The 288,358-nt window shown below is 44.4% G+C and overlaps 3 protein-coding genes across 3 annotated transcripts in view; 2 read left to right on the top strand and 1 right to left on the bottom strand.

Moving 5' to 3' along the window:
- The window catches only part of TMEM272 (transmembrane protein 272), an 11,157-nt gene extending 3,618 nt beyond the window's left edge, over nt 1-7,539 (top strand). The window contains 1 exon segment of the mRNA XM_056126369.1: nt 7,461-7,539. Within this exon segment, the coding sequence (XP_055982344.1) occupies nt 7,461-7,539 (79 nt within the window).
- A 9,299-nt stretch (nt 7,540-16,838) lies between these two features.
- DHRS12 (dehydrogenase/reductase 12) lies at nt 16,839-50,593 on the top strand. Its single transcript, XM_056126173.1, has 10 exons — nt 16,839-16,929; nt 22,473-22,606; nt 24,794-24,876; nt 32,661-32,753; nt 34,539-34,620; nt 45,048-45,109; nt 46,106-46,210; nt 48,238-48,328; nt 49,647-49,784; nt 50,416-50,593. Exons 1-10 carry the CDS (start codon nt 16,874-16,876, stop codon nt 50,523-50,525), a joined length of 954 nt encoding a protein of 317 aa, XP_055982148.1. The 5' UTR covers nt 16,839-16,873; the 3' UTR covers nt 50,526-50,593.
- A 6,752-nt stretch (nt 50,594-57,345) lies between these two features.
- On the bottom strand, nt 57,346-262,609 carry WDFY2 (WD repeat and FYVE domain containing 2). The gene is made up of 12 exons (XM_056126109.1): nt 262,470-262,609; nt 186,459-186,526; nt 168,794-168,867; nt 124,597-124,651; nt 110,375-110,525; nt 98,352-98,464; nt 86,379-86,505; nt 72,422-72,527; nt 65,980-66,081; nt 64,947-65,077; nt 62,058-62,166; nt 57,346-58,367 (listed from the first exon to the last, which is right to left on the bottom strand). The coding sequence occupies exons 1-12, from the start codon at nt 262,604-262,606 to the stop codon at nt 58,338-58,340; spliced, it is 1,203 nt and encodes a 400-aa protein (XP_055982084.1). The 5' UTR covers nt 262,607-262,609; the 3' UTR covers nt 57,346-58,337.
- Between the last annotated feature and the right edge of the window lie 25,749 nt (nt 262,610-288,358).

Below are 288,358 nucleotides of genomic sequence, written 5' to 3'. Positions count from 1 at the left end.
GAGAGTATGAGAGTACTGTATTAGTGTGTGTTAGAGAGTGTGTGTGACTGTGAGTGTGTATGGGCATATGTGTGAGTGTGTATGAGTGTATGTGAGAGTCTATGAATGTGAGAAAATGAGTGTGTGTATGAGTGTGTGTAAGTGTGTATGAGAGTATGTGTGAATGTGTGCATGAGTGTATTGATTGTGTGAGGGTGAGACAATGTGAGTGTATGAGTGTGTGTGAGAATGTGTGTATGATTGTGTGAGTGTGTGAGAGGGAGTATGTGTATGTGTATGTGTATGTGTATGAATGTGTGTGAGAGTGTGAATGTGAGAGAATGGGTATATGTATGAGTGTGTGTGAGAGAGAGTATGTGTGAGTGTGTGCATGAGTGTAAGTGATAGTCTGTGTGAATGTCAGAAAATGTATATGTATGGGTGCATGTATGAGTGTGTGTGAGAGTGCATGTGAAGAGTATGTGTGTCTATATGAGTGTTTGTCAGAGTCTATGAATGTGAGAGAATGAGTGTGTACGAGTGTGTGAGAGAGTATGTGTGAGTGTTTTCATGAATGTAAATGATAGTCTGTGTGAATGTGAGAGAATGTGTGTGTATGGGTGCGTGTATAAGTGTGTGTGAGAGTGCATGTGAGAGTATGTGTGAGTGTGAACAAGTGTATGTGATAGTCTGTGTGAATGTGAGAGAATGTGAGTGTGTGGGGGGTTGTATGTGAGAGTCTGTGAATGTGAGAGAATGAGTGTGCACATGGGAGAGTGTGTAAGCATGTGTAAGAGTATGTGTAGTGTGTGAGAGAAAGAAGAGTGCGGTTCTCCCTCCCATGCTAGGTTGAGGTGTTCGCTCACTGCCGGCGCTGGAAGCAGCGGGGGTGACACGCGGAGCTTCCCAGAGAGTGGGTGGGCTACCCCAACAAGATCGCGCCCAGCCTCCTCCACGTAGGACGGCGCAGGCTGCGCCCTCTGCTGGGCAGAGCCGGGAGAGCCCTGAGACCCGTCCTGGGGTGCTTTCAGTTTTGATTTCTCAGGAGTCCTGGAAGCCGAGGCGGGTAGTGGGCCAGTCCTGCCCTCGTGTCGTGTTCCGTGACACTTGGAGCTGGGGAGAACTGTGCCTGCGCACGGGGTGTTTCTTTGGGTGTTTATTCCCCCTCCCTGCTTTCCCCAGGCGGTGAGTTCTCGGTCAACCCCAGTTCCTGTAGCTAAGGGACATGTATGAACTCAGCTGCAAACCAACAGAACACGTTTCTTTGGGGACCCTGGGGGAGGAAGGTAGACACTGGTGAGGGGACTGGCGTTGGAACAATGTACGCCTTGAACTTAATCATGAATAACCAGGTAACTTTGTCATTCATGGTGACTCAATCCAAAATTTTAAAAATAAATTTTAGAAAAAAGCAACCAACCGAACCCATTTCTAAGCTCAGCCCCATCTGCATATCAAGCAACACTCTCCCTTAAGGTCCCTGATTCCTGAGCAAGGAATTGGAAAAGAAGGTGCAGTCTCCAGCCTTCAATAAAGCAGACTGTGGTACATCTACATAATGGCACACTACGTAGCAGTTAGGTAAAACTAAATCATGACATTTGCCTCCTGGATGAACATAGAGCGTATCATGCTGAGTGAAATGAGTCAGAAGGAGAGGAACAGACAGACCGTTCGCATTCATTTGAGAGATAAAACAAAACAGAACCATAAATGTAGTATGTATAATACCCCGAAACAGTAGAAACAAGGGCCCAGGGTTCTGGTCCATGGTAGGAAGCTTGCTCCAAAAGGGAGAGAGAGGACAGTTAGGACAGAGAAGGGACAATCACCATGACAGTGATAGTTGGAAATGATCACCCTGGACAAGAACTGGGTGCTGAAAGGAGGTACCCTTTCAGTAACAGGACCGCAAATCACAGTGCCTAAAAGAAAAATGAGAAAGAGACAGAGAGAGAGAGAAACAGAAAGAGAGAGTGTGTGTGTCATAGAGACAGCCTGTAGGGGTGGGCGGGAGGGAAACTGAGGACATTGGTGGTGGGAAATGTACACTGGTGAAAGGACGGGTGTTGGAAGATTGTATGACTGAAACCCAAGCATGAACAGCTTTGTAATTATCTCACGATAATTCAATTCTTTCTTTTTTTCATTCTTTCATCATCCTGTTAATTGTCGATTGCCTCGAGCAGGCCCCAGTAACGTCTCTTTCATCCTAGCCCTGAGATTATATTCACGGCTCTTTAGGAGAATGAGACCCATCATTGTTACTGGTATTTGGCATATTTGGTAGGCCACGGGGAGTTTGCCAGACTCTGCCCTGTGGGAAGGCTACATTCGATAGCCTGCAAGTTTGTCCAATAATTCAATTAAAAATAAATAAATAAAAAGTCAGCAGAGTGGGTGTGGCCAACAAAGGCAGGCCAAGGTCCGAAGAATGTCCAGCTCCCCTGGCGCCCAGGGCCAGCCGTCATGCTCTGCGGGTGCTGGCAGTGTCCACGGGGCCAGGGCGACTTATTCTGGCTTTCTGTTGTGTGGGGAAGGACCCTGTGGCTGCTTCCAGGTTGAAACAGAGCATCACCCGTGGGCTGTGAGACTCTGGCAATGAGCCCTTGAAGCAACTCGCTCATGTCCAAGTCTGGTCTGCACCTCCCTGGGACACTAAGATGTTTTGCTGGTGGCTTCAGAAGGTACATAATATCCAAGATTCTGGCCACAGAGAGGATATGAAGGGGGCAGGGGACACCTTTCTCTGTCGTCCATGTTTAGGGAGCAAATCACGGATGTTGCCCACTCTTGGGCCCCCCAAACCCGGCACAGACCCTCCCCACCCACATGAGCTTGGGGCTGTGGCAAACAGCATGTGAAAATTTGCGGGTTTTATTGTTAGCCAGTCACAGGTGTGGTCAGCGGATTGGGGGCATCCTTAACCAGGTCTCAGGCTTTGGGAGTCCCAGTTCCCAGCAGGTAGTTGGAATAACCTCTGGAGTATTGTGGAAATCATCATGGTCTGGATGGTGACTGCATGGAAAAGCAGAAAATAATCCCTGTTCCCAGAAAGAGCTGAGAGGATTTATTTCCTCCCTTCTTTCCTTTCCCTACTTGTATTTATGGGCTGGAGTGATAGCACAGAGGGTAGGGTGTTTTCCTCGCACGTGGCCGACATGGGTTCAATTCCTCCGTCCCTCTGAGAGAGCCCGGCAAGCTATCAAGAGAGTCCCGCCCACTTGGCAGAGCCTGGCAAGCTCCCCATGGAGTATTCAATATGCCAAAAACAATAACAACAAGTCTCACAATGGAGACGTTACTGGTGTCCACTCGAGCAAATCGATGAACAACGGGAGGACAGTGCTACAGTGCTACTTATATTTATATTCAGTTCACAGCAAACACTATATAATTTGATACAAGAAAAGAAAAGCCCACTTTTTAAACTATAGACCTAGAGAGCCTGAAAGATAGTACAGAGGTTAAGACACTTGTGCGGCAGGCAGAGGACCCCTGGTTTGATTCTCAGTCACTGCATATGGTCCCTGAGTCCCCGCCAGAAATAATCCCTAAGCACAGAGCAACAGTAGGTGCTGAGGCCAACACCCTTCCCAAATATATAGAACCATACAGTAAAGGATGACAGTTAGAAAGCAGAGGCCCTCAACATTTAGTTCTTTCTTTCCACCTTCATATGCTCACCCCAAGGAGCTCTGAGAAGCATCTTCCCCAACTGCAGGGAGAACTGGTCCTCGATCCTCAATCCTTGCTCAGATTAGGACTAAGCATCAGGCTTTGCATTCACTGATCACCAAGGAAGATGCAATGGCCGCCTTGGAATAGCACATTCTCGATTTTCAGAGAGTTGTGAGAACTAGTCTAAGGTCTGTTTGAATACAGATTCCCAGTCTTCACGGAGCCTGAGTCAGGAGTTAGAGAATCACAGGTGTGGCCCCAGGTCCTGGTGGACATAGCACTGGCCAAGAATGACTGTCCTCTGGGTTGTAACTTCATGCACAGCCATTGCTGTCGAGTTCCTGCTCTTTCTATTATCCCCGGAAAGGAGGCAAAGTGGCCAGTTGCCGGCATTGTTTCATCCCTGCATCCTGTGGGGAGTTCTCACTGGTGATGAAATAAACATGTGCAAATGTGTTCCTCCATGCCTTCTGAGTCCTAGAGGTGAGAACAATACTCTTACAGACCCCTGAGCGTTTGTTTTTAGCTAAAATGGGATAGCCCCAGTGCAGACTTTGTGCATGGAAGCTAATGACAATCCTGAGACCTACCTGGGCTTGGCAAATCTTGCTCCATGAAACTCATAATCCTCCAGAGGGGTAGCTTTGTTCACAGTGGAGAATCTAGAAAACAGATGAACATAAAATCCTCATTGAGACTAGTGGTAACTTCTCTTATCGGGAGTATGGGACTAAGAAGAAAACGAATTGATCTATAGAGATAGAACCTGTAATTATCCTGTCAGCCTGGGATCTCCTCAGGAAAGTGGCCTTGGGATCTTGGAGATAGCATTTTGCTGTTGCAGATGGTAAGTAGAAGGGAGTCAATTTCCACATCTATGGTTCTTGCCAGAACACTCCCTTTGTTACAACAGTTAGTTTTTCAAGTTTCAAACTTCTTCACTCTCTGGCTGGAAAGCACCACTTGGTAGACAGAGAAAAGGCCTGTGTACTTTCTACGCTCTAGGGCCAGAGGATGGGATCTTCACTTCCTCAGAAGGACTGCATAAAGGGTAGGTTCTAATCAGGGTGCTAAAAGGCTGGTGACTCACAAAGTCCCTCTGTGCTTATGACCTCCCAGTAACCCCACTGGCCATGGGACCCCTCCCTGTCCCAAACACAAACAATAATTGATGCTGAGCGGATGAGACTGACAGTTTATAAATCACATAGACTCAGCCCAGGGAACATGCCATACTATCCAGGGCCACATGGAGGCTGCACCTAGAAAGAGTGAAGCCCAGGGCCTGAAAGGACTCGTGCTTTGTAGGTTGAATAGTGGGGTGACTCTGCTTCCAAAGGAAAAGAGCGATTGCAGTCTTGGAACAGTGTCTCAGGCTGACAGGGAGCTAAGCTCCACTGGCGAGGTCTGGGGGAGATGCAGCCTGTCTGTCTAATACGGCAGCTAGCCGTGGGGAGGCCTTTGTCCTGGATCAGGGGACTCACGGTCAGGCACCTGGACTCTGTCAGCCTTGAAACTAGCTAGGGCAGTCCATGAAATAAATTGTCGGCCTTATAGCATACCCTCCAAGATCAATCTCTATGTTTACTTGACCTTATTTCCTGCATCCTGGTTTCAAATCTGCCTTTGATCTTCTCAAAAAACAAAGCAGAAAGGGAGCTGTAATCAGTGGTCTGACCAACACCAAGAAGTTTCAAAACCAAAACCTGCCCCAGACACACTGACCAACACTCAGCTGAGGCCCCTCACAACCCCCTCCCCAGACAGCTTTCCCCAGGGTTCCTTCAAACTCCCCAGTGACTCTCCCCATAAACACTCGAATACTACAGGACCACTAGGTTCTCTCAAGCCCCATTTTTTCCCTTCTTGGGTTTTATTTTATCACTGGTATCATTTTGTCCTTAAATTGCCATCTATCCTATACATTTCCTTTGGGTGGAGTGTGGGGAGACTTTGCACAAATTATTTCGTAGCTTTTAGTATTTTTTGTTTTGTTTTGTTTTGTTTTGTGGGCTACACCTGGAGGTGCTCAGGAATCTCTCCTGGCAGGACTTGAAGGATCATATAGGGTCCCTGGGATCCAGCCCAGGCCAGTTGCATGCAAGGCTAGCATCCTGCCCACTGTAGTAGTTCATATCCTCAGTTTCTTACGTACAAAAACCAGTTTCAGTTCAACTGCCAGTGCAAATGCGGGTGTAGTCCAGACTCTCCTGGGACCACCCGCAGCTACAGCAGGTGCAGTAGCTAATGGCTCACACCTGCAACTTTACCTGGGCACTGCCCTGTGTAGCTAGAGTCAGCTTGCCAGGAGAACCCCAGGGAGTTAGAGACACAGGGAGTTAGAGACACAGGGAGTTAAAGACACAGGGAGTTAGGGAGTTAGAGATCCACCCAGCCCATGCCTGAGGCTGAGAGGGCTGACTGAAAAAGCTCAAGTTTCTAGCTTCAAGGCAAACCCTGCCCTGTGCTAATGTTTATGCCCCAGGACTCAAGCCAGCTTTCACCAACAGCTCCATCCTTCCTTCTCCTGACCCGTCCCTCTATTCCATTTTCTCCTGGGCTCATTTCCTGAATAAATCTCTCTACTTAATGCACTACCTCAGTTTCTGCCTCCAGGGAACCCAACCAAGGACTGGCTTGTTTCTCTACAGTTGGAGGTACCAAGGAAGAGAAAACAATAGTCCCTTTGATTTTTCTAAAGTCACTCCTTTAAATCCTGTTTTTTTTAATTATTAAATCCTCTTTTTATTATAAAGACAATAAGTGCTTATATTTATAGTAAAATATTTATCTATAATTTCTATAGCATTAATTTATGTTTTATGATCTAGCCACTTTATCATAATAATATTTATATTTAAAGTGCTATGTGCTTATGGCTGTACACCTCTATGCTTGAGGTTAAATAGTGTCGAAATGTAGAAAGTAAAAAATAAAATTTCAATCCTCGCCCCATTTCCAGTCCCTTTCTCCCAAAAGGGAACCAGAGTTCATTTTATTAGTAACTTTTGAGAAAGTGTTTATATATTTTAGGTATAAATATCGGGGCCTTTATATCAGTTATATCAAGTTATTTATAGTTCTCTGAAGCTTTCTTTTTCCACCTTATATATTACAAAATTATTTCCATTATCAATGTGAAGAGATTTGTCTTACAAATGATCAAATTTATTAAGACTCATCTAAATAGACACATTCTCTGCATTTGGCAACGTCTATTATTTCTGCCAATCCAAAAAAAATTGTAGTTCGAGTGGGATAGTTGTAATAATGTTATTATTTATGGGGTTTATGAACAAAGTTCTTGCATCCTCACCAACAACAACATACCCGAGATCCCCCACACACTGTCCTTTCTATTTTTAATTTTTTATATTTGTGGTGCTGTTACACCATTCCCACCACTAAGGGTGCTACGATCCCTCAACCATGATCGCAAATTAAGAAAGAGAAAGTGAATCATCAAAAGTTTTTCTTGGATATAAACAACTGAGTCTAACAGAACGAGAAATGAAATTAATTGCATTTCCTTGTGAAATGAATTGCAGTCCTTTATTAATGTCATGTATCCTTTTAAACCCCAGAGGGACCCCCATGTCTCTGACATGACTTAGAGCCCCTGAGAGAATAAGATTAGGTTCTGTGTACAGATATCCTCAAAACCAACAAACAGTACTATGTGTGTATCACTAAGATGTAATAGACAACAAATAAAAGAATGGGGCAGCTTCTGGATAGTTTAGAGTATGTAACAACAACAATGTATGACAATGAGATATGATTTCACACCCTTGTATTAGGATGGCAAGTATAACCAATTCCACCAGAAAAAGAAGTGTCAGTGAGGAGGAGAAACTGGACTTCTCCATTAGTCGTTAGTAGGAATGTGGGCTGGCGTTGCTGTTAGGAAAAACAGTGGAGGCTCCTCAGAAAGTCACAAATGTTGCTAGATGATTCAGCAATTCCACTTCTGGGTCCACACCCAAACCAATGGAGCACAGGATCTTGGAATGCTAAGTCTTCAGGGAAGCGTAATTCACAGTAGACAAAAGGGGGAAGCAACGCAAGTGGCCACTAATGGAGAAATGGATTAATGAAAGGCAGGACTTGTGTTCTCTCCCCTATAATTTGGCCTTTAGAAGGAAGGAAATCCTGATGCTTACTAACCACATGGATGAAACTTGAAGGCTTGGTGCTAAGTGAATTCAGCCCACAAATGACAAATATGGCGTGGTTCCATCTATATCTTGAGTACTGCTATTTATAGAGACCAACAAAAAAAAGCACAAAAGGTGATTGCTGAGAGCTGTGGGTGGTGGGAATGAATTATCATGAATTGAATTATCATTCAATCAATGGGGGACTTCCATTCTCCCTGATGAAAAAGTACTTGAAGTGGTGGTAGCACAAGGTGAATCTATTTAGTAGCCTGAACTGGGCACTGGACAGTGGAGAGGAAGCTAAGATGTGTGTGTGTGTGTGTGTGTGTGTGTGTGTGTGTGTGTGTGTGTGTGTGCATTTTACCACCATAAGTGAAATGAAAGAATAAATTCCTCCCGTAATGTTGGGAGGCAGAGGACAAGGGCCCCCTGCCCTGAGCATCCAGAACATATTTCTTGGTACTTCCTAGCTGGTCTGGCTGGCTCTCCGGTGCTGGAAAGCTGGCTGGCAGGGGAGGAACGGGCTCATTTGTTCCATGCTTCAGTGGAAGGAGAGACTCAGAGACAGCCTCACTCTCTTCCTGGCAAGCCGTTCTTAGTATGCCTCCACCCCTCTCTCCAGCCCTCAGACACATGGAGGGCCTCTGACTTGGAAACTGTGCCAGCAAGTCACTGGGATGTGGCAGGAACCAATCAACAAACTGCAAGGGGGGAGGGGTTCAGTGGAAGAAGTTTCCAGAAGCGGCAAGAGAAGCAAGTGAGAGGCCACCAGGAAGAGTGACCATCTTTACACTAGTACTGGGATTGGTATTGGAACATTGAATGCCTGAAACAACTCTACTATGAACAACTTTGTAAATCGTGGTGTTATAATAACCAAGTGTGTGTGTGTGTGTGTGTGTGTGTGTGTGTGTGTGTGTTTGTCTGACCCCTGCGTCATCATTACAACAACAACAAAAGGAAGGAAGGGATGGAGAATTTAAAAAGAACAGAACCCGTAGGCCATGAAAAGAGAGCCCCCAGAAGAGCCTAGATGAGAGGGTAAGATCAACATGATTCTTGGCTGTGGAATCACTTCCTCCATTGGCTGCTGACATGGTGCTGTCAGGCCCCGGCCTCAGGATGCCCCACCGCGAGGCTAGGGAAGGAAGGTGAACCTGGTGTGGGTTTTACTTGAAGAAGTAGTTTGTGATCACAGGTACAACATGTGAAGGTGCAAAAGGGTATACTGTCTCTCCAGCCCTGTTTGCTGTTCCCCAGTGTCCAATCTCCTGCCAGAGTTCTTCGTTGTTTGAAGTTTCCAGTGAAAGGAAGAGACCCGTAGACTTCAGGGAGTTGGGCCAGCGAACCAATCTGCAAGCACAGTGGGGTCCAGGAAGTGGGGAGGCCACCAGAGGAGTTGCTGTTTGGGGTCCTGCTTCCTTTCAGATCCCAGAAGGGAGGTTCAGGTGATTGTGCACCACAGTAAATTGTTGGCCATGTCTTCTTTGGGGCACTCCTCAGCTTGTAGTGGGAACCTCAGAAAATAGTTGGTTTAGGTTTCCTAATAAGCCTTTTGTGCGAAGGCATATTCCCTTCTTGCCCTTATAGAAAAGACCAATTCCTTTCCACTAGTATTACTTGGGGGTAGGGGGGTCCTCCTCCAGCAGGACTCAGGAGGCCTGGGTCATACCTGATAATAATTAGCCCCATCGTACTGGGTGGTGCAAAGCTCTGTCCCAGATATGCTTGGGGCCACCAGGGCCACCCTAGAGGTACCCAGGGAGCTCAGGGGTGCTGAGAGGTCAACCCGGGGTCTCCCACAGGAAGGCATGCTCTATGCTCTGACCTTTTGAGCCCTCCCCTTGGCCCCCAAACACTCCTTAATGCAGTGCAGAGACAGCAGGAGGACCATGCATGATTTCGCTTCAGAGAGCTCCCACCCCCGGCTCAGCCTCCCTCCCTTTTTGTTCCTTTGCTTTCATTTATATTCTCACCCCCAAGTGGGCACTAAACATGTGCAACGAGCAGTGCCTGGACTACCAATGGATTTATGATTTATGATTTTTCATCTTATTATCTAAGAGGCTTTTCCTGGTAAAATATTAAGGCTCCACTGCCGTTATAACCTTGCCTTGCATGATCTCATTGGCAGCTAGTGTTGCCATGACAACTGGGCTGGAGAAACTGGTACAGGGCTGGGGTGGAAGATGGTTCGCACATTGGTGTGTGTGTGTGTGTGTGTGTGTGTGTGTGTATGAGAGAGAGATGATGATGATGATGATGATGATGATGATGATAATGATATGACCAACATATGCAAGTCTCCCATTATATATATATGTATATATATATATATATATATATATATATTTGTTGTGCCAGAAACCAGGGATTTCTTAGTTTATACCCTTTGCTTCTTCCAATTTGGTAGAAATTAGTTTCAGGGTTCTATATCAACTGAACGGAAGCTTTGTAGGATAATTTCTTTGTTTGGATTTGGATTTTCAAGTGCCAAGTTGGCACAAGGAACACATAAGAAATAATGTAGGTGGAAAGAATCATGCTAAGCAAAATGAGTCAGAAAGAAAGGGACAGACATAGAAAGATTGCATTCATCTGGGGAACATAAAGTAACAAAATTGGAGACTAACACACACAAGAATAGCCGAGATAAGTACCAGGAGGATTACTCCATGGCTTGGAGGACAGCCGCACACACTAGGGGAAAAGGCAGCTCAGATAGAGAAGGGAGCACCAAATAAAGGGGGTTGGGAGGTTCCTCTCAGGATGGGAAATGCGTGATGAGAGTAGACTATAGTCCGAACAAGATTGCCACTCAATGTCTCTTTTGCAAACCACAGCACTCAAAAGGAGAGAGATAACAAAAGGGAATGCCCTGGCACAGTGGTAGGGTGGGATGGAGGATGGGGGAAGGAGGATGGGAGTGATACTGGGACTGGTGGTGGTGGAGAATGGGCACTGGTAGAGGGATAAGTATTCGGTCATTGTATAACTGAAACCCAAGCACAAAAATTTGTAAGTCTACAACTGTACCTCATGATATTTCACTAATAAAATTTTAAGAAAAAAAAAGAAATAATGTAGATGCCAAGTATTACTAGAGACCCACCTTCTTCACCCTTGTCTGCCAGTAATGCTGGGTCAAACAGCAATGCATCCTTGGGTCTGAGCAACACTAGGGGTGAGGAGAAAGAAAGAAAGGAAGAAAGAAAGAGAGGAAGAAAGAAAGAAAGAAAGAAAGAAAGAAAGAAAGAAAGATCTTTGATATTTTCTACCCATGTGAAGTAAAACAACTACATCCACTTGATTTTGGATTTCAAAGCACCTTGGGCCTAACTTATTGATCATTTGTAATTTCCTTCTTAATTACACAAAGTCAGAGTTGCAAGGAACCCAGATATTATCATTGTTTCTGTGGAAAAACTAAGCTGGAAAGTAAGGGAAACAAGGAGAGACTGGTAAAAGGCTACCCTTTGTAAAGATGAGTAAGATCTAAGACTCAAATATAGAACAAGATAAATGAGTTATAGACATGAAAACAATGTTACGTAACTGAAATCTGCTCAGACAGTAAAACTTAAACATTCTCTTCAAAAAATATGTATGTAGAAATATGCAAAGCCTACTTGTTAGGTGTACAAGTAGATGGTGGGAATCCTTCCATGGTGCTGAGTCAGCCCATCATACCCATGAATCCACATCCTCAGTGCAACCAACATCACTTGAGAAACAGAAACCACCTCTGCAGAAAGGAATATGATGTCTGTGTCTATATTGAGCATATACATGTATTTTCTTGTAATTATTTCCTACTCGACACAGTACAAGCACTGTTTATGTAGCATTTTCAACATAAGGGCATTGTAAGCAGCCTAGAGATGGTAGAAAGCATACAAAATCATGAATATAGGTTTTAGCAAACGTTACGCCAAATGGGGACTTGCACACAAGTCAGATTTTGATGTTTTCAAAGATTCTAAGAGCAAGCATTACCCCACACACACACATATAGAGGGACAACTGTATACATGTGTTAGAGTACACGGAGCTTAGGTATATCAGATTGTACCCATCACAGTGCTCCCGAGTCACTCCCATTACTTTGTCAGTCTGTAACCACTTCTATGCTCTCTTCCCCAACCAATTTGTAAGGTCTCATCCTGCTTAGACACTGAAGCTGTACTGTAAGTTAATATTGCCTTTCTCCTCTCCTTATGTCTTTTGAGCAGTTTACTTTAATGCAATGTCCTTTTGTATAGATACAGGAAGACAATTAATTAATATTATGCTTTATAACTTAGGATTTAATTGGCTTTGAATATTATTCACTCCTGCGCATCTGCCTTCTCAACTTAAGCCTCAGTTGACCTCACTTCCTAGCACCCCAAGGGCAGGGTCCCAACGTGGGACTGGATGGAACCAGGGCAAGCCGGTAAGTTATGTGCTACCCTGGCATCGCGATGGGCCAGGCCAAGGTGCCACGATTCTTAACTATAAGTTAAGAGGTTGATTATAGGCAAATGATGTCATGATCCAATAGTAACAATGAGACTAGGGCCCTGCTGCTAGGAATAGGAAAGATATCTGGCCTGAGCACTGCAGTCTGAGATCGAGATGGCCCTAGGAGAGCAATTCTATAAGCTCAAAGTATTTCTTACTGTGTCCATACAAAATGATTAATATTATGTATGCTTATATGTTGGTTGGACAAGGAGAGGAGAAACACGTCCTAGAAGCAGTTTTCCTGTGTGTCCTGACTAGCTTGGATGAGACTGTTTGCTCCCCTTCAAACTGCCTTCAGTAAATGATTTCAGTATATTGAGGTAGTTTCTCTTATCTCACAGGAACCTAGCTGGCCTTAGGTATACAGTTCCCAGGTGCTAAGCCAGGCCTGGTCTTTGGGATGTAGATGCCTGACTCCAGGCTGGCTGATTTTGGGGATGTAGATTTCAAGCTCTAGCAGACTGGTCTTTGTTGTGCTAATCTAAATGCTTGTAGCTTGTAAAAAGGTGAGGCCAGGATTACTGGCCTGCTGATGTAAAGAAACAATGTATGCTTTGCCTCAGTGTTCTTTCTGTAACTCCTTTTGATGACATCACTATATTGCCCCCTTTAGAGGTACTATGATCTATATAAGGGAGATTTCAGGGCTCTGGGGGGACACGTGCACCAGAGAACCTGGGAAGATGGGGCTGAGGACAGAAGTGGAGAGAACAAGGGCGCACGTGCTTGAGGATTCCTGAGGCCTCCATGACATACAGCTCTTCCATGTAATAAACGGCTGCTAAGACCAACCAGCTTGGCCTCGTTTCCTTCCTTCGCCTGACTATCGCCATCGACCTCCGTGGAGTGGGGAAGCGACCTGACCGCCGGCCTTTTTATTTTCGTGTGTTTACACATACATGTATCACATAACCACAATGCATACACTTTAAATGTCTTACAGTTATGTCAACCATACTTCAGTGAATCTGGGAAACCTAAAATCAAAAGACCCTAAAAGTGCCAGTCCCATTCTGCACCGTGCAGGGAAAGTTGCTTCCACCTGCTTCAGCGTGTGTTTATGGTGATCTCAGCCGAGTGACTTCACCCACCTGAGTCTGTTTGTGCATTTGGAAAGCATGGTGAGAGCAAGAGAAGCTTACAGATCATTATAGGGATTAAGATAATCCATGCTGCTTGGCGCATATTAAACCCTCAATAAATTTTATTACTAGTCTCCTGGTCGAGTTGGGAATTATCTACGGAAATAGTAGCATCCAGTTTCACCAACTCCTACTTCAACTGGAGATTTCCCCCTACTGATTCCCTCCTCTCCTTGGTTTCTTTTTGTTTCTGTGTTTCTGGTTCTCCAGGCAATAGTGGGAGGTCTTTTGGATGGGGTGTTGTTTCTGTTTGGTGGATATCAGGGGAGGCAGTTCAATGCTAAGGGCCAAGGATTCTGTACTGCTCAGGCCCTGAAGTGCTAGGATATACCTGGACCACCCCAGCTGTGCTCAGGGGCCTTCAGGGCTGCACCCTCTGAGCCATGCTCAGAGGACCCTGTGGTGCTGGGGATCAAACCCAGGCCAAGTGCACTCTAACCACTGGATTATCTCTAGTCACTAGATTGTACTTTCTCAGGAACGCCTGTGACGGTGTTAGGGCCACCCAATAGGTCCCCTTGGCCACTTATTGACTGGGAGTTCACTATAACAGAGAACATGCACTCACAGGACAGCTATTGGCATACCTGACAGCACAGCTGCACCTGGAGAGGAGGAAGAAATGAGAAGAAAACACATGGGGAGGGGGAGTGAACACTTTCTGGTCACCTCATAGGCCTGTGACTAAGCACAAACATGGCTACTCCCAACCCATGTGGTGAGTATATTCACTCCCTCCCCTTCTGCTCATGATGGCAGGAGGTTTGGGGAGCTGGTCTCCACCCACCTTACCTTCCCTGCCTCCACCCTCTCTGAATGGAAAACAGTTTCCTGAGTTGGGGGGAAAGGATTGGTGCTGACAGAGCAACCCAGAGCCGGGCATGGAGCCCAGTGGCATCATTCTGAAGTCAAAAGCATCCTCGAAGTCTAAGGTGCTCAAAGCAGAGTCCACCGGGGGGTGGGCGACTTGGCAGAGGCAGCTCGTTCAAACAGTCTTTCAGCACTTTGTCAGGAATCAAAGCCAGGCAAAGGAAGGGCAACATTCCTGCTTAGAGGAGCAAACTGTTCTGGGGAAATTCACTTCAAAAGTTACCCTGAAGTGAAAAACACGCCCACTTGGAAGGGAGAGCCACCCTGCAGTTTAGTAAAGAGGCCATTAACTCAGCGGGCCTCTGCGCACTTCCCTCAGAGGGGCGCAGGGTCTGGGCCAGGTGAGTGAGGCACTGCACAATACAATCCGGAAACTGTCTCGCTCCCCGAGTTAGGAACGGAGGTCAGAAGTGAGGGGTTGCCTGATGCCAACACACAGTGCTCAGGAAGGGGTTGGATAACTTGTAGAAATTGGGGTCAAGGATGATCCATTTTGACACCATGTTTAAAGAAATTTACATAGTATTTTTTTTTTGAGGATGGGGTGGGTAAGAAGTGGATGATGCAGAATTGGAGAAAACAAAGCCCCCAACCCCCTCTCCCCCGACACACACACCCAGCACAGCATGAAGGTGCAAAACTAGTGGCAAAAGGGAAGCCTTTGGAGACTGCGTTGCTCTGGGGTGCGTGAATAAACCAGCAACTGTCTCTGTCTGTGCCTTGTCAGCCTGTCCCCAACCTCGTGTGAAAATAGAGGGCCTGAAGAGTCTTAGAAAATGACGGCGGGGACCCGAGCGATAGCACAGCAGGTAGGGCATTTGCCTTGCACGCGGCCGACCTGGGTTCAATTCCCGGCATCCTATATGGTCCCCCAAGCACCACCAAGAGTGATTCCTGAGTGCAGAGCCAGGAATGACCCCTGAGTATCACTGGGTGTGACCCAAAAAGCAAAAAAAAAAATGACGGCAATTTCAGTAGTGTCAGAAAAAAAAGTATCTCTTCAGCACTGTGATTCTGAAGTTGGTGGGACAAATCTCTGGGCAGATAGATTAGGGACGCGCCCCCCACCCCCATGGGTGACACATGTGAGGCTGAGAGGACAGAGATGGCTACTTCCTCCCCATCCACCTCTGCCACCCCAGCACCGACTGGGAAGGCTCGGACTGATGAAGCCTTCGATGAGCCCCTTCATGGCACAGACCAGAGTCCCATCAGCCGCCCACTAAGTAGCTGTCAAGCCCCACTTGACTTCTACTTGGTCTGCTTGGCATGGGAGTTATCCTCCCCACCCGATTTCTCCAGGATCCATGGACTCAGGCTGAGCCAGCCATTTGCTCTTTGCAGAAAAAGGCAAACCAGTCTTAGGCCTTACCCAGGACTTATGGGTTCTTGCCTTTCTCTTAGAAAAGTCTTCCAGGAGAAGATGAGCAGTGAAGCAAAAATAGATTTTATTCAGAGGTGGTGAGGAAGGGGGAGGAGGGAGAAGGGGAAAAAGAGAGAAAGAGAGCAAGGGAGAAAGTAAGGAGAAAGAGAGGGAGAGAGAGGACAGTGAGGAGAGAGAGAGGGAGAGGGAGAGCGAGTCAGAGAGAGAGAGAGAGAGAGGGAGAGAGAGAGAAACATGCTCAAGAGAGAACACAAGAACACAGGCTTCTCCAAAGGCAGAGAAAGCCCTGGTACACATCTTAAGAGGGGAGATGCAGGGACCCATGTGCCTGGGCACCACATGTGCTTGGCCAGGTGGACACAGGCAGCACATAGGCTCAGCAACACTCTCGGGTTGTTCAGGCTGGTTCTTAAAGGGGTTCTCCAAGCTGAACTAGGTGGGGCCTTCTATCTAGATGAGGGTGCGTTGTTAGGGTGGTTGCCAAGGAGGGGTAGAGTTGGGTTTAGTCCATGGTCTTTTTTCGAAATTCCTTTTCTTTACCATTGTTCTGGCTGGAGGGTTGCTCCAGGCTTCCCTGGTCTCGACTAGTTCCAGATAAAAAGTCTTACGGGTCTTAGTTCCTGAGTTCACAAGGGGCGGGGAGTGCGACAATCTTAGGGCTAGGTGGTCATTACCTGCCAGGAATTTCATTTCCAGGGAGGGGGAGCTTTCCCTAATCTCCCTGCCTACACCAGTTCCGCTGGTACCGGTGTGTTTCTCTGGATACTTATCCAAGTATCCAGAGTCTAGGAGCTGCACATGGCCATGACCTCAACCTCCCAGCCACAGTAGGAAGGCAGAGAGTGTCCCACACTCCTGCTGACCCGGGTTTCCACGCGGGGGTAGGGCATGGGAGCAGCACACGGGGTGCACCTGCTGCTGCAGGGGATGTAGGTGCGAATGCAGATGTGGGAGCTGTGATGCACCGCGGGGCGTGCCTAAGGGGGTGGGGGGTGCCTCAGCTGGACAGGAAAGTGTCCCCCTTCGGAGCGAGGCAGTCCGGGAGAGCAGGCGCGGGCCGCAGGGCGCTTACATAACCGGGATGACGTCAGCGCGGGCGGCTCCCCGCGGCGGGGCCGCGCGCGCCGCGTCCCTGCGCGTGTCCCTGTACCATGTCCCTGTACCGCAGCGCCGTGTGGCTGGCCAAGGGGCTGCGCGAATACACCAAGTAAGGCGGCGACCGAGCGGGCCGAGGGGGGGCCGGGGGCGGTGTCCACCGCCCGGTCAGTCACGTGGGCCTCCCTGGTTGGGGCCACCCCACCAGCGCTGGCGGGGACGCGGCCGCTGGGGCGTGTCCACCTCCAGACAGTGGCCAGGCAGACGCGGGACCGGCCGGCGGGCTCCAGGCGCTCCGTGGCCCGTGCGTGGTTGTGTGTGACGACCCTCCGATGTCAGGAGGACACCCCCCCCTCAGCGCTCCCGAGTCCCCATCCCCCCCACTTTGCAGCTTGGAGATCAGTCACGACCAATTTTCAGCTGGTTGCCAAGTTCCTGGCTCTGTGCTTTGCTGGGTTGTGTTAAACGTGGCAAGTGTTCTGGCTCTCCGGCCAGCGCAGTGTCCAGCGAGGCGCTGGAGAACGGGCTTTCTCGATCCCCCCAGCCCCTGCTCACCCTGGCTGCATGCACCCTAGCTGGCCCTCCCAGGTCACTGTGGCTTTTCAGGGTGGGAGGCCGGCGGGAGGTTTCAGCGGTTCTGAAGCTAGCCGAAGGCTAGAAGAATCACGGGGAAAATTAGGAATAGCGGTTTGGACGGTACCTGTGCTCACCCGGATCTCGGAGATAGCCAATAGCCCGGGAAGGCGCCTGGGTTGCGCGCAGCGAAGCGGGCTCTGAGTCCCTGCAAACTCAGAGCAAAGGCAGCAGCTGCCGCTCAGGCCCCTGGTCCCACATCCTACTGAGAAAAATGGGCGTCCTGGGGCTCAGTGCTGCAGGTAAAGTGGGGTGGGGTGGGCAGTCCTGGAGCCCCAACACAGGCACTCTTTTAAAAGGGGTACTCTGGGGCTGGAGCAATAGCACAGGGGTAGGGTGTTCGCCTTGCACGCAGCCGACCCGGGTTCGATTCCCAGCATCCCATGTGGTCCCCTGAGCACCGCCAGGGATAATTCCTGAGCGCAGAGCCGGGAGCAACCCCGGTGCATCGCCCGGTGTAAGCAAAAATAAAAAATAAAAGGGGTACTCTGGCTGTGGTCACCTTCCAAAGTGGGAAAGGTGTGAAAATTCCTCTCCCTCTTCCTGTTCTTTGTGTGCATTTACTCAATTGGAGGGAGCTCACACCACCAGAGTTTGGTTCCATTGTTGGGGTGGACAATGTTTTATGATGACAAAAGGGGATTTTGTTTTTAAAAAGGCTTTTTTTGGGTGTACAGACTCTTGCCTGATCTGAAAGAATTCCAGGTGCGATTATATTATTATTATTATTTTATTATTATCAAATAATTACATATTATTATTAAAGTTTCTTACCCTGGCAGGTGGGAATGGAATTTAAACAAATTTTATAATTTCATACTGGGCAGGAGATGCACAGATGATTTTATGTGGGCTTAAGAAACACTCAGTACATGAGGCCAGAGCGATAATCCAGTGGGTAGAGCACTTGGCTTGCACACAGTGGACCAAGGTTTGCATGTGTACATGTGGGAGCTAAGCTTGACACCTGATTCCTAGCACAGATTGCCCCCAACACGTGGAGACAGCACTACATACAAGCACTGTACTCCACCCCTCCTGAAAGTGGTGCCTGATTCTGCTTGTTTGGGGACCCTTCTAGCACATCACCGACACAGATGTATGTGAGTCTGGGTGTTGAAAGGCCAGAAATGCTCTTTGGCTTTATTTCCTATCAGCCTGTGTCCCTTGCGAGTGGTCTAGCTCATTAGCTGACAGTGAGTTTGTAAAGATGAAGTGTGTCCTCCAAGAGCTCACGAGACACCTATAAGCCACATCTCACTATTATTGATGGACTGGCCAATTGGTTTGGGGGCCTCGCCTGGCAGTTCTGAGGCTTCTCCCAAGGAAAGAGACTCATTGCTCAGGGGTGACTCCCAGTAGTGCTCAAGAGACCACGTGGTGCTAGGAATCAAACTCAGGCCCCCCACCTGCAAAAACCAGAGCCCACACTCAGCAGTGCTGGGGGCCCAGGGCCTGTTCCTCTGGGTGATCAGCTCCACCCGAGATGCTCAACCTAGCAGTGCTCTGGGGAGACCACTGGTGGTGCTCAGGGAAGCTTCTAGGGTGCCAGAAACCAAATTGAGTGCCCCTCCACCCCATACTGGGCATGTGCCACAGTACTTGAGCTGTCTCCCTGGTTTTGGGCACTCATAATGGATTGGACCAAGATGGAATCCTTACACTCAGCACAAAGGCCTGAGGACAAAGGGCAGAGGAAGGATGTGGCATGTCCTGCAGGCTGGCCTGGCACCACCCACTTGGCTCACAGCCTGGAGTTTGAGGAAGCATTTTAATCTGTTGGAGCCACTTCAAGCAAAGCCTTGCCTCTAACAGGATCAGTTCAGGAGGCCTGTACCCTGCTGCTGTCTGCCTCTGTCCCCCTGCTCTCTACTGGCTTGGGAAGCTCCACATTACTCCCCCCAGTGTCCACTCCTTGGTTGGACCCTCCTTGGCCATTGGCACCCCCCCGCCCTGCCCAACCACCACCACCCCAGGGCCTGGGCTCTCTCTGAGGACTCTGCAAACCAATCACCATGTGTATGGTGACCTACACAATACACAGTGATGTCACCACCCCTTCTGTTAGGGAAAAACAAACCTTCCTTCCTTCCTTCCTTCCTTCCTTCCTTGGAAAACACTCAGCTTTCTCAGGGTCTGTGCTCATGGATCATTCTTGTGTGTGTTTGGAATACCATGTGAAGTGTCCAGGATGGAACCAGGCTTGGCTGTGTGCAGGCAAAAGCTTTAACCCTTGAACTATCACTCAGGTTCATTCCCAGTCTCATGTAACCAAATATTTCAGTTATAATCTTGGGTTATAATTTAAAATGTCATCGCGGTCCCTAATGATTTAAAGGGCAGGCCGCTTGTGTGAGCACTCATTCTTAAATGCAGAAAGTATTGTGGTCATTATTAATATAGCCAATAATAATAGTAATAGCCATTTATTGCTCTCTGCATTTATTCAACGTGCAGTGATAAATGTCTTGCACACCCTAATTTGTTTAGGCTGCCCAAGAGATGGCAGTTATTACTCATTATAGTTGAGGAGTTGGGGGTTTCAGAAATAAGCAGCCAGTCCATGCTGTGGCACAGCTGATACGAGGAAGAACTGCAACCCCAGCGGGTCCAGTCAAAGGTTTTGTTGTGGGCATTTATTTTAGCTTCAAGTCAGCACTTTAGGAATGCTTTGAGACTGTCATAATCTCACTTGCCCCAGGAACTGGGTCTCTAGCATCAGAAGCAAGGAGAAGGGTCTTCTTTTTATTTTTTTTAATTGTTATTAGTGGAACACCATGAGGTACAGTTGTAGACTTATAAATGTTTGTGCTTGGGTTTCAGTTATACAATGGTCAAGTAAAGGAAAAGGGTCTTCTTTGAGTATCCCTGAATGGTCAAGCAAGTTACTTGGGAACAGTCATGTTCTCCCAACTCTGCAGTGTGAGATGCCTGTCTTGGTGGCACTGACTTCCAAACCCAACCCCAGCTCAGAAACATTCCTTGGCCTCCTCCCCAGGTCCAGGGCATGCAGTTGGCAATTGTGCGGCATGTACCGGAACGTGGGGCAGGAAAGCAGCTGTTGGCAGTCTGTGTGTAAACAGGGCACGTGGGAGGGTACTGGGATTCTTGTAAAACCTTCAGGGAGAAACCACTTAGCTCTCTGGTGAGGCCAAACCAGCACCCCTCATCCCCGTCTCGCTGGGTGATTGGGGGCAGGAGAGCCCTTGGAGCCTCCTACCAAATGATTTCCACTCTGCCCCCAACGCCCCCACCCACCTGCAGTCAGCTGATTTCAAAACCAGGCCCTGCTGGGAAAATAAAGGTAGAAGCCATGTCTCAAAAAGCAGAAAACTCGTTAAGGAACGCAGCACTGGCCAGAGAGATAGTGCGGCGGGGAAGGTGCTTTCCTAGCACACAGCTGAACCCAGTTTGATCCCCAGCACCACATCCGGTCTCCTGTGTAGCTCTCAGAGTGATCCCTGAGCTCAGAGCCATGAACAAGCCCTGAGCACAGGCAGGAGTGGCCCCCAAACAAAACAAATCAACAACCAAACACCAAATCAGAACTGCTTTTATCCAGTATGGTGCCTTTGGGCAAATGGAGGAAAACACCTTCTCCAAACGCTTTGCTGCCACCTGCCAGATAAGGGTCCTGGTGCAGATGCAAGAGAAAGTGTGTCATCCTCCTGATGGGAGTGGACAGTGCCCCTGCATTTGTGCAGTGACTCCTGGCAGAGCTCTAATAACTGTCCCGTCCTCCTCCCTTCCTTGCCTGCAAACCCAACCTCACTCCTTCTACAGGCTTGCAATGTTTACTGTCCTCTAAGTTTTTATTAGTGAAACACTATGAGATATGGTTGTGGACATTACAAGTTGTTGTGCTTGGGTTTCAGTTATACAATGATCGAGTACCCATCCCTCCACCAGTGCCCACTCTCCACCCCCAATGATCCAGTATCCCTCCCCCTCTCCCCCCCCCATACTATCCCACCTCTGTGGTGGGGCATTCCCTTTTGTTCTCTCTCTCCTATTGGTTGCTGAGGTTTGCAAAAGAGGCACTGAGTGGCAATCATGTTCGGTCTATAATCGACTTTCAGCATGCATCTCCCATCCTGGGAGGATCCTCAAAACACCCTTTACTTGTTGTCCCCTTCTTTATCTGAGCTGTCCTTTCCCCTAGCATGTGTGACTGGCCTTCAAAAGCCATGGAGTGAACCTCCTGGTACTTATCTAGACTATTCTTGGATGTTATCTCCTATTTTGTTGCTTTATATTCCCCAGATTAATGCAATCTTTCTATGTCTGACCCTCTCTCTCTGACTCATTTCACTTCCTCTAAGTTCTTTTCTCATCCCTTCGAGATGGGGACAAGATGGAACAGTCCATCTGTCAAAAGCTTCAGTTTTTTGTTTGATATTTTTTGTTTGTTTGTTTTGGCATTGTACTCAGCATGCTCAGTGGGTTTTCCTGTCTCTATGCTCAGGGATCATGCCTGGTAAGGCTCAAGGGACCATATGGGATGCTGGGGATCGAACCCCATTAGGCCTTGTGCAAGGCAGGTGCCCTACTCACTTATTGCTCTAGCCTTTTCAGAGGATTAGTTTGGGAGTAGGTACTTCTTGATATCAGAGGTTGTCAGAGAAGGGTCATTTCAGTGTCAGTTTTGTTGTTATTGGGCCATACCCAGCTATGCACAGGGCCGACTTTTGGCCTTTTGCTCAGGGATCACCACTCCTGGCAGTGCTCAGAAACTATATGTGGTGTCAGGGGTTGAACGGGGGTTGACTTTATACTAGACAAGTGCTCCTGAACTGTCTCTCTGGTTCCAGTGACAAATTGTTGCACTCATTAGCAAAAGTTTAGAAAGCTACAGACCTGGAAACTGTCAGCCCTGAGAGGTGGCTTTGTGCTTGAGAGCATGAGAGGGAAAAGAGAGGCACAGGAGGCCGGGGGAGATGAGAGGGCAGAGGGAAGTTTCGGCACTGGCCGACGCTCTGTCCCCAGCTCCTCACTGCCTCCCCTGTGGTCTGCTGCCTCCAGGAGCGGCTATGAAGCGGCATCTCAGCACTTCAGTCCGGATGATCTGGACGTCCAAGTTTCTGGAAGAGCCTTCTTGGTCACAGGTGCGAACAGCGGCCTGGGGAAAACCACAGCCATGGAGATAGCCAAGCGAGGTGAGAGCCTGCCTCAGTGTATCCCAGTCCCCAGACATATCTGCTGCTTGCCCACACTGGGGCCACTGTCCTGCCCCAGTCAGCTCGGTGCTGCCCAGCACAACCGCGCTGGGAGCAGCTGCCCACTGCTGAGCTGTGCATGGAGACTGGAGTGAAGTGGATGTGGAAAGGCTGAGGAACTTTTCTTTAGCTCTGAATTCATTCAAAGGGGAGCCAGGATCCTGCGTGACCACAATTTCAAGCGGTGAGGGAACCATCAGCGGAACCTAAAAACCAATGATGCCCGGTGACTGTCTTCTCAACGAGAACGGAGGGAGTCCACAGCAGATTGATTATGTCCCCTAGTTGAAACCAGGGCTCCCTGATAACTGGCCAAGGCTTTGGACTTCCTCCCTCCTTGTCTTGGGGTTGCTGGAGGGTCCAGCCTGCAGGGTGGGGAGACTGGCCAGGGACTCCCGTATTTCTTCTTGACCTTCTTGGAAGAAGCCCTCAGGTGCCCTGTACATTCTTCCATCAGCTCATCTTGCTCCGGGTACATGCCAGTGTCCTGCAGTTTCCTACTTCCCGGGGGTACCCCAGACCACAACAGGGACTGGAAATGTCTGTCCTTTTTCCTCCAGCATCTCTTCTTCAGGAAAACTGATGTCCCTATGCAAGTTAGGGACATAGACTGGAAGCTGACCACTTTTCAAGCTGCTTGAGCTATTCCATCCCCAGTTCCCAAAATTTCAGTAGGTCCACCCCCACAAAAAAAAAAAAAAGCAAAAAAAGGGGCTGGAGTGATAGTACAACGGGTGGGGCATTTGCTTTGCACGCGACCAACCCGGGTTTGATTCACAGCATCCTATGTGGTCCCCTGAGCACCGCCAGGAGTAATTCCTGAGTGCATGAGCCAGGAGTAACCCCTGTGTATCGCCGAGTGTGACCCCACCCAAAAAAAAATTTCAGTTAGGCGTTTCTCAGAGCACCAGCGCGGCACCATTCAGAGCTCTGTTTAATTGTGCCCAGCATCAGGGCGGGGCAAGGACACCTTAGATCCCGAGAGGAAAGGGTCGTGCGAGGACGAGAAAGAAGAGGCAGCTGCTTACGGGGTGACCACATTTAATCAGCTGCTTCAAGTAACGAAAGCAGGTTGGTTCTGTCTGGGTTACTCTAAGTGGTGCCTCCCAGGCAAGCAGTAAACCGTGATTGGTGATGGTACGGCCTTTGCTGGAACGGTCTGAGTGCCACAGATGGGTTCGTACACTCAGTAAAAATTAATCAAGTCCTTGCTGGAAGTCAGGCTTTTGGTCCCCAGCTAGGATCCAACATTAGCCTCCCCCTGGGGGGCCAGTGACAGCCTACCTGGGCCTGGAGCTTTAAAATGCCCCTGGTGGAAAAGGCAGCTCAGATAGAGAAGGGAGCACCAAATAAAGGGGGTTGGGAGGATCCTCCCAGGATGGGAGAAGCATGCTGAAAGTAGACTATAGACTAAACATGATTGCTACCCAATGCCTCTTTTGCAAACCACAACACCCAAAAGGAGAGAGGTAGCAAAAGGGAATGCCCTGCCACAGAGGCAGGGTGGGATGGGGGGCTAGGGGGTGGGAAGGATACTGGGATCCGTGGTGGTGGGAAATGGGCACTAGTGGAGGGATGGGTATTTGATCATTGTATGATTGAAATCCAAGCACAAAGATTTGTAAGTCTACCACTGTACCCCATGGTGTTTCACTAATAAAAATTAATAAAATAAAATAAAATAAAATGCCCCTGGTAAGCAGGGCTGGGAAGATAATACAGCGGGTAAGGCACTTGCTTTGCATGCAGGTTCAATCTCCCACACCATGTAAGGATCCCTAAGAACCCCAGGAGTAAGCCCTGAGAACCACTAGGTATGGCCCAAAAGCTATGAATGAATGAATGAACGAATGAGTTGAAAGTGAAGCCAGGTGAAACCCTTGGTGTCGGCGCAGGTTGGCCTGCCAACTAGGAGCCGGGCAGACACAGTATACGTTCATGCCCTCGAACTTCAGAGTTCTCCAGAAAGCCCTGGAGGCAGAGCCCCTTATTACTCTGCCCACCCCCCTCACTGTGAGGATGATCAGGTGTCTGTTTCCCAGAGTTCCCCATTGCTTGGTCCTCCCCGTAGAAGCCAGGCCCCCACCTCTCCTGCTCACCCACCATTGTTTCATCCAATTCCACCAGGTGGCACAGTGCACCTGGTCTGCCGAGACGCTGCACGCTCGGAAACTGCCAAAAGTGAGATCCTCAGGGAGAGCGGTAACCAGGTAAGCTGCTCTGTACCGGTCTGCTGGGGGTTCCGGCCTGGAGGTCAGCTGCAGGCGCCCCCTGGGGGCAGGGAGCAGGGGTCAGAGGCCATGCCTGTGTTTGTGTTCCTGAGGGAGGACAGTCTCGGGTCGACCTGCAGCCTCACTTTGCCAAGTCAGCAGATGGGAGACATGTTACTGGACCTCACTGCAGGGAGAGGCATCCAGAGTGACCCAGGGGCTGCTCCCCAAGCTGAAGAGGGACGCAGTGTCCTTCCAGTGGAGAAACAGCTGGGGCTGGAGCGAGAGTACAACAGGCTGTTGCTTGTGGGAGACCCAGACTCGATTCCTGGTACCACCTGGTCCCCCAAGCGTGCCAGGAGTGACCCCAAGCATAAAGCAGCCAGCAGTCACTGCCAACAGACTACACCCAAGTATAGTCTGCCAGGTGTAGCCCCCCCTCCCCAAAATATTGCAAATAAATAAAGTAACACTGTAGCACTGTTCTCGCATTGTTCATTGATTTGCTCAAGGGGGCCCAGTAACGGTCTCCATCGTGATACTTGTTACTGTGTTTGGCATATCAAATCCGTCAGGGGTAGCTAGCCAGGCTTGCCGTGCGGGCGAGATACTCTCAGTAGCTTGCCGGGCTCTTCAAGAGGGGTGGAGGAATCAAACCTGGCCTGCCTGGGCCGGCCGCATGAAAGGCAAACGCCCTACCGTGGTGCTATCACTCCAGCCCAAATAAAGTAGCATAAAATAAAATATGCCTACCTATAGCATGGCTGACAGTCCCCTGAATCGAGGCTGTCAGCCCTGGATCACGTTTTTGTGCTCTTCCTCTTGAGAGAGAGTTAGAAATGGGACAGGTCACATTATATGTGGGGCCCAGTGGAAAATAAAAATATGAGGTTTAGAAAATGGAAGGGTTTCCAGCCTGACAGAACTCTGAAGCAGGTACAGCGTTCTCTGAGGATGGGAGCCAAGAGGATGCAGGGGCTGACCCCCAGAAAGTTGGCCCTGCATGGAAACTCTGAGCCATCGCTGTACAGTGGAGAGACAGAACCCAGGGGCATGACCTGTGGTTACCATGGGCTCACCTGCTGTCACAGAAAACATCTGTGCTTTCCGGAGTCTTATCCTGTCAACCTGCAACACCTCCGACCCCACTGGTGCCCACTACTCGGGGAGCCTGTGACACGGGAACAGACGGCCTGACCACATCTACCTCTCCTGTGCCCCACTGAAGACAAAACGTTTTCCCTGTGCTCAGGAAGGTCACTGTGATTTTCTTCTTCTTTTCTAAATGATGTTTCAAGGCCAGTGACTGTCCCCTTCTGTCTCACCAGACACCCATCACCTCCCTGCGTTGCCGAGACTGAAATGCTGCACGGAGGGTCTCTAAGCCTTCCTCTGCTGTCGGGGAACCCTGGGCGGGAATTGGATTTATGAGGAGAAAGCTGGCGTGAAGCTTCTGTTACACAGCTGAGCCCTTCTCCATCTTTGGGAAGGCTGAGAGGGGCCGGGTGGGAGAGAGACCATTGTGGCTGTTTCTGCAACACAAACTTCCATAGTTGGGATCAGAACAGTGCCCAGGGTCCAGGCCGAGTGACGGCATGCTAGGAGTTTGCTTCCCTGACTCCATGTGCCCTCCAGGTTGTGCCAAGGGTTTCATGACTCCCCCCTGTTCATCAGGGAGTCCCACTCGAAAGATTTGTCTATGCTCCACTACCACACACAGCCCCCCCCCCCCCCCCAAAACCGAGCAGGATGTGGAAGGCAGCTGAGGGCGGGTGGTAGAGCACTAGGCCTGAGAACTTGAGAGGTTCTTCCCACCCTCTTGGACCTCACCTTCCACCCCACAGCTCAGACGCTGGCGTATGAGCCCCACTGACAGAGGCACAAGTATCCCCGTCCTGTGGGAGACTCACCCTCCTCTTCCACGGCCTCCTACCAGCCACGTAGGGATGAGTAAGCAGCAACATCTATAGAGCACACAGATAAGGGCTCTCCTCGGTGGCTCCCAGGGCTACTTCCTGCTGGCTCTCTGGGGGCCTCAGGCTTCCTGTGTTCTCCCCAAGGAGGCAGATTCCCTCCTCTTTCTCTTGGTGTTTCATTTCACCCAGCTCCAGGTGGATTTGTCTGGGATGGTTAGACTCTCAGCTGTAGCTGCTCTCTTTCAACTCTGAGTCTACCCCGGGGTTTCTAGAAGAGCCCGGGGGCTTGCGAAACGTTCCTTGTCGAATCGAATTTACTTGAAATATGTTGTTTTTAAAGTACTCACAAGCTCAGCAACAGCAACAAACCGATAATCCCATCAACACACGGGAAGAAGAAATTCAGAGATGCTTCCATGCAGAAGGCGTATGAATGGCCACTGAGCATATTCAAAGTTGCTCATCATCACTGACGATCAGGGAAACACAACTCAAAACAACACTGCGGTATCATCTCACACCACTGAGAATGGCGTAATTTCAAAACACTGGGAAAAAGTGCTGAGGGGGGTATGATGGAAAAAAGAAATCCTCATTCACTGATAGTGGGATGGTGGCTTGGTCTTCTAGTCCAGCATCCATGGAAAATGTGGATTTGTCTCAGAAAAGAAAGAATAGAGCTCCCGTTTGACCCAGCTATTCCACTCCAAGCTATCTAAACTCCTCCCGAACACAAAACATTAATTTTAAAAATATGTATGCCGGTCAATATTCATTACAGCTCTAAGTACAATAGCTAGAATATAGAAGCAACCCAAATGTCCAGCAAGAGAGGAGTGGAAAAAGAAGTCGCATTTTATAGAAATACATAATGGAATACTACGCAGCAACATGAAAAAGTAAAAGTCAACACAGTTCACAGTCACTTGCATGGAATTGGAGGGTCTCATGCTGAGTGGATTCAGTCAGAGGCAGATGGACAACTACAGGATGATTGCATGCCCTGAGGCGTACAGAAACATATCAAGGACATAACATTATCAGTAATAAACCTTGGGTACTGGAATCCAGGCCAGAGAGTGCAGGTCGGGGGGGCAAGAGGGGAATGACTGGGTTGTTGGGAACTAACACGGAGCCTCAGTGGAGGGTCTTGAGTACATGGTGGTGCTAAGGCAGGCAACAGCATGCACCAGAACTAGAACTAGAATCGGCAGCTATTGGGGAGAATGGGGTGGGAGGTAGAATGTTGCCATTGAGGACATAGGGATGGAGAGGGGTACAGAGGATCATGGAAGAGCAGTAGCGAGGTGTGCAGGAACTCTGAACATCAAAGCCATAAATGTTTAATTCTGTTACCTTAACTATAGTTTTTTTTAAGTGTTTCTTTGCATGACCCTGCATTTTGAATGCGTGTGCCAAGTGGCACTGTTGGGCAAGGGGGCAAGTGGGGGAGGCTTTGGGGAGTATCAAAAAAGGGTTCAGGGGGCTGGACCAATAGCACAGCGGGTAGGACATTTGCCTTGCACGAGGCAGACCCGGCTTTGATTCCGAGTATCCTATATGGTCCCCTGGAGCAACCCCTGAGCATCGCTGGGTGTGACCCAAAAAGAGAAAGAAAAAGAAAGGAAAAAGAAAAGAAAGTGGCTCATAACGAAAGAATCAGGTGTCTGGACTCAATTGCAGGCCTTAGCAGAGGCTCATGACCTACCCAAGTAGGACCGTTATACCATCTTTGAGTGGAAAGTAAGTATGTCAGAAGACTTTGTTTTAAAAGAGCATAATCTTGGAGCTGGAGGAATAGTTGCAGTGGGTAGGCAACTTGCCTTGTGCTCAGTGGACTCTGGGTTGATCCCTGATATCCCATATGGTTCCTCTGAGCCCACCAAGAATAATCTCTGAGCACCAAGCCAGGAGTAAACCCTAAGCACTACCAGATGTAACCTCCCAAACAAAAAGAAGTAAGATGAAAAGAGCACAGTCTTGTACCAGCTGCACTTTGAAGACAGGAGTATTCACCTGTGTCAGACTTAGACCAAATGTAGCATCCAAGCTGACTACAGACCCTCCAGATTAGGCAAAGTTTCTACTTCTTCCATTTCTGTACCTTGTCTCAGGACAAAAAAAAAAGAATACAAAACAAAAAAACAAAACAAAACAGTGTTTTAAGATCAGTAGGGCTGGAGTAATAGCACAGTGGGTAGGGCGTTTGCCTTACATGCGGCTAACATGGCTGACCCGAGTTCGATTTCACTGCTCCTCTCAGAGAGCCCGGCAAGCTACTGAGAGTATCTCATCTGCACAGCAAAGCCTGGCAAGCTACCTGTGACGTATTCGATATGCCAAACACAGTAACAAGTCTCACAATGTTACTGGACTCGCTCGAGCAAATCAAAGAACAATGGGAGGATAGTGACAGTGACAGGGAAAAGAAGTCTAACCAAAGCTCTGGATTCTATGGCTCAGTGAAAGGGGAAACTGAGGCAGAGCGCCGAACTCTGCCTGACCAAGAGTATTGTGGGCAATGCTTAGTATCTTGCCTGTGGACCATGCTTTGGTCTCTTGGGCCCCTCCACCTGGGACTGGGGATCCATCACACTCACCTGCAGGAGCATTGGGGATACTGAACAGTCACTGGCTGCCTCAAATATAAGTGTGATTCATACATAGGGGCTGGAGGAACAGGGGGAGCAACAGCACACATTAATCACCGATATATAGGCCTGCGTGCACCGCCGTAAGGGGAAAGGAGGGCATTTGTCATGTGTCCCCTGCCAGGATTTCTGAGCCTGCCCAGGGGAAGCCAGAACACAGGCAGAAACAGATTGTCAGGGACTGAGTACAAAGGCAGCTAGCATCACCTTGCTACAGCATGCCTCACTCTCATCTGAAGAATGAAATATTGACAAAACCCATAAAGGATTTGGTGGGGAAAATGATGGCATATCCATGAAAAAGTATGAGCCACTGAATAGAAAAAAAGAATAGAGCCATTAAAGGGATTAAGGTAGATTTAATATAACAAAAAACCTCTCCAAAGCATATTAACTGAAAAGAAAGGATGAAAAACAGCAAAGAGTCTCATTCTATTTATGTAGAAAGGAGACACCGAGGGCAAATACCATGCCAATATGTATTTATATACATAAGGCTTTAATAATATGATATGCAGTCAAACACATGTGTCTATATGTGCTTAAAATGTTCCTGGTGATTGACAAGAAAATATAAACAACATTTTACTTTTAAGGACTTAAGACTTTAATATTCTATTTGATTTATTTTAAACTATTTAATGATAAAAATCATATAAATGGTTTGGCCCCTGGGTGCCTTTTTCCCATCCTCTCCTCCTGAAAACAAGCTTCCAGACCATAGAAGTGGGCAGTGGTCCTCAGAGGTCACTCCTGGTGCTGCTCAGGAGCCACATGCAGTGCCAAGGGTCAATCTGGGGCCAGTCATGTGCAACGCAAGTGCCCTAACCCCTGTACTATTGCTCTGGGTCCTTACACACATATAAATATACATATGATATATATGTTATGCACAGCGGTAGAGTGTTTGCCTTGCATGCAGCCAACATGGCCAACCCGAGTTCGATTCCTCCGCCCCTCTCGGAGAGCCTGGCAAGCTACCGAGAATATCTCGCCTGCACGGCAGAGCCTGGCAAGCTACCCGTGATGTATTCGATATGCCAGACACAGTAACAACAAAGTCTCCAATGGAGACGTTACTGGGCCTGCTCGAGCAAATCGATGAACAACGGGAGGACAGTGATATATGATATATATGGTATATATGATTTATATATAATATAATCATATATAATATGTAAAGTCACTGTTACTGTCCTGTTGTTCATCAATTTTGCTCAAGTGGGCCCAGTAACGTCTCCATTTTGAGACTTGTTGTTACTGTGTTTGGCATATCGAATACGTCATGGGTAGCTTGCCAGACTTTGCCGTGCAGGCGAGATACTCTCGGTAGCTTGCCGGGCTCTCCGAGAGGAGTGGAGGAATCGAACCCGGCTTGACCGAGCTGGCTGCTTGCAAGGCAAATGCCCTATTGCTGTGCTATCACTCCAGCCCAATACGTAAAATATATAAATATATTATGGATAACATACATATAATGGGCTGGAGTGATAGCACAGCGGTAGGGCATTTGCCTTGCAGGCAGCCAGCATGGCCTGTTGGAGTACACAGAGCTTAGGTTTATCAGGTTGCACCCATCACAGTGCTCCCGAGTCACTCCCATTACTTTGTCTGTCTGTAACCTCTTCTATGCTCTCTTCCCCAACCAATTTGTAAGGTCTCATCCTTCTTAGACACTGAAGCTGTACTGTAAGTAATATTGCCTTCCTCCTCTCCTTATGTCTTTTGAGCAGTTTAATGCAATGTCCTTTTGTATAGATGCAGGAAGACAATTAATTAATATGCTCGGTAACTTAGGAATTGATTGGCTTTGAATATTATTGGCTTTGAATATTATTCACTCCTGGGTGTCTGCCTTCTCAACTTAAGCCTCAGTTGCCCTCACTTCCTAGCACCCCAAGGGCAGGGTCCCAACGTGGGACTGGATGGAACCAGGGCAGACCGGTAAGTTATGTGCTACCTTGGCATCGCGATGGGCCAGGCCAAGGTGCCACGATTCTTAACTATAAGTTAAGAGGTTGATCATAGGCAAATGATGTCATGATCCAAAAGTAACGACGAGACTAGGGCCCTGCTGCTAGGAATAGGAAAGATATCTGGCCTGAGCACTGCAGTCTGAGATCGAGATGGCCCTAGGAGAGCAATTCTATAAGCTCAAAGTATTTCTTACTGTGTCCATACAAAATGATTAATATTATGTATGCTTATATGTTGGTTGGACAAGGAGAAACACATCCTAGAAGCAGTTTTCCTGTGTGTCCTGACTAGCTTGGATGAGACTGTTTTCTCCCCTTCAAACTGCCTTTAGTAAATGATTTCAGTATATTGAGGTAGTTTCTCTTATCTCACAGGAACCTAGCTGGCCTTAGGTATACAGTTCCCAGGTGCTAAGCCAGGCCTGGTCTTTGGGATGTAGATGCCTGACTCCAGGCTGGCTGATTTTGGGGATGTAGATTCCAAGCTCTAGCAGACTGGTCTTTGTTGTGCTAATCTAAATGCTTGTAGCTTGTAAAAAGGTGAGGCCAGGATTACTGGCCTGCGGATGTAAAGAAACAGTGTATGTTTTGCCTCAGTGTTCTTTCTGTAACTCCTTTTGATGACATCACTATATTGCCCCCTTTAGAGGTACTATGATCTATATAAGGGAGATTTCAGGGCTCTGGGGGGTGGGGGGGGGACACGTGCATCAGAGAACCTGGGAAATGGGGCTGAGGACAGAAGCTGAGAGAACAAAGGCCCACGTGCTTGAGGATTCCTGAGGCCTCCATGACATACATCTCTTCCATGTAATAAATGGCTGCTAAGACCAACCAGCTTGGCCTCGTTTCCTTCCTTCGCCTGACCATCGCCATCGACCTCCGTGGAGTGGGGAAAGGGCCTGACCGCCGGCCCCTTTTTATTTTTTGTGTGTTTACACAATGGCCAACCCAAGTTCGATTCCTCCACCCCTCTCGGAGAGCCCAGCAAGCTACCGAGAGTATCTCGCCGGAACGGCAAAGCCTGGCAAGCTACCCGTGACGAATTCGATATTCCAAACACAGTAACAATTATCAAAATAGAGATGTTACTGGGCCCGCTCAAGCAAATCGATGAACAACGGGAGGACAGTGACAGTGACATACATATAATATATAATTATAATTTTTTGACTAGGTAAATAATAATTTTTTATCATTAAGAATAGATGTATGACCTTTTTTCACCCGCTCTGGCTTAGAACATCTTTCTACACATCGTGGATTTATCTGATCCCAAGGAAATCTGGAAGTTTGTGGAGAATTTCAAGCAGGAGCATAAACTCAATGTTCTGGTAAGTTTTAAAAGCTTGCACAGGGCGTGTACATCTCATGTGTAGTGATGGACTGAAAGTACATGGGTGGGCATGTGGGGGCGACTCAGAGTCTTTTACCATGAGAAGTTTTATGTCGTCGTCTACTTGTGGCTTGGGTGTGTGAAGGGAGGGAGGAAGGGACATCTTCCTGCAGAAGCAGTGTGGAGGAAGCACACGTCCCATTTTCCATGGAATGAGGACTTGTGTGTCTGTATTTCTGAGCCCTGTAGATTTGGTGTATTACGATTAGAGGCTGTGGCAAAGTAAAGATCAAACACTCAGCTCAAAGGGATGCATGGGCCTGGCAAGCAGACCATTTTGCTCTTTTTTGTTGTGTGGATTTCACCGAGAGGTGGGACTCAGGTAAGTTGTTGGTTGTTGCTGTACACTCCCTCCAGACACCCTGCTTGGAGTTGAGCTGTGTCTCTGCCTCAGCGGTTTCAAATGTACTTCAGTGTATTCTCTTGGGCTAATATTTGCTTTGGGCATGGCTCCAAACGAATGGAGACTTCAGGTGACGCCTAGCTCAAGCTGAGATGTTCTGTAGAAACAGTGCTGAAGACTGAGTCTGAAAGAAAGGTCAGCTATCTCATTACTATCTGATGTCAACTAAATATATTTAATCAAATAAAATATATTGTTAAAGTGAATTTTGCAGGGATGGAGAGGAAACTCGACAGGCTGAGCCTCTATGTTGTATCTAAGAGGCCCTGGGTTGATTCCCGATCAGATTCCAGACCCCTCATCCCATATGGTCCCTGAACTCTGAGCGTCACCGGCAGTGATCCCTGGGAACAGAGTCAGGATAAAACTGTGGGCAAAATAGGGTGTGGCCAAATTTTTTTAAATTAATATGTGTGTGTGTGTGTGTGTGTGTGTGTGTGTGTGTGTGTGTATTTGGCATTTGGGGCTGCACCCAGCAGTAGTCAGGGAGTCCCCCTCCCTTTGTGCCTTAGTGTGGTGCTAGGGCTCTAATTTGAGCCTTCCAAATGCATGCTGTGCGTGCATTCAGCCTGTCCAGCTATTCTGGCCCTGCTATTATTATTATTATTATTATTATTATTATTATTATTATTATTTTGCTTTTTGGGTCACACCTGGCGATGCTCAGGGGTCACTCCTGGCTTTGCACTCAGGAGTCACTCCTGGCAGTGCTAGGAAGACCATATGGGATACTGGGAATCGAACCCGAGTTGGCCGCATGCAAGGCAAGCGCCCTACCCACTGTGCTATTGCTCCAGCCCCTCTGGCCCTGCTATTGACTCAATTTTTCTTTGTTTTTGCTTTTGGGGTCAGATCTACTAGTGCTCAGAGTTTACTCCTGGCTCTGTGCTCCAGAGTCACCCATGATGGTGCTCAGGAGACCATATGTAATACCAGGAAGTCAGGATTGAACAGTCTCAGCCATGTGCCAGGAAAGCGCCTTAACTCTGTACTATTCCCCCCCCCCTTTTTTTTAACTGTTTAAATGTAACTATACTCTAGAAAAGTTGAGATTTCTATTTCTTTTGGATCACAATGGTCTGGACAAATTCCCATAGAACTTTACCATGATTAAGTTGCCCTCTGAACTCTTGACCCAGTTCTGTGGCAGAGTCTTCTGCATAAGTTAGAGTTTTCCTGGGGGAAGTTTGGAGAGAAGGGACAGATGAGCAGATTTGTCATCGTCATCAGTGATGGGGCCAGTGGTGGTGGCACGGGCCTTAGAAACAGGTTCTCTGGCCCTCTTTCCCTTGATTTTGAAATGGGAACTGTAATTTTTAGATCAATAATGCAGGTTGCATGGTCAACAAAAGAGAGCTTACAGAAGACGGACTTGAAAAAAACTTTGCTACCAACACTCTAGGTAAGTCTAAATTGTTTTTTTTTTCTTTCTTACTAACTTGTTTTTAGCAAAAATTAACCAGATACAGATGATACCAAAGAAGGATTAGAAAAACATGAGCCAACATGTTGGGTTCTTGGCCCTAGGCCTAGTTATATTTGCTCCATATTTCACTGCATTTACTCTTCTTCATAAGACACTTTTTATGTTTTTTGTAATATGTTCAGTAATACTCAGCATTACTGAAAAATTTGCTTAGGGTTCAAAATCAGAGCAGTAGACACATTACATGGGAGCAAAGAACTAGTTCTCAGGTGAACATAAACACAATTGGAGTCAGGGGATGTCTGGCCAGGACTTAGGAAGGTACAGCCATGAGACAAGATGGACCAAGAAGGTTGCTGAACTAGACAGAGCACAAGGCCTGGCTGTGGAATGACAGGCCAGTGGTTCTCAAAGTAGAATCTCTGGGGCTGGAGCAGTAGGCACTTGCCTTGCACACGGCCAACCCTGGTTTGATCCTTGATGCTGCATATGCCCCCTGAGCACCACCAGGAATGGCCCCTGAACACAGAGGCAGGAATAACCCCAGAGCATCTCCAGGTGTGACCCAACCTCCTTCTAATCCCCAACCTGCCTGCATATCAAAACGGATATGCGGTATTCTCGGATCAGCTGTATTAGCATGGCCACAGAACTTGGTGGAAATGTATGTTTTCTTGGGCTTTGCCTCCACATCTGCTAAAGTCAAAACTGCAGCACGACTGAGAAATCTCTTCCAAGCTAACTTCAGATGGTTCTTGTACATACGAAGAGAATCAGCATTCCAACTCTAAATTTTCTTGGATTGTCTCTTTATTGAACCAAGGGACTCCTGTCACCTTGCTCCCCTGCCTTCACATTCTCAGACTCCTCAGTGTCACTAAAAGCTTAGGGTGTGATGTCCCCTTAGCAAGGGAGGGCAGGTAGACGGAGGTTTCCTTCTAGGACTCTTGCCTTCCCTGAGAGCATGGACAGGCACCACAATCTATAGGAATTGCCAGTTTGATTGTTCTGCTAGTTACTTGTACTTTTGCACAGATCTGGGCTGCAGCCAATGAGCTTTATAGCTCTTACCCTTTATTTCCTATTGGTGTTAGAAATCTTATTGATCTTTCCGACCTCAAGACGTAGTACAAAACATGCAACAAGGCAGGAGGCAGGCAGCTCAACGTGTCTCTGATGGATGAGGAGATGCAGGGAGGTTAAAATAGCATCAGTAGCACCCGGAGCAGCCCACATCTCGCTCTGAGTCCTAAGACTCTGCTGGCTGCCTTCCCGATCAGAAGCCTGTTTTCCCTGCTGAATGATGCAACACGGAATTGGTTGTTTTCAGATTTCTATGATCTCGTTTGACCTCTAGAAATGTTTCTAATTCTCAGCTAAACCTCAGTGTGGTTCCTGACATTTGGAACAAGGAACAGACCTGTTGGGTTTGCAGGCCCCAAGCTGGAGGGGGGTCTGGCAGGGAGGGATTGTATGTGACTGGGAGGGCAACTGTGTATGGCTCTTTGTTGAGATGTTTTGTGTGAATCAGTGAGGTTTAGAGATGCTGCTCCTTTGCATGCAGTGATGGGGCGGGGGTGGGGGGACAAGTGGCAGATGAAGGTATGGTGAGAGTTTAGCTGGCACGGAAGGTGCCACTGCACCCGGCTGAGCTGCAGGCCACTGCACTGAGGAGCTGAGGGGGCTCAGGGGGCAGATTCTGTTTGGCAGCTGGTCTCACCCCTGCACACCGGGTCTCCCCCCCATCACATACGTTTTGCCTGTTGGCATTCTGAGGCGCAGCCGTCGTCGCTGAGGAGTGAAGACAGATGGGACAGGGGGAGCCTGGCTGAGCATGCTGCTGGCAGTGTTCCACAGACCCTCATTGCCGCTGCCCTCAGCCCTGCCCTGAGATCTCCCAACACAGTCCTCCCAGGCTCCTGTGAATTGACTCCAATAACTGGGCAGGGCCAGACGTTCCACTTAGGTCATTCTGGGAGAACATACGTCAATGCACAGGAAATGTTCTGTCACTTGATGCTGCGGTATTTGCTGGTCTCTAGTCACTGGCCTATTCACACTGACAACTGCTCCTTCCAGTCGGGCCCCAGAGCCCAGGAACACCTCGAGAATAATAATAAGCGTGTCTGAACACATTTCATGTACCGGGCCAGCACCCAAAATTCTCTGGATTATCTCAGTCAATTTCCAGGACAACTTTACAGATTTAACAGACAGGAAACTGAGGGTTAGAAATCATCTGAAAACTGAGTCTGGGGAGGATGTGTCTTTTTGTTGTTTTTAATTTGAGGCATGTGATTTATAATTCCACTAATGATAGGTATCATGCATACAGTGTTGCCACACCACACCCGCCACTATTGTCTCAGGGTCCCCCTATCTGCCCAGTAACACCTCCCCGTCCAGTTCTGTAGGCCAGTTCTCAGGTTCTGTTGTCTTTGAGCATCTGTTGTTTCCTTACTGTGTTTCTGTATCTTCTCTGTACGATAAAGGTGATTATGTCTGTCACTCTCCAGAGTGACTGACTGCACTCAGCACCATCCCCTCCAGTTCTACCCACATAGCAGGAAATTGTGCAATTTCATCTTTTCTTACAGCCAAGTAGTATTCCATTGTGAAGATGTACCACCGTTTCTTTACCGGGTCATCTGTTTTTGGACATCACATTGTTCTCAGATCTTGGCTTTCGTGGAATTTCTGGGTCATGTGGAAGCTCCATTCTCAGTTTTTGAGAATTGTCCAGACTGTTTTATAAAGAGGTTGAGCTGGCTGACATTCCCACCCAGAGTAGGTATTCCACTTTCCCTCATTTGTCTCAAAGGACAGGCCTTTTCAAGCCCAGGACAACTGATAGTTGTACTGTCAGTTCATATTGCAGCCCAGCAAACAACTCCAGCATCTCAGAGCACATAATAATCCACATGTATTTTCTCCCAGGTGGGCTGGACTCAGCTGAGCTCACTGGAGCATCGGAAGCAGCGGGTTTGGCCTGAGCAGCTCCCAGAGTCTCCCAGTGCTGGGCTTCCGGCTGGCCAGGGCGCACTCCCTGGACAGTGGCAGCCCAGGTGTGTAAATGTGTCTCCAGCCCAGCTTGCTCTACCTCTTTCTCCATCCAATACGAGTCCTTTCACAGAGCCCGAAATCGAGAATCAGGAAAGCATTAAACTCTCACAAGAGTCTGTTTTTATTACATTCCAATTTTTCTTTGGGGAAAAAAAAATTAATCCAAAAAGGGAACAAGGCTGTAGAGCCGTAGAGGAAAGCAGACAGCTGTTCTCCCCTGGTACTTTTAATCAGCATGAGACACAGCTTCTTGTTTACTAGTCTTTCCCTTTGGAGCTGGGCTGACGTCTTTGTCCCAGACTGAATTCCCATGAATTTCAGCTTTCTCTTTCCAAGTGCTTGTTTCTCCCCCTGAATGCCTATTGGTTGTAATGTCCTCCTCACTTCTGATTATTTATGGTATGTTTCAGCATCTTGGAGGGACTGCCTGCCCCTTACTTGTCTTGTTCCGAAGACAATTTACCCAAAAGGATCGAGAGGTTAAGGGGGTGGGGGAGGTGAGGTAAATAGATTTCACAGGACAGGAGACTGGGAGGACAGAGACTCAGGAAACCACTGGCAGGGGCCCTTGACCCTTAGAAGGATTTAGAGATCCAGGACAAAGTTTTTGGACTTCAACTGTACTTTGGGGCTCTGTGCAGCCCTCGTAAGCAGGGAGCATTAATGAACCCCAAAGTCAAGATCTTTTACCTGCTGGTCCTTGGCTTTCTGCTAATGCTGAGGCACAAAAACGCCCTGGTGTTGAGTCCTCTGGGCCATGATGTGCCCACTCTGTACTCTGGGTGGCGGCAGCTCCCAGGGCAGACCCAGCTCGCTCTGTCTCTGGGACCACTTGCTCCCCGGCTCCTCTCCTAGCCTGCAAGCAAACAGCCATGATCTGGGATCTGTCGGGTGGCCAAGAACTGATCTGGTTATCTGGCTGCAATATGTTGCATATTTTATTTTATTTTTATTATTAAAAAATGGGTAGATATGGGGCTGGAGAAATAGTACAGGGGGTAGGGCACTTTAAATTTTTTTTTTATTAAATACCATGAGGTACAGTTGTAGACTTACAAATTTTTGTGCTTGGGTTTCAATTATGCAATGATCAAATACCCATCCCTCCACCAGTGCCCATTTCCCACCACCACGGATCCCAGTATCCCTCCTACCCCTCATCCCCCCATCCCACCCTGCCTCTGTGGCAGGGTATTCCCTTTTGTTCTCTCTCTCCTTTTGGGTGTTGTGGTTTGCAAAAGAGGCATTGAGTGGCAATCATGTTTGGTCTATAGTCTACTTTCAGCATGCTTCTCCCATCCTGGGAGGATCCTCCCAACACCCTTTATTTGGTGCTCCCTTCTCTATCTGAGCTTCCCCTAGCATGTGTGGCTAGCCTCCAAGCCATAGAGCAAACCTCCTGGTACTTATCCCGGCTATTCTTGGGTGTTAGTCTCCTATTTTGTTTCTTTATGTTGGGGGTAGGGCACTTGCCTTGAACGTGGCTGCCCCCGGTCTGATCCCTGGTATCCCACAGTCTTCCGAGCACCCCCAGGAGCAATTCCTGAGTGCCAAGCCAGGTGTTATCCCTGAGTATCACCAGGTGTGGCCCTGCTGAAATAAAAATAAAACAAAACAAAAAATAGATAGGGGCTGGAGTGATAATATCACAGGGTGTTAGTTTGCCTTGCACGCAGCCAACCTGGGTTTGATCCCCAACATCATACATCACCTGAGCTCTGCCAGGAGTAATTCCTGGGCGAAGAGTCCAGAATAAGCCCTGAGCACAGCTGTGTGTAGCCCCCAAATAAACAAATAAAAAGGATATTATCTCATTCCCCTCTCCTAAAACTGTGCTGGCTTCTCCCTCCCTCCCGTTTACTGGGGGGAAGATGTTGGGTCTGAGGCTACATTCAGTGTATTCAGGGCTTACTCCTGGTTCTGAGTTCAGGAATCACTCCTGGTGGTATTTAGGGAGTCAGATGCTGCACCAGGGATTGAACCCGGGGCTGCTGCGTGCATGGCAAGCATACTACTTGCTGAGCTATCTCTCCAGACTCTCTTGACCCAGTGAGATGTCAACTCACTGTGGGCGTGGGCCAGTCCCCCATGTGTCTCCTTGTGCATACAGGTGAGTTACCTAGTAGCTTGCTTCATGCCACAGTGGACGCAACAAGGAAAGAGCTGAGACTGGGGACAAAGGGAAAGTGTGGATTCTCCCCAAACAAGAAGATCTCACAAGAAGTGGAAGACTCCAGTGCTCCCACTGAGCTTCATTTTCCTTTGGGACTCTGCACTGCCAATGTCCTTGGGGAAGAGGAGCTTTTAGATGGTCTGTCATCTGTGCATAATCTCCCTGAACATTTCTGTCACGCACATGGAGAAGGGGCAGTGGTACACACACACACACTCCTACATACACACACACTCATCCACACTCACACTCACACACACACACACACACTCTCTCTCTCTCTCTCTCTCTCTCTCTCTCTCTCTCTCTCTCTCTCTTTCTCTCTCTCTTTGCTCCCTTGTCATGTTGACCAGCCACTCCCCAGGGAGACAGACCGATTCTGTTTTCCTGTAGATAGCACCATTGGTCTAGTAGTGGCTGAAGTGGCTTTAATTCAAGTCATCTGGAGGTTTTGTGAGCCAGGCCCGGATTTCCCATGTTACAAGTAAAACCGACTAAGTATTTTTCTCATCAGTGATCACTTTTGATGCGATTAGGATATCTGATGGCCAAGTTCTTGTATGATTTCAGGAGCACCTCGAATTTTCTCTTGGGGTGGAGGCATGGTGGAAGGGATGCTCTGAGAACCCTCAGCCCTCCTGCAGCTCGACACACTTTTACATCCTCTTAATTAGCTTATAGAGAGATTTTCTTCAAGGCATGCACCCATGTAATAAAGGTCCGTGTTGCCATATTTAGAAGACTATGTCCAACATAAATTCCACTCTCAAATCTCTTTCCCATAATGAGCCTCCATCGACATAATGAGTTCCTTGGAAGGAAGGCATTGTGTAAATTAAAAATACTAATGAGTCATAATGATAACGAATTATTTTCCTTATTACCGGGAACAGGACTAACCTTGGGCATTTTCCAGTAGCTGAAGGTGCCTTCCTAGTACCCAGGCCTGCTCTCTCCTGGGACCCTGAACCCAAAATATCCCTTTATTTTCCCTTTTCATCAAAACTCTGAATCCCTTTTATGTCCCTCCTTTCTCTAAGCAGTCTTGGGAGAAGAAGGTCACTGAGCTGGTTCATATTAAGGTGACTCCTTACTATGGAGTGGCCAAGATTCCCTCATTTCTATGCAGCTCTGCCTGTCTGTTTCCAGGAGGATTCTTTGGAGGTTGGCAGTGTTCAGAGCTTACTCCTATCTCTGTGCTCAGGGACCATTTCTGGTAGGGTTCAGGAAATGCAATGCCAGGGATTCAAACTAGGGTCAGCCCCATGCAAGGCACTTTCTGCACTATCCCTCAGGAGCCTCTGGAGATACTCTTATGAATTTAATTTAATTTTATTCTTGCTTTTGGGATCACACCCTGTGCTCCTGGCTCTGCACTCAGGAATTACTCTTGGAGATGCTCAGGGGACCATATGAGATGCTGGAGATCGAACCCGGGTCAGCTGTGTACAAGGCAAATGCCCACCCACTGTGCTATTGCTCCAGCCCTATTCTTATTTTAACAGGGCCTGGTAGGGCCTGGAAGATGGCTCAAAGGGCTCAAATGTGTGCTTGCATGTGGGAGTCCTGGGTTCAATTCCTGGAACTGCATAATCCTCTGAGCTCTGCCAGGAACGATCCCCAAGCTCTGAGTTGTGGTCTGCCCCTGAGCAACACTGGGTGTGGCCAAAATAAATGAATGAATGGCAGTTGATGGCCTAGGGGAGGACATGGTGGCAAAGCACCTGCCTTCTGAGTGTGATTCCAAGTGATGCCCATATGTGCCAACTTCAAACTTGGTGGCTCTTCAATCTGGCACCCTTGGTGCTGCGACAGACTATGCCAGTCAGAGTCAGCAGCAGAGTGTGTGAGCCCTGCAAGCACCCAGCAGCAACTGTGTGCACTGTGGTCAGGAGAGTGACGACCCCCCCGTCCCCAGAGTGTGGGGATGCTTGCAGTGAAAGGAGTGAATCACGTGGGGAACATGTGTGCACGCACCCCAACCCTGTGAGACCCTGGTACGTGCACCCTGGCCTGGACACAAGAGCAGTGAAAGGGGAGGAAAGAAGCGAAGGTCACTGGCTAACACCCTGGAAAGCTTGGTCACTGGGGAGCTGAACCACGAGCACAGATACACTGTATTCTCAGGGTTCATTCCCAAGTACCTCTGAGTGTGCAATTGAGCCCACTGAGGAAAGGGGCAGGTTGGAGGGGGCTGAGGGCGTTACCTCCCATCATGAGCTGGACAAGTGAGGCAAAAAAACCAAGCGACTGTGTCTGTTTCTCTGGGCTCAGCAGCTGCTCCTGAAAGCCAGTGCTCGGGCACTGCTTTCCCCGATACCTAGGACTGCCCTGCATGCAGGCTCCTTTGCCACTGCCAGGGGAGTGGGTCCAGCTGGCGCAGCTCAGCCCTGATGTCACCTCAACTCAGTCCTCTCTGCCCCAGGGGGTTGGGCCATGTGCGGCTGGCTCAGGCGATCACACCATTGCTGGTTTTGTTTCTGAGTTTTCTGTCCATTTTTTGGGCTACTCACCTGCAAGGCCAACACCCACTGCACAGTCACCCTAGTGCAAGCTGCTTTTTATTTATTTATTTATTTATTTATTTATTTATTTATTTTTCATGGGAGCTCCCCACCCCCACTCCAAGGGACAGGCACCTCCCACCTCTCCATCAGGTCCAGGAGCCTTTTGCTTAGCAATGTTGGGGATTGGCGGGTTGGCAGCTCAGAGCAGGAGCAGGACCCTGGGTTCTTGGCATCTGTGTGAACAGGGTGAGGTGTGGGGCAGGATCCAGGCATTGGGTCTTCCCAGGGTAACGGTGACTTGCAAACTCTCTTGCAAACTTGAGGACTCAGGGAAGATTCACCTTTTGCCGGGGGGGGGGGGGGGAGCAGGTGGGGAGGGCAGCATACCTGGTAGTGCTTGGGGGTCCCTGTCAGGGGAGCTCAGGGGCTATTCCTGGTTCTGTGCTTGAGTGACCACTGGAGTTGCTCAAGAGACCATATGTGGTGCTGCGGATTCAAACCCGGGTTGTGCCTGTTACAGCCCCGTGCAAGGCAAGTGCTTTGCTTCCTGTAAAGCATACTGTACTGTATGTCTGGCCTGAAGGACATCTTCTTCCAAAGACAGAGGAGTCTTTTGTGGCAAGTGCTGTTGCTGCAACCCCACCCCCACCCCCATGGTGTTTTCTCCAGCACCTTCAACCTGTGTGTGCCTGCATGAGGCTGTGGTCTTCCCACTGGCGTTTCTGTTGTCACCTACACGGACACAGGTGGTGTTGCCTAGGGGGTGAAGGAAAGCAAAGTGCTGTCAGGTTCTGGAGCGGGAGGAGAGCCTGTGTTCGTGCCGACCAGGGGAGAGGGCGGCCAGCTGGGGAGGGCTCCAGGCCGGCCTGCTGCGTGGAGCCTGCGTCCAGCTTTCATTCCAGGGACTCAAAGGACTTATTTACGACCATCCGTCACGGCAGGCTGACGGGCAGAGCACATTTGGCAGAAGTCCTTTCTACTTCTCGCAAATTAAATCACAGAGAAAGCCACCAGCAGTGAATACAAAGAAAGCCTTTAAGGGCTCTGAACGGATGGGAACATCGCATTAGCGACTGAGAGGCGGTGGAGATCGTGGGGCCAGGGACAGCCCAGTGTGCTCCTGGAAGGAAGTCGAGACTTGGGTTTCTGTAGTGGACAGCACAGAAACCAAGTGATCGTGCCCGGTCTCTGGTGTTTTCTCGTTACCTTGAGTCCTCATAGCCATGAGGTGGGCATCCAGCTCATCTCCCTCTTCTGTCAGGAATTGAGGCGAAAAAGACTACATGTGAGCCCACGCCCCTGTTGCCATAGCCCCTGTGGGCAGAGGGCAGAGTCCAGAGCCCTGCCTGGGGCGCCCTACCATGCTCACCTCACATGAGGGGAGGAGCTTTCACTGACTGCTACCCTTCTCCACACCCAATACATGGTAGCACATGACCATTATTTCAGAACACATAATGATAGTGCTGTGCATGCAAAAATATTCCCGCCACTCAGAGATACATTTTTTTTAAAAAGCAAATTCGGGGCTGGAGCGATAGCACAGCGGGTAGGGCGTTTGCCTTGCACACAGCCGACCCAGGCTCGATTCCCAGCATCCCATGTGATCCCCTGAGCACCGTCAGGAGTGATTCCTGAGTGTAAAGCCAGGAGTAACCCCTGATCATCGCCAGGTGTGACCCAAACAGCAAAACAAACAAACAAACAAACAAACAAAGGCAAATGCACCAAAATATCATCCTGGCAGAGATTTTTCTCTAAATCTTGACATCTCCTTCCTTACACCAGTGGGATTCTCTGTTCCTGCTCATTTTTTTTTTATTAGTGAGACACCATGAGGTACAGTTGTAGACACATGCTAGGGAAAAAGGGAGCTCAGATAGAGAAGGGAGCACCAAATAAAGGGTATTGGGAGGATCCTCCCAGGATGGGAGAAGCATGCTGAAAGTAGACTATAGACCAAACATGATTGCCACTCATTGCCTCTTTTGCAAACCTCAGCACCCAAAAGGAGAGAGAGAACAAAAGTGAATGCCCTGATACAGAGGCAGGGTGGGATGGGGGAGGATGGGAGGGTGGGAGGGATACTGGGATCCGTGGAACTGTGTTCCTGCTCTTACCCAACTCTTCATTGCAGCGTCGGGAGAATCCTGCTCTCACACAGACCTTGCCATGGTTTTCCTCTTCCTTTGAATGATGGTTTATGACAGTGGGAGCCATGTGAAACTAGATGCTCACTGTTAAGTGGTCCAGATCCCCAACCAGCAAAGAAACACAGCAAGAAGAGCATACGCCTTGTCCCCCGGCCAACTGTGCCACCTGCAGCAGAGCTAACTTTGCTGCTCCCTCTGTACCCCCTTGCCTGAACAGATGAGATGGAATCAACCCGCCAAGGGTCCAAACCCCCAGTTCCTCCCCTGCAGTGTGGGCTCGCTGCAGTTTGAGTCTGTGGGTTGCATTTTCCTTCTCTGACACAGGGACAATTTTTCTCTTGTTTTTGTCTGTTCTGATCCTGGGGAGGGAAATAAGGATGAGGCGGGAGCCACTTGGAGCTGGGTAAACTCCTGGGTCAGTTATACCCCTGGGGCCAGGAGGGAGCTGGAGAGGGTGCAGGACACCCCCCCACCCCAAGCCCTCACTGGATGTCCTGTGCTCCTCAGGTGTCTACATCCTCACCGTCGCCCTGATCCCCGTGTTGGAGAAGGAGCAGGACCCTAGAGTGGTGAGTGGCTTGCACCGTTTTGCTCCTGATGGGGGAGCGGGTGGTCGCTGTGCTCCTCACTCTCCTTGGTGCCCATTCTGCCCACGGGCGTGGGGGACATGGCATCCTCCCCCATGACTCGCTCTTGGTACAGTGTTCGGAAACCAGGCATTGGTTTGCTTTCTGGTCCAGCACATGGAATGGGGGCCGAGGTGGAGGGGAGGAGGCAGGAGGAGCTCCTGATATTGGGACTGGCTTCCCGAATGTTCATTCTGGCAGGAAACAGCTTCCCGGGCATTCTCCTGCACCCCTCACCCCTACCCCTCTCCTGCCCCTGCTCCTGTCCTCCCCTTGGCATGACGGGGCGGCTGCCCTCCATTCCCAGCGTCCTGGGGAGGAGGCCAGGGTGGGGCTGGCCACTTCCCGGGGAACATGCCCTGACATGGGTAGGCCAAAATGACAGAGACCCCAGGAGCTAGGAGATCACAGTGTTTATTAATCCTCATTCTGGTGTTCCCAGCTTCCACCTGGACCCCAGAGCCATGTCACCTCCAAGGCAGTGTCCCGAAGAATCCTGATGTGGGGAGAGGGGCGGGACTGCAAATTCCGGTGCCACACAGCCCCAGAGTCCCACGAGGAGGCAAATGTCAGACGCTGCAGCCGCAGACCAGGGAGCACCAGCTCCCTAAGAAGCTGAGGAAGCGGGGGACAATCTGCACCCCTCCTCAAACCTCCAGATTGAAAGTGGTGCTGTGGACTCTTAAGCCTCCCCCCGCGGTGCTCAGGACTCTCAGCTGGTGGGATGCTTCTGACCCTAAGGTCCACTGCCAGTCAGCTCTGGCCCCAGCTCTCTGATTCCATCCACAGACCTAACCCCAACACTGACTCCTAGAATGCCACGCCCGTAGCGCTGCACACCCCAGAGTTATGATCAGTTCTGGGAAGTCCCTGGATGGGCTGGGAAGAGCAGTGGGCGGTGTGACCTGTGTGGGCTCACGGCTCTCTGTGCCACGGCAGGTGACGGTGTCCTCCGGGGGAATGCTGGTCCAGAAGCTGAGCACCCAGGACCTGCAGTGGGAGCGCGCGGCCTTCGATGGCACCATGGTCTATGCGCAGAACAAGGTGAGTGCAGGGCATCCCTGACGCTCTGTCTCCGCGGCCCACCTGGGTCCTCTGCTAAGGAGGCCCACTCCGCGTCTCTCACCCACTGGGGTTTGGCAAGTCCCAGCAACTCCCCACTCGCAGTAAATCCTCTTCTTCCTGGGGGCCCAGGCTGCTCTGCTGACTAGGCTCACCACGGGGAGAAGCCCCCGAGATGGCCACTCCTCTCTGGGCTGTCTGCAGAGCCACAGCCATGTGCCGAGACCCCCCAAACATGAGTCTCAGAGCAAGTCGTTACCCACACAGCTCAGAGGAGATAAGAGTGTGGGAGGGCATCTCTGCATTGGACACTCGGGTATGAAGCCAGCCAGGTGATAGGGTAGGAACTCATGGCCCACCCAGTTTCATGGGAAGTGCCAACATGAAGCCAGATTTCGGTTCCTGGGCAGCACGCTTTAAAAATCCCTACCGGACTAAGTCCTTTTGCCTCTGGAACCATGGCTGTGCCAGAGAGCCGCTCATGGGGGGCAACTCATGACCTCTGTAGGGCATGAAGGAGGAGCCGGTACCGCCCCCCTTCCCATGAGACTGCAGTTGCCCCGTCACCGCCGGCACATATCTGGCTTTCCAATACGCTCTGAGGTGGTGGCCATCTTGCTGCCAGGGTGTGAGGGGGAAGCAGAAGGGAGCAACACCCCAACACCCTTTCCCTCCCGGGGAGGCATGGCACCATAGTTTAACGCATGGTCCATTCACTTTTCTGCCGCAAGCTGCTGGGCTCTGGACTAAGTCCTTTTGCCTCTGGAGCCATGGCCATGTTGGAGAGCCGCTCGTGGGGGGCAACTCATGACCTCCATAGGGCATGAAGGACGAGCCGGTACCGCCCCCCCTTCCATTGTGTGACTGAGACTTAAACCTGAAAGCTTAGTAACTTTTCCCACAGTGATTCAATAATAAATGGGTTGGAGCGATTCAATAAATAAATATAAGAAGAAAAATAAATAAATAAATAAACTATGAAAAAAAAGTAAGGTGGAGTATATGCTCAATTCAATCAGCTAATCAGCGGCTGAATAAATAGCAGTACTCTTACATTAAAAAAAAAAAAATCCCTATCGGTATCTGTTTGGCCACGTCAGGGGTAGAAGGTAAGTGGACCATAGCAGAGCCGCACTTCCTGCCTGGCTCCCTTTTAAAAGGCCAACTCGAGGACTGGAGATAGTCCAGTGGGTACTACGGCACTTGCCTTGCATGCGCCTGACCTGGGTTCGATTCCCAGTGCCCATATGGTCTCCTGAGCACCACCAGGCGTGATTCCTGAGTGCAGAGCCAGGAGTAAGTCGTGAGTACTGCCAGGTGGTGTGCCCCCCCCCCCCAAAAAAAAAAACGAAAGAAAAAGAAGCCGGTTTGGCCCTTTCCTCACTGGACTGAGCTTCCTCATTTCATTGTGAAATGAAGTGACACGCCCTCATCTCATCCCCCTCAGCGGGGAGTCCCATCTCCTGTGTCCCCTGGGACTGCCCCACTTTTGCTCACTGACTCTCTCGCAAAATCCTATGGCTTGCTTCTCCTGAGCAAGACCCCAAGGTTATCGGGGATTATGCTGCAGTACGGGATGAGCCCCTCAATGCTCAGGCTGGAGTTGCAGAGGGGTCCTCAGCATGGCATGATCAGAGTGTGGGTCTCCGTGAGAGGAGGGTCACTTACCACCCACCACGTCCTGGAAGCACAGCGAGCACGCTACTCCGGGCCGGGCAGACTGCGTCCACATGCTAGGATGTGCTCCCAGGACACGGCGGGGACATGGGGTGGCAGCTGGTGAGGGGTGGCTCTGCCCACCTCCAGCCTGCCTGGTCTGGGGAGTGTGTGACTTGCGGAAGAGGAGGATTTGGACCCCGTGGGGCAGAGTGGGTGGGGAGTGGGTGTGTGCGGCTCAGGAAGTCTAGGCAGCTGTAGGTGGCTCTTGGTGGTCACTCAAGTCACAGCACCAGCCCTGAAGACTGTGGAAATGCCCCCCGCTGAGTGCTCTTCCCCTCCCCCCCCCGCAGAGGCAGCAGGTGGTTATGACGGAGCAGTGGGCCCGCGTGCACCCCTCCATCCACTTCTCGTCCATGCATCCTGGCTGGGCTGACACCCCAGGTATGTGGGAGGCCCTAATTCCCCAGCATCTTCCCTGGGTTCCTCTGAAAATACCGGCTCTCCTGCATTCCAGTCGAGAGTAGGGTGGGGGTGGGGGGCGGTGAGGGGGGAAATCTTGAGTTTCTGGTGGATGTGGGGAGCAGCTGGCTTGCTCTGCTCTGTGCTGGGTTGTGGCAGCACCAGGCTCCCCTGGTTCAGGGGGACAACACATGCCCCCACCCCAGGAGGACGAATGACTAGGGACATCCACGGAGGGGACCCAGGCTGCCTCCCCAATGCCTGGGGCTGAGGAGATACAAGTTTCATGGAGGTGAAAGAGACGAGTGGGGTGATTGCAAAGCTCCTGGGGTGCAGGAGGGAGAGTGAAGGGTCCCTGCAGGCTGCCCCTGCCCCACTCATGTCTCAGGCAGCAACTCCTTCCCTCAGCCCTGGCTGTGCCTGTGACTCACCTGGACCCAGGGGCAGGTCTGCCCAGGCTGGAACTGTGACACAGACTGAAGGGGAAGGTAGCAACCAGGGCAGTGAGCACTTCCAGGGGTACGGAACTGTGACACAGACTGAAGGGGAAGGTAGCACCCAGGGCAGTGAGCACTTCCAGGAGGACCTGACTGGGGCCACTCTCTGGAAGGCAGTTCATGAGAAACATTTGCATCATTCGAGGGCACATTTAGAGATCCTCTGTCCCCAGGCCTGGGGCGTGGGTGCAGGTGTGGCAGCTATGTGTGAGAACAAATAGAGTGAGGCCCTCTGCGGAGCAGCCCTCGCACCCCAGGATGCAGAGCGCGAGGCGGGGGCCGGCCAGAGGCAGCCGCACTCTCTCCTGCAGCAGAAGAAAACTCCAGAGCAGCCAGGGAGCCTTGAGCCTCAGGGAGGCTGGGCCCTCAGGGGATGGCGTTCACTGGCACTGAGTCCTGAGGTGAGTCTCCTGTGGCCTCACTGGAGAGGACAGCCTGGGGGACCGTTCATGGGCCCTGCTTGAGCAGCAACTGTGTCCGACCTCCTGCTCCCTGAGAGTAGGAAGAGCCTGAGTGCTCCACTCCATCTCCAGGCACTGCCATCACCTCAGCACTTGGTGTGAAATGTGCTTGAGGTCCCCTTCACCCGTGTCCCCAACCTCTGTCCTCTTCACCCGTGACCCTGATCTCTGTCCTCACCAGTGTCCCCATCCTCCCGACCCACGTCCTCTCCTCCCCACCCGCGTCCCGTCCTCGCCACCATGTCCCCGTCCTCACCCATGTCCCTGTCCTCATCTGTGTCCTGTCTTCAACTTGTGCCCACCCCAGCCCCCACCGTGTCCCCTTGTCTTCCCTCCCTGCAGGCGTGAGGCGAGCCATGCCAGGGTTCCACGCCAAGTTCAAGGACAGGCTGCGCACGGCGGCACAGGGGGCGGACACTGTGTTATGGTTGGCACTGGCTGCCGCCGCCTCCAAGCAGCCCAGCGGCCTCTTCTTCCAAGGTGACTCCTGGGCCCAGGGTAGCCACACTCCCCTACCCCCCCAACTGCCTTCGGCTCCAGTTGGGGCTCTTGGGGCGGACCTTGCTCGACGGGACACTCGGGTGGCAGTGGGGACCCCCCTGCTTCCCCCTTCCGGGAGGGGCGAGTTCTGAGGAGGAGGCCAGCTGGCTTCTCCGTCACAGGGACCCGAGGGCAGTGAGGCAAGCCCAGAGCTATGCTTCAGGTTCTCTTCCCATGGTTCTGCCTCTTCTGGGCCCCCTAAAGGGTGTGGTGCTACACGGGCCCTGTGGTGTGGGGGATCCCAGGCAGCCTTCAGTGCTACCTCTGGGATGCTTGAGGCTCTGACTGGTCAGTACACGCAGGGCCCAACCCGAGACACCCTCTGGCTCTGACCCCTCCTTCCCCAGGATCACTGCCCACTAGGCATGGGCTGGTGGGGAGCTGACGATGTTGGGGTGAAGTCAGAGTACTTCCTCACCTGCCTGCTCCTACCCCCACCTTCGCCCCCCCATTTTCCAGAGGGCATCTGGGTCCCTGGTGTGGCCCCTCTCTGCCGTGCCATGGCCGGGAACCACGGGCCAAGGCAGCGCCTGCAGTCGCCCTGCTCACATCTTTGCTCTCCTCACCGTAGATCGGAAACCAGTTCCCAAACACTTACCTCTTGCGAGAACCTCCTGCTCGCCGACAGAAGAGGAGAAACTCATGGAGATCCTGGAAGAGATGGCTCAGAGATTTAAATAGGCCAGGCCGGGCCCACACGGGTCAGACTCGCGCCTCGAAGAACCCAAGCAGCAGCGCCCGGGCAGAGGGCGGCTGTGACGCCTCCTCTGTTAAGAGGAGCCGGAAGCTGTCTGGGAATAAATGGATTCGCTGGGGCTGGGACAGGCTTCCTTTCCGTGCCTGTAAGTGCGATCGCCTTAAAAACTGGACAGCTACGGTCACTGTCAAAAGGAAGGGTGGGAGCAGACAGGGCCCACTTTGCTGCCTGGGCTTCTGTAGTGGGGGCTGTCCCGTGTCCCGGAAGGAGTGGCAGGGTGGCATGAGGCCGAGCTGTATCTGCGTAAGGCCGGGAGGGACCCTGATCACGCACCACCCACAGTTGGAACATTGCAGGGAGTGTTTTGGACACAGGGATGGTTACACATACATTTCACCTCTTGGAACAAAACCGACAAGCGGGTTTAGAATGGAACTGTATGTCGGGGCTGGAGCAATAGCACAGCAGGTAGGGTATTTGCCTTGCACGCGGCTGACACGGGTTCAATTCCTAGCATCCCATATGGTCCCCCGAGAACCGCCAGGAGTGATTCCTGAGTGCAGAGCCAGGGGTAATCCCTGTGCATTGCTGGGTGTGACCCAAAAAGGAGAAAAAAAGAATGGAACTGTAAGTGCACTGGTGTTCAAGGACACTGCCCCACCTGTCCCAAGGTGGGGTGGAAGGGATCCCCTGCCAGCTTCCTTGCAGACACTGAGATCCCTGTGCTCAGCCAAGGAGTGCCTAGGAAAGGCTCCTGGGTGTGGCACCTAGAATGTCCCTCTCAAGGAGGAATGTGGGGGTCTCGGGCTGTGCAGGCGCAGGTGGGCCCCAAGGGGGACACATAGTAACAATGTGGGGGGCGTGGAATGGGGGGATGGGACACTGTTCCACACTGTGTGGTCACTGGTCTGATCCATAAAATAAGGGGCGATTTTTAGAGAGACCTTTCCTGAGTGTCAAGTCCCCAAGACTTAGTCTATTTGGGAAGTTCACTGACTCAGGTAAGTGGAGCTTAGAAACAGAAACGGAAAGCAGACACCACAAGGCCTACACGGCCGGTCCCCTTGCTGTGCTTCAAGGCAGAAGAAATGGCTGCTCCTCTCCGACTCCAGACTCCAGTGCTCTCTGCGGCCAGCCCCTTTCCATCCCCCTGACCCCAGGACTGGGCTGTCGTGTCCTGTGGTCACACATTACGGCCTGACTGCAAGGATGGAGCCACACCAGCCGGAGGTTTCCAGAGATTTATTTTAAGCCCCAGAGGCAACATTGCAGGGAGCGTTTTGGACACAGGGATGGTTACACATACATTTCAGCTCAGGAAGCACAGTGGGAGGGAGGTTCCAGCACATTCCCAGCATCCAGCAGCATCTGACCAAAGAACCAGATACAGACATCTGACCCCTGGAGGACAGCCTCCTCCCCCCGGTCACATTCAGGAAGTCAATGGCAGGACAGGTTGGTGAGGTGAGGCCAGGAGGGACAGTCCACTGCATAAAGGTTCACATCAGAGAAATCTGTTCCAACTTGAGGCTCGTGCCATTCTCAGCCCTCAGAGTCTCGTTTCCAAAGAAGAATGAGAATGGTACCCTAGAGCAACAGGCCTGCTCCGGCAGGCTCAGAGGGCAGCGTGGAGAACAGCGGCGGCTGGTCCCGGGTTAGGAACGCGGTGGGAGCAGGCACGAGGGGCCAGCACCGCCCCTGCCTGCTGTCCAGTTCGAAACAGTTTTTGTTCTTCTCACATAAGGGCTCTCTTTTGCAAAATGACAGTAGGCTAGAAGAAAGTCACTTACATAAAACAAATGAGCACGGAGGTCATTGGTGACATGAGGATTTTGGTCCGTAGTTCACTGGGCATGTACGTTACTGACATACGGCTGCCATTCACCAAAATGGGGGGAAAGTGTATATATATGAAATACTTAAAGAAAACAGGCACCTTTTCCCCTTTTTGATTATAAGCCACCTTCTCACGAGTCCCTGAGAACCAAGACAGAAAATGAAAAGAATCACATAAAAATATCAAGCTCTGATTCTAAATCGGACTTTTAAGTCCAACTGCAATTCCTTAACACCTTCTCGCCCAAGAAAGTCAGATCCACTTTTTGACTCACAAAGGTGAACACTCTGAGGTATTTTGTTTTTAAGGAGGTGGTACCATAACACAAACTTCCTCCTTCACCATCTTTTGCAAACCTTCGAGGTGCTGGGCAGGAAAGGAAGAAAGCAACTCACGCCCCGGAGACGAAGACACTATAGATATGTGAGAGCAGAGTTCAGGCAGCTGTGTGTGTGTGTGTGTGTGTGTGTGTGTGTGTGTGTGTGTGTGTGTGTGATCACAGGACTGAAGAAGGATCCTCAAATTCAACCCTGGCTCATGGCCTGAACTTCCTTTCCATGTTTGTGTGTGTGTGTGTGTGTGTGTGTGTGTGTGTGTGAGATCACAGGACTGAAGAAGGATCCTCAAATTCATCCCTGGCTCATGGCCTGAACTTCCTTTCCATGTCTCTGACACGGTGTGGGGAACACAGGACACACAAAGGAAGAATCCCAGCCCGATTTCTGTCAGATTTCTAGGCTACTTGGTGAAAGGGATAATGTTTAAAGGCAAAATTAGGAGCAAACCCTGAGGAGTGGTCGAGTTCTTGGTTGTAAAGCTGCACTAACGCTTACCAATGAACATGGATGTTCCTGAATTAAGTGATGAGGATGATGCCACTTGGGCATTCAAAGAAAAGGCAAATGGGTGTAACAGCAGACAAGAGCCAACCAAGATCTGTGGTGCTCTTCTGGATGGGCTGGGATTCCCAGGAGCTGCCTGGGCCCTTTTTAGTGTCCCCGTATAGAGAACAACTTTTGCTCCTTTCCCTTTGGTGAGTGCCCCTGTCATGAAGGCTTAGTGCATCTGCTGTGCTGTACTGAAATGACCCGTCACTGGCAAGACCAGTGTGAGGTTGAGAAGGACAAAGAGGGCTGCGGCCGCCTGCTGTGTGCAGGAAAGCCTTGTGCCGATGCAAGCCCACAGCTGTCCGCAACACTCTCCCCTGCATTCCTTCCCACAAAGGGAGCAAGCAGCTGAGACCAACCCGCCCATGGATCAGGGAATCTGTGCGGCAGAGTTGCTGTTGGCTGCACAAGCAAAGGCCTGTAGGAACCCACCACAAAGAGCCCAGTGAGGGGCCTACTGAGAGCAGAATGGGGTGACCTTGCATCACCTAAGAGAACAATTCTAAAGTATCTGATAGCCTTGGTGCCACAAAACTTTGATGAGTTTCTGAGCCAATGCCCAGGTGTGGTGTATGTGGCCTCCCCCTGCGGCCATGGGCACCCAAGTGCCAGGTTCCGGGGATCAGGCTCCAGGCCTCGCAGTCGGGCTCTCGAGCCGAGGGGACACCCAGCCACTGGGCCCCTGATTACGACCCTGGGTCTTACTGGGAGGGGGAGGCGGCACACTTGTTGGTGCTAAGGGCTTATTCCTGGCCCCGGGCTCAGGGATTGCTCCTGGTGGTTCTCAGGGGACCAATGTGGTGCCAGGGATGGAACAGGAGTCAGCCACATGCTGGGCGGGTGCCTTAACCCAAGTGTTATCTCTCCAGTCTGTGAACCTTTTTATTTCCCCTCCCTTTCTGCTCACACTATCAACTCCAGCTCATCTTTCAACACTCAGGTGGGAAGTCCTTTCTCAGTGAAAACCCCCCAGCACAACCGCTGGGCTGATGGGACCCCACTGGACAGGGTCCCAGACACTCCACCATTGAACTTCTCCCCTGGTACTGAAACAATCCATCTGCCTATCTGTAGCCTCTGCCCAGGCAGGGACTTTACTGGCATATGGTGAGCATGACAGGGACACGGGGAGGGGTCTCGGGGCGGGCCAGCGCAGGCAGCATCCCAGATGCATTGCTGTCTCCCACTCAGGCTGCGAGGCGCCTGCCTTCCCGTCAGGAAAAAATTAAAGCAGAACCCAATTTCAAAGAGAGGAGAGAAGAACATTTTCCCAAGATGCCTCCTTTTCCTCTAAAGCAGAAATTGTGGTGAACAAAGTTACATACATCGACTATGGAAATGGCAAACCAAAGAAATGAAAACTTCTAAGTCAAACTTCAGGCTTTACAAATGGACTCATGTCAAGCAAAAGCGAACCCTGCCTTTAAAAAGAAATTTCCATCTCTGGAAAGGGGATATTCCATGAGGTCAGGGCTAGAGGCACAGAGGCTCCCTCCCCCACCCCCTTTCTCAAGGCCAGACTTTAAACAGGGCAAGGTGCGTTTCGTGGCATGTAGGTCCTAGTCTCTGCTGAAGACCTACCTCACAGGGACCTGCCACTCGCATCTCAGGGCCTAGCTGGAGTCAGCTGGGCTGATGACAAAGGGACAAAGTGGCATCCTGCAGGGCACCCTGTCTCAAGGTGCTGGGGGCTTTCCTCCCATTTCCAGACCATTACTGTTAATGGTGAAAAACAACTGTTCCTTGAAAATTTCACTTTCAGAATCTCTTGTTTATACCTCAGCTAACTCTACCCAACTGCTAAGACTAAAGTGTTCTGTGCTTTGGAACATTCTAGATCTCTGAGGCTCCTTTCCAGTTTTGAGATTTTTAAGATCCTTTGAATAATTCATTCAATCAGATGATACATCCATTGGGGGAGTGACATGGTATCAAAAGACACACGATGCCAGGGAATCTACAAGCCACTTTTGTGAGTGCAGATATACCCCGGCAGTTAAAGGTTCCAGTCGCACCAGTTCTTTGGAGAAACCAAGGTCATGTGCTTAGTTTTACTACTGAAAAGCGCCTCTTTGCACAAAAGGTGCCGTGTGCCCACTTTCCCTGCAGAGGCTTGCATGGCATTCTCGCCAAAGTGTCGGTCTACGGAAGCAACAGAGCAAAAATACAAGTAAAGTGCAAATCCAGTGAGGGTAGAACAACTCTGGTAGTAAAACCTAGAAAGGAAAAAAGCCAAGTGCTGGGGCCAGCGTTCGTTCACACTAATGAATGAAGCCTCCATTCCATAAAACGCTTGGCAGACACCCAGCGAGTGTTACAAAAATGAAGACACTTGGTAGGAAGTCAAGAACCAACAGCATTAGACACACGGGGTGACTTGTAAGCACTTGTCATCGAAGTCAAGCGCCCGGTACAGATGAGAAACAAAAGGGCAACAGCAGTGGACAACCTGATGGGTCTGTGGTTTTGCACCATGACCTTCACCACCAGGGAGGTGTCAGTGATTTCAACCTCTGAGTGGCTCTGGGGGCTGGGGTCAGGCACGTTGGGACGGAGGTGGAAAGAGCCAAGTGCAAGGTTACAGACCAGAAGGACCACAGAGCACAAGCGAGCCAACGAGGGAACCGGCTTCCTGAACATGGGTCCAAATCCCAGCTAGGTTTGCTGGGTCCCTGATTCACTGTCCACCCCCTATCTTTTTGTCTGTCTACAGACGCCAAGCTCCAAGGCTCAGGAAAGGGAAAAGAGTGATTCATTATTTATGACTCATTTCCACACACAGTTCTCTATTATATGCAACTCAGAAAGTGGCTGCAGATTCTAGTAATACCACAAAACAGCGATTTGAGTCTTTTAAATTGAATTCCCTTTTGGAGGTCTCTTAGGGAGCAATCATTCAGAAAAGATTCAGATTCGATCCATAGCAGCTCTCGCTGACGGAAGCAAGGGGAGTGGGGAAGGGGGGCAGTTAGATGATGGGCATCTGCTCCCATGCGTGCTCCCATGAGTGCACGTTCCCGCAGGCACCCGGATGTGGCCTGCTGTCACAGGTGGCAGCTGTCCTGTGCTGTGGCTGCAGGGCCACATCCACTGGTTCTGTTTCCTAACACTACAGCAACAGAATCTTTTCTAGCAAGCTCCGTGCCCAGGGTACACACTAGGGATGGGTAGGAGTGTGACCAAGTCTGGCTGGTGGGAATGCTCTAGCTTGGAAAGAAATGAATGATCATGTTGTGTGTGTGTGTGTGTGGGTGGTGGTGGGGTTAAGGATGGGGGGTAGGGGAGGGGTGCAGGGAGGGGTACTGCTTTCCAAGAAAAATTAGGATTTTTTAAGACTACTACCCAAAAGTTGTCAAATTGGAGTTTATACGCAGAGGTAGGGTTTGTATGGGGAAGGGCAAGTGACTGGCTTGTTCATTTGCCAGTCTTGATGTACTCTGATGACCCATAAAGGATCCGTGATGCACTACTGCTCCTGACGGGTGAGGCCTAGGGAGACAGCACCTGTGATGTGTGGAGGATGGGGTGGGTTATTAGTGCATGCATGCCCTAATTCGAGCTACAGGTGAAAATAAGAACTTGAAAAACTGGTTTTTGTTTTTGGTACACCTGGCAGTGCTCAGGGCTACTCCCTAGTGCTTGGGGTCACTCCTGATGATGCTTCGGGGATTAAACTCAGGGTCCAGCAGACAAAGCATGTACTCCAGCAGGCTGAGTTTTCTCTCTCTCTGGACTGAAAATCAGGTTATATTAAAAGAACGTCTGGGGCCAGAGGTGTTGCTCAGCTGCAGAGGGATGCCTTGCCTGCAGCAAACCTGGGCTCGATCCCTGGGACCACCAGGAAAACAAGCCAAATCCAAAACCAAAGATTTCCATATTCCCAAGCTGAGTCACTATACGTGACAATATTTCACTTTATCAGGTGTGCCTGGATTCCCTTAAGATGAGAGTTCTTCAGGTTCACTTATGAAAACAAAAATATTTCCAATAGGAACAGAGCATAAACTATCGAAGTCAGTACCCTTAGCCTGAAATCACATTTTTTTAAGTATGAAAATGTGCAAAGTGTTCCAATAAAAATACATTAAGATAAAAATCTTTAATATCTAGCTTTGAAAGGGGACCAAACACAGAAGGTGAGGAGAGCAGCATACAATCTTGCTGTCACTAACACATTCAAGGTCAGAGGAGACGCCACATGGAAAAACACATCTTAGCAACGTGTGGTGAAGGACCGATTTTTGCTTCTCATTTTCTTTCTATTATCATGAGTGAGGAAGAGCCGAGTCAGTAACACTAAAACAGAAAGGACGCCGAAGGCCCAACTGAACTAAAAAGGATCCAGGCACTGAGGGCCAAGGCGCTGAGTTCCGACTAGCTGCGTCTGTGAGGCCGATCTCAGGCCAGCCTGTTCTGTTTCTTTCAGTGGGGAAGACAGCAAGCTGACAGACACAGGTCATCTCTACCCGAAGGGAACATGAAGGGGCGAGACGCTATAAGCAAATCATTCTTGGCACGACTCAAGAAGTCAGTTGGTAAATCCACAAAAACCGTTTTCTACACCTCGAAGTTGAGGGTTTGTATAAAAGCAGAAACACTGTGGATGAGAGGAGGAAATACACTTGGAAGAACGGCAGAGGAAGGGGAGGGGAGCTAGAGAGAAAGACGCTGATGAGATTCCTGCCGAAGCAAAGAACACATGGAAACACTTTTATAACGACCCCAAATCCCCCAGACAGACTCTGCCCTCATCCCTCCAACACACAGGGCACAGGCAAAATGAAGCGCCGAAAAACAGAAAAACGAAACATCCCACGCTGGGTTTTCAGTATACTCAAAACAACGAAGCACAGCCAGACCGTATAAACCATTTGTTAAAAAAATATCTTCTTTGATATTGTATGAACAGGTTGAAAGAGTTCCCTCAGGAGTGGTCGCTCACGAGCTCACGTGTGCGCAGGTAACGCAAACTAAGGCAGGTCCTTCTCTCACTTCTCCGGCGTCTCTTACAGCTCCGGTAATGATTTGGATGGATCGAACGTTTCTTGAGGAGATGCTATCTTTCTGATTCATCAAGACACCACTGGGGTCATATCCCACAACTGTCAAAAAGAGGAATACGATGAATGAAAATCAAACTGCATGCAGTCCTGAGAACTGAACTCAAGAGAACTTCTTGATTTAGCGCACTACCACACAGCACAGGAACAAGTGAGCTGAAGAAATGAAGTAGCATTTCTCCATTAAAAAGTTGAGCATACACCTCGAAGACAAGACAATGGCACTTGGAAAATATAATCCAGCTAAAGGGGAATAATGTCGCAGCTTAGATTTGCTCAGTGGGGAGGGTGTGTGTGTGTGTGTGGGGGGGGGGGTAATCTAATACACAGTAGGCACCAGATGGGTCACCACGGGCGTGGTGCATCCTTCTGTGGCTTATTTATTTTCCAAATAGTTCTACAAGTGACTTCATGTTCACAATACAAAGGCACCTAGGCTCCTCGTTTACTTTAAACGAGCTCAGAGGCCTGGAAGCTCCCAAAGGGGCTATTTTAAGTGCCTCCCTCTGCTTCCAAGAATGGACCAGAATAGGCCTGGGAAGTGCTTTCTCAGTGCAGCCTGTGTTCGGTGTTTCTTTAGGAATGGCGCAGCTGTGGCCCTCCTGGCTTGAGCCCCTGCTGTGGTACTGCATCCAGAGTCCTTAGCAAGGCCCTTCAGGGATAAGTCTGGAATAATTGATCTCACCGGGAAAAGATTATGTTTATTACCTGCTGGCTTATTCGAGTCCTGCCTCTTGATAAAGACTCAAGCCCCACTGCCTCCATGACTCCCCAGGAGCACCATCTCTTACTCTGGAAAGCAATGCTTGTCTGGAGTACTCTTTGACCACAGCACCAATAACCTATCGTCAGCTGTCTTTTAAAAAGTTAATCTAGGGGCTGCAGTGATAGTACAGCAGGTGAGGCATTTGCCTTGCACACCACTGACCCAGGTTCGATTCCCAGCATCCCATACAATTCCCCGAGCACCACCAGGAGTGATTCCTGGTGCAAAACCAGGAGTAACCCATGAACGTTGCTGGGTGTGACACATCCCCCACCCGCCATCACCCTCAAAACCCCCCCACATTAACCGGGATTCAATTTTAAATTTCTGCGCCATGGTGGGAGGCTTATCGGGACATACCTGGAGATGCTCAGTGGACCAACTGTGGTGCCAGCAATAGAACCAGGTTTGGCCAGGTACAAAGCAAGCACCTTACCTCCTGGGTTATCTCTCTGGCACAAAATGTGGATCTAATTTTTAAGGGACAGTTTATTGTTCCCACTAGACTAGCTATTTCCTGTAGAAAGCAGCCACATCCTATTTGGTTGTGTACAGCTAGTGCCTAGCATGGGGCTTTGAAAGGAACAGGTGCTCCAAGTGGCTCAGCGCCCAGGCTAGCCCAGGAACAGACTCCTGCTCCTGCGTCTCCAAAAGGCCACAGGTGGGAAAGCTTCTGAAGTCAGCTGGTATTCGAAATCAAACTCAGAAGCTGCACAATAAAGAAACACCCAACACAATGAAAAGGCGACCTACAGTACAGGAAAATGTATTTGCAAATCCTATCTGAAAAGGATAAACACCAAAAGTCATCAATGAGCTGCCTTTTCCCCTAGCGTGTGCTGCTGTCCTCAAAGTCATGGAGTAATCCTCCTGGTACTTATCTCGGCTATTCTTGGGTGTTAGTCTCCTATTTTGTTACTTTTCAGATAGGCAGCTCAGATAGAGAAGGGAGCACCAAATAAAGGGTGTTGGGAAGATCCGCCCAGGATGGGAGAAATATGCTGAAAGAAGACTATAGACCGAACATGATTGCCACTCAATGTCTCTTTTGCAAACCACAGTACTCAAAAGGAGAGAGATAACAAAAGGGAATGCCCTGCCACAGAGGTAGGGTGGGATGGGGAGACTGGGGGGGGGGAGGGCTACTGGGACCCGTGGTGGTGGGAAATGGGCACTGGTGGAGGGATGGGTATTCGATCATCGTATAATTGAAACCCATGCACAAAAACTTGTAAGTCTACAACTGTACCTCATGGTGTTTCACTAATAAAAAATTAAGTAAAAAAAAAGTCATCAATGACTCACATAGGTCAACAGTATGTACAGTAATTGTATGTACAGTACTGGCAAAGTAAAAAAGAGAAAAATAGTACAGTAACAGCAAAAACAAAACACAAACAACCCCTCTGCCCAATTTAAAAACTGGGTAGGGCTGGAGACCAAAGGGTAGGAACCATGGGTTGGATCCCTGCACCTCTAGTTCCCCCAGGAAGAAGGGCTGGGAAGATGTTTTGGGGGTGAGGGGACACATGCCTTGCATGTACAAGGCTAGTTTGACCCCCAGCATGGCCGGTAACCTTGGTAGCCACCAGGTCCCACACTGTGCAATCAGGCAGGCCAGGTACCACCAGGACTGGCCCACAGGGCACTGCCCGGGAGATCCCTTCACCTTCAGACAAAGCAAAGTAAAATGCCCTGAAATAGAATGAAGCAAAGGAGAGCAGAGGGCTTGGATGAGTTGGAGCACTTGCCTATAAAGTGCCAGGCCCTGAGCTTGATCTCCCTCAACACCCTGCACTAATGGGACCAATCCTGGAGGCTCAGAGCACCCTCCCTTACCCCACCCTCCAGCCCCTGCCAAGAGAGGGAGGGGCTAAATAGACATTTTCCCAAAGAAGACATACAGATCAGCAATAGGCACATGGGAGGTGCCTGACATTGGTCATCAGCAGGGAGTTGCAAGTCAAAAACCACCATGCATGTGAACTGGTGACTACTGGTTATCAGGACAGTAAGCCTCTGCATGGACGAGGAGGTCTGGAGCCCTGTGTGCTGTCGGTGGGAACATTCACTGGTACCATCACCAGTGCTTCAAAAAGTTAAAAGCAGAACTACCACAGTACCCAGCAATTCTACGTATGGGTATTTATCTGAAGGAAATGAAAACACGAACTTAAAAAGATATCTGCAGGCCGGAGAGAGAGCTCGGCAGGGTGAGCACAAGCTCTGGATTGATCCCCAGCACTGAATGGTTCCCTGAGAATCGCTGGGAGTGAGCACCAACTATGGAGCTGCCCCTGAGCACTGCCTGGTGTGGCCCCCACCCCCAACACATACACAAAAGATACCTAAAGGCCATGTTCACTGAAGCATGATTTACAATAGCCAAGACATGGAAGCCACCAAAGAATCCATCTCTGGATAAAGAAAATGTGGAATGTGTATAATCAAAGGCTGTTCTGCCATCAGAAAGGAAATCTAGCCATTTACAATTGCATGGATGGTTTCTGAAGGTGTTATGTGACTGGAAATAAGTCAAAGACAAGACCAATACTGTCGAATCTTGCTTACACGTGGAATCCAAAGACAAACCACCACCACCACCACCAAAAAAAAAAAAAAACCAACCACCCTCAAACCCACAGATCACAGATTGGTGCCTGGGGGTGGTGGTGGGAAGGGTGGGTGGCTGGGTGGAGGACCAGCAAAATCGGTGAAGGTGGTCATGCACAACAAACAGACTAGAGTTACTAATACTGCAGTGTATATCTGACAGATGCTAGGGTCACTCTTTCAAGTTACCATCAACGCAATCTTTCAAGTCACAGGGAAATAAACTGTAAGTCTGTGAAGAGGTGGCTGTGAATCAGCCTACATGGTGTTCATTTCTTACATAAATAAGTCAAAACAATGTGTCCTACTAATAATATGGTGTCTGGAGGGAGTTTGGAAAGGGGCCGTCCTACCTTGATAACCTTGTCAGTCCCGGAAGTTAGCAACCACCCTCTCGTGGCATCAAAGTGCACATGCACGATGTTATGCTTGCTGTCGTGGAACGTGGCGGTAGGGGCACGTCTGCGGGAACAAGGACATTTCAAGAGTAAAGGTACAAAATATGTACACAGTGGACACTACACAGCAGTTAGAAAAAACGAAGTCATGAAATTTGCTGAAACATGGATGGACATGGAGAGCATCATGCTGAGGGAAATGAGTCAGAGGGAGAAGGACATAGAATTATAGCACTCACTTGCAGAATATATATAATATATAATACACACACACACACACATACATACACACACACATATATGGGCTGGAGCGACAGCACAGCAGGTAAGGCATTTGCCTTGCATGCAGCTGACCCAGGTTCAATTCCTCCATCCCTCTCAGAGAGTCCGGCAAACTACCAAGAGTATCTGCTAGCATGGCAGAGCCTGGCAAGCTCCCCGTAGCGTATTCGATATGCCAAACACAGTAACAACAAGTCTTACAATGGAGACGTTACTGGTGCCCGCTTGAGCAAATCAACGAACTACAGGAGGACAGTGCTACAGTGCTACAGTGCTACATATGTGTGTGTGTGTGTGTGTGTGTGTGTGTGTGTGTGTGTGCGTGTGTACATACATATATATTGCCAAAGACAGTAGACATGAGGTCCAGGAGGACTGGTCCATGGTTGAAGCTTGTCACAGTAGGGGAGGGCAGTTAGGACAGAGAAGGGACCGCTATAACAATGATAGTTGGAAGTAATCATTCTGTACAAGAACTAGGTGCGGAAAGGAGATAAAGCGACATGCATGATAACCTTTTGGTAACAGTATTGCAAACCACAGTGTACAATGTACACCATCCCTTCATCATTGTACATTTCCCACCACAGTGCCTAAAAGGGTGGGGAGGAGAGGGGGGAGAAGTGGAGAAAGGGAGGGGAGAGGAGAGGAGAGGGAAAAGTGCCCGTCATAGGGACAGACTGGTGAGGGGGCAGGAGGGACACCAGTGGTGGGAAATGTACACTGATGAAGAAGGGATGGGTGTTGGAAAATTGTACGACTGAAACTCAATCATGAAAACTTCGTAACTGCATCTCACAGTGATTCAATTTTTAAAATTGAGGCGGCGGAGGGGGGGGGAAGGTACTGAATATGAATGATGATATCCTAGGGTCATATTAGCACTGAATTTTTAGTGAAATGGTTCACAGTTCAAAATTCTCCTGAGAGCTACTTTCAATTTCCAGTAAGGAGAAAGTTTCTAGGCACCAAGCCCAGGGTGTCACACATGCTTGGCACACACTCTACCGCGCGAGCCATGTCCTGGCCCTTGACAGTTTGAAAAATATTTATCAAAACCTGCAGTGCAGGTTAGCTTCCAGCCCTGTAAAGACGAGGCCTGGAGCCCGAAAGAAGAGCTGGTGAGGCGCTGCCCCTTCCTTAAGAAGCACCAGGGTGTGTTCACTGAACGCTCCGGGCCTGTTAGAAAGCGGGGTCCGCCTTTCTCCTCTTCTCACAGAGCGTAACTGCAGCCTCAGTGTTCTGTGACATGCTAATGCTTTTCAGAAGTAGAAAAATGTGTCAATAAACATCGTTATTTGTCTTGTATTGTTTGAAGTCTGCAGTTCTTTTAGTAAGAAAGCCACTAAACTGCCGATGGCAGATGCTTTCACAGGGAAAATGCAGCAGGACAGCGGCTTAGCAGAGCACTGTGTGTGTGTGTGTGTGTGTGCGGGTCAGCCCCACACTGCTGGAGGCCAAACCGGGAAGCAGCAGAGGCAGCAGCAGTGTAGAGAGCTTGTCGCCCTCTGCCCCTGCTGGAAGCGCCTTTCTCCTTTCCTCCCCACAGTGAGCTCTGGCGAGCAGTGCTCTGTGGTTTAACAGAAGCAACTGCTTTACGACACTGAGAACGACTTTGGTTTTACTGAAGAGTCACGTACGCGCTCAGTGTCTGTGCTCTTATCCCAGAAATAAGGAATTCGGCCAGAACGTCTCGCAAGTTCCTTGCAGCTCTCCAATTTGATGAAGATTCATTAAGTCCCATCACAGATTTACAGCTGGTAAATACTTGAGGAAGTCTTTTAGGTTGGGTGTGAATACCTAAGAATTCTGAAAGCTCCCCCACACCTGGGCATCACATGCTAAAGCTTCACTCCCGTAATTTCCCACAGAAGATGCTCGTCTGGCGCACTCAAGGTGCTGAGGCTGATGACCGAGGCTCACCAGGCGTTCCTATGGGACCTGACTGGCGGCCACTAACAGGGAATCTTGCTCCAGGGCATCCCGTGGACATCTGGGGCGGCCTGCAAATGGCCAGCACACAAGGGGCCACACAGATCAGCCCCACCTCTACAAAGTGGAGCAGTAGTCCAGGCCCTGGGGCCGTAGGCAGGCCAGACAGGACCAGCCAGATGGAGCGGCTGAGCTACTGGACTCATCTGCTTCAAGGATGGGATTCAGGCTTCCTGGAAACAGAAACTTCCTGCCTGAAAGTAGCCTGACTTTGCCCGACTCTGTGGCCTGCTTGCAGTTCCTCCAGAGACACTAGCTGGGGCTCCCACACTCCAGTATGGGTTCGATCATCCGCGTTCAGTGCACAGCCTCTGGGCTAGAGAAGAATGGACTCATCTTCTTCATGTGCTCTTTCTCCTTGACCTCACAGGAGAAACCAGTTCTCTGGGGGGAAGGGATGGCTTTGCCTGTTTGCTCTGTCTAAAAAAAAAAAATTTTTTTTTTAAGAAAGGCAAAAGATTTAGATGCTCTGATGAGAAACCAGAGAATGGTCTTCAACCCAGAGGGGGGTACTACTTGCGGGGCGTGGGGGTGTTGGGCACAGGCACAGTCTCAACCCCTGGGACTTACTCTTCATCCGTGATGGCCTCGTGGCAGCTGTCACACACCCGCACTTCAAACTCGAAGCCCATCCGCGGGATGGAGGAGCGCTTGGAGCTGCATTTGCCGCAGACGGCCTTCCCGCACTTGCGGCAATGGTGCTGCAGAGAGAAGACAGGGAGCTGGAGGTGGGAGCGAGCGGGCAGGGCCCTGTACACTGAAGGTCTTGTGCTCTGGGGCTCCGTCCAGAACAAGGGCTGCTGAGACACACCTCTACCCGGCCCTTCCTCATTGCCCCCATCGTGCTGTTTCAGTTACTCCCAGGATGAACTGCAACGGAAGCAGCCCGCAGTCAGGTCATTTTAGGACCCGGGAAGTGTCGTCTCCTAGCAGAGACTGTGCTGAATAAAGTGGATGAAACCTGATTCAATCTGTTGTATCCAATTCGGCCACGCTCAAGCTTGGTGGCTAATGTGTCATCACCAAACCCAACTGTGGAATCTGACTGAGAGGGCTGTGTATGAAAAAAAAAAAAAACAACAGCATTTCTCAACTGGGTGGGGGGTGTCCAGGATATCCCAAAGGGCACCGAGGTGAAGAATCACATACATGGGGGACCCTGGCACAAGAGTAGCGGCCAACCAGGAGAAGGCAAGACTGGAAGCTGTTCACAGTGAGGGAAGGTGGAGAAACTCTGGACTAAACAACAAAGGCTAAGAGAGGAGGAGGGTGAGTAAAAGTGAAGAAGGAATTAAGGCTAGTTCTCTAACAATCTTATGATTTGGTAACACTAGGAGCTGAGCCTGACCTCTCCAATTTCAAGGTGCATTTTAGTAGAAGCCCCTAGAATTCTAAAATCATATCCCTGAACAGGTCACTATGGAAACGGAACACAGTAGGAATAACCTACAGTAGGCAAAGCAAATAAATTAGTGTGCAGTCACAAGCAACCCCAGGATAATGACTTATCCCCACAACTCCCGCCCACAGGGTCCTTTCCTTGTAAGATCACCAGAAGCTGTTTCTCTGCTATTACATTCTGATAAGGCATCCGATCACCCACCTGTCTCAGGCCAATTTTCTTATTGTCCCACATTTGCTTGAAGTTCCAGAAAAAAGGCTGATCGCACTTTTGACAGGAATCACTGTCCAGCCACTCGGGTGTCTTGTGAAATAAAAGACACAAAAGGTCACAGTGAGTGGTGAGGACCCCAGAACCACTGACACAGGTGAGACCTACAGTGTGTAAGATGCAGAGGTGAGATTTCTCAATCACTTACAGACATTTATGGAATGCCTCTATGGCAGACTCAGGATGTGGTGTCTACCAACATGGGGTGTTACACTTCATTGGAAGAGAGCAGATGCCAAATGAATAATCCCTGAAATAAGCATCAGTTCCAAGGGAGGAGAAGCACGGAGTGCTATGAACATGGGACAGCCCAGGTTAGGATTCTGGACGTGGTCGCTAAGAATGTTGAATGTTGAGACCTGTGGATTGGGGGTGGTAAGGTCAGGTCAATGCACTGAGAGAAGGAAGATGGAAGACAGGTGGGACCATATCACAGGAGTCTTGTCAGCCATGCACATGGTTTAGGACTTTTATCTCATGTGCTCTGGTTATATGTCATTGCTCTGACTATCTATAATATACACAACTTGGGACATATATGGTAAAGAGATTCCTGTGCTGTAGGATGGACTCTGATCAAAGCCTGTCCATGGTCCACCATGGCAGGACATAAGGGTAAAGGCCTTACTTCTTGCTTCTGGGGTCAAACAGTATTCTGGCTTTGTTCACTGTTCTCCAACCCTACTCACGAGGACTCTTTGTCAAAAAGGGTTAAAGTTGTATTAAAAATGATACGTACATAAAAAGGATATCTTATTATCTCATTCTTACTTTGGACAACCTGGCAGGCCACCGAATGTAATCTGCCCACACAGCAGAGTCTGGCAAACTCCCCGTGGTGTACCCAATATGCCAAATACCAGTAACAATGATGGGTCTCATTCTCCTAACCCTGAAAGAGTCTTGAATATGGCACTTTGTAAAATCTCAGGGCTAGGGCAAAGGAGACGTTACTGGGGTCTGCTCGAGGCAATCAACAAACAACAGGATGATCATAATCGTAAAAACACAGTGCTATTTTAATAAAAATATATTTTTGAAAAGTTGTGTTAAGCATACAGTCATTCTTTTTTTTTTTTTTAAAAAAAAAGATTAATTTACTCATTGGCTTTTTGGGTCACACCCAGTGATGCTCCAGGATTACTCCTGACTCTGCACTCAGGAATGAGTCTGAGCAGTGCTCGGGGAACATATGGGATGTCGAGGATTGAACCAGTTGACCGTGTACAAGGCAAACGCCTCGGACTCATTCTTCAGCAAGTCTTGATAGTGTGCTGGAAACAGTACGAGGTGAAGGCACTTCCTTTGCATGTGGCTGATCCTGGGTCAAATCCCAGCAGGATACCTGGTCCCTTGAGAACCACCAGGGGCCACAGAGCCAGGTACAGTTCCCAGGCACTGACGGATGGGGCCCCCAAAACAGAACAAAAACAACCCCTCTCGAGTGTGCACAGTGTGATTCTACATTGGCCTCTGAGCTCTGTGCTCATTGCCACTGATGCCATCATTTGACTGAGGGACGAATCTCTTTTCTCACATCACCAACTCCAAGGAATCTTAAAAATAAACCTAATCCCAGGGATTCCCCAAAATGCAAACCAGGAACCCCAACATGATTCATTAGGCACTACAAGTCAGGCTTGAAATAAAGTAAGTTTGAGGAATGTGGAGCCCGCGTTGGCCCGCCCTGACAGGCACACTGAGCACCAGCAGGCAAGGCTCCAGCCGTCTCTGGACAGAACCTTTTGGAACACGGCAGAACAGATTTGGGGTTTAGTCTACTCTGCAACCTTATAGGTAGTAATCAACCTAAAACTAGGTTTTCTTAAAAAGAGAGATTTTCAAGACTAATTCTGGGTCTGGTGATTGTCTAAATACAAAGAGAAGAGGGATGACTTGGTTTGCTCTGTGAATTTTGGGCTCTTGCATGAGTTTAAAAATAAGAGAACTAAGTGGGGCAGGAAGAGAGCTCAGAGTTTGGAAACACATGAGTTAGGAGCTCAATCCCAGGCACCACAGGGCCCTCTGAGCAGGGTGGCCTTTGGGGGCTCCTGAGCACTGCTGTACGTGGCCCTGGTGGTCCCCAGCTCTACTGAGGTGGGTCCAGCTGAATTTCCAGCTCCCTGAAAACTGCTTGGAGGCCCCTTCCCACAAATGATTTTAAAAATGATTTTTATTAGATAATATTTTGTTAAAGAATATAAATTTTTTAGATAAATATATTTTACCCTTAACAGACTTTTCTATGAGACTGGACTGATAGTGGGTAGGGCGCTTGTCTTGCATGTGGCTGACCTTGGTTCAATCCCCGGCATTCCGTACATCTCCCAAGCCCTGCCAGGAGTGATCCAAGCATAAAGCCAGGAGTTAATACTAAGCATTGCTGAGTGTGGCCAAAAAAAAAAAAAAAATCCAAAAACCAAATTTATCTATGCTGTCATCTTCCAGGGGCTGGAGCTATAGCACGGCGGGTAGAGCATTTGCCTTGCACGCAGCTGACCTGGGTTCGATTCCTCTGCCTCTCTCGGAGAGCCTGGCAAGCTACCAAGAGTATCTCGCCCGCATGGCAAAGCCTGGCAAGCTACCCGCGATGTATTTGATATGCCAAAAAAAACAGTAACAATAAGTCTCACAATTTGTTGTGAGACGTTACTGGTGCCTGCTCGAGCAAACTGATGAACAACGGGAGGACAATGCTACAGTCATCTTCCAGAATACATATAATGTAGATAAATCAGGAAATGTCCACAACACACTCTCTCTCTCTTAAAAGGCAGTGTGTAGGTTTAGGACATAATATGAAAAGTGGCATAGTGGGTATAAGAGGAGGGAATTAGTATGGATCCAAAAAAATAATAAAAAATAAGTCAGCAAGCATAATCTGAGTTCATTTTTTGGGGTTTAAAACCATCTTACATTGGGGTCAGAGAGACAGCACAGTGTGTAAAACATGTGCCCTGTAGTCCCTGAGTGCAAAGCCAGTACTAACTCCTGAGCACAGCAGGTGTGGCTCCCACCACATAACCTGCCCCCCACAAAAACCTGAAACTTTTACATGGATGCAGAGGAAAAACATCAAGGAGAATCATTTGGCACATGTTGAGGGTGATATTTCCAGGCGATGGTATTTGGACCAACTGACACATTTTCTGTTAGTTTATGGGCACTCTAACTTTTCTACATGGAATATGTATTAAGTATCCTTTGAAAAAATGATAAAATGCTGAAACAATGAATTTTCTTGACAGTAGAAACATATTAGGGGCTGTCCACCACTCGAGGTGCCCTTGCTAGCCGGCCTGAGTCTAGGGTGTCCACACTGCCCTGGGCTCCACAGGCACTGTGTGGCCTCCGAGGTTACCTTGTCTTCACTCTGGGGTTATTTTGGTCAGAGCATATCCAGGCCATCAGTCTCTCAGCACCATGTCCTTCCTCAGCCCTTAGTGAGCACACTGCCCTTCCCGAGCACCCAGCACTTGGGCTCCACCTCAAGGGGCTGGTAACTGAATCATTTCTATCACTTCACTCTTCGGCCGAGTTTTCTCCCACATATCTTTTTTTTTCCCTTTTTATTTTTTATTTTATTATTATTTTTTTAATTTTTATTAGTGAGACACCATGAGGTACAGTTGTAGACTTACAAATTTTTGTGCTTGGGTTTCAATTATACAATGATCAAGCACTCATCCCACCACCATGGATCCCAGTATCCCTCCCACCCCCCACCCCCCTATCCCACCCTGCCTCTGTGGCAGGGCATTCCCTTTTTCTCTCTCTCTCCTCTTGGGTGTTGTGGTTTACAAAAGAGGCATTGAGTGGCAATCATGTCCGGTCTATAGTCTACTTTCAGCATGCTTCTCCCATCCCGGGAGGATCCTCCCAACATCCTTTAATTGGTGCTCCCTTCTCTATCTGAGCTCCCTTTTCCCCTAGCATGTGTGGTTGGCCATCTTTTAGAAACTCTGTCAGCACTCTGGTGTGGCAGCTGCTTCATGACACATCTCAGGCCCACTGAGTTGAGATGCGTGGGCAGGGGCCTGCTGTAACCAGAAGGTAGCCCCCAGACAACATAGGGCATTTATGCTTATGAAACAACACATGTATGAAGAATGGATGGTACCATCCTCACCATGCTTTTAAGAGCTGTTAGTCACTCAACAAGATTTAAGACAGCCAGCAGATACCACTGAATGCCCCAGAACTGCCTATCAAAAGGTGACACTTTAGCAAGGTGGCTCAAAAAACTGCCACTATCCAGCCAGCTGCTCCTCTGGGAAACCTACCTTTCTCCTCCTTCGGGCCTCTAACCTTCGGGAGTAAAGAGCGGAAGCTGTCTGTTCCAAGGCCAACAGGGCCGAGTGCTCCTCCCTCCCCTGGTGTGGTCAGTCAGGCCTGGGAGAACGCCAGGACAGAGCAGATGTGACTGTCCCTCAGTCAAGGCACCAACCACGCAGTTCCTGGGCCCATGGAAGGTCCCGAGAGCCTACTGGCAGACACCGCACCCGTGTCCCTGATTTTACATGGATGGGGCCAAGTAGCACTTTCAAAAAACAATATTCTACAATTCCCCACATCCTACCAGTAATGATCATTTTAATCAGTTACTAATAGAACTCCCGTGGATTTATGGCTTGAGCAAATCAAGCTTTAATCTTCTTAAGCATTTAATTACTGGTGTTTGAAAGGCATTACGTTGTGGGTAACAGCAACTACTCTCTCGAAATGAGATTGGGTTGAGATATGGAAAGAAACTGGGAAATTGCTTTTGTTTTCTTAAAGTGTGTTTTTCTGTCTAATCCTTGCTTCATGCAAAGAAATAAATGAGAAAAATATATACCGTCAAAGATAAAAGTCTCTCTAGCATAATTCTAGGAAAATGAGAAAATGGTTACTTTAGAATACTTATCAAGGGGGATATTCAGTAATATCAGTTTGTCAAGATACTCAAAGGTGAAAAAAAAATTCATTTTTAAAAAAAAGAAGGCTATGATTTTGACCCATGTAAGTAAAGAAATTCAAATCATGGCTGGAGACTGGGAGGAAACCTGGGGACACTGGTGGTGGGGTTGGTGTTGGAACACTATGCCTGAACAACTCTATTAGGAACAACTTTGTAAATCATGTGTCCAAATAAAAATTAAAAGAAAAAAGAATGTTATAAAATTACTAAATATGTGCTTAAACACGACAAGGAATACAGTCATAATGTAGAACACTTATATTTTGCTTTTTGGGTCACACCCAGCGATGCTCAGGAGTTACTCCTGGCACTGCATTCAGGAGTTACTCCTGGTGGTGCTCAGGGGACCATATGGGATGCTGGGAATTGAACCCGGGTCGGCCGCGTGCAAGGCAAACGCCCTACCCGCTGTGCTCTCTCTCCAGCCCCTAGAACACTATTTTGAATGTGACTCAAAAAATAATTATTTCTATTATTTCTACTAATTCCAAACTTCTGTTATCAAATAGTATTTCACACTGCACACCATTTCCCTGAATGACATAAAGCTCATGGTATTGTAGGATACTTTATACTTTTGTATAAGTATACTTTTGCTAAGTACCTAAAAATAGATTCTCCTACTTGCTGTGAATGGCATAACATATTTCCAGTTTCAACAACTCAGTGGGTCAGAGTGATCTAATACAGGAGTTAAGGCCCTACATCCTGCCAGCCTGGGATCGATTCCCTGGTACCATGACACATGGTCCCTCAACCACCACCAAAGGTCATCCTGGGCACATAGCCAAGAAGAGCCGGTCCCTGAACACTGCTGGGTATGGCTCCCAAGTCAAAACCCAAATAAACAAACAACCAAAAAAAAAATCAGTTCAGGGGCTGGAGAGATTGCACAGCGCGTAGGGTGTTTGCCTTGTACGCGGCCGACCAGGGTTCGATTTCCAGCATCCCATATGGTCCCCTGAGCACCGCCAGGAGTAACTCCTGAGTGTAGAGCCAGGAGTAACCCCTGTGCATCGCCAGGTGTGACTCAAAAAACTAAAAAAAAAAAAAAAAGAAAAAAAAATCAACTCAGTTTCGGCTGATTTTTTTTTTTCAGGGGCAGTCAGGGGTTGAACCCAGGGCTTCACTCATGCCAGGGGCGTACTCTAGCACAGACTATATTCCTGGTTTGAATATAGTTGAAAATACTGACAATCTTAGGAATCTTCATTATGTAAATACTGTATGCCATCTGGTGGGGGTGGGAAGAAGGAAGCTTCTCTTATGCTAGAAACTTTTATCCTTCGACATAGTTTACTTGTGGCTTAATCACAAAAGAACTACGGGATGAGCAGAAGGGAAGGCTCAGCCATTTTCCAGCAGCTGAGGACCAAGGCCCGCAGCCTGCCATGAGACATCCATGAGACCTACCTCCTGCCTCTCCACATCCATGTTCCACACGACAATGCCACCATCACCGCCACATGAGATGAGCTGCCGAGTATGCTGAGCGTAGGAGAGGGCTTGGACTTTGTCACTGCAAAAGAAACCAAGGGTTAGTGACAGTTCAAGAGACAAATATTTGAAAGTTGGGGGGTGGAGGTGGGAAGGGCAGGAAGACCAGCAAAGACTGAGCCCCAGGGGCAGATGTTAAGAGACTGGACAGTACTGTTAAGAGACAGGATTGACAGTACTACAGATCAGGAGGGTACAGAGGGTTTAGAGTACGTCAAAAGGCTAGGGGTGAACTCAAGTGGTAGCACACGTGCCTTCCAAGTGTGAGGCCCCAGGTTCAAGCCTTGGCACAACATGGGGCCTTGAGCACCATGCCATAAAACCAGCGAACAGAAAAGTTAGCATGTTCATGGGAGAGGCAACAACTCTAGGAGGAAATATGATCTTCGCCAGCCACCAACACTTAAAGGAAAAACACTGAACTCTGTTAGATTGTTGTTATAATTGTTATAACAAGTCACTGGTTCCTTTCCTTCTGAACCAATCAAATACAAGTCTCATGAACATAGTTTTATTTGTTCAAGAAATATATTATATATATATATATATATACTGTTATACTGAACAGGCTTTTTATTTATTTACTATTTTTCACTTTTCTCTTTCGGGCCACCCCAGGCATGCTTCAAGTTTACTCCTGGCTCTGCACTCAGGAATCACCCTGGCAGGCTCACGGGGTGCTAGGGATTTGAGTCCAGGTCAGCCACGTGCAAGGCAAGTGCTCTATTCACTATCACTCGGGCCTGAAAATGTACGAAGAGTTTCAGAGGTGTCCCATGGAAATGACGCCTGACAGACCAGGCTGACTGGCTGGTGTGTGATACACGCACGAGGTCATTTCTAGGTTCTCAGAAAGAATCCAAACACAGCGTGAGACTTGAGCTTCGCGGGCTCTCTACTTCACATTCCCTGTTGACTTTGTGTTCTTTTTTCTTTCAGTTCTTTCGTAGCTGACAGCTAGTTTTCAGTGGCAACCATGAGAAAATTTATTCTATGGCCAGACATTTTGGGATCATGAGCGAAGATTACAAAGATCTATTCTCCATCGGGTAGAAACAGGAACATGGTTTCTAAATCATTTCTATGTGAACGTTTCTATATGAAAATCAAGTCAATTAAGAAACTTAGGGGCTGGAGCAATAGTACAGTGTGTAGGGTGTTTGCCTTGCACGCGGCCAACCTGGGTTCGATTCCCAGCATCCCATATGGTCCCCTGAGCACCATGAGGATTCCTGAGTGCAGATCCCAGGAGTAACCCCTGTGCATCGCCGGGTGTGCCCCCGCCCCCCCCCCCCCAAAAAAAAGAAACTCATGCACACTGGGAAAGAGTAATCTGAATTGGTGATTTGTGTGTATACCCTTTTGCTGCAGCTAAAGTTGCAGAACTGAAGCCAGTAAGCATTGTATGCCTGCGTCTACAGTTCAGAAAAGATTTCACCATGATCGGATGGCATGTTTTCTAATTTCCAAAGAAAATCAAAATAAATTAGATTACGGCACCTTATGTTGAAAATGTCTCTAGTGTCTATTGCATTAATTGTATGTTCTCCCTTCTGATCATTGCTGCTATAACAACCAGGAGCTGCACCTGGTAAACATCACACCACTCTTGGCTGTGATGTTTACCAGGGGTGGCCTGTGAGATGTGATGCACATGCTCTGAGCACGTACACACACACACACACACACACACACACACATGAGCTGTGAGCTGCAGACTGCACTCTGCTGTGGCACAGGGGCACCGCTCAGCTAGAGTCACTGAAACCCTGTTTGGCACATGTGGGCAGCATCAAGGTATTGAACTTACAGCCTCAGCTTGCAAAGCAGGTGTCCTGCTCCTCCCACCCCCCCTTCCCAGTCCCTCATCTAGTTTCATTCCCTCTCTTCCTTTCCACTGCTGGTGCCCACTGGCCATACTCCTGAGACACACTGTTACAGCTGTGGCGTTTGCATAAGTGTGTGCTTGTCAGGGGCGGTTCATCTTGGCCACGGCACTCACGCATCTTGCCTGGGGTAACACCCATGTTTGTGGTGCACTTGGCTGTGTGTGACCAGAAATTGCTCGCCAGGATCACAGGGAGCAGAGTTATCAATCCCAAACAGCAGAGCGGCCTGGATTGTGTCTGTCTGACACACGAGGGACGCAGGGGATTTGAACTCAGGACTACACACTTGCCAAGGCAGGTGCGCTCTGAGTCAGTGTGCGATTCTGTTGGTTTTGGTGCCAGACCTGGTGGAGCTCAGGGCTTATTCCTGGCTCTAAACTCAGTGACCACTCTTGGCAGTGCTCAGACAGACCACACGGGTGGGGCGCTGGGGATCAAACCCAGGTGGGCTGCATGCAAATCAAACACCCTGCCTGTGGTACTATCGCTCTGACCTGAGGATAACATTCTTGTGGTCAGGGGCTTTTGGCCACTGACCCTCCCCAACCCTCACCAAACTTCACAGGAAACAAGGGAACTGAATCTCTGAAGCTTTAAACTGACTATATATAAATTAAACTGACTATATATAAATTGGGCTGGAGCAATAGCACAGCAGGTAGGGCGTTTGCCTTGCACACAGCCAACATGGCCAACCCGAGTTCGATTCTTCTGCCCCTCTCAGAGAGCCCGGCAAGCTACCGAGAGTATCTCGCCTGCACGGCAGAGCCTGGCAAGCTCCCCATGACGTATTTGATATGCCAAACACAGTAACAACAAGTCTCATGATGGAGATGTTACTGGGCCCGCTCAAGCAAATCGATGAACAACAGGAGAACTGTGACCGTAATATATAAATTACAGAAAGAGTTAAATTTAGTAACATTTTAAGAATCTAAGTCCATGGAGCTGGGAATGAGGCTTAGCAGTTGAGCAGCACTCGCCTTTCACGTGTAAGTCCCTGAATGTAGCATGACAAACAGTAAAATGGTAAATGGCGAAACATCTATCTCTGTCTCTTGTCTCTCTCTTCAGGGGGAGGTCATACCTAGCAGTGCTCAGGATGGACTCTTGGCTCTGAATTCAGGGATCATTCCCAGCAGGTTCATGGGACCACATGGGGTACTAGGGATCGAACCGACACTGGCCACATGCCTTACCTGTTGCACGACTTCTCAGGCATTGAAGTCTTTCTTTTACTACTTTATCAGTGTCAAGTAAAATGCTAATGTTCATTTTATTTTACTTGAGCTAATTCCTCCTTAAGTAGGATCACTAGTCAAATAAAAGTATGCTTATATAATGTCAAATACTATGAAAATGTGTATTTTCAAGTGAAGAGAACAAGAGTTCTGTAGCTATATAAATGGCAGTTATGTTTTACAGCATATTTGCTTAAAGATAAGATTTCTAAGCTCTTCAGGCAATTTGAAATAGACTAATATTAAGTTGAACTAATCCATAATTACCATAAATAACCAAGATAAATTTTAGTAAGTTAATACACTAAAATTTTGTTATTATATTATTATTATTATTATTGCTAGGTCACACCCAGCGATGCTCAGGGGTAACTCCTTGCTCTGCACTCAGGAATTACTCCTGGCAGTGCTTGGGGGACCATATAGGATGTCAGGGATCGAACCTAGGTCGGCCACGTGCAAGGCAAATGCCCTACCCGCTGTGCTATGGCTCTGGCCCCCAATATACTAAAATTTTGATTACAAAACAGAACACAAAAATTATGGTTGTTTGCTTCTGATTTTTATATGCTATAGTGAAGTCATACCTCAGTTTTCCTACTTGAAGGAGACAGGCTTGAAGGTGATGGCAGTAGGCATGTGTGTGATTTGTTTGTGATTCTGATAGTCTGTGAGTGCTTATATGGGACAGATAGCTCTTATGACCCTCATCCCCCCCTTTCCAAATTTTCCCTATAAAATATAACTTTGACTAGTCATTATAATTAAAACTTATACATTTAATTTGGTTGAGACTGCCAGGTGAAATAATGAAGAAGAATGAGAAAGTTCACACTTTCGGTTTTGACAGAAAAAGAATAGTTTTGTCTGGTCTTATCTGAAGACAGTAAAGAGCTAAGATTTAAGTGAGTGGCAGCTATTCATGTTTATTGTATTTGAACGAAAACCAGAACATTTGAAAATACTGATTCCAATTTCAAATGAATAGCCATGACAAATTCATTCCATTTCAACATAAAAAACACGTGTTTTGTGAAAAACATCTATTTGCCCAAACCATAATGACTGATGACAAAAATGGTCTTGTTTCACATTTTGCATTTCTTTCTACATCTGACTTAATATGAACGAGCAAAACGAAGGATAAAAGTTGGAAAGTAAATTTTATTTGTTTTGGCTTGTAATACCCAACTCTGGAGAGGGAGTGAGCTGTAAAAGATATTACAATTCTGGCAGCTTCCTCGTCTGTGAGGGCTTACTTCCTTCTGTTTACTGATGGATGACGTACGCAAAGGATATTCTATACCTTCTCTGGAATCTGCCTACCTGGCAGAGGTTCTCTGTCTCACCAGGATTATTTTCCAAACTCTATGAATCTACGGCTACTTCAATTGGGTCTGTCAACAGCCTTTGACTACTCTTTTGTTTTGGTCTCCTCAGTTGGAACTCTCTATTTATAAAAGTAAAACAAAAAAATTTTAGAGTACATTTTTTTTTCTTTTTCACACCTAAAACTAGACTTCCTAAAGGAGTCCTGGAAAATCCTAAATCTCTGTTCTGCTTTAAAAAAAAAAAAGAAAGCTACCACAACTCATTTGGTTTGTTTGCTGTTAATGAGTTTAAGAATTTCACGTGAAGAGCTGTTGGATCAGAAAAGGATGAGTCTCGTCTGGGTATGTCAGTGTAGGTAAAATGTTACTAGAATTAAGTATTTTTGAAATGGTATACTTTATGGAAAGACCCTGGAAATTTGTCAAAGCTTTGGTGATCTATGTTTATATTCTCTGGGGAAATACTGATCAAAACTGTAGGAAATAGTTATGGAGACTAGCTATCTCAACAGAAAATTTTACTCTTCCATTTTTTGTCACAATAAAAATTAATCATTAAGTCTGCCTCATCTATATATAATATTTTAAACAATTCTAATGCCTGGAATTTCAGGTCAGAGCTTCAGGTCAGAGCGGTCAACCTCCAGATTTCATGGAAAAAGACTGACTGTACCAGGTGTTTGAAAATGACAACAGTTCAGGAGCCGGAGCAAGAGTTCAGCAGACAGGGTGTTTGCCTCGCAGATTGCCAACCCAGGTCCATGGCACACTATTTGGTCCCCAAATCCCATAGGAGTGATCCCTGAGCAAAGAGCCAGGAGTAGGCCCTGAGCATCGGGGTGTGGGTGGTTTTGGGTGTGGCCCCAAAACAAAACAAAACAAAAATAATAATACTTCAAATATAGGCTTTTACTAAAACTAGTAGGCTGACATTGTTTAGACAATTATTATTATTATTAGCTTTGGGGGCCACACCCAGCTGTGTTTAGGGTTTACTTGTGACTCTGTGCCTAAGAGCCAGTGCTGGCAGAGATGAAGGGACCCTCTACAGTTCTGGGGATCAGATCTAGGCCAGCCACAGGCAAGGCAAGAGCCTTATCCACTGTACTCCGTCTGCACCCCTTACAATTTTTAAGATATGCAAGTGGGTTGAGCCAGAATTCCTTCAAATTTCTGGATTCTTTATGCAGATAACTAGAAGCATTATGGCTTTATGAATGAGAAAAACGAAGCCAGAAGCTAGCAGAACAAGAATTACCCTCACAGTTCTGAATGAACCTGAGAGAAATTTTACTGTGGCAGTTTGTTAGGAAGGTTGCAATGCTTATTCTATTTCCTGGATAGATGAAAATATTATTATTTCTTTTACTTTTTAAGCTACCACTAACATATAATTTAGTGAACCTTGCTTTCATAAGTTAAATTACAGCATTTGCAAGTAATATCCAAGTCCCCAGAATTTAAATATCGCTACGAAATCTCTTTATATTTCACAGTTATATAGCCCCTTACATAAGTTCAACAAGAATCTACCCACAGGATATAATTGGGAAAATCAAAGCCCTAACCTTCAGTGTCATATGTGAGAATGATTGAGGCTCACTGAAACAGATAGGGCAAGCCGCTAATGGAGTCAACGCTTTAAAAGCCTTCCCAGGAGAAGTGGCTGATCCCTACTCACAGGGTCCTGACCTCACGAGAGGCAGCAAAACTACCAGGCCAGGAATCCATTAGTTGTTGGGGCATCTGGAAGAATGAACCAGAGTTATCAGTGCTATAGTAAAACATGGTAGAATTTCCTGGCTCTTGGTTTCTTAGCTTTCCGACAACAACAGGGTTCCATAAGCCCAATCCTAGATGCCTTATAAAAACGTTTATACATAAATTAATTGTTTGGGCCTATGTAATCATCTATACAGCAACATAAGAAGACCTAGATGGATAATTAACACTCTTAGTATACCAATAAATCACGATCACGATCATCCTGTTGTTCGTCGATTGCCTCAAGCAGGCACCAGTAACCTCTCCTTTGTCCTAGCCCTGAGATTCTAAAAAGTGCCACATTCAAGGCTCTTTCAGGGTTAGGAGAATGAGACCCATCATTGTTACTGGTATTTGGCATACTGGGTATGCCACGGGGAGTTTGCCAGACTATGCCGTGTAAGCAGGTTACATTCAGTAGTCTGCCAGGTTATTATCTCATACCAATAAATAATTAGGCCAAAACTTGGGAGACCAGCCTTTGTGTCTATGAAATCAAGAATATTCCTGAGATTATGATAACGATAAGAAGAAGGGGTAAAAACTGTCAAATAAATCGTGAAATGGACAATAGGTGCTACCTTGCATACCCTTCAGGGTTCTGGGACTCCACAGGACTCTGTGCTTCTTGGTACCTTTAACTGAATTATGGCAAATTACAGGAAATTTTTATCACTGCAAATGATTTGTGCCCAGGAAAAATGCAAGGCATTGCCTGTGGTGCTGGCTCTTCAGTAGTCTGTGAATCTACTTACAAATGCATTTCTGCAATCCCCATGACCCGCGCCCGTGTCTCCTCTCTGGATATTGCTTTGTACTGGTTGCTGCCTCTTCCTAGCTCTTTTATTAATTAATGGCTAATGTAAAATCTTTGACATGCATTCATTTAAAAACAGCCAACTCTCTCTAGCTCTCCTGGGTGGTATTTCGTACACTCACCAGAGTGCACCACTATTCTCACATCCAAGGGGCAAGGAGGAGAACCTATCTCGTGGAACAGGCTCGCAGCCCTGTGATGTGAACTACATTTCATTTGTTAAGGCATCCTGATACACATCAATGAGCTTGTAAAACCCAAATACGCTACAGAAGGAACGGCTTTGCCACTCGTAGCTGGCAGCGATATTCTGCAACAATACATAATTTATGGGCCCTGAGCACTTTAATATTCCAGCACAGAAGAGTAGAACATAGTGATGTATGCAGGATTCCAAGCTTTGTAATAAAGCGGCACAGGGACTTAAGGATTCCAAACAGAGCTGCCTCGCAGTGAAAAACCAGGTGAGTGAACAACCCCAGATTCCCAGATGAAGGCCTCCGCAGAACGAGACGCCTTCTTCTCCCTGTCATGTTTCACCTGACATCACTGCGGCAATTACAGCAGAGAGCATTTCAAAACTGGTTATTATTTCATGGATGAGTGCTCCACATACCACACTGCAAATGTTCTCAGCAGCGCACAAACCCCCTCTCTTTACAACCACGCAGCCACCGAACCTGCACTTAGTGGGAGGGTCTCGTTTCCTTCCTCACCGGCCCTGGAGGCAACGTGTGTTTGATGAGGCCTCGCTACATGATTTGTGGGGCTGGAGGCAGAGCGACAATAAGGGTCCTTTACTAAAAATTTATTAAGATGGTGTGAGAGAAGCATTAAATCAAGCATGGCCCTTCAGAGCCCGAAGCCTTGTAAAAGGCCCACGAAGATGGTGGATGCTGTTTCCTCACGAGAGTGGGTGGAGAAGGCCATTTGTCTCTACAGAAGCACATCTGCAGACCCAGGCTAACATCTGCCCCATGGCAGGGTAGCTCCCACCCCTGCAAAGCTGGGGCACTTTGAGTGTGGCATCTTTTATTTCTTTGAGGAAAAGTGCTAGTAGCTAGCAACTCCCTCCCAGTCACCCATCTGCTACCAGAGATGTATCTTGTTCTCCTTAGCACTGCCACATCCTGAAATTACCTCAACTTCTGAGGGTCTGAGAGAGCAGGTGAATGATTCCTGCACATGAAGTCTTGGGTGATCAATACCGAGGGTTATCCCCGCCCTACGGATCCGGCTGGCTCACAGCCATCTGAACCTGTATATAAGCTCTCCTGTCTGGAAACTGGTTTGCACGCTGGCAATGTGCCAGTGATCTTAGGGCGGGGAGGACATTCAGATCAGCCACTGTACCTCTGTTCCTTCATTTCCCTGAAAACGCCGGACTTCCGTTCGGGGTAACCTTGTCACAGCATCTAGGAGAACACAGTGACCTCTCTGATTCAGATGAATGGGTCTGGGCCGTGGCTCAGTGGAGGAACCCAGGGTTAGACCCCCGGTACTGAGGGGTGGGCAAGTGGGGGAGAAGAGTAGCAAAGGATTGTTTAAAATAAACAAACAACAACCCCCCCCCACCCCAAGCTAAGACAGTCTATTATGGAGTCACCCCACATCCTAGTTTTGTGTGCAAGATTTCTCTTCCTTTACATTGTGGGTCTCAGGCTGCTCCTCTGTATGCCTCTCATATTTTCCAACACACAGGCAGAATGTGTTCAAATTAAGATAAGACTCCCCCACAAAGGTGTCCCACTTTTCAGTAAAACTGGAAAGCCATTCCTCCTTGACCCACACACATAGCCCTTACAGTCGGGAGCGTCTCAGATGCGTCTGTGCCCCTCGTGCCTGACATGGAGTCGCCCACATTGGCGGGTGCAGCCAATACTGAAGGAATGAACTGTGAGGAGGGGCTGGGCGGACGTGGCCCCGTGGAAGTGCTCTGATCAGAAAGAAACAGCACTCATGTCTAAATACCTGGGTTCCAATGATACAATTTTTATTTCTAATAAATGTAAAGACTTTCGGGCTGGAGCAATAGCACAGTGGGAAGGGCGTTTGTTTGCCTTGCACATGGCTAACCCGGGTTCGATTCCCAGCATCCCATATGGTCCCCCAGCACTGCCAGGAGTAATTCCTGAGTGCATGAGCCAAGACTAACCTCTGTGCATCGCTGGGTGTGACCCAAAGAGTAAAAATAAATAAATAAATAAATAAAATACGTTGAACAGCTTTCCCCAGTAGCACTTGTTTTTATATACATATTCTCTTATTTTTTTATTTTTTGACAACCTTATGAGTTTTTCTTTCCACAATCAACTGTGGAGATGAGGAAACTGAGAATCAAAGAGGTGACGTGGGCTGCAGGAGAGTCGCCGATGCAGACATCGTGTGGCCTTCTGGGAGGGCAAAACAATGACCAGGCAATATAGCCCTGCAGTCTGGACTAGACTTCCATAATTATATAGAAATAATTTCTATTTATTCAATCTAATTTCTAATTATAAATCTAATTTCAAATTATAAATGTCCTCTGTTTAGCTAAATTAGAAAGAAAAAAAATGACAATTCTCTTTTAGCCTAAATATGCCAATAGTCCCAGCGTGAGAGCTGCTTTTAGGCCCAGACTGAGGCAGAGAGAAAGTCCAAAGACTGTGAAGCCTCATTCTTAACCTAATTTAGGAATTCTGCTTCCTGTCAGAACTTTGCTTGCAGTTCACAGACACCAAGCCTCCCACTGTATATTTGTGTAAGAAAAGCCAGTTTCTTTACCACAAGGGTTTGAGGCTTGACAACAAAAGTCTAGCCAGGAGGGGGGATGCGGGAGCTGGGACTGAGAAAGAAGGACACAGATCAGAGCCATGCCGGGAACTGAGCCTCAGGCCTGCCTGTGTGGCCCACCCCCCATGAGGGACCGCCAGCAGGGATCAGCGACTTGCACCTGAGCTACTCATGGAGCTGCCATTAAAAGAAATTGTCAGAAAGTCCTAGAAGCTCAAGAAAACACTATTAGAAGGAAAAATTATAGTCATAAAGTTGGTCATGAAATGATAGGTATTATCTAAGGATAAAAAAGGATCTAAAATGCCCAAGTACCATTATTGGAGTTATCAGGGTGGGCCTGGGACAATAAATGCCCACATTTATGCTGCAGCAATGGCCAATAAACTGATAACTGATACTTGAAAACCCTAAGTGGCCCCTGAAATCAGAACCTTTTCTTTGCTTTTCTTTTTCACCAAACTAGCACATAATCATGCTCCACTTGCTGCAGGGAATACAAAACTCAAAATCCTTAAATGCAAATGGTCGTGGAGAGAAGCATACTCTCTTAGAATTATTTCCTTACACATGGAACCACTTTGCTGTCACAGTCATTTTTGCCCTATGATTAACGCTTTCTCTGCTTTGGGTTTTTACCAAATCAAATAAATTTTTAAAATGTCTCATTTCTGGGGCTGGAGCGATAGCACAGCGGGTAGGGCGTTTGCCTTGCACATGGCCAACCATGTTCTATTCCCAGCATCCCATCTGGTCCGCCGAGCACCGCCAGGAGTAACTCCTGAGTGCAGAGCCAGGAGTAAGCCCTGTGCATCGCCGGGTGTGACCCAAAAAAGCAAAAACAAAACAAAACAAAACCCAAAATGTCCCATTTCTGATGGTGACAGAGAGTAGGAAGTTTCAAAACTTGGGAGAGAAGATGGAGAACTGTCCATCCAGATTACAGAGGGACATATCCACACCAGGAAATGTGGCCTCCTCACCCTGGAGGGCAGAGTGATGTTTGGCTCAACTCCCAAGCTCACTAATTTGGTCCCTGACTGGGAACTCTGACTGCTATGTTACCTGGGCGAATGGGTAACCGGGGACTGGAGGAGAACTGACTGGCAGCCTCCAGCTCCAAGGAGAAAGTCTGGCTTCTGACACACAAAAGAAGTAGGACCATCCGGCTGGAGAGTAAGTACAGAGGCTAAGGTGCTTGCTTGCACAAGACTGACCCAGGTTGGATCTCCAGCATCGCTAACATGGTCCCCTGAGCCCCACCAGGAGTGAGCATGGATCCAGGAGTAGTCCTGAACACAGTGGGGAGTGGCCACATCACAAACAAACAAGACAAAAAAAGAAAAAGAAGTAGGAGCATCCTGGGTGGAGGTGGGGAGGATCTGCATGTATTAGTCACACGCATCTCTGCATACCTCATCCGCAGGGGCTTTGACAGACACAAAACTATCTCTGCTGTTCTGACTGAGGTGTCTAGACTCCTCAGCCACCAGGGGGGTCTTCGAGAATGGACATCTCAAACTTTTCATCTAAAAATGACTTCAGACCTCTACCCTCTACCCTCAGACTCTGTAAGATGAAGTAGAGGTATCTGTGTCTGACAAACTTCTGACAGAGTCACAGGCAAATCCAAGAACCAAGCAGTGGCCAATTTTCAGGCAAAGAAATGGTAGCCAAGATGGAGGGCTCTCGGTCATTTCCTGTCCTGTGGAGAAGCCTGGTCCCATCCTCCTCCTCTGAGCAGCCCCAGCGGCCCCCTGGACCCCACGCCAGGAAATTCCCCCCCACTCTGACGGTGACACCGGCTGAAAGGATGTTTCCTCCCCGTGGCTGTGTGACACCATTACCGCCCGGCCCGCCCTGGTGGCAAGGAGGCCTCTTGGCGTTCATTACTGAACTTGAATTAAATAAAGGGTCCGGCAGAGACCTTCTGCTCTGATGTCTCTATAAAGCCGCCACTTCTGGCCGGAGGCTCCTAATTCACGAGTCTCCCGCCCCTGACTTTTAAGAGGGTGATCCTATCAGGATGGTACAGTCTGTTCTGTTTTCTCAAAGATCATGTTTGTATTTCTTAGAAGCTGACAGGTCTATTAGTTTAGTTTTCATTTCTCTGGGACTGAGAGGCTTTTATCTCAACTTTATAGCTTGTTTTCTTTTTGGATTTTATTTCTGGGCAGTGCTCAGGACTTATTCCTGCTTCTATACTCGGGGATCACTCCTGAAAATGCTCGGAGGACCCTATGTGGTTCTGGGGTTCAAAAACTGAGTCTGCTGCCAGCAAGACGAAGCACCTTAAGCCCTATTCTATCTCTCTGGCTCGTCACCCTTACAGCTTTTCCTTTCTTCCAAAGCAAGAGGTGAGACACTTGCACCAAACTGTAGGCTCAAGTTTCCCAGGAAAAACATTTTGTGTGAGAGCCGGGGCCCTGGCACGTGGACTGCTGACACGTTACCACCTAGTGGTCAACACGTCCTGCAAGGCTGATGAGTCCAACAAACCACTGATCTTCATTCAACACCTCTGATTTGGGACTGGAACAATAGTATATAGTGCGTAGTGCTGCGTTTGCCTTGCCCACAGCTGACCCAGATTCGATCCCCAGCATCCCTTAGGAGCACCACCAGGAGTAATTCCTGAGTGCAGTAATTCCTGAGCACCACCAGGAGTAATTCCTGAGTACAGAGTCAGAAGTAACCCCTAAGCATCGCCAGGTGTGACCCAAAAAAAAACAAAAAACCAACAGACAAAACACCTCCGAAAGAAACAAAAACAAAAACAAAACAAAACCCTTCAATTTATTTCTGGGAGTCTGAAGTGGCAGGAATACTTGGCAGGCAGATCAGGTGATAGCTACGTGTTATTCAATAGGGCTGTGGCTGGCTTCTCTTCACCTAGAGGAATGATGTCAACTGCTTCCACAGGATCTCCATGCATGGCCCCTTCTAATGGAGATACACACATGGGAACAACTTCGCTCTGAAGCTGATACATCTGAGTAGGCCAGGGGTGGCCCCGAGAGCTGGTCTGCCCACTGATGGGCTTAATCTCACACCTCTAAAACTGAACTCTAACACTGAAATAATGACTTGGATGCAGATCGTCTAACTGGAGTTCCTATCCAGTAATCCTGAACTATATGCTCAGGGCAAACTTAACCACTTAGGAGTGTATTTTAAGATCAGTGTTTCAGGCAGAATTCTAAGAAAAGCTCAAGTGGCTTAAAGGGAGTTCAGAGGAGCACCCTGACATTTACTTAAGGCTGTCCAGAGTCACCCTTATCATTCCGAACACTTTGCAAGTTAAAAGCAATTCACATTAGCCTTGGAGGTCCAGCAGATCTAGAATCCTTCTTTACAATCTGATTGGGTTGGAGCTGACACTTTCAGCACAAGGGCTAAAGCTCCCGGCTACAGGGCCCAGGTTCCTGCTAACAAGCAGCTCCCTGGATCTACATCTGACCCAGGGCCAAACAGGCTCCCTTTGCTCTTCTTCAACGCCCCTGAAATCTCACCATCCTTTTAGGAAGAAAAGCCTGATATAATCAGGCAAGTCACTGTCGCTGTCCTCCTCTTGTTCATCGATTTGCTTGAGTGGGCACCAGTAAAGTCTCACAACAAATTGTGAGACTTCTTGTTACTGTTTTTGGCATACTGAATACGTCACGGGCACTCAATAAATATCTGGTGAAATACAAAATGTACCGTAGAAGGCGACCGAGCTGCCAGGAATCTTGAAGCCACGTTTGCACTCCATTGCCTTCATGGCTTAAGCTCTCCCCCACCCCCCCGCAAAGTTTTCCAACCTGATTTCAATTTTTCCCTTTTTTTCCTGGCTATTATTTTATTTTATGGGTTTCTGAAAGCACTCTCAATCCCTTGGTGGAATAAAATGGGCATAAATAAATAAACACGGTTATGAACATACGTAACTCATAGAGGCAATTCTCCACCCAGTTCCCGCGCCTGCCGAGACACTGCCCCGGGGACAGCGCCTGGCGCCTGTGCTCCCTGTCGCCGGATGCTCTCCTCCTGTTTATAAAGCACCAGCAGCCTTACTTGTGTCCTTGGAGCTCGATGGCCGTTCCTTTCCTTCCACCGATGTCCCACATGATAACAGAGTGATCTGAGCTGCCGGAGAACAAGATTCGCTGGACAGGATCCCAGCAGAGAGCGGTCACCCCACCTGAGAGAACATACAGGACAGTTGTCACAAAGAGGCTGTGTGATCCACGACATGAGTACATGCCAGGGAGCTGGGAGCAAGAGCAGTTAGTTCTGGGTGTACAAAACATGCTGCTGAAAGAATAAGTGTGGAAGTTCCCGAAGTCAACTCGAGTGGCTCTACAAATACAACTTTCACCCTCTAAGCCCATCTCCTTCAAATTTAATGAACCGTAAAATCAATTACTATAAAGACCAAAGGCAAATGAAAAAAGCAATTAACTGACCTGCAACAACAGACATAATTCTAGGGGGAAAAAATGAAAAAATACAGTGCTGTTGGGGAATATTAACCACATTTTCTTTTGTTTCTCTTCTTGCTTTTTGGGTCACACCTGAAGATGCACAGGGGTTACTCCTGGCTCTGCACTCAGGAATTACTCCTGGCAGTGCTCAGGGGACCATATGGGATGCTGGGAATCGAACCGGGGTCAGTTGCATACAAGGCAAACACCCTACCCACCATACTATTGCTCCAGCCCCTAAGCATATTTTCTTAACTGCTGCCTCCCGACTCCTACCACAACAAAGAGACAAAAAAGTGGAGTTAAATTAACAAAACAATTCAGTAGATTTTTTTCCCCTTGAATATCAGCGTATTATAAGATGCCCATCCCACAGTTTCAAATTTATTTTGTCTCTTTGAGAACTGGAGTTGATAGATTCTGGGCAAATGATGTTCTTTCATTTGATTGACTGTGAGACGAGGACAAAGGTACTGCCTCAAGGATGTGCGCAAAGCCACTCGGGCACATGCGCGCTATGGGCTGTGGTGTGCAGTCCAGATGTGGCTTGTCAGCACTTCTTTAGAGACGCGGCTATGAAACAGGCACCCATTTTCTTCTCTGAAAGTCCCATTATACCTCACATGTGCATCCTGATAGTAAGAATAACGTTTTCCATACAAAAAGATGACGAAGTTTATACGTACTTAGATGAGATACTCATTTCTCACACCGTTGAAAGTCAAATGTGTGTGTATGGGTGTGTGTGTGTATATATAAAGCATAATAGTTTTTATCGAAACTTATTTAGGAAGACGTGAGGAGAAAGAGAAATATGTGTTCAAGAGCGAATACAGGCTTCTCTGGATGTGGAAATAGGTAAAGAAACATCGAGACAAACAGGTGAGATATGTGTTCAAGGAGAACATGGGCTTGAAGAGCAAGCTGAAGAATCTTGTATTCTTAAAAGAACCAAAAACAGTTTATTTGTTGGAATAAAAATATTCTTGTTTAGATTCTCATGATTCTAATGAAGTGCTGCACTTTAAAAGCTTTTAGCTACATTTCCCTTTTATAAATAACTCAAGATGTTTGGTTCAAGATACAAAGGGTGGGGGGGGGGGGGGAAGCCCTGCAATCGTGGGTCACGCTTCACAGTGTCCTTCTATTCCTCACAGCACCCTGCTCATATACACTCCCGTCAATAGGAGAAGCCCACCCCATTGCCCCGGAGCACACAGCATCACCCCCATGGTGCCTCTTTCTTCCTCCCACACTGTCTCCCCCCAGGGTCCCCCAAGCACCCCATTCCCTCACACAGACCAGGCGCAATTCTGTCTGTGGAAGGAAGGAGGGAGCAGATTAGTGAAAATACAGCAATCAGTCATTTCCAGGGTTCTCATTCACAAATCTCGTTGCTTGGAACTCCTCTGCTATCCTTATGCAGGACTTCCAAACTAAACATATATTTCTTCTGTGTAACTCATCTTCTTTCTTTGCTATTCCTTGACTATACCAATTTAGAAAAACAGGTATTGTCCTTCAGTATCTGTGCATATTGTTTCTTCCCACAGTACCCAAAGCTCGACTCTGTGAAACAGCTAATCACCTGCCTAAATTCTTAGTCCCTACCCCACCCCTCCCAGCATCTTAACAGTGGTCCCTGGAAAGAGGCTGACCCGTGAGACCCCATTTACTGATCCTTCTTACATGTAGGACCTGAGACTGGTTTTAGCTATGGGACGGACTGATGAGCTCCTAGACAGCCACTGAACCCTAGCTGTGATGCCCCCTCCTCACCTAATGGCAGGCCCCTCCCCCACCCCTCCCCTCCCCTCCCCTCCTCTCCCACTTCCAAGCAAGTTCTGAATGCAAAATCTGTGGAAGTAATTTGCATCCTCTCTAGGTTAAGTTGTCCCTTTTATAGTTTCTCTTCCTCCAAAGAACCGAGAAAGTACATTCAAGAAAGTTGCTGCATTGGCTGCGTTGGCTTCCTAAGCAACCTCTTACATAGATGGAACTAGCTTTTCCTGGAAATTATATCTAGAGTCTAGGTCCTTCTCACCTCCTCTGCAGCCATCATCCTGGTATAGGTCACTATCAAAATTCTTGGCTGGAAAGTTAAAAATGTGTGATTCCCCGACTATGGAGAGAGCTCAAAAGACTAGAGCACGTGTGTTGCCTGTGGGAGGCCCAGATTGAATCTCTGGCACCAAGGGGACCCAAGCACCTTCAAGAGCAACCCCAAAGCACCAAGTTGGCAGCAGACTTCCAGCACTACTTGGTGTGACTCAAAGACCACAAAAAAAATAAACAAATACACTGCTGATGAGAATATAAACCAATGAAATGGAGGTCATTTCCAACAAAACTGCATACGCACTTGGCTTTCAATCCAGTAATCTTACCTTGAGGAATTTAAACATATTGTTCCTCTTCCCATCAAATAATGCAAAAATATGCATGCAAAAAACCTGTTCATTTCAGCACTGTTTAACACTTCAAAATATTAGAGACAACGGAAATGGCCACACAACTGAGTGGGTGAATCAACTCTGGTATATGTATCCTGAGTACTGTGTAGTTTTGAAAATCAGAATCTCCTGGAAGAACATAGAGTGCTTTTAGAAAAACACTATTTTGTGAAATGATCAAATACCAAAGAAGAGAATAGACATCTACATTTATGCCACCTTTCATCTGAGAAAACAGGGTGATATAATGCAAAATTAATGAGATTTGTTTCAACTTTAGTAAGTGTTGGGAATGGAAAAGGGATGAGGAAAGTGATACTTTTTAGCGTAGCCTTGGGAGCAAGTGAGGGGTGCTGACGGATTTTTATTCTGAAAAGGAGGCGAAAAGTCCATCAATTTTGGGAGTCTCTGCTATGGAGGAATTGGGCAGGACAGTGGGTCTGAGGAGAGTGAAAGACAAGGGCAAAGATATGGGGTCAAGAACACGGTCAATCCCAACCTCCCGCCACCCAATCAGTAGCCCTTCCTCCTGAGCACTGCTGCCATCAGGCCCCCAAAGGCATCCATCCTCAGCACCATATGCTCTACCCCCCCATGACATCCCTTCTGTGCCCCCCTGCCCAGAACTATTTGGCCCACAGGAGCCAGTAGCTACAACAGTGGTGCGTTTCCAAGGTCTAACACAGTGCAAGGAACAAAAATCATTTCTTCCATCTCATTTTACACCACTTCAGATTCTCCCATCTTTCTGCTCTCTTCCATGTTTCACTCTATACTTCTCCCTGCCTTTGATCTCTGTCAGATCTACAGCCTGACTGTTAACATAAAAACATTCTTAAAAATAAGGTTTTACATATAAAAGGTATGTCTACTATAACATGTATTTAAATATTTGGTTTTTATGTTTCAGTTTCAAAAATCTAAAAATATTTTAGAACCAAGGTGTACCAGGGTCCATTTCAGTGGTCGGAGAACAGGATGCTGCTCAGACCTTGTAGGAACAAATAGGCCAGCCTGGTGGTGCCAGGGGTTGACCCCGAGTTGGGTGTTTGCCTGATATGCACTCTGACCCCTGTACTATCTCTGCTGTTATTTAACTTTTAATGGTTGCATAATATCTCAACTATCAATGTGCCTTATCCGACTTCACTGTTGTTTGATTTTTCTTGGCATGTCACTGTTTCTAAGATGATCATACAAATTCTGTTGATATTTCTGGTTAGGTAAAAAGGGTACCTAAATGGGAAAACTGACTCCAAGACTAATAATATTTTTCACATATCATACCAAACACTGTAGCACTGTAGCACTGTCCTCCTGTTGTTCACGATTTCCTCGAGCGGGCACCACTAACATCTCCATTTTGAGAACTTGTTACTGTTTCTGGCATATTCAATACGCCACAGGGAGCTTGCCAGGCTCTGCCAGGGGCAGGGTATTCTCGGTAGCTTGCTGGGCTCTCCGAGAGGGTCGGAGGAAATCAAACCCGGGTCGGCCTCATGCAAGGCAAACTCCCTACCCGCTGTGCAATTGCTCCAGCCCTAAGTACCAAAATGCTTAGCAAACTAATTTTTTTGAGATTTTTTTTTTTTTTTTTACAACGTAGCCTGTAAAAGGCTATTTGGAGCTATCAACAAAATCAGGCTTTACCAACTTTGTCTTTACCAGAATGCCAGCTGGTAATCCACCAAAATAGACATATCACACCCTGTGAGATGTAAGTGAAGGTGTAGCTAAAGGTTGCTAAACAAGAGCCATCTAGGGAAGTCCTTAGACCACCAGGCGTCCGGAATAAAAATATTCTGCTCAAAGCACCCCTTGGGAGAGCTATTCTCTCTCAAATCTGCTCCACAGCTGCCATTCCTGGCTTCAGTAACTGGCATCACTATGCACCCAAATGACCTAATAAACACCTGGATGATTTTACTTCAACATCAAAGCCATCTACTCTGATTCTCAAGAGACCTCAAGGCCCTGCTCTCCCCTCGCCCACAGCCATCGTCCCCCGCAATGCAGACAAATGTCACCTTCCTTAGGGCTCCATCAGCACCTTCAAACTTGTCTCTCCGTGGCTATTCTTGTCCCCACTCAATCCACTACTCGCGGCTGCCAAAGTGATGGGTTGCAGTGGAAACTGAGGCACTACTCTGCTTTAATGCTCTCAAATATATCACTCGTTTCCCACCATCTAGAGAAAAATGTTCGAAATTCTTAACACTGTCTGAAGCGTCAACCTGTATTCCTCTGCAATCTGTATTCCTCTGCCCTGGTTTCCACATGGGCCCTGGGACTTCACTAGTTGCTCACCCATTCCCACTCCAGACTTTATACTATAATACCTCTGGGCCTTAAATGTAACCCTTAAGGTGCTGTTCAACACCACTTTCTTAGACGTCCCCTTTGGCTTTGAACAAGGAGAGCCCTTGTGTTACTGTCTCCAAAGCAGCCATTGTGTGGCATAGGGGTGCCTGCTCTGATCATCATCTGTGGTCACTAGAGTAGCCCCTGTGGTCCAGGACTAGAGTCAAGTAAGAGCAAGTATTATGCTTGTTTAGTCACCTATATCGAGGCATCCCTCATTTTTTACATTTTTAAGCAACTTAGTTTCATTTTGATTTTTTTTTGTTTCTAATTGGAATTTTTGCAGGAACACTTTTCCTTTGGTTCTCCTAATAGGTAAAATTAAGTTTTGCCAGAACACTGTTTCAATCAGACCACCCTCTTTCCCACTGCATGCCCATTTGTACCCATGTCACATTCATTTAATGTATGGACAGTGTAGTTTTTTAAACCACAGGGGCCAGAGTGAGAGTACGGTGGGTAGGGTGCTTGCCTTGCACATACATGGCCATCTTGGGTTTAACCACCAGCATCCCATGTGGTCCCCTGATCCTTTCCAGGAGTGACCCTGAGAACAGAGTAAGAAGTAAGTCCTGGGCACGGCTGGTATGGCTCCAAACCAAAGCAAACAAACCCATTGTGCTATTGCATACTTAATAGAGCACCGTATGGTTTAAATCTAACTTTTACACACACTCGGAAACTAAACACATATGGCTCACTTTCCTGAGGGAGGTCGTAGCAGAACGAGAGTAACTGGAGTAATTTCTCGAAGAGGTCTTTCTTTAGTTATTTTTGTTATATTATTCTGTAATTTCCAATGGTCCTCCTAATAGTTAATTAATAAGCCTGAACAATGAACAAGTCTAATTTTTTTTATTATTAATTAGGGCACCAGTAACGCTCGAGTAAATCAATGAACAATGGGAGGACAGTGCTACAGTGCTATTAATTAGGATGTTTGGTGGGTTTACTTTCAAGTTCTCTTCTTCCAACAGGGTCATAGTAAAAAGTTCTTGGAAGTAAAAGAAAAAAACTTTTAGTCATATTTATTATTTACTAATTATTATTTATTATATAATATAAATTATTATATTGTGTATAAATATATAAATAAATGATATTATTTAATATTTACTAATGAAAATTTACGTGGTCACAATCTGATCTCACCCCCTTTGTCAAAATCTCCAACCTTTGTTGAAATCAGTATATGGCTTTTTGATAGAAAACCATTCCAATTTCTGCAGAAACAGCAAAGGACAATGAAGCTTGGCATTGAGCTCTAGAAATAAAACCAGCAGAGGGAGCATAAGAACATAAAACTGGTTTAAGTCCCCATGGATTAGCGAATGTTATGCTTCGGCCTCTGGGTATAACTTTTAGACTGATTACATCACTAGCCCACATTTAAGAAAATATCAATATGGTACTAAAACAGAGAGTAACAGATGACTGCTCAGGGCTTAATCATGGCTCTGTGCGCAGGGATCACTCCTGGCAGAGCTATGGGGACCATATGTGGTGCTGAGAACAAATCGGATTTGGCGACATACAAGGCTAACACCTTAACCCCTGTACTATCTTCCTGTCCCTTGAAAGAACGTTTGAATCACCATGGAAGCTCCCAGATGCCCCTGCTCTAGCTTTGAGCTCTAGCTTTGAGTTGGGCTCAAAAAGTTGTAGCCAGAGTGGTGATGGGTGAGTATTCTGTCTAGGAACAGTAGAAGTTAAATAGTTAAGTACCTGCTACGTCTGCCTTCATTAGTATTAACAACCTTCCAATGTCATGTGCCTTTCTCAAATATGTTTCGTGATAAAATTATGTGAAAATGCTTTGACCTTTTGGAGAAAGAAACATACAAAATGCCAGGGTAGTATTTCACATTACAACTGCTACACAAGAAAACCCAAGCCCACATTCCTCTAAGCTGATTCAACACACAGAGGTAAAAAAGCAGTTAATCACCCTTTTTGGAAGCAACACTACAGAACTCAAAGCACCTCTCAGATAGGTAGGCACCTATCACCAGGCACTGGTGGAGGGATGGGTACTTGATCATTGTATAACTGAAACCCAAGCACAAAAATTTGTAAGTCTACAACTGTACCTCATGGTGTTTCACTAATAAAAATTTAGAAATTTAAAAAAAATTTTAAAAATATACAGAAAAAAGTAGCATTACAATTAGAGAATAAGATAGAAATCATTATTGTAAGACATGGGAGGTTGAGCGGAGTTTTGTGTGCTTTTAACGGCGGCAAGAAAAATCAAACGTGTCAGTAAGTTGAGAAAATGAAACAGTCAAAAGCGAGGCAAGGCCCAGAGCGATAGCACAGGAGGGAAAGCACTGTGCCTTGCGTGCGGCCTTGCATGCGGCTTTCAGTATGTTTCACAGAAACATTCTGCGAACAGATCTCTCCTGAAGAACTAGAAGGCCAGGCCAAGAGTTTCCTCTGCCCAAATCTGTGCACCATCCAATCTGCCATCAGGCTTGTGAGAAATTTTGACCCCAGGTCCATCCAACCCTCACTTTCCCATTACCCCTCACATTTACTTTATCACCGTCACACTTTAAGGGTCAGTCTCCCATTAGCTCTCCAACGACACTCTCGATTGCTAAAACAATTTTTTAAAAATCCAATCAGGTGAACCGTTAACTTTCCTGGTTTCTCACTGACATCAGCGCTTGCGTTTCTTTTGCTGCTCTCCATTCACCGCCAACTCCGGCTGCGGATCAAGAGTCCCCTGGCATTCCCAAGAGCAAATTCCCGTGTCTTGAAGCATACTGGTCTTCCTGGCCTGGAAGGCTTGTCTTGCATCTTTTTCGTGTGAAATCAACACTGACTTCCCAGAGGTCCCAGGTCAAAGAGTATGCGGGCTGGGGAGGCCTTTCCTGGCAAGCCACTCCCTAATGCAGGTGCCCATCCTCTGTGCTTGGAAGTGCCTGACGCCTGCTCCCCCTGCCCTTCCCACCATGGACTATAATTACTGGCGAGCTGCTGACTCATTCAACGGGTTTCTGAGGACAGTTTCTGTCACTGGGGGCTGAAGTGGAGATCAATCAGGGAGAACGGCCAGGGAAAGGAGAGGGTCTAGGGAAGAAACACACAGGAATGTCACGAAGGACCGTGGAAAAGACAAAATGAAGATAAAAAAAGAATCAGGAAGGAACGGAGGCTGAAGCCAGAAAAGGGCAGTGACAAGCAAGAAGGAATGATCACAACATGAATGCTGCAGAGGGCAGAGAGGAGACGGACATGGAGACTGAAATGAACGTATCCATTGGATTTAGCAACTACCAGACCACTAACCACCTTGGGGAAGCAATTTCAGTAGAGTGACAGAGACAAGAAAAATTGCAGGTGACTGGAAAGCATACAGAGAGGCAAGAGTTTGAAGCAGCTGAGAAAATGATATTCTTTAAAGAAAAAAAAATGCTGTTTGCCACAATTTGATATTTGCTCGAAATAAGCCAGGTACAAAATAGCCAATAATGTATGCTTCCACTCTTACAGGACTGGTGCCAGAACAGTGAAAATTCGAAGAGAGGCAGAAAATGCACCCGTGGTTGTCGGGGCCGGGGCAGGGATGGCAGGACAGCTGATGTTCAATGGGGACGGCATAGCACTGCCATCTTCCTCATTAAAACAGTCCAGGGATGGGTGGTGGTGACGGCCTCACTCCTACAATCACTGAACAATGCTTCAACACAGCAAATTTTAGTTTAAACAATTTATCAAATCTTAAAAATATACAGAAATACAACACCCAAAAGGAGAGAGAGAACAAAAAGAAATGCCCTGCCACAGAAGCAGGGTGGGATGGGGGGGGGGGGGGGATGGGGGGTGGGAGGGATGCTGGGACCCGTGGTGGTGGAGGATGAGCACTGGTGGAGGGATGGGTATTTGGTCATTGTATAATTGAAACCCAAGCACAAAAATCTGTAAGTCTACAACCGTAACTCATGGTGTTTCACTAATAAAAATTTAAAAACAATTTTAAAAATATACAGAAAAAAGTAGCATTGCAATTAGAGAATAAGACAGAAATCATTATTGTAAGACATGGGAGGTTGAGCGGAGTTTGTGTGCTTTTAACGGCGGCAAGAAAAATCAAACGTGTCAGTAAGTTCGGAAAATGAAACAGTCAAAAGCGAGGCAAGGGCCAGAGCGACAGCACAGGAGGGAAAGCACTCGCCTTGCGTGCGGCTTTCAGTTGTGACCCTGGTTCAAATCCCAGCACCATAAATGGTTCCTCAAGCAAGGTGAGGGGTCAGTCCTGAGCACAGAGCCAGGGCTGGCCTCTGAGCTAGTCTCTGCCCACAAAAGGCCAACCCTGAGCATAAGGCCAGAAGGCCCCACACCAGGCAGGAAGTAAGATGAGGAGGGACACAGCAGGACTCGGTTTACTGGTGAAGGAACATGGGGTGGGCAAGAAACTTCTAAGAAACATTTATCTGAGGGGCCAGCGCCAGCGCAGGAACTAAGGAGCTTGCCTTATCGCAGCTGACCCAGTTTCGATCCCCGGCACCACACGGTCACAAGCAAACCTTCGAGAGGTTTCCCAAGCACAGAGACGGCGTGTGGCCCCGAGCCTCGCCTGGATGTGACCCGTGCAATCCCTGATCCAAAACCAAAGCAAACAAACAAAATCAGAAGCAGAAACAACAATAACAAAATAAAACCAGACAAAAGCAGCATTCATCTGAAGCTCTTTCTCCGCTAAGAATAGTGGGAAGAGGTGGCTTTGGGGAGCGGGAACTTGGTGAAAAGCATGAAAAGAGTGAACTGTGAGAAGCAGAGGGATTCTGCGGGCTGTTAAGAGATGTTTCGGGGAGTCGGGTTTGGAATGCCAAACTGCAACAGTGAGAGGCATAAGACTCCCTGCCTACACCTGGCAGCCTGCTCGGCAGCTGAGAACACGAGGAGGGAGCACAGACACCGAGTGCAAATCAGAGGCACCGAGCAGGAGGGGGTCTCAGAGCTTGAGGAGAACCAGCAGTCCATGGGATGCCCTGCAGGGAAGGACAGTCAGGCAGAGACCCTGGGGGAAGGGGGACTGAGAATCTGACTTCTCAGCCAGAGCTGGTGGGGTGGGAGCGAGCATTTAGGGAGCAGAAACATTAAGATTTGATGTCAGCCCTGAAAACCTGAAGATTTCTGCGTTGGGGACAGCTCTGGGTTCCCGCTAGGATGGGTGTGGCCAGGGGGATCACCCAAAAAGTGAAATCCTACGAGGACAGAATGAGTTCTCTTCACAGAAAATATTTCTCTGTGTTCTTCCTTCCCAAATAGACAGATAAAATTTTTAAACAATAAATTCCCACTACCCCAACCCGGATTCAATTTTCCCTTTATTGCATGTTTCTTATTTTAGCGTTTTTTTTTTTGGTCTCTGGGGAAATCCCCTATGATTTATGTCAATTTAATGTCAACTATCCTGCTTTTAGATTCTCATTTCCTATTTTTGTTCTTAGATGCCATCTAAATTCAGTATTAACCTTCTGCACTAAATCATGGGTGGAAATCTTCATTAGACACAAACGCACATTAGGACCACAAATACAGCCAGGGGCACATTTTCCAGGGTCAACAACACATTACAAATTCCATTACTTACTAGTTCTTAACCACGACCACAACCACGACGACAATCATCACCACCACTACCACCACCACCACCACCAATCATCATCATCATCATCATCATCATCATCATCATCATCAACAATTATTCAAGTCTTTCTCATCAGCTATTCAAGTTTGCCAACGGCTAAGAATGGATATTTTATATAGCCATGCTTAAGTTACTGCTATAGCAGTAACATAACGGGGTCCTGACTTTTCAGCTGAATAGAGTCCTAAGGAAGTAAAGGGAGCTTCTACTTGCTTAGGTGGGACAATTTGTCTCTGTGCTAGTCTCTGCACACAAAAGTGCAAAAGGACTACCCTGGACATACAGCCAGCAGGCCCCCACACCAGGCAGGAAGCAAGATGACGAGGGATACAGCAGGACTCGGTTTACAATAAAGGAATATGAGGTGGGCAAGAAACTTCTAAGAAATATTTATCTGAGGGGCCAGAGCCAGTGTAGGAAGCTACCGAGAGTATCTCACCTGCACGGCAGAGCCTGGCAAGCTCCCCGTGATGTATTCAATATGCCAAACACAGTAACAAGAAGTCTCACAATGGAGACGTTACTGGGCCTGCTCGAGCAAATCGATGAACAACGGGAGGACAGTGTTTGTTTGTTTTGTTTGCCTTATGGCAGCTGACCCAGTTTCGATCCCTGGCACCACATGCAAACCTTCCAGAGGTTTCCCAAGCACAGATTGGAGTGTGACCCTGAACACTGCATCCACCCTTGATGAATCACTTTTATTTCATTTGCCTTGGAAGCAGGTCTCTCATGCACAGCATCTTCTTACTCCAGGGATGGCGAGGCCAGACAGAGGGAGCTTCCCTTTTGCCTTCTGGGGTTTGACAGTTGCTTTTTCAGTCTCAGCATCTCAGTGACTCATGAAAATTGCCCTTCCCTGAAGCGCCATGACAGAAAACTAAGTCATCAATATTTTCAAACTAACTGGTTCCTGATTTGTGTGTGGTGAAGCAGTGAATGTTGGCAATTGCATCCTACTGGACCATACTGACTCACTTCTGTGTGGTGTGCATCTTTCCATAAGGCCAGAACACACTGTGATTCACACAGCACAGTGGGGGTATCTCACGGTGACCATGGTGCCTGCGAGCTCTGCTCCCGGCCTCACCTGTGTGTCCTCTGAACGTCGTGACCAGGTTGCAGTTGTCCTGTTCCAGCTTGAGGATGGTCACTTGGCCTGATTGGTCACCGATAAACACATGTCGGGTTTCAACATCAAATCTGTCATATAATCATTAAGGATCATTTCCCTCAATTCAGCGGACAAGTAGGTTTAAAGTGAAAAAGGGGGGGAGGGGAAAGCATCAGTGTTAAATCAGTGTTAATAAGAAACGCAAAAATCCCATACAAGGAAAACTCTGACAAGCTCCTTACATGCACACAAGTGAATGTGACCAAATGGAAGACATATGGTATTACTGAGCGAAAATTCAACATAAATAAAATGCCCATTTTAATGATCTATAAATTTAATACAATCTTGACTAAAATAGTAATGTGACTTTACTGTACAGCTAGATGTTAATTCTAAAGGTCGTAGAGCAAAAATAACTAATAATAAAGGTAAGGTAAAGGCCCTCCCGTTGATCGTCAATTTGCATGAGCGGGCCCAGTAACGTCTCCACTGGAGACTTTGTTGTTACTGTGTCTGGCATATCGAATACTCTCGGTAGCTTGCCGGGCTCTCCGAGAGGGGCGGGGGAATCGAACTCGGGTCGGCCATGTTGGCCGCTTGTAAGGCGAACGCCCTACCCGCTGTGCTATCACTCCAGCCCCCAACTAATAGTAATAATAATTAAAAGGATCCAGATACACTTATATACGTGTACGGCATAACACAATAGGTCCAAATTGCTAACATAAAAGAGCATCAAGAAGAAAAAGACCACAAAACTGTAATAGAAAAAGTAGGCAAAACACACAAATACATATAATTCAGAAAGAAAGAAAGAAAGAAAGAAAGATGTCGGGGAGAAAGCTTAAAGGGTTGGAGCCTGCTGGGAACCCAAGCTCAAACCCTGAGGGAGGCAGGGTGGGAGGCAGGAAAGGACGAAGACAAGAAGGGGGAGAGGAGAGAGGAGAGGGAAAGGAGAAGGGACAGAGAAAGGGGAAGGCAAGGGAAGCGGTGTTGTGGACAAAGCAAAGCAAACGAGGCGCATCCTCTGAGAAGCTGCCTCTGAGGCTGGCACAGTGTCTGAAGACAGGCATCTAGTAAGGCTCCGTGATGGACTGCAGAGTGGCCTCTGGGCCCTCACTGCACAGTTATAGGGCAGACACCACACCTCTACTTTTCCTCGGAGAGTCTGGAATGCTGGTATATGCCAGGTGAAGGCTGCCAGTGTGAAGTCATCAGCATGCACCCAAGGTCCTGAGTCTCTAGTGAGCTTCCCGGATTGATGACGCCTAACAATGGGACTCCTAGAGAGCCATCCCAGAGACACAGTGGCCCCAAATACAAAGAGCCTGAAGGTCCACACTCCATCATTATTTTAATTGCTAATGTTTGAAATCAGCCCCAATGTCCATCAAAAGGGACTTAAAAAAATTAACTATGCTCCATCCAAGCAGCAGTATACTGTGCAGCAGAGGAAAAAAAGCCACGAATAGCAAAAATCTTAGACCAGAGAGAGAGCTGAAGGTGGGGAATGCAGCTTTGAAGGGGGAGGTCTGGCTTCAATCCCCAGCAAAACTGAGTCCTGAAAGTACAGGCACCACTGAGTGTGATGTGTGTGTGTGGGGGGGGAGGGGAGGTGGGGGAGGTGTGGAGCCAATAAACAAATAAATAATTCCATGTAAAAAGACAAAACATATAACCTCACCACCACCAAAGGCATACCAATGAGTAATCTCTAGGTCATACTAGAAAGTAGATGTGCGTGGGGGGTGGGGGTGGGGGAGTCTACCTATGAGTTACCCAATCTCTATATAAGAAGAAAAACAGAAATGTGTGTAAAATATTTAGAAAGGAAGCACTAGGAAAAATCAAGCTCTGAAGTAAAAATAGCTGCTGTGGAGAGAAGCAGCAGCTCACAGGCAGACTGCAGTGAGACTTCATGCTTGTTACGCAGTTTCATTTTGAAATCTTGTAAATACTTTACAAATACCACTGTCACTGTCCTCCTGCTGTTCATCGATTTTCTCGAGCGGGCCCAGTAACGTCTCCATCGTGAGACTTCTTGTTACTGTGTTTGGCATATCGAATAAGTCACGGGGAGCTTGCCAGGCTTTGCCGTGTGGGCGAGATACTCTCGGTAGCTTGCTGGGCTCTCTGAGAGGGGCGGAGGAATCGAACCCAGCTCGGCCAGGCTGGCTGCACGCAAGGCGAACGCCCTCCCCGCTGTGCTATTGCTCCAGCCCAAGAGATCACGGTCACGGTTCTCCCGTTGTTCATCGATTTGCTCGAGCGGGCCCAGTAATGTCTCCTTCGTGAGACTTGTTACTGTGTTTGGCATATCGAGTACATCACGAGTAGCTTGCCAGGCTCTGCCATGTGGGCGAGATACTCTCGGTAGCTTGCGGGGCTCTCCAAGGGGGGCGGAGGAATCGAACTCGGGTCGGCCATGTTGGCCGCTTGTAAGGCGAACGCCCTACCGCTGTAGTGAGTGGTCGCAAGGTCAACCTAAAGTCAACCTGCAGCTCCAGCCCAAATACTTTACATATTAACAATACTAATAAAACTAAAGGAAAAAAACTGAAAACAAAATAAAATGAATGACTCCCAGTTATCAAATAAGTGAAAAAAAAACAGCACTGCTGAAAGAATTATTTTAAGTAACTTTATGGCATTTTGATTGCTTCCTGTTAGTAGAACATATACTAAGCAGAACTGCAAAGAAATGTAAAATGCCGCTCAATAATCTTATTAAACTGTCACTATTAATATTTTGAAATATTTAAAAATATACTTTATGATACAAATGTTAATGTTTTAGGCTGAAACAGGAGCCCAACGTAAAAGAATCAAAACTCTACAGTGATAAATTTGAATTAGAGGTGATATAAGAATTAATGATTTCTTTTTTCTATACAGGGGCCAGAGATAGTACAGCAAGTAAGGCGTTTGTCTTGCATGTGGCCAACCTGAGTTCAATTCTCAGCACCATATATGGTCCCCTGACTGCCATCAGGAGTGACCTGACTACAGAGCCAGGAATTAATCCGTAGCACAGCCAGGTATGACTCCAAAACCAATAATATAAAATATGAAAAGTACAACAATATATATTTTAGATTTTTTTTTTTTTTGGCTTTTTGGGTCACGATGCTCAGGGGTTACTCCTGGCTCTGCACTCAGGAATTACCCTTGGCAGTGCTCAGGGGACCATATGGGACACTGGGAATCAAAACCCGGGTCGGCCGCATGCGGGCAAGGCAAACACCCGACCCGCTGTGCTATCACCCCAGCCCGATATTTTTGAATCTAATCCTCACTAAAAGAGAGGATTGCTTTTAGGAGTAGGACAGAGAAAATATAAGGTGAGCTGAAGACATGTACCACAGCTTAGATAATTAAGCAAAAAAAAAAAAAGAGTGAGAGAGAGAGAAGCCTAATAAATAGGTTCAGAAATGAAAGAGCAGAAAAATTACAACTGATACCACAGAAAGAGCAAGACAGTTATGCCACCAAGTTGGAAAACCTAGAAGAAACGGAAAATTATTCAGGAAGCAGAAGACATGAACAGAACAACAAGCAAGGAAGAAGCTAAAGCAGGAACCAAAAGGTTCCCACCTAAAACAAGACTCAGATCAGATGGTCTGGCAAGTGACTACTACAAAATCTTAGAGGGTTTTACTTAATCTTTTCACGGGCTGCCCCCAAATTTAAGAAAATTCTTCCAAACATATTTTGAGGCCAACATTACCCTCACACCAAAAATAGAGACATCACCAAAACGGGAACCTCTGTGCCAATTATTTCTGAACAGAGATGCAAAGATCTTCAACAAAATCAAGTTAATTCAATAAAGTAGCACACATCATAACCAGGTGGAATTTGTTCTATAAATGGTTCAACATATGCAAACCAATTCATGTAACATAACAACACATCAACAAAGAGAGAAAAAACTATATGATTATCAATAGATGCAGAGAAAGCTTTTGATAAGATCCAGCATCCATTTTATTTTATTTATTTTATTTACTTATCCATTTTATCCATATGTATCCATTTATTATTTTATCCATTTTATTTGTTCAGCATCCTTCCAAAAATCTTAACAAAATGGAGGAGATGGGCTCCAGGGCATAGTCAGTGGCTTAGAATGGCTGACAAGAATGAAGTACCTAGGAATGAACAATAAGAGAGGTGAAAGACTTCTCCATCAAAAACTGTCCTCCCGTTATTCATTGATCTGCTCGAGTGGGCGCAGTAACATCTCCATTTTGAGACTTGTTGTTACTGTGTTTGGCATATCGAATACATCACACGGGGAGCTTGCCAGGTTTTGCCGTGCAGGCGAGATACTCTTGCTAGCTTACGGGGCTCTCCGAGAGGGGTGGAGGAATCAATGAAAAGAAATAGAAAACATACAGAGATGGAAAGATATTCTCTGCTCATCAATTGGAAGGATTAATTTGTTAAAATGAGCATCCTATCTCTTCGATAGGAATTCGATGTAATCTGTATCAATATCCCAATGAAATTCTTCAAAGACATGGAACAAATGATACTGAAGCTTATATAGAATCACAAAAGTCCTCAAACAGCTGAAGCAATCTGAGACCAAAGGAGAACAGAAGTGTAATATGCCTTAACCTCAAACTATGCTTCAAAGATATAGTCATCAATTCACTATAGGACAGTATGGTGGCATCCGTGTAGACACATGCATCAGCTGAGTAAAACTGAGAACCAAAATTAAATCCTCACATACAGAAACAGTTCATTTGCAACAAAGGAACCAAAAGCAGAGTATGAAGAAAGTGTCCTCAACAAATAGCGATGGGAACAATAGATAATTACATGCAAATGAATGCAGATGAATCACTACCTTACACTTGCATGGGCTGGAGCGATAGCACAGCAGATAGGGCATTTGCCTTGCACGCGGCTGACCCTGGCAACCCAGGTTTGATTCCTCTGCCCCTCTCGGAGAGCCCGGCAAGCTACCAAGAGTATCTCGCCCGCACGGCCAAGCCTGGCAAGCTACCCGTGATGTATTCGATATGCCAAACACAAATCGTCGATTGCCTCGAGCAGGCCCCAGTAACGACTCCTTCATTCTAGCCCTGAGATTATATTCAAGGCTCTTTAGGAGAATGAGACCCATCACTGTTACTGGTATTTGGCATATTGGGTACGCCACGGGGAGTTTGCCAGACTCTGCCGCGTGGGCAGGCTACATTCGGTAGCCCGCCAGTTTGTCCAAAACACAGTAACAACGAAGTCTCCAATGAAGACGTTACTGGGCCTGCTTGAGCAAATCGATGAATAATAGGAGGACAGTGACAGTGACAGTGACACTATGCCCCAAAGTTAACTAAGAATGGGTAAGAGCCCTGAACAGGAAATAGATATTAGACCCAAAACACTGAAATACACGAAGAGAATAAACAACATATTCTATATTGGCTTCAGGGATGTCTTCAAGAATTCAATTAGAATGGCAAGGGAAACTAAAGCCAAAAAAAAAAAAAAAAGAAGGGGTTTACAAACTAAAATGTTTCTTGCCCAGCGAAAGAAACTATCATTAAATAAAAAAGACAACTCACTGAATGGGAGAAAATATTTACATATCCTACATCTGAGAAGAGGTTAATATGTAAGGTGATAAGGAACTAAAAAACAAAACAAAATAAGACAGAAAACTCAACAATAAGAAAACTCCATCAAGGAATGGGAAAGGGCTGGAGCGATAGTACAGCGGGTAGGGCGTTTTGCCTTGCACGTGGGCAACCCGAGTTTGATTCCCAGCATCCCATATGGTCCCCTGAGCACCGCCAGAAGGAACTCCTGAGTGCAGAGCCAGGAGTAACCTCTGCGTATCATCAAGTGTGACCCAAAAAGCAAAGCAAAAAAAAAAAAAAAGAAATGGGAAGAAAAGCTGAACAGACACTTCATCAAAGATATACAGATAGCTAGCAAGCACCTGAAAGAAATGTTCATCATCACTTATTGTGAGGAAAATGCAAGACCAAAACAAAACCAAAAGCCTATGAGGTATCTCCTCGTAAGTAGGACAACTGGAGTATTGTAACAAGGCCAGCGCCTGGCGCTGACAGAGGCTGCGAGAGGGGAGACACCCGCATGCTGCAAGTGGGAGTGTAAACTGGTCCAGCCTTGGAAAAACTGTGGGGATTTCTCAAAACATTAAAATTAGATATAGCAAGCACCCAAGGACCCAATACTTTCAGATATCTATACAAATAACATTCATTTGAAAAGATGTACATATACCTGTTCATTCCAATGCTATTTACTACTGCCACGATCTAGAAGCAAGTGACAGATGACAAATGAGAGGGCCAAGAAGACGTGGAATACTATAGTGCTGTAAGCAAAAGGGAAATCTCGTCTACTGCTACAATGTGGACAGAACTGGAAGGTTCATTCTAAGCAAAATATGACAGAGGGAACAAAACAAACATCGGATTATCTCACTGGTAAGTGAGATATAAATAAAGCAATAAAATGCACAAGAAGCCACACAGAAACGGCCCTTGGACTCTGAAAGCATAACTGAGATCACTAGAGAGCATGTGAGTGGATGGGAGGGAATGTCCGACAGAGTGAATGACACTGCTCTATGGTGGGGTCTGGCACACAGTTCAAAGAGGGATAAAAAACGTGTGCCTTAAAACAGCCCCATGTGACAAAATTGAGGAGGAAGAGGAGTGGGAGAAGGGGGAAGAGGAAGAAAGAGAAAAAGCCAAGAAGCTATAAATGTCTAGTGGGGGCATATCAAAGACATTGGAGAAAATATGATAGTTTTTGAAGCCAAAGATGGGGAAATTTGAGGATTGAAAAAGACAATTTACTGAAATATACTGACTATACAATCAAACCAAACAAACCCTAATAATGTATAATGGAGCAATAGCACAGTGGGTAGGGCGTTTGCCTTGCACGCAGCCAACATGGCCGACCCAAGTTCGATTCTTCCGCCCCTCTTGGAGAGCCCCACAAACTTCCAAGAGTATCTCGACCCCACGGCAGAGCCTGGCAAGCTCCCCGTGACGTATTCAATATGCCAAGCACAGTAACAACAAAGTCTCCAAGTCTCCAATGGAGACGTTACTGGGCCCGCTAGAGAAAAATCGATGAACAATGGGAGGGCAGTGACAGTGACAGAAGTGACAGAATGATCCTTATTAGAGATAACCAGGACACTAAATCTCTACTCTGAAAATGAGGAATTAAAGAGAAATAATTAATAATTTACTGGCTTTTCCTCATTGTATTTCAAGGTAACCAAATATGTGAATATGAGAAATTTATGTGAAAATTTGTGACAATTCTAGTTCATAAAAGAACCCCAACTAACACCAGGGGGAAGATAAAGCGACAGGACTATAAGATTACCATTTTGCAAGCCTAAAGAAAGCACCTGCTGAGACAAAGATCAGCAATGACTGAAACCATCAGTAAGAGGCTGAGAGGAGGACAGAGCCACAGGGAGTTGCTGGTACCACCTGCACTGCCCATAAACCTCAGTCCTGCTGGACCAGCAGCAGTGACCTAAAACTGCGCGTCCTGCAGGAAAGCAACCTAGAACCAGATGGTTCCCTGAGCACCACCAGGAGTAGAACCTGAGTGTAGAACCAGGAGCAACCCCTGAGCATCGCCGGGTGTGACCCAAAAAGCAAAAAACAAAAACAAAACAAAACAAACAAAAACACGTGGGACTGTCTATATGTGAACGATGCACAAGTGAATGTATCCAATTACAAACAATCCCACTTCCAAATCGATTTTTTAAGTTAAAGTTTAAAAAGAAGAATTATTCACTGATATGAAGAAGCGATTTTTAATTCTGAGAATAGCACTGGGATAATTTTTAAAAGTCCTTAGAGATTTCAGATGTGCAAGCACAGGAGAGGATGTAAGGGTGAAATGACATTGGGTTCAGAGTTAGCTTTGAACCATGTTGCAGCAGAGAGGAAAAGTCAAAAAAGGGGCAAACACATCAACTGCAGCGCTAGGCAACAGGTGTGGAGCGCCCTTTCTTTTCTTCAATCTGGGGCATGGTTTGAGACTTTTCAGAATAAAATGTCTGCATTTTTGAAAAACGAAGGGGACAATGCACAACAGATTCTTCCAGTTTTAAGAACATGGAGGATTTGTACTCCCTTACAAATTATCACATGTATATAAAGTAAGATTAGCTGTTTAAGGAACAAAACCAATGGAAATTTATCTTGATTATAAGAACCCAGATGAAAAAAAAAGACTCGATCTGATATTTAACAATTTCAGGTGATTAATAGTAATAAAGGCTATTTGGAAGAGGGCCAAAATAAAATTATAATATAACCTCAAAGCCAGTTGAGTGGCATTAAGTATGAGATGAGGAAATATTAAAATCAAGGTGCTCTTAATACCTTATCAGCACTCTCTCTGGGACTAGAAATATTCTATCGACTCTGTCCACTGGTGTGACATACTGAAAAGTCTCCATCACAAATAAAATCTTCAAATAAAGAGCTTCTGGATTATTTGTGGGAACATAAAAAATGTGATCAAAATAAAGTCAAACTGACAACACTGAAAGATGAGGCTGAACAAATTTCTAAATCTACCAATTAGTGAGTAACTTGGGAGAAAAAGAACAGTTCTATTCCCGGGCACTAACTTGCCCTGCAACTGTGGGGAATAGTCCGCTCAACTTGATTTCATAAGCTGTGCAGATACGAGCTGGAAGATTATACGGGTCTAAATTCTAAAGCTGATCCTTCCAGGTAACAGACATGAGCTGCTGATAAAGTCACTGAATCTTCCTAGGTCTCAGGACCTACACTGTGAAATTGGAGAATTATGTCTTTTTCTTATTGTCGCTTATTTTGATAGTAATCAATATAACATTATATAGGAGCATGGAAAATTTCATGTAAAGGGATTAAAAGTGAGAGACAGATTCTACTTTTTCCTTTCCTTTCCTCATTCTTTTCTTTCCCATTATTTATAGGTCACTTAATATTTGAACCTTCAGATCTTTAGTCAGAGAAACAAAAGGTTTTGAGGTTACTCAGAAACTGACAATTCAATTTGTGAAGCGGTCTGTTTTCCTTAATTTTTGTACTTGCATTTTGGTTATTTTCATGGCATAACCTCTCACTTCCAAGAGGCTTGAAAAGAGAAAAAGGTTCATAATTCAATCTGATTCAAATGCCACTTGGGCAGAAGGCAAGAAATGTGTTACTGTACAGAAGTCGCTCAGCACCAGTTCACTATGAAGAGAAATGGAGGTAATGCTATTATTCAAAGACCTGTAAGTTGTGTCAACAGAAATTCTGTCCATTATCAATTAAAAAACAATTCCCCCCAAGAAAACTCAAATAAACCAAAAACCAAAAATTTCATGGAAGTATGGGAGGTAGCAAAAGAGAAAAGAAGGGGTGTGCTGGGAGCTGGGCTGTTCCCAGGAGACTGTTTCAAAGCTGGGTTTAAATATGAACCCTTGGCGCATATGCTGCCTGAGCCCATGTGTGCATATATACCCACGTGGCCAAGCACATGTGGTACCCGAGCCCATGTGTCGCCCGCATCTCCCCTCTTGAGATGTGTACTTTCATGCTTTCATGTCTAATTGTCTAATGCTAGGATGTGTGTAGGGGCTCTCTCTCCACCCTTGGAGAAGCCCGTGTTCTCTCTTGAGTATGTCTGTCTGTCTGTCTCTCTCTCTCTCTCTCTCTCTCTCTCCCCACACACACACACCTGCACCTAAAAATCCTCCAAATAAAATCTATTTGTTTAGAAAATAAATAAATAAATAAATGTGAACCCTTAACACTGTGGGCTGCTGATTAACCTGTGGACCTGGCAGATCACAGGAAAAAACCTACAGGCTTGGAAGAGTCAAACTGTTCTTGGCTGAGACCCTTTGGCAAAAGCAGAGCTGCTATGCCTTAGTGTGTGGCACTGGAAAAATAGCAGATACACACGCTTCCAGGAGCAAGGTTTGGCACAGTGGCCCTGAAATCAGAGCCACAGAGGGAGACAGGGACAGATTCGCAGTGCTAGCAAGGTGGGACTGGATGAGACAGCCACACTTGAATGAGAAAATAAAGGCAGAGGCACACACAGAGAGAGAGAGAGAGAGAGAGAGAGAGAGAGAGAGAGAGAGAGAGAGAGAGAGAGAGAGAACACAAATCATAGATTCAAAGTCAAAAAAGGAGGCTGATTTTTGGAAACGCCTGAAGAAAGGAGTCAAGGACTACCAAGTCAGGACAAGTTAAATTCTGTGCAAGTCTGTTTTGTTTTTTGTTTTCACTTTTAGAGAGTTTCAAAAATTATCTACTGCTATATTCTTTAAAGTGATATAAAAGACACAGAAGATTTATCACTAAGTTTGGTGATAAAGAAGGCAGCTTGTTAGGAACAAATGATCTGGATGCCACTGGTCCTTTTCTCAAGATATCAAAGCACAGTGGGTGAAAATAGGGATCCAGGGCAGGAAACCTTGTTTCTGGTGGAGATCTTTCTCTCTGACTAGCTGCATGGCCTGATAAGGTACATGGATTTCCACTAACCCATCTGAAAAAGGAGGAGATGAACGATGATCTCTAGGGTTCTTCCAGTCCTGACAACTTAAGAAATCACTAATCTTTTGTCAAGAAGATGTTTCTTTCTTTTTCTTTTCCTTTTTTTTTTTTTTTTTTTTTTTTTTTTGCTTTTTGGGTCACACCTGGTGATGCTCAGGGGTTACTCCTGGCTTTGCACTCAGGAATTACTCCTGGCAGTGCTCAGGGGACCATATGGGATATGGGGAATCGAATCTGGGTCAGCCATATGTAAGGCAAATGCCCTACCCACTGTGCTATCACTCCAGCCCCATGAAGTTTCTTATATATCAACTTAAGCATCAAACCTGTCAAAACTGATTTTTAGAAACCAAGCTTTGGAGTTTTTAATAACAGACTGCACCACGCTCTCAAAGATGAGTTGTTTCTCCTTCCCATTCTTTATCACCCTTCCTTCTGGTCTTCTTGGTACCTGGCCACTTTTATAACTTTTCTCAATGGCCATTAGGTTCTTCCAGTGAGGAAAGTAAGAGTGACATTATCCTAGACACACACAAAAATACAGCTACTGCCAAAGGTCTGCAAGGAAGTAGCACAGTGCAGTGCCAAGTCAGAGTGTTGAGAACTACTGAAGAAGACAGTTGATAAATATGAGCTGAAAACGTGAAAGCAAGTCTTACAGCTTTGATTGACACATGATCTGTTTCACCTATTTCCTCACTTGTCAGAGGCAGAGAGAGAGAATCTAGGCTTTTTGAACTACGCTACTGAAGACCCTTCACTCTTTACATCAGAGCAGTGCCCAGCATCTTCAAACGTGTTAAGTCTCTGCTCAGCGAAGCAGAGGCTACATACAATACCCAGTACTAGTAGGGAATCTCACTAACCCCAGGAACCCTAGAGAGAGTCCTGGAAAAATATCACTGATACCATTCTACATAGCCTGGAACAATCTCGAACCTAGAGCAAAGCATGCAGTGAGTGCTACACCTAACAGATTCCACCTAACACATTCTGTGTGTAGCAAGGCAATTCCTTAATAAATAGGTTGTAAGTAAATAGGGTCTGTATGTTTTGTTTGCCCAGCACAGACAGGGATGTTCACAACCTTAACGTTTATGTATAAGATACTTCTGCACAGATAAATAAAAGTATGTTGTTGATGATGTTCCTTGCTCTGTCCTGTAATTCTTTGAGACAGCTGAAGCTCACAAACCGGAGCTGTTTCCCATCTAGATGTCACCCCTTGTGTCATAGAAGGTCCTGAACAGGGTAGGTGATTTCAGGTGAAGTGACTTCACAGGAAAACACATGAAGACTGGGGGAATCTACGTACATCTTAATCAGCACAGCAAATAAAACAAAAAGTGTTCAAGTTGCACATACCCAAATTTTCATGAAAAAGGAAGTCAACAGCCCACCAAGAGATTTTTGTCCAGCAAAGGATACTGCAGACCTGAGGCCACTGCACTGGTACGGTAACCTCCTAGTCGCTGACCGCTCTCGGAGCAATGCCAGGCAAATTGCTTGTCCTGGCCTGTGCTCAGCACCCACTCCAGTTCCAGGACGAACAGGACCATCGTGACTCTGCTCTGATGTGCTAGAACCAAGAGACAAGAAAACAACCTATGAAACATCCTAAAGGAGGTCAGTAGAACTCAATCCATGGAAAGACAGCATCTTGTTTGCTGCCAGGAGTCATGTCCACCATGACAGATAGAGCCAGAGCACTGCTTCTTTTAGGGGGAGGTGGGTGCCTTTATGTCAAACAACTCTCCATCTCCTCCCTCTGCTTTCTCCCCTCCCTGCCCTCCTCCTCTGTTTATGACAATCCTGAGATTACTATCAAATCAGAGCTCCCATCACCTCATGCAGACCTAGGTTTGGGTCTGCTGGCTTAGACCACATAACCACTGGACTGACCCTTGCAAAGAGGAACATTTTCTCATTTTATAGACTCAGCCCCACCGTGGCAAGACATCCCTCTGGAACAGTTAAAAAATAATGCAGAAAGAATCCTACTAAGTACCGATAATCATGTCATCAAATGCCTGATTTTGTTATTTGAAGCATGACTAATCTTAGGCGATATCAAAGCACTAATACTAAGACTTCTAGAACCCATTTTTTGGAGGTATCCGCCGCCATTAAGAAACAATATTGTCTTTAAAAGACAATGTTAGTTCAATGTGACCATGTTAACTCAAATATTAGTTCAATGTTAAATAATGTGACTTCTTGTAACTGTGTCACCAGATGTCCAACTTAAATTCCACCAGTGATGGAATTAAAAAAAAAGAAATCTCTGTAATAGATTCAAATGTACCCAAGTTACTACAGGCAGAAGTGGCCCTCAGCACTTTTATATCTCTTTCTCACACAAAGGCTTTCCGCTTTGTATCTGTCATTTTCAAAGTTCCAGGGGCTAACAGGATTCTAGAAGGAAAGAGTTCACATGCTAGAGAAGACAAGTGTGTTAAGCTCCTTGTTCAAAGCAACACAAACTCTGAGCTGAACTGAGAATTAGAGCCCTTCTCTCTCACTTGAAGTTGGTTCTGTTACCTGGCAGGCTGTCTGTGACAATTAAAAACAAACACACTCTGAGAAATCAGAGCATCTTCTCTCTATCCCCGTTGTACGTTTCTGCTTCTAGGCCACACCTGGCAGTGCTCAGGGCTTGCTCCTAGCTCTCGTGCACAGAGATCACACCTGGACGTACTCAGGAGACCATACACCATGTTGGGGACTGAACCTCAGAGCACTTTCTCAAAGATGACAGAATTCTTTATGCAAAAAAGAAATCTTTTTAAATTAAGATACATATGTATTATATCACTGTGTCACTGTCATCCTATTGTTCATCGATTTACTCGAGTGGGCACCAGTAAGGTCTCCATTCATCCCACCCCTGAGATTTTAGCAGTCTCTCCTTACTTGTCTTTCCCAATGCTGCCGTATTGGAGGGTCTTTCAGGGTCAGGGGATTGCGACTCGTTATTGTTACTGTTTTTGGCATATCAAATACGCCATGGGGGGATTGCCAGGCCCTGCCGTGCAGGCGGCATACTCATATGTATTTTCCTAATATGCTTGCTGCTACAAATTTTTCCTGAAGGACTATCTCAAGCACTATCCCATAAATTTTGATCTGGTATATTTTCTGGTGTATTTTGTTTAGAATAGTAATTTCTCTTTTGAGAAATTTCTTTTATGACTGATGGATTCTTCAGAATCATATAACTTTTTCAAACATTTAGGAATTTTCCAGAGATGCTTCTGTTACTGACTCTTATTTTGATTTCATTTGGATCAGAAAACACACCTTGCATGATCTGAAATTTACTAAATCCTGTTTATAGTCCAGAATACACTCTACCTTGTGAAATGTTCTGTGTACATTTGGAAAGAACATATTTTGCTTAAGCTAAATAGAATTTTTTACTGAGGTCAAATAAAATATTCGGCTGATAGTGCTGTTCCAATCTTCCATTTCTTATTGATTCCTGCTTACTTAATCTATTAATTAGTAGATATGTACAATCAATTACTGACCATGGAGTACTGCTATGATTATGATGCTAAGTCACCAACAAAACTGAGTTGGTGACTAACTCTACTGCTAACTAACTCTCACAACGTACTCTTGCCATACAAGAACAGAGGAAAATCTCAACTACAATTATGGACATGCCCATTTCTCTTTCTGAAGTTTTATCAGATTTTTGCTTCCATGAATTGCTGCATGGCTATTTTTGGACAGCAATAAACACTGAGGAATGCTGTGTTCTCCTGATAGACTGACCCTTTTGGGTTTTGAAACAAAATATATTTTTTGGTTTGGGGGCGATGCCTGGCGGTGCACAGGGTTACTCCTGATTCTGCACTCATGAATTACTCCTGGCGGTGTTCGGTGGAACATATGGGCTACTGAGAACTGAACCCAGGTTGGCTACTTGCAAGGCAAATGCCCTACCTGCTGTAATATTGTTCTGGCCCCAAAGTGTTATTTTTTATACATAGTAATATTCTATTTTTTCTGGAGGGATGTCTTCCAATTGCTTCTCAGTTGGCCTGGAGGACCCCTCCAAGCAATTCTTGGTCAACAGAGCTGGAGGTTCAAGGTGAGGGCCCAAGAATGTGAAGTGATGGCTATTACCTGGGCCATCCCAACAATGCTCACAGGCCACAGAGTCATACCCAACAGTGCAAGGCATGTCCTTAACCTCTATATAGTGTCTCTGGCCCCATATCTAGTCATTTTCTTTGCTCTGAAATCTACTAGGTTACTATTAGCTTGTTTACTCCAGTTTTCTTTTGATGGGTACTTCCAAGGTTTAGCTACTTCCATTCTTTTACTTTTAACACACTACTGGTTTTTCAATACATATACTGTAAGTGATTTATATTTAGGTTTTCCCTTTTCTTCCCTTTTCACTCAATCTGATGGTTTCTGACTTTTAATTTGATTCAAACCATACACATTTAACGTGATGACTATACCTTGTCAGTATTATATCTATTATCTTGCTATTCTCTATGTCCCCTTCTGTTCCTCTTCCCTTTCCTTGTTACTCTTGAAATATTATTATTTTTTCCAACTGTATAATTTTTTAAAATTTTACTGAATCACTGTGAGATAGTTACAATCTTTCATGTTTGGGTTACAATCATGCAATGATCAAACACCCATCCCTCCACCAGTGCACATTCCCCACCACCAATATCCCCGGCATACCCCCCCTTTCCCACCCTCCCCCTGCCTCCAGGGCAGACAATGTTCCCCATACTCTCTCTCTACTTTGGGGCATTATAGTCTGCAACACGGACACTGAGAGGTTACCATGTTTGGGCCTTTATCTACTTTCTGTACACATCTCCCATCCCGACCAGTTCCTCGAGCCTCATTTTCTTAGTGATACCTTCTCTATTCCAGTTGCCTTGTCCCCTTTGCTCATGAGGCAGGCTTCCAGCTATGAAGCAATCTTCCTGTCCCTTGTATCTACTATCCTTACGTATCAGCCTCTTGTTATGTTGTTTTATACTCTACAAATGAGTGCAGTTCTTCTATGTGTGCCCCTCTCTTTCTGACTCATTTCACTTAGCATGATACTCTACATGTCTATCCATTTATAAGCAAAGTTCATGACTTTATCTCTCCTGACAGCTGCATAGTATTCCACTGTATAGATGTACCAGTTTCTTTAACCAGTCATCTCTTCTAGGGCACTTGGGTTGTTTCCAGATTTTGGCTATTGTGAACAGTGCTGCAATAAACATATAGGCACAGATGTCATTTTTACTGTGCTTTTTTGCATCCTCAGGATATATTCCCAGAAGTGGTAATGTGGGGTCATATGGAAGCTCAATTTCTAGTTTTTGAAGGACTGTCCATATTGTTTTCAAGGAAAGCCTCTTCAACAAGTGGTGCTGGGAAAACTGGATAGCTACCTGAAAAAAAAAATGAACTCTGACCTCTGTGTAATGCCATGCACAAAAGTCAGACCAAAGTGGATTAAAGACCTCAATATCAGACATGAATCCATAAGGTACATAGAGGAAAATGTAGGCAGAAATCTCCAGGACACTGAAGCTAAAAGTATCTTTAAGGATGAAACAGCACTGACCAGTCAAGTGGAAGCAAACATAAACAAATGGGACCACATCAAACTAAGAAGCTTCTGCACCTCAAAAGAGACAGTGACCAAAATACAGAAAAAGCCCACAGAATGGGAAAGAATATTTACCCAATACTCATCTGATAAGGAATTAATATCCAGGATATACAAGATACTAGGAGGATTGTAAAAGGAAAAAAAAACCTCCAACCCCATCAAAAAATGGGGAGAAGAAATGAACAGAAGTTTCCTCAAAAAAGAAATACAAATGGCCAAAGGCACATGATAAATTGCTCCACATCACTAGCCATCAGGGAAATGCAAATCAAAACAACAATGAGATATCATCTTTTGAATGGCACACATTCAAAAGAACAAAAGCAACCAGTGCTGGCGTGGATGTGGAGAAAAAGGGACACTCTTTCACTGTTGGTAGAAATGCCTACTAGTCCAGCCTTTCCAAAAAAAACTTTTTTTTGTTCCACTATATCTCTCTGGATGACTTATTAGTTCAACTTTTTTTATTCGTTATTTTCCCTAGGGTTAACAAAATGCATCTTTAACCTATTATAGTCTTCCTTCAAGTGATATTAAATGTAACTTCTTACATATAAGAAGTTAATACATATAATATAATTATTATATTACATATAAAAGCCTGAAGGATACTTTTACTTCTCCTGTCTAATCTTTTGTAATATACTTTTGTCAGATAATTTATTTTTTTATATTGTGAACCTAATGAACATTATATAACCTTGTCCTTATTTTCAGTCAAATAATCAATTTTCTTTTAAAATTATTTTAAAAGGTCAAAGAGACAGGCCAACTGGCTGAGCACATTCTTTGCACCTGGAAGACCTAGGATTTTTCCCTCGCACTTCATGGTCCCCCAAGCACTGCCACAGACCCCTGAGCACAGCCCAGGAATAGCTGTTGAAGCCTGGTAGGTGCAGCCCAACCCCACCTCGTGAGGAAAAAAAAAAAAAAAAGAGGCTAGCACTATATAACTGGTTTTAAAATGCAATAGAACTGTAGCACTGTCGTCCGGTTGTTCACTGATTTGCTCGAGCAGGCACCAATAACGTCTCCATTCATCCCTGTCACGTGCTAGGAGAGCCTGGCAAGGTACCGAGAGTATCCTACCCACACGGCAGAGCCTGGCAAGCTCCCGTGGCGTATTCAATATGCCAAAAACAGTAACAACAAGTCTCACTTCGTGTTCTTGGAGCGAGCAGACGCCACTGGGCTACACTAAAGTGCAGTATAAATCCAAAAGTTTTCTTTTTCTTTTTTACTAACACAGAAGGAATACTAAGGTGTACAAACTAATAACTTGAACTATGAAAAAATTATGACAGTAAGTAGGTATATACTGTCTCGTATAACTACATTTTTTTAATGATGAAAACTGCAGGTGGGGGCTGGAGCACTAGCACAGCGGGTAGAGCGTTTGCCTTGCACGCAGCCAACCCAGGCTCAATTCCCAGCATCCATATGGTCCCCCGAGCACTGCCAGGAGTAATTCCTGAGTGCAGAGCCAGGAGTAACCCCTGAGCATCACATACCTTAGACAGACATAAAAATAAGTTTTCTTGCACCAGGCTACATCAGCAACCCTGACAAAAATTTTATTTAGGTTTCCAACAAAGCCCAGGGGTCACTCCTGGATTGTTTAGGGATCACTACTGGTGGAGAGACCACCTGGGATACTGGGGACTGAACCTGTTCAGTTACCTACCTGCAAGGCAAGTGCCCTACCCACTGTACTATCTCTCTGGCTCTTTAACAAGAATTTTAAAGATCAAAAGTTTTCAATAGGAATTTTGATTCACCACATGATACCACTGCTCCGTATCCAGACTTGATATGAATAGATAAATTTTCATGCAGTCTTGTAGGACAATGAGTGGCAGAGTTCAGTCTTTTGCTTTTTCATAGATTTAAAGCCCTTTATGGACGTTAGCTTTGTATGGAAACCCCAACTGAAATTTCTGATTTCACTCAGGCCCTAGACTTTATCTTCTGTTCCCAAGTGAATGTTCATACAAAGGCATCTAGCTAGTACTGGCTGTATTTATCGCCCCAGAACAGCTACAGTGTCAGATCACATTTATATTGCTCTGAGTTTTAGTTCTCCCTTTGCTTCAGCCATGTGGGAATCTTCGTTTTCTTCTTCTCATGAATTTAGCACTATAGTAAAAAGATATTAACAAAACTTGTCATTTTCCTTTGTCTCTAGGTGTTTACAGTAAAAGGATTTTTACAGAAGTCTATCAATTTTTCATAATTCCTAATAGACAGAGCTATATTTTGACACAGTTAAACTGGTTCATATAAAAACCAAAGAAAATGGCATAGCATCTCCTGCTGGTGTCAGATAATCTCGTCATTGGCCCCCATCCAGATCACATGGCTTTTTCTCCCAGAAGGGAGCAACATGATGCCCACCATAGCCATGCTACTGGACTCCACGCCAGGCTGTTTCACTCGGGGCCCCCCAGAGGGGCAGGTGAGAGCCCTCCTCACCCCAAGGGATACAGCCCTGGCAGCCAAAAACCTCCACAACCCAACCACCACCACACTCAAGGCAGTTCTCCACAAGCTTGGACAGGTCTACCGCAGGAGTGAACCTATTCCTGGACATATCATAAGACACTCCATACCCATTCTCCAAGAGTACCACACCACATTTGATGGGGTTCAAATAGTAGGCAACCAATCATAAAGGGAAATATATGAAATATATATATGCATATATATTTTCAGATATATATAATATACGAAAGCTCACATCACCTTTAACAAGTTAGTAATATCCTAAAGAAGGTCTCAATGGCCCCTGACAATGCAGAACAATCTTCATGCAGTTTCCTCTATGAATACTTTTTTATAGCATTTTTAGGGGTTCTTCATAACAAACAATACAAAATATATTATTTTGGTTGTGCTTTGGAACAGGGATTGGGGCTTGGGATGGAAACATCCCAAACATGGTGGTGGGAAGGTATAATGGTGGTGGGATTGGTATCCGAGTATTAAATGTAATCAAATATTGTGAAATACCTTAGAAAGTAAAAATTTTTTAAAAAAGAATAAAAAAATGGCATAGGATGGGGACAGAGAGAGAGTATAATAGGTAAGGCACTTGCCTTGCACATGGCCAACCCAGGTTCGAAACCTGGCACTGCATATTGACCACTCAGAAGTGTCTGCTGAGCACAGAGCTAGGCGTAAGGAGAGTTGGATGTGGAACAAATTTTTCCGCCCCAGAAGAAGAAAACGGCATAGAAATGAGGAGTTTCTAATTACAAGTTCATCATTTATAACTTTTAATTCATCAATTATAACTTTTAACAGGGACAATAAGTTTTTAATATCATAACAGTTAACAGTAACAAAAATACTATTCTGTGATCATATATTTACGGTTTAACACAAACCTAGGTGGGGATAAATGACAGGACTTCAAAATACCTTGATATGCTCAAATGATGGACGAATTAAAATATGACAAGTAACAGAATACAATAGCAATTATGTACACTAAAACAAAACCAAAAGCAACAAGTTTGAAAAGAATAGATTAATGAGAACTCAAATGAGACTCTTGAGGGTTTTGAATGGACTATTTCCATAAAGTAAAGTAAAGTAAAGGCCCTCCCGTTGATCATCGATTTGCTCGAGCGGGCCCAGTAACATCTCCATTGGAGACTTTGTTGTTACTGTGTCTGGCATATCGAATACTCTCGTGTGTGCCTAAAATGTAAAGTAGCTGCTAAGACATTCACCTTTCTGTTCGAGGTACAAAAAGAAAGGAGATATGATTTTATATGTAACATATTACAAATGCATGTTAACTATTCTTATGTTAAAATATCCCAACTCTGTGATGTTTAATTCTGTGGGTTTGAAATCTTGGTGCAGCTTAGCTAGGTAGTTTTGCTGATGGTCTCTCATTGGATGAGTTCAAGTGTGAGATGTGGCTGTGTTTTCATCTGAAAGCATGAGAGGGTCTGCTTCCAAACTCTCATAGCTGGTGACATGACCTGCAACCACACGGGCTTCTCCATAAGACAGCAACAAGATGGCAGTTGGCTTCCAACAGAACAAGCAAGAAAGAGGGCAGGAAAGGGCAAGCATGGTGCAGGTCCCTCCCTCAGACCTCATGTTAGAAGTGGTACCCAAAACTTGCCATACTTTAGAATCAGCCAATCAAGTACAGGCCTTAAAGATTGACAACTATGTTGTGTCACATTTTTATTTGTTTATTTTTAAGTTTTGTTTTGGGTACTAAGGGCTTACTACTAGCTCTGAGCTCAGGAGTCACTGCTGGAGGGTTCAGAGGACCATGTGGGAGACTGGGATCAAACCCGGGTCAGCCCCGGGTCAGCCGTGTGCAAGTCAAGTGAAGCACCCTACCTGTTGTACTATCACTCCAGTCTCTGGGAGATGTTTCTGAAAGTACAACATGTGCCAAAGTCAAAACAGGTTTTAAAAGAAGAGGTCATGAAAAATGTTTTGGCTAGAAAGAAGAAGGAAAAGAGAGAATAGTGCTAACTTTTGTGGTTGTTTGAAGTCCTCGAAAGACTGCCATGTGTATGAACGTTTATACTTAGTTTCTGTAGTTCAAGTGTGCTGAGCGAAGAACAAGAGGGACATTCTACCATTTAGCACACATTCAAATGACCTATTAACACGTCTGCATCCTATACATGATTATAAACTGCTTATAGGCAGACACCAGACATCTTGCTCACTGTTAGAATCCTTAGTTACTGGAAGACAGTCGATGTTCATAAGTAATAATTAAATCATAAGTAATAATTAAAAATAAATGTTTAGGGAAATTAGTCTCAAAATCTGGAAATGAAGAATTTGTGTTTAGAATTTTCTAAAATTCAGATGGGATGTGAGGTACCTGGAGGGCTGGAGGGAAGCTGGATGATCAAGGACGATGAATGCGGTCTGGAGGTTGGGGTGAAGGTCAGAATGTTGGCTCACTGGGCTGCCCAGACCATGCAGAGGGGAGGCTGGCAACCGACACTGCACCGGGTCCTCTGGAAATCTCCAGGAGCAACTCCCAGCACAGAGCCAGAAGGAGACCCTGAGTATCACCAGTGTGGCCATGTGTATCATAAAAACACATGGGCCTTGTCCTCATAAAAACAAAGCGCTCTCTCTCTCTCTCTCTCTCTCTCTCTCTCTCTCTCTCTCTCTCTCTCTCTCTCTCTCCTTACAATACTCACCTATGCCCAGAGAGATGAAAGAAGCTGGCAGGGCTCAACACAGAAGTCTCACCCACGTGGCCATGGTCATGGCCAGAGACTAAGGAAAGCCAGAATAATAGAGAAGCGCTCAGGGACAGCTCTAAAGGAGCCTGGTGGTAAGATTTTAGACTAGGAAAATGTACACTAGCTCGATTACAGCAGAGGGACAAAACCAGGCCATTGAACACTGGAGTTGAGCAGAGGGCTGTAGGATCAGACACGCTTACCATTCACTGGAGGTGGCCAGGAGAGAGAGAGATGAGGTGAGTGACACATACACAGGCAAAAAGAGAGGCCTGGATATTGGGGAGGGACCAAGAAACAACTTCCTGGCTGAATAAACTAAATTTCTTAAGGAAGAAAACAGTAAGAACAAGAGAGAGAGAGAGAGAGAGAGAGAGAGATTGAGTAGAAATGACCCCCAAGTATTTGTTAGAAGGCCCATCTAAAGTTTAACAACTGCTTGACATTGGTCTGGATGATGAAATTCTTGCCAACACTAGTCCTGGTCTATATTATGGAAATAGCCTATGGTAGGGCTCTTCAACTTTTTCTACTAACAGTACCTTTTCACTTGATAAATTTTTATGCCACCCAGGTATATAAAATAGACAAATAAAACATTTACTGATAAGAATTTACAAAGAAATTTATTTAAAAACAATTTTTTAAGCTGCATAACCCTACATGGGGCTGCAAACTATCATTTAAGAAGTTAGGGTTTATGGTCGTGTACTATGTTGAAGATACAGTAATACCAAAATCCTTTCATTAGACAAACAAACTCTTGAGTCCTTTAGGACATTTTACCAAATATAAAATGAACTCTACTTGGGGCTGGACAGATAGTACAGTGGGTAGGGCAGTTGCCTTGCATGTGGATGACCGGGGTTCAATCTGCAGCATCCCATATGATACCCAGCACACCTCCAGAAATCATTCCTGAATGCAGAGCCCGAGTAATCCCTGAGCATTGCTGGGTGTGACTCCAAAATAAAATCAACAAATAAATTAAATGAGCTCTACCTAGAGCAGCTGACCATTGACAATGGTGGCCTCTCCTGCCTGCTCTTGTATTTCAAGGCAGTGTGCTATACCAGGCAGGTAGAGGTATAGGATTAGGGTCATAACAGCCTTTTCTGATTAACAACTTCACCAGCAGAAGGGTCACAGAAGTCATCCACTTCTTTGGGCATTAGCTTCTATATTCAAATCCCCCTGACTTTTAGTTTTAAATTTTGTTCTAGGCACTGTGGTTTTATTTTTATTTTTTTAAATTGTATTTATTTATTTTTGCTTTTTTTGGGTCATACCCGGCAATGCTCAGGGGTTACTCCTGGCTTTGCACTCAGGAACACTATAGACTGCAGGGCAATTGGAGGCTACGTAGACTCAGGTTCCCAGAATGGGAACTGAGGCTTGGAAGAAGATCAGTGACTGCGGGCTGGAGCCATAGCTCAGTGATAAGGTGTTTGCCTTGCACGCAGCCAGCCTGGCCGAGCCAGGTTCGATTCCTCTGCCCCTCTCAGAGAGCCCAGCAAGCTACCAAGAGTATCTTGCCCGCACAGCAAAGCCTGGCAAGCTGCCTGTGACGTATTCAATATGCCAAACACAGTAACAACAAGTCTCAAAAAATGGAGACGGCCCGCTTGAGCAAAGAATTACTCTTGGCAGTGCTCAGGGGACCATACAGGATGCTAGGAATCGAACCCAGGTCGGCCGCATGCAAGGCAAACACCCTACCCGCTGTGCTATCGCTCTAACCCCTATTTTTAATTATTGAAAAAAATGTTAATTTTTTTATTGAATCGCTGTTAGTTACAGAGTTGTTCTTTTGTGCAGTTTTTGTGAATCTTGACTGGGTTTCAGTCATCCAATGTTGCAACACCCGGCCTTTCTCTCTTCACCAGTGTACCTTTCCCACCACCAATGTCCCCAGTTACCTTCCCACCCTCCTGCCCCCAGAGGCACACGGTCCTGATCCCTCTCCCTCTCCTTCCTCCTTTTGGGCTTTATGGTTTGCAATACAGAAAACTGAAAGGTTATCATGTAAATCCCTTGAACCTACTTTCAGCACTCAGTTCTTGTCCAGAGAGACCATTTCCAACTATCATTGTCACAGCAATGCCTTCTCTGACCTAACTGCCCTCAGGCCCCCTCCCCCACTACTTATGGCAAGCCTTCCTGGGTCCTGTTTTTACTGTCTTTGGGTGTTAGTCTCATACCATGCTTTTTTATATCCCACAAATGAGTGCGATCATTCTACGTCTGTACCTCTCATGACTCATTTCACTCAGCATAATACTCTCCATGTCCATCCATGTGATAAACAAATTTCATTTTTCCTTGTGTAGGCACCATGGTTTATCAAGCTGTTAATGAAAGGGTTTCGCACAAAAAACCATTCCAGCACCACACCCTCCACACCCTCACAAGTGTCCAATTCCCTCTATCACCAACCCAGTGTCTCTCCACCACCATCACCCTTCTTTGTAAAGTTCCTCCTAGAGACCAGTTCTCAATTTCTGTTGCTTTGGGGCACTTTCCCCGCCCCCTCCAATAATGTTTTATATTTTTATTTTTTGGAGGAAGGGGGCAGGGGAATACTGAATACTGGATGTCCTTCAAGGTTTACTCCTGGCTCTGCACTCAGGAACCACTCCTGGCGGTGCCTGGGGACCCTATGTGGGCCAGGAATCGAACCTGGGTTGGCCATGTGAAGGCAACCACCCTACCCACTGTACTATCTCCCCGGGACCCTGCAATTTTTCTTTATACTCCACATGTGAGGAAGATCATTGTATCAGTCCCTAGGCTTCTGACGGCCTTCACTCAGCATGCTTTCTCTAGCTCCAACCACAGGGCTAGAATTCAGCAAGCGGAAGAATTTCATCTTTTTGTAAAGCCAAGTCATCTTACGTTGTGTATTTGTACCCCAGATTCTTAATCTATCTGTTCTTGAACACCTGTTCAACACTTAAGCTTTTGTGAATAATGCAGCAGTGAAAGGTCTTTTCAAAACAATGTTTTGGGAACCTGGGGGTAGATGCCAAGAAGTGGAATTGTTGGGTCATATGGAAGTTTAATTCCTAGATTTTTGAGACTTGCCCCAGAAGGCGAGACCAGTGAACAGTCCTACCAGCATGAACGAGGTTCCCTTTTCCCCCATATTCATTCCAACAGTGGTTGTCTTTTATTCTTTTTCTAATTTTAGTTTTGTTTGTTTGTTTGTTTGTTTGTTTGTTTCATACCAGCTGTGCTCAGGGCTTACTCCCAGTAGGGCTCGGGGACCATATGGGGTGCCAGAGAATACAGGTCAGACACATAAAAGACACACAAGAAAGATCGCCTTACCTGCACTACTATCTCTCTGGCCCCACTGGTTATTTTGGCTCTTTGTGCTGTGTGCCAGTCTCAGAGGTATGGGATGGTACCTCTCTGTTGTCTTGATTTGTATTTCCCTGATGATGTGTGATGCAGAGCACTGTTTTCATGTACTTTTTGGCTATCTGTATGTCTTCATGGAAGTTTCTGCTAATTTCCTGCCCCCATTTTTTGATGGCGTTATCTGTTCTTTTTCTTGTAAAGTTTTACATCAGATGAGTGGTGGGAAAATATTCTCTTCCAGTCTGTGGTATATCTATTCTGGTCACTACTTCCTTTGAGGCGCAGAAGCTCCACTGTTTGATGTAGTCCTATTTGGTTATCTTTGCTCTGTCTGATTGGCCAAAGGCATAAAATCACTGACGGTGCCTCTAGATTTCATGTAATGAGGTGTTTTATCTGTGTTCCTCAATATACTCTATGGGTTCAAGTCTAATATCAAGGTCTTTATGCCATTGGGGAAAGGGAGGGTGTTGGCCACACCTAGAGGTGCTGAGGACTTACTCCTGGCTCTGCACTCAGGAATCATTCTTGGGGTGTCAGGGATCAAATCTGAGTTGGTGGTCACATGCAAGGCAAACATACTACCCCTGTATTATTTCTCTGTCCCCTCTTTAAGCTATTTTTAAATTAATTTTCATGCATGGTATTAGAAAGGGATCTGAATTCTTTATTTTTTGCATATGCCTGACCAGTTTTTCAGTACCATTTGCTGAAGAGGCTTTCCCTGCTCCACTTCATACTTTTTGCTCCTTTATCACAGATTAACTGTCCTTATATCTGGGGATCTGTCACTGCACTCTCAATTCTATTCCACTGGTCTGAAAATCTGTCCTTATTCCCATACCACAGTTTTTAATACAGCAGTTTTACAGTATAGTTTGAATTTGGGGAGAGAGAAGTCTCCCATCTTCTTTTTTCCCCTACGATTGTATCGAATAATTTGAGGAGTTTATTACTCCATATAAAATTACAACAGTGTTTTATTTGTGTCTTTTAAAAATGGCATGGGTAGGGGCAAGAGAGGTACAATAACAAGCAGGGTGCTTGTCTTACACATGGCTGACCTGGACTCGATCCCTGGCACCACAGGATACCCTGAGTCCCACCAGGAGTGACCCCTGAGCACAGCCAGGTGTGGCCCCCAAACAAAACAAAACAAAGTCATGGGTATTTTTATAGGGACACTGAGTATGTACAATGTTTTGGGCAAGATAGTCTTCTTGACAATATTAATCCTTCCAACCCATGACAATATTTCTTTTTTATTTCCCAGTATCTTATTTCATTTCATTTAGTATTGACTTAGAGTTTTCTTAAGTGAAGTCTTCTTCTATGACAGTAGATGTCATTAACAAGCATTTCAAAGACCACGTAAAAGAAAACACTGCTTTTATTCTTACCTTGATAATTTTTCGCAGGAGTCATCTTGTTATAATCCTCTGATAAAATGAATTCCTGCAAAAGCAAAGAAAACTAGTAGGTACAAAGGAAATTCTTAAGTGAACACTTTTATTTTGGTAAACAGATTTCATAAAGCAAACAACCATGACAGAGTTACACATAACGCTGAGATTTCACTATTCAACTCAATCTACCTTTATGCCTTTTCAAAAGTAGCCATCATCAACATGATCTAATAAAGATTACATGTTTTACCTTTGAGCTGAAGTTTTCGGTTTTGTTTTTTGTTTTGGCAGGGGGAAGGGGGGAGTGTAGCTGAGAAACAACTGGGTCAGGTTGAGACACTTGACAAGGGTCAGTCTAGGGGGGTGTTTGGGCATATGGAGCTGTGCTGAGCAGCTACTTGGATGTCACTCCTAGCAGTGCCTGGGGGAACCCTGAGATGCCAGGAATGGACCCTGAGGATCCTGCACACAGACCCTGCACTCCAGTCTGGGGAGCCATCTCCACAGCCCTGAGACTGGCCAATTCTGAAGACAAAGGGAGCCAAGTTCTATTTTTCTCAGTGGTACCACAAGTCAAAAACTTGTAAAGCTTCTTGCCAGTGAACAAATGGATGGCAACTCTTTACTAGAGAAGTTAGATAGCTTAGAAATTCTATTTCTTATACCTGAAATTTATTTCCTCTTACTATAACCTTCTCAGGGCTAAAGCTTGCTGATTCATTCCTGTGTTCTTAGGACACCAAGTGTTCTTAAGACAAATGAACGTGTGAATGGCATCTCCAAGATTTACTGGAATGTCAAATTTGGTTTTAAAAAATTTGTCTCTGAGGGGCTGGAGTGATAGCACAGCGGGTAGGGCGTTTGCCTTGTGCGCGCCCAACCCGGGTTCGATTCCTAGCATCCCATATGGTCCCCTGAGCACCGCCAGGAGTAGTTCCTGAGTGCTGAGCCAGGAGTAACCCCTGAGCATTGCCAGGTGTGACCCAAAAAGCAAAAAAAAAAAAATTGTCTCTGAAACACATTATATATATGCTTTTGAAGATGTATAAAAGGTGAGTGGTTGTGTGTGTGCATTAACATACTTCCCCAACACACACACACACACACACACACACACACACACACACACACACACACACAATGACCCATATGGAGGTATCAATCAAGCATTTATAAGCCCTTGTCAGGCTCAGCATCCTTTGGCATCTTTTAGATGCAAACTATTCACACACTCTTAAACAGTAAATTGTCAAACATAAGGAAAGATACAAAGTACAATAAACTGATCTGAGCATAAAAGCAGAACAATGGATCTTTTCAAAACATTTGGAGGCTTCTAGCATCTTTCTTTGATGACTTAAAGAATGGTTGGGTGGGTAGAACAAATATAAATTCTTTACCTACTATCTGGGTTATTTACTGAGTTCACATAATCTGTGTAATTTTTTAAGAGGTGATAGTTAATTGTTTCTGTGATAAACATCACAAAGGTGTTGTGAGGGGACATGCAAGATTACAAAGCACATTCACTTTTATACTCAGTCCTCCCATAAGACACTTGTCTACAGATGGAGTGTCTTCCCCATGAATTTCTCAGAAATATCATTGTTCATAGTCACTTTTTAAATTTCTATCATTGGTCCTTCAAAGAGTGGCACTATATCCAGTTCTTACTCTGGATGAGTTAGACTCATAAATGAAAGGAGCAACCTAATTTTTAAAGAAGTAGGAGTGACGCTTCCATAAAAGCATGCAGTGTGACTTAAACAAACATATCTATGTTTAACTACTCTCTACCATCCTGGTCTCAAACAAAAGAGCACTGTTCCAAACATACCACATGTACACACGCACACACACTCACACACACACACACACACACGAGACTAATGTTCTGAGTTCATGTTACTTTTAATACTTCAATTCCCTTTAGAACACAGGTAAAATATAAAATGGATTGATGAATATACACATTTAGAATTAACACACACATGCACACATATGCAGAATACAATTAATAGATGACTAAATGGCAAAACTTAATTTAGTGTTCATTTTTTTTGCGCATAAGGGGAAAATATGAAAAATTTGAAACTCTTGTCATCATTTTCATTATATTCTGATCAAAGAAATAATATACTATTCTAAAAATGCAAGAAATAAATATTAAAATTTCTTATATCAAGATATTTAATATATAAATTATTAATAGTATTTAAAACATTAATGTTATCTAATAATACTTTCTTTACCTTCAACAAATCATGTTTATTAATCCAAATAAATACAGTCTTATCAACTTCATTCTCTTAAATGACTGTATGGATATATTATAATTGTCATTATTCTTTCTTTTTATTATTATTTTCCCCCTTTTTTTATTCACCCTGAGATACAGTTAGAAAGCTTTCATGTTTGAGCCTTGGTCATACAATAATCAAACACCCATCCTTTCACCAGTGCACACTTTCCACCACCAAAATCCCTAGTATTCCCTCCCACACACACTCCCATTCAAACCCTTCCCCTGCCTGTGTGGCAAGACAATTTCCCCCATACTCTCTCTCTACTTTGGTTACATTCGATATTATAATTGTCATTATTCTTGAATATTTATTTCACACCTAATTTTCTTAATCAGTATCATATTAAATAAATTCTGTAAATATTTTTCTGTATCTGTAACCATATATCCATCTTGTACCAGAGGATATTATTTTTACTAAATGATATACTCCAAAATTACTTTCTATTAGAAGATTTTATCTGTCAACATAAATAATGTACTATAAAATTTTGGCTGCAGCTCAGAATATTTCAGTAGCATGGACCAAAGCTCAACCTGGAAAGAGAGCTCCATGGGCTATAGCACATGCTTTGAATGCAGGAGCCCTGGATTTGATCGCTGGGACCAGATGGTACCCTGAGGACAGAGTATTGAGAAGCCTGAGTCCGAAACAAAACGAACAGAAGAAATCAAATCAAAGCCACATAGTGTTTAAATTAGTATATTCATCTTTCTGTCTTCTTTCCACCCAACTGTCTACATATCTATCACTTGCTTTTTAATTTTTTTTTCATTTTTGGAACCTTCTGAGATTCACAGCAAAACTGTAAGGAAAGTAGACACACAACGCTATCCCCATTCCCCCATTATGAAGACGGGCATCAATGCGTTTCCTTTGCTACAACATATAAACTTAGGTGAGCACATTAGGATTCTATAGGTATTCACATACATGTACACAAATGGGCCCCATCATTGCAATACCATAGACAACATTTCCATTGTCCTAACACCGTCAGTGCCCCACCCACTCATCTACCCCTGCCTAACGCCTGGCACTATGGATCTTTTACCATCTCCAAAGTCTCATCTTTATATAATTTTTTTAATAGTTTGAATCATACAGTATTCAGACTTTTCGGATCACTAAATTTCTCATTTAGCAATCTCCTTTAAAATTACTTCATGTTTTGTTTAAGGCTTGATTGCTCGTTTCTTTTTAGCACTGAACGATATTTCATTGTCTGGAAGTACCAGTTAAACAATGTTGAAGAACATCTTGTTCACTTTCAAGTTTCGGCAATTATCAACTGAGCTGCTTTAAACATCTGTGTACAGGTGTGTGAACATACGTTTTCAGCACCTCTGAGTAAATATTCAGAAACCCAACTACTGGATTGTATGGTTAAAAGAAAATTCATGTTCGCTCTGCAACAAACTGCCCAACTGTCTTCCAAGTGGCTGGCTGAGGCACTCTGCACTCCAGGGTCACTGGGTGGGGAGGGGCACTCTTCCACATCCCACCCACACTGGGTGCTTTCCTTTCCCTTTCCCACCTCTTGCTGCTGCTGGTGCAACGGCCAGGGGAACCACACACTTGTTATGGTGATCCCTAGAGGTCACACATCAGGCAGACGCCATACTGCAACCCATGTGCCCAGACCCTTTTGTGGCGATAGAACATGTTCTTGCATTGCAGAAGGGATGGGGGTGACGGGGAGGTGTGTGACGGGAATCACACTCATCGAGTTGTGATGTTTGCACACACTTGGTGATTGTCACAAAGCAGTTGTGCTCCCTGGCCGTTTGCTGGAGACCACTCACAGTGTGCAGTGCTTGGGGGTCACAGAGAGCAGAACCCTTCACAAGGATCTGTGAAGGGCATATGCAACCAACACGGGGATCAAAGTCACAGTCTCAGGTTGGCAAGGCAGGTGCCTTAGTGCACTCACCCATTGCAAACAGCTGCTGTGAATTTTATGGATAATGGAAATTGAAATATATATGTAGTGGTACTGCCATTCTTTAATTTTTTTTCCCCTGATGGCATACTCAAAGAGCATCTTTTCCTATGTTTGCCACACATAAAATGTGTGAAGGACTTTGACACATTTTAAATCAAGACTGTTGGTTGTACTGTTGAGTTTTAATAGTTCTTTATATCTTCTGGAAAAGTCCCTCATGAGATGTCCATTGCAAGTATTTTCTCCAGGTCTGTAATTTGTCTTTTTACTGCCCTTTCAGTGGGGTCTGTTTCCAGCGTGTTCCTAACCCAGAACTGAACCCAGAACCTCACACATGCAACAAGGCTCAACTGCTGAGCAACATTCCTGACTCGCAACTTTTTTTTTAAGAATCGAAAACATTAATTTAATGAATGGTGTATTAATTGGAAAGCTTATTAATTTTTGGTTTTGGAGACTGACCTTCGGTGCTGTATCTAAAAATTCATCTTCCAAACCCACCACTTATACTTAGGTCTATGATGTTCTTTGAGTTGAGTTTTGTGAGGCTCCAATGTGTTGCATGAAGTGACGGATCAATTGGTCTGGAGGCGCAGAGACAAGACACGGGAAAGGAATGCGGAGAGCATGGAGGGCCAAGGCTCGATCTGGCTCCAGGCAAACTGCCAGAGGCCTCCTTCTATTCTATTTTTTATCAGTCACATCCGATTGACTTTCACCATCACCGTCACCGTCCTCCCGTTGTTCATCAATTTGCTCAAGCGGGCCCAGTAACTCACATTGTGAGACTTGTTACTGTGTTTGGCATATCAAATACGTCACGGGGAGCTTGCCAGGCTTTGACGTGCAGGCTGAATACTCTCGGTAGCTTGCCGGGCTCTCCGAGATGAGCAGAGGAATCGAAGGCGGAGGAATCAAATTCTGGTCGGCTGGGTTGGCTGCATGCAAGACAAATGCCCTACCCGTCGTGCTATAGCTCTAGCACATGATAAAATAAACTACTTATTTACTAAAAACTAATAAAGATTTTACCAGGATGAGAGGAAGAGTAGACTATCAAAGAAACTAACAATACAAACAGTTATAGGATAAGCATTTGTCAAAAGAACATCAGGGTACACATTGTCTTGCCAAAGCTATGTTGTCATGATTAAAAGGTCAGAGGAAGATATAGAGCTGGACACATAGGCTCTACAGATCACATACCCCACATTCTTGAGGTCGGTGATACACAGGGAAAAGAGAAGGCTCATACGGATACTTGAAGGTCAAATCAGATTAAGGATGTGTAAGAGAGGGGGAAACTGCTGCCTTGTGCTGCCAAGATAACGTATGACCAGGCGGGCATATGAGAGCATGCTGTACTTCTCCAGATCATCCAGACTCATAAGTTTTAGCTTGCCCACTTAATGTAAAAGTGGGGCCTCGGTTCTGCTTCCTGCTTGCAGGGCAGCGTCCAGAGGCTCGTCCTAATGTTCTGGCTTAGCACCAACACTAATGTCTGCATCTACGTTTGTTTTTTTCTTAAGTGGATGAGAAGCTCTAAAGGCAACATTGTTAAAAGTTTCTTTTTATCACTGCAATCTCTTTACTACTTTGCCAAAGACCAGCTAACTATAGTAATGTCAACCTATTTCTGAGCTCTCTATTGTGTTGCACTGATATAATGCCTATTCTTTTGCTCAGAGCAGACTGTCTTGATGACTGAAGTTTTATAATTGTAGTGTCAGACTTCCATCTTTTTCTTCTTTTTAAATACTGTGTTGACTATTCTGATCTCTTGACTTCTCATAAAGATGTCTATAAATTAAATTGGGAAGAACCGATACCTTAACAATTCTGAATCTTCCCTTTTTTTTTTTAAAGGTGCTTTTATTCTATTTTATTTTTGCTTTTTTAGGTCACACCTAGAGATGCTCAGAGGTTACTCCTGGCTCTGCACTCAGGAATTGCTTCTGAGGTGCTCGGGGGACCATATGAGATGCCGAGGATCGAACCCAGGTCAGCTGCATGCAAGGGCAAAAGCCCTATCTGCTATTCTATCTCTCCAGCCCCAATTCTGAATCTTCTTGTCCACAATCATGGAGTATCTCTTCAGTTATTTAACTGCTCTTTGATTCCGTTCATCAATGCTGTGTAATTCTTCTTATGTAGAGATCATAGGTATTATGATTGGGGATGGTGATGGTGGTGGTAATGTAAACAGTACTGATTTCTGTATTTCAACTTCACTAGATCAGAGGTGTAAGGAAAGTACATGACATCTATATACTACCCTTGTGCTCTGTAACCATAATACAGTCACTTATTAGCTGCAGGAGTTTCTGCAAGTCTTTTGGACAATATTCATAGACGATCATGTTATACATAAAGAAAAACAAGGTTTTTTTCCCTAAACAATCAATCTCCCTTTATTTCCCTTTCTTGTCTTATTGCATTCATTAACTAGAACTTCACTGCGTATAATATTGCAAAAGAATTGTGAGTTATTAGCTTGCTCATGCTCTTAATGGGAAGCTTCTCTTTTCTCTTTACACCAAACTGTTTCTAATACTCACTGTAATAGGTCAGACATTACCAAATCAATAAGGGAAAGATCAGTACTTATTTACAGTCTCAAACTCAGCTTTGAAGAAACACTCATATGTATCCCACTCCCACATTTTCGCCCTTGTGCTTTACACAAAACTACACATAGATATAGGGTATATTTTTATTTATTTGAGGTTTTTTGTATCTATTGCACTCTAAAGTAACTTGTTGATTATATTTATTGTACATCATAATTATCTTCCCCAGAGCAAAGTACATGATTGGAACTTCTTGCTGCTGTTAACATAATGCATAAAATAGTTTTTCAAGTAGTAGAATGTTAAAAGGGTATTCTGCTTATTTTCTGTTTCCATGATAATAATACAGTAATAAATATTCTTGCATATATAAACATATGAACTAACATAAAACCTTGGAAGACTGGTAACTCAAAGACTGTGTGTATTCAATCTTAATAAACTTTTCCAGATCACCTTCCAGAAGTATAAAACATTTCAACAGCTCATAAAAGCTATTTCTCCAAATCTGATCAATTCTGGATATTACTGACCTTAAAATGTATTTTTTGTGAGGCCGGAGAGATAGTAAAGTTTTTAGGACATCTGCCTTGCATGCAGCCTACTGGGGTTCAATCTCCGACATCCCATATGGTCCCTGCATACTACCAGAAATAATTCCTGAGTGCAGAGACAGGAGTAAACCCTGAGCACTGCCAGGTGTGGCCCCAAAACAATATTTTTTGCCACACTGATATAAAAAATATGCATTAATCTATCTTCTTATTAGGTAGAGTTACTTTTAATAAGTTTATTTTGCATAATTTCATTTTTCTTATATGAATTTCCTGTTCAAATCTATCCATGATTTGGTCTCCTTCAAAGTCGAGCCTTCAACAAATCTTTTTTGTTATTGCTTTATCTGAAGTTGTAATAACAAAACTGAAGGCCAAGTGAGCAGAGAAAGATCGGTGACATATCGTGAAGTTGGACCACATTTCAAGAAGTCCAGCTTATTTTCCAGTATACAGGCCATCTGTAAACCAACAGAAATCAATACCGCATTTTGAATTATTGGGAAAAGGCCTGGAAGGGGAAAATCCCTGCCAGTTCTCCCCTAAGTCCCTCGGAACTGTGTTCCTGCTTCCATGGGACCTTAGCTTCTCCTGCCTCCTGAAAAGCTGCACTACACAGGCATCTTAGCAGGCATGGGGGAAATCAATCTTAAGTCTTCAAATTGCTGAGTTAAACAGGACTCAAAAAGCTGCTGAACAGTAAGAGAGCTCCCTGATCTGGGTTTGCTTTAAAGGAAACAAAACATGTTTAGTAAGAGTTAAAGGCTCAGGCTCCACAGCCAAATTATTTGGTTTAAATACCAACTAAAACACATACAAGTTACACAAAACAGGACAAGTTATTCAAGATCACAGTGCTCCAGTTCATTATCTCTTTAACAGCTTCGTAAGACTGTGCTGTAGAGTTAATATTTATAAGGCATTTAGAGAAATAACTGACTGGCCTATATTAAGTACTCTATGAAACTGAAATAAAAATGCTGTTTTTTAAAAAAATTATTACTGAGGCATCACAGTTGACAAAAGGACTGATATTATTGTTCTATATCACCGCTATCCACTGCCAACATTCTTCCATTAAAAGCTATCTTAGTAAAATGAAATAAGGAGCTTTCCTTCCTGAAAAATAGTGATAATATAACTATATAACTCATAATCTGTAAGAAACCCTTTTGGTGATGTTTGAGCACTGTATGTTGAAACTCAACTATGAATAGCTTGGTAAATCACAGTGCCTTAATTAAGGCACATATATATGTGTATACACACACACGCACGCACACACACACACACATACACAGAGCAGGGAAATGTACTTACATGTTTTCTTATGCCTAAATATATATGCATTTTATTTTTATCTTTTTTTCCTTAATGAGTCACACCATAGATTGAGCTATTTTATCAATACTTTCTTAAATTCAGCATTTGTTTTTATTTACTGTCCTTCTAATTAATATCTCTAATTTCAAAAACAATTTATTTTTAGAATTCTCTCTTCCAATTATATATGGCTTATTTTATTCACTATTTTATGGCTTACATGGGCTACTTAGGTCAACAGGTTTATGTTACTGTTTTATTACTCAATCAATTTATTTGGTCTCCCAGGCAAGTACTCAGCAGTCCCTGGGGCTTCTCCAGATGAACTGAGCTCAGGGCCTCTGAGCGTCTGGCATTCTCCCCAGTTCTCTGTGGCCCAGAGTCTTCAACATAGTCAACTTTAAGGTAAAATTGTCTAAATACAGCGTTGACTGTAGTTCATAGACTTCAGTGTGAAGTTGATCTCCTTTAGAACAACGTCTGTTATTTATTTATTTACTTAGCTCGCTTTAAGATTTGGAAACATTCTTAATTTTTAAATAGTTCTTTTTACATCTCTATTGTTAATTTCTAATTTTATTGGCTTATATCCTGAAAAAAATTTATTGTTTTAGAACTCAGTAAGACTTTCATTCTGCTACAGATATAATGATTCTGTAAGCATTCTGTAGATATGAGGACAAAGGAATTTTATTCACAGTTCTAGATTGATTTGTTTATCTATTCAATGAAACCTGACACTTTTCAAATTTTCTTCATGTTCACTCTTGATCTACTTCAAATTCAAAATAGAGATAGTAAGGAAATGTACTTTACTCTTATTTATTCTGATCACAGGAACAGATATTTACTGTATATAAACAAAAGCCATGAACTGATATCAAGAGGGAAATTTAAATGTCTCTAATTCTACCAACTCTATGATAATTACTGTTAATATTCTGGTTAATTTCATTTTCCTTTATATACATAAAGAAATATACAATTAGGATAATAGTACTATTGCCACTGCTTTGTAGCTCTCATTTTTTGTTTTTCTTTCGTAGCTCTCCCATTTTTGGGGGGGGGGGGAGGGAATCTCTCCTTTTATTTTTTTTTTGTAACATCATAGCTGATTTTTTTTTTTATTTTAAAATTTGTACTTGAAAAATACAACACACAGCAGAGAATTATTTCCTCCCGTACTGCACCTTCACAAAGGAAACTGTGTGGTAAATGTAACTGAGATATTTGGCTAGGATAGATCCTGAGAAAAGAGGCCCAGTTAGGAGTGGAATAGACAAAGTCTGTCAGAGAAGAGTCACTTCTCTTTTAACGTAAAGGATCTCTCCTTTTAAACCGAACATTATTGCATGAGCATTTCCACAACATTAAGTATTACTTACTTGAAAACATGAAAGTTTAATGACTACATAATATTCAATTGACAATTGTATTGGTCTTCATTCAATTAATCCCTGACCATAACGTTTCCAAGATCCCAATATTTTTAAATTATGAAAATCGTGAGAATATTTCAATACTTTTTATTCTTTTTAAGGTAAATACTTATATTTTCATGAGACAAATGAACACTGGTAAAGTACATTTAAATATTCTTATTTTCGATCTACAGTTTGCATTTATTTTTGCATCGTGATGTTCACACTGACTGTTATTTCATGTTTGCCTGCCATTTGTGTTCTAGTGTCCCTTCGTTTCCTCTCTGACACAGGACAAAAAACATATAAGATACTTTATACTGGGCAGGAGCGATAGCACAGCGGTAGGGCGTTGGCCTTGCACGCAGCCAACATGGCCGACCCGAGTTCGATTCCTCCGTCCCTCTCAGAGAGCCCCGCAAGCTACCTAGAGAATCTCGCCCGCACGCCAGAGCCTGGCAAGATACCCGTGATGTATTCAATATGACAAACACAGTAACAACAAAGTCTCCAATGGAGATGTTACTGGGCCCGCTCGAGCAAATCGATGAACAACGGGAGGGCCTTTACTTTACTTTACTTTATACTGGTCTTTGCGCTACTATCCTCTACACCTTTTCCCATTATTTTTCTATAAAAATATAGAACAGGCTTGAATCTGTATCAGATTTGATAGGATTTTCAACTATATCACCTTTATATTTGGTGGACACCCTATGTGAACCCAACTTGGTAATAGGTAGCTCAAAAAGCACTGATTGCTTCAATTCAACTCTTAGACTCTAGGGGAAAGCATTCTTATCCTTCCATCTTCATTGTGCTCTATAAACAAAAAAATTTAGCACAAATATATGTATATAGTTTATCTTATACGTGTAATTGCAAACACCGTCCATGTGCAGCTTGAATTTTTTTAAGACTTACATGTCAATATTTATTATTTTTAATCCTAAATGATGTAATCAATTTAATAACTATAAAATAACCATGTTTTCTGACATTTAATAGACTATTATGACTTTAATAGCAATATTACATTTGATAAATTTTCTTAACCTTTTTATTAAATCACTGTGAGATTCCTTATTCTTATTCCCTCCTCTTCCTCCTCCCCCTTTAATTAATTAATTAATTTGGTTTCTGGGTAACACCAGCTATGTTCAGGGCTTACTCCTGCTCTGAGCTCAGGGATCACTCTAAGCAGGCTCAGAGACCAAAAAGGTTTGCAAGATTGAAACTGGGTTTACCATATCCAAGTTCTACTACAGTACATCTCTCTGGCCCTATAATTATTTCCTTCAGATGGTTTTCTAGAAGTCAAGCAACTGACAAAAAAGGCATAAGCATCTAAAGCTCTAGGAGCATAATGTTCCTATTTCTAAGTAGCTTGCCCCAATTTATGTTCCCTCCATCAGTATACAACAGAAACTATTTTATTAATCCTAGCCAATTACATTCTGAAATACTGAGGTAAGAATAGAATTTTAAAAATTAAATAATTTTAAATGCTTATTAACTCTTAATACCTACTCTTCTCTGATTTTTCTGCTGGCTATAGGATTTTAGTGTTTTTATATATTTGTATATATCTGCAACAGATTTAGCTATTAATTCTTTGTCATATTTTTAGCGACTACTTGCTGATTTCATCTATATTGAGTACAGTTTTTACACAGAAGTTCTGAATTGTTTTTGGTGAGGGTCACACCAGGTGGTACTCAGCGCTTATTCCTCGCTCTGTGTTCAATTCTTGTTTCAGCAGCACATAAACTGGCTCTGTACACAGGGATCATTCCTCGTGGAACTCAGAGGACCACAGAGTGCTGGGGATTAAAACAAGGCCAGTCACATGCAAGGAAGTGACCTACCTATTGTACTATCTCTTTGGCCCTGAATATTTTTTTATAACTATGGTCTTTTTCTTTGTGATTGCCAATATTTCAAAAACTTACAGTATTCTCTTTTGTTTTTATAAATGCACATTCTATTTACATCTACTTTTTTACTTTGCTTTTATAAAAAGAGAATCAAAATAGATCTTTTTCCTTTTTAAAAGTAAACCAGTTACTTCAGCAACATTTACTTAATCACTTTTCCCAGCCAGGCTTGGCTGTGACCTCCATCATCTTTTATGTTCTTCTATATAACTGGGTATACCTGAGGTTATCTAACTTTGCTTTACTGATCAACTGTCAAAATGAAAACAATTTAATTAACAAATATGGACTATATACTAACCCATAAACTATGTGTCCCAATTTCTCTTCTCAAAAAAAGGTTAGCTAGATCATAATAATAATCCTTGAATTTAGCAAAAAGAAAATCAAATTAAGAATTTTTATTGTAATGGCACTACAGAGCAAAATGTATAAAATATTAAGTCTCATACATTGCTCCTTTGAGAATGTCTTTAAATTTCTATGCTTATTATTATTACTATGCTTAAATTTCTAGGCTTATTATTCTACTGCTTGGTAAATTCTGATTAAAAAAAGACAAATTTACAGGTGCTACTTTTGGATTAGGACTAAAAAATACTAATTTTTTAATTCCTGGAAGACATATGATGGACCCAGTGAAACTCTAGGTTTGTGGCAGTTAGAACAAAGTGATTAATACTGACAGGGTACTTGATTACAGGAAACACAGAACACTATTTTTAACTCCAACAGCAAAATGAAGAAATCCGTCTATTCCAAAGAATCAGAAAGGGTAAAGTGATGTTTCTGATGAAATTACGGAAAGATAGGACACAGAGCAGGAAGACTGGTTAGCTCTAATATTAAGGACTGCTACTCTCGGCGATTTAGAGCTGAGGGTAGAATAAAAAACTAAAAACGGAATAAAAAATAAAAAATAGAATAATGCTAAGCTACTCTGTACACTTGGCAATGCTTTTCAACTTACCTCTTCAAATACTTCTACAATGTTTAGGTCCTGCAAAATGAGTCAACCAAAATGCTGACATTGTTTTATCTGACACTATCACACTGAAAAGAAAAGCTGTTGGCATTCCTGTCATTCAGGAAGGTGCAAGAAGACAGGAGCTTGTGTATACAAATGCCAGTCTCATCCTTCTTATGGCACGTTTCACAAGAACAATATTTTTCTATTAGTTTATAAAAATCTGTCAAGTAGATACCATAGCGCTTGATGGGTAACAGATCACTTCTCTTGAGTCAAGCTGTTAAATTACTCAGCTACGTGTGAGTCTAAGTTAAGATGTAAACTGGTAGTCCCCAGTGATTTCACTGAAATGTAAAGTGATTTCCCGTCCTCCACCCCCAACCTCCAGCTCATCCTCCCTAGATCACAAGCTACCAGAGATATCTTGGATTCCTCTAAAATCCAAGGAAGGGAACAGGAGACTCAGATCCTAGTACCACGGTTTCTGGGTTCCTCCTGGGAACCAGGTATAACAGAAACACACACAGTCAGGCCCAAGTGTTAGAAGAAATGGAAGAATTTCTATTGTGGGGCCACACCCAGATCAGGGGCCGTGTGGTGCCAGGGACTGAACCCAGGGCTTCCATCTACCACCTCGGCAACATTCCTGGCCCTCTCCTTTTCTTTTAATCTCTCTTTTCTTGTTTCAAAGTGATGCTCAACAACTGCAAACTTAAAAAACTTTTCAAGCCCAAAAGGAGGTCAGGAAAAGTAGCTACTTCTGGTTGACAAGGTTCCATCTCTGCATCTCTGAGCATTGTCAGGAGACACACCTGAGCCAGGAACAGCCCCTGAGCACCACTGGAAATGGTCCAATTCTGCCCCCCCCCCCCCACAAGCTGTTTAAACACAGAGCTAGATTCCTTTGCCTTTTCATGGCCACTCTGACTCTCCACTCTGAATTTACAATAAAGGAATGATACACGGCACTGCCAACCTGTTGACTTATTAAGATTTAATAAAAACAGCTATTAAAGAATTGTAATGGTTGAATCTGGTATCTTACACATATCTCAGAGAGCCCAGCAAGCTACCAAGAGTATCCCGCCCACATGGCAGAGCCTGGTAAGCTCCCCGTGGCATATTCGACATGCCAAAAACAGTAACAAGTCTCACAACAGAGACATTACTGGTGCCCGCTCGAGCAAATCAATGAACAACAGGAGGACAGTGCTACAGTGCTACCTTACACACATATTTTGTGTGTGTGCGTGGGGGAGTGGGGGGGCGCGAAAGTTGGGGTCACTCTGATTGTACTCAGGATTTACTCCTGACTTGTTGCTCAAGGATCATTCCTAGCACTGCTTGGGGGACCAAATGTGGTACCAGGAAATGAACCAGTGTGGATCACATGTAAGGGAAGTACCTACACCACTGTACTCTCTCTCTCTGGCCTTAGTTCTTAAAATAAAATATAATTTAAAACAGTTATTAATTGCCATGTTTGTTGCATGTATAACTTAATACTTGAAAAGCATAACTTTCTGTGAATAAAAGGAAATTTCAGTCACATTTTCTGTTTGTTTTCCAATTCTTCCAGAAAAATGAACCTCAAATCAACCAGCAAGATGCTACAAAATTTAAAAAAAAAAATTTTTTTAAATGAACCACTGTGAGGTACAGTTACAGACTCACGAACTTTTGTTCTTATGTTTCAGTCATACAATGATGGATTACCCATCCCTCCACCAGTGCCCATTCTCCAACAATGCACACACACACACACACACACACACACACACACACACACACACACACACACTCTTTCTCTCTCTCTCCCGCCCCCTTTAGGTGTTGTGGTCTGCAATGCAGGTATTAAGTGGTACTAAGTGGTCATCATGTTTGGACCATAGTCTACTTTCAGCACACACCTCCCATCCTGAGTGGGTCCTCCAAGCATCCTTTACTTGATGGTCCCTTCTCTATCTGAGCTCCCTTTTCCCCCAGCATGTGAGGCTGGCTTCCAAGCCGTGGAGCAATTCTCCTGGTCCTTATCTCTACTAACTTTGGGTGTTAAATCTCCCATCCTTTAAACAGCAATTCTTAACTCAGTCTAACTGTGATGACGAAAGTAGTGGTGTCATACTCTCAGCTGTCCAGTGCAGCAAATGCAGCAAAGCATGCATCTCTGCTCCATTACATGCCTATGCAAAACCATTACTAAGGAGGGAGACACACACATAAAATTTGTGTTAGAACGGAAGCGCGACATTTCTGGTGGGGAACAAAGGTGACTTATTTCTGTATCTGCCCCCACAAAAGAGAAAATTATCTAAAGTAAATATATTGTTGGGAGAAAGGCTGGGTTGGTAAACTTCTTATTTTATGTTACTATATTATCTATATCACACCATATTAGATTATCTATATTTTATAAAAACAAAAAATAATTATTTTTATTTTAGATGAGATTCATTTCTGCATAAGCATTTCAGAAATGTCCAGGATATTTTCAAATATACTATACACTCACTGCCTTAATTGTTAATTTTTAAGCATAACTGAGGTTTTTTTTTTTTTTTTTTGCTTTTTGGATCACACCCAGCGATGCTCAGGGGTTACTCCTGGCTCATGCACTCAGGAATTGCTCCTGGCGGTGCTCGGGGGACCATATGGGATGCTGGGAACCTAACCTGTGTTGGCCATGTTGGCTGCACGCAAGGCAAACGCCCTACCCGCTGTGCTATCGCTCCAGCCCCGCATAACTGAGTTTTATTGTGGCAAAAGTAATATAACTTTATGCCATCTTAATCATTTAAAAATATATAGTTTGGTAACGTTAAGTACAGTCATATTGCTGAACAATATAGCCCTAGAAACATTTTCATCTTGTGAAACAGAAACACTATCTTTATTGAATACCCATTCCTTCCTCCACCTTTCAGATCTTGGCAACTACATTTTTAGCTTCTATAGTTCTTAACTACTGTAGATACTTCATATGAATAAAATTTAGTATTTGTATACTAGTGACAAGCTAGTTTCACCCTGTGCAATGTCCCTGTTGGTCGTCAACACTGCAGCAGTCAGAAGAACCGCCTGTTCAGGTGCATACTATTGCATTTTATGTATATATCACATTTTTAAAACTCCATTCCTGTCGATGGACATTTGTATTGCTTACATCTCTTAGCTATTGTATGTAATGCTACAATGAACACAGTGTACAAATCTCTCCATCAGATCCTTCTCTAAATTCTTTGGGGTACATATTGATCAGGGTAATGCTATTTTTAATTTTTTAAGGAATCACCATATATTAAGAGGATGATTAATTGGTAGTTTTAGAATGGGGTCATTATCATTAAAATTGCCATCTTTTAAAAAGTGAGGTACTATTTCAAGATTAACAGTTTCCTTTTTGCTTTGGCTACCGAAGTCCAAATTCAAATTCAAGTCTTAGTCACAGAAACTATCTTACTCCTTGTAATCTGTATACTATGTGACCTTAGTCTCTATTCAGGCTCCTCTGACAGGAGTCACTCAAGAAGAGAGGATTGGTATAGATGCACACAATGGAATAGTATGCAGCTGTTAGAAAAGATGAAGTCATTAAATTTCCTGTAAATGGATGAACACGGAGTGTAGACTAAGTGAAATGAGTCAGAAAGAGAGAGGCAGACATAGAATGCTGCACTCATTTGTAGAATATAAAATAACACAGTATAAGACTAACACCCAAGAACAGTAGAGACAAGGGCCAGGAGGACTGCTCCACAGTTAGAAGCCTGCTTCATGAATCTGGGAAGAAGGCAGTTGGGATAGAGAAGGGATCAATAAGTCAATGGTGGTTAAAGGAATGGCTCGGGATGGGAGAGGCATGCTGAAAGTAGACAAAGAACCAAATATGATGGCCTCTCAGTATCTGATTGCAAACCATGATGCCTCAAAGTAGACTGAGAGTAAGAAGGAAACTGTCTGACAAGAGAAGGGGGGTAGGTGGGATAGGGTGGGGGTGGTGGAAAGGATATTGGGGATATTGGTGGTAGAAAATGTACACTGGTGGAGGGATGGGTGTTTGATCATATGACTGAAACTCAATCATGAAAGCGTTGTAACTGTATCTCATGGTGATTCGATTTTTTTTTAAGTGTATAGATAAAAGAAGAAGAAGAGAGGATTTGTTGTAGATAAAGAGATGCAAAGGAGAAAGCGACTGGCCTCTGCTAGAGCTGCTCTAGTCACCTAGTCTCGACCACAGGTTCAGGCTGCTCTCTGGTATCAGCTTTCATTTTCCAAGTGAAATCTATTATCCTTTCTCAATCAGCTGGTTCCTGAGGTTCTTTTCTTACACTCTTGCATAACTAGAACTTGCGTATGGCCATCACCCTTCCGGCCCCCTCTATGCTGTGTGTAATGTGGCCTCTCAACTTCATTTTCCTCCCACTGGCTTGTTCTCTTTGTACTCTCAGGTTCAAGTTTAAGGCAGGTCATCTGACCAGCTCGCTCAATCTTTTCTCACTGGGACCTTGAGCCAATCCCTGAGCCAAGTATGCATTCCAGTTCAACTGTAATACTAAAAGATAAAGAGGTTATGAGACAGAAAAGGTGACCATCTTCATTTTTTCCCTTAAGGTCTATGGAGGGCAATTTTTGAGGAAGGGTGTTGGGAGACAGGAACAACTATGGTACCCTACTACTCAGGGGACAATGCAGTGCCAGGGATTAAACCTTGACCTCCTGTATGCAAAGATGCACCCCAACCCTTCAGCTTCTCCCAGGTTCCCTGAGGGCAGGACACTATGCCTGGAAGACATTGTATACAATACATGTGGTTCACCTGTCAAGGCCATGCAAGTCAAACACACACACCCCAACCCCCTTTCCTTTAGCCTGTCTCCACATGTCAGAGCAGAATAATATTTACTCTAGCCTTTATTTCAATTCTTATTTTTACTTTTACTTGAATTTCATTGCAATCATCTTGCAAGCCTCCATGAAAACATTCTGAAATCTGCTAAAACATAATAAACAAAAGCCCACAATGACAAACAAAAATAAAGTCAATTTCACAGTATAAGAAAGTTGACTCTATGTTGAAGGCTATTTTAATACATCTTTATAAAACTACAGTGTATTCAACTTATGGAGAATTTTGTAAAGAAATTCTAGAAAGTAATGTCTTCTGGGCAAATATTGACTTGGAAGAAATATTTTTATTTATTAATTCTTTTCCGGGCCGGAGCGATAGCACAGCGGGTAAGGTGTTTACCTTGCACGCAGCCAAGCCGGGTTCGATTCCTCGGCCCCTCTCGGAGAGCCCGGCAAGCTACAGAGAGTATATCACCCGCACGGCAAAGCCTGGCAAGCTCCGCGTAACGTATTCGATATGCCAAAAAACAGTAACAACAAGTCTCACAATTTGTTGTGAGATGTTGCTGGTGCCCGCTCGAGCAAATCAATGAACAATGGGAGGACAGTGCGGTGCAGTGCAATTCTTTCCCAGATGTGAGAAGACTGAGAGGCCCATTCTTTCCATGGTTCCTCGAGGCTCTTGGTTATCTGTGAAGGAGGTAGTCACAGGTGCACAGGACAGACCTGGAGGAATCTATCTTGTGCACATGAGTCTTCTGTGATGTCTCCCTACAGGTCCTGCTTTCTCCATGACCCACTTTCAAAACACTGTCGTTATTCTTCCTTTCTATACAAAAACAATTTTTCTCTTTTTCCTGCTTTAAAAAGTACCAACTCCTATCTCCTAAGAGTGGCACTAAGCAGACCCCAGGTGCTTTTTCCATCCCAAAGCTGTGTCCACACTTAAATAATCAGTGGTCCAGAATTTGTATTTCTAGGTTGTCTTTTTGTTTTATATCAGCGGTTCTCAAAATTTTTAGTTACTGGTTCCATTTCATTTAAAAAAGCATTGAGAGCCCTGGGTCTGGGATCTGGCTTGGCAGCAGAGTTTGTCTTGTAGATGAGGCCTCATTCAATCGCTGGCACCACACCAGAGCAACGTATTAAGGACTCCAAAATGCTGTTCTTTATACGCAGACTGTTACCCTCTCCCACTGACTACATATCCCCCAGCCCTGAAAACTGCATTACTTGTTTTCAAAACCTATATTTTGGAAAACAAAAGCAAGTGGGAAAGTGGGGCACAGTTCTTCATTTTGGTAATCTCATTACTGCCCTGCTTGAGAGAAAACAATTGAAACCACACCTGCCTCCACATTTAAACAGTACACTTGTTGGAGAATGAGTTGGCAAGGGCAAAGAGTATCTTGGTATTATGAAAACGCCTTTCACCTTATGGGCGTAGCTCTCGCCTGTTTCTGCTTGATTTCTGCCATTTTGTCTTCAGTGCTCAAAGAGTCTTACTTGTCTTATAAGTATAGAAAAAGATTATTTGTTGTATAAATATAAAAAAAACTATTGGCTATCAATCAAGGAACTAGGAGGCTAGTATGTCTTTCCCCTTCCTATCAAATTACCTCATAACTTGAATCTTTCCTGACACATATTTGAAGAAATGGGGGAGGAATGTTTTTGCTGAAACCCCCGAACCCTCAGCTCCAAACTTTGGTTAAGAACAAACAAAACTTTCTTTATATGTCTAAGAAGGCACACATATCACAAAATATGGAAGCATCTGAAGCCAGAGAAAAAGACAACCAAGGGTTGTCTAACAAAAGAGCATAGACTCTCTCCATGCAAAAAAATATCACCTAGAAAGAAATCAATTCAGGTTTGCAGTTTTCTTCTATAAAATCTTGTTCAAATCGACATATACACGATAAGTCAGAGCCTGGTCTGGCTACTTCGGGGTTTCCCTGACATCATCTTCCTTCACGCCCACGGTAAAGGCATATTAGAGCTTTCCCAACTGCAACAATGAAGGCAAGTGGAACAAGATGAGGTTGATTTTTCAGTAATCTCTTAGCCACAAGGATAGGCAAGTTTACAGGAAAAAGATACCCAAATTTGAGAGCAACCACTTCCAAGACTGCTTCTGACAAATTTTAGCATCTGAAGGACAAATTGGAATTTATTCAGAAACATCCTGCTCCAAATATGAACACTAATGTCTGACGCAAAGAAAGTCACAAACATGTTGTGGCCCCAGATTGTTCAGGGCTGGTGAAAGAGAGCGCATAAATTTATATCATACCTATATACAAAAAAAAAAAACTGTACTGTAACATTAAAGAGCAAATTGTACTAGGTCAGTTTACATGCAGTCTAGCTGCAAATACTTCAGTTTTGAGCAAAAAAAGGCTCACAACTTTTGGAAAACTCTTCTAAACAAAACAGTCAAGTACTGTTGAAATTGAAAATTGCTTCTAGCTGATGTAATGAAACTTAGTCTAATGGTCAAGGCCAGTCAAGTACTGTTCCTACTTATGAAAGCAGCTGGTGAAAGAAGTTTGGACCTTTGGTTGTTCAGTTTTGGATTTCCTGGAATTTGAGAATTTGTAAGTGGTCTCAGAGACTGCCTAGCACAATGACTCATTTTTTTCCCCAGAAAAGGAAGTCCAGAGATATTAAGGAGCTCAGTCAAGGCCATACACTTGCTTGGCTAGAGAGTCCAGGCTTAAAACTTGAATTAATCACTTAGTTTTTTTTTTTTATGTAAACATGTTCTGGTTCACAAAAATCTCAAGGAATTCTCTTTAAAGAGATGTGAAAACCCAGGCATATGTTTCACTGAATTTCTATGAGCAAAGGAATATGATATAATTCTAAAACCAACTGTTCTTCAGAGAATGTAGATGTCAATACATTAGAAGAAAGAGAAATAGTAAGCACCATATATGCTGCCATCATCATCTCCATCATCTTTTTAAAGGCAGACCTCCACCCAAGAAGTCCGAAACAGCTGTTCTTAGAAGTGTGACTTTGAGAACTCAGAGGACAACTGAGACCCTGGAAGCTCAAAAAAACTTTTAACCAATGTTTAACTACCCAGAAAGAATGAAAGCTGGGGCCAGATTTAAAAAAAAAAAAAAAACACCAGAAATAACTATCAGAGAAACCTATATGGCCACACAAACATATAATTACAAAGCATCTGGTGTTCATCAGATGAGTCACCCTCTCCTGGTCATGTGGGTCCCCTTCCTGTCTCTCTTAAGTCCCAGGATCCTATCCCAGTCCTTAGCTTAAGTCAGTATGTTCATTTTTGGTCCCATTTTCTGTAGAACTAATGTCTATGTTGCTTTTCCAGATGGTTGTCATTTTCTCCCACTGATTTGTCAAATGTTTGATCCCCATCAGTCCCCAAGAATCCAGAGTGCTAGGGGTAAATTTCCTCTCTGTCCTTATACCCTGCTACTCACGTCTACGCCTGGAAGCAGAACTGATGGACACTGACCAATGAGGAGAGACAGTGGCTATGGAACAGCAGTAGATGTATGTTGGCTGAAAAAGACTTTGGCCTAGGAGTTAGCTCTGTCGACTGCTCTTTCTCTCCACTCACTTTCATCCGAGCATTTTGTCACCAGACCCTTAACCATTTTTCTTGAGCTCAAGCCCTATCCAATGCATTTTGAAGGGAACTACATTTGTCACTGGCAGCATTTTGCATACTTCCTTATCCTTTTTCTATTCTTTTCACTAGCCTCTCCTTTCCGCTCCTTTCTGGGGAAACTATTCCCTTTCCCCAGTCTTGTCACTTCCAAACCGATCTTCTAGGCAAAGCTTATTGAATCACCTGCCATGTATAAGCTCAGAAAGCAACTTTCCTATATTGAAATCCAAGGGACTCTGTACTTCTTTTATGCCAGACATCATAATTTGCATAAGAAGAAACAGATATGAGTAGATTAACTTAATTCTGGGCGGGAGCGATAGCACAGCAGGTAGGGTGTTTGCCTTGCTCGCAGCCGATCCGGGATCGATTCCTCCGTCCTTCTCGGAGAGGCCAGCAAGCTACCAAGAGTATCCCGCCCGCACGGCAGAGTCTGGCAAGCTCCCTGTGGCATATGCCAAAAACAGTAACAAGTCTCACAATGGAGATGTTACTGGTTCCCACTCGAGCAAATCGATAAACATAGGAAGGACAATGCTATAGTACTGCAACTTAATTCTACAGTTGTAAAAACTAGAGTTTCTATGTTTATTACGTTTCCTCCACTATACAATGTGTAAGAAAAAACTAAGATGCATGAATAAAGTTATTATTATTTCCTTGTTTAAAAAAGTACAACAGATCAAAATTTAATCATACTAATATTATTAAAATTCTTACTTCAGACCAAGAGATAGAGAGCTCAAGGCTGGAGCACATACTCTGCCTGCAGGGGGCCTGGGTTAGATGCCTGGCGTTACCTAGCCCCCCAGTACTGCGAGGAGTAATAGCTGAGCACTTAGCCAGGACTAACCCTGAGTATCACTGGATGTGGCCAAATGCCAAACGTGAATACTTTAAATTAACACCCCAAATTCTTGCACTGAGTGTACCTAGTCTTAAACTCTCCCCAGACACTAGCAAGACCCATTACCCAAACCTCAAGTCCTTGGTTGAAATGATTCCTCCTCAATGGCGCCTAATACAACTATTCTTTCTTAAAACTGCAATGCCCGCCTGCTTCCCCCTGGCAGCTTGGTGGCCGTCATCCTCTAGAGACCATTGGACAGTCAGGTTGGGGCCCACAGTGACGAGACATTTTGGGCCTCACAGGATGGGAGTGGAGTTGGTCCTGTCCTCCCCACCCCAACGAGACCCCAAGTCATCGCCCAAGAATGGCCTTTCTGGCTCTTGATCAAGCTGTTTTACAGCCATGATCCCAGAGACTTGGGAGCAAATCTCGGAACCCAGCAGGTTTTGGCAGAAATCCCTCCAGATTTAAGTGTTAAAATTTCGGAATTTCAAAATCACGCGGCCACTACTGCAGCCACGCGACATCATATGTTATTCATAACCAGCAATAGAACACAAATTGTCTACTGTTGCCTTTTCAGCAGATCAGAGTGTGGGGTAAAATCTCAAATAATAATGGTGGATCTAGAGTCAAAATATTGAATGTGATCAAAGTAGAGAGAGAGTAATGTGGAAATCATCTGCCCCACAGGTAGGGGGAGGGTGTGGGATGGGGGTATATTGGGGTTGTTGGGGGTGGAGAATGGGCACTGATGAAGGTACGGGTGTTTCACTGTATGACCAAGACTTAGACCCGAAAGCTTTGTAACTGCTCTCATGGTGATCCAATAAATAGTCACAGTCACGGTCCTCCCATTGTTCATCGATTTGCTTGAGCGGGCCCAGTAACGTCTCCATCATGAGACTTGTTGTTACTGTGTTTGGCATATGGAATACGTCACGGGTAGCTTGTCAGGCTCTGCCGTGTGGGCAAGATACTCTCGGTAGCTTGCCGGGCTCTCTGAGAGGGGCGGAGGAATCGAACTCGGGTCGGCCATGTTGGCTGCATGCAAGGCAAACACCCTACCGCTGTGCTATCGCTCCAGCCCCTACGGCGTTTCCGTAGATCCAATAAATAAAATTATAAAAAATGAAAAAAAAAAAGGTGGAGTTCATGCACAATTCAATCAGCTAATCAGTGGCTGAATAAATAACAGTACTCCTACATAATAAAAAAAGAACTGCAATGTTACCAGGAGCCTATTTTCACATTCCTAACTGCCCTTACTCTGCTCTATTCTCATAGCATCCACTACCTTCTGACATATATGGTATTTTATATCTTGTTTACTAAATGCAACATAAATGTGAGAGATTAGACAGAGTGGAGTAATATGAGATTAGCTGGCGTTGTTCTTCGATGTGCTTCAGAGAACCTATAACACATTCTATATTTTTGTTAAAAGAACTGAATGAGTAGGGAAAATAAAATGCACCATCCCCAAATATGTCTACTTGGAATAAGAACCATTTCACAGGAGGGTCTCTGAAAGAGGGATAGAGATAAAGATAAAGAAAACTTTCACTTTCTAAGAACATCCACCTTCACCATACCAGGAAGACCTAATCTCTTTAAACTTTGGCAAAAAAACAAATTCAGTCATACCTTTGTTTATGGTGTGTTTTCCTGATAACCTCCCATAACTGACATCCAACCCCATACCTACCATACCACCACCATCATCCTTTGTCTTTGCCTAAAGTTATTTAAGAAGGTAACATAAACCAGTTCAGTGAGTTACTGAGCTATAACTCAGTTTTACTGAATTTCTTTCACAAAACAGGAGATAACACGTGCTAATAAATTTAGGATTTCTCATCAGTATGCTTGCTAGCCTACAAGAACCCGTAAGAGATCAAAGAACTGCTGTCAATAAAATGCATAATTTAAATGTTTATTTTATATAATACACAGATTTACATATAGTAGTTCTATCAACAAACTTTGATATTAACTAATGATAGTAAATAATATGCTCACAGACAGACAAAATGCACTTTATCAGTGATGGCTGCTGCAAAAAATAAGTAGTACATTACAATATGTTTTAATTTACATAGAATATCAGAAACTAAGTTATTCACTCATCAACAATAGGTTTGAATGTAGAAACTAGATTTCTCAATTTAGGGTTCACTGCCACTCACCATAGTAGCTAACCATAGTAGGTTAAAATGGAAATGTGTACAAGTACCAGGCTTTCGAATAAAAAAGGGAGAGTGACTATAAGCTACCTATTACATCTTAGAATCAATGCCAAGTGATGGAATAGCATCAATTTTCAACTTAGCAATATTTTAAATAGGAAAACACAATAATCACAAAAACTTACTGCTTTTCTAAAAAAAAAATTGAGATATGGAGCTGAAGAGATAGTAAGCAGGTAGGGCATTTGCCTTGCATGTGACTGTCCCCAGATTGATCCCCAGCACCACATAGAGTCTCCCAAGCCCCACCAGGAGTAATCCTGAGCATAAAGCCAGACGTAAGTCCTCAGCATCGCAACGTGTAACCCAAAAACAAACTCAAAGTATGAGATATAATTGAGATATGATATTAACTATACAATATAACGATTTGATATTTGTATGTATGTGGCATCCAGCCTCATAGTTATACTTAGTAGGATCTCAGCACTAAAATGCTAAACTATCTTTTTCTTGATTTTAATGCACAAAACTTCAGCCCTAACCATTATTCAAACCAATAATGCAGATAGCATGTAATTAGCAAAAACAGAAAACAAACCCAGTTTTACTTGCCCAAAATGGCGCTTATGGGGCTGGACAGATAGGACAGCAGGTAGGGTGTTTGCCTTATATGTGGCAATCCCCAGCATCCCATATGGTCCCTGGAGCCTGCTAGGAGTGACCCCTAAGCAGAGCCAGGAGTAACCCCTGAACATCACTAGGTGTAGTTCCCCAAAACAAAAATAAATCAAAATTTTAAATGGCACTAACATTATATAAAATAGTATAAAAATTAATGATGTTGGGGTTTTTTATTTGTTTTGCTTTTTTAAAAATTTCTTTGTTTGGGGGTCACATCCAGGTGTGCTCAAAGCTTACTCCTGGCTCTGCACTCTGGGCTCACTCCTGGCAGGGCTAGGAGGATCATAAAAGGTACCAGGGTTCAAACACATGTCCACTGAAGCAAGACAAACATCTTACCTGCTGCTCTATCTCGCCAGCCTTTAAAACTGATTAAAAGTTAAATAGCACTGTAGCACTGTCCTCCCGTTGTTCATCAATTTGCTCAAGCGGGCACCAGTAACATCTCCATTGTGAGACTTGCTGTTACTGCCCAGTTAAAAATGCTGGATTTCCTGGAGTGTGCAGTTGCATTCCTGGACATACAACATCTCCCACACCGACAATATCTACATCCCAGTAGCACACCAGATTGGGTGGGGATATAACGCAGACCAACAATCTCGACGAACTAAAACATTAACACAGAAGGCTTAGCTTGCAACAACAGGAAACTTTCGGACTTTCAGTAAAAGGACTTCATGTCCCCATGGTGAGATACAACAATTTTCACAATTTCTTCTTTGATAGAAATATTTCTTTGGTCAATCCATTAGCTACTTATAGGCAATAAACAGTATAAAATAAATTATTGTGGGCCTGCTACAGGGGCAGGCTTCTGGATGTCCCTGAACCTCTTAAGTCCGAACTGATAAAGGGAGGAAAGAGAATAAAATTTTAACATCTCAGAATGGTAGAAAGCAAGGAATCCCGTAAAGAAGATTAGATTCAAGAACAAGCAAGAAAGGTGAAAGAACTTGTGGATGAAAGCCATGAAAGTTGTTTTGCCTTTATTTTAAAAATCCTGATAGCATAAGTTGTGCAAGGCTCTGTAATAGGCATTAGAAACCTAAACACATATGGCTTCTCTCCTCCAAGCCGTTTAGGCTAGGTTAGCAAACAAAGAAATGTGCACGAGCCCTTGTTTCCAACCTACTAGGCACGTCCAGGAAGTATCTAATGTGCTAACTCACAGGGTATAAAATTATACATAAACAGACACTGAAAGTTATAATGGTCACACAAATACAAAAGCAGCAATTTAGGGAGAACTGAGGAGCTGGCAGAACAGGCTCTGGCAAACAGAGATCCCTGATGGAGTGCAACCAGAAATTTACTCCCTAGCACGTTAAAACCCTCGCCAGCTCACAGCCTGAGATGTATGGAAAACATCTGCATCCGCCAATGCTACCCCTGCAGCCCAGATCAAACTGGTGGGACAGGAATGCTCCATGAGCAGATCCCTGAGGGGCACAACACACACAGCAGCCACTTACAGCTTAAAAGGGGAAGTATGACACCCAGCGTTACCCCCAGCACTACACCCAGCAGGGGAAGAAAAAAAAAATCGACTAACAGTTTACATGCCAGTCACAAGGGAACAGACTGTACAGCTGGCAATCCAAACTCTGGAATGGTGCAGATAGTGTAGTATCCAGCTGTGGCACAGAGGCAGGGATTTTGTTTTTTTTATTTTTTTTTTATTTTCAGATTCTCTCCTCCAATTTATTATCTACAAAACATTTAATCTCTCAGTCTCACAACCGATATTTGAGCTGTACACAAATTTTTACTCTTAATCAATGCTAATCCTTATATACTGACATCTTTGCATCATATGTATTTTTTATTCTTTTGATATCTAATATTCTCGTTGCCTTATTTTTTTTAATTTTTACTAGTGAAACACCATTAAGTACAGTTGTAGACTTAAAAATTTTTGTGCTTGGGTTTCAGTTATACAATGATCAAGTACCCATCCCTCCACCAGTGCCCACTTTCCACCACCACGGGTCCCAGTAAATGGTAGATTGAATCTTGCAAAGGAATAACCTTCAAGACAAAACCACAGGAACAGTTCAAATGGAAGTGGAGTAAGAAACAAGACTTAGGAGGAATCTAAGATTCCAAAAGTTAGAGGAAATCCAGAAATCAAAGAGAAAGAGAAGGGAGCACAGACCATATTCAATGAATACTTGCTGAGAATTTCCCAAACCGAGAGCAAGAACCACAAAAATTTCAGGTAAACCGAGAACACACTCCAAGTTTTTAATCTATAACTACCTACAATACATATATTTTTTGTTATCAAAGCTAAATAATAAAAAATAGTGACAGGAACTAGAGAAAAGGAAAGTAACATTCAAAGGTGCCACAATCAGGCTCTCACCAGACTTTCATGGGACTCTTTCTCAGCAGAAGTCTTAAAGGTGAGAAGACACAAATGAACTAATCAAAAACAAAACTGTCAAATCAAAAATACTATACTTGTGGAAGCTATCACTCAAAAATGATGGAAAGATATACTTTTATCAGACAAGCAATAGCTAAAGGAGTTTTCCACCACTACCGGGTCTATTTTATAAGAAACTCTGACAGAAGTTCTTTCACATGAAAAGAAACAAGAGATCACAAAATCATAAGCAAGGCAATTAAATAAAAATAAAGCAACAGAAACTTCAAAAAGCAGTATGAAATAACATCAAAATATCAAAGGAGGTGGAGAAGAAAAAAACAGAACCAGCATACTCAAATGATGACAAATGAATGCCACCAGCACACAAAAAAGACATTTTTAAATATAGAAAGTACAATGTAATCCCCAAGGTAACCATAAAACAAAAATCTGGAGCAGAGGCATTTAGTAAGAAAAAAAAACTGAAAAAAACTGAAGAGAGTTATTAAGGTACAACATCCACAAGAAAGTCAAAGAAATGGTAGAAAAACAAGAGAAATATAAAACAACAAGAAAACATGATAGAACAACAGTAAGTTCTGTATATCAATAATCATAAATGTGAACAGTCTGAATTCACCAATCCAAAGGCAGAATGACTAGTTGGTTTTTTTTTTTAAAAAAATCTGGGGGAAATCTGGGGGCTGGAGCGATAACAGAGCAGGTAGGACGTTTGCCTTGCATGCGGCCAACCCAGGTTCAATTCCCAGCATCTCATATGGTCCCCTGAGCACTGTCAGGAGTGATTCCTGAGTGCAGAGCCAGGAGTAACCCCTGAGCATTGCTGGGTGTGACCCAAAAAGAAAAAAATAAAAAGGAAAATCTATCTTGGAACTGGGCAGATAAATACAAGTGGTAAACACATGCCTAGCATGTCCAAGGTCCTAACTTCGATCTCCATAACACACGTTTGCACATGCATGTTCTGACTCAGCATTACCATATTTAGCCCTGGTGGCACCCAAGAACCACCAGGCCTGAGCAACACCACCTCACGGGTCTGAGCACTATGGAGCCACTGGGTCAAGCATCACCTAGAGTAGCCCCACACTATCCAAGGTCCACTGAAGATGGGTCCTAAATATGTGTGTGTATGTGTGTAGACATACACTATATAGTATAAAAGGTAAAGGCCCTCCCGTTGATCGTCGATTTTGCTCGAGCGGGCCCAGTAACGTCTCCATTGGAGACTTTGTTGTTACTGTGTCTGGCATATCGAATACTCTCGGTAGCTTGCCGGGCTCTCCGAGAGGGGCGGAGGAATCGAACTCGGGTCGGCCATGTTGGCCGCTTGTAAGGCGAACGCCCTACCCACTGTGCTATCGGTATATACAATATATAATTCATCTATATACTATACAGATTTATAATCCATTTATATACTATGCAAATGAGAGTCTCAGAGAGTGTAAAACTCTGAGTGAAAGACTATAGTAAGATGTTCCAAGTCAGTAACACAGAGAAAAGGGTGAGAACCGCTAAATCTCATGCTGAATAAGACAGGATTTCAACTAAAAAGGGTAATGAGACATAGCCGGATATTACACATTCACTGATCAAGGGCTCAATCCAGTACGAAGATACCAGTCTTCAATATAAATGCATGCAACGAGGTTACCAAAATAAATAAATATCGCTGTATCACTGTCATTCTGTTGTTCATCGATTTACTTGAGTGGGCGCCAGTGACATCTCCATTCATCCCAGCCCTGAGATTATAGCAGCCTCTCCTTATTCATCTTTCCCAAAGTTGCTGTATTGGAGGCTCTTTCAGGGTCAGGAGAATCAGACCCATTATTGTTACTGTTATATATATATATATATATATACATATTTTTTTAATTACTAACAGATCTCAAGGGATACACTGACAGCAACAAAGTAGTTGTAGGGAATTTCAATATTCTGTTTAACAATGAACAGGTCATCCAGACAAAAAATTAATAAATAATTAATGGCACTAAATTAAGTAATTAACTTAGATACAGAAAATTTCATCACGAAACAAATGAATACATGCTATTCTCCAATGCGCATGGAACATTCTCAAGGATAGATTATATGCTGGTACATAAAAGGAATTTTAATACATACATAAAATTGAAATTATATCAAGTATCGTCCATCCACAATGCTATGAAACTGGAAATCACAATAAAACAAATTGGAAAGACCCCAAACATTTGGAAACTAAAAAACATGCTTCTGAAAAGCACACTGGTCAATTAAAAAAAAAAGGAGAAATAAAAATCGACCTGAGAACAAAGAGGCAAGTGATAAGATGCACCAAAAGCAAGGAGAAGGTTCAGTACCATTCAGGCCGACATCAGTAAAGAACAGTGGCCTCAATAAATTATCTAACCTTGGGCCTGAAAGGACTAGAAAAGGAGGAATAAAAAGAAACAAAAGACTAAAGTAGAAAGAAAACAATAAGTATACAAAGATCAAATAACAACAATACAGAAGATCACTAAAGTTCTTTGAAAAGATAATAAAATCGATCAACCTGTTATTCTCACTCATTCATTCTGTAACTATAAGCATTAGTAGTCAACAGACATTTCTTGGTTATCAGGATGTAACAGAGATTCAAGCAGACAGGTGCCTGGTAGGACTTATGCTAAACATATACACTAATCAAATAATTCCCACAAATTAATGCAAATACATTACAGAGAATACAATACCGAAAATTACAGAAAAGGGCTAGTCAGTGTGACAAGCACCTAACCCAAGAGACATGAACTGTTAGAAGATGACAGAAAACTTTCCCAAGGAAATGAAAAAAAAAAAATTTTTTTTAAGGAAATAAAAATTTAACTGAGGTCTGAGGATGAAAACAAAGTAACCAAAGAGAGAAAGAGCACATTCAAGCACCAGGGACTATAAGGGTATCACTAAAGCTGAAACACAGAGAGGTCAAATATTGCTTTGAAGAAAGGCTGTGGAAAACGGGCAAACCCAGTAGGTCCTCCAGGCCATATGAAGTATTTCAGCCTGCGTCCTAAGATTCAGGGGAAGCCACAAAGTGGTTTGGAAATGAATCTGACAAGACACAATGTGTATTTTGAAACGATTCCTCCACCTCTAATATGGAAAACAGACTAGTGGAGACAGAGTGGGTACAATATGACCACTAGGGAGCGGGGGATCACTGAAGGACCCAAGGAGGAAATGATCAAATAAGGTAGTGGTGGTACGTGATGATGATATTGATAAAGACAAGTAGAAGCTGAGAATTATTAAGGAGACAAAAATCAGTAATTGCAATCAAGTACCTCAGAATCAACTCTTAACTGAAGAGGCGAAAGATCTATACAAAGACAACTACAAAACACTACTTCAAGAAATAAAAGAAGACACGAGGAAATGGAGACACATCCCTATCCACTGCTCATGGATTGGAAGGATTAACATTGTCAAAAAAGCAATACTCCCCAAAGCATTATACAGACTCGATGCTGTCCCTATAAGGATACCCAAAGGAATAGATCAAACACTCCTGAAATTCATATAGAACAATTAATCTCCACAAATAGCTAAAGTAATCCTTGGGAAAAAGAAGATGGAAGGCATCACCTTCCCCAACTTCAAACTCTCCTACAAAGTGGTAGTAATCAAAACAGCATGGTATTAGGATAAAGGTAGACCTACAGATCTGTAGAACAGAGCTGAATATCCTGACACTGACCCTCAAATATATGATCACTTAATCTTTAAAAGAGCAAGAAATACCTCTTCAACAAGTGGTGCTGGGAAAACTGGGCAGCTACATTTAAAAATATGAACTCAGACTCCTTTCTAATCTCAGGCACAGTCGCATCAAAACAGATTAATGACCCCAATATCAGAAGTGAAGCCATAAAGTACATGGAGGGAAATGTAGGCAGAACTCTCCGTGACACTGAAGCTAAAGGCATCTTCAAAGATTAAACAGCACTGACCAAGCATGTAGAAGCAAAGATAAACAAATGGGACAACAATAAACTAAGAAGCTTCTGCTCCTCAAAAGAAACAGTGACCAGGATACAAAGATAGCCCACAGAGTGGAAAAAATTATTTACCCAATACACATCTGATAAGGGATTATATTAATGATTATAAGGCACTGGTAGAACTTGACAAAAAAAATCCAGCCCCATCAAAAACTGGGGAGAAGAACAGATACTCCTCAAAGAAATACAAATGTCCAAAAGGAACATGAAAAAAATGCTTTAACTGCAAATTAAAACAATCATGAGATATCATCACACACCACAGAAACTGGAACATGTCAAAAAGAACAACAACAATGAGTGCGGGCATGGATGCCGGGAGAAAGAAACTCTTATTCATGTTGGTGGGAATGCCAAGTGATCCAGTTTTTCTGGGAAACAATATGCGCATTCCTCAAAAAACGAGAAATCAAGCTTCCACACAACACAGTAATATCACTCCTGGGAATATACCCTGGGGACCTAAAAACACACTGCAGAAAAAACACCTGCACTTCTATGTTCATTGCAGCACTATTCATAATAGCCAGAATCTGAAAAACCTTAAGTGCCCAAGAACAGACAAAAGGATAAAGAAACTATGGCACATGTACACAATGGAATACTATGCAGCCACCAGGAAAAATGAAGTCATGAAATACCCAAGAACAGTAGAAAGAACCAGGAGGATTGGCCCAGAGTTGGCAGTCTGCCTCAAGTGCTGAGGGAGAAGGCAGTTGGGATGAAGAATGGACCACTATGGCAATATAGTTGGAAGTGATCACTCTGGATAAGAACTGTGTGAAAATAGGTAAAGAAACAAACGTGATAACCATTCAATTCCTGTATTGCAAACCATAACGCCCAAAAGGAAAGAGCAGGAAAGAGCCACAGAGAAGATAAAGAAGAAAAGTGCCTGCCACAGAGGCAGGCCTAGAGTGAAGGGGTTGTGAGATAGCAGGAAGGAAACTTGGGGACACTGGTGGTAGGAAACACTGGTGAACTGACGGGTGTTGGAACATCCTATAACTGAAACCCAACCATGTACAGCTTTGTAACTGTGTCTTTCACAGTGGTTCAATAGAAAAGAAAAAGAAGGGGGGAAATCAGTAATGGAGAGCACTGACAGATTCAACAGGAAAGGAAAACTGAGTCCAGAGAGGCCAACTCATTCAATAAAGTGAGCCATGGCCATGACCAGTATAGGTAATGCTGAGGAAGACCAGGCATGGGGGAAACACGAGTCTGACCGGCACCTGGGGACTAGGACAACTCCTCTGAGGTATCAACGGGAAATATTAAGGAGAAAGTTGGAGCGCAGACATAAAGTGTGACAACGGTTATCAGATAGGTAACGAATAAGGGCAAGACACAAGGGACACTGACCAACGAGAAGCAGTAAAATCCTGAGCAAATGTTAGGAACTCCATACAACCAAAACTGGCTAGAGCACAGCTTAAGATACAAAAGACAAAAGAGTCCGGGGCTGGAGAGATAGCACAGCAGGTAGGGCGTTTGCCTTGCACACGGCCGACCAGGTTCGATTCCCAGCATCCCATATGGTCCCCTGAGCACCGACAGGAGTAACTCCTGAGTGCAGAGCCAGGAGTAACCCCTGTGCATTGCTGGGTGTGACCCAAAAAGCAAAAAAAAAAAAAAAAGAAAGAAAAGAAAAAAGGGTCCGGAAACAGGAGGAAAACCAGGTCACTGTGTCATGGGCGCATAAAAATTTTGTATTACGGGAACAAAGAACAAGCTAAATGCTGCCAAGAAGGTCAAACAATCAGGATCTGACATTGTTAGTTGGATAAATCCACATGGAGTTCTTTTGTGACCAGTTAGAGCTGTTTAGACAGATCGTTGGGATTGACAGGCATACTGCAGTGCTTTAAGCATTAGAAAAGGAAAAGTGAGGAAATGCGTAAACTGACTACAGATACCTTGTTTGCTAATGAGAGAAAGAAAGAGAACGTTTGGTGACAGGAAAGAGAATTGTGATGTTTACACAGTTTTCATTAATAAATAGGAACTTGAGTTGTTTCAGTCTGAAGAATCCTGGGGAAAGTGATTGTGAAGGTTTTAAACAAAGGGACAGCAATCTGGAATATAATACACAAATCAGTCCTTCTTCATTGCCTTTCTGAAGCAGAACTACCCTTGATGTCGCCAAGAGAAGTGACTACTCTCTAAAATGTCTCTCTAGGGGACAGAGAGATAGTACAGTGGGAAGGGTGCTGGCCTTGCATGCTCCCAACCTGGGTTTGATCTCCGGCATCCCATATGGTCCCCTAAACAACACCAGAAGTGATTTCTGAGTGGAGAGCCAGGAGTAAATCCTAAGCATTGCCAGGTGTGAAAATAAAACAAAATGTCTCTCTAAAGCCATCCTTTGTGGCAGATGAGTCCTTGCTGGCAGCACAGATGTGATTTTAACCTGCTACACTCTACTGGCTGTCCTCGGCACCCACATTAAAATATGGCAATATGGGTGTGCCCTTACATACTGGGCCTATATGTTAGTCTAAAACTGGTATCAAGAAGACCTTCAAAAGTTCAAAATTAACACAAAGGTAACACAAAATAATGCTGAGCCAAGTAACCTTCTTGGTATTTGTATTTACTACTGCTTATCCCCATTTTTAAATAACAAGATGATAGATTAAATATGTACAATATTGAAAGATGAAATATATCAGTGACATTACTGGAAGAAAAAGAGTTTTCCTTGAGAGAGTCTAAAGTCTATAATTTACACAAATATTGAAGGCATAATAACTCCCCTACAGGGGTTTTCTTGGATAGAACCATCTTCTGTGAATTATTCTATATGAATACATAGAAAGCAACTGACACATTAGCAGCCCGAAAAATCCTTGAGACTGTTTTTAATGTAAAACTCTTCTGGCCAGAGATCTAGGACAAGAGTTATAAAGGGGTTAAGCTACTTACTTTGCATGTTTCCCAGCACGGCATGATCCCCTGAGCAGGCAACAACCTTCAATCACAGAACTGGTTGTAACCCCCAAGCATTGATAGGTGTGGCCCAAAGTCTCCCAAAAATAAAGAATAAAAGGAACTAGAAAATCCGGTGCCATGATTTGAACTGACTCTGAAGTCTTTGAGGTAGAATGAGTGTCAAAAAACTAATACAGATAATAATGAGGTTATGGAACAGTTTATAAAGGTTGGTCCCAGAGATTCCAAACTATTTCAAGTTTCACACCTCTGAACACAAAATTTCTTGAAATTTTCTTCAAACCCTTCCTCTGTTGACCTCGTGATTAGTCAATTATTCATGTATGATATTCAACTAGAAATTCTGAAAAGTAGGGAAATTTCAATTCTGAAAAGTAGGGAAAAAAAATCAATTCTTCGTGAAATACAAAATTTGGAATGTACCATGCTTCCTGACAAGTGTAGATATGCTATTTCTGGGTCGACCAAAGTGAAATTTTTCTAAATAGTTTCTCCCCAGCAGCAGTGGTTGAACCAGAAACTCAACTTGGGTACAGCTTACTTGCTTTATTCATAGCTTACTTGTCATCACTGTAGGACATGACCTCACCACTTGGGTTCAGTCCCTGTAGGCTTATTATAACCCACAGTAATAAACAACTCACTCAAAACACTCTGTTCGTTAAATGCTCAAATGTCCTCAAACTCTTTGACCTTTTTTTTTCAACCTTTTTTAGTACATTAAGAAAATGATTAGGGCCAGAGATAGTACAGTGGGCAGGAGACTTGCTTTGCATAGATTGGATCCCCAATACTCCATATGGTCCCCTGAGCCCCCCAGAAGTGATCCCTGAACACAAAGCTAGGAGTAAGCTCTGAGCACCACTGGGTGTGACCCTCCCCCCCTACACACACACAATAAAAATAAGAAAATAATTTGATACATGGAATAACATAAGCCTTCAGTATATCAAGTAATTATGCTTGCATCTGAGTCATGCCAGTGATGAAAAGAAAGCAGGCTAATGTAATGAGAAAACTGTCCAGGAGTCAAAGAACTCTTAGCTTTCACTTGACAGGTAGACAACCTATCCAAGGTATCACGCAATTTAGGGCGGATGTAAGATTTCTTTCAGGGGGAGAATCACACCCAGTGGAGGGGGCAGGGCGCTATTTCCAGCTTAACTCAGTCCTCAGGGGTCATTCCTGACAGTGCTCAGGGGACAATACTTGGTGCCAGGAATTGAACCAGGGCTTCCAGCAAAGCATGCGCTCCATACATTAAACCATCTCTCCTGCTCTTTCGTCCCTTTTCAATTCTAATCATTTTTATCTTCCTCAAGAGAATTTTGAATCATTCTTTTAATATTTTTGGGTACCTCTCTCTGAAGGCATCATATTACACTGGTTCACAAAACTGTTTCCTAATCATGTTAGAAACTTTCAGGAAAACGTACTATAGATAGAATATTATCAAGTGTAAAGAACTGAATAGTGTGTTTCCCAAAATTCATTTTTACCTGGAACCTCAGGGTTAAAATGAGACTGCAGTGGATTAACAGGGCAGGCCTAGAGTCAAATCGCCGGGAGGCCTTCTAAGGAGACCGTGTGAACAGAGAGAGGGGAAGATGAAATGAAGATAGAAGCAGGGTTTGAAGTGCCACAATGCAAGCCTAGGAGTGCCAGGGATTTCTAACAAGTTCTAGGTATAAGACCAAAGGCAAAGAATTCCCTCCTAAAAGTTCCCCTAAAAGTCCCCCAAAAGAACATGGTCTGCCGACACCTGGGTGTAGGACTTACAGTCCCCCAAATTGCAAGAAAACAAATTCTGCTGTGCTAAGCCTCCAAGTTTGTAGAATTTCTTATGGCTCCAATGACGAAATAAAACAGATATTGATCTCCAGTAATTGGCAGTGACGCATTTTGCTCTCTGGAGCAATGGAGGAGAACTATTACAAATTCTCCAATATCTTGGACCTTCAAAATATAATAAAACACTTTGAATGGAAGATTCTGGTTTCAGTGATAGAAACAGCTCTGACAATTTCTACATTTCCTTTTAGTGGATGCTTAGTATTACATTTTCAAAGAGGTAATTTTCCTTTTCCTTGAAAAAATAATATTCTCTTATACAGAATCTACATTCCTTGCCCTTGAAGCAGCAGCCTTCTGAAAGGGTCACTTTTCACTTCCCTGTCACAGTCAGAATTCTGCCTGAGTGATTACAGTAATCTGGGATACAAAGAACCCCTATCTGTGAGACTCTGCCAGGACAGACACCTTTCTTTTTCTTTCTTTCTTTTCTTTTCTTTCTTTTTAACGTACACCTTTCTGAATACCATTGTATAAAACAATTTTAAATCACACCATCTAGGAAACACCATGTGAAATTTAAAAGAGTGGTACTCATAAAGCTGCTAATTTAGATGATATAGCTAAGTGCAAATGCATATCCCTTTAGTAATACCAAGAGTTCATAAAATTTCAAGTCTTCGTTTAAAAAAATGCAATGAAAGACTCATTAATAGCATGTTTTTGGTCAACAAATTGCCAGGAACACATATATGTTAAGTATGTCTCTTAGATGTTTGTGTTAAGTACATCGGATTATACATTTCAGAAGGAAAGTTTAGACAAATTCTCTCTCCCCAAACCAGTCATTTAAATACGGATTTATTCATATTGTTTCAACTGCTGAGAGTAATTGCCAGTTAAATGCCCAGCTTTGGTCTTGGAAACCTGAAGATCTGATCATCTTTCCTCTATTCACCTTAAAAATCACCATACTGGTCCACAAATTCTGATACAAGACAAAAAACTAAAGCCGACTCAGTCTCTGTCCTCAAGCGGCCTAGGGTCAAGTGAAGGAGACAGAACCATCTTCCAATGAAGCGAGCGATACCCACCCACTGGGAGAAGAGGTAATAAGGCAGGGTTGAACACCTAAGGCAAGAATTCTTTGAGGAGTGGGGGTGCACGTGGGAGACTGCTCACTGGCTGAAGGCCCTGCTCATTCTCTAAGTCCAGGCTGAGAGTTCAGTCCCCAGAGTCACCCTGTGGCCACTGTGCTGTCCATGATTCCCCATGCCACATCACCACTGTGTGACGCATCACAATTAAACTACAGGACCTGTGGCAAGATTACAACCAATGTGCACGAGCACCACATCTAAAGGAGTCTGACCCCCAGAGAGCCCCCTGGCTGATGTGCAAACCCCAACGAGCACAGGCATATCAACAAGCACAACAACCCAGCATGTGTGTAGCCTTGGTTGCTGCAACACCAAGAGAGAGAAGGAGAGCAAGGGAAATGTCCTAAAGAACTTGTCCTTTTTGGAGCACAATAATTTAAGTTGTCTGTCAGGGAGATGGGCTGGGGGTGTGGAGGGAACCCTGAGTCACTAATAGAGGGATATGGTCAACAGTGGTGGGACTGGAGTTGGGAACACTGTATGTCTGAAACTCTATTATCAAAACCTTTGTTAATCATGATGTCTAAATACAACAAAATTAAATTAAAAAAAAAGAATTTGTAAATTTTCTATATAATCAATCCAGGTTCGATTCCTCCGCCCCTCTCGGAGAGCCCGGCAAGCTACCGCGAGTATCTCACCCACATGGCAAAGCTTGGCAAGCTACCCATAACATATTTGATATGCCAAACACAGTAACAAGTGTCACTATGGAGACGTTACTGGGCCCACTCTAGCAAATCGATGCACAACAGTGACAGTGACAGCGATATATTGACCACCCTCCCTTGAGGTCAGGGAGACAGACAGGAATTAAGGCACTTGTCTGCAGGTGCTTGGCCCTGGCTTGATCCCCAGAAGAACTGTAGATGGTCCCAAGCACAGCTAGGCATGTGTGCATAGATAACCTATATGAACTAACAGCAACATGTAAGATTAAAACCGCAAGTCCCACTACAACAAAAATATCCATATATACCACAAATCTACACATGGTTACTATTGCTTAATATTATAATAATCACCATCCTGAATGCTATTAGGTAAATGCATCTTTTCCCATAGCAATCAAACTTCCCACTAATTGTCAAAGGACAGAGTTTTTGTTTGTTCTTGTTATATCATTTTGATATCTTTTTCAAAATATCTTCAATGACTAAATATTTATCTTTGTAAGAGAAGAAAATTGGCTAACAGTATTTTTTTAAAAAAAGGATATTCTCCTAAAAAAGATAAACATATATGCATCTCTATGATTATTCCTAGTCATTACTCACTAGAGTTGGTAAAAAATAGTTGAATGGAAATTCTCTCATTACTCTGTTGACATTTCCTCATTAATCAATTATCCCCTTTAAATATCTTAGAAAGTCTTCCCATTAACAGGGTTATTGGGGAGGAGAGATTCCCAGCTAGGGATCCAATTCCTTTACATGATGCTAATTATCCATCACAGTCAAACCCCAACTACCTTTGATACTTTGCACTTCATTAATCCGCTTACTGATTCTTTTCTAAGCATTTCTGGCCCCTTCTTCCTCCATTTACCCCTACGCTATTCGTTTTTCCTGAAATACGTTAATGTCCTATTTTTAGCTAATCCAACTGGCCCATCTCTAAACTCCAGCTTACAGCCAGTCTCCAGGGAGCTGTCACAGGCCACTCTCTTCTCCCCCCTCAGACCTTGTTGCCTTGCCACTCTCATACCCACTGTGCATTGCCAACTTCTGCTGTAATTATTTGTACCTTGTGCTTTGTTTTTCGTAAGTTGATTATTCACTTTTCCCAAAACGAATGATAAACAACTTGTAAGCAGGAACCATATTCTAAAACTGAGTATATTCTTTTACACACCGTTAATATTTAGATCCTGAATGATCGGTTTGAGGCTCTTTGTGTTCCTAGAACGAACAAACGCCATTGGGCTATACTAGCACGCGACAGGGACAAATGGAGACATTACTGGCGCCCACTCGAGCAAATCGATGATTAATGGGAAGTCAAGTGATCAAGTGATCAATACTTAATACCTGTTGGCTGACTCAATTTTAAAGCCCTCAGCATGAATACTAGTTGGCACAATGACTACATTCACTATTAAAGGAAAAAGTATCACTGAAAACTCAAGATAAAATAACCTACTGCCATTCTTTAAAAAACAGTTTTGGCAAAAAAATTATACAAATAGACTAGCTCAAATCAACTAATTACTTAACCAATTATACATTTAATCCCTATCTGTACAAGAATTACACTAAATTCAACTGGGTGAGGAAATGAATAAAAAGCTAGACTCCCACCAAGTCTTTAACTATACTTTAAAGGAGGAAATAGACTTGACATCTCAGGAAACAAAATTAATGCATTGCAGCTAACCTACTGGGTACTGGATAGGGCTAATTTCACTGGGTCAGGCTCTGGAAACTTCCGTCCAAAAACAAAAAAGAGAAAACATAACATTGGGATAAAATCTTAAGAAATCAATTAGAAGACGGGGCTTGAGCAAAGTATACAGGTAGGGCACTTGCTTTGCAGGCAGCCCAACCATGTCTGATCCTCTGCATCTCATATGGTCCCCTGAGCACCACCAGGATTAATTCCTGAATGCAGAGCCAGGAATATTCCCTGAATACTGCCAGGTGTGGCCCAAAAATAAACACCCTCCCCCCCGAAAAAAATGTACTTAGAAAAAAATGGAAGGAGGGAGACATGAGAAAGAGTAAAAAAGTATAGGTACCCCAAAAAACCCTTCTATTGTGTTAAAAGAAATATTAGAGGGTAAAAGACAGTAGCAGATGAGCTCACTTACCTGAGGTAGACAGAGCAAATCTGGGAATAGACAGTATCAAATAATGACAGACATGTGTCCTGGGTTACAAAACTGAAATTACCAAGCAGGGGTGGGGGTGGAGGGGGTGAACTAGAAATAGGGGCCCTGGGCACTTTGGTGGAGGTGAAATGCAATTAAATCAAAACCATAAGAGGAAGGGGCTGGAGTCATAGCAGAACAGCTAAAGTGTTTGTCTTACACATGGCCAAACAGGGTTTCAGGTCCAGCACCACCAAGGTGATCCCTGAGCACCACCAGATGGAACCCCCCAAAACAAAACAAAACAAAACAAAACAAAAAAACCCTGTGTTAACACTGTTACAACCATGCTACCAAATCATAATTTTCTTAAAGTCTAATAATAAAATCTGGTAGACTCTAAGTAAAAAACTGTTCAATAAAACGTATCTTAAAAAGAAAGTACACACTCAGTCTCATGGCAAAACAATGACCTATTTTGTTATTTAATGGGAAGAAGAAAAAGTCAGCCCCAGCTTCCACCCCAGGAGCTGTGCTCTCCCCTTCCAGCTCGAGAGTTCCCCATTCTTCCCCAGAGCTAAACTCTCCAAACTGGCTGCTTGCTTCTTGTGGCCTCATCTTCAGTGTACAACTTCTCCTCTATTTTTGTGGACAAGCGTTTGGGAAAAAAATGGCTCCTATCTATCTTTACTTTATTATGTAAGATTAATGACACCTGAAATATTTTTTTTATCCAGCAAAATAAAGTGAAATAAAGATACACTTTCTGTTTTCAACCTTTCTTTGTCCAACCAGTAGGTTAGCCAATATATATTTTAAACTTTTATTTGCATAGTCAAGGGAACAGAGAATGTATAGTCTCTAAATAGCATCTCTTCTGCCCAGAAAGTAAAAGGCTAAAAATATATAAGTATATTCTGTAAAGAATCTGCTATGGCATAGGGAATAAAGAAATTCCAAACTTTAGATACATTGTTCTGTCTTTCCCTAACTCAGAAATCTTTGTAATTCTTCAGATGAGAATCGGGTGGTTAAAATTTCATTTTTATCAGCAACATAAAATGGACTTTTAAGGCTATTGTGTCCTATAAGCTGTGTCCTTAATCTTTTTGAGAAATCTGAGGTAGGGAAAGGTGTGATATCTTCATCCTGTACTGACACAGCTAGAGAATCATCTCTGCCTGGGTCTTGATTTATGCTCTAGTTCCCTGGCATTTCCATTTCCAAAGGAATTAGATGGCTCTTCCTCTTAACTAGCAAAGATAGAACTCTCCATAACTTCCTTTGTTGACCTTTCTCCAGAGCCTAACTTATCAGAATGTACCAACTGTCACTGCCACTGTCACTGTCATCCAGTTGTTCATCGATTTACTCGAGCAGACGCCAATAACGTCTCATTCGTCCCAGCCCTGAGATTTTAGCAGTCTTTCCCAACACTGCCATGCTCCATACTGGAGGCTCTTTCAGGGTCAGGGGAATGTACTAACTACCTACATTAAATTTCAAAAGTACTCAGAATCACCCATTTATCACGCATACTTAAAACTTTTCACATAAAGTGTGATATATACTCTTCCATGAACTGCTGGATTTCAGTTCATCTCTTCAAATTACATTTGTAAGGAACACTTCAGCTCAGTAAGAAATCTAATTATCTCTCTTTAGCTTATAAAATTAATTTTTCCACAGCTGGAGTAAGAATTGGGTGCTTCCCTAAAGGAGAGAGAGAGCAAAAGGGAATCTGCACACCACAGAGTCGGGGGGAAGCAGGGGACTGGAGGGGATGATGGGAGGGATACTGGGAGCATTGGTGGTGAAGAAAAGGCACCGGTGGAGGGATGGGTACTTGATCATTGTATGACTGAAACGTAAGCACGAAAGTTTGCAAGTCTGTGATGGTGATTTTTTAAAAAATAAAAAATTTAAAAAAAAAAAGATTTACAACAACATAAAAAAAGAGCTGGGTGCTTGTTGCACGCAGCTGACCCAGTTCAATCCCAGGCACCACATATGGTCCCTGGAGCCCAGCAGGAGTGAACCCTGAACACAGAGTTAGGAGTAAGCCCTGAGAACTGCTGTGTGTGGCCCAAAAACCAAATAAATTAAATTAAATTAGGTTAATCTATCCCCCACAACACTCCCTTTTCAGAATGACAATCCTGAAGTAAAGATCTATAATACAAAACCTCTGTCTCCTAAGGAAAAATTCAAACTTACCAAATGAACTGCATTTTATAGAAATCACATAAACATTTATCAATAGACTCATTTGCATTTAACAATACTGTCATATTTCCCCTAAAGGTCACCAAAGCTTTTACTGAAGGTCAAATGAAAAATGTCAGGTCCCCACCCCTATTATCTGTAGAGGTGAAATCAAGACCACAAATGAAAACCCACATTACAAATCTCTAAATATTTAAAAGTAATGAATCAAGTTCAACAATTAAAACACCGGGAAATAGCGGTATAAATTTAGAATTTTACTCTTGGAAGTTCTGCATCATAGTGTGATGGCATGGGTGGGCCAGCCTCATTTTCTCTTCCCATGCCCCAGTTCAATCCACATTCTGAGGGCCCCTTTGCTCACGTGAACCTGGTACGCATAGAGCATTTGCTATTTTAGCCTTCTCAGAACTATCAGTGGAAAGTCCAGGCAAGTCCTGGAAGCAGGCTTTAAACAGGAAATGCCTGAGTTGGGTATGGAGGTAAAGGCAAGAAAGGCTTAGCCTGGGCCTACTACTGAGACCCTCAGCTCTTCAGCCTATAGGGAAGAGTAAATCCTGCCTAAGTATAGGTCCCCTAATACGGAGAAACTATGCCTGAGGACTAAAGGAAATACTGAAGTATTGACTGAAATGAAAAATTTACCAAATCAGTATTGTTACTAGTTAAGATATTCATTAAAACTATATAGGTGAAAAGATTACGTAGATAAAATCTAGATATTATTTCAATCTCTAATTACTCCATGAGAGAGTAATTAGGCTGGAGTGATAGCACAGAGGGTAGGGCATTTGCCTTGCACGCGGCCGACCCAGGTTTGATTCCTCCATCCCTCTCGGAGAGCCCAGCAAGCTGCCAAGAGTAGTATCCTGCACACATGGCAGAGCCTGGCAAGCTTCCCATGGCATATTCGACAAGCCAAAAATAGTAACAAGTCTCACAATGGAGACATTACTGGTGCCCACTCGAGCAAATCGATGAACAACGGGAGGAAAGTGCTACAGTGCTACAATTAATTACTCCGTTTACCTCAAGATTTATCATCCCAGAGTCTACCACGTGTGCATCTGAATTCAGATACAAATTCACACACATTTACAGAATTCTGTTCATCTACAGAAGACAATAAAGCGCAGAAGAGGAAAAGAGAGAACATTCAGTATTGAAGACATGGTCAGACAAGCAATTCTGAGAAGACATTTTCCTCATGTTCTGTCACTTGTGGAGGGTGGCATCTGACACCACGTCAGCCATCTGATCAAAGCTGCTGGGATCACACCTTGTTCTAACACACAGGCCCATCAAGTTCACTCACTGGGTTCATACTGCATCTATTTTAGCCACAGGGTACATCAACAAGCTAAAACTTTCCAAAGTGATAACTGCTCTTCTCTACACCTTCCCATAATTTGCCACACTGCAGTCTCCACTTTTACTGAGGGGGAAAAAAAAAGGATTTTTTCATTTGAAAAATAGTAATAAATAATTCCCATCACAATGCATATTTCCAACACACCACAGGAAGGTTAAGTATTTCAACTGGAAATGTTATTTATGTGTACTTACTGAGATTGTACCATTGTCTAGACCTATGGACAGTCTTCTTGTTTCCGGGTTAAAAGACATGCATGAACATGGAGCTGAAAGAAATGAACATGTTGATGAAATTAACAAGATGATGACTCGACTTAGGAATGGTGAACAGTTAAAAAGTATGTGGCTATTTTTCCCCCACTACTTCCTGAAAAACCGTTCATTTAACTGCTACTCACCAAAAAATAAAAGCAGTAATTTTGTAAGCAACCCCTAGTTTTTTAGTTATCCTTTAATGAATATAACAAGACATTCTCAAACTGGACAAGTTCCAAAGAGCTTGGTTTTCAGATTTTCTGTCAGTATCCAGTACAAATAAAAAGTCTAATTATTACCCCTTCTCAATCTCTCAATGTCTGTCTGTCTGTCTGTCTGTCTGTCTGTCTGTCTCTCTCTCTCTCTCTCTCTCTCTCTCTCTCTCCCCCCACCACCTGTATTTTATTCATTTGGAACATGTAGACTGAGAATAAAGTAGACTGAGAACTAAGTCAACACAAGATCAGGTTCTGTAATAAAGAACTCCGGTGATTCAATTCACTTACTCCTGGACAGAATCTCCCCATTCTGCAACACTTACTAACTCAGTACACTTGAGTCTATGTAAATCAAAGCAAAGTTGGAAGCCAACAGGTGCTGGCTAAGTCATCCGTTTCCAGGTCCCTGAATTCTCAATCAATACCTATCTCCTATGAATGGAGGCATTTTGACTATTTGCCCTATATTAAAGAGTTGTTCTACTTCGTAGGGTTTTTATTTGTTTGGTTGGTTTGGGGGCCACACCTGGCTCTGCTCAGGGCTTATGCTGGCTCTGAATTCAGAGACCACTCTTGGTGGGACTCAGGAAACCATATAGAGTGTGAGGATCTAACCCAGGTCAGCCACATGCAAGATAAATGCCCTACCCGCTGTACAGTCACTCAGCCCTACAACATCAGTTTTAGATGCCTTCTTTATTCTCACAGTAACCTTGCAGAGCATAAACTATTCCTCATAATCAAATTAATATCAACTATTTTTACTCCAAGTTTCCATTTATGATTAGATGTTCTACCCCAAGGTCATAGGGGGGTAAAAAAGAGTTGGAGATGGTTCAAAGGCATAATTCAAACACAATCCTATTTTCCAATACCCAGTTTAGATTATCTTCAATCTAGAAAAGAATGTCAAGTTCTACTGATAGCCACTTGATAATGCAGCAATTAATATTATTTTTATTCTCTACAAAAGAACCTGAGACAACAGAAAGTCTTCTAAACTACATGAAGTAATTACTTTTTTCTAATTTCAATCATGATACATGATCCGGTTTAGTCATAAACTAGATTCCCAAATGTACACTGCTAAAAAAGAATAATAAAATGGTATTTGTGTACTCGCTGGTCTAAGAAAATTAGGTCTTACTCACCCTTGGCCTACAACTATGTTATACAACTTCAGGTTTCATAATTCCATATATGTGCAGAATGTTAGTTTTTTTAAAAAAAAGAATACATGCATTATGACTACAATTACTAAAGTATATACAAACAAAAATAAACATGAAAAATGTAAACACAGTTCTTGTGCTCAAGACAACATTATTTCTTTAACACTGTCCAACTTCTATCTTGCTATTCCTACTTTAAATTTTTAATAATATCTAACTTTGTTAAGATGTAAGCATGAACTTACATAAAGCTGCCCAAAGGACTATAGCCTGGTCAAAATAACCTTATCACCTGCCTGATCTTATAAAAGTATTTTCTGTGTAATTTCCTACAAAACTCATTAACTGCTTATGCAATAGTTAGAAAACCCATCCACCTTTGAAGGTGATTTAAATAAAGACTCTGTTTTAGTACCACCGAGGCCACTACTGAATCTACACTGCTGTTTCCTTAGTCCTTTCATTACCATTTGCTTTTCCCCATTTTCTAGAACTTTTTCAACAAAAAATTTGGAATGCTTACAAAGTTCCAAATATGTGATACAATTATTATACACACATAAAGTATAATAGATACCACCAAGGAATTTGCAGATTATGACATCAACTAGATGGGAGAATAATTAAGATTCTTCCAAATTTTACCACCTTAGTTAGATCTATGTTTAGAGTAAGAAAAACACTGGAACTCAAAATGAAAATATTTTCCAAGGGATGGGTATCTGATCATTGTATAATCGAAACCCAAGCACAAAAAATTGTAAATCTACAACTGTACCTCATGGTGTCTCACTAATAAAAATAATAATAATAATGATTTTGACATGATATCCATGAAAAAAGTAAATCAGAGACAATATTTTGATAGAAACAGAAAATGCAGTTTTGGTAGAAAACCTAATATCTACCAGGATGTTTTATCTGTCGCGGTCTCTCCACCTCTATTTATAATTTAGTAGTTTAAATATAGTGCTATTCAAACGTCAAAAAAAAAAAAGAAAATATTTTCCAAAAAAGAACCATGAACAAATAATATTTTAACTGAGATTCTGTTGTTCTAGAACTCAAAGACTGAACCCAAGATGTGCTAGAGACGAAACAGCAGACAAGATGCATTAGCTCTCAAACGCTCTCAAAGGCACAGCCAGTCATTTCAAAGAGACAGTAAGGTAAAACAGCAATTCCTTTCTCCCTCCCTCTTCCCTCCCTCCCTCTATGAGTTTTCAAGAAGTTTCTCAAACCACTTCCCAACATGTGACACTCACATAGGAACAAGTATTAGGATCCTTACTCACAGGCCTGGCAGGTCAAGGAGGCAGAAGTGGACTGAAAAGATTATTAAATGGCCGGGAAATAGCACAGGGATTAGGGGCACTTCCTCTGTGTGTACCCAACCCCCTCCATACCCCCCACTGGGTGCTGCTGGCCTGGTGCTCCCAGGAACACAGAACCTAAGAAGCTAAGCATTCAGGCCCTCCCACTGGTCAGCTGACTGAGTATCACTGGAAATGGGTCCAGGCCACCCGAACCTTGCTTGGGTGACACCCCCCCTAAAAATATAAACAATGGAAATAAAATGAATACTGATACTCATATTTTTGTTCGAATAAATGTCTTTCCTCTGGTATCTGAGTAGGTAGATTCAAGTATCCTAATTTCAGTTCACCAGAAATTAACAACATAAAAAAATAAATAAATACTAAAGACTATAGTCCATATAAAATGGGCTGCAATTCATGCAAAAAAATAAGAGAGGGGTGAAACCATCTAGGGAAGGATAAGAAGACACATGAAGTAATAGTAATTAGATCCAAGTAGTTTAAAAAAATTATTCAGCCGAGGAACAAGGGAGGAAACAATGATTTACAGGAAATACTTGTAACTAGACTGCAAAAATGGTGATTATCTTAAAAGTCAGTAACAAATGCTATAAAATTAATAATTCACAAGGCAATAAAATAATAAATCTCTGTGAGGCAGCCACTGGAAGTCCCAAGCATGTGATGCTTCTCTGATGGCTGAAAACTTCAAAAGAGAAAACTGGCTGAGAGACTGTTCTGTTGTCCTGCCTTCAAAGTCCGCTCTCCAACGCCCAAGTGGCTGATCACTACTGTAAAAATCACAAGGCAATTCCCCTCTCATGACCAACCATAAAACTATGCCCCTTAAGTCTAGATGAAACAAAAACAGCATGCCACAAAACGGCAGGTGTATTCATTCCTCCAGCCTTTAACTGTTTTCCCGTGAGAACAGATTACCTCACTGATGAAGCTTTGAGGATAACCCCCATGTGTAGATGCACCCCCATATCAACTCCATAAGAGTCTTCCTGCAGTCAACTAGTCTCAGAGACTCTATATTGCTCCTCTGAGACAGCTCCAACACAAACCCAGCAAGGGAAATTCAAGTCCTTCCATTAAGTTTTGCTCAAGTTATATCCCAACTTCCTGTCCCATTCCCCAATATTTTCATTAAATCCTAGGAGAAACTGACTAGCTTCTCTGTTAAAACAAAACAAAGTACATTCTCCACCGTTAAGTAATTAAGCTCTGCCATCTCCCTTTCCTCTAATAAACACAAAAAGTTTATATGGCAACATTTTAGGAAATAAGATAGATAATGAAAGGGAGAAATAAGATTAAACAAATTTGTGCAAGTCTATATGGGTAAATGGGGACGCAGGAGTCGGGGGAACCTCTTATTATCAAGCCTTCTGACTTTGTCAAAAATTTATCTTTAAACTTAAATAAACTTTAAACTTTAAACTTAAACTGGATTCCACGGGATGTCAAAAGACTGCGTGGCCGCCCACCTACCAGATGGTCAGACTTCTTCGTCAAGATCATGAACGATCAGTTTGAGGCCCTTCATGTTCCCGGAGCGAACAGATGCCATTGGGCTACACTAGCACGCGACAGGGACAAATGGAGACGTTACTGGCACCCGCTCGAGCAAATCGACGACTAACGGGAAGTTAAGTGATTAAGTGAAACTTAAATACTTTGGGGGCAGAGTGATAATACAGCAGGGAGAGTGTTTGGCTTTTATGTGCCCAACCCAGGTTCGATTCTCAGCATCCCAGATGTTCCCCCAAGAGCCTACCAGGAGTGATCCCTGAGTGAGCCAGGAGTAAGCACAATGTGCCTCTGGGTGTAGCCCAAAAACCAAAACATAAAAACTAAAATAAAAATAAGCTTAATACAAAATTAAGTCGCAGTAGTTTAAGGCAGGTATCAAGCTTTGAATTTAAGAAAAATAAATAAATGAGAAGCCTCTCAGTCTGAATGATTAAACTAATCCTCAAATAATTTGAAGAAAAGTCTAACAGATATGAGTACTAGACAAAAGGAATTTAAGAAAAAGACATTACTTCAACTGAATGTGCCTTAGAAACGGGTTATGCTTATCTACAAGTGGTAGTAAAGAAAAAATTGCTCCTGCTTTTAAAAAAATGTAGCTGTGGGGGCTGGCACGATAGCACAGCGGGTAGGGCGTTTGCCTTGCACGCGGTCAACCGGGGTTCAATTCCCAGCATCCCATATGGTCCCCTGAGCACCGCCAGGAGTAATTCCTGAGTGTAGAGCCAGGAGTAACCCCTGAGCATCACTGGGGGTGACCCAAAAAGCAAAAAAAAAAAACAAAAAGAAAGAAAGTAGCTGTGGGGTTGGAGGGATAGTACAGCAAGTAAGGCATTTGCCTTGCATGTGGCTGCCCCAGGTTCAATCCCCAGCATCCTATATGGTCCCCTGAGCACTACCAGGACTGAACACAGAGCCAGAAATAACCCACGCAATGCCAGGTGTGGCCAAAGGAAAGAAAAAAAAAACAGTAGTTGAAGAGCCAGGGAGACAGTTCAGGGGTTAGGTTCACTCCTCTGCCTCCTGGGTATCACCAAGCCTGAAAGGACTGGCACACCATAGGGGTGTCGCTGGGGGTTTCAGCACTACCACACCTCAGACACAGCACTGAACTGACAGCCTGCTAAACCAGGAATCACCTGAAGTAGCCCCTTAGGCCTCCTGAGCACGACTTGGTTTACACAAGGCCAGCCCCCACCCCATGCAGTTGCAAGAAGGCATTCTCAAAAATATTTGGAGGAATTCCCCATTTCCTATTATTTATACTTACATAATTCTTTAATATATGATTGTCATAGTTTCTGTCCTTCGCTGATGAGTTCAACTTTTTTTTTTTTTTTTTTTGCTTTTTGGCCTTTTGGGTCATACCCAGCAATGCTCAGGAGTTACTTCCGACTCTGCACTCAGGAATTACTCCTGGCGGTGCTTGGGGGCCCATATAGAGATGTTGGGAATCAAACCCAGGTTGGCCGCTTGCAAGGCAAATGCCCTACCCGCTGTGCCATTGCTCCGACCTTTCATATGAGTTAAACTTATATAAACACAAGTTTCACTGAAAGGTAATCATGGGATTTTAATCACACTTACTTGCTTTACTACACAAAAGGAATTATCTGGCAGAAGACACTACTATTCATGAGATATATTGGTGGAAACTTTAAAACTAAATAAACCGTGGTAGGGTACTTCCATAAATAAAACATCAGTTGCGAAAGGCATTCTGGTGAAGGTAAATGACAAACCTAAGAGGGCCTTAGGCTGTCTCATCGGGGAACTTATAGGGGGACGGCGAGTCCCTCCCATGTCCCCTAACCCCGCCCCAACTAGCCCCACAGCTGAAAACCTCCAGAACCCAATCGCAGTCATGCTCCCAGCTGATTTCCACTGGCTCAGAGGAGCCTCATTCATGAGTGAATCTGCTGAAAAGTCAAGGTAATTGGGGATTGTGACCAAAATTTCCAGGCTTACATGGAGTCGGGAATGGACGACCCCCCCACCCCCCATCTCCCTGCGCCTGGCAGTCACGCCCATGAGCTGCCTCCAGTGCTATGTAAGCTCACTAATGGCCTTGATCCAGAGCCTCAGAAATAAATATCTCAGAAGAGAGCAAAGCCAGCAACACACCACGGAGGTGCTTCCAGACCCCAAAGTCAACATCCAGTTAAAAAAAAAAATAATATATATAATTAACCTCAGCTGTATCACCATATTTAAATTTTTAGAATTCCTGAAGCCAGCACAGTATCTCATACTATACACCACTGATGTGCCAAGAAGGGCTTAATGGCGCCAGGGTGAAATACAGCAATCTTCACACACTCTCCTCTATAGAAACTTTTCTGGACCATTTTTAGAAGAATTCCTAGCGAAATATTCATAACAAGCAATATAAAATATTTAGGGCCTGCTTTGGGGGCAGGCTTTGGAAGTCAGGTTAGAAATATCTGCTGGTGGGATTGGTATTGAAATATTAAATGTAATAAATTATTGTGAACAACTTTATAAAAGTAAAATTAAATTTTAAAATAATAAATAAATAAATAAAAGAGGGCTTTGACTAAAAGCACCCCACACCACAATATGAAGATTGAGCTCCTGGATATAATTTCATTCAGCCCTGTGTGCCATGAGATAGTATTTTTTGGTTTACAATATTCAATCCATGCTTGATTTCACTAAAAGTACAAATGCTTTAAGTGCTGCCAGTGAAATACGCTTTTCCATTTAAAAGATGTTATATAGTCTACAATAATTAACCATTTGTTTCAATAGAGTGGGTACTGAAAAATTTCAGATTGGGCTAATGCCAGGTCACTAGGCATAGAAGCAAAATTAGTGTTACTGATACACCCACTTTTTCTTCCAAATAAGTTTTAGGTTACAGTTACAGCCATCTGTCTAGGTGGTCATAAACATATATCAAAACACCATATCATGTGTAAATCAAACAAGAATATGCTCAACAAATGCTGCGATAACTTGGATTACTTATTATGTTATCTTTGGTTAGGATAATCCACATTTCCCTTTATTTCCATTAAAAATAAAAAAAATTATTGGGCACTTTTTCTTACAAAGAAAAGAATTAAAGATTTGATTACATTATTGCTTTTGAAAGGGCAAATACTAAAAACAGCAAATTCTTTAAATATATGATTCTAAAATAACACCTATATCAAAAAAGAAGCTAAGAAAGGAACACTTTACAACTAGGAAACTGGGAGTCAAATGGAATCAATTAAAACAACTGCATGAACATTTCCAAATCATATACATAGGTCCACCAGTATGCCAAGAAACTCCTTTAACTGAGTTTTTAAATATTGTCTGAAGGTCGCCAAAATAATAGTAATAAAATTAAGTAATATAAAATAAAGAGAAGCTCCAAAATGGTTGATAATACTGTTGTCACTGTCACTGTCCTCCCATTGTTCATCGATTTGCTTGAGCGGGTCCAGTAACATTGTGAGACTTGTTACTGTGTTTGGCATATCGAATACGTCACGGGGAGCTTGCCAGGCTTTGCGGTGTGGGCAAGATACTCTTGGTAGCTTGCCGGGCTCTCCAAGAGGGGCAGAGGAATCAAACTCAGGTCGGCCGTGTGGGCGCATGCAAGGCAAACACTCTACCTGCTGTGCTATTGCTCCAGTCCAGTACTGTTGACTTTTAAAAATAAAAGTTATCTTGTTATACATCACTAATCTACGCACATAAACCATCCCCCAAATTGATCAATCCAGCATAAGATATGGGAGGGTATAGGAACCATTCAACTCCATCTACTCTTAAATTATGCAAAGATCTCCTTCGACCCACCAATAGGAAAATTGATACCTGCAATTTAATTTTGGGAGAAAAAATTCCTTATTTTCATCCCAGATAAGAAGGGTATGAACTGAGGCCAGAGAGACAGTAAAGTACCTCCACACAGACAAACCAAGTTAGTCCCTGAGAACAGAGCTGAGAATAAGCCCTGAGCATAATCAAGTGTGCCCCAAACCTCCATCCCCCACACAAAAAGGATATGAACATATTAATCATTTTAACTTTCAAAATCCTCAATTTCAAGTTATTGCTGTCTTGAAATTACAGACCCAACAAGTGGGAAAGGAAACCAAGACAGCCATATAACCTCACAAATTAGCCAGGCCTGCTGCTACAATCACCAAAATCCCAAATGGACTTTATTAAAACAGTCTAGTCATCTGATAAATCTCATAACTAAATTATTTTTACAAATCTGAGAACAGAGGAAATGATCACTTGTCTGCTGGGCTTCAAAGCAGAGAAAATTAAAAAGGAATAAAGGACTTGTCCAAAGTAACTCAGCAAATGATAGCAAGAATGAAAATCAGATTCTAGAATCCCAACTCCACCCAGATAAAATAGTATCCATGTGAAATACTCCAATCTCAAACAGTGTAAATTTTGGAGTAAATTTAATATAAACAGTAAGCTTATATTTCAATGCTATTCCTCTACTGCCCTTTAATTCATTCTCTTTATCTCATTTAATAAAGAATTTGGGATGGTTAAAAAAAAAACACAAGGGGCTGAAGTGATAGCACAGCGGGTAGGGCGTTTGCCTTGCATGCGGCCAACCGGGGTTCGATTCTCAGCATCCCATATGGTCCCCCGAGCACCGCCAGGAGTAATTCCTGACTGAAGAGCCAGGAGTAACCCCTGTGCATCGCCGGGTGTGACCCAAAAAGAAAAAAAAAAACCCAAACACAATATAAGCAAAAAATAGAAATAAGCAAAAAGTTATGAATAAGAAAAATCAATATAGGAACAGAAAGAAAATTCTGCAGGGAAACATACATTCCCTGTTCATCTTATCGTTAAGGGCAAGAGACCAGTTCTTAGGACAATTCCTTCTAGTCTTCTTCACCTCAAGATACAGATGGAAAATAAGATCTCAACAGTCATGGGAGTAAACAGAAGTAACTGCCTGGCACCAGCCCTGGGTCCCGCTGCCCCACGGGGCTGAGTGCTCGGGCCTCAACTACACTTGGTCGAATCTGGGTCTGCTCACACTGGCTGAGCAGCTCTGCCTTAGAAAAAGCCAAGAAAGGAGTCTGCCCTTCCTTATGATCTCCAGATCTCCATGGCAAACCGTCCCTCTCACGAAAGGGGTGCTGAGCATTATGGTGGACAATTACTTCAAATACACTCAACGTCTGTAATGTGTGCTGTAGTCTGGGCTGAGAACTCCTACCACTGGGAACAGGATCCCTGCTGGAGGGGAGCGAGCAGCACAGAGCAGTAACTGCACTCCGGAGCCTGCATGGTGCCCACCCACCCAGCTCTCTCTCACCCGTGCTGCTGATACAATCCTGGAAGCAAACAGTTCAAGATTATGTTTTTTTGGTGACGATACGTTAAAGTGGCCACCTTGGGTGTATGAAACCCAAGGGAATCCAGTCAGAATCTCAGATTGGGCTAATGCCATGTCACCAGGCACAGCAGCAAGCTGGAAACCAAACAAAACAGGTCACTTCACTGCTATGCTAGGCGTGCCTATTTGTTTTTCATGGCTTTTGAAAAACTTCTTCTGTTTCGCTTTGTGGCCAAATTCATAAACACTTGGGAGCCAAAATAAATTCCACCTGGCAGCCCTGGCGAGGTTTCCACATACCCAAGACAACCCTGATTCCTCAGACTTTGGTCTTTTACTACAACTAGTCTCTACAACTTTGGTAACCATGTTGCTTCACCGATAGGTGACAGGAGAGGCTGGCAACGAAGGTGCAGGCACAACGGTCCATACAAGTTAGAGTCAGGAAAATCTCCGCACCTCCTGGCTGACTGTTGGAGATGCTCTCCTCAACCCCCCCCCCCCCCCCCCCCCCGTCCCACTCCCTAACTGCAAGTTCAGTAAACTTAAGTCTCAAATAACTCAGCCAAGAAGGTAGGTATGCTTGTGCTTTTCACATGTTTTTTTCCTCCCTGTAGGTAGTGTGTTGCAAATGGCACGGTTGAAATGATATCTTAGAAGCCTGGAACAAATAATCACTTTATGGCTGCAACTGAAACCCCAACTGCCTGCGGGCCGACCCCTCTCTGGTTTCCTGGCTAGCCAGGACCCAGCTGGGGAGGCTGCAACCTGATCTTGTCATAGGCAAGAGCAACTACCATGTGAGATACATCAAGGGGATAATATTTTTCAAAGACAATTTGATGCGGAAATACTTTTTTTTTTAATACAGATGTAAAAATCAGCTTATAGGAATCTACAAAAGAAGAAATCAATGACTTTCTTTGGGGAGTTTTTGTGACCGTTTTTTCCATTTCACCTACTTCCATGTCTTGTTTTAGTTTGAGGGCCACACTCAGGGTGCTCAGGACTGACTCCTAGTTCTATGCTCAGGAATTACTAACAGGATGCCAGGGATCAAACCCAGATCAGACCCCTGCAAAGGAAGTGTCTCAGCCCCTGTACAATCACTCTAGCCTACATGCCCCATTCTTAACTCACCATAACATCACAGTCTGCACTTATTTTGTCTCATGTACCAGACTGTACAAACTACAAAAACAGGGATCCTCTGCCTGATTTCATCACTATACCTTTGTATGTTGACAGCGTTTACTACAAGACTACTTAACATTTACCAAGTAAACTGTCCAAAGAAATAAAATAGGGTCAATTTGTCTGCTTTTCTTCTTTAATGGCCCTTTGTGTTCTCAAACTATTTTCTTTCTCTTTTTGTGTTGGGGATTGGGGGGGCGAGGGTCAGGAGGAGGGAGGAGCCAAGGGCCCCCAAGTGGTGATGAAGAGACCAAGACCAGCAGGCAGATACAGATAAAGATACAGATACAGATATAGATACAGATACAGAGCTTCTTGGACCCTGTGGTGCTGAGAATCCGTGAGCACCCCAGTGGTGCTGGGGGCCTCCAAGTCCACTCAACAGAGCTCAGGGTCATCCTGAGCAGAGGGATGCACGCAGAGGTCCTCAGGGGAACAGAACTGTGTTGGCTTAAAACTTAACTGCTGTGCAATCTCCTGGCCCCTCAGACTGTTCAATACAACTACCCAAACCAATACCTGTTCCATTCCTTCCCTCTCACCAAATGCACAGAGACCACAGAAATAGGCCTTAGGGGTTGTGCGTCAAGGATTACACTGAGCCACACACCTGCAATTTAAGTCAAAGAAAGAGAGTGGGCAGGGTATGGTCTGCACACATGCATCTACCTGGAGAAGGAAGTCTCTCAAATGTAAAGGCAGATGCAGAGTCAGCTCTCCAGGGGTTGGGATAAAGAGCAAAACCTCCCAGCATCACTTTCTTCCCTCAGACCAACCCAACCGCCTTCCTCCCTGGGTCCCACTTCCTCTTGCAGAGGTCAGCTTTGACAAATTCTTTATACATAAATATCTCACAACTCTAGGGTTCACCTGCGACAACCATCCTGGGCTCAAACTAGCACATCCCACAGGAAAGTCAGACTGGGTCAAGGGTGAGCCTGGTTTCTCCTGGCTTCCTCACCCAGGGGTGGAAGCTTCTCAGCAAAGACAGGATATTTAGGATACCCAAAAGCAGCAGCCATGTTTTTGGTCAAAATATTTCTGCTCCTCATTTTCCTTGTCTCCCACTCACCCAAGTTCAAAGCCTTAGGACAATCTGCCTTTAGGCCACTTTCTGCCATCAAACTCTGTCTTCACTCTTTATTCTTTTCCACTTCCACTCCATTTCTTTCATTCAACTTCAAATTTTCTCACCCCCACAAAACGTGATTATTGTACCCCAGAACATGAAAAAGTGCATTAAAAGGCACTTTAATGGCCAATATAAACAAATAAAACCTTTTTAATGTGGTTTTGATATTTTTTATATTCACTTTATAACCTGAATACTATATATAATTCTAGAAACAGAATGCGACCATATTTGTCCTGCAGTGCTCATTTTGACTGCCTTCACATATGTGGATTTTTTCATTTATTCTGTAAGCAATACCACTTAACCATTATTTAAGTATAATATTGAGTAACCTCTAAACAAGATAACTTTCAATGGAAAGGACTGCAAAACAACCTGCTGGAAATTGAAAACTTTTTCAGGTTTTCTAACAGACCAAAAATGTAGCTTCTTCCCTTATGCAATAAGATTCTGTCTCGCTCTAAACTAGCATCTCCCACAGGAAAATCAGACTGGCTCAAAAGCAGTCTGGTTTCTCCTGGCTTCTAAAGTTAATTTTTTTGCTCAGACTCTAGGTTATCTGAATGCACAGCTTACTAGGGACACACACCAATTTATGAAGATCAGAAGCTTTTGTTTTTACATCTACAAAGCAATGGAACCCCTCATCCCTAATAAAATACCATGACAACCATGACTGTAAGTACTTTATGCATTTGCACACCCTGGCACCTAATTTCATGTCTTACATCTGGTAGCATGCGACGTACCTAATATATATGTAAGTTACACGGTAGAAATTCATATGACTCACATTCAACCTTTTACATGTGAGTCTTTTCATGTGTTCACAGAAACAGGTAAGCAAGTTGGCTATACCACAAGATGACCTTCTCAGTCTTCTCTGAAGAACATTTAAATTATTAGGGATCTTAGTAAAATGTGGATTCTGATTCTGTAGACCTGGGGAGTGGATGGGGCACAACATTCGCCTTTCTAATAGATCTCAGACTACCTGGGTGCTGATGCTAAAATTTCAATAGCAAGATAACCCTTTTTACTCATTTTTCCATCTCCACAGGCAAAGTGCAAAGATAATTAAAGGTTGCTCCATGCCAAAACTGTGTTCAGACATTAGGAAAATTAATGATAATGTTCTCAAAGAAATCCACCTGAACAATCAGACTGAGGTTTTCGATGAGTTTTTAGGTCAGCTGCAGGCGCTGTCTCTACTGGCAGTCAGTCATTCACTACAGTTGACTTCGAGTGTTTCACAGAATGATGAAAATCCAACTAGAGGTTTCTCTGCGTTCTCAGTGATAGTCCAATGAGGAGAGCATTAGAAAGTGACACTCCATTGGAAAACGGGGAAGAGGATCTGTAGGTAAATGCTGAGGATCCTGTATCTTCATAAGGTTTCTATGGTCCTCGGATGTCATTCCCAAAGCTTCAACATTCTGCTCTGCCAAAATGAGGGTCTCTCCTCCCTCAACATCAAGGGGCTTGCAGATATCTGCTTCAACTCTGCTTGTTGGACTTTATTTTGGTTTCTGGTTATTTTGGTTTTAGGGCCACAGAGCTCAGGTCTTACTCCTGACTCTGCACTCAGGTCTTAATCCTGGCATTCTTGGATCATATGGGGTGTCAGGGATCACACCCAGGTCAGCCAGGTGCAAGCCCTGCCTACTGTATTATTGCTCCAGCCCCATACTTGCTGGACTTTAGGTTGTCCTATCCCCTTCAGTAAGACACTGCATTAAGTAATGATGAAACAGCTAGATTACAAATAGTATGAGTTAAACCTCTTAAAAATCAGGAAGAAGGGCTGGAGAGATGGGTCAAAGGTTTGGGTGCTTCCTTCGCATGCAAGAGGTCACAGCTCAATCCCTGGCATCCTCTGTAGCCTGTGGTCCCCAAAACACTGCCAACAGTGATCCCAAGCAACACAATGGGAATAGCGCCTTTTCATCACCGCCATCAAAACAAAGAGACAATCAGGAAAAAAAAAAAAAAAATGAGACAATCCCTTCTCCCTATCCCTACCAAGGCCCTCCTCATGGCTACTGTTCAAAAATCAAAAGTTTCCCTGCAGCCTTTAACCAGTGATGGCATCTGCTGGAGCATTAAGTCAAGGGAGAAATATAAGGATTCAATTACAAGAACTTTCTTCTCCACAAATGTAGATTGAATACTTGGTTCAGTTACATGGTTGTCATCTATTTATCGTAAAACTCTAAAGACACGCTCAATCTCAAAGAAAATTTGAAAATCACAGAAAGCCCTGGTATCCTTAATAACTTATGATCTGTTCATAAACAGGCAAAACTTGTTCAAGTTATTACAGTGTTCTTTTGCCTGAGGCATAAACAACCACATGTACAATTCAGTTTAAATTTGTTTTGGTTGCACACTGTGGCATGTCAGTGATACAACTAGCATATAAGACATCAAAGGAAGTGGAGCATAGCGTAGCAAGCAGAGCCCAAATAACTAACCAAGGTTGGGAGTGGAGATTTTCTAGGATCTTAATTTGATTTAAATTAATAAGGGGCTGGAACTACAGCACAGAGGGTCGGGTGTTTGCCTTGCACGAGGCTGACCCGGGTTCAATTCCTCCATCCCTCTCGGAGAGCCTGGCAAGCTTCCAAGAGTATCCCGCCCACACACAGAGCCTGGCAAGCTCCCTGTGACGTATTCGATATGCCAAACAAAGTAACGACAAGTCTCGCAATGGAGACGTTACTGGTGCCCGCTCAAACAAATGGATGAACAACGGGAGCACAGTGCTACAGTGCTATAGTGCAGATATATTAATGAATGAATAAATTAAAGATATATATGAAAGATGTGTCGCTGACTGCAAGGAAGTATTTCTCAGGTAAGAGCTTGGAGAAAAAAGAAGATTTATCATTAGAACACTTCATTCCTTGATAGAGCTAAATAACAAACCACAGAGTAAACAACACTAAAATCACGAGACCCAAACTTTAATAACCAAACTTAAAAGGTGCCAGTCAAGATGGCAGGCTGGGGCTGGGGTGCAGGGGTAGGAAACAGAGTCTGGGAAAGCTGGTGGAGGAAAGCTGACACTGGTGGCAGGATCCGGGAGAGAACACTGTCACTGTCACTGTTTGTAACTCATAACGCTTTAATAAAATAAAATTTGAAGAAAAAAGGAAATAATTTAGCTATCTGAGTTATTTTTTAGTTGCTATTTTTTTTCAAATCCAGAGCAGAGACAATGTGAAAAAAATCAAAATGATGTGTCCCCCCCACCAAAAATTGTGTGTGTGTGTGTGTGTGTGTGTGTGTGTGTGTGTGTACCTGTCAAAGAAGCTGTTCCAGGCTAGGGAAAGTTGGGCAAAGACATTTCATTCTAAGTAAATCCTTTTTTTTTTAAATTTTAATTAGTGAAACACCATGAGGTACAGTTGTAGACTTACAAATTTTTGTGCTTGGGTTTCAGTTATACAATGATCGAGTACCCATCCCGCCACCAGTACCCAATTTCCACCACCACTAATCCCAGTATCCTTCCCACCCCCCATCCCCCCAATCCCACCCTGCCTCTGTGGCAGGGCATTCCCTTTTGTTCTCTCTCCTTTTGGGTTCTGTGGATTGCAGAAGAGGCATTGAGTGGCAATCATGTTCGTTCTATAGTCTTAAGTAAATCCTTTTAAAAGTTGAAGGTTTAGTCTTGAATAAATAATAATAATGCATGGTCACGGTCCTCCCGTTGTTCATCGATTTGCTCGAGCGGGCCCAGTAACGTCTCCATAATGAGACTCGTTGTTACTGTGTTTGGCATATCGAATACATCACAGGGAGCTTACCAGGCTCTGCCGTGCGGGCGAGATACTCTCGGTAGCTTGCCGGGCTCTCCGAGAGGGGCGGAGGAATCGAACTCGGGTTGGCCATGCTGGCTCCGTGCAAGGCAAATACCCTACTGCTGTGCTAAGGCGATCTGGCTGTGACATCTGTCACCCCATTGATCGCCAGGGTTGATTCGGCTGATCTGGCTGGCTAGGCGGGTGTCCCCTTCCTCCCTCACCGCTCCATGTGCGTCCCTCCCGAAGCTGTGCACTCGGTTGAAGAGGATGGCCTTCCCCGATAGAGACAGACCGGTCTTTGGTCGAGGGTATACAAGTAGCTGCGCTCCCCTGCTAGAACCTCCAAACAATATAATAATAATGCAAGAATAAATTTACTTCACTAATGTAATCATGGGCTGGAGCGATAGCACAGCGGTAGGGTGTTCGCCTTACAAGCGGCCAACATGGCCCACCCGAGTTCGATTCCTCCGCCCCTCTCAGAGAGCCCGGCAAGCTACCAGCAAGCTACCGAGAGTATCACGCCCTCACGGCAGAGCCTGGCAAGCTACTCGTGACGCATTTGATATGCCAAAACACAGTAACAAGTCTCATGATGGAGACGTTACTGGGCCCGCTCGAGAAAATCAATGAGCAACGGGAGGACCGTGACAATGTAATCATAGGACCAAATTTTGAATTGTCTAAAGAAAAAGTCAAAGAAAAAGTTGGAAAAATGACTGAAACTGCTATACTCAGGTGATTATATGCCGCAGTCATTCTACCATTCATCTTACTAGAAACTAAGACTATTTAGTCAATTTCAGAAATACTTTCTTATTTTACAATCTATGAGCTCTAAAAAATCTAAATGAGATCTAAGAGTTATATGGAATCTTCGACTATCATAATAATAATCCCATGCCTCAGACATCTCCCCTGCTCAAAAGGAAAATACTGAAAAGGCAATCTGAGAAGAAAGAGTTGGAGAACCATGTTTGTTCTCCTATTTTAAATTTCTTGTTAAAAAATAAATAAATTTCTCCCCCCCCACTTTTTTTTGGTGAATGGGGGAGAGGAGTGTCTGAGCTCAGTGCGCAGGAGACTGTAGACCAAACCTAAGCCCTACTGCCTGCAAAGCATGTGACCAACCCTTTCAACTCTCTCCCCTACAGTAAAAAACTATACACGCTGAAGGTTGTGTGTTCACGGGCTCTCTGGAGGGCTCTATCTCACCGCCCGTGTTCGGTGCCCGAGAGCCACTGTGTGTGGCCTGCATCTGGACGGCTGTTGGCCAAGGGCAGATGAAGGAAGAGACGAGGGCCAGGCCGGTTGATCTTTGTAGCAGTTTATTACAAGGATGTTTATCCCATAGAAGAAATTTATGTTATGGAGGGCCTAGGTTCTCTCAAGCACATGTTCTCCTTGCTAGTCTCTCTGTGGCCCATCTTTCAGCCCTGCTCTTTCATTCTCCCGCCCCCTTCTAGTCTGGGCTGACACTCCACCCAGTCCCGTAGCCAAATCAACATAAGAAAGCCCTTCAAGGGCAAGATACCTCTTAAGGTGTTTTTCTCTTTTCCTCAGTCCAATAAACTATCAACTATTCCTGAGGTTATGCAGGAAGGACAGAACAGTGTTATCCTACACCCTACCTCAATCCTATTTTCTAATTTGGGGAGGGGGGGTGGAGTGGGTATGGAGAAGGCAGTGTTTGGGTCACGACCAAATGTATTAGGGCTTACTCTCAGTTCTACAATCCCAGATCACTCCTGACAGGGCTTGGGGTAACCCATATGCAGTACGCGGACTGAACCTGAGTCAGGTGTGTGCAAGGCAAGTGTCTTGCCCCTGTACTATTTCCCTGGCCCTGTGTTTTAAGATAGAAATCCAGATACTTACAAGGCATTGCATGGCATATGCTTGGCCAATATTGTCCACTGTCTCTCTTTAACCATACACGGACTGTCCTGCAATAGAAGAAAAGCTGTGTGTTAAATCAATGTCGTTTTTGTGTCACAGAAAAATGTCCAGTAGTAGAAATCAAACCTCTCAGTTATATGTATGTTTATACTTAACATAGTGAAATTATACATACACATATCTATACACAGTGACATAACATGCATTTCTCTAAAAATCCTATTGCTTATATTTAAGACTTATGTACAGTTAGAATTACACAAGACTCCTTAAAAATTCTCTCATGTCGGGGCTGGAGAGATAGCACAGCAAGTAGGGTGTTTGCCTTGCACGCGGTCAACCCGGGTTCGATTCCCAGCATCCCATATGGTCCCCTGAGCACCATCAGGAGTAACTCCTGAGTGCAGAGCCAGGAGTAACCCCTGTGCATCGCCAGGTGTGACCCAAAAAGCAACAACAAAAAAAATTCTTTCATGTCATACAAATATGTGTAATTGTGATAGTGTTTGAAAATGATTATTTTTGTTGATGATTTATGCCTTTCTAAGCATATGACACTTGTCCTAATCTGCCTGGAAAGCTATTAGGTTTTACTATGATCATTCCAAACCCTTAAATTGCATTCAAGTTTCTCTCCAACTAATCATTGGGTCATTTGGGAATGAAATGAAAGAGTACGAGTGAGACTAAACTACACATACAACAGAGAAAGAAGTAAATGCAATGAATGAAGTAAGTAAAATGAAGTAAAAATACAGTGTCTGGGGCTGGAGAGATAGCACCGCGGGTAGGGTTTTTGCCTTGCACGCAGCCGACCCGGGTTCGATTCCCAGCATCCCATATGGTCTCCTGAGCACCACCAGGAGTAACTCCTGAGTGCAGAGCCAGGAATAACCCCTGTGCAATGCCAGGTGTTACGCAAAAAGCAAAAAAAAAAAAAAAAAAAAAAAATACAGTGTCTGGCACAAACAGAAGAACTACAGAGTAAATCCATACTCTTAGCAAGTCAGGCCACTACCTGTAAGAAGGATGAGCCAAGCAACATTCCTGGGAATCCTGCAGCAAAGGCTATGGATGAAGTAACGGGCAGAGACAGGACAGGCAGAGACAGGACAGACAGAAGGAGGAGCTGAGTGAGGAGGTGAAGAGAGCACCAGATAGCGAGTACTCCAGATTCTGATGACCCAAGAAGACTTTTACAACAGTGATAACAGGGCACAAGCGGGCATGCAAACATACAGAAGTAAAGGGACATTGTCCCAGAGACAAAAGGCAGTACCATGGATCAAATCAAGGAAAAATAGAAGCTCCCCACCATTACAGATCATCCCAAACCCTTACACCATCCCAAGAAAGAAGAATAGACCATGACTGAGCATGTGGGGGGTGAGGCATGGAGTTGTGGGCCACTCCTGATGGAGCTCAAGAGATCATTTACGCGCCAAGCACGCAAAGCATATGCTGCAGCTTTGAACACGCTCTCTCGGACCCCAAGACGAAGTCGTTTTCCATCTCTGAGAAGCGAGCACCACCCAGAGACCAAGTGATCACACCAGTCTAAATTTTAAATTGCATTCAAGTCTCTCCCAACTCATCAGTGGGTCACTCAGGAATGAAATGATACAGCAGGCGCCAGACTAGACTAGCTACTAATATGACAGAGAAATATCACTTTCCTTGTCATCCCAGGACACTCTGTAGTAAAATGCCATGACACCACTACACAAACATGCAAAATCTCATTCCTGGAACCACACATCTTCCACCTGCCTCTTCCTCTCCCCGGGGCTTACAGCACCAGGTAGGCACCGTCACTGTGAGAAGAGGTCAGAGCAGCAAAGCGTGTCTCAGAAACAGTCTAGGAAATCCCTGGTGAGCTTAGCCGGCAGCTGAAATCTCCTGCAGCTGAAGCATCTCATGTCATCTCCTGTGGTTCGATTCCCAGCATCCCATAGGGTCCCCCAACCACTGCCATGAGTAATTCAGAACAAGAAGTAATCCCTGAGCAATGCCAGGTGTGGTCGCCCAAAAAAGTGGGAAGGGAAAGGCCAGGAGCCAATTCAGCAGCTACAGCACCTGCCTTGCAAACATGAGGCTGTAGGTGTTGACTCCTGGGTGCTGCTATGCAATCCTAGCAGGACACTGCACAAAGTCGGAGATCACCAGCAATGACTCACTGAGCACTGCTTGAAAGGCCCCAAATAAATAGCACACCCATGTATCACTGAAATGGTGTGTGTTACATTTACTCTATCTGTACCTAACAAAATCCAAGGCCATGTAGGAAGTTCAAGCTGCGGAGGGAAGGATAACTCTTATTTCCTTTGTGGCATTGATCACGACCTATCAGCTGAACTGTCACTGTCACTGTCCTCCCATTGTTCATCGAATTGCTCAAGCGGGCCCAGTAACATTGTGAGACTCGTTGTTACTGTGTTGGGCACATCGAATATGTCACGAGTAGCTTGCCAGGTTTTGCTGTGTGGGCGAGATACTCTCGGTAGCTTGCCGGGCTCTCTGAGAGGGGCGGAGGAATCGAACTCGGGTGGGCGCCGCGTGCAAGGCAAACGCCCTACCCGCTGTGCTATCGCTCCAGCCCGTCAGCTGACCTACCTACTTATAAATGTGTTTACAATCTGAATCTCCCACTACAAAATAAGCTTCATGAGGATAAAGGACATTCTGGCCCTGCTCACTGCCACCCAGGGCCTGGGGGCATGCAGGGCCCCTGGCAAACACAGGATAAATTGTGTTGGGTGAATGAAGGAGCTGTTAATGGAATGTGGCAGAGACGGCCAGTTGCCGACACTCGATTCATTCTCCTTGTCGACCCTAGCAGCTTTGCTGACCTGAGAAAGATGGAGAAAGCACAAACACGGCAACAAAGAGACGATTACGCCACTCAAGATGCTCCAGTGTTCCTTCCCTTACAGACACCACCGTAAGCAAGTAAGGAGTCTGTCAGGCTTTGGAAGGGATGGTCTGGCCAAGCAAAATCTCAAATGCCGCCTCCAGCAATTTTGCAGGGTAGTTAAGTCTGATCACTGCTCTCCTAGAGACTGGTAGGGGGAGGAAGAGCCGCAGTCTGAACCCCCTTTAACTTCAGAGGGGCGCTGCCCAAAAGCTGAAGAAGAAGGAAGGCAGGAGAATGGCAAGTCTCCGTTTCAGATGACTAAATTTAAAATAACTAGAGAAGGGAGAAAGCTGGCACAGGATCTGAGGAGCACGCCTGGCTGAGGCCAGCATGGCATGGTTCCCTGAGCACTGTGAGGTGCAACCCCGGAGACCACCCCCTCTTCCCAGCACAACAGGGCGGCCAGAGGAATTCTAGGCACTGCAGGGCCTGAGCAGCGCCACATCCAAGGGCTCTCCTACTGGACCGCCAGCTCTACAAACCGGAAACCATCCTTTGGAAACAAAAATCTAAGGCCCAGAGAGCTTAAGTGATGTACCTAAACAGGAGGATGTAGTTATTTGAGAACCTGGGCTCTTCACAAATATGCTTCCTTCTTACGTGTATTAAAGACAATGACAGGGGCTGGAGCAATAGCAAAGCGGGTAGAGTGTTTGCCTTGCACGTGGCCAACCTGGGTTCGATTCCCAGCATCCCATATGGTCCCCCAAGCACCGCCAGGAATAATTCCTGAGTGCAAAGCCAGGAGTAACCCCTGAGCAACACCAGGTGTGACCCAAAAAAGCAAAAATAAATAAATAAAATAAAATAAAGACAATGACAAAATTTACAATAGCACAGAAACATTACATAAAAATAAATAGTATATCATTACTGTTAGTTTTGATAAAAATAAATATGATCAGTTTGAAAAAAGAAAACGGTACTACATCCTGGAATTCTAAAGTATTCTGAAGGCTGGAGATACGCAGAGGTGCTGAGGTGCACGCCTTGCTCACAACCAAGCCCAGTTCAATCACCAGCACCACCTACTGTCCCCTGAGCAATGCCTGATGCGATCCCTGAACACAGACAGAGCCAGAAAGCAATCCTGGGCCCTCTGGGTAAGCTCTCCAAACAACACTAAAAGTATAATCTGGGTAACTAGAAATTTCATAAGCAAATGTAAATTTGAGAAGCAGGGAGCTAGCTGAAGGGCTGGTGCACAGGCAGCGAACGCAGTGAGTGCAGGAGACCCGAGTCAGTGCCTGACACCTCAACCCCATTACCAAGCCAAGAGTTGCCCCTGTGCACTGTGCAGTATGGCCAGAAAACCATAAATAGATAAATATGAATGGCACTAAGCAAAGATTATAACTAATTTATTTTCCTGAAAACTGCATTTTTAAAACAAAACAAAGTGATAGGACAGTGGTTACAGCATTTGCCTTGCAATGCGGCTGAGCCGGGTTTGGTCCCTGGCACTCCATATGGCCCCAAAGCTCAGGCGGGAGTGATCTCTGATACTGGCGAGATGGGGTTGAGATCTGAGGTGGGGAAAACTATACATACAGAATTTAATCATGGCTGATTGCAAAGTTGGGTGCTATGAATAGTTTTGTCAATTTCAGTACCTCAATAAAAAAAAAATTCACAGTTAAATCCAAACCTTTCCCTTGGAGAAAAAAGAAAATTGGGGAGGAAAATAAAAAAGCTGTGGTTAAGAGTCTAAGTGAAGCCAGCAGAGGTCAGTGTCCTGGGAGAGAGAGACAGGGTCACTGGTCAGGGCCGCACACAGCCCAGCAAGCTCAGAGACCACACACCTTCACCACCCACCTGGCCAGATCCCTCCTGCTCCCCCCAGGCTCACAGCACCAGGCAGGCACAGTCACTGCAAGAAGCTGGAGCAGCAAAGCGTGTCCAGGGACAGTCAAGGAAGTCCCCAGCGGATGCTGGACTCTGCTGAAGCTGAGACATCGCCTGTCGGACAGAGCAGACTATAACCTCAACAGGAAAGAAAAAAAATTCTTTTAAATGTTCGTTCTTACACCTTAAAGCTAAACAGAGGGGGCTGGAGCGATAGCACAGCGGGTAGGGCATTCGCTTTGCACGTCGCCGACCCGGTTTTGATTTCCAAACATCCCATATGGTCCCCTGAGGACCACCAGGGGTAATTCCTGAGTGCATGAGCCAGGAGGAAGCCCTGAGCAATGCCAGGTGTGACCCAAAAAGCAAACATTCTATCAGAGAAGGAGCCACATTGGCATCTGCCTTAGGCCCAGGCCCCATATCAGGCTCGAAATCTGTGCGTGGGTGAGATGAAAAGGATCAGGAACAAATCCCTCCCTACAGCTACCCACCCACACCTGGCCACCATCAGAAAACGCCAAGGTGGGGAGGAGAGCGGGTAAGGAGGGGTGGGTGCGCAAATGGATCAGTGGCAAACCGTCTGCCTTGCAAGGGTGAAGCCATGTGTCAATCCCTGGCACTGCCCACATGTCCTGGAGAGGGCCCCTGCTGTCTGGGAGCCCTAGAACCACAACAGAGTGTGTGGAACACCTGCAACTCGTGTGTCACCTTTAGCAAGCATGCAGGAGCTCTGCAGGGACCCCCCCAGTCAGCACTTCCAGAATGTGGGAGAAGAGACCCAAAATGAACGAGATCCTTGTGAGCATGGGTGCAAGCACCACCACTAAAAGCACATGACTCCCAACCCGCCCAAGGACCACAGCAACCCCTCGGCATCACAACAGGCACAAAAGGGACGTGTCGGGAGAGAGAGCTCTCCAATTCCACCTGTGCAAAAAAGCAGCGGAGAGGCAGGTCTGCTGTTGAGAAATCCAGTGTAAGGTGACGGGGAAGGAACTGCTAACGTTTTAGAGGTCCAAGTCCACTAGCGCCCTAAGGAAATGAGAAAAGGCCTGGTATTCCCAAACACCTCCCACCTCACCCGTCTTCCCACACAGCTGACTCCAGTGGCTGCCTAAGACAACCAAGGTAACAGTTCGAAACCTGCATGAGGTGTGACCAGGACAGGTGTGAAGGTATAAATGGTTTGGACCCAGCATTCACTCCACCAGGGGACTCGGGTACACCCTTTGGGAGAGCCCCCATATTTTATTCTGTGGTTGCCTCTCTTGGCTACGTCCAGTGCAGAACTGACTCTGCGTGTTTGTGCAGGTGAGTGTATGCATGTACAGACACAATATATAGGCTCATCCAGCTGAGCACCACCCAGCCTCCACCCCATTCTCCTCGGCAGAATGCACGCCTCTGTTCTGCATTCTTGTCACCTTTAGCATCGACTGATATGGATGGGGACAGCCCTGGGAATGAGAGGAATTTCCCATCTTAGATTTCTGAGACTCTTAAAATCTACAAGTTAGAAATTCGGTCCCACGTGTGCATGCATAGACATAAACATCTATCGCTAATTCACCACTAGCATGTGCAAAGCACTTGGAACCACACTGTCACAGTGCTCGGGCGCAGAGGTCATGGAATAGCATCATCTAAGCGGGTGAGAGCGGAAAGGGTGAGAAGCCCAGGTTACAGGAGCACATATGGGCATCTGCTCTGAGGGGAACCCTTCGCAGACACCCTCCAGAGAGGAGGCTGAAAGGCAGCGGGAGAAGGCATTCGCCAGAAGAAAACGGGGAGAGTAACGGTAGTAGATTGGCCACAGGGGAGCAGAACAAGAAACCGGAAGAGCAAGCAGGGCTGGAGCAGAGTAGGGGTGAGGAGAAGCAAGGCTGCCACTGAGCAGAAGCTACCAAGGACCGTGGATGCCCGGTTCTCAGAGGGAACCACTGAGAACATGTTAAGTCACAGAATCGTGTATGTCTGGGGACAAGCCTGTTGATTAGTACAAGCCTGGAGGAAATCTGGTTACCTTGAACTAACCAGTTTGGAGGATGTGGGCAGGAAACCAAGTAGGAAAAGGTCTAAGAGAGAGAGACGAGGGCTGTTATTAGCATTTAGGAAGTAGAATCTGGACCAAATGAGCAGCCAAATGAACGTGGGGTGCTACAGAACTGCATCAATAACTGAGGATTGTGGGCGCAAGAGTGACTCCAGCTTGCGCCTTCTGAGTGTGGGGGTGAACTGCCTACCTGTAGGACGGGAACAGGACCGGAACTGAAGATCAAGAGGTGACTTAACATCAACATGGACCCAACAGTAGCTAAGTCAGAGCAGAAGGAGAAAAGGAAAGGGCTGATCACTCCAGACACCAAGAACAAAGGGCAGAGGAAGGAAAAGCTCTGTGACGACCCTCGTGGTGATCGGGAGGGAAACAGATGAAAAATCCGGCACTTCTCAGGCCCGGTACATGTCCTGGTTTTTGAACCAGAAAATAAGGTCATTATAAACATACCTAAGAACGGGACCAAATGTGCAATGCGATCGTGCCCATGATGGGAAATGGCCTATATAGGTCACTTTTCTGAGAGAACAGGGAAGCCTGGGGGGTGGGGACAAACAGCACACCACAGGTTGCTAAGCTACTGAATAAAATAAGACAAGGGCGTCTACCCATGTTGAAATCCAGGCTTTTAAAAATGTGCCCTAGAATGATGCAACCTTCATTAGTTACCATAGCGATGGCTTCATTTCCCAGGGGACAATTGTTATTTTTGCCATCACTGAAGCAATTGGGGGGGGGGGGGCGCGGTGGAGAGGCTGTGGAGAATCATGGATGCTATAATGTTGTGGGACCCTACGTTTTTAGGGAATAATTTTTTAATCAAACAGAAGGAAGACACAGCCCTTACGATATACAAACTACAAGAAACAACTGAGGAAAAGGCAGTCAGGCTGTGGACAGCGTTTTTGTAGTTTCTATAGTGATTGGTTTATGATGGGGCAATTCTTTTTTAAGGCAGAGAATGTTGCAGGCATTCTTAGAAAACTAAGAACTTAGCTACGAGTTTTCAGCAAACCTGAAATATTTCCTTAAAGGTCTACTTTCCTATAATTATTCGTAGGAAGAGCAAACTTTTGAGCTCTCATTATAAGCTTCCGATCACAACGAAAAAGCAAACTCAATCTTCTACAAAACACTGTATGCGGTTCGGGCATTAAGACACAGGAGCTCAAGCTGGGCACTGTCCAGCTTCCAGACCACGCTGCCAAACAGTTCAGTTGCCAGCATTAACCACCCACTACAACACACATCACAGCTAACCAACCGCGCTGAACTGGGCCGGGGAGAAAAATCAGTGGGCTGAAGTGTCTGCTTTGCAGGCTGTAGTCCCAGGTTTGATCCTGGCCCCACAAGTTTCCCCGAGCACTGCACTGGAAGTAGCCACCAAGCACCACCATTGTGGGCCCTCTTCACCCCCAAAAACAAACAAAACAACTTTGCTGAATCACAGATACCTGATTCCTCACCCCCCACCCCACCACTAGCTGAAACTACCTAGTAATCCAGTGGCCAGAACAGAGGTACGCTAGCTAATTTTATATTCCACCACCTTGAGCTTTGAATGTCATCCTTGCTGTAGAAAAACAACAGTCACAGCCATTCTGGTCATGTGTTTCAGTGAGAGGTGCTTATTATTATTATTATTATAGTCCTTTCCCCTTGGCAATATGGGGCCAAATCATTTCTGGGTCATCTCTTTTAAACCAAAGACAGTGAGAGACTTCACAATATAGAATTTTTTTAAAAAATCACAACAGGAAAGTAATACCTCCATAGTTTTATTTTTTTTTTCAATCAGAGGCAGGTGAAAAATTACAACTCCATATAATATATGTGGCTTTATTGTCTTTACGTGTCAGTAGTAACAGCCTTCTTTCTGAGTAGTTTATTTTTTCTTAAATTTTTATTAGTGAAACACCATGAGGTACAGTTGTAGACTTACAAATTTTTGTGCTTGGGTTTCAGTTATACAATGATTGAATACCCATCCCTCCACCAGTGCCCATTCTCCACCACCACCAGTGCCAGTATCCCTCCCACCCCCCATCCTCCCATCCCCCCACACCTCTGTGGCAAGGCATTCCCTTCTGTTATCTCTCTCCTTTTGAGTGCTGTGGTTTGCAAAAGAGACATTGAGTGGCAATCTTTTTTCTGAGTAGTTTTACTATAATAAACAACATGCAATGTCTGCAGATAGTTTACTCACATTCAAAACTTGTTGTGAGCATTTGATTTTTCTGGTCATTTAACTCTTAAGTTACACTTCCTAGGGGCCAGAGAGACAGTACAGGAGTACAAGGATTAATGCAGTAATGCACTTGCCTTATATGCCATCTACCCCAGTTTAGATGGCTGGTACCATCTTTGTTTCCCTGAGCACCATGAGGAGTGATTCTCTCAGCAAAAAGCCAGGCGAAAGCCCTGAGCATCACTGGGTATGGCCCCAAACTAGTCAGTAAATAAATAAGCTTAGCTCCCCGTCCTAGACACCTCTCCCTTTCCCAGTTGCGTACATGTCTGCTGTCCCATCTTATGGAACAAAATTTAAAAGGTTTTAGGGCTCTCCAGGCAAAATTAAGCTCCAAGATCACAGCTTGTGGCAGGAGGAGTCAAATTCGCTGGAGATGCCAGTCAGCAGGTCCGTCTGCTCATGAGAAGGATGAACTCCTTGAAGACCTGCTGTTTGTTTATTCATTTAGCAGTGTCAGGAGCAGAGCTGGAGTCTCCCACATATCCAAGGCATATTGTTCTACCAATGTCCCAGCTTGAAATTTTAAATTTACCACCTTTAAATATTTATGCTTGATTTGTTTAAAACCTACAATGTCCTATTCTGAATACATAAAGTGTTAGCCTTGGGCTTTGGTATAACTAAATTTAAAGATGTCCCTGTTAAGGGGATCCTTTGTCGGGGGGAGAAGGGGGAGAAGGGGTTACCTAGGAGTAGTTGTGAAAGAAAATTGGTATTTGTGGTGGAATTGATACTAAAATAGTATACATCTAAAACTCAACTATCAATAACATTGTAAATCACGATCATTAAAAAAAAATTTTAGTTGCCAGCCCTAAGGGGGAAAAAATACAATATATAAAAGAAAAAAGAAGAAGAACAAAAACAAAAGTGAAAAACAAAACGAACTCGCTTCTGGTGAGTCACAGGGGAGCACTAGGAATGCATCAGAAGATGAGGGGATGGGAAGTTTCCTGGGTATCAGCATCGGCAACGCCATCTGTTCCCTCCCTGTAGTCCCTTACGGGCAACGGAAACATGAGTACAAGCCTTGAACTGCCAGCCTGAGCAAGCCAGCAAGCAACACAAGAGCGTCAATGTCACCCATTCGGAGGAATATGGATGGGCTCCCTGGAGGAGCACCAGCACGCTGTTCCGGGCACTGCGGGGGAGGGAGAGCAGGGCCCGGGCCGCTCTACCCGCCGCTCTGCTCCTACTGTCGGCTCAGTGGCAGGCATGTGACAAGCGCTCAATAAGGGCTCCATGAAACAGTAAACTGAAAAAGTGATTCAGACGATGCCCCTGCTGCCAACTATTCTGAATCTATGGAACTATTCTCTCCCAGGACAGCCACATGCAGCAAAATGACTAAGAATTTTCTACTTTAAGAGCTGTGGGGAGGGAGAATCAGGGAACCCTGTTTAACAGATGTGGAGTTTCCACCGGGGAATGGATAGTGGCGATGGCGGCACAGCACCACAAATGCAGTTAATGACACTCAACAACATACCAAAAACCAGTTAACATGTTAACTTTTGTTATATCTATTTTACAATATTAGAGGGGGAAAAAAATAAAAACTAAAGAAACAGAACAAATCTCTAATACTGAAGTCTTCTGAATTGCCAGTAAAACTGTGAAGAAGACAGCTGCAGACAGACTGGCCCTGCGGCAGGCCCATGGAGAAAACGTGGACCGAGCATGCATGTGGAAGAGGAATTCACTTGCCGGCTCCAACGGGGAGGGCAGGCAGGGGCCCCATTCTGCATTCAAACCCAGCTAGGGTCTGGAGCAATCAGGCTAGCTAACTTAGGAAAAAGGAACAAAGAATCCTGACCTATGTGTAGGGTATGCCTACAGAACAAAAGGGGGTGTCTTTATTTTGTTTTAAATCACTTGAGCAGCATGGATTAAGCAGGGCGGGGGGGAGCTGCAAGACTTGCAAGTCCACTGTAGTGAGTACATATCAGAATACAAGGGGGCAGGGGATCAGGAAGAATCACGTCCTCAACAGTTTATAAGGAACCACCAAGAGGAGAAAGAACAATGGTGGCCACATTTCTGGCAGAGACAACCATTCGCATGATGAGAGAGAATGCAACAAATGCTATTTCACCCGAATTGGAAAACGTCGAGAGGTCTTACAAAGTCACATCACGTTTCAAGGCAGAAAACTTGAAAGATCTCATTGATTTCCCACAGTGTAACAAGAACAGACATGCAGAAACTTTCTGGATTAAATTAATGACTTTTTATTACTATTGCAAATCTTCCTCACTATTGTAAACTAGAATAACTCAAGAAAATAGATGTAAATAAATAACAAAAGTAAAATCATTAAAATGATGCTAAAACTTAAAATTTAGTATTTCTATTGTTCTTTTGTTTTTCGGGGAGTTTGAACCATACCCACTAGTGCTCAAGGTTATTCCTAATTGTGGTGCTGAGAATAAAATAGCAACTGGTCAGTCCAGTCAGATGTATGCAAAGTGATGCCTTAACCCCTGTATTAACGCCCAGGCCCTTTGCTGTTACTTTAAAACACTGTTAACTTGTTTGAAAAAGAGGAATCTGAAAATTCCCAAAACTTTAAATAATAGAGAAATTTTTAATAACTGTTCACTTTTTTTTTCTTTTTTAATGTGGGAATACTGCTATTTATTCAACCACTGACTAAGTTGACTGAAACAGGCATGAAGGCCACATTGCTTTTTTTTGGTAACAATTGTCCACTCTTGAGATTTTCAGGTTGAGTTCATGTTGGGCCAAATAAGTAAATAGCTTCTCGGATTTTTTTTTTGATTATTCAATTAGCCACTTAGGGGTTACAAGTTATATAAAATGAACTGTCAGCCTGCGATGAGGGCAGGTTTGAAAGATGCTAGGAAAATGCTGACATCGGTGGAAGGAAGGTATAATGGTGATGGGGATGGTGTTGGAATACTGAATGCCACTAACAAACCATCATGAACAACTTGGTAAACCAGTGTTGAAATAAGGTGGGGGAGGGGTATTTATTTATTTTTAATCAAGAAATAGTTTCTGTCAGGGCCGGGGAGATAGTGCAAAGACCTGGTTAGCTGCAGAACCAGGGAGCTAGGTCCTGGCAGGACACAGCCTCTGGTGCCTGGCACAGGCTGGCTCGCTGGGCCCCTAGCAGGACTGTAGCACTGAGGTAGGCATGGAACACCCCACAGAGCCAAGACAGCACACCAGGAGTGTCCGTGGGGGACCCTCGCTCAAAATTGGACAGGAGTAACCCCTGAGCATCACTGGATGTGACAAAACAAAGGAAAAAGAAAAGGAACTTCTGTTGGACTCTGCTGGTCCCTCTGATGCCACATCTGCATGGGCCACATAGGAAAAAAGGCCCAGAGGCTCACCAGCAAGAGGGATTGGTAAGAAACTCTACTCAAGCCAGAAATACAAAGCTAGACCTTCACATAACTGTCAGAGGAAATAAACCCTCCCAACCAGACTTATGGTAGATCCCAAAGAATCTGATACAATGAAATTGTTATAAGTTCTCATGTGAAGCATTATCACATACAAATTATGGTTGCATGTAGAAGACATATGGACTGCCCTGAAATTAGCAAAATGGATGAAAACGTCAATTTTTTGCAGTGCTTAAATGTATAGCTTAAATGTATTAAGCTATATTTATTAAGATATATTCTCACTAGAAAACACTAAGTGGCATAAAACAGTTCAGATTCCATATTAAACAATCTAATTATTTCAAATGTTTATCTGCTCCCCTTTATGACAAATACATAAGCATTGTCATGAATGAATTTGTCATGGCAAATATGTAAGCATGGAATTTCTAAACAGACTCATAAAAACATACAATCTAGCCTATTTTACATAGTAACCAAAAATCAATCAAATTTCTCACAAATTTTCAATGCACCAGATATGCTTTGTAGTAATACAAAAAAGGTATACAACAAAAAGAAATGAGTCAAATAACAGAATAACTGCCATTGCCCTCTACAATTTTGTTTGATATGAGGTGATTTAGCATGAATGGTTGAAAGAAAACCTCACGTTATCTTGGAAAGAAAAAACAGTATGCAGATAGCCTCTCCTCCTATAATCAACCTTTCTTCCTGTGGGCTCTGAGATACATAATATATACTCATGAATGTTAATAAATCTCATAAATCAAAATCACATTAAGTCTCCTTCCATATTGAACGTCCCCAGAAGCTTCTATAGAATTTCCCTGACGTATCCAAGTACATGTGCAAAAAAAAAAAAAAGAGGCACAGAGGAATCTACGATAGTGAAATTTCTTTGCATCTAAGCTGAAAGACATGTATTGATATAATTCACTGTATTTTGACCTCCCAGGAAAAATGTGCTTGATGTTATGTAGTCCCAACAGCAAAGCTTACATGTAAATTCATTAATGTGTAGAGAATCCAGAGAAACAGAACGTTCTATTTATTAGTCGAGCCTCATTTACGCTTTTGTGGGAAAATTGGGTAAAAGTAATAGCTGCAACCATATTCTTTTCTAAAATTCTTTCCAAGAATTCCTAAATTTGTAAAAGATTCTGGAATTCATTAAGAATTACACTATAGTGGGAAGACCACATAGCCCCGTCCACCATGAGTCATTCTGTAAAATGAGCATATACAAAAATTATTACTCTATGTAATATGCAGCAGTACAGAATTAAATCCTACGGAAATACAAGTCTGACAACCTTCATAGCATCCACTACTTTTACTAGCCAGCATTCTCTCCAGGAGTTATGTATGTCATAAAATGAATGAACTCAGCATTTTCTGACTCCTACAGCAAAGCTTTTCATGAATGGGTACTTAAGTGTGAAGATGGATTAACTCTCTGATCTCATTTTAATGAGTTTCTCTTTGTCTTTGAGGGCCTACTCTGCACAGATGCTCAATCACTCCACTCAAAAGTCATTTCAATCAATCCATTTAAGAGCTTTAAGAACTGCACTGACTTGCACTTATTTGGGAACACTCAATTCGCCAAATTTTAAAGTCAGTATAATTTAAATAATGCAAGTTACCTCATCCCTCCGGTAGGCTGCTACGTCCCCAATGCTGCCGCCTTAATCCATTCTCTTATTGCTGTCTGCAACATCTTAATCATTCTTTTTGATGTTTTCAAGAGCCTCCTACGTGCTGTCCTGCCCCGCTATCTCGCCTCCTCTCAGATCCCTTTATCCAGTCGCTGAAATCATATTTCCAAAACACAAATTCAATTCCATCATAAAGTTACATCAAGGATCTGGGGCTCAAAGACAACTCCGTGGTCTAGCATGGCCCTCCAAAACCCGACCCAATCTGCTTCTAGATCCCATGCATCACAACTGTCCAAAATTTTAGCAAATCAAACTTTTAGCTGGAATTCACAGGTGGGGGGGGGGGGGGGGGGAAGCACTAAAAGAGTTTAAGTTAAAACAGAGTTGCCTGTTTTTTTTTACTTTGCCAAGATAACAGCAAACAAAACATCCAATTTGCCAATGCATTTATTTTATAAAAATTAAGGACATAACTGAAAATTTTCAAAATTCAATCTCCAACAGAAAGCTCATCATATTAGCCTTTCATACAAAAAATGCTGCAGGATGATGAAAAGCTTTGCATGAACTTGTGGAGTGTATGAAGCTATAGCACACACTCTCCCTTTTCTTTTTTTTTTTTTTAGTCTCTTTATAAAGTGATATCTATGCACCTCAGAGCAATAGAAAAGTGTCTCACCCATTTTTTAAAATTTTTATTAGTGAGACATCATGAGGTACAGTTGTAGACTTACAAATTTTTGTGCTTGGGTTTCAATTATACCATGATCAAATACCCATCCCTCCACCAGTGCCCATTTCCCACCACCACGGATCCCAGTATCCCTCCCACCCCCCATCTCCCCCATCCCACCCTGCCTCTGTGGCAGGGCATTCCCTTTTGTTCTCTCTCTCCTTTGGGTGTTGTGGTTTGTAAAAGAGGCAATGGGTGACAATCATGTTTGGTCTATAGTCTACTTTCCGCATGCTTCTCCCATCCTGTCTCCCTTTTCTTTAGCCCCTACACCTGCTCACCTGCCAAACATCCGCAGCTCCCTCAGAGCCCTTTTCCACCTGAATCGCTAGTATTCATCTATCAACACTCACCTATAGACTGTCCTTTACAAATTGTAATGTGCTTATGAGTAACTTCAGGGTTTTATACAAATACAGATTCTTGTCAGAAAAGATTTTGTCCTATGTTTCTTCTAAAGGCTTTGATTTTTATGTTTTTATTTTTATATTTTACATCTATGATCCACTTTGTATCTGATTGATTTTGTATGTGGCTGAGGTACAGGTCAGGGTTCATTTTGTGAACATGTAGATACCCAATTGTTCCCGCATCAAATGTTGAAAAAATATTCCTCTTTCCACCAAATCGCCTTTGGTCAAAAACCACTACCATAAATACATGTTTGTCTTTCTCTCTGTTCTGTTTTGTTGATCTGTTTGCCTCGGCCAAGTTATCTAACATGGATCTTAAAAGCTGATGATCTAAAGACAAAAAGGATTCCATCCCAGTTGAAAAAGGACCTGAAATATTCCAGACCTCCTTGGTGCTGGCCTATGTTTCTCACACCTGCTGCATTCATCCACTGTCTCTATTAAACCTTAAATAAGTATACTTTGTGAAATCCTAGGCGTCCTTTCAATTGGTTGCCTCTGGGTAACTGCACCCATGATTTTGCTTGCTATGATTAAAATGACAGAATACAATGTCCAATGGTTGTTTTCCAATCCTCCCAAAAGGCTGAAAGTTAAGTTCTTTTATGCCTTCTCTGCTAAGACTAGAATTTCCCAAGTTACACTGATCATGACCTAGAGGTCTGTTTTTATTAGGAGCTCATCATGGACAAGGTAATCAGATAATTCTATTTTGAGGGGATGGGAAATCGACCATATTTAGTGATGCTCAGGGTTTATTCCTGATTAGGAGCTAACCATGGACAAGGTAACAAAGATAATTGTATTCTGAGAGGGTGGAGAATCAGTCATACTCAGTGATGCTCAGGGTCACTGGCTCTACCGCTCAGGAGTGCCTCCTGGCAGTGCCAAGGAACCATCCACAGATACTTTAGGCTTAAGCTTGTTTATAAATCAGAGCATGTGTGTATTGTGTGTATGAATGTAGGTGTGCATATATGAGTCACGGAGGTAGCTGAAGCTAACTGACAGAGACCTGAAAATACATAAGTCCCATCATCAAAAGCCAAAATATTTCAAGAAATATCACCAATTACTCAGACTATTATGAAGCTTCATGACATATAAAGGGAGAGAAAAGTAGATAATTAACACATTATAAAAGCAGAAATTTTAAACGGACACCCCTTCCATTAAGAATGAAACTGTATTACAGCACCTACAGGCAGTGTCAGAGTCTGAAAAGGAAGTAATGCTCTGGCACTGCCCAGAAATGGGAAGACAGGAGGAGAAACGAATGGTGGGTTCAATTCCCAACATCCTATATGGTTCCCTGAGCCCACCAGGAGTAGTTCCTGAGTGCAAAGCCAGGAGTAACCCCTGAGCACTGCCAGGCATGGCTCAAAACCAACAACAAAAAGAAGACAAGAGTGATTTTCTGGGGAGGCACTGAAAAATAAGAGATAGGCCAGATAAACTTAGGAACCTCTGAGTTAAACAACGCAGCAGAAGGAATATTATCCGCTACAAAGAGTATGTCTTCAAGGTGCATCCATACTGCCATGAAAATTTCCTTCCCCATACTGCCATGAAAATTTCCTTCCGGGGTACTGGACAGAGAGTATAGGTGGTAAAGGTGCTTGAGAGTACAGGAGGTAAAGCACTTGCCTTGCACGTGGTTCACCCTGGTTCGATCTTGGTGCCGAATATGATCCTCGGACCACTGCCAGGGATCACTCCTGAGCACAGGAGTAACTCTAAGTGCTGCTGCCTTCCCCCCCCCCCCCCCCCCCCAGTAAAAAGATTTGTTTGTTTGTTTGGTTTGGTTTCTGGCCCCACCCACTGATGCTCAGGGCTTACTCTTGACTGCACTCAGGAATCACTATTGGCAGTGTGTAAGGCAACTGTATTATCACTCTGGCCCATCCTTCCTTTTTAAGACTGGTAATCATTTACATACCTTGTTTATTTTTCACTTGATTTTTAATTTTAATTTTTTGTTCAGATAACAGCAATTTCAAAAAATGCAAATCTTTGTCATTAGGGGTGCAGGGTTACCAGAATGTTAGTATTTCTCACCATGATCCATAGGGCCCTTTTTCAACACCTCTTGTTCTCCCTTGCAGACTACAGTTTGTACCTCTTACTGTGTTAGAATGGGCTGGAGCGATAGCACAGCAGGTAGGGCGTTTGCCTTGTACACAGCCGACCCAGCCGACTCAAGTTTGATTCCTCCACCCCTCTCGGAGAGCCTGGCAAGCTACCGAAAGTATCTCGCCCACAGGGCAGAGCCTGGCAAGCTCCCCGTGACGTATTCGATATGCCAAACACAGTAAGTAACAAGTGTCACAATGGAGATGTTACTGGGTCCACTCGAGCAAATCGATGAGCAACGGGAGGGCAGTGACAGTGACAAAGGACGGAATGACTATGTGTGTCCTACCGCCCCCAGCCCTCTCAAATCCAACACCCAATGCAATACTGTCAGCAGGTGAGCGTTTGAACGCATGAAGGAGGAGCCCACGTGAATGAGTTAGGACTCGGGATCATTATCTTTCTCCCTCTCTGCTACAAGAAGACAGCTAACTGGAAAACGAGATCCACTGCTTGCACCCCATCTTCAAAGTGCCAGGTCTATGATGAAATTTCTCTATTTATGGTCAATGGGTACATCAAGATTCCTCAGCAAACTGACCAAGGAACCAACAGAGTAAGCATTTGTTATATAAGGTACATTATGCTCTACTTTCATTCCTCCAAGTTCTAGGAGTGGGATCCTGTTTTCATTTCCACTTTAGAAGTGGGGTTACTACAATGCGGGCAAATGCCACATCCTTGAGAAGAGGAAGAAGCACGGGTAAGCCTGAGACAGTCTGCCTTGAAGGATTAACGCTTACTTAGCACACCGCGATTTCCGAAGTGTTGTAACTGCTCAGAGGACTAAATCAGACCACGAGGACAGAGTGCAGTTGAGGAAGGCTTGGTGAAATGTTCATTATTTAATAACAAGGAAAGATAGTAACCTAAAGAAGTGGCTCACAGGCATTTGGAGTTCCTTGAACGGTGTATGAGTTATGTCTGCATTTGACTGCTTCCAATAAGCCTACAGGTACACAAGATTTTTAAGGGTTTGTTTTGTTTTGTTTTTTTTTAATAAAAAGCATGCAGTTTTGTGTAATTCTCTCAGTAAAAGCTGCTGTGCTTCAGAGGCTAGCAGAGCAAGTCATGATCAGCAACTAATTCCCTCTCATCTCTCCCGATGCCATTCCATGGATTAGGACTTCCTTCTGTGTACTTCCCCACCCTCTCCAAACCTGACCACGGTCAGGATGAATCAAATCCACTTAATCCCACCATAATACATCCAACTGCTCCAATTAGGACATAAACATCTTCACAATAAACAACTACTCCTGTAACTAAGACTCAAATATCACAGCACTATTCACAGACTACCACTGGGACCAAAGAAAAGCCCCCCCCCCCCCCCAAAAAAAAAAAGACTCAATCACAGCAGACTAATTTGCCTACGAACAATTTATTACCAAGATGGGGGTAAGGCGAGTCACACAATAAAAGGGGTTACCCTAATTGAGTGGTTTTCCAAAGAGCGCACCCTGACCTCACACTGTTAAAATACATCTCAGCGAGTTTAAGAACTACGTATGAGAACCTGGAACTCACAAGCTTAAATGATCCGGTGAACTCAACGGGGAAAACTCTTACCACCTAACCAATTAACACCCAGGACCTGAACCCTTCAAGAGAGTCTGCAGGAGATGGTGCCGGAGAGGCATGGTGACCAGAGCACCTCTGCAGGAGGGGAATGCCACTCATCAGCTACTGGGTCTTTCATCCAGCTGTAAAATAAAATCCCTGAGTGTACACATGAGTAAACCGGTACTCTGAGGGTTAAGCAGGAGCTCAGCGCTAAACAGCTAATAAGTAACAAAGCCAGAACACAAAGGCCCTGAGACTGAAGCTGAAGACCTTAATCACTCTGCTGCACTGGCAGGGCTGAACCGGCCAGGCCCCTCTCCAGGGCCCGCACTGGAACAGAGGCTGGAGAGGGCGCAGGACAAAGCGCAATTCGGGAGCTTCTGCCTGGACGCCCGGGCAAAGCAGCTATTCAGAGGGAGGGAAACTACTCCAGGAGGGGGAGAGCTGCCAAGGCCGCACAAAGGGGAGCCTGTTTGGCAGCAGGAGAGAGGAACTCGCCTGCAGCTGGCTCCCACTCCGAGAGCCCCGTAACACCCCACACACACCAGCGGAGCGCTAAGCTGCTGATGAGAAATTACAATAAATCTAACGTTTCCCCTATTTTTGCCCGTAATGAAAAGAACGAAACAATGAGCTACACAATCTCGAACAAAGCACATGTCAGTGGCCTCGTCCAGTCCCGAACATGCCAGCCCTCACTTGGTGTGAGACAACAGAGAAGCAAACCAACTAGACTGCAGAAAAGGCTGAGCCAGTTTAAGTAGAGGGTTATGAATAATCAGGGTGACCATAAGGAGTAAGACGAGAGCATAATTTTTTTTTCAAATTTGCATTCTGAGATGTCTAAGAACAGTGGTTCACTGATATAAATGCTATTGGGACGAAAGATGAAAAAAAAAACTGTAGATGGAATTTGACGGTTAACAGTGGGCCAGAAAGATAGTACAGGGGGTTAAGGTGAGTGGTTTGTACACGGCAGACCCTGATTCAATACCTGGTACTGCCAATGATCCCCTGAGAACCATCAGGAGAGACCCTTGAGCACAGAGCCAGGGGGAGCCAGAGGAGCCCCAAGCACTGCCAGGAGTGGCCCCAAATCAAACGACAAAAAAGTGAATGCTGGTGGGCAAGCATAGACACTGCAAACTGGCTATTACCAAATAACCTACATTTTTCTCAGTACTTGAGAAAAGCTATTGGATGAAATTGTCTAGAAAAATAACAAAGAAATCGTAAGAAAATAACAAAGAACTACAAAAATCCTCAGAATAACAGATTCAGAAGATGAAATAAGGTGTAATAGGAATTTCAGAAAGAGAAAATGAAAGAAAAGGGAAAAGAGAAACAATAATTAAGAAAATAACAGTTGAAAACAGACAATGATTTTTTTTTCTAACTGAAGTTATTCACTTAGAAACTGGCAGAATTAACTACAAAATGCCCACATAGTCAAGAATTTCTGATCGCAGAGGTGGGGGGGGGGGGAGGGGCAGCACAAAAAGGCATCTAATCTACACCAAAGGATGATTTCTGTTTTTATTGAATCAGTGAGATACACAGTTACAAAGGTTTTCATGGTGGGTTTCAGCCATATGATACCCCAACACCCGTCCCTTTATCAGTGTGCATTTCCCACCACCACCAATGTCCCCAGTTTCCCTCCGTCCCTCCCTCCTCCCCTCACCTCTCTCTCTCTCTCTCTCTCTCTCTCTCTCTCTCTCTGAAGGAGGAGGAGGAGGAGGAGGAAGAAGGAGAAGAAGAAGGGGAAGAGGAAGAAGAAGAACAACAACAACAACAAGAGGAGGAGGAGGAGGAGGAGGAGGAAGAAGAAGAGGAAGAACAAGACGATGACTAAGGTGACAAGGAAGTACCAATATCTAAAGCATAGACATAGAAGAATAAAAGAAAGAGTTACAAACAATAAAGCATAACAAAACCAGAATGGCCAAAAGTATGCATGCTAATGTTGAAAGGGTAATAGAATTCAGATGATGCTTGAAAGAGTAAAACATGTTTTTTTTTAAGTATTCCCAAACATTTATTATTTCGATAAAATTCAGGCAATAGGAAGGAATGTGCTGAAGTACCATATGGTTTCAGGGAAACTCCACAGATACTACTTCAATGATAACAAGTTCAAATATAAACTATACCCACAATTTGAACAAAAACTGGTCATAGTACTCCCAAGTCACAAAGAGAACTGTTTTTCTTTTTTAAAGAAAAGGAAAGGAAAGGTGATAAATAAAGAAAATAAAAGGCAGGAAAGGATAAACTATAAGAAAGCATCAAAGCTTAAACCCAAAAAACAAGAGCCCGGGGTCAGACCAAACATTCAGTGTACATTTTGAGGTTATACACCCTGGTAAAAGAGGTTTGCTCACCCACGGGGAAGAAGAGGCAGGCACTCAACTCCTTCTTAGGCAGTTAAATGAGGCGACGTGTGCAGAAGTGCTAGAAATAAGAGCAGTTGCCAAAACTGTGTATAAAGGAAGAACATATAAAAAAAAAAAGATGCTAGCATTTAAAAGGGAAAAAAGAGAAGCTGATCAGTTTACAATACTTTAAAAGTCACTTAAATATAAATAAACTTGTATCAAAATGAGCTGGCAATGAAATGAAGGCAAATTCTCAGAGGTCAAAAACGTAACAACTACTGGGAACATTAGTGGTGGAAAATGGGCACTGGTGTAGGGATGGGTACTTGAACATGGTATGACTGAAATGTAATCATGAAAGTATGCAGGTCTGTAATTGTATCTCACAGTGTTTCATGAAAAAATTTTAAAAAATAATAATAAAGCACATGCCCGCTGGAGCAAATCAATGAACAACAGGAGGACAGTGCTACAGGACAGTGCTACAGTGCTACCTTTGCCCTGAACATCCCACTTGTAGAAATACATTCTACATTCCCATGCTTTAGAGTTATGGGCTAGGGTTAGGGCTCGGTAAGAAATCAGAAATTTCAGTGATGTCAAAGTGAGGTAACTATGTACATACACCTCAAAACCATCAGATCCGCCCAGGACGGGAGATGCATGCTGAAAGTAGACTCTAGACCGAACATGATTGCCACCCAATGCCTCTTCTGCAAACCACAGCACCCAAAGGGAGAGAACAGGAGGGAGTGCCCGCCACAGAGGTAGGGTGGGATGGGGGATGGATGGGGGTGGGTGGGAGGGATACTGGGATTGGTAGGGGTGGAGAATGGGCACTGGTAGTGGGAAGGGTGCTCGATCACTGTATAACTGAAACCCAAGCACAAAGACTTGTGGGTCTACAACTGTATCTCATGGTGTTTCACTAATAAAAAAAAAAAAAAGACAAATGCCCTACCCACTATGCTATCACTCCAGCCCATAATAAATATAATGGTTGAAAATTAAAAAAAAAAGAGTCAGCACTAGCCATGCATGTGACCCAAACTACAAGGACATTTTTTTCTTAGAAATGAGTTTGGGCCAAGAGATAGTACAGCAGGTAAGGTGCTTTCCTTAAGGTGCTTTCCTTAAGGTGCGGCTGACCTGGTTCTTTATCTGGTACCTTGTATGTGACCCCAAACCAACCAGGAGTGATCCCAAACCAACCCCCTCTCAAGTGAGTTTGTGAGGGAGGCAGGGTCGGGTAAGGGACAGAACCTGGGGTCACTACGGAGTGACTTAGAATACTAAATGCCTGAAATTTGTTATTAACAGCTTTGTAAATCACGGTGAATAATTTTTTTAAATCAAACTATCCAAAAAAACAAATAATATGTAGAAAGAAATAATAAGTTCAAAGTTATGTCTTAAAGTAATTTCAGAGTGGAACAAGTTCAACAGCCTAGTGCCTGTTCCACATGTAGAAAGTGAGGTTCTATCCCAGCACTGAATAGACCCCAGAACACCACCAGGACTGACTCCAGAGCACTGAGCCGAGCCCCCACCCCCAAGTTTCCTTCTGATTCACAACCCACAGTAGAGCTACAGGTCTTCTTAAAACCCTTAACAGCAAGACTGTCACTGCTGAGATTGAACCCTTGGCCAACATCCAGGATAATGAAGGAATTCCTCTTGACAAGCAAGGACTGGGCACTGCTGGCAATTAACCTGAATGGACATACTTTGACTACAAAATCCAGAAAGAGTCCACTCTATCTCTTTCTCAGACTTCATTCATGGTGGTGCTAGGAAGAAGATAGTCCAGTGATAAGGGCGAATGCCTATCATGCGCCTGGCCTAGGTTCGACTCCAAGCACCACGTGGTCTTCTGAGCACCACTGGGTACAGCCCTGGGTACAGCACCCAGCACTGCTGGGGTGTCCCGGGTATCCCTGATACTCAGGGCCCGAACAGCACAGCATCCTCGGGCCCTTATGCTGAACCAATGTGGTCAGATGGCCGACAATCACAGATGGGGCCCTGGGTCTCCTGAGCACCACTGGGAGCCACCCCTCCACCCCCCAAGTCCCCCAAAAAAAGGGGGAGGAGAAAGAGGAGTCAGTCATATACCACTCCCAAAAACAGTAAGTGTAAGAGAGAGAAGGGCAAGCTGCCTGTTGCTTGCCTTGAAATACTGTAAGGTGGATGAGAATGGCAACATGAGTCACCTTGGCCAGAAATGCCCTTCAGATGAATGTGGTGTAGAGTTTTCATGGCAAATCACTTTGACAGACAGACATAGTGGCAAATGTTTTCTCACCTATTGCAAAAAAAAAAAAATTAATTGTGCATGGGTTAATAAAAGGACATGAATCCGCATGCAACTGCTAAATTTGATCCACTCACGAACGAATAATTTTTTTAGCATTAAAAAATGAAGACACCAATTTTGGTTATAAATATATCAAAGTGCCCAGTATCAATATGATTTCAATCAAAAGGCTCTGATTGAAACAAAACAGACTAGGAAGCAGGTTATTCCTGCTTAAAATGAGTAGCTCAACCACGTCTTTAGAGGCTGACTCTACCTTCCTACCCGATCACTTTCCAGGGCCTGGGAACAACATCCTGAGCAAATACAGGGTTTCTAAGCGTATATATAGAGGATGATACTGATTTGCTAAGATTGAGGGCAGGATGGAGTTTAAAGCAAATCTTGTTTGCTTGGTGGCCACACCCGGCAGTGCTCAGGGCTTACTCCTGGCTCTGTGCTCAGGACTCACTCCAGGTGGGGCTGGAGGGATTAGAAGTGGTGGCAGAGATTAAACTGGAGTCAGCCACAGGCAACACAAGTACCTTACTCCTCTATCTCTCTGGCCCCAGAGCAAATTTTTTAATACCGCTATTTCCAAGATAGGTAGACTTATCTGTACTTTCCAGAATATTTTTTATTAAAGCATCATGACCTACAGTGATATTAATATTTAGATGCTAGGCATACTATGTTCCTGCATCACACCCACCACCAGATGAAAAATATGGGTTTGTTCTATGTGGCCTTTAATCTTTCACTCCCTGTTTGTTGAGACTCTTTATCATAAGTGGGTGTTGAATATTGTCAAAATATTTCCCCTTATGTAACCTTTCCTTTTATTAATGTGGTATATCACAATAACTGTGATATACTGAGTCATCCTTGCCTCCCTGGATCAAGTGGACTTGATCATGATGTATGATCCTTTTCAGGTATGAACAAACTCAGTTCATTAACATTTTACATCTATGTTCATCAGAGATATTAATCTGTGGTTTTCTTGAAGATAATGAACAACAATAGTGGGCTAGACCATAGCAGGAAAGGCACTTACTTATCTTCCACCAAATATGGTCCCTTGAGCATCACCAGGAGTGATCCCTGACCACAGAGCTAGAAGTAAGTCCTAATACTGCCAGGTGTGCCCCCTCCCCCCCCAAAAAAAAATAAAATAGGAAAGTAGCAAACTCCATTTGCCACCTGGGCTCCTAAATCTATTACATATGAAATGAATGTTTAGAGATCCATGCAGACCAGGAAAAACCTACACTATCCATTTGTATATCCATCAAACTGGATCACAATTAAAATCAGAAATATTCCAACTACCAAAAGTCTCAGCTGTGTTCTAAACCGTGGGACCTTAACCTGCTACTTAGTCTTTATTTGGAGGAACTGTGTCTAGCAGGAAAGTTTTCATTGAAACTTATTTAGAAAGAAGTGCAGGGAAAAGAAAGGGAGAAGTCATGTTCAAATGAGAACACAGACTTCTTCAGACTGGAAATAAGCAAGCAAAAATACACAGAGACAAGAAGCCAGAACATGGGCAGGAAGAGCAAGCCTCAGTAGGCCAATCCAACTCCTCCAATGCTGACCAATCAGTTTCCAGGGTCCTTGATAGAAACGATAAATCTCCAAGTACAAAGATCCCATGCATGACACGCAGAGCAAAGCAGCCCAATGGCCTGTGGCCCCTCAAGTGCCCGTTAGCCACGGTCTCCTCTCCATCCATAAGGAACAGAAATGAATCAGCCTTCTGAGAATTCCTGTTGTCCTTCGAAAAGTGATATGAGGCACTGAAGAGAGGGATTCCAAACCAAAAAATTCACTGAATAGCTGTTCATTTTGTTTTAGGTCCCACCACACTGATAATGCAAATTATAAAATCTGACAAATTTCAGACAAAAAAAAATATATTTCTTATGGGACCTCATTTAACTTGACTGTCAGAGGTAACAAAAAAAAAACTGGAATCTGAACCACCACAGTTCTCATTCCAAACCCTGTCCTTCCTCCGCCCTCTTAAAGCGGCAACCAGTACTTATGAGAAAAATCATTAGTTCTAAGTGTGGAAACATTTATGTCTAAGGACAAATTTGGGCGTCATTCCCTTACTCAGAAGTTCGAGACTGCAAGTGAAATTCTCAAACACTTTTCCTTTCCTTGTCTGTCACCGGAGCTGGTCCTCAGTGTGAGGTCAACGATGTGACTGCAGGTCTGACACAGCAGCGAGGCATCTCAGGGCCACCCTACCATGACAAACAAATTCACTAAAACGCCTCACCCGGACTTATTTATAAATAGGTCAACAATGAATGACAACATTTAAGACAATCAAACAGAAGAGATTCTCTGGAGTAAAAATTATTAAATATGACATCAGGTAAAAATTCTCTCTGTTGATGGCAATTTCCTTCCCATGTCCTGGCGGCACCTCAGCCCCGTCCTGTCAGCACTCAGGCCTCGAGTCAGGGCCGGCTGCTTGGGAGAGCCAGCTAATCTTGGCTGAATTCCACAGCATTTCAGTTGGCTTCAGTAATATTTTTTGCTTAGCTCTCAAGTTCAGAGATAATTATTCTAGAAATGACTCCCATTTCTGTGACGAACTTGAGAAAACCTTCAAATAGCAAAATCTTTTCACTGACTCCTTAATAAGAGGTACTATATTTTAGTAGTGGTTGCGATTTCTTTCGCTTTGTATATTATAAACATTTTCTTTTAAAAAAAAATTACTTTTTTTTTTTTTGCTTTTTGGGTCACACCCGACGATGCACAGGGGTTACTCCTTGCTCTACACTCAGAAGTCACTCCTGGCGCTGCTCAAGGAACCATACGGGATGCTGGGAATCGAACCCAGGTTGGCCGCGTGCAAGGCAAACACCCTACCCGCTATGCTATTTCTCCAGCCCCTAAAACATTACTTTTAAGATAAAAAGATGATTTTTATTACAAAACTGGGGCTAAAGGAAGACTACATTCTTTCCAGCCATAGGGAAAAAAAAAATGTGTTGTATACCCCTTTGCCTCAAACAAATATCATACACGTGTGCTCTTAAGATAGGAGGAAACCCTCCTCCATTGCAATCCTAGGAATGTGTTGTGGCTCAAGTGTTGAATCAAAATGTACTTGAACGGGAACTGTTAGGTGAAGCTGGAATTGGGTAAGCGCACTCATCCCGACCCCTACCAACTCTCACGGCCTGTCAGCACCACCTCTCCTAGCATGGCAGTCTCCGAAATGATGCCCAGCATCTGTGCTCACTAGCCCCTTCCGTACCCAGCGCATGCCCTTAGGAAACTCAGTGGGTTTCTAGAAAAACAAGCTGAATACCTTCCTCCTTTGCTCAAAACTGTGCAGTGGTTTCCCACATCACCTTAGAGACTAAAGGTCAACATGTTCATAACGGTCTATGACACCCTCTTTCATCCCATGATACTCTCCCAAGTCTCACTCTCCTCCCAGATTCACTGGCCTCATAGCCCAGAAATATTCTTGCCATCAGGACTCTGTACCGGCTCTTCCCTCTACCAGACAACTCATGCCCAAGCGGCCCCACAGTTGACCCACATCCTGCTAGAACTGAGCATCTCCTTCTCAGTGAGGACTACCGGAGCCATTTCTTTCCAGAAGGAAAACTTCAGGGTTAGGGATGTGGCTTGGTATCAGAGTACCTGCCTTGCACCTATGCATACAGGAGACCCATACCACTGAAAAAATATAATAATTAATAATAATAATAATGAATGAAAACTTCACCTCCCTACCCCATATCTGTATGTGTCCATGTCATATTTAGATAAACTATAAACATTTGTGATGTTAACTGTTGAACCCAATTAAGCCCCTAGTGGATAAAGAGGAAAGCGCTATTTAATGAGTCTTGCTTGGTAGATGCTTACTGTGTTTTTGTGTATGTTGCTGACCTAGAGGGTCCTTACAAGTAAGTGGATATGAAAACAAACAAATGCTGTTCAGAGTAGGAAACTGAAATTTCAGTCTCAGTTTATTTACCTTCTGCCTATCTCTATTTTTTTCATTTGCTTTTGTCTGACAGCAACACCCAGTAGTGCTGCGAGCTTTCTCTTGGCTCTGTGCTCAGGGATCACTCCTGGCAGAGCTCAGGGGATATATATATGGGTGTCAACCTGGGTGCCGGGGATCAAACCCAGGTTGGCCACTTCCAAGGCAAGAACTCTACCCTCTGTACGATCTTTCCAACCATCTGCCAATCTTTTTTGATTGTTGTTTATTTCTCCCCACAAGAATATAAGCTTCACATCAGCAGGGGTCTCTGTTCTATTGCTGTTTTACTGATATTATCCTTTTGCCTAGAATCGTATCTGATAAAGAGTCAGAAACCCAACTATAATATTTGTTGAGCAGCTGCTGAATTAGAATAAAATTAGCAGCATGAGTGTCCTGCTACTGCTGCATCAGGATGCAAAAGCACAAAATTCCTGCCACTCCCAATGATGAATGGAACCAGGAAAAGCAAACCAGGAGTTACAAGAGTGTAAGTGTGATGGCTCACACCACAGTTCTTGGGAACAGCACTATAAATAACGGAGCAAGGCCTAAGAGATAAGATTATGTATCTCAGATGAAATCTGAAATCCTACTGGGCAAATTCATTCTACAGAATGCAGTATTCTGTGCATAGTTACCTGAAAAAAAGCTATTGCCTGGAGTAGCCTTTGATTAAATAAATCGATTTTACCACTTACTGATCTCCCGACTTGGCCTTTTCTCTAATTCTTTATTCTTTATCACATGATCTCAAAATAGGGTTCAATCACTTTCATACTATGCAACAGTAAGGACTTTCTGTTCTGTCCCTTTATCTTAAAAGCTGGTAGGGAAGAGAAAGGGAGAATCAGATAACTGTTTCTAATAGATTAAAAAACAATAAATCAATCTCTGGTTAAGGGACTTGCCTTGCATGTGACTATCCCAGGGTTCCATCCCCAGCACCGCATATCATCCCCAAGGATTGCCAAGTATAAGCACAGAGCCAGGAGTAGTCCCTGAGAACCACTAGACACAACCCCTGTTATCAATTTTAAATGTGTACATAAGTTTTAAACTTATGTTTAAAGAGAGGCCAAAGTCAGTAACACTTTTAGGAAGCATGCCTAGCTTGCACCTAACCCAGGTTCAAGTCCCAGTGTCACGTGGTCCCTCAAGCATGGTTAGGTGCTATCCTGGAGGCCCCCAGCACCAGCGCAGTGGTCAGGGCAATCCCCCAGCATTGCAGGACCTCACAGTGAACTGCATCCTGGCTGACTATGAATCACCACTTCTGCCCACTGACCTCCTAGCATCACTTGACAGATCCTAGATAGAAAGAAAGGAAGAAAGATAGCTAGCTAACTAGATAGATAGACAGACAGACAGATAGATAAGGGCCCACCTCTTACTAAAGAGCTGCCAGTAATAAGTGAAAAAAAATCTGTTTGAAAAATCAGAAATGACAAGACTGATCAAAACATGGAATATCCAAAAGTTCTAGAAGGAATGAAAAAACTGGAAACAACATAGCTGACAAATGCTTGCACAGGATCCCGCTATGTGGTAGGTACTCTGGAGAAAGGAGAGGGAATCACTGTATGAAGGAAAGGAGCAAACCACAGACATCCGTTAAAAGGCTACTGTGTTAAAACACAGAAAATACCGTCCCTCCAAGGACAATCAAATACCCAAAGAGAACTGGGGGCGGGGATGAGAAATTAAACATACACTGAGCTTTTGGATGCTGTTGCTGGGTCTTGCCTTCACCCAGTGTGGATATCCCCTACAATCAGGTGCTGTACTCACCCCCACTTTAGACAGGAGGAAGGACTGGGGCTCTGTCACCTCCTGTCACTCTCCCGCTCCTGCAGGTCCCCTCACACCTGCCTAGGGAGCTCTCCTTGGGCTGTTTATTCATTCACCTGGTCTGCCCAGGAATACCCCTGCTTCATGTAGGGTGTCCTGGTCTAAATGATCAACTACACCTACTTACACATTTTTTAACTGTGGCAAGAAATACACAATACAAAATTTACCATCTTAACCATCTACTCTTAAAAGTGTCCTGGAGAGGTCGAAGTGATAGTACAGCAGGCAGAGCGCTTGCCTTGCATGTGGCCAACCCAGGTTTGATCCCCTGCACTCCACATGGTTCCCCAAGCCCAGCCAGGAGTGACCCACCCCCCGAGCATGATGGGGTGTGACCCTTCCCCGCGACACTCCCCGAAAGGATCCTGAAACAGACTGTAATGGCATGATCATTCTTCCCTGCTGAGCTGCCTCTCGAGCAGAACTCTGCGCCTTGGGAGAACAGGGCTTTGTGCTCTGCGGCTTTGCGCCTGCCGTCCAACACACAGAGCCTCCATCATGGGGGTACGGCTTTAAAAAAGCAAACAAATGAGTATGTCCCTAAATTCTCGGCCGTTAATTTCCTGCCCTCCACCTAGTTCAACTGCTCCAGATACATGCAGCGTCTAGGGAAGCTCAGCGCTGTGCTCCCCAGAACCCCTCAGCAGCGTAGTGCTCCCCGGAGCCCCTCAGCACACAGACAAGCAGTCAGCACTGCCGCCAGAACGGCTGCAAGAAAATGGCATAGGCTTATAAATATTTGGACAAGTTCTCAAGACTGGGAGACAAGGTATAATAATAATAATAATAATAATAATAATAATAATAATAGCTATCTTTTAAAAGGGGGGTTCAAGATACAGAGAAAAAGTAGAAATTTCCACTAAAACATTCTTTTAAAACTCAAATATTTATCCTTTTATTTTAAAAAAAAAAAGGAGGGGGCTGGAGCAATAGCACAGCAGGCAGGGCGTTTGCCTTGCACGCAGCCGACCCGGGTTCAATTCCCAGCATCCCATATGGTCCCCTGAGCACCGCCAGGGGTGATTCCTGAGTGTAGAACCAGGAGTAACCCCTGTGCATCACCAGGTGTGACCAAAAAAGCAAAAAAAAAAAACCCACAAGGTAAGCATTTACCCTCCTGGAGTGAATCACAAATGTGTTCTGAATTAATCTTGTATCTCTGAATAGGGGACTTATAATTACCCTCCCAATATCAGTACATTTTTATAAACCCAAACTGCGTGTTTATATATAAAGTCAGCAAACCTCTTTTTCATCTCCTCCTCCTCTCCCACTGCAGACACACACACACGCACACACACACACACACACACACACCCCTAACTTTTGGCATCAATTAAGGCTGAAGAAGATAAACAAAATTAATTAGCAAACATATCAATACTGAAGTTCTTTTTTGTTTTTTTCCACAATCCTTCCCCCAAGTTCTGGATTCGCTAGTACCACATGGCTGCTCAGAACCAAGCTAACCTCTATGTATTTTTATAGCCATCTGGCCAGTCATTACACAGAGTACTTTAAACTTTCTCTCCTAGTGCCGAGGCAGTTGTCACATCATCCATCTGTAACTCTAGTGAAGGCGTAAAGGCAGAGCACAGGTCTACACATGTGGGGTTCTGAGTTCAATTCCCAGCAAAACACGCATACATATATGCACACATGCACACACAGTTCACAGCCACGCTCTGACAAACTCACACCAAGGCGTGGAGTCCATAGAATCTTCCAAGCAAAAGAGTCTTAATTGCTTTTAAGTCTGACATTTTCTAGGTAAACAATGTTCCCTTAATTCTAATAATGTAACCAACAGTATTTTTAAGCTATTAATGTACATATACCGCATGTGCTTATGCCCAACCTATCAAAGGCATCTGTTTGTCTATGAAGCTTCTATCATTAGAAGTAAAAGAGAGGAGCTGGAGCGATTGCACAGCGGGTAGGGTGTTTGCCTTGCACATAGCCAATTGGGATTCGATTCTCAGCACCGCATATAGTCTCCCACCCCCGAGAACCACCAGGAGTCATTCCTGAGTGTAGAGCCAGGAGTAAACCCCGTGCATTGCCGGGTGGGACCCAAAAAGCAAACAAACAAACAACAACAACAAAAATTTAAAGTATAAGAGAGAAAAAGCCAGGGAAAAGGGAGGGACAAGCAGGAGACAGATATTTTGCAGCAGGAACCCCACTTTCATTAAACATAATGAAGGCCACAGGGCTGGTTCTGAGGATTAGTCTCTGAAGGAAGTTCTAACCTGACAGGCTGAGGGACCTGAGGGAGGCCTGGTCCTGAGACGACCGAGCAGGGTGAGGGCTGAGGCGGGTGAGTGAATCCACCCCAGCTCCATGGCTAGAAAGCAGGCCAGGCCCCTGGCCGGGCACAGAGACGTGCGGAGAGCAGGAGCGCGTCTGCCCAGCTGCCCATGAAAGACCCTGGGGCAGGACTGGCAGGGCAGCCCCCGATCCCGGTGAACTGCCACAGCAAAGTCAGACCGGCAACGATGGAGTTGTCCTTTCAACTCTGGAACTCTCAGGTTCAATTTGTTTCCACTAGACCAGAAAATCCTGCCTGAACTGTGGCAGGATGGGAGTGAGCAGACTGCGATGGAGCGGGCCAGACTCCAGGGAGCTGGGAGCAGACCTAGGAAGAGGTCGGTGATGCCACCCCCAGAAACAGAGGGTACCAGTCCCCCCGCCCCCCCCCCCCCCCCCGGCCAGGGACCGCAGGAGGAAACAACAGAGAGCAGCGCCACGCAGGCCTGCAGGTGCCAGAGTGAGACAGAGTGGGCAGGAGCCGCGCCAGCATGACTGAGCAGGACAAGCAGAACACGAGCGGGCTTCCAGGAGTTCTCAGCAGCACACGCCCTCAGGGATTCCAGCCCAGACACTAGCCAGAGCAGCTGCTCCACAGCAGAGCTGAGGACCCGGAGGTCACCAGGTGGGTCTATGGTTTCCATCGACCACTCCCATCCCAGCAAGCTACTGAAATTGTTGCATTGGCTTGACTTCCCAGAGAAAGCAGTACTCCAGCCCTCTAGCTCCCCTCCCCCACCCTCCGAGTCAGTCCACAGTGGGAAGAAGCTGGTAAGGATGATCAGTCCGGGGTACCAAAAAAGAAGAAGAACATCATAATGAACATCACTGACCGTGTGTGATTATCTTAACTGGTCACATGGGAGACGGAATAAGGACAATAATCCCAACCGTCTATGAAGGACCTCAGTTTCACGATCTCATTTGGAAAGGCCGCGGGGAGAGAAGTGCTATTCAAACCTTCTGGAGTTCTTGGAGCTGGGACGATAGGATAGTGGGCAGGGCGTTTGCCTTGCACACGGCCGACCTGGGTTTGATTCCCAGCATCCCATACGGTCCCCTGAGCACCGCCAGGAGTGATTCCTGAGTGCAAAGCCAGGCGTAACCCCTGTGCGTCACCGGGTGTGATCCACAAAGAAAGAAAAAAAAAAGAACTTCTGGATTTCTTTATTTGCCTCTTTGTGGGAGATGCAGCGGGATGGTGAGTCATGAGAGGAACACAGGTAGCTGAAAAGGAAAGGCAAAGAGAGGCGCCCGTGGCGTTTCCCCACGCTGCAGTCTGCTGCTTGCCATTCGTTGGGAGCATTTTTAGAGCAGCACATACTTTGTTCTCCTCTGCTGCTTCACCAAAGGTGGAAGTGGCACCAGCAGTCCCCTGGCTGCTGCCTGACGAAAGGGATGTGGCACTGCTCACTCCCTCCTCAGCACCCACTGCAGACAGGCAGGAGTTGGGAACAGGCAGACTGACTTTTATCCAAGGTAGACTGGCTACCCTAGAAATCTGCAAACCCCCACTGATGATTTCCGAAATCCGTTTATCATTTACAACTCATAAAGAGCTCTAGATGAGGGACTTTGTGGTACACATACATGACTGAGTCTCTTCCTTTGCCCACTCACCCAGCAGATGCCAAAAGCGTCATCTGACCAACTTCACTCAGGTACACCAGGACACACCAGTATGGAGACAGAGGAGGGAAAGACCAAGCCACCTCAACAAACTCCCGGAGCTAGCAGCAGTGACTAGCAGATAAAGCACTGCATTGTCCACTTCACTGATTATCATCACTGTCACAGGTACACCTACTAGCCTAGAACAAACTTCTAATGAGGTAACTAACTTACATTGTCAGGGTAGTCAGTGCTCAAAATTGCTAATTATCCAACAGGAGAGGAGTACAGGGGTGAGGCACGCACCTTGCAAGCACAAGGACTAGGTTTGATTCCTGATACTGCATCTGGTCCCTGGAGTTCCACCAGCAGTGGTCCCTGAGCACAGCTGCGAGTAGCCCAGAAACCAAACCAAAAAAGGAAAAAAAAAAAAAAAAGAAAGAAAAATTCTGGGCCTTAGAATGTGGCCCAGTGGTAGAGCACACACTTTACAGATTTTATTCCAGGCACCAGAAAAAGGAAAAGGTTGAGTATCTTCCACATGCTCTCCTTATTTATACTGTTAAGGAAGTGCTGCCAAAATGCAGTACATTACAAACTCAAGTGCTCGAAGGATAAAGAGACAAAACTCAGTTCATGGGCATTTATTTCACGTGAACTTGAAAGCATCTCAGACTGTGGCACTAACAGCTGAAGTGCGACTGCGCTCTTCATGACAGCCGAGTTCTATGCAGAATGCGAGGCTCATGAATAATGGCAGGTTAAATTAACAAACATTCAGTCATTCAACAATTCAAAACACAGGGGCAACTTCTCTTTCATTATCAAACTTCTTTAAATACTACAAAAACTTAGGGTTTTTTTCCCCCCTATGTAACTGAGAATTACGATAAATAAAGCCAATAAGTCAAACAAGTGAATGTGGAAAACTCGAGAGCTAGCAAGTTTATCTAGAGCCCAAATAAGCAAGGCTACAGACACCTTTTTTGAAATTTCCTGATTCAACCCACCATTCTATTAAAAGAGCGGGAAGGGTTTTTTGTTTTTGTTTTTAACCTCCTCTCAGATCCTAGAAGAAAGGTCAGTCTTTCTTGATCTTCCCAAAGATTGTAACCAAAGATCTGAAACATCTGCCTGTTTTTGAGGAAAGAGGATAGAACTAATGGTCAAGAACTGACTGATTTGAGGATAACAAAACTTGAGAAGACTACAGGCAAAGAAGAAAAAGCAGAAGTCCAGCGTGCACAGAGGTTGTCACAGTATTAAAGACCTCTCCGCTTGGCCCTCAAACGAATGAGGGATTCCCTTTCTCAGTGGGGAACGTCCCTTCCCAACTCAACTGACCCCAACACCCACAGCTGAAGAGTCACTCCCGCAGAACACAGATTAAACCATCTGGTGAAGAGTTTCAAGAAAAGGCACCAGAAGCCCCACAGAAATTTCTTTACATAAAAACTTTCCTCATAGTCAGAATGGAGAAAAATTTTTTAAGAAAAGCTTTCATAGAGAGAGAACAAAAGGGAATGTCCTGCCACAGAGGCAGGGTGGGATGGGGGGGGGGGGGGCGGAATATTGGGATCAGTGGATCAGTGGTGGTAGAGAATGGGCACTGGTGAAGGGATGGGTACTCAATCATTGTATAACTGAAACCCAAGCACAAAAATTTATAAGTCTACAACTGTACCTCATGGTGTTTCACTAATTTAAAAAGAAACGTTTTCATAAAATGAGGCTATAAAAGTACCTACCTACAAGGAAGGCTTTTGCGGGTGGGGGAAGGCCTGCCCATAGGTGCTCCAAGGCGACTCAGACCGTGCAGCTCTGGGGACTGAGCCGGGCTCGCGGGCACACAAAGCCTGGGCTCTGTCCTCTGAGCTACCCCCTGACCCCTACAAGCCAATCCTTCTTTTACAGGTGACATGAATACAACAAATACCAGTAGATTCAATAAATATGCACAAAATTTCTTCCATATCTCTTTTTCATTTGGGGGCCACACCTGGCAGTGTCCAGGGCTTATGCCTGGCTCTGTGCTCAGGGATCACTCCTGGTGGGGCTCCGGGGACTGCACATCATGCCTGGAATAAACTAGGATGAGTCACCTGTGAGGCAGGTGCCTTTCACCCTGTACTTTCACCAGCTCCTCTTAAATATTTCTTAAGAAATTCATCTAGGGGCTGGAGCAATAGCACAGCGGGTAGGGCATTTGCCTTGCACAAGGCCAACCCGGGTTCGATTCCCAGCATCCCATATGGTCCCCTGAGCACCACCAGGAGTAACTCCTGAGTGCAGAGACAAGAGTAACCCCTGTGCATTGCCATCACCGGGTGTGACCCAAAAACCAAAAAAAGAAAGAAATTCATCTAGCCTTGTATAAATGACTGGGCATAACAAACTAAAAACCCCTGGAGCCCCATTGCAGAAACACAGTTCAGAGTAGCTCTCCGCAGTGACGTGGAAGCCAGGGGGATGTTCATGGAAACTGGGATCCTCCTCCTGTAGGATGACACTTCCCAGCCTCTAAAACCAAGGTGGGAGCAGGCTGCTGAGACATGCAGGGCTATAGAGCACAGGCCTTGCGTGCAAGAGGCTCCAACCTGGATCTCTGGCAGTGTACACGGCAGTGTACAGAGCCCCCTAGGATGTGGTCCTGACAAGCACCCATACCAAGCCGAACCAGCACCATGCTGTAGCCCTGAGCACAGAACCTACTGCCACCTATTGCTGCTGGGCCTCAGTCACAGGATAAAGAGGCTCACCCCAGTATGTTTCTGTAAATAAATAAAGACATGACCATGGGACTTGTTTTCACTAATGAAGTTGAAGTAGAAAGAATGTGTGTACCTAGACGGCTCAGTGGGCTGGATGGAGTACATTCCTTGCATGCAGGAGATCCAGATTCCATCCCTTGCAGTACATGGTCCCTCAGGTACCAAGCTAGGACTAGCCCCTGAGCACTGCAGGGGGCGGCCAAAAATTTAAAAACCCTAAAAATGAAAAAGAAGGGGCGTGTGTCACTCCTAAGAGGATTCTTTAAAATCCAGTGCAGGCTCTGCGGCACACATCTCCCTCCTTCTCAACCACGGCCCCCATGAAGTAAAACTCCTTGATCCTGGGGCCAGAGAAATAGTAGGGGTTAAAGCTTGATGGAGAAGACTCAGTTCAAATCCCTGGCACCACATTCAGTCCCCCGAGCACCACCTGAAAGTGATCCCTAAACACGAAGCCAGAAGTAAGCCCTAAGCTGAATCAACAAGCGTGGGGGAGGAGGGGTTGTGGAACCCAGTAGGGCCAGAAGGATAGGTTTTTATCTATCTTGGAGAGTAGATAAACCTTACATCTATCTTGCCTTGCACTGCCAACCTGGGTTCAATCCCCAGCACCGCATATAGTTCTCAGAGCCTGCCAGGAGTGATCCCTAAGTGCAGAGCCAGAAGTAAGCCCTGAGCACAGCCCAGCTATAATCCAAAAACAAAACACACAAACTAAATTCCTAAGTCTGCAGGCTCTGAAACAAAACCCCCAGACAACACTTAATAGTCATGAACTATGAACATGAGTAATAAATCTTCGTGGCGAGCACCCCTAAGATCTAGAAGCTGCTATCTGTTACTAAAATATCCATGAATTGTATGAATGAAATTGAGAAAAGCATTAGAAGAGAGGAAACAGATACATGTTCAAGAGAGAACTCGGGAAGAAAAGGACAGATACAGAATGCCTGCATTCATTTGTGGTATATAAAAATATACACAGTAGATGACTAATATCCATGGCCAGGGTGTATGGGTTAGAAGGACTGGTCAGTGGTTAAAACTAAACACAAGTATGTGTTGGGCTGAGGGTTTGTAAAATAGAGACGAGAGCACCATGACAATAATAGCTGGGAATGATCACACTGGACAAGATCTGAGTGTTAGATGTAGGTAAAGGGATATTCTTGATAACCTTTCAGTATCAATATTTCAAACCACAAGGCCCAAAAGGGGAGAAAGAGAGAGAGAGAGAGAGAGAGAGAGAGAGAGAGAGAGAGAGAGAGAGAGAGAGAGAAGAAAGAAGAAAAGTACCTGCCATAGAGGCAGGCAGGGGTTGGGGGTGGAGGATTATGGGAGGGAACCTGGGGCCACTGGTGCTGGTAAATGTACACTGGTGGAGGGATGGATGTTGGAATACTGAGTGACTGAAATCCAATCATGAACAGCTTTGAAAGGGTCTCTCTCACAATGATTCAATAAAAAAGTACAAAAATAAAAAAGGCCTTCTCTAGGACTTTCCTATAAAGTCATTTCTATAAAATAACATTGCTATAAACTCAGAATTTATTTACTCCTTTATATTTTGATTATTTTTTTAAATAACTGGCTTAAAGTTACTAGTAAGTTGTCATTTTAACAATTTTATCACTGTAAAACACATATATCTAAGTAATTCTCTCTGATCCTCCCTCCTTAAAAAAAAATGAGGACAAGTGAAAACCCTTCAAACCTCTTATCTCATTTCTTTTATTTGATACTGTTAAGACATTTTTGCTTTGGGGGTGGGTAATGGACACAGCTGGGCCCACACCAGGTGGTGCTCAGCGACTATTCCTGGCTCTGTGCTCAGAAGTGACCCCTGGTGGTGCTTGGGGGAAAAATATGTGGCACTGAGGTTTCAAAGGGGTCAGTGGCAGGGAAGGAAAGCACTCTACCACCTGTAATGTCTCTCCGGCACCAGAATTTTTTTTTTTTAAGGAAGAGTTGTCACACATATTATTTTGTCATTGGTCTACTAAATTCTCCAGCAGTCCAGTTAATAATTGCAATTCAAGACTGTAACTTACTGAACCATGATCCTATCCATGATGAACATGTGGATTTGTTCCACATTTTTTTGCTGCATGCTACAATAAACATCATTATAAAACCATGCTAATCTCTTTTTTTCCCCTTTTTTATTGATTCACTGTGAGGTACAGTAACAAAGCTTTCATGTTTGAGCTTTGATCATACAATCATCAAACACCCATCCCTTCACCAGTGCACGTTTTCCACCACCAAAATCCCCACTATCCTCCCCCCCCACACACACACACACATTCCACACCTCCCCCCTGCCTGTGTGGCAGACACTTTGCACAATACTCTCTTCCTCTACTCTGGTTACCTTCAATATTTCGAGCCCAGTCATACCACCACTTATACCTGCCGAAAAGGCAATCCTAGACAATGTGTTTTGTATTGCTTATTATGGATATAAACATAATGCCTCGTGGCACATGCCTGTGCCCACTCTAGGAATTCTAAAATTTTAATAATTAGGGTCTGGAGAAATCGCTGCAGCAAGTTGCTTGGGTGCGAGATTCATTTGTGTGTCTCTGGATCATGGCCATGTGGGAACTTAGATAGACAGTGGCCGTTATGTGGGCATCATCACAGAGTCCATTGGGGCGGGGGGAAGAGCTGACTACTCCCCTGTCCTGTGAGGCCTGGCATTTGCCGCTCTCCATACCTGGAAGCCTTCGCTGTGTTCTAGAAGTTGGTGGCTGCAGGGATTCCTAGTGGGCAGGAGGAGGGACAGCACCTGCCCCCATCCAGAGTTGCCCAGCAAAAGTGGCCCACTGTAAAGTCCAGGGCCATCTCTGCAGCAAGTTGCTCGGGTCCAAGATTCGTTCATGTGTCTCTGGATCATGGCCCTGTGGGAGCTTAAGTAGCCAGAGGCCGTGTGTGCACATCATCTCATAATCCCATTGGGGTGGTGGAAGGAAAAGGGCCAACTCCTCCCCTGACCTGTTCTCCCCTGAGGGCTGGCGTTTCCCACCACCGCCACCCGTACCTGGAGCTTTTCACTGAATTCTAGAAGACGGCGGCTGCCGGTACTCCTAGAGGGCAGGCGGAGGGACAGTAACTGCCCCCAACTGGAGTGGTCCAGCAAAAGTGGCCTACTGCAAAGTCCAGGGCCATCTCTGCAGCAAATTGCTCGGGTTCGAGATTCATTTGTGTGTCTCAAAACCATGCTATTCTTTATGTAAAAGTTATCCAAGAATGGGGCTGGAGCGATAGCACAGCGGGTAGGGCGTTTGCCTTGCATGCGGTTGACCCGGGTTCGATTCCCAGCATCCCATATGGTCCCCTGAGCACCGCCAGGAGTAATTCCTGAGTGCAGAGTCAGGAGTAACCCCTGAGCATCGCCGGGTATGACCCCAAAAGAAAAAAAAAAGTTATCCAAGAAGTTATCCAAAAGTCTGCTGAATTAAAGAATACGTACTTTTGTAAATGGATAGTGACAGGCGTTCAACCTACTAAAACTACCATTGGCATATGAAAGAGCTTTTCGCCCATAGGCACTCATAAAACTGGCTTTTATCATTTTTTTTAAATATTTGTCAAATTGAGAATTCAAAACTGGTGTTTCTTCTCTTCACATTGCTTGAATCCAATGTTTCAACGTGTGACAATGTTGATAAATATAAAAATTTTGTGCCCCTCTTCTTTGCTCTGTGACTGTTGCTATCGCAACAACAGGAGCCAGGGTCCCTGGCTACAGTGCTAAGGACCACACCTTGAGCTGCTGTGCTTGCAAAACCCTGGCTGTGCCCCAGAGAACACACGCTCTGTGGCAGCAACCCTTAGCCTGACTCGGGGGTGTGGGCAGCCTCGGGGATCAAACTCATGGGCTCATGTTTGCAAGCACAAACATTTTTTGCCAAGTCATACCCCAAGTCCAGCAATGTCTGTCTTTCCTTTGGAGAAATGTCAGATTTTCTGGTTTTCAACAGGGTTGGTTTTATTGTTTACTTGTAATGGCTTTTTCATCTATTCTGACTATTAAGACTTTTCAACCTTAAAAAAGGATGTACAGGTCATTTCTCCAAGCATTTTCACAAAGAATACAATTAATTCTGATTTTCAGCTCTTTGAAGAGACAGAGTGAGAGAACAGGCCAACTGCTCCCTGCCTTTTGCCAACAGCTCTCTGGCCCAGCCCTGTCCAGCTGGAAGGCTGACAGGATGTGGGTGCAGAGCCTCCATCGTGAGTCTTCAGAGGACCAACACTGTTGAGGATACTAAATGGAAAGGGACTGGTAGATTGGGAGCTGGAGAAGGAGTACAGGGATTGAAGAACTCCCCTTGTACATGCGTGGCTGATCCCTGTCCAATCCCTGACACCGCAATGCTTCCCTGAACCCTGCCAGGAGTGATCCCTGAGCAGACAACCAGGCAGAAGACAACCTGTGCACTTTCTAGGTGGCCCAACCGCCCCCAACCAAAGAAAAAAAAGTGAGGAAAATAACCCCTTTGCACGCCTAAGACACCGCTGAATTAGGTTTTCTGTCAATTGTAAAAGAATGTAAAAGAATCCAAATGACATGTAAGGTCCACTCAACATGACATCTGGATATTAAAACACTGCCTGCCATATTTCTTGAAGTTCTCCATTCACAGATGTATTTAATTTAAAGAGTTGAAAATTTAAAGAAATCCATTTGGGATGGTCACCCACTGGGCACTTTGCAAACAAATGCTCTCATTTTCTAAAAAAAGTATTTTTTTTTTAGTTAATGTGGGGATGGGGGGAATAAGAAACCAAGTGATTAAGCAAATAAACACCCTTCACAAGCAGCAGCAGTCAGCAGCCCGTGCATGACTACTCATCATAGGGCTGCTCTGCCCTTATCCGGAAACCACACAGCTCATTCCAGTTGTGAAATAAAATTTTAGGGACCAAAATTTTTCATTAAGAAAAAAAATAGGGCCAGAGCGATAGTACAGTGGGTAGGGCCTTAGCCTTGCACACAGCCAACTCGGGTTCGATTCCCAGCATCCCATATGGTCCACCAGCACAGCCAGGAGTAATTCCTGAATGCAAAGCCAGGAGTAATCCCTGTGTATCGCTGGGTGTGACCCAAAAAGAAAAAAAAAAAAGTCAATCATAGCCTAAGAACACATGATTGAGGTGTTGATGTTGTTTTTGTTTTGTTTTGTTTTTTTCATTTTGTCAATCAGTTGCCAAGAACTTAGGCTTACTTATAGCTCCAAGTGAAATTAAGAATTAAGAAAAAAATTCTGTCAGGTACCCAGGGAAAATCCCACTACTATTTAATATTAATATTCATTCCATTAGGGAGGGAAAGAACAAGCAGAGGGAACTATTGAACTGTGCCGCCTGGGAGAGAGTTGGGGAACTGCTTTTCCCTTTGGTCCCCCCCTCAACTTTGCTAAGTCAGCCCTCAGCCTGAAGAAGCAGCAAGAGGGGCGCAGGGGGAGAAGAGGTCCCTTCCGCCTGGGTGCCTGCCAGCATGCGCTCTTCAGCGGGGAAGAACGGGGACGCAGGAGTCAGCCACCCTCCCTGCAAGGGTGAATCTGAGTCACCTCTGCAGTTTCCTCTTTAGCAGCCACCAGACATTCCACCAAGAATCATTTTCTTCTGAAAAATACCTGGCCCTCCCCCATCAACCTGTCTTTCACGTAGCATTGAAAAGCTCTTCAGTGAATTCTTTGCCTGTGAACAAATTCCTTCAAACTCCACAGTGCCCTGAGCTGCCTCTGCCGCAAGAAGACACGGACCATGTGCCACTGACCAGTCTAGATGAAGAACTGGGAGGGGCGCGGAGTCGACAGGAGAACGGGAATGTAAGCCGCGTGTCGACACTCCAGATCAGCAAATGGCAATACAGCTTCCAAAGTTATGTGTGTGGCCTAATTCCCATCTGTGTAATAGGTTCATCTGTTTTTAATTCCTGCATAAAGTCTAACTGACCAGGGAGACTTGCTCCACATGTTTTACTACATGCTACAATTAAACGTCATTATCAAATCATGCTATTCTTGGGACTGGACGGATAGCACAGCAGGTAGGGCGTTTGCCGTTCGATTCCCAGCATCCCATATTGTCCCCCGAGCACCATCGGGAGTGATTCCTGAGTGCAGAGCCAGGAGGGAATAACCCTGTGCTTAGTCAGGTGTGACCCAAAAAAGAAGAAAAAAAAATCATGCTATCCTTTATGTAAAAGTTACCCAAGAAGAATTGTCACTGTCACTGTCACTGTCCTCCCATTGTTCATGGATTTGCTCGAGCGGGCCCAGTAACGTCTCCATTATGAGACTTGTTTGTTACTGTGTTTGGCATATCAAATACGTCACAGGTAGCTTGCCAGGCTCTGCCGTGAGGGCGAGTACTCTCGGTAGCTTACCCGGCTCTCTGAGAGGGGTGGAGAAATCAAACTCGGGTTGGCCGTGTTGGCTGTGTGCAAGGCAAACGCCCTACCACTGTGCTACCGCTCCAGCTGGTCATATATTTTTTGATGCTAACTCTGTGGAGAGGTGAGCTCTTTCCCTTCTCCTCATGAGCTTGGGTAGGCTTGAGTACGGAAAAGTGTGCTGCACCCCAAGAGAGTGTGACTCAGTGCAGTCCTGGGTCTAGCTTTTAAGGAGAGTTTTCAGTGTCCAGGAGATAGCACAAAGGAAGAAGAGTATTGCTTAAATTTTTGTTTCATTTTAAGTGCATGTCATATTTGTGATACTGTGCGAGTCTGGAGCGAGATCACAGTGGTAGGGCGTTTACCTTGCACGCAGCCAGCCCAGCCATGCAGGGTTCGATTCCTCCACCCCTCTCAGAGAGCCCGGCAAGCTACCGAGAGTATCTCGCCCACACGGCAAAGGCTGGCAAGCTACCCAAGACGTATTCGGTATGCCAAACACAGTAACAACAAAGTCTCACAATGGAGATGTTACTGGGCCCGCTCGAGCAAATCGGGATGAACAACAGGAAAACAGTGTGCCGGTAGCATTTCATGGCACAGTGTCTCAGCATCACTCCCTCGCCAGAGTGCCCGCTTCTCTCGGCTCCAACTCGATGACTCTCCTATCCCGCTAGAGCTCAGTCCTGTAGGCCAGTTCTCCGGGTCTAATGCCTTTGGACATCTGTTATTTCCTTACTATGTCTCTTTGGATCCACACGAGAAAGATCACTCTGCATCTCTCCCTCCCTCTCCTTCGGGATGACTTCACCCAGCATGATACTCTCCACTTCCAGCACGTGGCAGCAAACTGCCAATTCTATCTTTTCTTACAGTTAAGAAGTATTCCAGCCATATAGCTTTTTATAGAATATTATATGGTTTTTGACATATAGTTCCCCAAAACGTAAGCAGAGTATAACAGACTCTGTGAAATGCAGTCACAAAAGTTTCAAAATTCTGCTTATAAAAGAAATTCTCCTTAAGTTGTTTATTTGTACATAAAATTCCATTTATGTCCATCAAGTTAAGTAGGTAACAAAATCTATGAGAATTTCAAAGCAGTATTTGTCAAAGATAGTGATACATCGTGATACATTTCTAACGCAACTACCCAAAATTTGATAAACCGGTTCCCAACCAGGGAAGCAAGACACAGGGCAGTGGAACAAGAAGACGCACAAAGAATTAGAATTTATGTTTTCATTCTTATTGTTTCAAAAATGCCCTCTCTGGAGCCGGGCTTTGCATGTGGCCGACCTAGGTTCAATCCCCAGCATCACCTACGGTCCTCCCCACCCCAAGCATTGCCAGGAGGGATCCCTGAACACAGCGCTAGGAGGAAGCACTGAGTACTGCCAGGTATAACCTCAAAACCAACAATCAAACAAAACACAGAAGTGTTTCCAATGATGATCACTTTGTATAAAACTGCAGGTCAAAAAAAAAAAAAAAGTGGGGCTGGAGCGATAGCACAGCAGGTAGGGCGTTTGCCTTGCACGCAGCCAACATGGCCAACCCAGGTTCGATTCCCAGCATCCCACATGGTCCCCCGAGCACTGCCAGGAGTAATTCCTGAGTGCATGAGCCAGGAGTAACCCCTGAGCATCACGGATGTGTCCCAAAAAAAAAAAAAAAAAACCTGCCAGTTTCAGCTTCCCTGTCTGATGACACCAAGTAGGGTGTACTCAATCACAGTAGAGACCCCCACAAGCAATCCAGCAATAGAGAAGAAGAGCTCCAGAGTTGAATTTAGTCGCAGCTTCTTGCTCCTTTCCACCTTTTTCTCCTGGCCAGTCAACCTACTTCTCAGGTTTCAGGTTACCCACGCCCCCCCCCCACACACACACCACCCCTACAGGAGGATCTCACAGCTGGGGTCACATCCAGTCAGGATAAACAGGATTGGGAAGGGGGGGGGGGGGAGAGGGAGGAGAGGAGAGGAGGGCAAAATGTCACATGCCTATTCCCAAACCAATCCTAGGCAAGCTGCTCTCTCAGGCAGGATTCAATTCTGTGTTAGGAGACAGGGATGGACAAAACATAAAATAAGCAAGAAAGAATGAAGCAGAGAATAACCAGTGTTGGAGCCCCTCATTTCACTGTACTGGAGAAAGCAATAAATGAGAAAGCAAAGGAGAAATGCAAAGTGTAAAGTGCCTTAGCAATATGGAAGACTATTATCCAAGGAGAACGTTGTATATGGGGTAAACATAGTTCTCCAAACCCCAATGATGAAGTAGACACATGGAAATAAAGGATACTCCACCCAAAAAAGAAAAAAAGCACAGAACAGAAAACCCTAATAACCATAATAACGACCACCTTTCAAATCTTAATATAGGGTTTTGAACTACTATGGATATATGCTGTTTTAATGTTTGCAGATTGACAATATGAAATGCTAGCCATGGATTTTAGAGGCAATATATACTTCCATTCTATGTCAAATATTTCTGAGCACTGGCTACCTTAGAACAGGTACCATTCTAAGCATGGGGAATACTTGGGTGAACAAAGCAAAATCCTTGCCTTACGGATGCTTAGCTGCATAAATTCTTTGAAGACAAGAATTCTTAACCAACATATGTTGAATTCAAATCATCAAGATATGCGCAATTTTCAAGATAACTTTGGCTTTTGCCTACCTCTATTTTGCCACATTGCTCAAAAATAAATTCATGAATCTAGGGGGAAAATTTTAACCTGCACTCACCAATAGAACAAAGGATGAGTTAACTGGATTCCTCTTTGTTGCTTGTATTTCCCCCAAGTTCTGGATAAATGCCAGAAAGAGCCCTGAGCTATCATTTCTGAGATACTTGTAAAAGGGTAGAGCTAAAATAGCAACAATACCATATAGTCTAACACAAGCAAATACGTGCAAAACACAGACAACCAAAAAACACGAAGACAAATCACTAAGAGATCTTTCCACAGCTATTATTTTCTGGGACTCTCACATGTGACATTCCTAGGAATCCTCACCCACCCAGCAAGATGACTGGATGCAAAGAGGGTCTGGTCGTTGCACTCTTCAAAGTCGGAAACGGAGTTCTTTTTAAAAAGAATTTTCCCTGGATATATTGCTCAACAAATAGTCAGCCGCGTTTATTGGGGAGGACAGCAACATTTTATTTCCTTGAAAAGTGTTCAGTGGGGCTTCTTAAAGAGATATTCACCAAATTCATACTAACTTTCTCTTTTTATTCAGATAAAGCGCAATTCCCTGTAACTTTTTATGCAGTGTGAAAGCAATACTTTGGAATTTAAAATATTTTTAAAGTCCAGATCACCTATCTCCACTTGTCTCTATGTGTGTGGCAGTGAACACCAAATGACAAACTCTTAAATACTCTTTCTTTAAACTTATGATTTTCATTTTTTTTAACTTGCTTTCCTTTTTTTAAGTTCCTCGAGATCTTCTATCCATAGAAAATTACAGGCCAGATAAAACCAAATATATTGGAAGACAAACTCGCATAGATGATCGAAGTGGAGTCCTCTCCAGGACATGGCATCGTTCACCTGCCTGAGCCAGGCTGTTCATTTCCCATCTCTGAACAACTGTCTCCATTCATTCACCACCCCGCCCCAAACCCATATCCCAGGGATTCAAGTTTGTCATTTTCCGTTCTACCCACTGGGCTTGGGCATAAGTCAGGAGGAAAAGATGAGAATTAGATGTGCCTTGGATTCAATAAAGCCTGGATTCCATCTTTGACTGATCATCACCAATCAGAAAGGGCTCCTTTGGGGACTTTACAAAACAATATACCAAGAACCAGACCTTCAGGCTTGCTCTAAATCAAGTCTCCCAGGAACTGCCCTTAGAATCAATTTAGCTTTTAAAAATGAAGATTGGGTTGCCTAATGCACCATATAATGGATGCACAGATTTGACGTCTCAGCACAATGAGGCAATCTCTCTGAATGAATTTTCAAGGTAACATGTCTTTTTTTTAATCACTATATATTATATTCTTTCAAAAATATTTTCCTGTATTCCTAAGTATAAATGAACCTTCTTTTTTCTGATGTTTTAAATATAGCTCTCCCAGGAGAATTTTGCATAGTGCTTTAACACTAAACATCCCAAACTCTCACTTTTAGTTCTTATAACGACTTTCTATAATTAGTCCAAAATTAAAGTATAATTTTTTTTTCTTTTTGGGTCACACCCAGCAATGCACAGGGGTTACTCCTGGCTCTTCACTCAGGAATTACTCTTGGCGGTGCTCGGGGGACCATATGGGATGCTGGGAATCGAACCCAGGTCGGCTGTGTGCAAGGCAAATGCCCTGCCCACTGTGCTATTGCTCCAGCCCCTAAAGTATAAATTCTTGATCATTATAAACACCCCAATTTTCTTCACTGTCTTAATATTTATAAGGTCCGAACATGCCGAGATCTACCCAAAGTACTTCCCAAAGTAAAGAGCAGTAACAAAAAACAAAATATTGGTTTTTTCTTAGAGATTTTAAACAGAAAAGGTCCTTTGGGGAAGCCAGTAGTATGCAATTATTTTTTACATTAGTGTTTCTTTTCAATCATGCACTTAACATACATATTTGTAGTTTATATGCTTTTTATATATTTCATAACTATAAAAGGAAGTTAGTTTTTAAAAATACAAGAAAAATTTGAATGGGAAGACAAAATTTCCCCATTGTGACTTCAGTGCTTACAGTTCTATCTGTGACAGCCAGTGATATTTTACAAGAGGATTCAGTGAAGTGCTACTTGTAGTGAAGGAGGAGAAGGTGACGGCCAGAGACAGCTCAAGGGACCGCAGCACCCGCTCGGCATGAAGAGCCCAAAACTCTCAGCACAACACAAAACAATGGCCCCCAAACTCTGTGCCAAGAATAGGCCCTGGCACTACTGGGTATTGACAAAAAAGGAAAAAAAAAAAGAAAACTGAAAACATAATGTTTCCTAATAATAAAACACACTATGGTACTGAATAAGGTAGATCAATGTATCCTAATATGAAAATACTTCAGTTTAAAAAATACTTCAGTTTTAAAAAAAAAAAAAAGCACAAGCAGTAGGGGGAAATATGCATGGTTGGTATTACCTTACGTGTTAAAAAAAAAAAAAAGAGGGAACAAGGGTCAGAGTGATATAGTAAGGCGAGGAGGGCACTCTCGTGGCATGGCGGACCCAGGTTCAATCCCCAGAACCCATGTAGTCCTCCAAGTCAAATCCCTGAGCTCAGAGTCAGGAGTGAGTCCTGAGCATCGCCAGGGGTGGGGTCCTCCACCCCTGCCCAAAACAAACAACATAAAAAGAGGAAATGAATGTGATCATTTCTGAAGTAGTGAGTAAGAACTCCAGGGCATGGGGGACAGCTGGCAGGAGAGTAGAGCCCCCACACACACACTGTTGCAAGCATGACGCTGAGGAAGCCACAAATCCAACCCACGCCCCACATGTCCAAGTGCAAGGCCAGCACCCAGGTCTCTTTAGGACCCCAGTGTCTGATCCCCCAGGGTCTGCTCCCAGTCATCACAACCACGTATGTGCGGGCACTGCAACTAAGTATGCAGCCCACTCTTGCAATTACACCAAGTCCATCTCAATAATTCAAGAAACTCCCCCAGCCTCAATAGCCCTACGCTTCCTCACATCTGCAAAGTCCCTTTACAGTGTAACAGAGCCACAGGGTCTCGGAATTGGGCTGGGAACACTGTTCAGACTACTACAAGCATTTATCAAGTTTTGGGAGGCTATCTGAGATGTGGTGAGATACTCTCTTTCTTACACTTCTGCATTACTGTAAAACCTTACCTTGAATACATATTTTTTTAATTAAAAATTCAAAATACAGCAAGGTTATCCTCAGCTCCACTGGATCTGAGCAGCATTGCATCCTCTGGTCCTCGCCAGCCAAGAACTACCAGAGAGAGATTCTCTCCGACCCCACCATTCCTTCTCCCCTGCCACAATGCCTCCTGGGTGACATTTGGGAGAACCAAAAAAAAAAAAAAACCAGTAGATATATCTCATCAACAGTAAGATATCATGGATGTTGGAACACTGTGTGACTGAAACCCAACCATGATCAACTTTGTAACTCTGTATCTCAGTGACTCAAAAATATTTTTTAATTTAAATAAAAATAAAATTATTAAATAATCATTTTACCACTGTCATCCCATTGTTCATTGATTTACTTGAGCGGGCACCAGTAATGCCTCCATTTGTCCCAGCCCTGAGATTTTAGCAGCCTCTCTTTACTCGTCTTTAAACAAAAATAACAGTAATAAATTATTTTCAAAAAGACATTATCATTCTTAAAATAAATCGTGTTTTGGGCCAAAGAGAATAGACAGCAGTGCTTGCCCTGCATACAGCTGACCTGGGTTCAATCCCCAGTACCACATATGATCCTTTGGGCACTACCCGAAGTGATCCCTGAGTGTAAAGCCAGCAGCAAGTCCTGAGCATTGCCAGATATGGGCAACCCTCCCATCCTCAAAAAAAATCACATTGTGTACCACCAAGTAAAAACTACTAAACTATGATACGGATTGCAATATCCCAACTTGTTTGCAAAAACATCTCAGACACTCCCTCCATCCCAGCATGTCCACCCCCTTGACTGTGAGTTGACTACTGACTGTCCCTCTTAGCCAGACGCGATCTGTTTCCACTGGCTGACTGAGGGTGCGACCTTCTAACTTGTTTTAGCTAATGAGATATTAGCTGGTGTGACTCAAGAGTTGGAGAACGTTTGCACACGGCACTGCCTTTGTCACATGAGCAAGTCTGCACAGGTCTACCAGCCGGCACAGCCAACCCATCGGGTTCCAGAGTCCCACCCGAATCATGACTGCTACTTAAAGCCAGAAATCCTGATGTCAGAAGGACTGAGGGGGAGAAAATAAGAGTGACTCTTCAGATCAAAAAAACACAGTATTCCAGATTATTAGCCATCAGTAGGTGTGAGAGGAGGAAGGAGGTAAACAAATTTTAGTGAGGAGACTATTTTATATGTGTGACATTTGGGCTTCTAAAGGTTTTTTTTTTTATTTGGGGATTTTCAGTCACATTTCATATATTTGGAGTCACCAAAAAATATAATCACTGGCACTGCAGGGAGACTGCTTTCTGCCACAGATTATTAGAGCAAGATAAATTATCCTGTCTCTTCACTAGGAAAGAAGCTAACAACCTCTAGAATTAAATGGTAAAGAATAATTACTTCATCATTCAGGTACCTACTGTGAATCATAAATTAAGAGTGACAACGGTGGCAACTATCCTTAATTTTATCATATGAAGTATATAATTTTATTTTAAAAGTGAAAATTGGGACTAAAGATGTGGCTGGCTCGGTGATAGAGCACACACTGTGGCATGGGGGTGAGGTCCTAGGTTGATCCAAAAGGAAGAAGGGAGGGAGGGAAGAAGAAAGGGAGGGAGGGAGGGAAGGAGAGAGGGAGGGAGGGAGGGAGGGAGGGAACAGTAGCACAGTATATTTGTAACTTTTTTAAGCAAAAATGTTCTTAATAGAAAATAAGTTCTAATTAACCTCTTACTACAACAAGGCATTTATAAGCACGTTGTGACCTTCCTTTTCATATCCCACTGAAATAAACAAGATAAATCTTGTTAACAAAAGGTCAAATGACAGCTCCACTGTGAACAGTGAACTTCCTGCACAGTTGCTCTAAGATCCAGTTTGGGGATTATTATAATAGCTACCACTTACAGAGCGCTTGTTTCCCAAATGATTAGTTACACAACACCAGGCTGCATCACTTTAGATAAACAAGCAATAAAAATAACAGCTTTACCCTGAGGCCGTATCTCCCCAACATACAGAGTTACAGAAATTCTTGGGCTAGAGTTACAGAAATCCTTGGATTCTTCATTCAATGCCCAGCCCTTGAGCTTACGATGTGACTAAACTTTGAACAAGAACACAAAGTCTTCACTGAAAACGAAACTTAAATTTCTGAATTGAAGCGATCAACTGAATCAATGTGGGTTTCTTTTTTCTCATATTTAAAATCTTATTGCAGGCCAGGAGCCTTACATTCTTGACTCCTTTCACTCTTAATCCTCAAAACACTGACGTTTTTTGTAGGCAGAGAGAGGGGCACGCCCTGCAATACTGAGAGCTTACTCCTGACTCGACTCTGTTGTCACTACTGGTGGGGCTCAGGGGACTCTTATTTGGTGATAGAGATCCAACTGCAATCAAACACATGCAAGGCACAGGCCTTAACCCCTGTACTATCTCTCCTGCCCAACTGTGACACATTTTAAAAATTACAACTATAGCACTGTAGCACTGTCCTTCCCATTGTTCATCGATTTGCTCGAGGGGGCCCAGTAACGTCTCCATTGTGAAACTTGCTGTTACTGTGTTTAGCATATCGAATATCAAATACGTCACGGGTGGCTTGCCAAGCTTTGCCGTGCAGGTGAGATACTCTCGGTAACTTGCCAGGCTCTCCAAGAGGGGTGGAGGAACCGAACTCAGGTCAGCTACATCAGCCTCGTGCAAGAAAAACGCCCTACCCACTGTGCTATTGCTCCAGTCCAGCTTTACAACTATGAGTAACTAAAATCACAGTGCGTCAATAAAAATACATATTTGTGGAATACCCGCTCTGAGAAGTGACACAGCTTTCTTGTAGAGAAGCGGAAGAAACCTAGCTTTCTCGGCATTCCACTGTGGAACCACCCACATTCCAACCTGAACTCCATTCTCTTACTTCATGGGATGCACTCTCCTCCCTCTTCAGAAGCCACATTCTCTCAAAGACATTCTGTTTTCCATCCTTTAAATACTATTTGTTTAATTCATAAAAGAGAAGTTTAGTGAGAGAGTGATGCCTCCAGACCTCATTCCTGGTAGGCCTAGAGCAGGTAGAGTCCCATCTGCTTTCTTTTCGCCCAACATGAACTTTTGCTTGTCTGCCCTTCCCTCGCTTCTGATGCAGTGAGAAGAATGTACTTTAGATTTATGACAGAATCAAACAGAACAATCTCACAGGCTAACAGGGAAGCAGCATACCACGACCCCCTTTCCAGGTCTCTGCCAAGCACGTGACTCTTAGGCCCCATGAAGAATATTCTTCATGGCTTCTGCACCTTAAGGCCCTCTCTCAGATACACTAAGTACCCCACACCATACTCCTTGATCAGAGAGCATGGTCTACTGTCCATGTTTCAACCATTCTAGCATCATGAAAAGTATTTCTCTACAAGGCTGCCAGTAATGAATCCCAAGTAATAATTATATAAGCCATAGCAAAACCTTTTTCATCTATACCAATTTCTTTTTCAAGTTCTAAGTTTCTACTAAAGAAGTCACCTCTAGGGGCTGGAGCAATAGCACAGCGGGTAGGGCATTTGCCTTGCACGCAGCCGACCTAGGTTCGATTCCCAGCATCCCATATGGTCCCCCGAGCACCGCCAGGAGTAATTCCTGAGTGCATGAACCAGGAGTAACTCCCATGCATCACCGGGTGTGATCCAAAAAGAAAAAAAAAATAAAAGAAGAAAAAGAAGTCACCTCTAGTGTAAATAACAAATATTTGATAAAATTCTCCATATCTGCTCTAGACATGGTCACCAGGATTTGGTACTGAACAACACCTTTCATGGATTTGATTATTTTAACCCCCATTCCAGTTCCTCTGTTACCTTGCTGCTGATGTTGCGATGATGTGTGTAGGGGGGAAGGGGTGGTCATACACACTTGGTTGCTGAACAGCTGTGAAATCACACAGTTCAGTTGTGGTGCTCATACACACTTGGTAGTGCACCACAGAGCCGTGTACTTTGTCAGGGTGCAGAGGATCACAAAAGACAGTGCTGGGAGGATCACACTGGCTTGTGTTGGAAGGGAGGGGAGGGGATGGGAGGGGAGGAGAAGGGGAAGGGGAGGGGGAGGGGAGTAGCCGGGATTGGAGGGAAGGGGAGGGACCGGGTTTGATGCTTTGGTTTAAGCACAACTGTAAAAGTCACAAGTGTCCCTAGAAAAGTACTTCCCAGCCTTTTACAGCACCTGAGTCATTGGTGAGGATTCTCAAGCCCCAAACACATAGCACGCAGGTAACTCTATCAGCTCTAGGCCTACCGAGAACGAGGTCTGAATGCATCACTATCTCACCAAACTTCAAACCGAAACCCACACAAGGAAACAATGCTCCAGGTTTTTGGGTTTTTTTTTTTCCTTTTTTGGGTCACACCCAGAGATGCACAGGGGTTACTCCTGGCTCTGTGCTCAGAAATTACTCCTGGCGGTGCTCAGGGGACCATATGGGATGTTGGGAATCGAACCCGGGTAGGCCACGTGCAAGGCAAACACCCTACCCATTGTGCTATTGCTCCAGCCCCTCCAGGTATTTTTTAAATAAAAATATTAGTAAAAATGCACTGCAAGTTTACAGAATACGGTAGTTGGGCACTTAGAACATTTTAGAGCAACTCAATACCTGGCATCCAAACAAGTGCCATGAAATAAATGATTTCATGTGATTTTAAACGACTGTCAAGAACTGGCACACTTTTTTACGCTTCTATTTGCCAGACTAAATGATAAGCTTTAGGAAATACCACTGACCAAGTACATATATATACATATATATATAGATATATAGATATAGATATATAGACATATATGAAGCCTACAGAGAGTTAAAACACACACACACACACACACACACACACACACATACACAGGGCTGTAGAAATAGTTCAGTGGGTCCAGCTCACGCTTTGTATTTGTTTAAAAATAAGCAAATGCCCAATTGTCCTAGAGCTTACACCTTACAACCAGGCGATCTTGTGACAGGCCGCCAGATGTGAAGGGCAAAGAACTACCTTCAACCACAGGGTTGTGGCAGCAGGAGCAATAAAAGATGGAGCTGGCAAAAAAAGATCTAGAACTACCTCACTCCAGAGGCTTTGTTTTACGAGAAGAATAAGTCTAGAGTTTGTTTAGGCCCAAAGACAAAAACTCCATGTCTTTCTCACTCATATACTCCGTCCACCAACAAATGCAATGCTTCCTGATAACACTCAAGAGCCAATCTACAGGGGCTGGAGCGATAGTACAGCAGGGAGGCATTTGCCTTGCACTAGGCAGCTCCAGGTTTGATCCCCAGCATCCAATATGGTCCCCCGAGCACTGCCAGGAGTGATTCTTGAATGCAGAGCCAGGAGTAAGCCCTGAGCATCGCCAGGTGTGACCCCTCCCCCCCCCAAAAAAAGAGTCAATCTACAGTTCTGTAATATCAACACTTAGACCAGGTAAAGAAGAGCATCACAGCTCCAGAGAGATAGTTCAACAGGCTGGAGCACAGCTATGCATCCCAGAGCATTGTGTGGTCTACCAAGCACCTCCAGGAAAGAGTTCCAAGCACCTAGCAGAAAGTAGTGCCTCATCACTGCTGGGTGTGGCAGATCATCACAAGCCTGTCTAAGAGGGTTGCCTAAGGGATGACTATCGACTTAATTTCCATTATAATTTGTTAACTCTTTAGCTGACTTGCTTGCTTTCCCTCAGAAAAATCAAGTTCAACCTGTTGTGCGTTTCATACAGACTCCACTCCACCTGTGCTTTCTCAACAGAGCTTAGGGGAGCTGTGGAGCGCACTGTGCAGCTGTGTGGAAGGGCCATGGAATTCACTAAACCAGGATCCACAGTCCCTCTGTGCCACTACCTGAACGCATCTTCAAACAAAAGAAACGGACTAACTTCAAAAAATCAGCTTGGGAGCCCAAGAGATAATGCAGAGTTAAAGCTCTTAGCTTACACCTAGCCAACCCCAGTTTAATCCCCAGTGCCACACATGGTTCCCTGAGCAGTGCCAGGAATGATCCCTGAGCATAGTCAAGAATAAGCCTTCAGCACCCTGGGTGTGACCCCAATCCCTTTCTCTCCATCAAAAACAAAAATCATCTGGAGGATTAACAAAGAAAAGACAAAAAGATAATCATAGCACCTGGTAAGAACTCAGAAAACGTTAGCTAGTATTAATTACTATTAATATCATTGAGATACTCAGTCTCCTCCCTGAAGCAGGATATATCACTGCCCATATGTGCTCAACAGTCCAGTTTCAAGGCATGTTTCTCAATTTCGGTATGAAAAATAGAATGAAATCCTCAAGTTCATCTGCCAGGAGAATAATCCTTTATTTAGCCATGTGTTTTGATTTGAAGCTTAGAAAATAGTTACCATATGGGGTCTACTCACTAACACTGAAATTTGTCATTTAACAGTGGCACTCACTCACTCAGCAAACCCTCCCCGTGAAATACCTATCCGTTCCCCATCTCATACTCACGACAGGAAAGCAGTCAACATGTCAAATCAGCAAATAACGCTCTGAAGGGAAAATGGTTACTTGAACATGCCAAGCACTTCTGAGGCAATTTCAAGGCAAAGAAGGTAATAAAAGCCATGCGTGAAACAAAAATCAGGGTCCGTTACTGGGCAGCTGCTGGAGTAATAAACCAACAAGACACCAGGGGACCGGGGTGCTTCCTGCCCACACGACCTCAGCAGCAGGCCCAAGTGGCCTACCAACATATTCCTCTCTTCTCTGAAACTTCCTCCCCCGACCATCACAAGCTCAGCAGCAACTGCCATATTCCTCCTGCAGCCTGGCCCACTTCCAGTCACCATCCCAGAGAGTACAGTGGGTGGGCCGGTCAGTCCATCCCAAGGAATTCTGGAACTAAGACTAGGGGGCTGAGGCCATCTTTTCCTGTTTACTGATAACATGTGAAATTCTGGAACAGCTGGCAGCCATGCACTGCCATGTGGACTAAATAAGAAACAGAAGCCGGGGTGAGCGAGAAAGAGAAGGAGGAGGCAGACGCGGAGAAACCTCTCGGCGGCAGAGAGAGGGGGACATTCTGGGTCTAACTGGCATCATCTTTAATTACAGTCAGCAGGCCCTGTCACTGGTTTCTGAGCGATGCTAGGCGTTTCCGGCCAGGAAATGCCAGAGATGGCTCCTGTTCACATACGAAATCCTTAAGATTCAGCCATTTTGTATATGTCACTAGCCCCGACTTGCAGAGTGACTCCCTCCCACACGGAACTAAGAACACAAACCTCAATGCTCCCAGTTTACCTACTATGCTGCAATCCTGGCCTAAAGCCTGAGGAAACACAGTGCTGGTCCCAGAGCAGAAGATAAACCAGTAATTTCAAAGCAAGTGAGAATGTGGGTTTTTGTTTTTTGTTTTTCTGTTTTGTTCTGTTGCTTTTTGGGTCACACCCAGCGATTGCTCAGGGGTTACTCCTGGCTCTGCACTCAGGAATTGCTCCTGGCAGTGCTTGAGGGACCATATGGGATGCCAGGGATTGAACCCGGATTGGCCGCATGGCAAGGCAAACCACGCCCTACCCTGTACTATGGCTCTGGCCTGAGAAGATGTTTTCAACAAACACAGGGAAACAGTGCGGAAGGATACAGCCATCAAAAGACCGGGAGGCTGAGCAGGAGGCCACGTGGTGCTAATCCCCAGAGTAGTTTTACAAGGAAAAAGTAAAACTGCCAAAGCAGAAATGCCCACGGAGATCCATATCAGGGCATGTTAGAGCAAGTGCAAATCTTATCTGTTTTCCTTTTACAAAATCTTAATACCATTAAAGAAGGAGTTTGACAACCCTCTCAGAATTTCACATATGAATACACTATTCCTTAAAAAACATGTTTAATTATGTGCAAATCTAAGCGCTATCTAATATTTTGCGTGCTGTTTTTCATTCAATATTCAGAACTTCAGTTATGGTATAGATTATGTAATCTCCATGAAAAAAGGAATTACCAAATGAGAAATCTTCCTAACCTTAAAGCATTGCTTCTTTTTCTTAATTGAGGATCCATAGGTTAGCACAATACTGAGGTCGTTATCTTAGTTGTAGACCTGCTATACCAGCCCCCCTACCCCCCCCCCCCCCCCCGCCAGTGTGAGAAGACACAGTCACCATTTTCCCATGGTCCCTCCCCATGGAAAACCTTACAGTTCTGGGGATCAAGTATTGCTTCTTTTGTACTATCATTCATTCTCAAACTGTAGCAATCTGACAAACCTGACTAACCTACATATCAAAAGACTGTAGCACTGTAGCACTGTCCTCCCATTGTTCATGGATTTGCTCCAGCGGACCCAGTAATGTCTCCATTGTGAGACTTGTTACTGTGTTTGGTATATCGAATACGTCACGGGTAGCTTATCAAAAGACTAAATGTGATTTAAGTTTTTTACTGTTGTCTCTTTATTCTATTCTCTCTGTGAATCTACACAGTCTCTGACACCAAGATTAACTTCCCTTTCCCACATACATGTGACTACTAGATAACAAAAGCAACGATCAATTATTTAAGCAAAAGCTTTAGGAAAGCAGAAAGAAGCAAAATACTGATTGTAGAACATCCAAGTGAATTTCTTCAAGCTTTCAAACTCAGGTTCAGGTCTTAAAACCTAAAAACAAAATTTCCCAGTAATTAAGTGTCAAGATATCTAAAATGGTCTACCCCAAAATATATCAATTCTAATTGGATACTATAAACAGATGGCAGACTTCTCACTGAGCCGCTGAAGCTACTAAGATCAGGAAAATCTAAAAAAATTATTATTTTATTCCCATATCAGCAAAATGACCATTTAGAGTATGTCTAGTTCATCTGTATTAACACTTATGCTAGTCTATATCTCTAGATGTAGGAAAATCTTTAAAAATTCATTTAATAATTGTAAATTATTAAAGAGCAAGATAGTATAACAAGGCCATAGGGCTAAAGGTCCATAACGACAGACATGAATTGCTTTCCTATTTACAAGCAATGGATAAGTGACATTTGAAAATAAAGCACAACACCACTTCCAGTAACACCTCCAAAAATGAAATAAAGGTGTAAGTCTAGCAAAATATGTACAAGATCTATATGAGGAAAACTAAAAAGTTCTAATGAATGAACAAAATTTTAAAAATATTCCACGTTCATAAATGAAAGACTCAATAGTGAGATGGCAGTTCTTCTCAATTTAAACTATAGCTCCAATCCAAATCAAATCTCAGCAAGCTATTTTCTGGATAAGGTCAAAGTGATTCTAAAATTTATATGGAGTGACAAAATATCCAGAATTGCAGCACAGTATGAAAATGAAGAGCGAAGACAAAAAACTGATGCTAAGACTCAAGCCTTACTCTAAGTTACAGCAATGACAGAGCGGTATGGATGAAAGAATAGAGAAGTCAAATGGAATATTTTAAAAATAAATAAATAAATAAACAAAAAGAATCTATAAATATAGCCAACTGATCTCACACAAAGAGACAAAAGTCAGTTTCTTCAATAAATTGTTCTAGAACAACAGGATATCCTCAAGCAAGAGAATGAATCCTGACCCAGCCCTTTCACAAAAGTTGACTCAAAGGCCAGGGAGATATTTGGGTGCAGATTTGATTCTGGCACTTCATGGACCCTCATGCACCCTGAGCAACCCCAAAATACCAAGCCAGAAGTGGAGGAATAGACCTTGTGCACTAGCAGAAGTCAAAATATATCCTAGACCTAAAAGTAACAGGCCAAACTATACAGCTGTTCCCTTGATCCTGAGTCTATGGTTGAAGGCACATGACAGGAACGTCTGCACTATTAGCTGGGACATGTTCCTCGTAACAACTCCGCCAGGAGTTCCATCCAGGGCCCCTTTATTAAGGACTGGGTCAGCTCCTGTGGATCAGAAGATCAGAATAAGAACATCAATGAACTCTGACGAACAAGAGAGACTACTCATGGGTCTGAGAGAGTACATACAGAAGCACCCAAGGAGTCACAAAGAAGGAGAGAGTGAGAGTAAGAGAACAGAGACACAGGGACAGGAGATCAGTTAGCAAGGGTAGCTGGGACTTTCCAGAAGGGGAACGTTCCTGGGCAGGAGCTGCTCAGTCGTTCATCTGTTATTTCAACAAAAACTGCATCACATCACTGGCGATGCTCATTCAGAATAAGATAGATGGTTTTGGAAACGGATGCCTTGCCAATCAAAAGCTTGATGCCAGGCACTTCCTAGAAGATAACATATAAAAAAAATCTACATAACCTTGCGTATGGTAACCTTGGGTCTTTTAGATACATCACCCAAGATATACCATAACTCATAACAAAAAAAAAAATCAACTGGAATTTTAAAATGAAAAGGTTACTTTGGGAAGGATAAAAGAAAAATAGCTAGGAAAAGCCAGAGAGACAATGCAGGGATTACTGCACTTACTTTGTATACAGCTGATCCCAATAAGATCCCTGGCACAATAAGGCCCCCAAGCATCACTGGATGCAACCCTGGAGACTCCCACATACACCAGCACTGCAGCCAGGGGTCCTCACAGTTAGCAGCGCTGCATTCCAGTGCCCCCAAATTGAACGCAGCTCAGCTGTCTGTCTGAGAAGAGCCAGAAGGGGCCCTTAGCCTCCTAAGTACTTGTTGGGAAGTCCCCAGTTCCTCCCAGAAGAGTAACAAAGGTCATAAACAGGGAGAAAAAATATATATATATGCATAAGAGACATTAATAAAAGACCTATTCAAAATATATATAAAATTCTAAAACTCAAAAAGAAAACAAACAACCCAATTAAAAGGTGGGCCAAAGACCTTGACCCATCATCAATTATCTACAGACGATGAATAAGCACATGAAAAAAATAGCCCATCTCATGTCATCAGGGAAATGAAAGGCACGGACATTTATGACCGGTTACACAAAAACAACTCTTGATACTTGCAGAGGACCTGAAGGTTTACAAAATATTTTTAAGCTATAAAAAAAATCATTTCAGCTGGAGGGTAAGGGCGGGGGGAAGAAAAATCTATTTCAGATGAGAATCAAAAAGAGTTGAGTGAGTTCCCAAAGGTGACAGAATTCACGTTGAGCTGCTTATGCAGTCCTTCCAGAAACCCTGGGGAAAATGAAGTGCTGGGAGAAAACTGAAATACAGAGAAGGAGAGAGAGCAGAAAGAAAGGCAAGTTATAGAGATAACTATTAAAAAATTAGAAAAAGAATTGGAAAAAAGATAAAAAGAATTAGAAAAAGCTGAGGAGAACCTAGAACTCCTGGAATAATATCTGGGTGCCATTTGACCCAGCAATACCACTACTGGAAATATCTTCCGGCGAGGTAAAAAAGTACAGTCGAAATGACATCTGCACTTCTATGTTCATTGCTGCACTATTCACAATAGCCAAAATCTGAAAAAAACCCGAGTGCCCGAGAATAGATGTCTGGTTAAAGAAACTTTGGTACAGCTATACAATGGAGTACTATGCAGCTGTTAGAAAAGATGAAGTCATGAAATTTATATACAAGTGTTACTACAAGGAAAGTATCATGCTAAGTGAAATGAGTCAGAAAGAGAGGGACAGACATAGAAAGACTGCACTCATCTGGGGAATATAAAGTAATAAATTGGGAGACTAACACCCAAGAATAGCCAAGTACCAGGAGGTTCACTCCATGGCTTGGAGGCCAGCCACACATGCTGAGGGAGAAGGCAGCTCAGATAGAGAGGGGAGCACCAAGTAAAGGGTGTTGGGTGGACTCTCCCAGGATGAGAGATGCATGCTGAAAATAGACTATAGACCAAACATGATTGCCACTCAATGCCTCTTTTGCAAACCACAGCACCCAAAAGGAGAGAGAGAACAAAATGGAATGCCCTGCCACAGGGGTGGGGTGGGATGGGGGGAGTGGGGGGGTGGGAGGGATGCTGGGAGAACTGGAAGTGGGGAATGGGCACCAGTGGAAGGATGGGTATTCAATCATTATATAACTGAAACCCAAGCACAAAAATTTGTAAGTCTACAACTGTATCTCATGGTGTCTCACTAATAAAAATTTAAAAATAATAATAATAAAAATAATATCTGGGTGCTGGGTTTTATCTCATGGCTTTATTTATCCCTGAAAATAACCCCCTAGGGAACATATTCTTTAAACTTCCACTTTGAAACTGCAAAGGTTTCAAAGAAGCAATTAGGACTACACAGCAAGCTGAGTCAAACCCAGGCTTCCGGGTTCCAAACACTGTTCTAATACCCAATGCCTCCAAACAAGGGACCAGAGTGGTAAAGGCCAGCCTAATTCACCAATGCCAGATTTTATTTGTGGGTAACATCCAGATCCCTAATAAATGATACCTTGATTTTTACTTTACTTCTTCCTTCCATTCATCCCCATCTAGTTTTGCAGAAACATAGATTTTTTTCTCTTCTTTTCCAAAAACAAGGCAAACGCCCTACCCGCTGTGCTATCGCTCCAGCCTGCTGCGATAGCACAGCGGTAGGGCGTTCGCCTTACAAACGGCCAACATGGCCGACCCGAGTTCGATTCCTCCGCCCCTCTTGGAGAGCCCGGCAAGCTACCGAGAGTATTCGATATGCCAAACACAGTAACAACAAAGTCTCCAATGGAGATGTTACTGGGCCCGCTCGAGCAAATCGACGATCAACGGGAGGGCCTTTACCTTTTTTACCTTTACCTTCCAAAAACAAAAAACCTTCAAACTTCTGATTCCAGAAGGAATCCAAAAGGGTCAATGCTCCCTTTAAGATTTAGAAGGAGTCACAGAGATTCTCTGGTCTCCTGTGGCTCCTTCTCCACTGGTAGAGCAAGCCACGCTGTTCGACCACTCAAACCATCACTTGGGCTATCACACCACACACACTGAAGCGGGAAGGGCCGGAGCCCCCAAAAGAGGAATCTGAGGCTTAGCAGGCGACATCTATCCATTCAAACATTTATACATTTATACCTCGTTAATATAATATATATTTTATATATTTTATATATATATATGTGTGTATATATATGCACCTCTATCACTCTCAGAGAGTCTGGCAAGCTTCCAAGAGCATCCCGCCCGCACGGCAGAGCCTGATAAGCTATCTGTGGCATATTCAATATGCCAAAACCAGTGAATACAATGGGTCTCATTCCCCTGACCCTGAAAGAGCCACCAATACGGCAGCGTTAAGAAGGATGAGGAAAGAGCGGCTGATAAAATCTCAAGGCCGAACTAGGCTGCCAAAATGAAGGACAAAAATGACCGTACTTTTCAATGCACGTACGCTGGCATCAGAGGCATCCATCAAGGACCTGATGGTGCAAAGATCAAGTACAACATCATTGGTCTGACCAAGATGAGAAGGCATCAATCACATCACGCCATTTTCGACACTGGAGAAGAACAATTCCTCGGAACATGTGACAAAAGAGGTGTTGGTGTCCTTGTCAACACAAATTTGGCCATAGGCACTGATTCATTCGAATGCCTAACAACCCAAATTGGACAATTACACTTGAATAGATGTGGCTCACTGCCGGCAGTTTCTATCTTCGTTGTCTACACACCAACATCGCTGTTGTCCCAAAATTCCAAACGGGATCAGACCACCGTCTCCTTCATGCAAAATTCTACTTCACAGAGCAGGGAGAAAGGGTTGCAAAGTTTAAGAAGAGAACTCCCAGAACGACCACCAACTGGGAGCTCTTTGGCATTATTGCAGCAACATGGAAAGATGTCGTCCTTGACAACATTGACAAAGAATACAATCGACTGGTTCAGCACCTCCTTGACTGTGCGAGGAATGCCGAGAGAGAAATAGCCACAAAAGGACACCTGTCTTCAAACACTCTTAAGCTCATTCTCCAATGTGGCTTGGCGCGAGCCTCAGGCAACCGCAAGCGTCCAAGCTCACAAAGCAGTGCAGAAAAGCAATCAAGGAAGACCTCAAAGAGAGAAGAGCAGCAGTGCTGGCAGATGCAGCAGAAGCCAGGAAAAGCATTCGCAACACCTGCCTGTCCTTTGCCAACTACAAGACCAAGATAACTGCCATGCGATCTCCTGATGGATCTATCACATCTTCAAGAAGAGCAATGGAAAAGATTATCCATGACTTCTAGTCATATCTCTTCGATAGCCACGTCCACCTGCCCACATACCATTTCAGGACAAGATGGAAGAAGAGAAAAAGTCTGCACACCCACACCTCTCCTCAACACAGGAAAGCTTGGAGAGTAAGTAAAAATATGGCAGTGTAACCACACCTTTATTTACATATATGTGTCATTTATATGTAAGCAATCAATATATGTAAGTGGTACGAACCTTGTGCAAAACATAATGGCAATCTTCTTATAATTTTACCTAAAGAAAAGATCCAAAATCTGAGAAGGAAAAATGCACAACAGTGTTTGACATAACTTTTATACTCTGAAAATAAAAAAACAAATCCAACATTGGGTGATAGATAGATTGTGACAGGGCCACTAGATTATCAGCACCTTGAAAGCAGAATGTTTCCACCAATAAGTCCAGAATAAGTCAGAATAAGTCCACCAATGTCAAGTAGCTGCAGTGCAAACATTAAATGAGTGAATTTGAAGGAAAGAAAAAATATGCAGCCACTTAAAATAATGGTTAATGATCAAGTAGAACCATTCTAGTAGGGGAAACAATATAAAGTGTAGGACTACTCTCATTTTTTCTTATTTTCTTTCTACTGTCTTATTATTTATAGCAACAGTAAAAAAAAGAATTAAATGAAGGAAATATATAAATCATAGTCATTGTGGTAAGATTTAGTACAAATTATTCTCTAGTGTATAAACGTACACAGTAGGGTTATTATAATTAATTAAAAATAGAAGGTTATCCTTTAAAACTGAAGAAAAGAGCCGGATAATTAGTACAGGAGACAAGGTGCTAGCCTTGCACGCAGCTGACACCAGTTTAATCCTAGAACAGCACATGATTCCCCCCACCCCCATCCCCACCCCACCCCCATCAAGCACCACCAGAGGTCACTCCTGGGCACTGACCAAGCCAGTAATAACCCTTGCACTAATTTGGGTGTGTCCCAAAAACCCCCCAAACAAGAGGAAAACAAACCGAAGAAAGAAGAAAATTTTAGTAACTAATGGAAAGTTCATAAACCCCACACTACCTAAAAATCTACACAACTTTAAAAGAAAAACATCGTACAGAAAGTTTAGCAACTGACATTCAGAAGAGACACATCATTCCTGAATCCCAACTCTAACAAATGAACACGTCACAGGAAGTCAACATCAGCTGTTCAACTTCTGCACTTCTGGTTTTTACTAAACTTTGGCTCTATGCTGAAAAGGGCTTCTAATAGTTGTCTCTGATGAGACTGGGTCAGCTGTATAATCACAGTAGGGATTCAGAAAGACAGAGCAGAGCAGGAATGGGAAAGGCCAGTGGGGTGCAGATTCCTGGATTAAACTGTACTTCATCATCTTCCAGATAAACTACACATGGGAAGAAAAGAGGTAAAACATCAGTAACTTCATAAATCATGAGTCATTAATAATTTTTTAATTTAAAAAAAAGGTACAATATCAATAGCTCCTAATGTTCAACCCATCATGAGTTAGGAAAAAAGTGAATTCACAACATAAGGACTCTATAAAGTCTGTACTGAAACAGAAAATATTGGCATGTACACTACATTAAGAGGCTATTATTTCATAAAACTTTCTGTTTCTCTATGTTTATGTCAAAATATGTAAATTTGGGGGCAGCAATGCTAAGAAATTTCTAAGCATGATTTTCTGTGAAAAGTTACAGACCAGGTATGCAGTTCATTAGCAGAACACAGATTTGAATTCAGTGCAAGGCCTTGAATTTAGTTCCTCAAACTAGGCAAAAAAAAAAAAAGGAAAAAAATAGGGGTCAGGGTAATGGCTCAAAGGGCTAGAGCACATGCTTTGAGTAAAAGAGGTCCAGTGAACCCCAACATTACATGGACCCCAAAGCATCTATCCAGCACCACCAGGTTAAGCCCAAAATCAAGCAAGATAAAATAATTTGATTTAAAAACTAGTAAGTTTCATGAGCTCTACACCAGACAACCCCACAATCTGTCTTGGGAACCAGAGAACCACCCACAGCTACAACATTTAATGTTTAAAAAGAAAGGATCCAGGGGCTGGAGCAATAGCACAGACGGGTAGGGCTTTTGCCTTGCACGCAGCCGACCTAGGTTCGATTCCCAGCATCCCATATGGTCCCCCGAGCACTGCCAGGAGTAATTCCTGAGTGCATGAACCAGGAGTAACTCCTGTGCATCACCGGGTGTGACCCAAAAAGCAAATTAAAAAAAAAAAAAAACCTAAAGGATCCATTAGAAGTAGGCACGCAGTGAATCCAGTTCAACAAGGTATTAGGCACCAATACAAAACAAACACCTCTTTAATATTTCATCCAGGAATAAAAAAAAAAAAAACTGCTGTCATTACAAAACTCCAGAAGGCATCATTTTACAACTGCTCCAAAGTGCACACAGCTTTTCCCTCTCTGCATTTCCTCTTTGAGACTTCAGAAATAACACCCTTTTTTTGCAGAGGGACATACCCAGTCATGCTCAGGGGAATCCAGGGTATGTACTCAGGGTACCGTATGTCATGCTGGGGATCAAACTGGAGTTTCTCGTTGGCAAAGTAAGAGCTTTAGCCCCTCTACTATTTTCTCTGGCCCAGAAACAACATACTTACCTAGTCACTGTATACAGAATCACAGTACCATAGTCACAGTTGGGTACTGTGCCCTCCGCTCCCAGATGGAGAAACTAAGACTAACAGTGATGATTTGCTCTAGGACATGCTAGTCGATGCAGAGTCTGTGGGGGGCAGATTCCCAATCCCCGTTCTCTACCAAGAATCCTCCAATTACAGGCATGAAAGAGAATTAGAAAGAAAGAAATTTTAATTATAGAAAGGCAGAATTAAACCTAAATACTTCCCAGGCCAGGTGGATAGGTCAAAGCATACTTTACACGTGGAAGGCCCACGTTCAGTTCTTGGCACTGAATGGTCCCCTGAGCATCAAAGCCAAGAGTGGAGCCTCGGCTACACTGCAGCGTGCAGTTCCAAGATAAAAATAAATATTTTCTCTGTGAAAAATCAAAAGCTGGGGACTGAAGACGTGGCTGAGCCATAAAGAGCATGCCTCATATGGTTGAGGCTCTGGGTTCAATCCCCAGCACAGCACCGTAGCACTGTAGCACTGTCTTGTTGTTCATCAGTTTGCCCGAGCGGGCACCAGTAATGTCTCCACTGTGAGACTTGTTAGTTTTTGGCATATCGAATACGCCACAGGGAGCTTGCCAGGCTCTGCCGTGCAGGCAGGATACTCTCGGTAGCTTGCCGGGCTCTCTGAGAGGGGCGGAGAAATGGAACTCGAGTTGGCTGTGTGCAATGCAAACACACTACCCACTGTGCTATTGCTCCAGTCACCCCCCCCCAGTATTATTATACTGCAAAGTATAATAATAAAATTAAAAGGCAGAGTATAATATATCTGGATATGTACCACATACGGTTCATATGATTATTAGATTTATTTTGCCAAGACAAATATAGAATCTTTCCTTCTCAGTCTTATTATTTATTTACTTTTTGGGCTGGAGCCATAGCACAGCTGTAGGGTGCCTTGCACGCAGCTAGCCCGGCTGAGCCGGGTTCAATTCCTCCACCCCAATTCCTCCACCCCTCTCGGAGAGCCCGGTAAGCTACCCAGAGCATCTTGCCCGCACAGCAAAGCCTGGCAAGCTACCCGTGATGTATTCAATATGCCAAACACAGTAACAAGAAGTCTCAAAATGGAGGCGTTACTGGGCCCACTAGAGCGAAATCAATGAACAATGGGAGGACAGTGTTTGTTTGTTTTTATTTACTTTTTGCTTTTTTGGGTCACACCCAGCGATGCTCAGGGGTTACTCCTGGCTCTACACTCAGGAATCTCTCCTGGCGGTGCTTGGGGGACCATATGGGACGCTGGGGATCAAACCTGGGTTGGCTGCACTGTAGCACTGTCCTCCCGTTGTTCATAGATTTGCTCAAGCGGGCACCAGTAACGTCTCACAACAAATTGTGAGACTTGTTGTTACTGTGTTTGGCATATCGAATATGCCACGGGAAGCTTGCCAGGCTTTGCCGTGTGGGCGAGATACTCCTGGTAGCTTGCTGGGCTCTCGGAGAGGGGTGGAGGAATCGAAACCGGGCCAGTCGCATGCAAGGCAAACGCCCTACCCACTGTGCTATCGCTCCAGCCCCTCGGTCTTACTTTTCAGTTTCTTATACTCTTAGTTTTCACGACTAAATGACATTTACTGATAAAGATGTTTCTGCCTTTAAAAAGAGAGACAGAACAACAAAGAGAGACAGAGAGAGAGACACAGAGAAACAGAGAGAGAGACAGAGAGAACTAATGAGACCGTTTAATCAAAGTTGTACCAGGAAAGTTATTTTTTATATACTAGAGAATTTCTAGTTTAATTCTAGCTCGGCAAGCTACCGAGAGTATTCGATATGCCAGACACAGTAACAACAAAGTCTCCAATGGAGATGTTACTGGGCCCGCTCGAGCAAATCGACGATCAACGGGAGGACTCTTCTTAGGGTATCAATGTATGTAAAATAAAATGGGTATTGCCTGCTGAATTCTTTCTATTCTGATACTATAGCTGAGAAGAGCTTGATGGTAAGCAAGAGTGTATATAATTTAATGCAGTGTTGCTGATGGAACATTTCACTCCTTTAAAGTCTTAATTCACAATTTACTTATTGGTTTCTAAATGCCACTGTTATTTTTTTTTAATAACATCAAAATGTTTCTCAGCTACAGACAGGAAATGTCTCCCTCTCAAAGCCAAATTCAAAGTGCAAACAGAGCCAGGGAAAGATATTATGTAAATAACACATAGCATGTTTCCTTTTTTTTTTAAGTTTATTTGTTTTGCTTGGAAAAGATCAGCAATCTGATTTCTTTCAGTCACTTCGCACTCATAAATTTAATTTATCTTTTTCTTCTCAAAGGGCCCTACCACTTGAGATATAAAAGAGCTGGTCCCAGGGACATGGCCTCAGTGGTAAAGGACATGCTGTGCGTGCAATGAAATCTGCAAGTGATTCCATATCTCACGCAAAAAGGAAAACAAAACAGTGGGCCCATATTTTACTACCTCTCATTTTAGGAGCCTCAAAAATGCCATTCTTAATGTTTTCTATTGCTTTGCAATATCCTGGTGAATATGTCCTGATTAACTTTGAGGTGATGGCATAAATCTGGCTTAACTACATAAATTAAGCAGGAAATTCAGAACCGTCAAAAGCTCTGAGGCCAATGGAAGCTGAACTTCCTCCAGTGAGTCTCGTTAAATATGCTTTCCCAGAGCGATCTTTTCTCAAACCGTCCTTCTGGTTTCTGACCTTTAGAGACATAGGCAGACTGTTTCCAGGCAGATTTGTGGCCGTGCAGCCGTGCAGGGTCTGGAGTCAGTGGAAAGGTCTAATTTTCAACAATCGTGGGAGCACAAATTCCCTCTTTAGAACCTTCAAGCCAGCACTTATTACCACCTTCAAAGTGATGAGTCTCAAGTACACAGTTAGGAATTAATTAATTTTAGGTCATTAAGTAGAGACTGAACACACTCAAAAATCAGTTTGGATGACTTCTCATTTTGTCAACTTTAGAAACCTCACCCCATCACAAGAAGCCTCAATTTGTATTTTAACGACTATTTTTATGCAAGTGCAATAAAATGCCTGGTACATAAAACGACATCAGGAGAACTGAACTAAGCCAAGATTAAGCATTAGTGAATAGTTTCAGCCAGAGAACCAATAGTACAATGTTACAAGGAAAAGAATCAGGGGGCTGAAGAGATAGTACAGAGGGTAGGGAGCTTGCCTTACACCTGGTTTAACCTCTGGCACCCCATATAGCTCCCTCAAGCCCTACCAGAGTGATCCCTGAGTGCAGAGTCAAGGAATAAGCTCTGAGAACGGCCAGATGTAGCCCAAAAACCAGTAAGAAAATAATCAGCAGTCAATACATCAACAAAATGAGGATTTAAAAAAAAAAAAGAAAGAAAAGAAACAATAAAGCTTTTCTGAAAACAGGCAAGTAGTCAAGGCCACATAATCAGATAATCAGAGGAGTTCAGAGTTGGAGGAAGTCTTAGAAACTTAGTTTTTAAATCCTCTCTATTGCCACCCCCCTTCACCCCCATCTCTTGCAATATTATTACATGAAGCCTAAATCATACTACTTAAGCATCTCCAAACTCAACTCTTCGCTCTTGGAAACCTATACCCTTCTCTGGCCATTTTCCATTTCAAACAGGCAATTAATCAGCCATTGCTTAATTCATTTAAGATATATTGAAAACATATGTGCATACTTCCTTTATGCTAGACACTGGGGACCAGATCTCCTTCTACTGGAATAAAAATCTAATTCCCTTTAATCCACAGCAGGGATTCAGCCCACCTCACGGATTACGGAGTATAACTAGCTACACTGCGGAAATTGGTCTTGAATAAAACTGAATATAAAGCCACAGTTACCTAGTTATCCCAAACCACTCCCACTACCCACATCCTCTGCCAGCCACAGTTTGTTCCTCAACAGCTACTTTGCCAACACCCTACCTGAACACCCTCCAAATCTTTTTATTAAGAAAGCTTTCCTAATTCTTACCCTTAAGAGTTTTTAGGAATCTCTGCTACCCAAACTATTCCCTGGGTGAAACTCATTTTTCCAGATTTCTCAATGGATGACACTCAGAGCTATTAAAAATTAGAAATTGAGCTCCCATTTGACCCAGCTATACCACTTTTGGGAATTTATCCTGGAGAAGCAAAAGAGTATAGTAGAAATGACACCTGCATTGTATGTTCATTGCTGCACTGTTTCCAATAGCCAAAATCTGGGAAAAAAACCGAGTGCCCAAGAACAGATGACTGATTAAAGAAACTTTGGTACATCTACACAACAGCTGTCAGGAAAGATGAAGTCATGAAATTTGCATATAATATGGATCACCATGCAAGTATCATGTTAAGTGAAATGAGTCAGAAGGAAAGGGAGAGACATAGAAAACTTGCACTCATCTGTGGTATATAAAGTAACATAATGGGAGACTAACACCCAAGAATAGTAGAGATAAGGACCAGGAGGTTTACTCCATGGCTTGGAAACCGACCTCAAATGCTGGGGGAAAAGGCAGTCAGATAGAGACAGGAACACCAAGTAAAGGGTATTTGGAGGAGGACCAGCTCTGTTTGGGAGATGCTAGCTGACTCTAGTGCAAACTACAACACCCAAAAGGAAAGAGAACAAAAGGGAATATACTGGGATCATTTGTGATGGAGAATGGGCACTGGTAGAGGGATGGGTACTGATCATTGTATAAGTGAAACACAAACACAAAAGTTTGTAAGTCTGTAACTGTACCCCACAGTGACTCACTAATAAAAACTTAAAAAAAAAAAAATTCGGGGCTGGAGCGATAGCACAGCGGGTAGGGCATTTGACGTGGGTTTGATTCCCAGCATTCCATATGGTACCCTGAGCACCGCCAGGAGTAATTCCTGAGTGCAGAGCCAGGAGTAACCCCATTGCCAGTGTGACCCAAAAAAAAAAACAAAATAATAATAATAATAATAAAAATAATAATAGGGGCTGGAGTGATAGCACAGCAGGTAGGGCATTTGCCTTACATGCGGCCAACCCGGGTTCGATTCCCAGCATCCCGTATTGTCCCCTGAGCACCACCAGCGGTAATTCCTCTGTGCAGAGCCAGGATTAACCTCTGTGCATCGCCGGGTGTGACCCAAAAAGTCAATAATTAATAATAATAATAATAATAATAATAATTCAAGTTCACTGGTTCCGGGGTTCATACTCTGAACCAGGATTTCTCAATCTTTTTCCAACTGTAGCCCAATTCCGATGTCATTTCCTTCCTGTGCTCCCACCCCTGTCACATTATTGGAGACCAGTGATCAGTGCCCTTTCCTCTACCTAGCTTTTCTGCTACTTTTTGTTTGGAGGCCCCACCCAAGCTTATTGTTTAGGGTCACTCCCAACAGTGTTTAGGAGACTGGGTGGTGCCTGGGGGTCTAATGAGGCCTCAGCAGGCAGGCCTGGCTCCAGCCCCTTCAGCTATCCTATCACCAGACCCTCCCCTACCCTAACATTTTTTTGTTTCAAATTTACTTTATTTTTATAAAGTTGTTCACAATATCTGATTACATTTAATATCCGAACACCAGTCCCACCACCATTACACCTTCCCACCATCATATTTCCATTCTGAACCACAAACCCTGCCCCCAAAGGCAGAACTGAAACAATTTCTTTTGAATTGCTTGTTGTGAATAATCCACTAAAAATGATCCAAAAAGGTTTCTTAAAGGAAAGTGTGGGAAGATTGTTGTATTTCACCCAGGAGCCATTAGGGCCTTCTAAAAGAGATTAGTAACCTTACCCAGGGCAGCGGGTAGCAGGTTTGCCTTGCGTGTGGCCAACCGGGGTTCAATTCCTCCGTCCCTCTGGGAAAGCCCGGCAAGCTACCAAGAGAATCCCGCCCGCATGGCAGACAATGCTACAGTGCTAACCTTCTCGGTTGGTCTTGTTCCTCCCGCTGTTCTTCGATTTGCTCGAGCGGGCCCAGTAACGTCTCAATTGTGAGACTTGTTGTTACTGTGTTTGGCATATCGAATACGTCACAGGGAGCTTGCCAGGCTTTGCCGTGCGGGCGAGATACTCTCCGTAGCTTGCTGGGCTCTCCGAGAGGGGCGGAGGAATCGAACCCAGCTTGGCCGAGCCAGCTGCATGCAAGGCAAATGCCCTACCATTGTGCTATCGCTCCAGCCCATGCTAACCTTACCCTAACTTTTTTTAATGAACTTTTACCTAGTCCGCAAGCCTAGCTGGAGGAAGTTCCTGTTCTCTAACCAGAAACAGAGAAGATCTTTCGGCCAGCCCAGAGGAAAGTCTGCATCTCCCTTCAGCACTTCTCTTTATACCAAGTGATTCACCCATCCATTGCTCCAATTCCTCATGAAGAAATTGTTTCCTCCAGCTGTCCACTACTAACTGCATAGAGTTAGTGAAACTCTTTGAACGACTGCAGAATTAGGAACCCAAAATTGGGTAGGCCCTTTCCTGATGGGGCTGGGGACTGAGCTGAGGGAGTCGTGCAGGCCAGACAGTGCTCTACATCAGGGAGCATCCTTTGGAGAAAGAATCCAGCAATCCAGATATGACCAAGGAAAGGTAAACTCATGTCACATCAGTAAGTTCCAGGAAGGGGCTCTGTAACAGAATAAAACAAAAAATGCCTGTACATCTGCGATTGTTCTTATACTTTTTATACTTCCTGGTATTTTTTCCTCCATCCAGTAGAGGCTATGGAATCTGTTCTAAGGTGAAAAGAAGGTTAAGGTTAAGGATAAGGGCTTTTATCCACTCATGAGCCTGGATTAGATTATTAATAGCCATTCACTACTAAAGGCAGGCTCAGGGTAAAAATCCTGAGTCCAAGCGAAAGAATTCTCCAAAGGAAAGTAAAATTTTAAAGGACGAGGGCCGCAGAATGCCAACAATCTTGCCCATCTAAAAAGCCACCCTTCCATACTTACCCTTGATGTTTGCAGTTTTATTAGTTTCTGCTATTTTCCCCACTCGTGAAAGCATCTTGAAAGGACCTTGTCATTTTCACTAATATATGTGCTTAGCATAGAGTTGGAACACAAACATTTGTTGACAGAATGAATGAAGCACTGTGTTGACTTTGAATGGTTTAAAGCACCTAAGTCTATCCTTAGCCACTGATACATATTCTTTCACATAGGATTTTCCTAGCTTGTCATAAAATGCATTCAATAAATACCAATTAAATGTCTAAAATAGGTAAGATACTGTACTTTCAAGAACAACAAAAGTATATTAGTGACTAATAAAACAAAGGCTAATCTACTGATTGCAAGGCACTAAGATAGCCCTAGAGATACTGCAATGAGTAAGTCACACTTAGCAGCATCTTAGGAACATCAAGAAGATAAATGACTATGTAATACAGCTTGAAATAGAAAATGTTAAGTTTTTCTAAAGGTTTAAGGACTACTGGGAGTCAGACGAAAACAGAGTTTTAAAATTACTTGTCAGACACTGACAAGGAACCGGACATTATTTGTGGCTTAATCCTCCGATTCAGAAATGAAAACTAGTACTTTCTACATGAAGCAATTAATGGAAATGGCCTCGTAGGTTTTGTTAAAAATCAATATTTTTGCTAAAAATCAATATGTCCTTATATCATTAGCACTGTGGCAAGTGATATTAAGAGTGGATCTTAAGAAGCAAGTATTGAGATCAATTTTCTATTTAAGAAAACCATAATCAGGGGTTGGACAAGAGCAAAGCGGGTAGGGCGTTTGCTTTGCACGCAGCCGACCTGGATTTGATTCCCAGCATCCCATATGGTCCCCCAAGCACTCCCAGGAGTAACTCCTGTGCATCGCCAGGTGTAACCCCAAAAAGCAAAAAAAAAAAAAATAATCAGGGGCTCGGAAATAGAAAACAGTTCAAAGGATTGGAAGTGCATGTTTTGCATGAAGAACCCCCAGTTCAATACCTAATCCTCATTCCTCCAGCACTGGAAGGGAATAGTCACCTCAGAATTACTGCATGTGGCCCAAAAATAAAACAAACAGACAAAAAAAAATCAAAACCAAATTCTAAATAATCAAGTTATTTCCATGTGTATGTATATGAGCTACAGTAACACAGATCTGCTGACCTAAGCAATAATATATGTAAAGAATAATCCTGAACTTGGGGACAGAAAGATAGCACAGTGGCCAGGCCTTGCACAGCAGACCCAGGTTTAATCCCTTACATCCCTTACAATGAGTATCAGCCCCCCAAGGACCACCAGGAATGATCCTTGTGCTGGGAACGCACAAAAACAAACAAAAGCTTTCGAATCACCTGATTTATACCACAGTAATTCTATAATAAAACTTTTGTGGGGCTGGAGCAATAGCACAGCGGGCAGGGCGTTTGCCTTGCACGCAGCCAACCCAGGTTTGATTCCCAGCATCCCAGATGCTCCCCTGAGCACCTCAAGGAGTAATTCCTGAGTGCATGAGCCAAGAGTAACCCCTGTGCATCACTGGGTGTGACCCAAAATGCAAAATGAAAATAAGAATAAAACATTCGTTGTCACTCAGAAAGTGAAAATTAAGTCAATATACAGCTAGCTATTGCAATTCTTTTGTCATCAAATGAAATTGACTCTTGAGTTTCGTTCAAATATGCTACTTCAGATTCTTAAAACATTCTGAAACACATGCTCACTAGAGCTATTTCTTTTGAGGTAAAAGCACTGGAATGGGTCTAAGATCTCTTAGGCGCTGCATCTTGTTCCAATACCAACTACATGAATTTGAGTAGGGAAGTTGTGTCCCACATGTGTAAAACAATGCTGTTAAAGCTCAAAAAACTATGAAAATCTAACTTACTCCCAAACCATCCACCAAAGCACGAAGTTTCTGAACTAATATTGACAAAACTTCAGTTGATAACCTTTCTCCCTCACTTAATGATTCCCTACAGCAGTGAGGGTAAGCACTTTCATTTCCAGCAGCTACGGATTGGAAAAGGAATCCTTTACAACAATTTGAAACAATTCCTTTTTAAAGGAATCCTTTAGGGGCTGGTTGCCTTGCATGCGGCCAACCCGAGTTTGAGTCCCAGCATCCCATATGGTCCCCTGAGCATCGCCAGGGGTGATTCCTGAGCGCAGAGCCAGGAGTAACCCCTGTGCATCGCTGGGTGTGACCCAAAAAGATAAATAAATAAATCCTTTAAAAAACAATTCTATGACACCCCCAGCCCCCACCTTCCCAAAAAAAAATACTCTATCCAGAAAAGTCTTTTCATAGAATTTTTATGGCCAAAATCAAACAAACACTTATAAGGCTTCTTGATGAATTTCAAAAGATTTCTACCCTTATAATTCATTTCAGCCATGAATTTCTCCTGTTCATTGCAAACTGCTGCCAGGGGTGTGTATTAAAAATGTTTTCCATTGAGATGTGCATAGGCAATGAATCAAGTACCATTTGGCAATCTGCATAAAATATGATGGAGATAAGAACATGTCACTAATAGAGTCATCCTAGTTATTATGGAGATCCTATGAAATGAATAGAGCTATCAGGCAAATTTTTGTTGTTATTGTCATTTTGCTTGGTTTTCAGTCATACTGGCCTTACTCCTGGCTCTGTATTCAGGGGTTGCTCCTGGAGGTGCTCATCTGTGGTGCCAGGGATGGAACCGAGGACAGCCACGTGTAAGCACATTGGGTATTGCGCTATCTCTCTGCCCCCAGGCAATGAGGCATACAGATTGCAAAGTGCTAAATGACCATAAAGACTGAAACTTTATCTACAATTTTTTGTCATGGGGAACTAAATATTCTGTACCTCAGCGTAATCTGAATTCACATTAAGGAAACCTAACCGCTGTTTCAGACTAAAACCCAGTCAGATCTCTCTATAGTGTCAAATAATTTAGAATGCTAATTAGTTTCTGCCAATGCAACAATTCCCAATAAATGCTGTAACTACATATTCACGCAGCTTTTCTGCAGAAATTAGCCGTGGCAGCCTAATTCCTGCCACATTAAAGGGCATTAAGTAAAAGCAAAAGATACTATTGTGTGAAAAACATGGGTGAATGCTGATGGTAGAACTGGCTGCACTTCTTCAAATTAAGAAAAATTAAGCCAAAAGATAGGAAGTATGCAAAGGGAAGGAACCCAGGAGCTATTTGCAGCAATGGTCCCTAGCAAGTTCTAAGCGCTTCCCCCTCGCTCCCCAAGAGATGAGCAAATGAGGGCAAAAGGGAGGAGGGCGCTCCTTGGGGGGGAAGGGGGAGCTCAGAGTTACTCTGTTCACAACTTGCAATAGTCACTGAATTCACAGTAAGATGATCCACAGATGTACAATCCGTAAGGCTGTGTGCGGGAGATGGGAGTGACTTTTGCTTTCCGACAAACTGCACGGGAGTTTCCAAAACCCTGGGTGATTTCGCAAGGGCGGTTCGCAGCATCCTCGCGGCACACACCTGCCGGACTGGGCAGCTTCTCCCTTTCCCCTCCGGTCCTTTAGGACTGGGCCAAGGTCCAGTGGCCGGCGCACTGTTAGTGCCCGGGCCGCCCGGACCCGTGGCGACGACAACGAGCGCCCCCGACCCGCTCGGGTTCCGGAGCCCCGCACGCGCCGAGCGCAGGCGGCGGCTCCCAGCTGGACCACCGGCACCACCAGGATGCGCATCACAATTTGAAAACTTGAGGGAGCCGCGTCGGCCCGGGAGGCGACGTGCCGGCAGCGCCGGGTCGCGCGCGGGGCTGGGGACGGCCGGCCGGTCCCGCCCCTCGCCGCGGCCGCGGGCCAGTGGTCCGTACCTGTCCTCCGAGACGCTGATGACGCCCTCCTCCTTGGGCACGATCACGGCCATGTTCACCACCTCCTGGGACCCCTCGACCCGCTGCAGCAGGACCGGCTTTCGGATCAGCGCCTGGGGCTGGATCTCCGCCGCCATCGGAGGAGGGGGCGCGCCGGGGGCGCCGCCGCCCACCGCGCCGCGGAGCCGAGCTCGGACGGTCGCTCGCGCCGCGGGCGCGTCCCGGGACGGCGACTCTGCTTGGCCGGGGCGGGACGCGAGGGACCCGCCACCATAGCCTGGCCGCCGCTCGGGGAACGACTCGGCGCTCCCGGCCCCGGGTACCGAAACCGCCACAAGCCGCGCTGCGGGCCGGCGCCACCTCTAGAGGAGGGGGCGGAGAGCCGAGGGGGGGGAGGGGAGGGAGGGGGAGGGAGGGGGAGGGGGCGGAGAGCCGGGGGCGGGGCCGGGGCGGGGCCTGCCGCCGCGCGCGGGGGGGGGGCGCTGGCGGGCGCGAGGGCGGCGGCACTTCCGGAAGGGGAGGGGAGGGAGGAAAAACCCGGAAAAGAAGGCGGGGCGCGGGGGGCCCCGTACGCATGCGTCAGCCCGTAGCTCATTTCCGCCCCGCCCTTCCCTAGTTTCCGAAGCCTTGCCGCGCTTCGGCTAGCACGCATGCGCGCCTTTCCTCCGCTCCCGCCCCTCCACCGCCACCTTCCACACCCAGCATTTAGTCCCCGCCTGCCGTCTCCCGTGAACGCGCGCGGGAGCGCGCTTGCCGGAGGCCCCACCCCCTCCAAATCTCCGAGTCGGAGGCGGGGCCAAGCGGGCCTGAGCCAAGCCGGAAAGACGAGTCGGCGGGAGGCGACGCGGCTCGGGGCACTGGGTGGCGACTGGGCATGCGCACGGCTCACCTGCCCTGCGCGGCCTCGGCGGCGAGGCGTGGAGGGGAGTCGTCCCGGTGCTGCTCACCGGGCGGTGTTCCCTGGATTCCTGGAAACTGTCGTTTTTCCCAGCCGCCTTCCCTTGTCCTAGAATGACGTGTCGCCCACTTTTCTGCGCTCCTGTCCCGGGGAAATCCCTGGCCACTGCCAGTGCAAGTGGCAAAGTTGTAGCCAGCAGGAGCAGAACCCGGCTGAGCAATCAGGCGGTCGCTGGTTCCGTGGTTCCGACTGTTCCCCCTTGAAAGGCTCAAGGAGAGTGAAAGGAGAGAATCTATCGTGCAAACATTCTGAGTGAGCTTAGAGATCATCTGTAGGGCCAAACCCTCTCCTTTGCTTAGCTGGCCAAAGTGTACCAGCGCAAATTACTCTTGTTCCAAGTTGCGGTCCCCTCTATCACTGGTCCTATCCAGACTTTTTAACAGGCTCAGAGACAAGAGAGCGCTGTGGGTATTGAACGCATGTGGGGCTGTTCACTTATGGGATAATTCCACTGAGCCCTCCCAGATGAATCAGCCAGCTAAGGAATAGTACTGGTGTGGAGTGATTGATCAGGCAGGGCTCCAAAACTCAAATGGTGATGACGGTGATCATAGGCTTTTTCAGTGGGTTTTTTTTTTTGAAGCAGGTGCCCAGGGCAAGAAGTGGCCCCTGAGGTTAGTGGAGAGCTGGCCTGTCCTACCGCACAGACTTGTTTGGAATCGCTTCTCAGGACTTTTCACCAGTGGCAACTATATTTACAAGCTGAGGATTACAACGCCCAGTTCACTGTCAAGACACTGGGATACGGTTTCTCTGGACCTGGGTCAAAAAGTCGCCACCATATCTGGTCTCGTCCTAAAGGAAAATAAATTGTGCTTCTATGATGACACCGAAGACTTTGACCTTACCTTAGATTACCCTCAAGTAAACTGGTCACTATGGGCTCCCTCCCGCCGCCCCCCCCCCCTTCAGGGTTACAAACTAACTATACTGGTTTGTCTAGGACTAGGAAGGTTCTGAAATGTAGGATTTTCAATGTTAAAACTAGGACAGTTCTCCTCAGAGGCTCCTGGAATACACAAGTGATTTCCTTCCCAAGCAAGTTTAGGTGACTGGCACTGCTTTCATAAAGTAAGATCCTTTAAAATGGAGATGAAAGCTTGGTCTTCTTTTTCCAAGACATGAAGTAACTGCTCAATAACTAAATAACTCTGCACAGTAAGAGAACCCATCAAACAAAGTGAAAATAAGAAAATACTTACAAATCACATCTGGTAAGGAGTTAGTAGCCAAATTATAGAAGCACTTGGGGCCAGAGCGATAATACAGTAGGTAGGGCATTTGCCTTACACACAACTGCCCAGGGTCCAAGTCCTGGCATTCCATAGGGTCCCCCGAGCATGGCCAGAAGTAATTCTTTAGTGCAGAAGCAGAGGTAATGCCTGGACATCTGTTGATATGACCCAAAAATGACAACAAAAAAAAAAGTAGAGAAACACCTCATACAATTCAATAACTTTTAAAAAGTACCAAAGGGGGCAGAGTGATAGTACAAGTAAAGAGCTTGCCTTTCAGGTATCATGCTAAGCGAAATGAGTCAGAAAGAGAGGGATAGACATAGAAAGATTGCATTCATCTGGGGGATATAAAGTAACAAAGTATGAGATTAATACCCAAGAATAGCTGAGATCAGCACCAGGAGGATTACTCCATAACTTAGAGGCCAGCCGGGTATCCTAGAGGAAAGGGCAGTTCAGATAGAGAAGGGAGCACCAAATAAAGGATGTTTGGAGGATCCTCCCAGGAGGGGAGATGCATGTCAAAAGTAGACTATGGACTGAATATGTTTGCCACTCAATGCCTCTTTTGCAGACCACAACACCCAAAAGGAGAGAGAGAACACAGGGGATTGCCCTGCCACAGAGACAGGGGGGATGGGGGGATGGGGGTGGGAGGGATATTATCCATGGTGGTGGAAAATGGGCACTGGTGGAGGGATGGGTATCTGATCATTGTATAATTGAAACCAAAGCACAAAAAATTGTAAATCTACAACTGTAAAAAAAATAAAATAAAATAAAATAAAATAAAGGGGAAAAAAAAAGAGTTTACCTTTCACCCAGCTGACCAGGATTCAATCTCCCAGCACCCCATAGAGTGCCCTAGTCCCCACCAGGAGTGATTCCTGAGCACAAAGCCGGGAGTAAACTCTTAGCACTGCTGCGCATTTTAGTCTTCACACACACACACACACACACACACACACACACACACATGGTAACATAAATAAATAATTTTTTTAAAAAAATAAAGCAGAAAAACACTGATTTTACAATGGTCCAATGATCATAGACATTTTTCTTTTAAGGGGTCACACAGTCACACCTGACTGTGCTCTGAGCATACTCTTGGCAATACACTCAGGTAACATTCCTGGCTGGGCTCCGGGGACCATATGAGGCGCCTGGGGTGGAACCTCAGTCAGCCATGTACAAGGCAAGTGCATTATCTTCTGTACAATGTATGCAGCATAATCATAGACAGTTTACCAAAGAAGGCATGCAGACAGACAGCTGGTACATGAGAAGATGCTCAACATCTCAACCATGTTTTGCATTCATGGGATGGGTGGGATGGGTGTAGGTGGTCAAACAGAAGTACAAGCTTCCAGAGCCAAAATAAAGAAATCATGAGAATGTGATGTACCTCATCATGATTGTAGTTAACATGTAATTAACACTTTATTGTAAACTTGAAAGCTGCTGAAGTAATAAATCTTAAATACTATCACAACAAAAATTATAGTCATGCAAGGTGACAGATATCAACTAGATGTATATGATAATTATTTCACAATAAAATCCCTGTGTTGTGTACATGAAGCTATTGTCAGTGGACCTCAATTTCAAAAAAAAAAAAACAGAAATGGCTGAGTGAAGAAATAAAGGTGTGCAACTTATTTTGGTTTTGTGCTGTATGTGGGGCTGGGAATCAAACCCAGGGCCTCGCATATGCAAGCTCTATCCTAAGTCCTATCCCTAGGACTCCCATCTTTCTTGTTGTTGGGTTTCAGATTGCATTTGGAGTAGGTTTTTGGAGTTTTTTTTTTTTTTGCAAGTTTTTTTTTTAAACTATGCCAGTGCTGGGCAAAGAATAGGATAGGCCTCATGAAAGTGTGTGTCTCAAGCAGGTTTTTGGCAGTCAAAGCAGCATGTTATAAAGGACCTGTGCCAAATCACACAGTACAACTCTTTATCACCTCCAATCTGTGCAGAAATGGTGTAAGATCCTGTAAGAGGTTTGAGGTCTTTGCAACTCTGACACCCAGAAGAAGACATTCCACCTCCCCAAGGTTTGGGCTGCCTATCTATTGAGTTAAGACTAGTAAATCCTAGATTAGGTGGTGGTTATGATGGTTACAAAGGACATATTTAAGGCAATAGAGCTTTTAGGTTCTATAGGGTAGGATGTGGACATACTCGGGCAACCATAATTTAGCCTACCTCAGTAAGTTTTTTCAATTCCTTGTGTTATTCTGTACCCCGTCTGTCATTGCTATATTGATGTGGCTGTTGCAGTGACTGGAACCACACACACGCCAACTGTGATGCTCAGACATGGAGTTGCGCTGCTCTCCCAGGGTGCAGCACTTCATTTCAAAGCGCGTGCACACATGCTTATCAGGGTTCATGCCCTTAAATGGAAGAATGCATACTCGGGTTTCAGTGCTCACTGGCGATTGCTTCTTGGAGCATTCACACACGCGCTCACCAGGGTCACCCCTCCCCCACTTTGTGGCATTTTGCACACACCTGGCTGCAGTATGGCCCAAAATTGCTTGTGATGCCAGGAATCCCAGACAGCAGAGCTGCCAGACTCCAACAGCAAAGCTTCCAGGATCTCACTCAGTACATATGGCAGCACTGGGAATTGAACTTGTGACCATATGTTTGCAAGGCAGACATTCCACATCTCTGCGCTATTCCTCTGGGCCACCTCGGTAGTTTTAAATACCATCCATATGCTCCTGACTTCTATATTTTTATTTTCTTCTTTCTTTCTTCCTTTCTTCCTTCCTTTCTTTCTTTCTTTCTTTCTGTCTTGATTTTAGCTTATACCAAGCAGTTTTCAAGGACACGAAAAACTCCTGTCACAGTGCTCAGGGCTTACTCCCATCAATGTTCAGGGGACCATTAAATGCAAGGCATTGAAACCAGGGCTCTTGCCTGCAAAGCCTGCTCTCTAACACTTGGGGCCTCCTCCCTGACTTACATTCTTAGTTCTATTGCTTTCCTTTCTCTTGAATCTTTGACTCATATCTAGTACTATTTTACATTGTCACTTAACCATTAAAGAGGTGTTTAAAAATCTACTCAACTAGTATCTTGTGCACTGTACCATCCAGCTATTCCAAACAATTAACAAGTTCTATAAGGTCTATGCTTTGGGAAAGTTTTCCCTTTCATATAATTTCTGCCCAATTCTAGTCACCGGTCTCTGGCCTCTCCCACCAAGCGGTCACCTAACTGCTTTTTGCCCTTCATCTCTTGACATTTTCCCTTCAAATCCATGCAATCTACTTTTATCACAAAAGCCAGAAGGATTTTCTTTGGGGAAGTCCCCCTGAAACAGCAACCTCCTTTCTTCTGGTGGCCTTTGCATTCTCTGTGTTTACCTCTTGTCCACTTTTCTTTTATTGCTCAGGATTCTGATCCATTATTACTCCTTAAAAGATCTTATCTTGAGGTCCCAGAGACAGCTCAAGTAGTAGAGTACCTGCCCACCATAAACTGTGTCCTGAGTTTGATCCCTGGCACTGAATGAGCCATGGCCTCAAGTCCCCAGAGAACTACTAGGGATGGTTCTTTAATTAAAAAAATGCCTTATCCGTCCACCTTTAGTGTACCCCACCTGCTCATAACACTATCATTTCCTGTTGTATTTTCTTCCATGTACTTTTGCTCTAAGTAGGTACACTGAAGAAATACCTTGTTTGTTTTAATTTTAGTTTTTGTTTGTTACCTAGTCTCCCTTTGCAAGAAGAGAATAACTGTGGGGAAAGGCATTGTATTCTTGATTCTGGGAATAGAGGCTGACACATATGGAAACAAACATGCTGTATTTGCCTTTCACGAGGCCCACCTAGGTTTGATCCTGACATCCTGTATGGTACCCTGAGCACCGCCAGGAGTAATTTCTGGGAGCAAAACTAGGAGCTATCCCTGAGCATCGCCAGATGTAACCAAAAAAGCAGTAGCAGTAAAGGAAGAAGGAGGAGGAGAAGGAGGAGGAGGAGGAGGAAGAGGAGGAGGAAGAGGAGGAGGAGGAGAAAAGAAGAAGAAGAAGAAGAAGAAGAAGAAGAAGAAGAAGAAGAAGAAGAAGAAGAAGAAGAAGAAGAGGAAGAGGAAGAGGAAGAGGAAGAAGGAAGGAGGAAGGAGGAGGGGGAGGAGGAGGAGGAGGGGGAGGAGGAGGAGGAGGGGGAGAAAAAGAAGAAGAATGAATATGAGAAAGAAGGAGGAGGAGGAGGAGGAGGAAGAGAAGAAGGAGAAGAAGAAAAAGAGGAGAAGGAGGAGAAGGAGAAGGAGAAAGAAAAGAAGAAGAATTAAAATAAAATTTTCCCTTGTTCCTGGGAAGGATAATTCTTGGAATAATTCGTCTAACTCAGATATGCAGAGAGAGAGAGTACCATTACTTGGAAGCAACAACAAAGTCATTGGTATGCAAGAGAGAGACCTAGTGTGAGATAAATGATATGTCCAGTAGACAGCTGAAAGAAAGGTAGTAATAATCACATATAGTAGTTCTTAATCTTCTTAGGTGATAGACCTTATTAAAATGAGGTAAACATTTGGCATTGCTGGAGTAAAGGGAGACATCAACACATGTGAAAAATTGCACACAGTTTTATAAGGCCACAACTAGCATAAGGTCAGAATGAAGACTCCTATCAGTTCTAGGGAAATTTAAGATGGTCCAATCACTCTGCATCCATCATAGTGGCATTCTGATGGGGTCAGAGCAAAAAGGAGTATCTGCTAAAAAAAATACTCTCAAATTATTCTGCTTGTTTAAAACGTTAAGAATTTTGAAATTTGGGGGGTACACATTTACCTTTTTTTGGTGGGCACCATAACCAGGAGTGTTCCTGGCTCTTCAGTAAGGTGCAAGGCAAGGACCCTACCCACTATACTACCTCTCTGGCCCACATTTAAATACTTTGAAAAATCTGAGTTATAGTATCTTGTAAATATCAACATTTGTAGAAAATACTTGTACATTTATTAATATTTTATTTAACCTCCTATAACACTACCTGAAACTACAGATATAAGGGCAAGAGGACATTTGCCTTACATGTAGTTGACCCTGGTTCAATCCCCAGCATACCATATGGTCTCCTGAGCACCACTAGGAGTGACCCCTGAGCATAGAGCCAGGAATAAGCCCTGAGCACAGCCGGGTATGGCCCAAAAACTACCCCACCCCACCCCCCCCAAAAAAAAACCTACAGATATAAATCCTTGAAACTACAAGTATAAATCCTTGAATTTACTTAATATATTAGGGCTACAAATTCTGATTTTATTTTTTGGTTTTTGGGGCCACACCTGGTGGTGCTCCTGTCTTACTTCTGGCTCTGCACTTACGGATCACTCCTGGTGGTGCTCTGGGGGACCATATGGGGTGCCAGGGATTGTACTTAGATCGCTCACCTGCTCACAAGCTCACAAGCTCCCTACTCACTATACTATCACTCTGGCCTCATAAATTTTGATTTTTAACTTTCTCCAACATTACCTAATTATTACATTTAATATATAATAATATACAATAACAATCTATTGTTAATGTACAACAAAAGATTAAAGAATACATTTAGAAGTTTGCTTAATAGTTATTAAACATAAAAGTAAAATTTAACTAAAATGTATAATAAACATGATGCTTGTGTCTTTCTGAAGTTAAGATGTTAACTATCCCTTAAAATATTGGCAAATGAGGGGCTGGAGCAATAGCACAGCGGGTAGGGCGTTTGCCTTGCACGCAGCTGACCTCTGGTTTGATTCCCAGCATCCCGTATGGTCCGGGTGTGACCCAAAAAGAAAAAAAATACTGGCAAATAAAGTAATGTAAAATGTAAAATACTGGCAAAGGAAGTAATGCTTGAAATTTTACCATGAAAAGGAGAATTAAAAATTTACATTTTGATACATTCTTTCTTGCTGGCATCCCAACCGGCAATATATAATTTCTCTCTGTCTCTCTTTCTCTCTGACTTTTCTTTTTTATTATTTTTTTCTTTTTGGGGGTCACACCCGGCGTTGCACAGGGGTTAGTCGTGGCTCTGCATTCAGGAATCATTCCTGGCAGTGCTCAGGGGGACCATATGGGATGTTGGGAATCGAATCCGGGGCGGCCGCATGTGAGGCAAACGCCCTACCCGCTGTGCTATCGCTCCAGCCTCACTCTCTGACTTTTCTTATATTTTTCTGGATAAAACTATTTTGCTTCACTTAAATTTTTTAAAATTTTATGTTTAATTAAAAAATTATTTTATATGAACAAGAATTACATTTTTTCTATTCCCTCCTATCAAAAGATATTGACTCTTGCTAGAGCAGGCAGGTTTTATGCCATTTCTATTCCTTTATTTTATTTGATAAATGTAAGGACTAAGTGGCTCCATTTTCATAAGATGATGACAATGGAACTTTTGTTATCAATTTCTCTCAACTCCCTGAACCCTTCCTGAGTTACATAGGAGATAATTTTTACAAATTATCTATCCGATGTGTAATACGTAATACAGGTTAATATAAAGAACTCCAGAATAAAATGACAACCCAGTTTTTCAAATTGGCAAAGATCTGATTAGCCAGTCCCCAAAAAAGATAAATGAAGAGTCGGTAAGCACAGAAGAGATGTCCACCGTTCTTAATCATCAAAGAAATGAGAGATTCATTTCACAACTTCAGAACTACTAGGACGGCTATGATAATAAAGGCTAATAATAATAAATTTTGCAATGACGTGGAGAACTGAAACACCTCAGACACTCAAAGGGGAATGTGAAATAATGCAGGGCCAGGGATTAGCTCCGTGGTTTAGAAGGTCGGTTTTGCTTGCAAAAGCTCCAGAATTCAATCCCTGGTGCTGCCACAGTGACTATCTGTGAGCCTGGTAATCCCTGGCACCGGAAGTGATTTCTGGGCAGGTAGGTGCACAGAGGGTCCAATCACTGGTGAGCACAACTAAAAGAAAAAAATGTTTGCCAGCACCAAGGGCTAAAGTACAATCCTTTGCCTGCACAGTATGGGCACTGCGGCGACCCCTGGCGAGCACAACTAAATGTGTGTGAGTGCCACAACTGAAGAGTGGGTGGGGCCCACGGTGAGCACTGTATGAGAACAAGCATCAATGGTGCGCACCACTCTGGGCAAGCCTCTGGGCAAGACAGGAAGCCTCTAGTGAGCACCACAGCCAGACACGCTGTGATTCCCTGTCATCACAATAACAACAGCAACAACAATAAAGGAATTGGGGGGAAGAAGGGGTAAACAACAGACACAATACAGTCAATAATGCAGTCGCCTAGAAGAAGTTTGGCGTTTCCTCAGTTGGTTAGATATAATGTTATCCTCAAGCCCAGCAATACCTCTTCCAGATTTAGACTCAAGAGAAAGGGAAGTTTCAGTCTATAGCAGCATTATTCATAATAGCCTAAAAGCCCACCAACTGGCAAATGAATCATGTGTTATATCCATGAACGGGAGACTCAGAGATTTTAAAAAAAAAAAAAGCAATACTGATGTGTGCTACTGGGTGAGCCTTGGAAACCTTTTACTAAGTAAAAGAAAGTTGACATAAAGGACTATGAGCCTCATTGTAGGAGTTACAGGAAAAATCCCAATTAAGCATATTTATGGGCATAGAAATCAGACTAGTAGTTGTCAGGTCCTGCAAGTGGGGGGAAAAAAGGGGGCCAGGGGAGACAACTCAGTGGGTGAAAGAACCCAGGGATGTACTGAGCTAATTTCTGAGATGATGAAAATATTTTAGAATTGATTAGCATGTGAAGGCACAACTTGGTCAATACATTAAAGTTACTAAACTGTGATTTAAAATGATGACCTGTGTGCTATGTGAATTACAAGTCCCTGTTTCTCAAAGTTATTTTTGATAGACTGCTAATAAATTTTATAATGTCTACCCCAATTTTATTGAGATCAAAGGGAAATCACCTGACTTGTGAAAGGACTTTTAAAACAATGATTAAAGTTTAGTTGCTATTATACTGACTATATGTTCTATATTGATTAAATTGATTATATCAGTTTACCCAATTTCTAAGAAGTATGCAATAACATAAACTGATGCTTTTATTTTTTCTTTACTGTCACTTATTGCTTTTTATACTTTGTTTAACCCTGAATATTAACGAAATAGAAAAAAATTAATGTTCTAATTCAGTGTCCCTCTGGCGAAACGGTATTTTTAATAAAATGCTTTTCCCTTAGCACATGTTTATACAATTTTTTTTTTCTGAATCAGTGTCTGGAGTGTGGCTCCTCTTCAGAGAAACGTGAAACAAGAGGGAGTGAAAAGAGAACCACAGGGAGGAGAAAGAAAAAAAAGGGGGTGGGGTTAAGAACTTTGTCTCCAAACAAGGGAAATATCTAACTATCAGAACTGGGTCACAAGTCAGGGCCAAAATAACTTGCCGCCGATGTTCCAACTTTTCAAAGGGAAAATAATCTGAGAAGAATCAAAAATAACTTTCACTTTGAGTTTGAAGTCAATTGTTTTATTTACTTATGGGGGGGGGGGCGAACGGGCCACACCCAGAGGTGCTTAGAGGCTGCTCTTAGTTCTGTGCTCAGAACCAGTGCCAGGGTCGCTCCTGGCAGTGCTCAAGGGAAACATATCCTGGGTGGGAGATTCAGTAGGGGCTGGCCTGTGTAAGTAAACCAAGAGCCTTACCTGCGGTCCTATTTCTCTGGGTCCAATGTTAGTTTTAAAATCTGTTTTGAACTTTGAATTTTCTTGTTGATTCAGATCTGTGTCTGCATCTGGGCGCTTCCCAGACATTCTCGCAAATCCCTACAGTATCGAGCTAAGGACCCATCACATAGCTGACATGTCTCCCAAAGACTAACTTAAATTGCCTCCAGGAGCATCAGAGAAACTTCCCTTCACCGTTTGTTTTCCTCCTCCTTTCCTTGTGCCTTTCCCAATGACTGCAAGCCTGATGACCCCCTCAGCCACAAGGTTTTGTGGCCGGAAGCTTGGCTGCACATCAGAAAGACTTGGGGCTTTGGGGGAGGTAGGGAGGGAATGTAGGTTCAGGGTCCTAATTCCTGAGTAACTGAATCTTGGTTCTTGGGAGCTTGGCGTGGGGGGAAGGAATTTTCAGAAAGCAGTTGAAGGGATTTTCATGCAGAAGGTACTCGATGTGTTTAATGTAATCTGGGAATCCTAAACAGCGGGATCCAATGCAAGGGTGCAGGCGAATGCTCTTGGTGCATCAGGGAAGCAGGCCTCCAGCCAGCCGGGACAGGAACTGCACCCACCAGGCAGTCTTCACCTGCAGATGCCGCCTTGACGTACTTCACCCTTTGGCTGTTTCCCCAGCCCCTCCCACTTCCCTTTCTTTCTTAGTATAAGGGATTATGCAGCCTGCTAGCTCTTCCTCTAGCAGCTAACACTTCTGTTGAGACCAGAAGCATTATTCAGTGTGGCCCACTGAGTAACAGTGCTTCTCCCTGTTCACCTGGGCAGCAGCAAGCCCAAGTCTTTGCAAGGCTTTTCCCTTTATCTTCCCTTTCCAGTTCTCTCATAATAGTTTAGCACAGGCAAGAATGGCTTAAAACTAGATAGATTTTCAAATACACAAAGGGCCAAAGTGAAGTTGATTTTCTATCAATGTATCCATCCTAGTTGACTCTCTCTCTCTCTCTCTCTCTCTCTCTCTGTGTGTGTTTTGGTTTGGAGTCATACTGGGTGATGCTCACTCGTGGCTCTGTGCACTCAGGAATTACTCCTGGCAGTGCTCAGGGGATCATATGGGATGCTGGGGATTGAACCCAGGTCAGCCACATACAGGGAAGCACCTTCCCTGCTGTACTATCGCTCTGGCCTCTCACCTTCTGTAGTATCTCTCTGGCCCTTTAATCTATTTATTTATTTTTTGCTTTTTGGGTCACATCTGGCAATGCACAGGGGTTGCTCCTGGCTCTGCACTCAGGAATTTCTCCTGGTGGTGCTCAGGGGACCATATGGGATGCTGGGAATGGAGCCCAGGTTGGCCGCGTGCAAGGCAAATGCCCTACCCGCTGTGCTATCGCTCCAGCCCCTAACAAATTTATTTTTAAAAGCCATGTTAGGTCCACATAAAAATCAAGCAGAAATTATAGCGAGCTCCCATATAGCCCTGTCCTCACCCTCCCACTTGAGTGAATGTTTATTATAGTTAATCAACCCACAATGACACATAATTATTGCTCATAGTTTAATAGTAGGGTTAATTCTTGGTATTGTACATTAGTTTTATGGGTTTGGGAAAATGTTTAATGACATATACCCCCCATAATACCCGGGTTCGATTCCTCCTCCCCCCTCGGAGAGTCCGGCAAGCTACTGAGAGTATCTCGCCCTCACAGCAAAGTCTGGCAAGTTACCCATGACCTATTCGATATGCCAAAAACAGTAACAACAAGTCTCATAATTTGTTGTGAGATGTTACTGGTGCCCACTCGAGCAAATCGATGAACAACGGGAGGACAGTACTCCAGTACAGTACAGTACTACCCCCCATAATGTACGTTATAGAATGGTTTCACAACTCCCTCTGTGCTCCATCCATCCATCCCTCCCCTCCACCCAGTCTCTGGCAACAATGATCATTTTATCACCTCCATGATTTTGCCATTCCCAGAACCACATATAGTTGAAAGCATGCAGCATAACCTGTTCAAATGGACTTCTTTCATTTAATATAGAAATTTAAACTTCTTCCACGTCTTTTCATGGCTTCATAGCTCGTTTCATTTTAGTATTGAACAATATTTAATTGTTTGACTAGACCACAGTTCATTTATTCATTTGTCCACTGAAGGCCATTTTGGAGATTTCCAAATTTTGGCAATCATGAGAAAAGCTTTTAGGGGACACAACAATAGTACAACAGGTAGGGCAGTAAGGCATTTGCCTTGCATATGGCCAACCCAGGTTCAATCCCCCCACATCCCATTTGTTTCCCCAAGCACAGCCAAGAGTAATTCTTAGTTGCAGAGCCAGAAGTAACCCTTGAGCATCACCACCAGGGGCTGGAGTGAAAGCACAGTGGTAGGGCGTTTGCCTTGCACACAGCCAACATGGCCGACCCGAGTTCGATTCCTCCGCCCCTCTCGGAGAGCCTGGCAAGCTATCAAGAGTATCTCGCCCGCAGGGCAGAGCCTGGCAAGCTCCCCGTGACGTATTCGATATGCCAGACATAGTAACCCAAAAAGCAAAACTAAATAAATGAAAGAAAGAAAGCTTTTGCTAAAAATGAACTCAGACCTCTGTCTAATGCCAGGCAAAAAAGTCAGATAAAAGTGGATTAAAGATCTCAGTATCAGACCTGAATCCATAAGGTACATGGAAGAAAACGTAGGCTTGATATTGAAGCTAAAGGCATCTTTAAGGATGAAACACCACTGACCAAGCAAGTGGAAACAAACATAAACAAATGGGACTACATTAAACTAAGAAGTTTCTGCACCTCAAAAGAAACAGTGACCAAAATACAGAGAAAGCCCACAGAATGGGAAAAATTATTTACCCAATACCCATCAGATAAGGGGTTAATATCCAGGATATACAAGACATTAGTAGAATTGTACAAGAAAAAAACTTCCAACCACATAAAAAAAATGGGGAGAAGAAATGAACAGAAATTTCCTCAAAAAAAAAAAATATATACAAATGGCCAAAAAGCACATGAAAAAATGCTCTACATTTCTAATCATCAGGGAAATGCAAAACAAAACAACGATGAGATATCATCTTACACCACAGAGACTGGCACACATCACGAAGAACAAGAACAACTAGTACTGGTGCAAATGTGGGGAGAAAGGGACTCTCTTTCATTGTTGGTGGGAATGCTGAGTGGTCCAGCCTTTCTAGAAAACAATATGTGCATGCCTCAAAAACCTAGAAACTGAGCTTCCATATAACCCAACAATAACACTTATGGGAATATATCCCAGGAGTGCAAAGAAAGCACAGTAGAAATGACATCTGCACCTGAATGTTCATTGTAGCACTGTTCACAATAGACAGTATCTGGAAGCAACCCAAGTGCCTGAGAACAGACGACTGGTTGAAGAAACTAGGGTACATCTACACAATGGAATACTATGGAGCTATTAGGAAAGGTGAAGTCATGAAATTTGCTTATAACTGGATGGACATGAAGAGTATCATGCTAAGTGAAATGAGTCAGAAAGAGAGGGATAAAAATAGAATGACTGCACTCATTTATGGAATATAAAATAACATAATGGGGTCTGGAACGATAGCACAGCAGGTAGGGCGTTTGCCTTGCATGCGGCCAACCCGGGTTCGATTCCCAGCATCCCATATGGTTACCCAAGCACCGCCAGGCTTAATTTCTGACTGCATGGGCCAAGAGTAACCCCTGTGCATCTCTGGGTGTGACCCAAAAAGCAAAAAACAACAACAAAAACAAATAAAATAACATAATGGGAGATTAACACCCAAGTATAGTAGAGGTAAGGGCCAAGAGGTTTGCTCCACAGTTGGTAGCCTGCCTTATGATCTGAGGGAGAAGGCAGCTGGGATAGAGAAGAGATCACTAAATCAATGATGGTTGAAGGGATGGCCCAGGATGGGAGATGTGTGCTGAAAGTCAATAAAGGACCAAACATGATGGCCTCTCAGGATCTGTATTGCCAACCATAAGGTCCAAAAGTAGAGAAAGAGCAAGAAGGAGGGGCTAGAGTGATAGTACAGCAGGTAGGCCGTTTACTTGCACGCAGCTGACCCGGGTTCAATTCCCAGCATCCCATATGGTGCCCTGAGCACCTCCAGAAATAATTCCTGAGTGAAAAGCCAGGAGTAACCCCTGTGCATTGCCGGGTGTGACCCAAAAAGGAAAAAAAGAAATTAAAAAAAAGAGTAAGAAGGAAATTGTCTGCCATAGAGGTAGGGAATGGAATGAGATGTGGGTGGCGGGAGGTATATTGGATGTAGGATAACACTGATTTGTCCTTTCTGCCTTGCCACAGGGAGCTTATGTTTATTGGGTTATTCCCATCACAGTGCTTCCATTCCTCTGTGTTTATTTGTAAACTCTTTCTTGGTGCTCTGCTTCCCCAAAATTACCTTTATCACCTACTCAGAATCTGTTAACTTGTAAATATTGCTTTTCTCTTCTCCTTAAGTCCTTTGCATATTTAATTCAGAGCAATATCCCTTTTGTATAGACACAGGAAGACAGTTGAAGCTAACTTGGGAGTTAATTGACTCCAAATGATCTTCACTCCTGGGCATTTGTTCTCTTGACTTAAGCCTCAGTTGCCCTTACTTCCTAGCAACTCAAGAGCAGGGTCCTGGCGACGGACTAAATGGACACAGGGCAAGCTGTGAGCTACCTTGGCATCGAAATGGGCCAGGCCAAAGCGCCATAATACTTAACTAAGAGTTAAGAGCATGGTCATGGACAAATTCTGTCATGATCCAAAATGTAACAACTGAATTAGGACCCTGTTAGGGTTAGGAAAGATTAATCTGTCCTGAGCACTGTAATCTGAGATCTATAGCGAGATGTCCCCAAGAGAGCCACCCTGCAAGCTTAATGTATCGCTTACTGTGTCCTAACAAAATAACTAATATTAAGAAGTAGAATTGAGATGTTAATTAAGTTGTTGGACTAAGAAGAGGAGAAACACCCCTAAGTGGTATTTTTCCCTTGAGTGGAAGAAGGGCTTTCATATGTTGATTGGACCCGGGTGTAGTGGCTATCCCCAAAGCAGAGAGTTGGAGAGAGACTAGAAAGAGACAAGGGCTGCGGGATGGAGCACAGAGAGATGAGATGGGAATGAGGGGCAGAGTGAGACTGGGACGGGGAGCTTAGTGGGACTGAACAGGTGTGTGGGGAAAATGGAATCAATGGCAACGATCACCAACCAGCTTGGCCCTCGTTTCCTCCTTCATCTGCCCATGGCATCTGCTCTCCCTGGTGGGGCAGCAGCGCAAGACCACCAAACACAGGCAGCAAGAGAGAGCCACGGGGGTTCCTAGTTGCCAGGTGATTACACAACGGGGAACATTGGTGATGAAAAATGTACACTGGTGGAGGGATGGGTGTTCAATCATTGTATGATGGAAACTAAATCACAAAAGCTTTGTAACTGTATCTCATGGTGATTCAATAATAAAAACCAAAAAAGTGTTCAAGATCAGAATCTTAAAAATAAGAAAAGAAGAAAGAAATCTTTTGTTGGATGTTGTTGTTATCGTTGGAATATCCTGGACTTTCACACTCTTTGTGGCTGGGATTACAGCCATGCTAGGGATTACATTAGGCTATGTGAGGAGGGTCACATCCCAGCCCTGTGTTCAGGTTGTGTGCCCACAATGGTCTGTTATTTGGATGAAAAACAGGGAGTCTTGTTTCTGAATTATATGGTAAGAGTATATTTGTGTTTGTAGGAAACTGCCTAACTTTCTTCCACCAGGGTTCTGTCATTTTGCATTCTTACCAGCAAAGAATGGGAGTTACGATCATCAACATTTTAGAGGAAAACCAGCTCTTCTGGAATTTATGCCGAGAAACTAGGAAGGCGGAGTAGGATAAAGAGGCAATGGAGCCAGCTTTGGGAAATAAACAGTTCGGATCAAATAGTGAGAGTGAAAAGAGAAAGAGGAACTTTTCTGTTGCTTCTTTGCTTTCTCTTTACTAAGTCTTGTGCCACCACAGACTTGCTCATACTGGACTAAAGAAAGAACAAGACCGTGACTTATGAGATCTGCCTTAGACCAGAGAGTCCAAGTTCATTTGGTTGGAAGAAAGTGAGTTTGCTACTCTTGGGACATGGCGACCCTCAAAGAATTGTTGGGGCTCGAGAGATAGTACAGTGGGCAGAGAACTTGCCTTCCACACTCAATCCCTGGAATCTCTTATGGCCCCCAAGCACTTCCAGGGCTAATCACTGGGCACAGAGCATGGAGTAAGCCCTGAGCACTACCAGGTGTGCCCCCTAGCCCTCCGCCCCCAAATAAAGTTACTGACTGAAAACAGAAATATAAATAAACTTCTCAGTTTGCTATTCAAAAGTCTTAAATCTATTAACGTCCTCGGTCCATTCAAGGAAACATAGACCAACTCACAATTCCATAGGTTCTATCTTCATTTGTTCTTTTTCACTCAGCAAAAATGAGTTCAGTACTTGTTATGTGCCCCGGAAAGAGCTAGGTGCTGAATCCTAGCACGGAATACTGAATTCCCTTGTGAAGTCAAGGGCAGAACTTCTGCCCTGGTAAAAAGCTAGATTCCTTGTTTTTCATCCAAATAACAGAACAAACTCATCTCTTTATTTTTTAAATTTTAGTTTTTTGGTTTTAGGGTGACACCCGGCAGTGGTGAGGGTTTATTCCTGGATCTGCACTCAGGGATCACTCCTGGTGGGGCTTGGGGGACCATAAGTAGTGCCAGGAAACAAACCTGGGTCTGTCATGTGCAAAGTAAGTGCCCTACCCACTGTACTAGTATTCCAGCCCTGCATGTCTTAATTATATTATTAAAGGGCCATTGCCTACAGCATTCAATGAGCAAAAAGAGAAGCTTACGTGATAAGATTTAGGTTTTAAAGTAAAGATCAATATTATGTTCAGATGTTCAGATTCTGGTGCACGATTTTGTGGCCAGTTCTGCTATAAATCTTCTGCATCAAATAACACTTAATAGAATGTAAAAGGAATTAAGTGGGACTTATAAGGAATGAAGATTGACCCTATGAAGTAGTGAAACGAGACAGGAGAGGTTAAATGTCCTGCTGTTCTGGCAGAATGATTTATGGACTTGGAAGAATCAGTAGCTAACTTTCTTGTAACTGTAGTTGCTTTATTCAAGAAATTTTGTATCTTATGGCAACGTTTGAGAACAACCCCTCTCTACATGTGGATTGCTTTCAAATCCATTTTGACCTAAAATTATGGACATCGTGAAGATAAATATTTCTGTTAACATGAGATCATCAAAGACCTTGACTGGAGGTTGGTGGGTGATGTTCAAGACCTAATATGGTCATTTACAAAACTTTTGGATCTATCTGACGTATCATGAAATTTTTGTGAGATTTCCATCACCTGGAAGGATCAACATGATACAGCCATTTTATATCTGAATCAACTGTTGGAGTATATGTCTAGGTCTCATGGCTGACATGGTTATTAGTAAAAGCACTCCTCATCCTAGGAGAGTTACTGGTGGGGGAGGGCTCTCCCAAGCAGTGCCCAGCAGGCCTGGGACCCGCCTCAGCAGTTCTCAGGGATAAATGAGGCTACCCTGGCTACTGGCTCTGCCAATCTCAGGGTTTGTGCCTCAATCTCTGTACTGTCTCCAACCCTGCTAAATCCTTTTAAAGCAAAGACTCAGTTTTCCCCTCCTGTTACAATCTGTAGTGCAGTGCAAGGCATACAGAGGGAGCTCAAAAATGACAAGTAGAAAGATTAATCTTAACATCTTTACAGTTCCCAGTGAAATGGAACAGAGAAGAATCTCATGCCCAAATAACATTTTCTGGGTTTTTTTTTTCTTTTTGGGTCACATCCAGTGATGCACAGGGGTTACTCCTGGCTCTTCACTCAGGAATTACTCTTGGCGGTGCTGGGGGACCATATGGGATGCTGGGAATAGAACCCGGGTCGGCCACGTGCAAGGCAAACGCCCTACCCACTGTGCTATCGCTCCAGCCCTGCCCATATAACTTTTATCAACAGAATTTACTTGGCAGTCTGAAGGACAAAGAGATTAGGACAAATGTTTGTTATCAAAGATGTCTCCTCTCTGACAAAATTGGTTAGCATTGAGTTAATTTTCCTCACGTTCAACAGATCCCATGTTCCAGTGGTGCACTAGGATTTTGTGTCAACTCATTCAATGTTATTCTTTTTCTTCAACTGCCATTCTCTTTCGGAGGGGGAGGGGAGGTACGGGGTGGGGGATGGGGGGGTGGTTTAAAAAGGAAAGGCAAAACCAAAACCAAAACCAAAATACCTTCAAACAATGGGAAAAAAGATTTCATTGACAAATGGAGTTGGGAGGGAATATAGAACAAACTGGAAACTTAAACGGAAACACAAGAAAGCCAGGGCATTTCTGATTGCACAGAGTGTAGCAAACTTAAACTCTTCTGTTAAATCTCTGAGGGATTTTATGGGCTTCTATACTTCTAAGATGTAAAAGTCTAAAGAATTTATACCCTATATCATATGTTAAAAGTTGTTTTTTTTTTCTTTTTGGGTCACACCCGGCGATGCACAGGGGTTACTCCTGGCTTTGCACTCAGGAATTACTCCTGGTGGTGCTTGGGGGACCGTACGGGATGCTGGGAATCAAACCCGGGTTGACCGCATGCAAGGCAAATGCCCCCTACCTGCTGTGCTATCGCTCCAGCCCCCAGATTTCTTTTTTAAGTCATTCTCTTTTGAGCTTGGTGTACAGAGGAGTTAAAACCTGCACCCTTGAACTGAATCCTGAAGGAAGTCAGAGTAAGGTGGTTTCCTCCCTGGTTTCATGCTTCCAGTTTGTCCTTCCAAACTAAACTTCTGCTGCAGTGCCCCAAATACTCCTTTCAGCTTATCTTATTCCATAACATGTTTCAAACTTTCAAGGGCTTCCTGTATCTAGTGTAAAAAACTATACTCATCATTTGACCTGTGTCTACGTTATTCTACCATTTATATCCTCAAATTTCAAATTCAGTGACATGTAATCAGGTAAAATGATTTTACTTGCAAGTAACAAAAGTTCCATGTGATCTTTTAAACCAGCCTGTGGCCTGGATAGGTCAGGGGCTGGCAATTCAAACTGCTGTTTTATTTTGTTTTTAAATACATTTTTATTGAATTAAAGAACGATGATTTACAAAGTTATTTACAGTTGAGTTTGAGACATGATATTTCAACACCAACCCCACCACCGTGTCGGTGCCCTTCCATCAGTGTTCATATAATCCAGCCCCATCCCAACTCCCACCCCTTGACAGACTTGCCAGTTGCATTACAAAGTTGCTTAGAGCTTGGGGGCTGGAGCAATAGCACAGCGGGTAGGGCGTTTGCCTTGCATGCAGCCGACCTAGGTTCGATTCCCAGCATCCCATATGGCCCCCCGAGCACTGTCGGGAGTAATTCCTGAGTGCATGAACCAGGAGTAACTCCTGTGCATTGCTGGGTATGACCCAAAAAGCAAAAAAAAAAAAAAAAAAAAAAAGTTGCTTAGAGCTCATGTTTTCACTGTTGTCGGATCTGTGTTTTGTATATGTGGCTCTACGATTCACCCATACCTCTAGTATAATTGAGGTCCTGATGTCTGGTAACCCATTACTTCCCATTTCCTTCATCCTCCTCTTAATTTCTTTCCTTTTCTGTCCTTCTGTTCTCTAAACTCTGTGAAAACCACTATTTTAAACACTGAAGTATGTATCAGCAAACACATACTCTTTAGTCAGTTTGGTCACATCATTTGCTCCATTTCCCTGAAATTCCCTTTGTTCTATGTGTCATCTTTGACACAACAGTGAGAATGTTATATATCAAAATGACCAAAACCAACCAGTGTTGATGGAAATGTGGCCAGCCTCTAAGGAAGAACATATTGAGACTTCTCCAAAAAATTAAAAATAGAACTCCCCTATGAGCCAACAATTCCACTCCTGGACTTCTATCTCAAGAAAACAAAAACATTAACCTAAGAAAGATATCTGCACAACTATGCTCATTGCTGTGCTTTGTAAAGTAACTGAAATCTGGAAATCACCCAAATGCCCAATTACAGATGAGTGGATAAAGAAGTTGCATATACACATAATAAAATACTAACCAACTAAAGAAAAAAATGAAGTCTTGCCTTTGCTACAAACTGAATAGAGTAGAGCTGGTCAGGTTAAGTGATATTAAGCTAGTAGAAGGACAAATACAGATTGAGTTCACTTATAAGTGGTACAAAAAGAAACAAAGCAAGGGGCAGAAAGTGCCTAATGATAACAATTTCTTGAGATGTGACTGAGAACTGAAGTTATAAAGCCGATGAGGGATGTAGGAAGTGAGCTGGAGGTGGGGTTGTGGTAAAGGAAGAAGACCAAAAATAACATAAGACACTGGTGATGGTGGTTGGTGTGTGTGGGGGCTGAGAGGGTATTTGGTACTTGGTGGTGATGGAGATGCAACAATTTTATACACATAGCATATATGTTAACCTATTGTACTATGTTCTCTCAATAATAATTTTTTCAATATAATTTAAAATTTCTAAAAATAAAATTATCAGCAAACACCTTTTGTGTTTTAGTTTTGGGACCACATCTAGCTGTGCTTAATTAAGGATTACTCCTGGCATACGTGGTGCCAGGAATTTGGTTGTGTATGTGCAACGCAAGCACCATAATCTTGTATTTCTCTCTAATCCAGAAAAAATTTTAACACACTTATTCTTGGTAGGGCAGGGAATAAATAGCAAAGAAATATAGGAAGCAGCTGGGAAATTTCAGATTAACTAATAATGAATTCACATATGAGAATTTTTGGCAAGTAATAACGCTAACAATGATAATGCAGATATCCTAGAGAGCTCCGGGGTTAAAAATCAAAAATCCTTCATGGTGTTAATATCTACCATTCAAGTAAAAAAGTTTCAGATGATGGGCCCTATGACCTTAGATATAGAAATATACTAGATAGGAGGCTGAAGGGAGAGTGCAACAGGTAAAACTCCTGTCCTGCAGGTTATTAGCCTGGTTAGAGGCCTGGCACTGAGTCCCCCAGCACCACCAAGACTGATCCCAGTATCACCAATAAAGAGCCAGGAGTAAGTCCTGAGCACTGCAGTTTGTTGCAAAAGAAAGAAGAAAAGAAGGGAGGAAGGAGAGAGAGAAAGAGAGAGGGGAGAAGGAAGGAAGGAAGGAAGGAAGGAAGGAAGGAAGGAAGGAAGGAAGGAAGGAAGGGAGGGAGGAAGGGAGGGAGGGAGGGAGGGAGAAAGGAAAGAAGGGAAGAAGGAAGGAAGGGAAGAAGGAAGGAAGGGAGGGAGGGAGGGAGGGAGGAAGGAAGGAAGGAAGGAAGGAAGGAAGGAAGGAAAGAAGGAAGGAAGGGAAGGAGGAAGGAAGGAAAAAAGGAAAGAAGGAAGAGAGAGAGGGAGGAAGGAAGGAAGGGAAGAAGGAAGGAAGGAAGGAAGGAAGGAAGGAAGGAAGGGAGGGAGGAAGGAAGGAAGGGAAGAAGGGAGGGAAGGAGGGAGGGAGGGAGGGAGGGAAGAAGGAAGGAAGGGAAGAAGGAAGGAAGGGAGGGAGGGAGGGAGGGAGGAAGGAAGGAAGGAAGGAAGGGAAGAAGGAAGGAAGGAAGAAAGAAAGTAAGGGAAGGAGGAAGGAAGGAAAAAAGGAAAGAAGGAAGAGAGAGGGAGGGAGGGAGGGAGGAAGGAAGGAAGGAAGGAAGGGAAGAAGGGAGGGAAGAAGGGAGGGAGGGAGGAAGGAAGGAAGGAAGGAAGGAAGGGAAGGAAGAAGGAAGGAAAAAAGGAAAGAAGGAAGAGAGAGGGAGGAAGGAAGGAAGGAAGGAAGGAAGGAAGGAAGGAAGGAAGGAAGGAAGGAAGGCAGGCAGGCAGGCAGGCAGGCAGGCAGGCTAGATGGATGAGAGAGGGCTGGAGCAATAGTACGTGGGTAGGGCGTTTCCTTTGCACCCAGTCAACCAGGGTTCAATCTCCAGCAACCCATATGGTATCCTCTTCCTCTGAGCTCACCAGGAGCGATGCCTGAGTGCAGGGCTAGGATTAAGTCCTGAGCACCACTGGATATGGTCCAAAAAAAGTATGGGGGGGGGAAATAAAAGAGAAAAATTAATTAGCTAGAGACTATAATAAGTATAAGATAGGTAGCATAAGTTATATCTCTGTGATGACACTAGCAACATGATTTGACTGATAACTTGGGGAGAGATCAGTGTGGAATGATATTAGTCAGGAAAGACTCTTGAAAGAATGAGTCACAGGTTTTTTGAACAAGAGGCTGACTTGATGTAGATGGCACTGAAAAAAATATTATCCTAGCAACTGGGTAAAGAACGGACTGAAATAGGGGTGCACAAAGCAGAAAGACCAGGTAGGAGACAATAAAGCAGATGAGGTGACAGGAACCCGGACTGGCGTGTGGGCTGCGAAATAGAGCTGGACAGTTTTAAGAAGGTAGCGCAGAGACTGTGCATAATAGTCTGGAATTTTGCAGACAAATCCATTCGGGCTTCAATCCTGGCTCTGTCAATGACTGAACTTGTTACTTGAAAAACTAACCTACCTGTCCCCAGTCTATTCCTTCATCTACAAAGTGTTTTGTCAGTATGGTTGCCCCATAACTAAACATCCTCTCAATCTGCTTGACTCTCAGTGTAAATCTGAAAGCCACAATGGGAGCTGTTTCCTAGCACAGAGTACTGGGGCGTATGTAGATGAGCAGAGCCAGATATGTTCACACATTTTTCTGTACAGGCGCTAGTGCTGTGGACACAGGGGGTTCGTTTGAAAATCTTTGGGGCTTCTATGATGAGATTAGACTCCAGAGGCATGGCAGGGCATGGGAGATGATTGTGAAAACTGGATTCCAGCATAGCACTTTGCTTTCCCCGTTTCTCCCACCGACCCCTAACCCAAAATATTTGCTTTTAGTGATACTACTTTATGCTATTTGCAGGTGATTTTTTTAATATATTTTTTTCTTTTTGAAAACATTTATTTATTTTTTATTTTTTTATCTAATTTTTTTTTATTATTATTATAGGGCGAAACACCATGAGGTACAGTTGTAGATCTACAATTTTTTGTGCTTGGGTTTGCAGGTGATTTCTAATGTGACAATTAATTATTAGCATTGTCATTTCCCCCTCCCACCCCATGCTTCCTATATTTCTCTGCCAAATACATCTTGCCCCACCAAGAATAAGTGGGTCATACCTGGCGATGCACAGAGGTTACTCCTAGCTCTGCACTCAAGAATTACCTCTGGCAGTGCTCAGGGGACCATATGGAATGCTGGGAATCGAACCCGGGTTGGCCGTGAGCAAGGCAAACGCCCTGCCCACTGTGCTATTGCTCCAGCCCCAGAATAAGTGTTTTTTCAAAATGCTGATAATGCTATTTTATCTTTGGGAAAATGTTCATTTCACCCTTGGGAGAATCTAGTCCTTATGTAGTTTCTATGAGAAGCCTAATACCTTTTCAATAAAATCATTGTCAGGGAGGTCACACTTAGCTGTGCTCCTAGGTTTGTGCTCAGGAATCAGCCCTGGTGGTGTCAGGGATAGAACCAAGGTTGGCTGCATGTAAGATAAGTACCTTAAATCTCCTGTATTATCTCTCTGACAGCAAATTCCTGTGAGTGTGTGTGTGCGTGTATGTGTGCATGAGTGCGTGCGTGCATGTGTGTGTGTGTGTGTGTCTGTGTGTGTGTGTGTATGGTGTTTACTAAAGTTACCTGCTGATTAATATCAAATACTAGATTAAAACATGACTTTATGGGGATATTTTCAAGTCCAAACATGACAGTATATAAAACCCTATCCCACGAATTCTTGATCTAGGAATAGTGAAGTATCTGTGGCAGAATAGCCAGACTTTGATTATCGATTAGAAGTGGATCATGATCACGATCATCCTGTTGTTCGTCGATTGCCTCAAGCAGGCCCCAGTAACGTCTCCTTCGTCCTAGCCCTGAGATTTTTTAAAAAGTGCCATATTCAAGGCTCTTTCAGGGTTAGGAGAATGAGACCCATCATTGTTACTGGTATTTGGCATATTGGGTACGCCACGGGGAGTTTGCCAGACTCTGCCGTGTGGGCAGATAACATTCAGTAGCCTGCCAGGTTGTCCAAAGTAAGAATGAGATAATAAGATTAGAAGTGGAAGAAGGCAAAAAGAACAGGAGCATTCACCTGCCTTCCTTGTCTTGTTCCGCTCTCAGAAGGACGCTCTACTGACGCAAGAGTGAACAAGCAGGGCAAAGAACTGACCTCTCAGCACTTTTTCTGAGAAGAGGGCATTTTCCTGACAGGACAAAGGGTAAAGTTGTGAGCCGGGCCCACGAGGCACTCGAGGACCCCGCCCAAACCTGCCTTTCCCTCCCCAGCGCGGCCCCTCCCTGCCGAGCCCTGGTCCTGGGGCCGGTCCTGCTGCGTGCGTGGCACACACAAAGGCCAGTGTGCTTCCCCCTGACCTGTTCTCTAGCTGCAGGAATTTCTTTCTTTTTCACCCTCTGCCACAGCTTCTCGCTTGAGCCTTGGGTTCTGAGGGTTCTCCTCCAGGAAACCTTTTCTAACCCATTTCAGGCGTGGTTCCCCGCTCGGTCCTCCAGACCAGACTGGGTTCGAGTGTTTTCTTTGCTGAGCTCTCCTTCATTGCCCTGGGATCCCCGACGGGGCGGACTGTGGTTTCTGCAAACTGGCATCGCCGTTGTCTGACATAATCAGGCACAGGTGGTGTGTTAACCGGCTCCTTGTTGAAGGCAGAGAATGGTTCTTTATATACAAAGCTTAATTAGACATCTAGTGGTGTGACGAGAAGATTTGACAGTCTACACCCAAAAGACCTTGTTCTCTGTTTGCTTATGCACTGCTAAAAATGAGTGTCTTGAAACTTCTTAGCAACTAAAGCACAGAGTTCCGTTTTGACTCGCTTTGTACCAACAAGGTTTTGCACCAAAAGGTGAAGTAAACGAATCAGAATCCTTTTTTT

This window comes from Sorex fumeus, unplaced genomic scaffold, assembly GCF_029834395.1.
Source record: "Sorex fumeus unplaced genomic scaffold, SorFum_2.1 ptg000061l, whole genome shotgun sequence".
Taxonomy (NCBI): domain Eukaryota; kingdom Metazoa; phylum Chordata; class Mammalia; order Eulipotyphla; family Soricidae; genus Sorex; species Sorex fumeus.
This window is presented reverse-complemented; position numbering and strand designations above follow the sequence as displayed.

Bases quoted from the DNA above. Each gene is read 5' to 3' on its own strand.
- WDFY2 (XM_056126109.1), bottom strand. From the start codon at position 262,606: ATGGCGGCGGAGATCCAGCCCCAGGCGCTGATCCGAAAGCCGGTCCTG. The intron at 65,078-65,979 runs GTGGGTGATCGG...TTCTCTCTGCAG, and splicing joins AGAAAATTGGCCTGAGACAG to CACCATTGCCGCAAGTGCGG. The intron at 58,368-62,057 runs GTAGGACGGCCC...TCTTTTTGACAG, and splicing joins GGACTGACAAGGTTATCAAG to TTGTGGGATATGACCCCAGT.
- DHRS12 (XM_056126173.1), top strand. From the start codon at position 16,874: ATGTCCCTGTACCGCAGCGCCGTGTGGCTGGCCAAGGGGCTGCGCGAA. The intron at 24,877-32,660 runs GTAAGCTGCTCT...GCTCTGGCTTAG, and splicing joins TCAGGGAGAGCGGTAACCAG to AACATCTTTCTACACATCGT. The intron at 45,110-46,105 runs GTGAGTGGCTTG...GTGCCACGGCAG, and splicing joins AGGAGCAGGACCCTAGAGTG to GTGACGGTGTCCTCCGGGGG.